Source organism: Aptenodytes patagonicus, chromosome 1 (genome assembly GCF_965638725.1).
Source record: "Aptenodytes patagonicus chromosome 1, bAptPat1.pri.cur, whole genome shotgun sequence".
In the NCBI taxonomy this organism is placed as follows: domain Eukaryota; kingdom Metazoa; phylum Chordata; class Aves; order Sphenisciformes; family Spheniscidae; genus Aptenodytes; species Aptenodytes patagonicus.
Window position 1 is genome coordinate 37210135 of NC_134949.1, and position 288358 is coordinate 37498492.

Genomic DNA, 288358 nt, shown 5'->3' on the forward strand with positions numbered 1-288358 from the left:
TAGATCTGTGAAGGTGAAATCTACTGTATCTAAAAGCTGAAGGCAGTGCTAGCCAGAAACAATCAGTTCTATCCTCTTTGTTAACAAGATGTATTTCATGAATGTATCCAATGCATTTAAAACAGATCAATCTAAGAAAGAATTATTGTGAATGCCGTTTTTCATATTATTCCACTTTGCATCCAAATAGAGCTCTGTGGAAACTAATGAAGTGTTAAATAATCAAGAAAAAATGTACTCAACCATTTTCTGATAAAATAAAATGTAACCATTTAGCATCTAATAAGCTATAGAATTGTTAATTATGTAAAATGTATTCCCTAGTTATAAAAGGTTGCTAATCTTAGTGCAATGACTATATTTAATTGCAAACAAACATTTAAATAATTGCTAATGAAGTAATAAAAATAATCTTTTAGGAGAGAGAGATAAATACAGATGCAAAATAAGGTTTAAAACATAATTCCCTGCTTATTTAAATTCTTATTAAAAATAAGTCACTTTTGACAGAAATCATTCCTCCTGTAATCAAACTTATGAGAGGCAGTATGGAGTATTTGCTTTGAGAGGCACAAGTTGGATGCCTTTTCTGAGATTTAGGTAACTAAAATTTTGAGGTCTACCCCAAGATTAACTAGCCTAGCTTTCATTTGCAGTTAGGGATGACAAATAGGCAGGCCTAGCAGGAGATCCATTCCATCCTAAAAGAGGTCACGTAAGTTGCTATGTGGAAGTGCTGGTTCTTGCTACGGGAGCATAGGACAACTACTTTAGGCTTAGGCATCTGGTGTTTTGTGGGTTTTTTTCAGTTTACTTTAGACATCTCAAAATGGGGAAGATGAATGTCTGCCAGTGGCTCAGCCAGCCACAGTAAATGCAACTGACACTGCTATTGCAATGTGTTGATGGTTCTGTAGGTTTTTTTGAGCTCCCCTAAGAGCATTTTCTTTGTGGTGGTTTGCTTACTGGTTTTTTGTGTGTCCTTTGCAGGGGGCCTACTCTGAGGCTTGGCCGTTTTTTTTCGCCTCGTCAAGAACATATTCAAGTATTTGTTGTATCCTGTCGCTGTAAGGGACAACATGCTATGACGTCCTTGTAGTCATAGCATTAGTCTAAATACTTAGATGAAGACTTAAGAGCTCAACAGTTACTGTTAGTGTAGGAAATAGAGCTCTTTTTGAACCTTAAATTCTCCTTGCTCCTGCTGTCTTGGTTTTCCACAGGTTCCCCAATTTGGATGAGTACATGACATTATTGTCTTTGTGAACTCAGTAAACTGAACTAAACATTTCCAGTCCCGCTACACTTTTGTACACTCCTTATCAGAGAATTTTTCTGTTTGTTTTTTTTATATAACATTTAACTGCTGCTTTCTACCCAATTGTTTCAGGTCAACAAGGTTACAGTTGCTTCTGATACTTGGTGCCTGAATGCTTATTTTTGGCATTTGGATTTCTCATATCTGAGGAAAAAGAGAAAATGTTTGCTAGTAAGCATGACTTCTTTAAAAGTCGTTGCACATTCACGTTCTTAGTAAAGAAGACTTGAAGTACTGAAAGTAACTAAGGGCACCAATCCTCAAAATCTTTCAGAGCTTTGCATTACAGGGTGTGGGACAGTGTGAGAGAATCAGCAAGGTGGGTGGCTCCAACAAACATTAGGGTCTGGAAACGTGCAGATTGGTACCTGTATCCATCTGCAGCCTTGCACATTTCCTAACCTTTTAGTTCCTTTTTCATTGCTTTCCAGGATCTACTTTAATAACTTCTTGGACTTCCAGTTTTTAGATAAATGCAAATCCAAAAAGAAAGTATCAGTGTAGATGTTCTGATTTGCCATATAATAAATTGTGATGGGTGCTGAATATCTGCTGTTTTTAGTGATATCTGATAACAATTTAAAAATAACAATTTCTGCCTATACATGATAGACTACAAATATTTCAATTAATAAACTTACGAAACTTCCAAGAGGAAACAGTATTCTACTGTTGTTTATCTGCCCCTTCTTATAAATAATTAAATTTGTCCCAATGATGTGGTTTAAATTTAAATTTTACTTTCACCCAGAAGTGCTGATTTTCCTCATATAGAAATTGCAAACTCCTCATCCAAGAAACTTTACAAATGTACTCATGATGTTAAGATGATATTCAGTCTGTTAACGAATGAATACAAGAGAGACCTTAATCAGTGGGATGGAGCACCTCTCCTATGAAGAAAGGCTGAGAGAGTTGGGGTTATTCAGCCTGGAGAGGAGAAGGCTTCGGGGAGACCTTAGTGCAGCCTTTCAATACTTAAAGGGGGCTTCTAAGAAAGATGGGGACAGACATTTTAGTAGGGCCTGTTGCAACAAGGGGTAATGGTTTTAAACTAAAAGAGGGTAGATTTAGACTAGATGTACGCTGAGGGTGGTGAAGCACTGGAACAGGTTGCCCAGAGAGTTGGTTGATGCCCCATCCCTGGAAACGTTCAAGGTCAGGTTGGACGAGGCTCTGAGCAACCTGATCTAGTTGACGATGTCCCTGCTCATTGCAGGGGGGTTGGACTAGATGACCTTTAGAGGTCCCTTCCAACCCAAACTATTCTATGATTCTATGGTTCTATGATTAATTCAGGAAAACAAGTCATTGAGACATGAAATACTGATAGTCTTGTGTAAAAGTTGCTTTACATTATATAGTAGAAGTAGCCTTAGAACAGAAGGGAGCACAGTAAAAAAAAAAAAAAAATTAACACAGAATTAACTAAAAACATCAATATTCTGACTCAGTATGGAGGATTTTTTCCACTATTAATACCTTTTGTAATATAATCTTACTTTAAATAAATCTAGCTGAAATTTTTGATAGGAAAAAAGGTGTGAAAATACCTAGCTTTTGCTCTTTTTTTTTTTTTAATAAACACTTAAACTTTCCTCATTTTAGATTGTATTTCTTTTTCAGAATTGAGTTTTCATGTGTACACCAGCTTAACTGAGTAGGAATGGAGCATACATTTCCTTGGTGCATCCATCTCTTTGTAATACTTTGCCTCTCCTGAGTTGATCTCAAACAGTAGAACAATTAAGTCTTACTCTCCCTGTGAGAAATAGTATTACACGGCTTTACAGAGGAAAACAGGAATTGGGAGAAAGTGGTCTGAAGGAGATCAGGCAGTCCCTTCCAGAACCAGAAGCAAAGGACTTGTGAGTTACTGGATGCTTCCATTTTCTCAGCTGTAGAATGTTCTAAAGAACTTTTCAATCAGTATCAAAAACATATGTACTTTATAAGCATACAGAAACTCTTGGCATGTTTTCTCCAACAGAATGTCACTGGTTGAAATGTCTTTTAAACAATCAATCAGTGATCTAATTGCGCCTGATGCTTAATATAGGTAGCAATGTTAAAAACAGGGAACTACACAATCATAAAGTATTTTATCTTTGGCTCTTTAAGGTGGCAATGTTTTGGCTACTTTCTCGTGTGACTTTCTCAACTACAAATTTGTCCCAAGTTGTCATTAAAGGCATTGCATTTTATTCTCAACCCGTTGTAGTTTTGCACTGGAAACTCCAAGACTATTGTGTTTCATTTGAGGTCTGGGTTGTGCATCACTGATGTTAATACAGTCTTTGTAAACTGAACCATAGATTTTTTTTTTTAACTCTTGCAACCTAATTCTTCTGGTGTAGTGGTAGCTGCTTTTTCAACAGATTTGTTCATAAGATCTGTTGGTGGTGAAAGCCAAAACAAACTTGGTAAAAATGTTAGTGTTTGTAACATTTGTGAATTTGTAATGAGGTTGAGTCTATTTCTTTGAGGTCAGTTTCTGGTACGGAGCAGTCATCCTGGGGTCTACTTCCATTTAGAAATAAAAGAGCTTCCAGGTTTTGTAGCTGCATGAAAGAAACCCTTTACAATGTGAAACCGAATTCATTTTAAAAGTTAAAGCCCAGAATCAAAGAACGCAATGTTTATTTCGCACTTTTAAAGCCAGTGCCCTCTTCTTTACCTAGCACGTTGCAAGGAGGGGGCGTTAGCTCTGCCGTCTGCCCCGAGCCCAGCCGCGGTACCCCGCGTTTACTCGGAGACCGCCACGCTGCACGTACGGAAGAGCTGGTGCGACCTGCCTCTACTCCTGTGACTAAAAGGCACGTGTGATCAGAAAGTAGGCTGCCATTTCAGGGCCGCCCTGCAGCTTTCAGCGCTTTCTCCGGCCCGGCCCGCCGGCCGTGGCTCCGGTCAACGCCGCGGCCCCCGGGCGGCGGAACCTCTCCCGCCCTACTGGGCACCCACGGCCTTAAAGGAGCGAAAACTCCGTCCCTGGTGCTGCGCTTCTCTCAGAAGGCGTTCCCAGTGAAAAAGCCCCAGTTTAAGGGCTCCTGCTCCCCCCCGCCCACACTTCCCGTGGGCCCCGCGCCGGCCGCGGCGTTTCCCGCGGCTGTTACGGAGTCCCGGATCGAGAGCGGGAGATTCTCCCCCTCCCGGCATCCCCCCGGACGAGCGTAACACCCTCTTGCGCAGTCCGGCGGGAATCGAAGGGAGAGCCGCAGCGGAATGGCGCAGTGTCCGTCTGTGAATAGCGGCCTCCCGCCGTCCCGCGCCATCTTGAATACTAGCTGGGGGCAGCGTTCCCCCTCCCTCTTCAAGATGGCGCGGGCCGGGTGAGTGACATGTCCAGTCACGTGGGCAGCGGATGAGCCCCTCTCTCCCCCCGCCTTAAATGATCTCTATGGTTCAGCCGGACACACAGGCGGCGGCGGCGGCGGCGAGGGACGGAGCCGCGGCGGGAGCGGGGCCGCGGCGCCCGCCCGGCGCCTCCTTTGTCTGCGGCCTCGGCAAGGCGAGCGCTTCCCCATCCCCGACCCTCCGGGCTGCGCCCCGGCGCCCTCGCCTGAGGGCTCGGCTCCCTCCTCCCCGCCGGGAGAGGCGGCGGGGGCTCCCCGCTGGGGCGGCCGGGCGGGGGGTCCTTCCCGGCCCCTTCGCCCCGGGTGGAGGCGCGACGCGTCCTCGGCGAGCGGGGCTGGGGCCGGAGCGCCCCGGCTCCTCGCTTCCGCCTCTCCGGGGAGCGGGCGGACCGGCCTGCCGGGGCCCGGCGGGCGGGGGCGGCGGGAGGTCAGCGGCGGGCGCTGCGGGTGGGCAGGGCGGGCTGCCGGCGGCGGCTGCCTCCCTGCCCCGCACCCCCTTCCTCCGCGGGCTGCCCGCCGCCGGGGCCGCGGCTGGTGGGGCCGCGGGGCGGCCGTGCCGCAGGGAGGGGCGGCGCGGGCAGGTCCTGTGCCGCCGCGGTCCCTGCGAAGGGTGGGCAAGGAGGGCGGCTGAAGCGGGCTGGGGGGGGGTGTGTGTGTGTGTCGGTGTGTGTGCGTGGGTGTCTGCTGTGTCTCTTCCCCCTCCCCCGGTTTCTCTCCTTTCTTCCCTGCCTCCCTCCTTCCCCTCCCCTCCCCATCTGTTATAGGCTTGCGGAGCTGTGGCTGTTTGAAATTAAACGTGATCTTTACTGTACCAGCTGGGGTCTGTAACGTATCTGATAAATGAAGCTCTTCCCGTCGGTTTCAGGTCATGCAAGGAAAAGGGCAAAGCTGGGGAGGGAGCTGGGCGGGGTTTCCCTTTGCTTTTCACAGTCAGGCGAGAGGAGTCTGGTTGATGTCTGCAGCAGATAAAGGAGACAAGACGATCATCAAAAGACCCCAGAGCCCTTTTATCTTTCTGCTGTTTTTCCCTCTAATTTCATTTATCGTTGCTGTGTTGTCTGTCTGCTTGTTTCCCCCTTCAGAAGCGGTCGGGTGCACCAGGGCCCTGGCTGAGGTAGTAGTTTGTGCTGTTGGTCGGGTTGTGACATTGCCCGCTGTGGAGATAACTGCGCAAGCTACTGCCTTGCTAGTGCTGGTGATGATCAGCTGCAGATGAAGACAATGACAATGGGAATCCCCTTTGTTTTCCCGGGATTGCATGCTGCTGAGGTGGCAACAATTCCTTCTCCTCCTACTTCTGCAGGAGTCTAGCCTTGGCCACTGAGATGAGTAGTGGGGTTCGACCCTGTTAGTAGGATGCTGCTTCTTTCGCAGAGCTGGATGAAAAAACATTAGTTTCACACTGTTTGGAGGGCGCCTGAATTTGGGCTGAAGAGCAAGTGTCTGCATTTCTTCTCATGCTGAGACCTTATTATTCACGTGGCACCCTTGAAAGAGGTGGATTTTCTATTTTGTGAAGACAGAGATCAATGATCAATTTGTGTTTTCTGTGTTCTGAATATGCAAAACTTGTATGTGTGATGTTAAGTGCTCTTGTTTGAATGGTAAAAAATCCTGACTATTTATCTAACAAAAGCAAAAATATGTAATTACTACTTTCCTTACATTGATAAGATAGTCTTTTTACAGTATAGTTGACTAATTGTACTGTTTGGTGCTAACAGTTTTTTAGGTGAACTTCTGAGATATTTTTCCTGCATATTTTGACTTACTTATTGCGAAAAGCAAACCCATGAATCTGCTACTGTGAATTAATTAAAATTGCTGGTATATTTATAGTGATGGCTAAGGGTGTCTTTTTGACATGAGTTTTAGTGCGTTGATCACTTATTACAATGGCTTAAACATGGAATATATTAAAAGATTTACAATAAATGCGCATAACTGTCTCTTATGTTTTTAAAAATGAGAGTTAATTTTTCAGTCTTTATAAGACCTAACTATGAACAGGTTGTGGTTAATCTTTTGAGTTCGTAGTGAAAGCTAAATCTCTAGCTAAACACTTGAAAATAAGTTGGTGCCTTAATACTGCTTCTAATTCACAGACCTAATGTATTTATAATATTGGGAAGAGTTGGGCAACTTCCAGATATTTAGCTTTGCCTCTTTTTTTGAATTGTTTGAACTCATTATGTGTTTAGAAGACACGCAAAGGTTGCTCTTGCACGTCTGCTGAATGTAAAGTGCCTTGCAGAACATAGAGAACGTCGTGCTTGCTGACAAGTTTAATCTGATGATACTTCATTTCTACCCTGTGCAAAGTGTTATTCTGGTAATTCAAGCTCTGTCATAAACTAAACTTTAAAAGGTAGGTATTCTCATGCTCATTAATAAACTAACATGTTAAGTATTTGTACTAGTAGATTTCCTTTGAAGGAAAATAGCTGTCATAGTTGTTGCCTGTCTACAAATTTAAAACATACCCTGGCTTTTTTTTCCCACCTTAACTGGAAGGGGCAAAAAGGATACAACAGCTGCCTGCTTTTCACATCCTAACAAACAGCGCACATCTCAAACGGAGCCCCTTGAGGTTTGATCTGGAAGGTAGGGTCATATTTTCACCATCTACCTTTAGGTGTCTATTTTAGCTGGCTAATCCGCTATTCCCTCTCTCTTCAGTGGAGGAGGCAGAGATAGATCCCTGATGTAAATCACGCTTTCAAGTGCTTTAGCGTTATTTGATCTGAATTACTCTTTCAAGGAGCTTGTCTCTGTATGTTGATTGTAAGGGAGGTGAAGGAGCTTCAGCTAAGCTAAGTGCCTGTAGGTGGGTGGTGTGAAATTGTCCTCTCTCTTGCTTTCTCTTCTTGTGCTCGGGGAAGTTGGGTAGAACTAGAACTTGGCTCCCTTTGTAGCTTTTTGGGTTTGAGGGAGAGAATCAATGGGAGAAGATGTGTTCAAGTATACTACCATTAAGCACTTAGTTGTGTATCTCCTGTGTAAAATATCTCCCTTAAACTTCACTTGCCAGCTGAGCAATCAGTTCTTTACACGCTGGATGGTCACTTCAGGGTTCAGGAGAATGTGAAGAGCCTGTACTAAAAATAAGATAGTGCTACTGAAATAATGCCGGTAGGGCGCTACTGGTGAGATGTTGTGTAATGCGTGAGGTGGTTTGTCCTCATGTCCACATAGGCCTCAGTTATGTATTGCTTGGTAGGTTTTAGGTGTGTACATGTGAATTATTTCCTCGAGGAGCTGCATTCAAGATGCTTAGCTTTGCTTTAAGGATATCCATACATTTTTTAGTTCAGAACACTTCTCAGTCTTGCATTCAAAGTATAGAAATTAGTCCAGACAAGTTCCATCCTTACCATTGTCCTAGTCTCAGTCCTTACTGCTTAACTGTCTAACTTGCATAGCTTACTTATATGAAGAAGGCTGCGACATCATGCTTTGAGGCAAAAAGATTAATTCTTCAGTGGAATGGAGAGCCTTATCTTAGCGATGTTGTAAAAGTTGAAGCTTATATTTCTGAAAATACTGTGAAAACCTAAAATGGAAAGAGTAGCTCATATCTTGCGAATTCAGTGATCCTTTATTGTGATTTGATGAATTGGTTTGGAAAGACAAATTGCATCATGCCAATTAAAAAGCTGTACTGCTGGCACATTATTGTCCATGGCATTGTGTCTTGTTGAATCTTTTTTCCCCTTTATTCTTCAGAGGTTTCACTCAGTCAGACTTCTGTGAATTTGTTACAGAAACATTAAAATAGGCACATGGCTGAGTTGATGGAATTTCTGCGCAAAGTTGTTTAGTTTATAGTATCCCTATTGTGTATTGTTTGCTCTGCTGGGTGAGAAAGTACTGCAAGAAATGTTCCTCTGTAGCTTTTCTGAGCACTTCTTTTGACTCGTGGAATAATAAAAATGCATTGAGATTCACGGCATAGTTGATTAAGCTTTAGATGCTCTTATTCCCTGGTTTGATGTCTTTTTGCGCTATTGTCTTACCTGTTTTGTGAAGAACAGTCACCAGCTGCTCACCCCTCCAGCTACTGTCTGTCAATGCTGCTTCTAAAGATACTGGCACACATCAACCTAAAATCTTAGATTGAAGATAGTTGCTTCCCTGCAGGGTGCAGTTGCCCTCTCTGTCACCAAGGAGAGTGCTGTGTTCCCATGCTAGCAAAATTAGTATTTGAGAACTTGTCTTCACTGGGGGCTGGCTTGGTGGTTCTACTTCAAAAGATCCTGGGCCGTGCACGTAATGAATGAGACCTCCCGCTTACACTGGGAAGCAGCTTAAGACAGTAAGAGGAAATGCCAGTTTCTAGAGAGTTACATCTATAAATACATAAGCACTTACTTAAAATACATCAGTGTGTTTAACAAGTTGTATGTGCGGCTTCCCCTTGGATGCTTTCTTTGTAAGAATGAGTACTAAATTAACATAAGGAAATACGCTAGTAATGATAAATGAAAGTGGACTGCATTCTTCGTATTTAAATTAGTTTTCTTGCATCTTCCACTGTCCTGTGCTTAAGTGTTACTCAATGAAAGGATAAAAACTGGTTCTAGAACATTGCTTCTAGAGGAGGTTTTGTATATAATATATATATATATTCATGGTATATGCCTCTAGAGAGATTCTTTCTATAGCAGAAATAGAAATGTCATTCAAAACATAAGTGTGTGTTTGGAAAACTTGTAAATACCTAGATTTTAGTTATATAGAATACCTTTAATATTAGTCTTCTAACATATTTGGATCATAATTTATACAAATTTATAAATCTGTTTTTGAGAAAGTACTCAACCCTTTTAGCTGAGCTAGTTGAGTTTTTAGCTGAGAGTCTTTTAGCCTCTCAGCTGCATTAATGTACAGGCTTTGTGAATTTCTGTCAAAAAAGAACACGTGTCCTGCCACTGAAAGCGTGAAAGGTGGGGAAAGATAAGAAATGTAACAGAAAAAGTTACTTTACTGAGGATTTAGTGGAATCGCTGAAGTGAAAGGGTCGTATTTACTGGGAAGGGGCTGGAGTGTGCCCTCGGGCACGGAAAGCGCTACATCACAGTGAAAAGAGCTGCTGTGTGCGGTCTGGGAAGAGAATCTGAAGACTGGAAGTAAACTTCTGTGTCTTCTTCCTGGCCAAGACTTCCCCTGCAGAAAGGGCTCTTTTACCTGGCTTTCTGGTTTCTCTTCCCAAGTTTGCTTATTTCTGCTGTCTTTCTGTTTTCTTTGCACCTGAAGTTCTCACTCCTGCCCTATTAGTTTGTGTACCCTGCTTGCCTCTGCAAGCCAGGCAAAACTGCCCATATCTTTGCAGTTCATAGCTTTTGAAGTTTGCCTGCCTATTGTAGGCTTTTGGTGAAGGTTGCAACAAAGAACTGCCTTTGGTGAAACAGGTTAGCTTTGTCCAGAATTCAGTGATGCCAATGTGTGAGTACACAAATGGAAAAAAATCCAGTCTTGCACCATCTTTCTAAATGCTGTAAGTCTCTTGTTCCAGGCCAGCTAAGAAAATAGCATCTCTGATGTCTGGTTGTCAGATCCCTTCCCAGTCTCTGATCACCTTATTCTCTCTTTCCACGCTCTCCACAGTAACTTTTGAAGCCAAGAACTGTCTTCAGCCACTTGAAAGAAGGTTGAACTTTTAAAAGAAAATTACGTTCTTCTAACTTACATGAAAATATGTTTAAACATCTCGTTGCTAAAGTGGTGTGATGTTTCCCAGTTTCCCCCTTCACCTGAAGACAACTCAAAGTATGCCTCATCCCATTCTGAAGGGTGCCTTTTCTGCCCTCCATTTCATCCTTTGCAAGAAGCAAGGATTTTGCCTTACGCATGTCTTAAGCCTTGTCCCACAAAAAAATGAGATGAAGGAACTGGTATTAAAATGCTGGCATTGAATGAGGCAAGGTCATACTTACCCCACCTTCTACGTAAAGGTTTGTGAGTGTTGGAAGGGAAGAGGGGATACTTTTGCTGTTGGTTAACTTTTGAAGTACCACATCAGGAGGGACTGTTCAACTGATAGCTCAGTGACCTAGTGTTACCTGTGGTACGTGTTTCTGGAAGGATGTTACTTTGATGCCAAGACTCTTGACTGGAAAGGCAAGAGAATCCTTCCTATGCCACCTGCAAAGAGAAATAGTACATTGTGGAAGCAAAGAAAAAAGTATGGTGACAGACTTCCAGCTGCTTTGAAATCTACTTTTTTTTATCTGATTTCTGGTTTATCTGGTAAAAATCAGTGTGGTTTGTGTGTGTGGTTTTTGCTGAGGCCTTGTGTTTCAGGCTGAAGCTTAGTTTTCAGTCAAAAACGGATCTTGTTCATTCCCAGAGTTTCTACACCATGCTCTTAAAGGGGAAGTTGGTCCAGTTGAGGAGCTTCCAGAAGGAAGCTTCTGGAAGATTTAAATAAACCTAATAAATAGTACATTTTAATTATCATAAAAGCTTTCATTATGATAGTGGATTACATTTCAGTATTTGAAGTACAAAGTGGTGCCTTTTTTCTTAGGTAGGTGTACGTGAAAGCTATATCACTCTTGTCCAGTAAAATGATGTTTGAGATGAATTGTGTTTCTGTAGAGTACCGTGGGATTCATCAGGTAGTGATGTGTGCAGCTGTTACAGACGTGTTCATCTCTCATGCGGTGGCAAGTGTGGTGGTATGCCTAACAGAAATAACACAGAAGGGCCAAAAGTTAACTCAGAACATGAGACATTTCTTTGAAAGCCTCTGTGGTGTTTCCACTCCTGGTATTGGTGCATGGGACCTTCAGAACCTTCCGAAAAATGCATTGCTATGTCAATGATCTATGTAATAGGTACTAATTCAGGTAAGAAAGCCACCACCTGGATCCATTTTTCCATTCCCTCTATGTTGACAGGACAGATCCCACTATTGTGTGTTTCCTTGAATGATTTTTAGATGTGTTGTAGCTGAACCCTGAGTTATGCCAGGAGGAGGATGAGGCCAAGGAGGTAGATGTTTAATGGCATGTGTTCTTCTTGTTTTCTCCCTTCCTAAATTGAACACATGTATTAGAAGCTGAGGGAGATGTAGGGCCAAAGTACAGTCCTCTGTGAAACACTGGGTCTGTGCGATAGATGCACAGGCTAAACGGCGCAGTCTGACTCTTGTTCGTGAAGCCCTGGGCTTCTTCCAGATTAACAGGTCACCTCTGTACTGCAAGTCAGCAGCTATGCTGTACAGTATGAAACCTATTCCTAAATTTCTTGGCAATGCAGGCGGCTGAAGTGAGGAGACTGTTCATCTATTGCATACCTAAGGGCTACACCAGCATGCATAATTTATATAAGGGTCTCGCATAAACTACAGGCTTTCAGCATGTCCTGCAAAGTCGATTCGCTGCTGTATTGCATCTAGTTCTCGCTGCTTGCATCTAGCAGGGACTGCTTCAAGGCCATCTGTGTTACACAGGATGGAACAAGGATGTCTACAATGATCTGGTTGGAGTTTGGATCTTAGATTTTCTGTCATCCTAGCACTCAAAAGCTTTCCTGTCTGGAAAGCTGCCTGCACCTCCTTACAGGTCTAGCTCGAACTGTCACTTACCCCTCATTGAGGACAGGTTTTGGCTTAGGTGGACAAGGGGGAAATGGCTAGCAGGTTCAGGACAACTGCATGAGTAGGCCTGTTTTCACAACTGTGGGTGAAGAGCTGTCACTTTCCCAACTGCATCAGTACACCTATTGCCAAGAGGGCAACTACCCTCTCTGAAGCCTTGCTGCATCCAATTCTGGTCACCTGGTGGACAATTACTTTAGAAAGGGTAAATCTGATGTCTGAATCCGTGTTACTGGGTGATTTGTATCATGGTGATGCAAAAACTTACCGTTTGTTGGGGATTGCAAACAGGATCTACTTTTCCATGTGATGTCTTCTCTAGAGTTCTGAGGCTAAGCAGAAAATAAATCACTTCCTTGCCTCCACTTACATACCTGCCTTACCTCATTAGGGGCCAGTATCTATATATACAACGGGCTGTACTGAATATGTGATAACTGTGCTTCCTGCGGCCTTCTTTCCCAAAGTGATAATCGTAAGCGTTACGAGGATGTACATATGCATTGTCACTGTCCATATCTATCTTGTGCTGCTCTCTGTCATGTAAACCTGATTTACACAGTGATTTCAGTCAGATGCTGAGATTCAGCAGCCTAGAGATCTAGCGTGGCAGTGTAAGAGTAATCCTTTGAGCTAGGCTTGTTGCTGGTGCCATCAGTATCATGGTGGCCTTTCATGCTGCAAAACTTGAAAATGGACCCAAGAAATGCTTCTGTCAGAAAGAATGCAGTAGGTTACTTTTGTATAACCTCGTGTAGGTTTGGCTAGAATGCCTAGATGTAAGGTAGGTCTGAAATGGTACCTACAAATGTACAATGTGAGAGCTAGCAATACTATAAACATTAAATGTTTATAGGTGTGCCAGTCTGCCAGCTACAACGCCATTATTTTCCCGGTCCCTCAGGTCTCTTCCCTCTCTTGTGACCTAGCTTTTCCACTACTCCCCAGCCTCGTGAACGTCTGTCTTCTTTCCAGCACCTGAAAGATTGCTTTCCAGTCTCGTTAGTCCCTGATGTCGTACATGGTCTGTCATGCATCCTGTACCCAGCTGCTGTCTTTGCTACTTTAGTACATGGTTATAGGCTAGAGTAGAAAAGAACATAGGGAAGGATGGCAGAGGAAGCAAGTGCGTAAGTTTACCAATCCTTTTTTAATGGTTGAAAAGTAAAAATGGTCTAATAAGGCAACAAAGTGCAAGGCTTAAAGGAAGTAGATAAACAGTAGCAATGCTAATCAAAACCCAAATAAAATGATCAGTGCAAGGTCTAGTGGGAGCAGAGGTCCTTAAATATTTATGCAATATGTTCTCCCCTCCCTTCCCCAGCCTTGTACTACCTACAACCCTGCTGTTGTAACAACGTGATGGTGGAGTGTTTAGGATATCACATGGCTCCCAACAACCGCAGCAACCACCACATGAGCTGCAGCTAGCTGAAGTTGGATCTGGAAGCAGCCCGCAAACAATTCAGGTGCCATTAGGATCTTCTGCTTTAGGAAGCCCTAATGCAGGTGGCTCAGCTGGTCACGATGATCATGTGTAGGCCTGGCCAGATGGCTGTGGTCAGCTCATGCCAAGGCCAGACTTGGCATTTGCCCAAAAAATCCTTTATGGTAATTCTGAGGTCTTTGTGGCACCCTCCACAGCCTCCTATTGACGTGTGGCAGGAGGGGTTGCAGGCAGCTGTGGAGCAGCAGGGCCCACCTTCAGAAGAATCAACAGAGGCAGAGAGAGTGAACCACTAGAACTGAGCCGTGTACGGGGCTGTTTCCCAGGGCCCGTCTACTCTGGCACACGTATCCCAAGGCCAAAATTTGCAATTCTGTGTATGCATGCCAGTATTGTTCATCTGGTTATCAATGCTCAAGAAAGCAAAATACCATCCATAATGATAGGTGCAGATGCCACAGTGATTGATAGGATAGTACACGTGGAGCATTTACTGTTAGAAACCAATCCAAAATGTTTCATTAGTCACAGTCCAACGTATTTAATACTGTCAACCATGAAGTACCATATCTACTAGCAAAAAAGTAGGCTACATTCGCAGGATGTGTTGTATAGCACCTAAAAGTAGTTTGAGGTAACAGATGGCAACTCTCGGTCTGTTACATAAAATTATTTGTAAACGTCAGGGGAAAAAATAGAATTAATTCAGTCAAAAATTCCTGCTGGTTTAAAGAACATATTGAGATTATATTTGATGGATAATAGGAATGTTTGACAGGAAAACGATTGCAGTGGACCCAGTGTTTTGAAAAATAAGCCTAGATGGTAGAAGAGGAGGGCTTCCCCCCTCTTCATCTCCTTTGGAATTCATTGTTTGAGTAAAAAGATGTGCAGCTTTTACCTGCAAAGTCAACACGAGTGTGGGTCACCACACTTAAGACTTCTGCGTTCAATCATGATGCATTGAAATCACAGAGTTGTCAGACCAAGCCAAGGCAGTGAGGACTGAGGTGATCTTACCATCTTTACTGACTCTGCTCTAGTCCCAGCCATCACCCGAAATACCAAAACTTGGCTACTTTTGATTGCCCCTTTGTGCTTCAGTTTCTCCCTCTTTCTTTTCTAGTCCTCCTGATTTTTGCCTTTATGCTAATCAAGTCTTGTTTAAAAAGCTTGTCTTCTGCAATCTTGTGACCAGGTAAAAAGCAGTGGTTTTGATGTGATAATAGTTTTGGCAGAGCTTGAAGTGACTGAAAGATGACACATCTTTTCCTTAGTAGTGGCTGGTATGGAAGAACCTAGCAGGACCAAATGACATTTTCTGATTTGTTTAGCATTTAGATTTTTTTCCTCCCTGTCTCGCTTGTTATGTTTGTACCTCCCTTTCGGCTTCATGACACGAATCTCTAGGCCATTTCAATTTGTTTTCCTATCCCTAAAAACACCGTTAACACCATTACCAACATTTTGGTTTGTCAAGACTGTGAAAACAGGAGCGCTTTTTTAATTCTATATTTTGTAAATCTAAAATAATGGGAAAGGGATACAATTGAAGATTTAGGTTACCCTTCAAATAATTTAACTGGGTAGAACTTGCTACTGCCTCTCCCACATTCTTTTTAAAGGTCTTGTATGTTTCTAGTATGGTTGTCTGTGGCAGAATTAAGCGGGATGAGATTGCTGGGCTCATAGCCCTGACATTTAATACGGTACAAGACAGCATCATGTTAACCACTTTGTACTGATTTTGGCAGTATACATGGACCAAGGTAGTCAACGCAGGGACTGCATCTCATTAAGCAAAGATTTAGAAAAGGGGCTGGTGTCATTGTAGTCCTCTTGAAGTGGACTTCTGCTGCAGTGCTTCAGTATACAGAAAGCAAGCTATTAAGCTGAACAAAGTGATCTTCCCTTCATATAGCACTTGATTACTGTATATTGATGGACTGGTCATTCAGAAAGAAAATGGGACTACTGGAGAGAATTCAAAGAATGAAGTGTTTTGGGAAAAAGTCTCAAGACACAAGCCATATACGTATTCAGCAGATCAAAGAAAAGGATGGAAGGTAACATAGCACTTACATATGGCAAAGTAAACTGATTGTGGGGAGCTTTTAATAATACATAGAGGCACAGAAGATGCAGTTGTATCTTATGCCATTAATTTCTACAGTTTGAGAAATTATAATTAATTTTATAATTAAAGTTTATAATTAAACATTTGAACAATTGATGGGGAAAAGAGGTAGAATTGAAACATGCTATAGGTCTTACAACTGTCTCTTTAAACAACACATACTGATCCATGGTTGATGTTTGACATTTGAAAAAATTGTATGGCTATTGTATAGAGCAAGTGATGACAGTGGTACTGCTAGGCCAAAACGGTGCCTGGGAATGGCTGTCTTCAGCGTCAAACTCCACGTCTATTCAATGGCTAAGCTTTTGCAATGATTTCAAAGCAGGATTGAAGGCCGGGTCATCCAAACAGTCAGCCCTTTTTACTTGGTGCTGTGGGCCCTGGACCTCTCCGTCTTAGGAGTCAGTAATTCTGCAGTCCTTACTCTACTTAAATTCCTCAGCTCCATTGAGTCTAAAAGGACAATGACCATGGTAATGCTCCTTCTTCTCTTTCTGTAGTGCAAAATTCTGCAGAATGTCTATGGCTATTAATTGAAAATTCAAAGTCAGCATTTTCCTTCCTCTTCTCCTCCCGTAGTCAAGAAAAATAAAATCATTAACAATGCACTGTTGCAGTATTGTAAACCACCGTTTTCTCTGTGAAATACAGTTACTGTGTGCCTGTCACTAGTGTTTCCTTGGCTTCATATCCTGCTGCCTTCACCGCTCCTAGAAATCACGTGAAGCTTATGTTCCTGGTTCTGGTTCACAAGACATATGTCCACCTCTAGCCTAGGGACATTCTTTTGGCCTTTGGAACGAGTCGCTTCTTTCTGCGACCATAGTGAGTCATCTTTAGTGTCATCCTTTCTGCTGGATGTATCTCTTCTGATGGTCATCTTAACATATCTGACAGATACGTTGGTCATGGAATGTGCCCAGAGCTGTCCAACCACCAAACCCACTTCTGGGTCCTGTCTTCCTTCCCTGCATCAGGGCAGCCTTCTGCCCTCCCACTGGCAACAGCACCCAGCCATAGCTTTGTCTGCAGAAGCCCGGGGTCCTTTGGTCTCCTTTCCTTCTAGCTGTAGCAACGTCTGCCCATCCTAACCTGTATGGAGATAGGTATTTTCTTCCTTGAGCAGCTACTGAACTCATTTTCCTCTGCCTGTCACCAAAAGCCAGGCTTGGCCCATACTAATAGGGTGGTAGGGAGTGAAACCCACTACCCTCCATTCTTGGCCTGTTGCTGCAAACTTACCCAAAAGGTTAGACAACTACTGCTGTAGCGGCCTGGGAAGGATGAGGAGCAGTGGCTGTTGGTGAAAGGCCCCCCTCCCGTGCATTTTTACACAACAACCCTGCAGCTCTTTTTGCCTGGCTTTATATGTTGGAGTGTGAACGGACTCGGGAGGTGCTATGCTGCCACCTTAAAGGAAAAGGGCTACTCAGAAAAACTCTGCAAGCCACAGTCTTTGCACCACTAATTGGACTGTAGGTGGGGTGGGGGTTTTGGTTGGGTTTTTTTGTTGTTGATTTTTTTTAAGCAGTCAGTGGTAAATACCTAGTGTAAATACTTGTTGGTGTTATAGTTTAAAAACAATTATTTCTTATAAATGGAGAGTTTGTATGCTGTAAGAAAAACTTGCTTGCCTGACAGTGGGACTGCTTTGGCAAGCGGGTTACAATCATTTTAGCGTTATGGCATGGCTGTCACCGAACACTAAGACAGCTTCCTTCGCTTTCACTGAAGCTTAGCTTCCTTTGCTATCATCACTGGCATTGGTTGTGGATAGCACATTGCTTCTCTTTGGGTGCTTATTCAAGTGCTGCTACTGCAAAGGTTTTGTTTAATTTTTAACCCTTGGTTTGAAAAACAACAACAACAAAAACAAGATCTCTGCACCAGGGAAGTTAGTCTTCTCAAACCCATGGTTTTTTGTTCTCATCTTAATTCCAGCAGGTTTTGTTTTCCAAATTACTGAAAGTGTTAGAAACATTCTTCGTTCAACAGTGTATACTCCATGTAAGTCTTTTTTGGCTACAGAAGACAACTGGGGAATTGCTGGATCCACTGCTGGTATGGTCAGTATCCCTTTTGAATTGCTGCAGATCATATGCTCCATTTACGGAAGCATCTGAGCCGCTGCTACAGCAAGAAACTATCACTTAACGTGAGCCATCAGATCAGTCTACATTATGGTCTGCTTCTCACCAAAAAAAAAAATCAGAAAGGCTGTGATAAAGACTAATTTCCTTAGATTCCGCATTCTTTTTTACATGGATGATATTTTTCTTTTTTTAAGCATCTGTGTTTGTGCCAACAGATTTTTCTCTTAAGCTAGTGCTGAGAAATTGCTCTTCCTCTCCAAGGACACTCCTCTGTGGTCTACTGCAGCCTAACCAGCTAAACTTAATCTCTAGCTTGTTCAACACTTGAAAGGAGCCTTTACAGAATTTTTCAGGAAACACGGACTGAGATTTTTCAGCTGCCCCAAGTGAACCTGGGGAACCAGTGAGAGAACGAGGACTCGAACACGACGGTGCACAGATGAGTCTGGTGGTTTGGAAGAAGTAGTCTGAAGCTACGCCAAAAATGATTAACCTTTTCTACTGAACCTGTAAGTACTCGTTTGAGGAGTCTGCAGCCACCCGCCACGGTATTGTCACCTAAACCACAGACTGGCGCAATGGCTGTATGTTTAGGCGGTACTCTAAAACAATCCTGATACTGAACCTGACCCAGAACATGGTTTCCCGTTTGTAGTTCAGGTGCATTGCTGTGTGATACAAGTTGTTTAGCTGCCTTTGTATTTCTAGTGTAAGTGCCTGTAAAGTTCTACTTGTCTTAAAACCTACAGGAAAAAAGATAAAGGAGCAAACTGTCTCACTGTCGTACCTGAGGTTATCAGAAACGCCTGTGCTTGGTAACTACAAAAACAAACAAAAGCAGGAACTACTTGAAAAGCAACACGTGTTGTTACATTTTCTCCCCCTCTCACCTCCCTTTTTTTCATCCAATATAGCCTGAATTTGAGAGTCTGCAGGATGGGTTGTAAATCACTGTATTTATGTTGATATTTGCAAATGACGGACTTGATAGTGAACGAATACTGCTTCATGTAAGAACATGCTACTTTATATCAAAAAGTGTATAAATAAGCAAGTCTTGCACAAATGTAAGATGAAAGTATGATCATTTTCTCCAGCAATAATTCCACTTCTTTATTGAGTTTCCATTTTTGCTGTTTTTCTTTTTGTATTTACAAAGTAACTTCCATTCTCCTTCAAGTGATTATGCAGTTTGAAAAAAGGACAGATCTTTACATGCGCGTGGAAAATAATTTTCTTAAAATGAATGCATCTATTCAGGCACTTTTTCACAACTTTGCCTGATGGATCTTATTTTCCTTTTTTTTTTTTTAAATTATTTTGACTATTCCCATGTGACCGTTTTCATTAGCTTTTTCCAAAAATGCACTGTACTAGAGAGAATCCTAGGTCTGTGACTGAAATCAGACCAGTTTCAAACATAAACTAATGACCTCATTTGTCTTGCATAAAATACATGGGTTTTATTTTTGTTGGAACAGGATTACCTTGCTATGTAATGAATGTAAAATATATCTCCTGATTCAATGTTCCTATAACTTAACCCCTTCCTCCTTTTCTGAATTTGGTTACTTCTTCCTATCAGGACTACTTCACATCTCTCATGATGCTTTTGTTTATTTAAGGTGACTTCTTTATTTATCAGCATGATACTGAATTTATAGTGACTAGACCTTTGCTCTTTTCCATTTCAAATAATATGGTAAGAATCTTATTTTCTCTACACCGGCCCACAACTGCTAATGAAAACAAGAAGTGTGTTGCAGGAATGGATTCTAGTAGAACACATTTCTAAATCTTCTTCCAGTTAATACGAACACCAGTGCATTTCTTCTCTCCATTAGGTTTATTTCCCCATCAAAGCAAGCAAGTTTAGCTGGTTGCACTTGAGTTCTGATGATCAAGTTGACTACTACTTCATTACTGTCCTACTGGTGCTTGAAATTCTGGCAGTAAGCTTAGTATTTAATGAGAAATACTGAACTGTAAGCCCTTATACACACGTTTTGAAATAGTTTAGGTACTTGCCATTTCCCAAAGCGCTCTCACCTCACCTAACCTGATTATGTAGAAATAATGGTGGATAATTCCAGTTAAATATTGCTATTTCCTTTACTTCTCTATAAGCACAGATCTCTTCTAAGAGAAAGTCTAGCTACAGCTTGTGACAACAACGTAAGTTTAGATGGATTCCCGAAGACAATAGCAAGATAGGAGTGAAGGAGGAGAAGATTAGATGGGTGACTTTTTGTAGGTATTTACGAAAAGAGAACACTTGGAAAAAAAGGCCAGCAAATAGTGGAAGTGACCTTTTGAATAACTGATGCACAATTCAAATTGACAAGACTGGCTACTGAAGGCAAAATAAAGTTGTGGAACAAGTTTCCTTTACTGAAGGAGAGAGAGAGAAAGAAGGAAGAAAACAGAGTAATAGAGGAGGAGAGAAGGCAGGATCAGCAGAAAAGAGGGAAAAATTGTTACGATAGTGTCTCGTGCCCAAGGAACAGTGAACTTGATAAATGGACTGTGAAAGAGAACCCATGACAGAATGGTCTGCAGACAGAAGGAAGAAAAGATGGGGAATCTAAGGAAGATGCAGTTAGCATCAGAAAGAGATCATGTATGTAACTGGTACTCTCTTCTGAAGAAAAATCGATAGGCTGTTATGAGAATGGATCCAGAAGTATGTTTGCTAAGATAAAAATAGATTTGGATCTGAAAACTATAATGATCCAGTGAACAGAAGTGTACAGATTTCCTAGAAACTTCAGTGGAATTTTCCCATTTCCTGAAGAAGGAAGGGCAAAGGTGTGATGATCAACAGATGACTCAAGAGTTGGTGCTAAGATTGATGGATTAGTGAGAACAGTACAGAAAGAGAATATTTCTTAATGGATATGCTAGTATTATGGATACTTTCTGAGTTTCCATTTAGACCATGCAGGGGGCAATTAAGTTGAGATAGAGCTGTATTTACATTCAATCCATGCCTACATGAACAGAAAGAGGGAGGAAGGGCATAGGATGTGAAGGCTCATCACAGAGCACGGCATGGAGAAGGACAGACATAGTGCTGTTAGAGCAATAGTCATCCTAGACAGACTTCTGGGATCAGAAAGGGAAAAAAAAAAAAAAAAGACTAGTTTTAAGAAAGCATTTTGTAGACTCATGAGAAGGCTTATGCGAGACAGTTGCAAAACCAGCCAGGGATAAAATCTGGGTTTCCCAGAGCCCCTTCCTATTGTATGCTCTTAAATGTTTATCTAGATGGTCTCTAACTGTTTCTCTTGATCCTGTCTTACAACAACTTCTTTTTGTTAACCATCGTTTTGTAGTGTCATGCTGCTGTTACGCACTTAACATTGCAGCCAAGTGGTTTTGAAGCATTTCAGCCTTCCACATGTCTCTTGACACAGGAAGGAAAAACAAATCCATAGTCACACACTCTTTTGTTGTTCTTTCTTTCTCAAAAGCTTGTTCTGCTTTATAAGGTAATTTCACTTGCTTTTTTTACCAATTACTTTGCTATGGCCGAGCACTTTTAACCTGACTTTGTAAGAAAACAAGGTTTATGTGATGTGCATCTGCTAATCTTTCCCTATGAACCTTGAATTCATTGGCCTATTTCATCCAGATTTGACCAACAGGAAGAAAAATTAGAAATATTAAGTTTCTGAAAAAATTATGCCTTTATCTAGACAGCTGGATAAAGAAGAGAGCCTGCTAGTGGAAAGGCTGTAAGAACTCACTCTTATCAGTTACCTTAAAATCCACATGAGAAGTCATCCTATGGGCACAAATGCAGAGGAAACCGGGCTTGGCTGGGTTCATCTCCTCAGATCCTTCAAACTTCCCAGCCCCTGCCATGCGGCGGCACCAGGTGGTGGCATTCATGGGACTTCAGCCTAGGAGAACCGGTGTTCTCAAGGCATGGTTGAGAAACCTCAGCTGACAGCCAGATGCCTGACTTAACTATTATTATAATGCTGGTGTAGATATGGTGCAGTGGTGGGACATTTAATGAAAATGGCTAGCATAAATGAAGCCTTTGTGATTGTGCTTTTGAGTGTCTGTTACCTTCAGCTGTTCTACGGTTTCTGTCCCTGTTGTCCCTCAGATTCTGGTGGTTTTCATCTCCTGGTTTCAGAAATGTTGCTACTATAACAATACTCTTTTTTTTATATTCTTCTGTTTCCTGGCAAATCCTGGTTTCAGTGTTGTGTAGTTTCCAGATTTAATTAGTCTGATGGGGGAGAAAACATGATGAAGACACAGAAAGCAATGTAAGAAAAACATATGAAACTCAAGAGCTTTGCTAAACTAATGGGATAAATGCATGAATCACTCTTGGTCCCAGTTTTAAAGGACTACTGCTCATCCCCACCTAAGAAAGGATCTACAGAAAGCATGCTAAAAACTAGCGTAGGGTTTCTCAGCAATAGTGAATGATCAACATACATCCAAACAGTCTCTGTTCAAAAATAAAAATTCTGCCGTTAGTAGAAAAGAGAACATGGTGAGAACAAGAATATTTCATGGTGGTTCTTCCATGAAGTGCAATTTTTAAGAACATAGGGTAATTATGTTGAAGTACGACTTTGGGAATTTTATTCTTCTGAGTAATTTCTTGAAAACCTGTGTGTCTACCTTTGTCAATGCAGATGACAGAAGGTGGCCTAATGCTAGCCACAAGAAATTACTGTGAATGCAATGATGGTAGGAATAACGACATTACAGATGAAGCATGTTTCCATTAAAGACTGAAATTTAAGTTAAATAGATCTGACTATATTTACCACTGATGATAACGAGCAATTAGTTCCTTTCCATAGGAAGGAGACTGAAAGCAAGAAATACAGTATTGAGCATTTTTCTGTTACACAAATGCATTCCATGTAAACAATCTATTTCCTTCTTCCCATCTAAAAAACTGCTTTCGTGCATAACTCACACATATATTCTGCCACACTTTTATACCTGTAGGTAATAGCTATAATCCAGCGGATAGTTCTTTGGATGTGAGGTGGAGTCAGTGCCTTCATCCTAAAGATAAACAAGATTGATCATACATCTTTGATCTCACCAACCCTCACTTTGTTTGCTAATCCCCAGCCAGTTGTGTACTTCTTTCCATCTGTTGCAACATCATGCGTTTGCACACTAGCAACTGATGACTTATAAACACTCTCTCCAGCAAAACTCCCAGTGACCCCTCCTCTCATATATCTCTTGATGGCATCATTCAATGATGTCGAACAGAATTGCCAGTGACTTTGTGATGCATTCCATGGAAGCAAAATGGAGGTTCACAAATGACTTTCCTATTGCAGTCCTGCAGCTTCAAGACTCTACTTGGAGGCTTTCGCTTACCTCATGTCCAATCTAAACCTCCCCTGGCGCAACTTGAGGCCATTTCCTCTCATCCTGTCGCTTGTTACTTGGGAGAAGAGACCGACACCCACCTCGCTACAACCTCCTTTCAGGGAGTTGTAGAGAGCGATGAGGTCTCCCCTCAGCCTCCTCTTCTCCAGGCTAAACAGTCCCAGTTCCCTCAGCCGCTCCTCATAAGACTTGTTCTCCAGACCCCTCACCAGCCTCGTTGCCCTTCTCGGGACATGCTCCAGCACCTCAATGTCCTTCTTGTAGTGAGGGGCCCAAAACTGAACACAGGATTCGAGGTGCGGCCTCACCAGGGCCGAGTACAGGGGCACGATCACTTCCCTACTCCTGCTGGCCACACTATTTCTGATACGGGCCAGGATGCCATTGGCCTTCTTGGCCGCCTGGGCACACTGCCGGCTCATGTTCAGCCGGCTGTCAACCAACACCCCCAGGTCCTTTTCCGCCAGGCAGCTTTCCAGCCACTCTTCCCCAAGCCTGTAGTGTTGCATGGGGTTGTTGTGGCCCAAGTGCAGGACCCAGCACTTGGCCTTGTTGAACCTCATACAGTTGGCCTGGGCCCATCGATCCAGCCTGTCCAGGTCCCTCTGCAGAGCCTTCCTACCCTCCAGCAGATCAACACTCCTGCCCAACTTGGTGTCATCTGCAAACTTACTGAGAAGCGCTCACAAGGCCTGTTCTATTTATGCTGTCCACTCCTCGGGCAGAGCTGGGCTTTTCCTGGTCACACCACATAATTTGAGTCCAGCAAACCCCCAAGCAGTGTCCTTTCTTAAGCTATGGGTATATTTAAGAGACTTGCAACACCACTTTTTGTTGTGTTTTGTGTGCAACTATCTAAAAGTGGCTGTAATCGCAGCCTTGGGCAGTTGATGATTTCCTTCTAGTGTTTTTCAAGAGAAGTCTGCTTCTGGTCTTTGTTGTTGGGAGCAGGCACACCATAAGGAGGAGTGGGAGGGTTGTGGGTTGATCCAGAGCTAGGAAGGTCAAGCAGCGTCAGAGGAAGGGGCTGCCTCTTTCCCTGTTTTAATGGTAAACACATTGGCACTTCAGCATATTTGTCTGCAGATTGCTGTTGCAGTAATTAAAGACACCTTTTCATGCAATGGATTCTTAGAAGTTCAAAGAAAAGAAGGAGGAGGATGTGTAAAAGATCACCTCATCAGGCTTGAATTTTTTTCAAAGTTTCGGTCATCTCAAATGGTCTCTCTGGCTCTTGCTAAAGCAGGAATATTTTTGCGAACTTAGTAACTGAAGCTTTTTTTTAAGAAAAAAAAAAGCAGCCAACTGTGATTCTGTATATGCTAGTCCTGAACTGCTGGTGCTTCAGCGGTGAACAAGTCACATCATAGTTTAGACCCTGAGATGCCCATTAAACCATCCTTAGGAATATTAAACAAGAGAATTCTGAGGTGAACAGTATTCCAGGATGTCATGTGGAATATAGCCCCTAAAAGAGAATGTCTTTTAGGTGGTTGTTTCTGTGATGATAAATAAAAAATAGTTGTGCTTTTAAACTAACCTGTAAGACTCGTTTACATCTATGTATGCTATAGTGCCAAGTGTTAGAATGACGTCAGTGGTAAATTAAGGGATCAAAAAAAAAAAAGGCGCCTCATTTGCTAAAAAGCAGTCATTCCTTTAGAAGTGTTCGTGACGTCTATGCTGTTGAGGATGCTTATTTGTAATTTTCCAGAATTAGATCTGAATCCATCCAGAATGGGCTTTAAGTGGGAAGAAATATCTAGCGATATTTTGGGAGGAACAAAGATTTGTTGGTATGCAGGTCAGTACTCAGAAGAAGCAGCTTTATTTTATTTATTTAGGAGACTCTTGTCATGGGTAAAAACAGCGCATAGAAACATTTTAGTGTGCTACTCACATTATTAATCTTTTTCTCATAAATTTGAATTTAAACAAAGAAATACTGCACATATAATTTATCAGATTCTCGTAATGTCTCTATAGTGTGCTGTAGGGAACACCACAACGGTGCTATGATGGCAAGAAGATGCGCAGGCTGACATACAGCTTTCTGTATTCTTCAGGCCCGTACTGTGGGCTTCAGCTTTGTTTCATTTGTATGGGGTTTGGGTTTTGTTTTTATAGTTACCATTGGCCCCTCAAACCTTTTAGTGAGATAGATAGCTGTTTATGCATTTATTTTTCAACCTCTTGACAATGTGTATGAGATTTGGGGGGGGCTTTTCTACATATTTCATAATTTATTCTATTGTCTTATGTTGTCTTTTCACTTTTTAAAATAACTGTTATTATTTCATATTTTGGAGGGCTGAAATAGTGTTTTCTGCTTTTTCCCCCTGTTGTATGGAGATTAAGCGGACTACCTTAGTTTCAGGTCAGATGATAGCATTTCAACAGGACAGTGAAATGACTGTAAGCATTCATCCCCCGTGGATGAAATCCTAGCCTGCAGCATTTCTATCATCTCCCACCTTGAAAAGTGGCAAGACAATTACTGAGGTCCTTGTAGATGGGCTTTAAAGCTGGGCATAATCTAGTGGTGAATGAAATGCAGAACCATCCAAATCAGTGACGTTTAACCCAACCACACGTCAGTCCAGGTGGCAAGATAAATTGGTACTCAGCTCTTTCCAGCCCATTTTCCTGGTTAGCACTCTAAAACACGAGAAACAGTTTTGGCACCTCCTACGTGATTTCTGTACATGTGCACACGCTTGTGCAAACACACTTTATTCTGTATTCACATTTTCTGGTGTAGGTAAACTGTTAAAGCATCTGTATTTCATTTCACGCCCCTCTTAAAAACAGTTGTTCTTTCTGGAGAGAGAGCACTCACCTTTCCCTTTGCCTTTCATCCTTTCTCCTCTTATTTGTGCGATGAAATTGCATCACTCTGTTGTGACATTCCAGTAGTGGATGCTACGCTCGTTTTAACCAAAAGAATATTCTTCTGAAACAAAACCTTGATATATTTATTTGTCAACAGATATGCTCTATAACTTCCGTAAAGAGGACTGAATGATAAAAATAATAAAATATGTGAAGCATTTAGGTGTTTCTGAAATCTACCCTTAAAAAGAGCAAGAGCCAGCAATCCCTTGTGCCAACCTCTTTTATCTCTTCCAAAGCTATTTCTCATTTACTGTAATGCTTAACAATTCTATTTCACAGTGTGCTTTAGATTCCCAACAACAGAAAAAAAACTCCAAACAACCCACACCTTAAGAAAAAACGACTTGCAAATCCAAGACCAGGCGTCTGTTTGTGTGCAGTTCTAAATGAAGCCTTACCATTTCTTAACTAATGAGGATCTTTTCCATGTGGAATAAATTCTTAGTACTTAGCAGCATTAGTAATGCTTCAAAAAAAAAAAAAGTATTTAAAAAGGTTCAGTTGCCAACTGCCTTTGACTGTCTCAGTAAGACATTGAAACAGACCTTCTGCTCTAAATTAATAAGGCCAATCACAGCCACACAAAGCCCAGAATGACCGATCATTCTTCTGGTGTCCTCGCTATCTTTACTGAGGTCAGATAAATCACTTTCAAGCTGTTAAATCAATGATCATAAATTAGAGCTCTGTTTTTACAGCGCCTTGTGGGAAATTCTCATGGTTAAATTAATCTAACAGCTGCAGTGAAGAGCACCTCCCACAAGATCATGTCAAAAGTTCTCTCCCCCCCCCCCTTTTTTTTTTAAAGGGGAAAAAGGACTGAATTACTTGTTTTTACCTAGCGCACAAAATGGAATCCCTCCATCTATCCCTGCTAATTCATGTTTCAATTGTACCCAGCTGTTTAAATTGCACTGCGCAGAGATTGCCTTGATCCCCAGGTGCTGGTACTCCATCTGTCCTGCTCTGAGAGACTATTTACAGCGGAGGTTAGGCCAGCGATTGCTGGGATGGAAAACTCATTTCTCAGCCTGGCTTTTATTTACACTCTTATTAAAGATCCTTTCACTCATGTTGGAATGGCAGCTAGTGGCTGCAGTGAGCGTTTGGCATTGAGCCAAGCAGCAAAATTACCATGTCGATGAAAGATAGCCTGCTTCCATTTTAACCTTTCACTGTTCTCCCCTTTCCATCTATATTTGCATGAAGAAGGATGATTATTGAAAGAGATAGGGGGACAAAGGGATGAGAGAATCCTTGTCAGCTGAGCTTTTCAAGGGATAAACCAATGGTTTGTGACCAATTTGGAAAAATCTTTACTGCCTTATTAATTTCCTACTCCTTTCCCTTAATTGCTATTAGAGTTTATTTTCACATGAAGCGGCAGAGCTGCTCATACTCTGCTCGCGTCCTTCCCCCGCTGCTTCCCTGTGCCTTGTGAACGCGACCCTGCGATATATCTGCAATGTTGAGGTTTCTACTTCATCCCCAATGCAGGTCACACAGAGCCACAGCAACACCCTCAAAGCATTTTTTTCCTACAAATATGCCTCTTAGAAATGAATCACCTTCCTGGGAGCAAGTGGCTCGTTGCACATCTCATGTTATTTTACTGGGGGAGGGCAAGGGAGAGTACGAACAGTTGCTGGGGGAGGTTGGCATGAAATCATCACGTTATGGACCTAGATGCATTTAAAAAATAAAAATAGTAACTGTTTCTCCAGAAACCTCAGCACATTTGTTTTTAGGAGCAACACAGGACTGGTGAAAAGCAACAAAATCCACCTCGGCTGTTGCGAGACAATAAGCGGCATTGTTGAGTGCCAGCTATTGCCCAGCTCAACAAGGAGAAGACCCCAAAATCTCAAGCCATTTGTGAGGCAGACCATGACCTTAAGTGCAGCAGCAGGGCAGGTTCTTGACTGCTAGCAAAGCCACGCTTTTCTTTCTCTTTGCCTGCTTCCAGGGCAGAAGGAAAGACGAGTCTATTTTCCGTTTTCCTGAGTGGAGGAGCAGTGACTCTACTGAGGGGTTTACGAGAGTTGGTGGTCTTGCTCCTGAGCCGTGTTTTGGGTAGTGTGCAAATACCACCGTTCACAAACAAACAAACAAACAAACAAACCTGGATATACCCTGAAGGATTTAACTCTCTACTTAGATGGTTGTGTCCTACCGTTGTTTAGCCACTGCTTACCCTTGCAGGTCCCCAAGAATCCTTGTCTCCACTAATCACCAGGAGTCTCAAATGCCTGCCGCTGGACCGGGGCAGGCGGCTTCACGGGACCAAGCCGTCTGATGGCCACAGGCTGGTGCATTCCCAGGACTTGCAGCTAGAGGAGGCTTTTCAGTACAGAGGTAGCTGTTGGCTCCTCCAAAGATTGAACAAACGTGAGTTATTCCTGGTTCAATTTTTAAAACTCAGTTTTGTTCCCATTGAGGACAAGGCACCTGGAGAAAGGGGTGTCTTGCTATTTTCCCCCACTAATCCTCCTAAAAGGTGGAGTGTTTGTTAAGAAAAGCACAAACATGTACTTAGCTGTATTCTGGGTAACTGGCAGCTAAAATAGGTGTATTTACTGACCACTGCTTGCTTTCAGCTCCTGGAACAGGCACAAACAGATCACGTTTTTCCAACTTCTTAGTTGCTGTTCAAAGTTCCTTGCCAATTTTTTCCTATAGACATACTTATAGAAATATATAAAGTTACAAATTCAATATTCTACAAGTGCTTATTTATCAGAACTCAGTCTGTGCCATATAGCTAACTTCAGGACTTCAGGTTAGTTGAGTGTTGTCTTCTCCATTTCCTAACTGACCGAGTACCTGAGTCGCATGCTACCCGCTTTCCTGGTGAAGCCAGCACCAGGGAAATCTTCCAGTAGCGGTAGCAGAGAAGCACTACTGGGAAATTTTACATAACCGTAAATCTTTCTATTTTCCTCTCCTTCCTTTTTTTTCTTTGGCAGAAACAGACCTTCCCTAAAACACCATTCTTAGAAAAATGTAACCACAGCAAGATTTACTGTCTGACCATTGTGTTTAATATTTTTCCCATTCATAAAATACTTGTATGTCTGAACATGAGACTTAGTTTGAAGGGTGTGTTTTGATTCTTGTCTGGCTCATTTGAGTTGCTTCTATGCTAGTGCTCAAGCAGAGAAAGGGGTAAGGGTGATGTTTCAGCTCTTCTAACATATTCTGAATTCCTAGATGTAAAATTCAATTGCATGAGTGCTGGTGAAAAACAAGCACTAAGAGGGGGTGCAAAGACCAGCAAAGTAAATTAATTTTTTTTTTTTAACTGGGAGCAAAGCGAAGTAAATCCTCAGAAAATGCAGTGTAAGAAATCTGTATGAGGAGCTTGTTTGTGGAGTACCTTGATCTCAGCTAGAGGAGATGCAGTTAACATTTGGCTGACAAAGCTCTAGGGAAAGCTGGAGGATGGTAAGAAATAAGACATTTGGTGCAATTAGCTGCAGTACCAACTTTACGAAAGTAAACAGGCACAGCGTGGGGACGGGAGGATCTTTCAGAATCAAGGTCTAAACGGCTTGAGGATGTAGCAATTCCCCGCCCTTTGTACATTCTTTGGCAACTCCCTATTTGAGTAATCGGTTTGTCTGCTTCTAGATCCTGGAGAACTGCAACTGGATTTGGCTGCTTCTTGTCTCCCCTTCCCCATCCCAGTACGTGCTGTGATACTGCACTGTACCGTCAAACAGCTGCCTCAGCCCACATCCGCTGAGGCGCTCCAGCTGCAAAGGGCTGCAGGATTAAAAATTAAACTAATACACATTTAAGGGATCCGGATGGGCAGACTCAGTCTAAATTTTTGAAGAGACTAAAATGACTGCAGGTGTATCGGTTGCTTTTACATCCCTGAGCTTTTTTGAATATTATACTGGGCAGAGAAAGGGTCTCTGTTTAGGAACAATTTGTGCTACTTGATGAGGCGACTGTCATTTGTCTTCAACAGTTACTCTCACGGGAAAACAATATATTTTCTTGTCATTTTACTCATGGACATCTCACAGAATTTCCACGTTCTTAAGTCTTACCTTCCTAAAGCAAAAATAGCGAAATTTCAGGTTTGTTTGCTTAGCCCCCCAAAAGTTGTAGCAATAATTACAGAAATAAGCAATGACTGTCACATCAGGAGCTAAATGCTGCATCTGAGCTTGTGTGATAACCAGCCAGCTCCTCATTTGCTGAAGCGAAGTAGTTTCCCTGGAGAATAACTGGGCCAAAGTAGAACCCTCTAAAATCAACTTAAAGCCAATAAAGTTTCCCCTTTCAAATAGGAGAATTCACACATTACATGCTTGTTACTTTTCATTTTGAGGTAACGAGCAACATAAGGTTAATGAAGAAATCGTTTCCCTTTCTATGGGGCTTCCCTTTGGCTACCAGCGATTCCTGCATTGCTGGCGATGCTGTCTGTATCAGCACCCATAGGAAGCGAGCGGCGTGGGGAGGTGGATGGCCAAGGACCCAGTGGCACGTCTGAAACAGCAGTTAGCAACTACTCCAGAGTGTTTTAAATCAGAGAGGAGCATGGTAACGAGAAGGAAGGAAAAATACCAGCCATAGCATAAATGAACCAGAACGATGCTCTGTTGGGGTACAGCCTGTTGGGAAAGGCCTTGATTTACCACAGACAAGGAAAAAGCCCCAACCAACAGACTGGTAAATGCAGGGATGCCTGTGAAGCTCAGGGATGATGCCAAACCATTACAGCTGGTTGTAGTGCCATCTTTACAGAAGAACGCCGTAAGGGATTGCCTTCTATTGCTTAAGGGAATAAATACTTGGGAGTAAAGATCAGGGACATTTTGACTCTTTAGAGCCTGAGAAATTACGCACTATACACCCAAGAAAAAGGTTGCAATTCTAATCTTAGGTGGCCTAAAATTCATGATGGTTCAGAGATCTCCTAGAATCATAGAATCATTAAGGTTGGAAGAGACCTCTAAGATCATCGAGTCCAACCGTCAACCCAACACCACCATGCCCACTAAACCATGTCCCTAAGCGCCTCATCTACACGTCTTTTAAATACCTCCAGGGATGGGGACTCAACCACTTCCCTGGGCAGCCTGTGCCAATGTGTAACCACTCAACTCCTCTACCTATGCATCTAAATAATCAGCCTTAAATCAGCTGCAGTAAAGATCTGATTATTTTTTCTACTGCAGGTTCCTCCCTCTCCCCTTCGTATTTTGTGGCAGAGGCTGTAGACTATTTCTGCAGCTTCAAACTTATGATAAATTGTTCTTAAATTATTAAAAAAAGTCTCCGAATCATCTGTTCTTTATCTACCTGTAGACACATTTTGTCTACCTTGATCATACTCCTTTTTATTAACCTTGTCATCAAAGCACAGTTTCTCCTGAAATCATTTTATGTCCTGAAATGTTACTGCATCCTTTGTTTTGCAAAGTGGAGGATTTTTAAAAAAGCTTTCGTCCTTCCTTCTAACAAGAACAGGATGTGCAATAACTTTGGTTTATATAAGCCTTCCTGGAAAGCACAAGAGAAACTCTGGAATCAATAAAAGCTGCAGCGTAACAGCATAAAGAAGTAAACTTTTTGTGAAGGTATGTTGCGCTATGAGGATCCATTAATAAAATGAAACTTCAAGGCCTCGGTTTTACAGTAACTGTAGAAAATACAATAAATTACTGGGATTGTTCCCTTATGTATGTTGCTTTAGTTAACTGAGTATATTCAGTAGAATACCATGAATATATTATTTGGCTAAGCACTGATTCATTGCCTACAGGAATTCTAGAAAGCGATGTCCAAATTTGAAGAGCTGTATCTATTACCTAAAAACAAAAAATAACAAGCCTTACTTGACCTTAATCTTGCAGAATTTAGGGCATAAGAGATGCAAAAGCAATAGGATGACGTGGAGCAAGCTCCTTTAGGTTCACTTGACGTACAACAGCTCCCGTCACTGCACGCTACCAACGCTTATTTATTCAGCTGACAGCGGCGAGCCAGGCAAAGCTGTGCTGAAGTTTATTTGCACAGCAATTTTAAACTTGACTCAGTGGTCGGACTGCAGTAGTAAACCGTAGGACTTAACGGGAGCGTGAGAAGCACCAGAGTGAAAATAACAAGTCGCTTACCCTTGCACTCTCCGTTATGCTCAGTGAACATAATGGGCACGTGCAGCATTTTAAAAACTGGGGTAACACTAGAACGAATGTTTTCACTGCTCTTCTACTAAGTGTGAGGTGAAACAGGAATCGGGAGAACCGCTTGTGCTACAATGCAATATTTTGAAGATATAAACAGTAGATATATGCCTAGCTGTCATTCTCTTGCTGGCAACCCCGATGGCTATTGCCCGTGGCTCTGTGCTGGCACAACGCAGAGGCCGGCGTTACTTCCTGCATCTTTGGTACCTTCAAATACATCTTTGGTTACTAAATAACCGTGACAGCTTGCTTTGGTGGAATCTATGAATTCACCCTTGGTTTTACTCTAAACTCAGAGCCGAATTTGAGACCGTGATTCCTAAGAAACTGGGGAGGAGGGAAAGCTTATTCAAACTGTGTTGTCATTTCAAAAATTACGCCCACTTTCCTCGTGCCACAGAGAGTTGATAGCTGATCACTTTGCATAGCTCTTCATTGAGTCAGAACACGGCAACTGGCAGTCTGAGCAATGAATCGTTACCTGATGGCAGCACACAGCTCACACAGTTATCCTACAGCTGAACTCCTCCAGATCAACCCATACGCTAATGCACCTCACAGGGATTTACTTCATTAAATCGAGACTGAGACCTTTTGTCAGTGAATCGTCCATTCCCTTGTAAAGCAGAGTGCACTACTTGTCTGTATTGCACAATTAGTAATACACACACAGAGACTTAGGTACTTTTCAGGACAAAGGCAGAATAATAATGGTTATAGGTATAGATGGATATATATAATATATAATTTAAAACTTTATTATTTTAAAACTTTGCGCATACACTTCTTCAGCATCCTCCTCTTTTGTTCATTGCACTGAAAAGTTTCAAAAAACACAAAATATATCCCTTTACTAAACATTTTTTTGTTCTTAGGTTACAAAAAGATTAACATTTCACAGTCACAAAGCAGAAGTACATTGGTCCAAAACATCTTCCTCCAGCAGGTCCTCCATTCTTCAGGACATATGAAACCTAGACAGTTGTACAGATCTCAAAACAAGATGACTTGTCCAATGAAGGAAAGAAAAAGGTGGCAGCTGTTAAAAAAAAAAAAAATCCCAAACCAAAATAAGACACCTACGAAAGACCGCCACCAGCAATGGTTAAAAAAAAAAAAAGAGAGAAAGAAAAAGGAGTGAGAGTGGAGGCGGACAAGGGCACCCTCCTTCAAGTACATCACAGGCAGAAATACAGCAGCACAGTTACAGCATCGTTTGGTCACTCTCTCTATGGCAGCCACATCACTATATCTTTATCTAAGACACGTGGAGGAAAACTATTTACATACCAAAAACGTTGGGGAGGAACAACAATTCCACACAGTTTGCAATTCATGTTTGATACAAAAATGTTGAAAGTATTTGTGCATAAAATGTAAAATAAAAGCAAAACACCGAGGCAGGAAGAAACACAGCAGATTTGCTTGGAGTGTGTAGTGTTCTTTAAAAACCTAGCAAAAAGTTCAAAGCCAAAAGCTGCCCAAAACATTAAGTGCAGTTCTTCAAAAATATCCTGGAGGCACAGAGTCAACTGTACCTCACAGACCTCTCTTGTCATATTTTAACATGGAAGTAACTTTAATATGGAAATCCACTGCTAACAGCAGACTCTGACCACTTTTCCTTTAGCTTTTTAGCCCTGCTGTTTCTTAGAATTTATGAAAAAAAAAAAACCCCTCTCTCTCCAGCATGAGGCCACCGAACATCAGCCCTCTCAGACAACATGCTTTTGTGTTCATGAAGGAAGCATCATTGCATTAATGTACCAAAAGATGGTTGCGTGCCTCACTTAAGGTGTAAACAAAATTTCTAACTACCTTCTTCATCAAATTAAACGAAGAAGATTTTAGGCTGTAGTGCAAGAGAAAAATGTCCGAAATGGCTGTACTACCTTCCGCAACAGCATTCACAGGAGAATGGTGGAAGCTTCTTGGTTTCGAGTTTCTAGAAATTGGACTGGACTAGGCACCAGAAGACAGTGCCTACATTGCACTGTCGGCTAGCCTGAACCATATGACATACTGTTTCCTTTCCTCGCCGTTGTCCAAGGAAGGACGAGAACTTGCCTGACTTTCTAAGCAGTGTCTATGTACAGGCAAGGACGCAGCACTGTGCAAGAGTGTATGAATACGGATGTAACTCAGGACTGAGGTTCCTTGCTACTGAGGCTTAAACAATTTTGGATACTAAGGGAACTTGACTGGCAAAAAAACCCCATAGTGCTTCCAGCATCAGGCAGTAACTAAGATGACATGCCAAGGATCTAAAATTGGGAGTTGGTGCCTAACTTGCTGCAGTTTGAGGAGGCAAGCTGTCTGGTCCTAACGCAGGAGCTTCACTGAGCCCTAGAGCAGCTGCAAGTCTGCACATAGCAATATCCATGAAAAACGGTATTGTGCACCATGGATCCTCCCTGCCATCAGTGGTTTCTAATGTGACTCCCAAAATAATTCAACCTATAAAGGGAAGCGGAAATGCTTTTAATTGTTCTTGCTCCTCACACAATACCTCCCCAATAAATGACTCCTGCCTCCTATTTATACGAGGCTTTGGTGTGTATATGTATTTATACTATGCCTTGAAGCAGAGCACGGACCACAGTGCAGGCACGTAAGAAGGTCCTAGTGAACGCAGATAGAAGCGAAAGCCCAAGTACTAACACAGCATATTAGAGAAGTACGCTCTAGGGAGGCAAGTAATTGTGTAACAGATACTTCGTAAAAAAGCAAAACAAAAAGCATCACAGCATAGTTTCAGTCACATACATCTGAGTAGGAAGCTTTTTATTATCCTTTGAAGTTCTCAGAATTTATTAATTGATGCTAATTGATATTAATTGTTGATACTGTACTTCCACCCTTTCCAGGAGAGGGTGTGATAGCTAACACAACTCCACCTGGGCACAGCCGCTGCAGAGAAGCAGGCTGACTGACAGCAATACCTCAGATAACCAACAAACATATTGGAGGTTGATTCACGAAGCCATACCAGCGCCCACGAGATTTTGCTCTGAGAAGTCACCAGCCGGTTTGCTCCCACCAAGTCATGCACTCTGCTAACCCATCTCTCCAGGGGTACGTTTAAAAACACCGCTGAATGAGAAGGTGCATTTTCCATTGCCTTGAGATTACACTTTTAAATTTTGGCAAATGCTACACTGGAAATTTAGTTCCACCACAGTGTACTCAGGTTTTATAATGACTGGTATGCGTGTTGACACCACGTTACCAAATAATGAAGACTACCACTGCGTGGGCACTGAAATATTTGACTCAGGCTTGTAGTTAGTACCAGCAAGCACCAGCTTCTTTGCTGTTCAGACGACTCCGCCGGAATTGCCAGCATTAGTTTCTTTGTGAAAGAGGATCTGAATTGCTAGAGGACTACACAACTGCATTTGCAAAGAGACAACAGGAGTTACACAGAGCATGAAAAGCATGTTTACAAGTTTATTAGGCCAAAAAAAAAAGTGCAAGAGAAGTTCTCTTGCTTAAACTTTAAAACATGTGAGGGGCCATGTGAAAAATATTCTAGACTCCAAACCTCTCTTTTCACCCAGCTGCACACAGAAAAAGAGGTAAAGGGAAAAAAAAATAAGGAAAGAATAGATAAAGCATGACAACACATAATCAGATATGCCATTGATTTATGCTGAAGCTCTAGAATATAAAACATCCGTGTTCTGCACAGCTTTATCACATGCAGGCACCGGGGAATGCACGGAACAGTTTTCAGGCTAAAACCATGCAGTTTGCTGCATGTTTGAGCCGTTACTCTGCATTGTCTCCTCTCAACCTGAAACTCCTACTGGGTCTAGAGACGTAGAGCAAGGGTAGTTTAAATCCACTGAGACTGTTGCACACGTACTTCCAGATGCAATCAAATAAAGCATCTGGGCAGCTATACTGCACACCCGCTGCATGGTGTTTACAGAGCACATTATAAATCACAAAACTGGCAAGCTCTAGGCCACGCCTGTTCAGGAGAAAGTCTGCAAAGGGCACGGCATCCTCTTTCTCCTCCGGAAAGGACGCAACATTTGTGAGCTGCTTAGTCAGTGCCCTACAATTATGTCAGCCCCTTATCTTTTGGCTATCCAAGAAGTACAAGCCAGATGAGCAGCTCCAAAATAATGTGGTCAGGGTGTAGATTAGGTTGAACTTGGCTCCCCAGCCACTATACCTGCCTATACACTAGAACCTTCTGAATTTTTTTCTTGAATTCCTGCCAATGAAGTAAGGGAGCTGCCTGCTTGAAGAACAGGCAGCCAGGTTAAGCTGCAGATTTGCTCAGTTGTTTCCCTCTTGGACTAATACTTTTACTCTGATAATGTTTTCTCAGATTTTCTTTATTTAAGTTGATTCACCACTGCTAAGAAAAAAGCTGCTGAAGCTAGCCATGGGCTTGTATCTATCTCAGTGATCTTTTGATGCTTGACTACAGTCCTCAATACCAAGAGGACAAAGTTATAAGCTGTCACTTTCTGATCACCGAGTCAAGCAGGCAAAGGTATATTGAATAATAAGCGAGGCAGGAAGAAGTGAAACGACTTTTAAATAGGTCACTATCTGGGTATCCAAATTGATAATGAGAACAATACCACCACTTCAAGTAGGAATCCAACAAAAAATACCCAAATAAATTTACTGAATCCCAACTGATGCAAAAGCTGTATGGTCAGGGATCCTTTCAACAGGATAAAGCAGGCAGAACCATTCAACGAATGAAAAATCTCTGATCCCAAAGAAACCATGGCCTCCAGGTAAACATCACATAAAGTTGAGTTTGTGTGCTCTGTATAATCATGGTATACACACAACAGGGAATCTTGAGAAATAATTCCTCACACCAGAATAAATCTTGCCATACAGAACTGTGACCTATTTCTCCCGGACCTTTGCAGGTGGCTGTTTTAACTGCAGTAAACAGGCATAGTCACACTGAAAACAATTTCAGTTTTCCTACTAAAATACAGGAATACAGTCTACTGAAGAAGAGACAGGAGAGGAAAATGGGGGTTCGAAGGATTACACAAGTTTGAAGTTGTCCATAGGTAAGTCATGAATGCAACTTTCTGAAAGAAGAAAACTCGAGTCTCATATATGTATATATAGGTATTTTTAAATGAGATGTGACCCAAGTCACCTTCTGAATATTTGGGGGTAGATTTCAGGAGCCTCCTTGGCTTCTGATACCCACTTCTACTTTCTCAACTGAAATGGCTCTTCCAAGCTACATGGTAAACTGAGAAGAAAATTGATTCCCCACCTGAAGGGATGACAGAACCCATAATATGCTAGCAGCATTTAAATCCCATTCCTGTTAAGCACCAAAACCATTTCTATAGGGAAACTGTAATCTCAAGGGTTATCTTTAATCATATACAGTATATGTGCAGAGCCCTACCTTTTGGGCAGAAAAATACCCCTCCAGCATTAGTTTGGAATAGATTACATCAACTGGAAGTGTCCTGGTCAGATCACCAAAACCATATTGTCTCTTACAGGCCCTTCCCAAAAAGATCCCCGTCCTATAACCACTCTTGATGCTACTTTCACGACTGTTTGTTCCCATGTATTAAAGGGATGACGTAGACAGAGATGTCATCTCCAGAGCCCAGCCTGTCGTTGGATATTCGCCAGCCCCGGTCCTTCAGCACTCCCCTGGCTCGCATCACCAGGTCCTGCGCCGCCAGCGTGTACCTGTGGAAAAGGCAGAATACAGCCAGGGAGTGCTCGTCTTCGTGAGGAAAGTGGGTTTTCACAGCCTGCCAGGTTTACTGTTGTGAGCTACCAGGACAAGCTTCCCAGTGTTTTAGAAGCAGGCAGGAGAAATGCAAACCACGGCATACCCACAAAGCAACCCCTTCCAGTTCAGTGACGGCTCCTGCCTCAGAATCTAAAGGTATTTGACAGGCACCAATCGATCAAAAAGTCACTGGTCATTTTGGGAGCCCGGCTTCACCCGTTTTCAGAAAAACGTTAACACACTTGCCTTAACAAATTGGCTTTCTAGGAGTAGCCTGAAAAACTGAGGACCCTAAATAACACTACTTGCTGTTGAAAATGACACCTTGTTCACTGACACACCTGAAGGTCAACATGGCTCAACTATTTCAGAGACAAACTGTAACAAAGAAAGTCATCTGAAAGCAAGTAAGAGAACACTAAAAATAGAATCCAAATTACACTTCAAACCAAGTAGACTAACTTGTCTGTTTTCCTTGACCGTAAGAATGATTTTTAAATCTCTTATTCTGAAACTGGAAAAGGAAACTTACAGTTAATACAGCCAGATTAACAGAGTCCCACAGTCCTCTCACATTTATGAGTCCAATGAAAACTGTGTGAATGTGAGTTGTGGAGTGCTTATTTTAGTGAAATACCGTTTCATGTTGCTTCAAAACTCCCAGCCTATGCTGGGCTGAGCGGCATTGGATTTATGGGAGTTATTTTCTGTCCTGAAAAAATAACAGATGCTGCTCGGGGGCAGAAGGGTGTCAGAGTCCAAAAGGTGGTGCATGACACTGCTCCGTCAGGTGCTCCAACATGTTCTCCCTTATCGTTTTACCTGCTGTTACTAGATCAACACATCTGTGTACTCATTTAGAAGTTTCCTCTGAAAGAAGTCTCATCATGGGTAAACAGCTACTGTCACGTGGTTTTCTTCATCAGTCCAACACCTGGCTGAGATGTTTTGAATTTGGTTGGGTGGAGGCAAGCTTTTCTATGATTTGATAATTAAAAATTAATCAAACAGTTAAAAGATTGGCAAGAAAAAACAGTTCAATATTGTGCCTGCCTGTGTTTTATTTGAAGCATAAGTATCAACCTCCAAGATGACTCTATGAAGCCACCAAAAGCAAAGCACACCTCTGTAGTTTCCAGAAACCAGGAAGGACAAGACGGGTCTGCATTTCAAGACCCCCTTTTCTAGGGAGGATCCTTGGCCAGAAACGATCTGCCCAGATTTCATCTGAGGAAAGGGAAAGAACAGTATCTCCATTCATCAGAATCAGTGGTGGTGGTGGGGAATTTAAGTGAGTATCCAGGATTGTTCTAACCCCAGATATTTTCACCGGAGAATACATTATTAAATGGTAATTTCTATCACTAGAGACTTTATTCATTCTCTGGGGATAAAAGAAGGAAGAAACCCCAATTATGTTCTGTTTCTACAATTTTGGTGCCGTAAAGTCAAATGACTCCTTTGAACCAGGAATAGATTTATTTGCTCTACTAGAAAGATTTCTTCAATGCAAATAAACCAACATTTGACTACCCAAAAGGTTTGATGTTAAATCCAAGTAAAGTTGTACAGAAGCAATGCACCCCCTGCTCCTAATGGTACTGAGTGGTAAAATTTCCAGCCCTCACTAGTTTTGACAAAAGATTTACTTTTAGCAATAAGAGAAGGGCCCAAGGCATGAACTCTAAGACACAGGCTTGCACACACACATGCACACTGTCCGCAGGTTCCGAGATAAGTCTGTACCAATGACCTCGAGCTGTAACAGCAGGATGTAACAAGAAGCACTGCCCGTCCTAATGCAACATGGAATTGTATTTTCTAAGGGGAAAAAACCCAAACATACATACTTGCACTCCCCAGCTCCCAAATCCCCAAATCAGATGCAGGGCTAAGGAACAAAAGGACTCCACGTGGCAAGCGACAAACTGGAATATTTATTCACAGCATGTCTGATTCACTCAGCTGAGTGAATTTTGGCTAGAACATCTTTTCCAAGGATTTCTCAGCTATTGTCAGAATTTAAGAGAACACCCATCATTCTGGGAGAAAACTTTGCCTTCCTCCTTTTTCTAATTAAGAAGGGCTCCCCACATCTAAAGAGTACAAAGGAATGAGTATTGCTCTTGATTGTGTAAAGCTTTTGCTGCTTAATGTTTGGAGAGGGCAAGATGAAAAAAAAAAAAAGGAATTTTAATAAACCAGAAATTCTCTCGTAAACAGACTGTGAAATACACAAGAAAACCAGCACACTGAAGCAAAGGAAAAGGAACAGGTGAAGGCAGCAGCAAGGTAACATATTCCTCTCCTTGTACAGAGCTGAATTGGTGCGATGCTGTTCAACTTGGCACTAGAGGAGATAGGATGAGTCTCTTGTACCTGGAGATGAATAGCAGCAGCAGTCCATTACCAAATGCTTTATTCTCCAGTGCTGTGAACTTGGGATTCAGCTGTCAAGACAGCATTAGAGAACTGCTGAAGTAGTTTTAAAGTACCCTCTTCCTCCTAATGAACAGCCTCTCTGGAATACAACTTTTGTGTTTTAAGAATAAATATATATGTTTTTTTCTTCTGCTGAAGCTTTCAGTATTGATCAGTGAAAGTACTGCAGGAGAAATGGTGACAGTGGGGGAAACGTGCTGCTGTCTGAGCAGCTTCTTATCTTCTAACACCCAGCAGAGGTGGAGCAACTCCCCCGCATCCTCATAAATCTCTAGCTAGTGTGAGAAAGAGTGTGAGAGGGAACGAGAAAGGACAGGAGGGAGGACAAGAAATAAAAGATTTCCAAGGTCAGTGGGTAAACCTGCATAAGTGCAGCTGAAAGAAATGGGCAAGAGTCATGATTGTCTATCTTCATACCTCTTCAGAGAGATGATGTATGGAAAGCAGCAGTGTGTCGCTACCACCTGTTCTTCACTCAGAGTCCCCTTCATGCTCTTGTCTGCCACAACACCCATAAGAAATGAGTTGGCTAAGAAATCCAGCTCCACCCCAGCTGCTTCACTCCCTCACAGCCCTGATGGAGGAACTGTTCTCTAATCAAGTCTGTGCCCATCACCCGCTGCCCAAATCCCCTGAGGCTGTGTCTGCATGTCTGGGTGAAGGCAGACCAGAGGACTCTGCTCTCCCTGCACTTGAAGATGCCCAGGCACATGCTACGTTTGACAGGATTCAAAGATGTTTTTCTGTGGGTAACAAACACTCATAGTTCTGACAGTAAATATCAGCAGGAGAGAGTCCCCAAGAGCATTGCCAAGGGCTGTAAGCTCTTACCCATCAGGCTATAAAATGACCTCTAATTCAAATGGGAGGGATATTGTTCCCTCAAAGAGCTAATTACATAACAGATAAGTACTCTGCAGCTCTAAAATCTTCCTCTCTAGCTTTTTTTTTTTTTAAATATGCTGCTGTCAGGGAATAAGTAGGCTACTGGGTCAGGCAGATCCAGAGTCTGCTCCACAGGTAGGTTTCTCCAGAAGATCATAGCATTACCAAACCCAGGGGGCAAGTCTCTTACATTCTGACAAGTTTTCTACATCCCTAGAGATTTCACATTTCCAGCTGATCACCTCACCACAGACTATGTCACTACACTCATCACAGAACCTGACGTTTTGTGGGATAACATTTCCTTTAAACATAACACTGATAATACGGCAAACAAGATTTTCCTGTCACTGACTAGTGAGAGGAATGAATGCAGCTCCACAGTCTGAGCTGCTATGCTATTGTAAATTCATTAGTTATACCTCATTTGGACCACTGTGAAGTAATTACGTAAAACCTCTCACACAGTACTTTAAATCCTTTAAATATTCTTTACAACCAAGCAGCAAGAGCAGTTCCACAAAGGTAATTTTCATAAATATCATTGTAAACTATATGAGGGACTGCTCTAATTACCTTTTGCAAGCTGGTATGAGAAATGTCTTGCCACTGCTATTTGTAAGCCTCTAAATGACCTGGCACAAAGTTACTTAAAAGAACAAATTAATTTTCAATTCGGATGTCCATTCATAGACCAGTAGGTCAAACACTAATAAATGTGTTTGTTCTAACTCGTAATACAGCAGGCCCAATTCTGGAGTGTGTTGCACTCACGCTGGCACAAACAGGAACTAATGCCCCACAATTACTAGGGCTAGACCAGCACAAACAAATCTAAATGAAACAAAGAAAATATCTTTCTTTCCTTTAATGTCTGATTTCTATGAGTGTTTTATAATGGATGAAAAATTACTCACCTAACAAGTCAACAGATGGAACAAAGTATTCCCATTCCTACTGCAGGAAATGTGGTGGCCCTCACCAGCTTTGGAAAGACCAAAAGTAACAAGACAGACACAGCACACCCAGACTGTATTCACAACAGACAGGATCAGTGAGGACAGTCGGAAGAGCCAACCTTTCCCAATTACTAGACGAGAATGGAGACAGAGCGGGGCAGAGGTATTACATTTTACCAGGTGCCTTTGCAAGAGGAGACTCGGGTGCAGAAATGAGAGCAAAAGCTCCCTAGCACCTTTGAACAGTGCTAGGGAACAACCGAAAGTAGATTGGGTGGGTCATCGCCTCCTACCTTAAATTAATGGCATATCTGCATAGCACAGTGCCAGATGCCCCAGAAGTGCCCCTTGCTAATCCTGCCTGATCTCCTCCCAGAGAGAGGGCAGAGACACTTCCTTGTCTTGCTGAAGCAGAGACAGCCTTGGCTGTCATTCATACCACATCTCCTCTTCGGCGCAAGGAGGTGGGGAAGGTCAAAATACTGCAGTTGCAGCTTCATGTCAACCATCCATTCACCTGAAGACTGAGTGCTTCCAGCAAAAAATTGTTTTGCATTCCATGTTTGTAAGCGTCAGGGCAAGAAAATACTGCTCACGAGTTACTTTGGAGCTGCTCTCACTTTAAATCCCAAGTGACTGTCAGCGTGTCCCAGTTATCTTCCTTGTTTGCTGATGGAGAACAGGACTGACCCTGTGAAGATGACCACTTAGAAACATGAGAAACACCCATTTTGAGATGGGTTTCCCCATGCCCTCAAGAGTTGCCACATCTAAACAACTGTAACTTGAGCTCTCGCACTGTCCCGCATGTTTTCACTTGGCTGCCAAGATATCCCAGTGCTTACTTCTGAAACTCTGCTTTCTGTGGGCCAACTGTGGATGCGTAAAAAGCCCAGGGCGAGGGCAGAAGACAGCGACGGACAGGCCTGAATTCAGGAGCAACACGCACTTCCCTTCCTGAACAGTCCCTAGGGAAGGATAAAGCTCTTTCTACTTTCACAGTCCTCCCTTTTACAAGCGAGAGACTTCTGATCTCTAGCATAATGTTTTAATTCACAGCGACACCGAACTCGGCAGCAGACAGACTGATGGACTTACTCAAGGCAGACAGCGCTCTAGCTAGTTGTTTGGGAACTTGTTTGTTTGCTTGATGGTATGTTTTAAAGAGAAAAACTGATCAAGTAAGAGGTTATAAAGACAGGAAAATGAAGAGGATGAGGTAGGTTAACATTGTGAAATGAAACAGAATCCAACTAAATCAAATAGAGTCAGACTTTCCACCTATTTTAACCCTATTTTGTCGCCACACCTGTCCTGAAGCTGGTAGCACTGAGCATCCCCTACTGAAGGTGGGTTTAAAGGTCATAGCATGACCAGGAATGAGTGGGAACCACACTGTGCAGTATTTATACGTACATACATACAGTGAGAGAGAGGGAGATACATGCTGATGATGTCCTAGTGAGAAACAATCTTTAGTGTCAAGGGACTATCCAGAGGAGACTTAAGTGGAAACCTGTCACTGCTGGAGACAGAGACCTGTTGCTAAGACCTCAGCCTCCCACAGTTTCCACAGGACCTCGTACGGCAAACAAAATGGATCCTATGCCAAGATACTGTGATCCCACAACTTTTCCTTTGAAGATAGGCAATTCTGAGTTATAACAGACTCCCCTCCCCCTCCACCCCAAACCCCCACATTTGCTGTAGAGGCTCCATCCATCTTATAAAATGCCATCTTGTAAGTGTTGCATATTTACTGAATGTTATTCATATCATACTTCCTACAAAAATACGTTACCAGAAAATGCTCTTCTGTGGAGAAGCTAGAGAATCAGGGATGAGCACGAACCTGTGGGGATCATCGGGGTCACAGTTTGGTAGAAAGTTAGTGACAGCTTCTGCCACTTCTTCATTTAACAGCACATCCCAGAGTCCATCAGTAGCTAGGATCAGAACATCATCTGGCCCATGCTCGTACTGCAGGAGGTCATAGACTCTCACCTAAAACAAAAAAAAAACCCAAGAGACATCCATGAAGGAGGAGACTGTCAGACCTGTTTGTGAAACGTTGCTGAGTTTGGCTGTGAGTTAGCAGGTTTGGCCAGGGCAGTGAAATACCTCTCCCACAGCACTGCTGGGGTCTGTCTCCAATTTAACCCTCAAGACACCACCCCTTCCTGTCCCAGCTCAGTGCAGCTCAAGTGCTGACCCCAGCCGGGATGGATGCAAGCGTTCCTAAACCAGACTGTAAAGCAGCGCTTGAAGCTTCCCCCGCCTGGCAGCTTGGTTGCAGCGTGAGGCTCTTCCCTATCATTGGCAGGACTAGTCATATGGAAGCTGAATAATTTATTTGATGAATTTTTGATATTTTCTAATAAAATATTCACAAATAATTGTTTTCACTATTTGTCCAGATCCATTTAACTCTGCCAGACATATTGCACATGTTCAGAAATGCCTGTGTCGCAGAAGGCATTGCATTCACTTTTCTAGACCTGAGGCAGCTGCTGCACTCAAGAATTATGCCTCAGCAAGTGAGTAGTTCCACGAAATGGAGAAAAACTGTTTACCTGCTCAGTTATCTGTATCTGTAAGGACTTCAGTAGGTACAGACCGATTCAAGATCTGCACAAAAGTGAACCCCCAAGCTTATCCACACTATTAAAATGCCCACTGGCTTCACCTTGTCAGTCTGCAGCCACAGTCAGGCTTACTACTGCTGCTGACACCTCCGTAACACCCTGCCTTTAAAACAACTTCCACTATCCTCTTCCCGACGAGGCTCGGGAAAGCCGGGAGCAGAGGGGGCAGACACGGGGTGGGCCAGGAGGCCGTCAGCTGAGCCAGAACACGAGGAAAGGTCACAGCAAGTGTTTTAAACCAAGCCCTTAGTTGGGTGTAACTCTCCTTCCAGCACACACTGTATTCCAGCTGACAAACCGCCTGCAATTTCCAGGTTGCGATGGGGAGCCGTTACGAAGCGCTCATGGAGCACTTTAATTACCACAGCAAGAACCACAGTTTGAAAGAAGCGTGACAACCTTGGCAAAGCAGACAGGAGGAAACAATCATCTGTACTGAAGTTTGGAAACAGTGCACCTCGTCACGCACCCTGCTCCGGCCTCGGGCTCCACTAACAGCAGCGGCAGTCGGGAAATTTGTCAGAACAAGCATTTGGCATAACTAGAAAATATGAGCTGTTTTATTCTCCCTCCTGGTGCATTCTCCCCTTAGGAGCCATGGAACAGGCAATGCACATAAAATGCCTGGACCTTTTAATGTAATTATGATTTTATGGGACTGCAACCAGTACTGGAGGGGGAAAAAAAAAATCACCTAGACCTGACTGCTAATTCTTACTTGTTCGCCTTTCACTCAAAAGCACAAGAAGGTCATTTGTAAAATGTAACCTTCACTTCATTATATAAGGTAGCAGCTGAATAAGGACTTTGGAGAGGATTAAAGTCAAGGCAAGATACTCTCTTCATTAGAGCATATCTCCTTATTCAAATTGAGTGGGAATACTGTTATAGAAAAGATCCCTATATGCAGCACAGCTCTCCTCTCAAGCCTGTTGCACAGAAACCAGTAGCTGTCATAGCCCCCATTCCCCAAAATCTAGTTCAGCCTATAACAGCCCAGGGTTTCAACTCAGAAATCACTGGGGTGTGGGGGGTAAGTTGGCCAACACAGCCATCAGTAAGCACCACATGTTTTGGTCAGATCTCTTGGGTATGGGCAAATATTTGAGAGAGCATCAGGTTAATGCTCAGGGATGCACTCAGCAGCAAGCCCCTTGTAGGAATAACCAAGCTTCGAACATCAGCACTCAGAAAAACACATCTACCATGGCTCTTGCACCCAGGCAAAGTACATATTACACCACAAGAGCCGTTTTTGCAGCGTTGGTGGGGGAGAAGGCAGGAAACCAAGACCATGCATCATTGATTTGAATCCTCCCAAAATGAACAATCTTGTCTGACTGGGGAGTGGCACTGGGGCAGATAAGAAACTTCTCAAAGCTACCTGCAGCCAATCCACAGGTCAAAAGGTCCAAAACCTTGGTGTAGCACAATGCGAGAGCAATGCCAAGAACAGATCATTCTACCAAGAGCATGTTTAGTTTTTGGGGAGAAGAAAAAAAAAAATGCAATCACTAATTATGAGTAATCTGGGAACAAGGTAGTTACTTCATAAAAGCAAAAGCTTTGTGAACTGAGCACCTCCAGAAAGGGTTGCAATTGAGAAGGAACTAGATGTCAGAAGAGGTGCAGAGAAGGGCAGTGGGGTGAGCAATAAGGGATGCTAGGCTGGTACCCAGGCTAAGGAAAAAAGAATGCCAAGGTTACAGGAGGCAAGCTTGGGACAACTTCAGGTAAGGTTCTTGTACACAAGGACCAGTTGGACATGCACCAAAATGTTCACTGAAACGCAGCTTTGTCTGCCTTCCAGTTACCACAGCAGCAACACATTAGAGCAGCCATGTCCACATAACACTTAATTTTTTCTTAAGCTCTTTCTGTCTTTCCTCAGATTTCTAAAATACAGCGGTAGGTGGCCCTAGTACGTTGCTGACAAAAATGAGTTAATTTAGAGCTGTCCAGTCGATCGTAGGTTCAGGTTATGCTCACAGACCACCTTGTCCAGGCGCAGAAAGAAGCCAGCTCCTAACCCTTCACCTTTGTGCTAGCAGCTTTTTTCTAGTTCTTACTTGGGTCAATGAGGGTCTCTTGCAGTAGCGACATGTGCCTTCAGATGGACACAGAGCAGCGTGACAGCAGAGCTCCCAGAGGCACACAGGTTGGGCAGCACCACCAGGGCGTGTGTAATGGATGCTCAGACCAGCAGGGCTCACTCAACATCCACTCCACACACCCCACATTGTGCAACACCCCATAGCATACCCCACACACGCTGTACAAAAAAGGCGAGAGTTTCGGAACGACAAGCAGAGATCCAGGGAGTTACTTAAGTGCCTACAACAGCAAGCGACCCCGCAGCCCTGTAAATCTTATGTGACCAAAAGCAGCTCATTGCCTCCAATGGAAATTACTACTTTTTAAAATTTTTTTTTAAATTCCAGAGCCAACCTACCTAACCACTGCCTCCCTTCCCATAGCTGTACTTTGGGAAACTAAACAACAGCGAGGTTTAAGCGACGTTCTGTCTGCAACATAAGTTTTCACAAAGCTGCACACACTGCAAAACAGTATCACACAGCCCCGCTAACGCAGATGACGGCTGGCCAGACACCGTCCAACAGCACAAAGATTTCCTTAACTGGTGCTGCACCCTTGACAAATTTCCTAGCAATTCTACCCAGAATCTTCAGGCTTTCCCCCATGACTCATTGCTTCTGCAGCCAGACGTCAATCCTGATAGTGCTCCACAAAACTCATGTCCTCTGCCCCAAACACCTCGGGCTACCTATGCTTTGTCCTCTGCCTCCCATGCTGTCTCAAGAGCCTTGCCACCAACTCCCCCCAGCTTCCCGGCCCCTTCTGTGCTGCCCTGGCAAACCTTCTCATGCTAACATCTCTCTGGAGCATCAGGGCACCTCTCAAAGGAGCCCAGTTTGGTCACCATACTTCCACCATCCACTGATGTCTTGATGTGGAGCAGCTGACCTGTTACCTAGCTAAACTTGACTTTAGTAACCAGAAAATGTAAAAAGCCAACTGTAAGGAAGGAGCACCACCTTGGCAGCACAAACATCCATGACAGTAAGAGTTGGGTTACACTATATTTTATTCTGACTGGTACTTACAAACCTCTGCTGGTAGGTAACAGTGGGTACACACCACTAGAGCCCATAGTCGCACATGACATCTTTCTGAACATGTGTAATGCAGTTTGTCACATAACTCCTTTCTTCAATCCAGATATTTGTTTCTCATATTGCTCACCTACATGCAGTCAAGAGCGTTGAGAAAAATGCTCTGGATAAGCAACGAACAAACAGGTGGGCTGGTTTTACTTTTACATTTCAAATGGATCTACCCACCGGACAAAACCTGTGTTTCGCTGCTGAAAAGGACCACAGCAGTTCTGCGAAGGCGCTGCGGCTTGTTTGCCAGGTTTGTTTTTAAGAGGCAGCCAATGCGAGTCCCTGCGGCTTGAAAACTGTTCACAACAGAGTGACACGCGAGCCTGCAGCCACCTGAGGTGCTCCTCAGCAGCCAGCCCCAGGGGAATTCGAGCCAAACAACAGCCCGCATTCACTCGCCTGCACTATTGATCAACTCGGCTACTTCAATAAATTAAGCCCTTTCTTAATTGTATCGTCCCTTTTTATGCGCAGTGTTATCCAGCACAGCTTCGCTGGCAAACGACAAGATCTTTCAATACCACCCTCCAAGTAATTTATATGTAAATAATAAAAAGCGGGTCCCAACACTGCTCCCTGCAGCACTCACCAATTAATCTCCTTTTAGCTTTTTACTGCCACCCTTTGTTTCCTGCCCTTTAGCCAATTTCCAGTAGACTGTGCCAACTTTCCACTTAATCTATAGCTTCATATCTTTTATATTAATAACCCGTGATGCAGAACAGCTTCTCAAATGTTTTCTGAGAAATCAAAGTGCTCATGCAAGACCATCTACTGCATTTCTTTTTTTTTTTTTTTTTTTTTTTTTTTAATTCTCTGGTAGACATAACCCTGAAGGACTTCAGGCTACAAGCGGGATGTTTGCTTCTTGAAACCACCTTGACTCCCTTTGATCAAACAGTACTTCTCTAAGTACTTGCCTCGCTTGTTCCTTTAAATGCTGTAATTCCGAGAGATTTCTCCAGAAGGCAGATGTGAATCTAAAGTGGTCTCCTCTGACATAGTTGTGGAGTTGTCAGAAAGATTTTACTAACATAATGGAAGGGGAAAAATTCTCTTTCATTACCTTCTTATCATTTGCTGTGGTGGCTGGCTTCAGGTGCATTGCTGGCAAGGGCCAAACGCTGCCATCAGAGCCACACCTCTCCCACCAAACGGCTGAGCTGCTGTTCGAAAAATCTCAGGATGAAATTCTGCTTTTCAGCTGCAACAAGGTGGATCTTGCTGAGCTTTAAAAAGCAGAATTTCCTTCTGAAAGCTTTCAAATGAACTGTTCCATTATGAAAAATAAATATTTAATTCCATGCCAGAGAGCCTCAGCCATGGCTTGCCTGCTTTGTGCTACTCCAGTTCATTATAAAAGGCTCAATTCTCTAGAGCTCACCAACCTGCAGAAGTCCTCCAAATCTGGTCTCGTAACAGCTGAGCCACTGAATCCTGATTACATTTGTCAGTCTTGTCTACATGTCTTCTCCTCCCATAGCCTGGCACTCTCTCCAAATATCATTTTACACCGCCCTCAAATTACTTTTATATGCCTATTTCTGGATGTAGTCTCAGGGATGCTTACCTTTCCTTCAGCTAAATTTTGATGGACATGGCATACCAGAGCTTTGTCACACTGGAAGTAAAATGTTCTGAAAACTCGCCACATTGCCCCCCAACGTGGGAAAGGATGCTGTAATTATGGCACAGAAACAGAAGCCAGAGGACTTGGATCCTCCCTCTGTCACGACTCACCGTGTGCCTTAATTTCCTGTGCCTCCCCTTTTCCAGGTCTGGAAACCAGACATTGTGCTTCCCTACCTCTATATAAACAATTCGAAATCCAATGCTGCACAAGGGCTAAATATGACTGCTGCTTGACGCCACTGCCTTTACTTCCAAGTGCCAAGCTTCCCAGATGGCAGCATAAAGACATTGTTTCTTAATGCTGGTTTCTGTGCAAGGTGCACTGTCCACGTATGGACAGAACAAGTCAGGGAAGAACATGAGGAGGTAAAGCACTGGGACTCTCTCTGGGAAAAGAAGGAAGAGATGATTAAGAGAAGGTGCAATGGAAAGCAGGCTGGAGCATATGTTACTTCCTAATAAAATTCAGGGCTTTTTTGCCAGTATCTCAAGATTGAGGTGGCTAGTGCTCTGTCCTTCCTCCTCCTGCCCTCGTACATTTCTGCTGAATTTAGCTGTGAAGGGAATGTGGAAAAAAAGCCAATTTTGCTTCCCTTTTGTGAAGCAGTTAAGAGATCCTGAAACGTGGATAGCATATGAACTGGATGTCATATTCCAGAATTTGAACACGTACAGACACTCCACACAAATCAGAAAAGCCCATGAGAAGCTTTGGTTTATACACACAGACAAATACTGCAGCAGCAACTGGCAGAGATGATACTGCTGAGATACTGTGCTGCAGCCATTACATACCCCAAAAACACTGGGTCTCAACATGCAAGAAAGAAAAATAAATAGGTAGAATTGCATCATTTCGCTGGCACTAAACAAATCCATCACAGTGATGAGGGCAGAGCTGCTGCCTGCCTGGCTGAGAACAGCAGCAGGTCCCAAGCGAGGGTTACACATATTCAAAGGGGGGAAAGGGAAGGTACTGGATTGACAGCAAGGAAATGTGAAGAAGGGGCTGTCTGTAGATCTCCTCCTTTTCTTCAGGGCCAGAATCTCTCAGCACCTTTTTAATTTTTATTTTTAAAGTCTCAAAGATGTTCTAAGCAAGGTTAATTTAATAATTTGGTTCCTTCCTAGCAGTATTATGCCATTTGTGTATCTTCACTCTTTCGCACTGCTATAGCAAGCAATAAATTCAAGGTCAAATACTGGGTATGGTTAAAACTCCAGCAAGGCAGTTGATGGTGGACGGCTCTCAGCGTTTGGGCCATGGAAGCAAAGCCTCGTCTTTTTGTGCTGTCATTGGATGGTTTGCTCTTGCTTAATATTTTATGAAAAATATGTGTCATTCGGAAAAAAACCCTGAGGTTTGCATGTTTCTTTTTAACAAATACATTCAAATCCCTTTGGAAGGCTCGATATCCTTCACTACAATGTCTCTGGTGGTCAAAAACTGGAATTGTTTGTGGCGAGGCAAGCCAAAATAATGGAGATATTCAAAACTACCTGTAACACAAATACTGCATAATCCCCTCGTTATGCCATCATTTGGGAACGCACACTGCCATTATTTGGTGTTTGCACAAAACCATCATAAAGAATTAAGAACTGGAGGTGAAGGGGCAGACAGATGGAAGCATAAAGCACGCTTCCAATCGCTCTTGGCATTTTCCTGCTTACGAGTTGATCTGGTATCCTCTGTGTAATGCAGGATACTATGCTATCATGGAAGACATCCAGTGCTCCCTTCTGGAGAGCACAGATTTACATCAGCTTCTGTGAAGGCAGCATGATCTAGACCTCAAGGGGAGCTGGAGCATGAGGTGGGGAGAGATGGGTGTCTGTCACACTGAATGGCAAGGCTACGGGGTAACCATAGACCGGGGAGTGAGAAGGCATCAATGCTCTGCCAGGGATCTGGAGCAACAAGGGGCAGAGCACATAGCTGGGGAACTTGTAACATTCCTACTATGTGGATGTTACTAACATGCTGCACCTTTGGGAAAGGCAGCATGTTACCTGGATTGGACCACAATCAGAATGGACAATTTGGGAAGAACAAATAAGCACACTAAGTGTATTTGTTTCTCTCCCACAAATCAGATAGTTGAACCTTGGCTGTTTTACCTCGGGAGATGAGGACAGGAAAGGTTTGATGTATATATTGGAGTCGTGCACTTTCAGGTCATGGTCTCCCAGGCCTCGGGTCACTCCAATTGTTGCCATAACTCTAGCCTGGAAAGAAAGAAAAGCAATGGGATCAAATTTTGTTACTTGCACTGTGTCAATAGGGAATGAGATAATATTCCTACTCTATAACTGCCAGTTAGGGATGAATTCCCTTTTTTCTCCCAGAAACGCTAGATTTAACACAGCTAGTCAACTTCTAAGCTTTTCACACTCATGTCATCTCCACTTCTCTCATTATTCCAAGCTTTGTATTCATCCACATCCCAGTCTGTGTACACCCATCTTAGACTGTGGCCGTCTGTAAGGGACTGGGACTACGGAAACGCAACCCAGTCGCCTCGCTGTCCCACACCAGTCTACAAGCGCATTCCTTCAGCAAATTATACTGTTAGTAAACAGGTTTTATAAAAAGGATGAGGACCCTGATTACTCACCTAAGAAACCTGCAGCCTCTTCCTATTGACATATTGCTGTATATTCCCTTCACCAAGGAAAAGTGCCAAAGGCCACCTTAAAGTGCTGAACACGCAGGTGACCATGGCACTGAGCACAGCGCTCTCCCCTGTGGAGAGTCGATCCAGGGCAGGTCTGCTATTACCTCAGATCTACCACTTCCTTCCCCAAGCACCTTCCTCTGTGACATAAGCTGTTTCCCAAGAGGTACTGGGCTCTTCTTCATTAACGCTTCTCCAAAGACTGACCAGGCAGACTGCCTCATGGGGAACCTCGCCCTCTGCATATCACTTCCCGTAAACTCCAGTTTAGCTGCAGCAGTTTCTGAACAAGAGAGCTCACAGCATCAATAACAGCGAGCAACTGACTCAAAGTTATTTTGCTTCACTAACCCCTGGCTCCGTAAGGGAATCAGAAAGTAAATTAAAAAGATGTGCATGAAATGTTTTGCAAATAATTATAAACCTAACCAACTTCAGAGATAAGCTGCAGGTCTGAACCTTCAAAACTTGGACTAATTTTGAAGAGCGTAAGGTAAGGTAAGAACCTAATGCAGCAGGGGAGCACTATTTAGAAACACAGCAAGCATACCAATATCGGCAAACTGACACCACTGCGTCCTTATATTGATCCTATTGCTGCATCCAGCTAAGCTTGCTGAGACCAGCACTGATGATCTCACTGTTCTTAATCACGGAACTAGAAACAAAGTACACCCAAACAGAACAGTTCGTTTCTCCCTTTCAAGAAAAACTATCAGCATTCACACATCAGAAAAATTCAACAGTGAGTTCATGTACACTAGCTGAAGAAGATATGGCTAAGGGGTGTTATACTTCCCAAATCCTGCCCTGATCCCTCCCCTTCCTAAATTAGGGGTTTGCATCTCAGAGCACTCTAAAGTGTTATTAAATATCCTTCTGCTTTGTCTTCAGCAAACATTTAGTATTTTGCTATCTTCATCCAGCCTAGTTATATTTTACAATGAAACCAGGAACATTTTAAGTCAATTATTTAAGACAGTCTCATTGTAGCCTACTTACAATGAAAGAAAAACAAACGCAAACTGAACAGCAAATGACTATGTTTGCTATAAAAATGCTTTTTAGTATGTTGAGCTCCCCCCGCCGCCCCCTAGACATGAGACTGATTTATGACAGAACCAAGATATTCTTTCAAGCTGTCAAAACGATAAAATAAAGAGATACTGAGTGGAAAACACTGGACTGCCACAGGCTAAATCGAGTGGTAAACAGCACAAAATTCCTTCTTCCTTTCGTCTGAGGAAAGCAAACGTGCCCACCTTCTTGCCTTCTCCGTATATAAGGGGAAACTTCAAGTCATCTTCCTCAATGGTTTTGTATGCCCTGTGGGGAGAGGACAAACAACATTTATAAAGCTTGCACTCAATTAGTGACCCAGTGCCCTGAAACAAGCAGCTGTGATTAAAAAAAAAAAAATCATTATTTTTCCTAGGGATTCTATCTTTGACACAAGATGTAAATTTCTTTTTCTGTGGAAAGATTTTCCCTAAAGAATTATCCATTTTACCAAAAGGAAAAGTGAACACGAGGAAATATCTAACATGCCAAGCTGCTCTTATTGCTTGCAAGGAAAAAGAGGTGGACTGGAGTAACATCCTAATCAGATAGGATATCGTTGGCTATAGCAGCAGCTACACCGTAATACAGTGTCATAAAAAACCCCAACCAAACAAAAAAAAACCCCAAACCCACCAAGAAGCTAACCAATGACTAGATTCACACTGTTAATGTGAAATGGTGAGCAACGACAGGATGTGTACACAGTCAAAGTGTGAAACAGCTCTCCGATCCTGTTCTCACCTTTCAGGACCACTTAAACCAAGACAAGCTTCACGGGCTGAAGAGTCTTAGAAGGATATTTAGTGCTCATTCGACCTTGACTGCAACAGTCAAAGTTGTCAGAGATTTCACGTTTCACAGCAGTTTTCCCATGGCCAAGAGACAAGAGAAGTAAATGCTCATGCTCGGATTCTGTTTACCACATGCCTGCGTACTCCACCTTCTACACACCCAGCTGTTGTCACTGATGAGGTGAGAAGGTGAGCAATTTCACCATTGAGAAATAGATAAATAAATAAATAGATTTGTGTCATTCTCATAAGCTGTAGAGTCCTGTGGTTTGTATTACACACGATCGAGCTGAGGTGCTGGGGAGCTTCATTGGTTAAAGTATGTCACCCCAGAGGGACACGCTTTCCTTCACACCACAAAATTGTCCCTCCCCAGCCTTTCCCTGTATGTTGTCCTTCCCTCCCAGCCCACCCCAGCCCAAAGCCCTCAGGGTGATACCAAAATCATGCCCTGAGCGCACGAGTCAGCGCTACCAGCCAAAGTGGAAGGGACAAGCAGGAGGAGGGAAGGTGCCGTGGTGGGTCCCCTGCCAGCCACCCCTAGCCCCTACTGCATGGCTCTCCAGCCGGGCTGGCTGCTTGAGCTCTGGGGAGTCACATTCAATCATGTTTAAGCAATGTTAAGGCTGTGACATAAACCAGCAGGAAATTAAAAATTAAGGGTGAAATCCGATATTGTAATCGAACTGCCCCCTGCTTCACCAAAATATGGCATAGACCTGGGATCAATAAATGGTGCTGTATTACACAGCTATACATGCTGCATCACCTAGGCAAGCCTCAGACTTTAAGAGTAGCACAGACATTGAAGCCCCACCTTTACATTTCCCAGTAATCACAACTAGGGCCCATATTAGGGTTTGGGGGTTAGGGGAGGGGTAGAAAAAAGAAAAACCACCAAAACACAAAAGAAGAAACTAGTGGAGGACTCCGCTCCCATACTACAAAACATCACTAAGCTGTGAAATCCCAAAACAGATCCAAGTGAGGTTTGCAAAACACAGTGGGTGCTTCATGGGAGACCACGTAGTCAAGAGTATCTTGGGTATATAACCATGATACTTGGGCATCTCTATAAGAGACAATACAGTGAAGGCATTTAAATGGCATTTTGTACTGGGGAGGGCAAACAGATTAGCTCTTAAACCAAACAAAAAGGCACAAATCACTACAAGTAGCCAGCATGATAATACTTCCCTGATGTTTAAATCCTGGAATAGCATTTTGTTGGGAAGGATGAGTCAGTCATGGACTTCACTCTTGTTCCTTCCTTTATTTCCAACAGGGAATAGCTAACATCTCTGCCTCACTCACCAACTTGGATATCCTGGTTTGAATGTGGAGGAAGAATTTTACCATCCCTGACTGCTCATGAACATGTCCCAAAGCTTCCAGCTGGACCTACAGTGCTGAGAGCCCTGGCGAAACCTCCTTGAGGAGGAGTCTGAACTCCTTCCTATTCCTTGCAAAGAGCCAGCTGTGCTCTGACACCAAGAAAAAGGGTATCAGCTGAGTCCATATTGGGCATCAGAGTCAAATGACTAATCAAACCACAAGCCTGACAAGCCCACAAACTATATTATCTGTAAGATAACTACAAATACTTAAGTCTGAAGCCCCCACTTTACACTGTCCTGTAAGTAGCCAAAAACAGGGATCAAGTTTTCTTTCCTCTCTCCCCTCCTTCCTTATATTCTCCTGCATAGCACCTCACACTGACTGCACTTTAGGAAGAAGGAAAAAGAGAAGGGGTGAAAAAAGCATCATTCAGGCCGGTGTCCTTCAAAAGAACGGTCCCCACTGCCGAGTCCAGCATCTTTTATGGAACCACCCTAAGGACCATCATCCCTAGGGCCTTCAACTGCTACACAACGGTGCAAAGTTGCTGGAAGAGGCCATGTTGCAAGGGCTGAAGCTAACTTGTTTCATCAGCAGATTAGGAAGGGCAGCTGGCTAGCCTATGACCTCTGAAGCTATGCGACTAAGTGAGGGAAGCAGCCCAGAGGGCTACAGTGATTTGTTTTGTGGTTTCTCACAGAAAATCACCTCTTAGGCTCAGAACTTGGGTGGCAAGACTCATCTCAAACACACTTTTTTTGCTGATGTTGCTATTGCCTGAAAAATTATCAGCACTTGAAAAACAATGCTCAGAACTGCAATTGCAGCAGTAGAGCTGGCACAGACACACTGAAAAGCAACCTGAGACACTCTAGAAAAGTACCTATGTCCTGCATTACTAGTAAACAAAATTAATAATATATACGAGCGTGTGGTTTGCTGCAAGAGAAGGATGAAGGACAGCTTTTCAGCTAGCAGCTCAGCAACTGCACTGGGGAGAAGGAAGGAAGGAAGCTATGAAGTTCATTTTGATTTATGCCCTGTGAAATCTCCTGTACTTTGTTTGTGTGTTTATTTCACACAAGCTACAACCTTCTGGACTATTTCACTTGATTTTATGTAATAAAGTTGCATTTATACCTTCCTGTGCCGTTTAGAGTGTGCTGTATATAAAGATATAATATGGCAGTAGGTATATCAAACACAGACATATGGAGAACCTGAGGGGGTTGTTTGGCTTTTTTAGTGCCAACATGGCCTTATTCAGCCATCTACGTAATTCAGCCTAGCTCACTGTTTTAACAAACACAAACACAGGGTTGCAACCCTCCACTCTCCCCATGCGCATCCCAGGAGGTCTCAGTGGCCACCAGGGCATGACAAGACAGGTGATAGAGACAAAGCTATGCTATTGCTTGCTGCTTTGAATGAGCCTAAATCCTGTCAAGTGCTTCTGCCACGTAAACCTCTATTTTTCCAAATGGAAAAACAGTGGGGCGGAGGGGGGAGTAGAAAAGGCGAGCTTGTGCCCAGCTAGATCTAGCTGCAGTTTTTTCAGTTAACTTCTTCTTTTCATTTCAAAAGAATTATGAAATGCTACTGCTGTCCAAAAATACTGAACTAGGGCTTGACATATGTACCACCCACAAAGTTACATTTGGACTCAGGATCAACATTTTGAAAAACCGGGCCAAATCACACTGGGAGCCAAAAGAGATGTCAGAACGAAAGAACTAGAACTGACATGATGTTACTCATATGCTAACTGGAATCTGCTCTAAATACATGGTGAAATAATCACCAGAAGCTGCTAAATGCACAAGACAATCTACGGAAGAAGTTTCCTATAGTGCGGAGGTCATTAGCAGTGCTTTAGGCACTCTTTAAATAAGAGATTACCAAAGTTACCTGCATATTGCTGGGTCAGAACTTGAAAAACTGGTCAGCTCCCAAATACAGATTTCAGAGCCAAAACCCTAGATAATTTCTTACATGTGTTACACATTCTCCTGCCATGTAATTTGTTCTTAAAATTGGCCTTCTGAAAGCACATACAAATTCATGTAAGAGTAGAAGTTGTTGATGACCAAAAAAAAAAATCCACTTTTTTTTTTTTAACAGCAAACTGTGGAAGGTTACTGGTCATGAAAAGTATTGCGTTGGCAACCCCAGGCACAACAGATGGTGGCAAAAACACAATCTACCCTGACCTGGAAGGCTCAGTTCTGTGAACGATAGGGGAATCCAAACTCCGTGCTCTGCTTTTCCATAGCACTTGGCTTTAGAAAGTTTGCATCACATCTCTGCTAGTGACAACTGATAGTAAACTGAGAATTAAACCTGAGCAAGAGCAAAAAGAATCATCAAGGGGCTTTAGCTAGAAGCATAGAGCAAAACCCACTTGTGGCAAGCAAGCAAGAAAAAGCACTATGGCTTCAGAAATGCCCTAGTTCATACTGAGTACAAGGATGAAGGCTCTCCTTTGAGACAGGTTTGTGGAGGCAGTGTATTTCTAGCACTGCTTTGCTACCACTCTGGAAATAAACCCAAACCCAGAACCACCTCCAAACACCCCCCAAAAAAACTCCGTACAACAAAACCACCTCAGCTAATCAACCAACCTCCTGTCCCCCAAGCTCAACTTTCCTTGGTCACACCAACAGAAAACAAGATTTTAACCTTGAGCAACACAAAACTTGATAGAAACATTTTTTTTCCCCTCCCACACAAGGAATCGGTGTATTGGAGCTAGCCCTTTGGATAACAGAGCTTAAATCACCGACCCAAAAGGAACTGTTTATCTGTACTGTCTATTGAACTACAGGCATTAAACCAGTATAAGTGCGTGCTTACTACCAAGAAGAAAAAATGTGTAGCACAGGTTAGGCACAGAGCCACCAAAAATTACACAATTTATGGCTAGATCCAGCCATAATTTTTTAAAAGTGTCCTTACACATATGTGCTTCTGCAGAGTCAGGATCTCTAAATCTAGACAGCACTGTCTGATACTAAGTACCCTCTAGGTAGGTTAGCTTTAATGTTCCAGTGCCTCAGTATCTTTCCCCTATTATTCATCTGACGTATAATTTAATGAGGCAAAACTATGATAAACAAAGATAATAAAAGCACACAAACTACAGTAGTGTTTGTTAAGATGATGGCAAACCCAAATGGATTAAAGTTGACAGATGCATGTGCACATATGCACAAAACAGGTTTTAGGGAAACATCTACGCTAAACCAAGATACTCTCATAGGGTTTCTTTCAGGTAAAGAGGAAAACATACAAGTTTTAAAACCTGTGTTTTTCCCAGAAAATTCAGAAACTCCTTCTTCTGAACCTGAAACTGAACAACGTTTCATTTTGCAAATCCCAGTTCTGTCTACCCATCTACAAATTAAAAAACAACATTAAAATATCTCAGCATGGCTTGTACACATATATGATCTCTGGCTTGGTCAAATCAGACCAGCATGTGAGCTCTGGACCTCCAGGGAGCCTTCACTATAGTGTACAGTCCTAAGACAGAGTCTGGACTTTGTCTGGAGAGGACGTGTCCCCCAGCACCACATATTCCTGTGGAAGACATTCTCCTAAGCAAAACAAACTCCATTCATCTTGGCCAGCCCATTTTAAAGATTCAAGCACCGGCATCTTCTCTCAGGCATTTCCTGGAGCATGGCTGATTTTTTTTAGTCCATTTACCTCTGTTGGAGGATTAAAATAGAGAGGTAGAGGAAAAAGTCATGGAGAAGGCGGCCAAATACCTAGAGAAGTCCTTGCCCCAAAAAAAGGGGAAAATCAGGAAAAAAAAATTAACTGAGGGTATGTATAAGCACCCTCCCCTTGTTGCTTTTGTGCTCAGGAGTCTGGGAGGGACAGAGCAAGTGTACTTGCTACTTGTGACTGGTTGAGCTTCCACCACCCACGAGCGACTGAAACTGTGTGCAGACATTGCAGCTGCACAGGTGGATCCATGTTCTGCAACAGTCTCAGCAGGCCAAGTTTTTTTTTTCCCAGCGAATTTGCTGTCTTGAACACTTCTAAAAATTTACTTCATCTCTTCTACTTTTAAAAGATTAACAGGAAGGTTTGTCAGCAATTTACTCTGGAGATAGAGGGGTAGGGGAAGTGGGCTGTTAACACCCTATGGGCTTCATGCACTGTGATGGACAGAAGAACCGTTTGTAAATTCACATTTTGCTGTACTTCTTGTTAAAAGGATGTGGTGAGGCAAATGGGAGAAAGATTGCACGTTTGCCTCACAGTGCCTGCTCCACACTTGCTAGCTGCAATCCTCTGGAAGGAAAAGAGGTTGCTGCTAAGGAGGAATCGTGGACCAAACTCTTCTGGGAAAGATCGCTGTAGCGTAGGATGGGGGAGGCAGTAAGACACAGCAAGCAGAGACCTCACCATCCCACAGCACTGCTGGAAACTCCTCCGAGGAGCAAGGGGCCTCCTCTCAGCCGGGAGCAGAGCCATAAGTCAATCCTGGGTGGCAACAGAAAGAGGATTTCCTAGGGACCCAGCAGAGGTTATGTCAAATTTGTGCAGCTAGGGAAGCCAGAGAAAGCAGGAGCGGGGGAAGAGACTTTACCTTACCAGGAGGAAGAGTTGTTTTTGCTTGGGTTTTCAGATTGAAGATTACCTTATTTCAGTTTAGTTTTTGTCTGATAAAACAGAGCTTTACAGACTGGGAGCCTTTTGTTCGCCCTTGCATGTGCGGCACCTGATCTTGTGCCAAGGCAAAGCCCAAGCAGAGTTACACAGCCATGCAGGAACAGGCCTTAGATGTGCTGCTTCCAGAAGGAGATGCTCCTGCAGGACGTGACTCAGACCAACCTCATTCTTGTCAGGCTCACTTGGCCCTGAGAGGCCATTTACGAAGAGCTTTACCCCAGACTTAAGTTTTCTCTTTTGTTGCAGCACTATTACTTTCTTGTTTCTGCTTTCTCCTGCCCCGAAGACACTGGCTCAGCTCCTGTGGCATGTGTGCACTTGGGGAAAACAGAGCCATTCGTCACTGTCAGGAGATGTGCTGTACGCAGCAGGTCAGCTCTCACCTCCCGCTGCTCCTGCAGCGAGGGCTGCAAATCTTGAAAAGATGCATAACATGCACATTGCAAACAGCCATTCATCATCGCAGAGTTGTGCCCCAGACACCTAGGCACAACCCAGCAAGCTGCTCCGGCTGCATGCACCAAAAAGGCACGTCCCATCCCGCTCCTGGCTACCTCGCAATGAGAGACGAGAGCAAAGACAAAAAAAAGCAAGGCAAGTGGCTGTGGATTATGGTTTCTGCTGCAAAAATGACATCCTATCTCTCCCTTCTCCAGAAAGGCCCAGTGCTGCAAAGGTGGCCCATAATCATTAAATTATGAAAATGTAAGTTGCTGGGAGGAAATTAATACCAGGCATGACTGGGGAAAAGGCTGCTTTCTTGTGAAGTAATTATGAAATTAAAATTTGATCTCTCCCTGGCGATTGTACAAAGGATATGGCTGAGGTCTTGAACACAACAATACAGCCAGGATTTCAACAGAAGAAGCACAGAAGGTTTCACTAGACAAAAAAGCTCAATTAAAAAGGGGGGGGGGGGAGAAAGGATGACTTTTTGTAAATTACATGAATTTGGCTAAAAGGCACAATCAAGCAGGTTATGGCACAGGGTTTGCAGACTTCCAATTACTTTTTACAAGTTGGAATCAAGCTGTTAGGAAATGCAGCTTATCTGAATAAGACTAATAATGCTAAGCTAATTAGACCCACAGGCATTAGCCAGCAGATAAATTCAGGCCGAAAAGAGAGACACTGTCACTTTAAATACTGCCTTGGGATCGGTGGAAAAGCTAATGAGGAGTGTCAGTTGGGGCTGTTTTATTAGGTGGTTCTCCAGAGGATATAGCCCGAGGTTTCTGTAGCAGGGCTTCTGTGCTTGATTCAATAAATCAATTTATATTAAAGGGGGGCGCAGCGCAGGCGCCTGCTCCATAAAGCATTTCTGTGGCATTTCTCAATCTGCTCAGGCACTCCTCGGGCAGGCTACCTGAACGCGCTGTCAAAGGGCATCGAGCCCAGCAATAAAGAATAAGATAGCGGCTGCATTGGCAATATTTGTTCAAATCAGCTCGCACATTACCAAGCAAAACATGTACATTGGCTCTCACCGGGGTATTCTGGATCCCCAATAAGTGATTAATGAGAGCCTGGTTTTTGTGAGCTGGAGTCTGAACCGCAGACGGCAAGGCGGGCTGCACAATGAAAGCAAAAGGCATCCATCCCAAACAAAATAAAACGGCTTGAAAAGTGAAGTTGCTTTTATAATCAGATGCTTAGAGGCTGAAAGACATTCCCTTTTGGAAAGAAAAGGGCGAGCGCAGAGCAGGCTGGCGGCTTTCCAGGCAGTGGACAATATTGACTCTAGAATAAAATGGGTTTTGCTTAGCGCTTGCCCCAGGGCACCAGCTTCCCTGCTTTGGAATAAATCATGCAGGCGGGCGATTCCCCAGCACGGGCTGACCCTCGGGTGGCTAACCGTGTGCCACAGCACCCCCTCACCAGACACATGGACATGGAGCTGGCAAGGGCTCCGCTGGCACCGCGCGTACAACACGCTGAGGCAGTGCCCAATTCCCCCGCTTGCTGCTGCCTTGGGCTTCAGCCCATGACACGTGGTGGGTACTACACCAGCTTGGACCGTTTTTGACAGGACACAGCTCAACTCTGCGCGCTCCTGTAGGGCAAAGGAAGCTGTCAACAAATCAGGTCAAAAAATGGACTTGTTACTTAGGGCTCTTTTGCTGCCCTAAAATCAAGTCAAAAAGCTAAACCTCTGATCCGGAAACAAGCATTTAAAGAACTCCACTTCAACACGAGCAGCAGAAAGGCCACTGTTTGCGTTCCAAGGAGGAGCAAAAAATTACTTTTGAAACCGCTAAAGCTGATGCCAGTTGGTGGTGCCTTCTGGATGCCTTTGGTTAAGTGCAGCGCTGTACGGCTCCTCCGGCCCCACGGGAGGCCGAGGGGAACCCTGGAAGGAGCCACTGTGCCAGTGAGGGACACAGTAAGCCAGAAAACCAGGTTTTGGGAAGGTATCTAGGATATAGTCAGAGCAAAGTACTTCAAAATTGTTCACACTGGATTTACCCACGAGTAAAGAAAACCTGACCAACCGTGTCTTAACTTCTAAAGAAAAGGTGGAGACAGAGAATACTAATTCTGTGCAGTCCTTTAAAGGAGCAGGTATCGTCAGGCCTGCTTTTTTCCTTCCATATATTTCTACCTCAGGCTACCCTCACCCCTTTTTAGCGCTGGCAGCGCTTTGCTTACGTGGCCAGTCTTCCCTGATGCTATTGTTGCCAGGACTTGCCAAAGTCACCAGAACCACCCTCTCCCCGATACAAGTTTAACCTCTGCAAGCCAGGGGCCTGAAAACCCCAGCCCAGAGACCCAGCTGTGAAAGACTGTCAGCAACACAGATGTCTGCCAGCAAATTACGGCTCGAGACAGCTCAGAGGCTTGTTCAGCAGGAGACACAGCTCTTAAGATGCCTTGCCAGCTACAGTACACGTTTTGCAATGGTTGCTCAACCACAATGCGCGTGGGGCAAGAGTGCAGGAGGGGCAGCTGACGGTCAGCTCCCACCTAAGTGGGATTTATTTTAGATACATTTAATACGGCGGATTTCTCATCCCGACGGCCAATGCAGAGAAAGGAGAAAGGGTGGGAGAGCCGGAGGGAGAAGGGAAAGGCTGGTCTCAAAGCAGTTACAGGCAGCCTGGACTAGTGATGTGGTACACATTGCTGGATCAGTGGTTGTCCTAATGCTGTGGGGAAACTTGGCAGCTCTGCTACCACTGTGGGCTGCTGAGACAAAGCCAGTGTGGAAACTTCACATGAAAAAAGAAAAAAAGAAAGAAAAAGCAAAAAGCAAAAAAAAAAAGGCCAAATGCATTATGACAAACCCAAAGACAATAACCTTTTGTAATCCAAACAAGCTGGGCAAGCCAAGCCATTGTTGAGAATCTGAAAAGCTCCAGAGCACAGGAGAAGGGTAAAAATGAAGGAAAAAAAAAATCATATAGCTTCTAATAGAAAACACAGAAAGTTTCCTGAATTTTAAAATAAACCAGTTCATTTTCCTGAGGAAACATCAGAGCAGAGAGAGTTTTACACCGTCTCACTAAAGGAGTCAGTAATTAAGTATAAGTGACTGTTTCTTCCTAACATCACCTGCACCTCCCTACATGTACGTGCAAATGTCAACACACAGTGAAGTCACTGACGAAAAAAAGGTTCAGACAATTGATCTTCTGCATTGTAAGTGATAAAAGTTTGGCAGCATTTTAGTGTATCAAGCTCTGGCTGGCCAAAGCTCCATCTGACATTTTCTAGAAAAGGAATATATATGCTAATTTATTCTCCATGATAGATATTGTCCTTAGAAACAAATGCAGAACAAGTATGTCCTCAGCCGCTGTGTCCTGATGCGTCAGTTAAATCTAGGAATTAGAAAGGGAAGAAAATAGAAGCAAAACCCTTGAAGTGGAAAACGACCACTTGAAACACCAGCCACCTCAAACCATCGCCTCTGAGGGCCCACCAAGCTGAAAATCTAACGTCTTGTCCACAATCTCAACCATTAAAATTGACTCAGGCTTTTGGATAAATAGAAACAGATTGCTTCTCCTCCACTTAGGAGATCACTGCACACAATTTGATGGAAAACAGGAATCCCTTGGGCAAACACCCTGCAAAAAGAAATGGATCCTTATTTAGAAGGGCTCTGATTTAGATAAATGTATGGCGATGGAGCAATCCCCTCAGCATTTTATTGTCCTGAGGCAAACAAAGAAAGAGGTAACTGGTGCACTAGCTGTGGGATATGGAGCATATAAAAGATTTTGATTTTTTTATTCAGGACAAAAACATAGCCCCCATTTTCCACTTCCAGCCAGAAGTCAAAAGGAACAGCAGGGAGAGGTAGCCTCATAACAGTCTCCACATGCTTCTGCTTGGCACAGACCACCTCTTTCTGGGACAACACTGAGGTGAATTACTGTAACTTGAAAATTCAAGTCTGAAGTATTTATTCCGGAATAACTGCTTACAGCTAGGCATATTTGTGCTAAACTGGTGGTAATTTTTGCATTGACCATATTAGAATCTGTAACTGGATCAACATGTGTCCTACACTTCAGGAAATTCAGAAAAATCAACAGGAAAATCAACTCTTTTCTCCCCCCTGCCATATGCTAGAGTTAACAGAGTTCACACACCAGTACTGAAAAACAATACATTGAATCAAATCTGCCATCCATTTAGATTTACCCAAGCTCTTCTACCTTACTCATTATTCTACATTTAAAATTTGCGTTCCTTCTTATTTATCTTTCTTCTAATGCCAAACAGTATTAGCTATGCAATAACCATTTTGAATAAGGTGAAGTGCTATGCACAGATTCACAAGTGAGGTACAAACTGATATACAGAATTATCTCTTCATTTAATTTTTAACCATTCCAACACTGTATGCATCCCAACATTCCGCTGGTGATTTTGACTGGAAAAATCACAGTAAGCAGAACTTCCACTGAGCTTTTTGACTTGTCTCTCAAGTTCATTTGGAGTGTCTAGCGTGCACAAATAGTTATTTTTCCCTCTTCATGCTTTACTTGGTATTTATCAACACCAAATTTGATCACTGCGGTGCCCATTCATGTAAATCACTTAATTCTTTGCAGTTCCTCACGGCCCTTCTTGTTTATTAGGAAAAGAGCTGTGGTGTCACCTGCCAATGCTGCAACTTCAACCATTCTAACCTCATTTCCTTTCCAGACCACTAACCAACCGGGGAAACACAAAACAACTCCCATGAACCTGGAAAAACCCTCTTCGCCTTCCAACCATGATGAAAGAATTCTGCTCTTACCCTCCTCTCAGGAAGTTCTTGGCCCATGAAACTTCTGTAACTCTCCCCCAAATTAGAAGGGTTTTTTTTTGTTTTGTCGTCCCCCCCCCCCCCAATAGCATCTCACGTCTTGAAAAAGAGCTTTTGGAAGTCTACATGAAGCCATTCTTTATTGATGCCTTCAGAGACATCTGGGAGTTTAATAAGAAAACTCCCTTTGCAGAAAATGGGAGAGTGTCTCATGATCTTCCAAACATTATGCTGTTTAAGTCCTCAGTTGATCCAATGTTCTCATTCTGTTCCTATTCTTTTGCTCATGCCTGTAGCCTTTTTAAAATGTGAAGTCATCATTCTCAGGGTGAGACTGCATATTCTGCTAGCAGCTGTTCAAGATGATGGACAATGATGGTTATTCCCAGATTAACATGTTCTGCACAAACACTCCAGATAATATTAAACTTAGATCATTATTCTGCCATTAAAACATCATTATATTTATGGTCTATAAAGTATAGGACAAATCAGAAGCATGTGGAGTTGCAGTTGCGTGTGAGCATCTAAGTCTCCAAACCTACAAGAGTTCAGGCTTTTTAACCCCCCTCCATTCTCTCCCTTCCTGAAGGGACATTTGCTAAGGATGCTAAAACACAAACAGCATGGAAGTGAAGACCATTTGCATATATAGGGCCTTTGCCTTTATAGAATCATAGAATAGTTTGGGTTGGAAGGGACCTCTAAAGGTCATCTAGTCCAACCCCCCTGCCATGGGCAGGGACATCTTCAACTAGATCAGGTTGCTCAGAGCCCCGTCCAGCCTGACCTTGAATGTTTCCAGGGATGGGGCATCCACCACCTCTCTGGGCAACCTGTGCCAGTGTTTCACCACCCTCAGTATAGAACATTTCTTCCTTATATCTAGTCTAAATCTACCCCCCTTTAGGTTAAAGCCATTCCTCCTTGTCCTGTTGCAACAGGCCCTGCTAAAGAGTTTGCCACCATCTTTTTTATAAGCCCCCTTTAAGTACTGATAGGCTGCAATAAGGTCTCCCCGAAGCCTTCTCTTCTCCAGGCTGAACAACCCCAACTCTCTCAGCCTTTCTTCAGAGGAGAGGTGTTCCATCCCCCTGATCATTTTCGTGGCCCTCTTCTGGACCTGCTCCAACAGGTCTGTGTCCTTCTTATGCTGAGGGCTCCAGAGCTGGACACAGTACTCCAGGTGGGGTCTCACCAGAGCAGAGTAGAGGGGCAGAATCACCTCCCTCGACCTGCTGGCCATACTTCTTTTGATGCAGCCCAGGATATGATTGGCTTTCTGGGCTGCGAGCGCACATTGCTGGCTCATGTCCAGCTTTTCATCCACCAGTACCCCCAAGTCCTTCTCGGCAGGGCTGCTCTCAATCCTTTCATCCCCCAGCCTGTGTTGATACCAGGGGTTGCCCCAACCCAGGTGCAGGACCTTGCACTTGGCCTTGTTAAACCTCATGAGGTTCACCCAGGCCCACTTCTCGAGCTTGTCCAGGTCCCTCTGGATGGCATCCCGTCCAGGTCACACACAAAGCCCACAACAGCAAGGATTAGGGCTTCTCTAAGTGAGTGGGAGTCACTTGAGAAGGAGCCTCTTGAACTGACACAAAACAATGAAGACATTTAGCCACAGACAAAAACCCCTCATTGTTCTTCCTGTCTTCACTTCATTAAGTCAATGCTGTTCATTCAAACCTTTTCATTTTAGGCTGGCTACAACTTTTATTCAGATAGGCCGGTCTCTAAAACAATTCCTCAAGGGTTACCCAAATCAGGGGTCAGCTGCACTAGAGTATGGGAGGCAGCTCTCCCCTTCTGCAGGCACTCCTCGGCATGCAAAGGCATGACGGCCCACTGATCCATATTCTACAAAAAGCTACTTCCAAGACAGGAAAGTTGTTTAGCTTTCAGGAAGATCCCCTGACACCTCTTCCCCATTATGTGTTTTCTCCGCTTTGAGTGCTCACACGTTAAAATGAACTGAGGTCCTGGCTCTGCAGGGAGGTCAACCTATTTAAAATGTTAACTTCCAAAAGAAAAATACATCTGAAAGAAGGAAATACCTTTCCCTTTAGTACACAGGCGTACACCTCCATGTTTGATGCAGTTTACACTAATCAGATACATACAAAGCAGGCATTTGTTGGGGAGAAGGCTGACCCCATGCTGAGAAGGACACATTCTTACCAGCCAGTCATGTTGAAGTCACGGTAGAGCATCCTCTTTCCAACTTCCTTACGCTGCACCCTCCGTGGAAACTCTAAATGTGTGAACTCATTTCCCAGCAAGTGGGGCTGCATGTAAGCCTGTGGGCAGAAACCAAGCCACAGATACCACGTGAACATCATAAAACAAGACATCATCTATTTTTAATGAGGCAGCATTACCATCCCTTCCCGCTCCCTTCCCACACACATTTTTTTTCCCCCCTTTTTAAACAAGGAAGATGATGAGCTCCGTTTCAGCAAATGTGCACATACACCAGTTCCAACCCTGCCTGGTGTCTGGCAACAGTCTTACAGGGAGCAGTCCTCTTGCCCTCAAAATCCTTCACTTCTCCCTGCTTCTCAACATTTGCAATCTCTGAAGTACACCTCATCCACTCACCCTGAAGGAGTCTACAGGGCTTCGTAAAACAGAACACATCTCCTTTAGTAAGTCAGTGACCTGAGAGGAGGGAATGTTCAAAGGACAAAGCCACAGGGCAAGCAGAGACTTGGAGGGGTGTGTGTGGAGTGAAGCTCAAGCTTTTTGACTCCCCATTCAGCTATGCCAACAACGCACACAACCTCGTATTACTACCACACTTTAACTTTCACTGCCTTGAGAAAAATGTTCCCTTTTACCTGCTCAGTGTGCTGCACCCCGTGGCATGAGACACTGCAAATAAACACAAGTTGCAGGGCACTTTATTTTCTTGTTTTCTAAAAACTACTTCCTTTGTACAGAATAGACTAAGAAAAGCAGCAGCAGTTTTGTGTCACAACCGCAACTAATGCTTCTGATGGTGTTAACGTTCAAATACTGCTGCCGTCCCTTCTGGTGTTGCTGCTCTGCAGATGCTGGGATGCCTCTTTGCTAGAGCCATGCCCGAGGCTCATGTGCTTCAGAGCTGACTGTACTTGAGAGCATTGCGAGGCTCTTTGTCCACCACACAGGTTTTTGGTTTGGATTTATACACAGATCACCCGACACGATAGGTTAATCCTTAAACCTCACTCATTTTTCTTTAATATTTGCATAAACAAGCCTTTCCCCCTCCCTCCCCAAAGCCACATTGTGAGCGAGCTCTTCTGAAGACACAGTCAAATTGGCTAGGGAACTGAAAAAAAGTTGTTTCTTAACCTTTCTGCAGATAACTCTTTTTCCTTATCCAGACAGTTAAGGCAATAAAGTCTGTCTTATCTCCAGCAGCAGCTGCCGTCAGGGCAGACCAAATGAGCTGGCTTTAGTTTGTGGGTTTGTCATAAATCTAGCGCTCATCAAAGGTGAGCGGCAGGAAGCAGTGGAAGCCCTTATTGATCTACCTGGCAGCTATCATGCAGATAGTTCACAATAAAATATTTCCTCCATTTAAGGGCCGAGCCTGCTCCCGCTCAATTTAATAGGAGTTGGATCAGGCTCAGCACATCACAGCGCTAACCTTCCATCAGCTTGTCCCTGTTCCCATCGCCAGGCATCCTTCCAGAAAACACCTCGAGCTCAGCTGAAATGGGGCTGAGGGAGATTGCTGTGTGTAGCCGACAAGATTGGATTCTGCTTTCAAGAGGCGGCTTTCAAGCACGCAAATGTGATCTTGACATTGTGATCCCTTCCTGGAACAGGAGCTCCATCAAATTCTCTCTCCGTGTACAGTTAAGGGAATTACATTTTTTTCCTGCAGTCTACAGTCAGCCAAGGTCCCCTCCCCCACCCAAATATTGTTTTCAAGGACCCTCTAATTGGAACACTGTTCCTCATTACAGAAATGGTTGACAAGCACTAGTGACTTTTGAGAGGTCTAGCAGTATTAGTCCAGATGAGGCTTTCCATACTTGCAGAACTCTGGATTCTTTATTTAAAAGTACATGTAAATGTTTTATTTTTCTTTCTTTTCATTCCAGTCGTAAAAAAGATGGAACATCCCTAATGATTTATTTGATGTATTGCTACACATTGACAGCAGAGAGCTGGACTTTTTTTTCGTTTTTTTAAATTCTTTCTAGTCTATGATACTGTAAACAATGAAGTCTGCTTTGAAAGTGCAATTCAGTTCACTTCTAAAAATGCACAGCCTATCTTGATTAAATCATTACAAACCACTTCTAGCTAAAGACTACTGTTGCCTGCCTACAAAACAAGAAGCCTCATTTAAAGCAAAAAAATCTCAAACCTGACATCAAAATGAAGTTATTTAACCTTTAGATTATGAGATTACTTGTTAGGCTGGATCACAGGTCCAGAAGAAAGAAGTTACAGGCTTTTAGCATTTTTCCCCTTGAAAACAAGAATTTCCTTTATTGAAAAGGTAACGCGATTGGGAGAGACTGCATTTCATAAAGATTTACTCAGATGGAAAGTCTGAGGTCACAAGTGAAATAAGATTAATAAAGCTGGCAGAGTTACCAGTGGACTGCTAATGTTCAAATAAGATTTCTCTTCTGCAGCCAAGCCTCAATGCTTGATTTACAATCCAGGGATCTTAACTTGATTCTAATATTTTTGGCGTCAGTAGAACAGAGGGAAAAGAGCAATTTGGAAGCTTCTGGTGCCTGTGAGCTGAATTCTTATGTGAAGAAATGGGGACTTTTTGGGGCTTTTTTTTTTTTTTTAATTTCTATATTTTTTACCCTTTTCTTTTTAACAGTTATTTTTGATGCTTCACTGGTAATTCTACAGAGAGAAGAATGTTCTACTATAAAATTCAGCTGCGACTTCCAGTTGGGTTTGTTGAGAACTGTTCTCCATTTACTATGAGGCAGGACTCTTCTCCCTCTCCACCCCAATCAAAATGTGCTGGGCAGCAGAACCAGAAAATAAATAAAAAGCAATGCTTTGAAAACCTACAGATCTTTCAAGTACATGTACAAGCAGACACCACAAAATCCCCTCAAGTGATCAAATGAGAAACAAAAACGGTAAGTGAACTGACTACCAGAATTTCATCTGTGATGAGACACCATATTTTCCATTTTTTCATTTGTTTAGTCTCGATTTGCAAGGACCTCAGATCAGAAACACCATTCAGAGAACTTAAAATTTAATAAGAAGAGTGACTATCAAACACTCTCTATATCCTTACGAGGTATGTTCAGACAACATTGTTATTCTGTGTTATGGAACTGGAATATTTGCCATCATTTTTCTTTCAGAAGCTATTACAGTTTTTTGGCATAAATCTGGCATAGTCTGCACCATGTGTTTTTGGCACTCTGCCATTTTATGGTGTGTTTTGTGGCTGGATGTATTACATTCAACATTAGTTGTTTAAAATGGAGCCTGCTCAAGGAAATATTAGTCATGTTTCTTTCAAAAGGCCATTTACTTCCTGCTGTGTTTCCTGGTGATCAGCAAAGCAAATATGAAATTAAGATAAACCTAGACTTACACACTAGTGTGTCAGTTAATTAGGTGGCAGGGAACACTGTATGTATCTTATCTTACCTCGATAAGGCCTGCTGATGCCTTTTCCAGCTCCTCCAGTGTGCACTGCTCTGGGACACCACCAGCATTTGCACTTTCACTGTATTCTGTGTTATTTTCAGAATTGCTGTTTTCCCCTACGTCAACTATATCTTACAACTTTATCCTCTTATCATATTGTGCCATTTTCTCCAATAGGCTATTTTACTATATGGGACTACCGCTCACAACAGCATGCACGGCACAATGCATCCAGAAGTTTTGCAAATTACTCGGCCATTATCATATGGACACGTTTAAGCCAAACAGAGATTAAAACTAAAGGAGGTTGTGGTAGAAGGAAAGAGGGAAGTGGGAGCCAAATCCATCCCTGAATTGGTCTCTCCTCTTATGAAAGGCCAGGACCCTTTCCATAAAACCACACATCTCTCTTAGCACAGCATTGTGCAATGTGTCAGACGGCCAAAGCAATCCTGCGCTGGGTGATGCAGGGAGCCACAAACTGTAAGAGAATTAAGATGCATCTAACTTGTAACTGAAGCACTGAACTGACATTTAGGAGATCTATGTTCAGTTCCTCTTCAGGCTTGGGCTCCCCAAGCATCCTTCAGCAGATAAGTTATTATCACTTAATCCTCACCTGAACAATGAGATAAGAATAGGTCGTCTTTGAACCCATGCCTGTCTGAGCTCATGAACCTTTATTTGAATGGTGCCAAACACAAAGAGCATCCACGACTCACTGCCACTGATGACCACCCAGTCTCTACCAGTAGTAAAGCCTGCCCTGGTAGCAGCAGTGCACCATCTTTGGTCTGAGCTGTGAACTTTTGGGGCACTGCCTGGCTACACACATGGACACGGTATGCAGGAACACCACACTGACCTCACGTGACATCTTCGAAGTGCAACTTTGATAACTAATAGAAATACACCCATCTGCAATACACTCATTCATCATTCATTTTAAACACTTTTTCCGAGGGAATAAGTAACAAAATCTACCCATTTACTGTTGCAAGTTAGACTATCATGACTGAAATTAATAGTCTCCTCAGAAGATGAAAGGAAAATTGCCTCTGGCAGTCGTTGCCTGCACAACTGCTGAATGTACCAGAGCAGTTCCCAGGCAATGCTGGATTTTGTTCTCCCTCAAGATACACTGATACAGGAAGCCAGAGCTTTCCTGGAGTAGGCGCTTAGTGAGCTCTCCTGCCACAGTGCTAAAAAGAAAAGAAAGACACAAAAATTCAAAAGAAAAGGAGGCTCATGAACACCCGCCAGTGGAAGGGAAGCAGTGTGCTGCACTGAACCTCTACAGAAGCCGAAGGATCAAGGGAGTACTGGTGCAAGGCTTTCATGCTTTACATCTTAAGAAGTGCTCTCTGACTGAAAGATTGATTGCCTTCTGCAATACTCTCACAAGTCCCCTGACACAGAAGTCTGTCTCTGCCATATGACCTGCCTGAAATCTGCAGCTGTATGCTGTCCTCCCACTGCAATAAAAAGGGGGTGTAGGTGGAGACAAAGGGATGACCATGCTGCTCAAAAGTCATAATGACTGGGTAGTCAACTTGTTCTTTTGAAGTTGCCATGCCAGGGGCCTATACCCAAGGCCATTCTTGGATACATGGCAATAAACCTGCATTAAAATGGGAGCTGGACAGGGAAAAAATTTGTTTCCCCTCCTCTCTCAGTTACTCAACCAGTACTAGCTGAAGCACAGTTTTGTCTAAGACTAGGCTGGAGGACTTCACATAGAGATGCTCACATGACCTGTGAGCATGATTTATCCTGCAGATTTCTTTGCACATGGAAATTAGGGCCCAGAAAAGGGGACGCGAATCCAGAAGATGCCAGTTCACCTAAACCAACATCCTGTGTGGCTGAAGCAATCAACAGGCACTAAAGGCAGAGGAAAGCTCCTTTGCCCTGACTGTGCTAACAGTGTCTGCTGCACAGGGAGCCAAAGCTCAGTAGCCTGCAGGCTGTAAATCCATACCGTCCCTTTGCCTGTGCAGTAGCTTCCTCTCAGTGAACAGTATCTCTGCATTTGCCAAGTAAAATATTAATGCTAAAATGATGAAGTGATTTTCTTCCTATTGTGCAGGAAGAGCAATGCAACATGTTTGAAACAAAGAAACTCAGCTTCAACTGCATATAAGAAAATAAATCCAAAGTAACTAACTTTCAAAAAAGAACAGCAGAAGAGAGATGTTGATGGTGCAATAGACTGATAGCAGAACCTGGGGACAGCCAAGGTGAGTAAGGAGAATTACTTGGGATCTAATCAGCAAGACAGATGCAACCTTTGGAGTGTAATGTTTATGCCAACCTTGTAAGAAATTTGGGGTCTTTTTTTTTTTTTTAACCACTATAGTAAAAATGTTACTTACTGAATGTTATGTTTGAAATTATCTCTAATTTTGTTTCACGCTCTTTCTGTCTTGCATGTATTTTCTTTGAACATGATACCCATAGCCCTGGCATATTTGTTACATATAGAATTAAAATAAACAAACAAAGGTAAAGGAATTTTCCAAAGGAAACAGCAGAAATGCTTTTCAGATCAGCTGCTGTTTTCAAATATAAGCCAGAAAGGACATCAAAGGAGAAAAAAATCCCTTGTAGGCAATGCTTTATCTCGTATTTCCTACAGAAGTAGCAGACTCCCTAGATACCAAAGATACCTTTTATTTTAAAGGCAAACAAATTATTTTAAATGTAACTGAACTGTAAATATTTATTAGGCCTCTTTTCCATTTGGTTCTCTGAATATGAATACTCCCAAAGCAGTATTTTCTCTGAAATTTTCAGCTTCAAGCTGGTGAACCTGACTAAAAAAAAAAAAAAAAAAAAATCAAACGTGACAACTGTGGAAGCATTTAGAATTTTTCTTTAAAACCTTCCACCCCCACTTTCAACCACTGGCATTTTGCCTAGTTTCAAACCACAGTGCTTGGGCCAGGCTGAGGATAAGAGACACCTTAAGAAGAGGGAACACCACCACCCTGGCTTATCCACCTCATGTCAGGCAAAGTGAGGCTGCCTTGGCTTAAGCTTAAATTTCTAAGAGGAAAAAGTAGGAGACCAGAAGAAGCACAAAAGAAATCCCTCAGCCACGTTAGGAACGATGTTTTGACAAACAGCCAACCAACTTCAACCAACTGATCTGACCATCGATGAAAAACTTAAAAGTAACAGGACTGTGTGCATGGAAAATAACACCATGCATTTTGACTTATGTTTCTTGGGCAGCTTATCAGCCAATGCAACTTGGCGTATAAAGCATCCCACAGCTCCTCAGCTAGTCACCCTGTCCCAGCTTTATGGGTACTCCTGCACTAAATAAAACAGTCTTTCTTCACCCATCCTATCCTGCAGCTACTAATGCTGACTGAGATCACCTCTAAGTCGGATATCTTTTCCCTGGTTGAGATACTATTGGCATACTATTAGAGCAAATGAATAAAACCCTGCAATATTGTTCACACGCACACAAAGAGCAGTCTGTGGTATTTTATACCGTCACACAGTAAACACTGGGATGGATTGAAATACCTCTGTGGCTTGTTAGCTCTATGTCTGAGCTCTCATTATTCAACACCAATGAGCTGCTGAAGGTCTGCAGCTGAACAAGGTACACAAGCACAGCCATGCTAATCAACGGCCTCCACAGAAGAGCTAAGACTCCTTTCATCGGGATTTGCACCACCAGGCTTTTCTCCACGCTTGCTGATGGTTAAAAGACATATGGTCAGTCACTGGTGTTCAGCGGACACGTGGTCCTTCACTGAGCCACAGTAACTCAGCAGCATGTATCTGAACCTTAGATATTACCAGGCAATGCTTGTCATCAGCAGCACCTGATTTGGTCCTCAGGTCTCTTACCAGATACTGAAGTCGCTGGCGTTCAGTCTCTGGAGTGAATTCTGAAGACATTGGAATGACTTCGCCATTTCGGATTATTATAGCCCTGTAATAGTAATAAAACATCATCAGTACAGAAAAAAAACCTGTAAAAAAATACCCAGAAAACCCACAGGTTACAGTCACACTCTTACTCTCTTCAGAGTCACAGCAAAATAAAGCCATTTCTTTTCTACTGAAGTTGTCAGCAGAACAGGATAATAATTCCTGCCCTGCATCCTTTAGGCTAGATAACAAAGTATATTTGTATATGCCAAGTTCATTTCAGAGCTCACAAAAACATCCAAGCAACAAAGGCAAGAGTTATTTCAGTTGATGTCTACAGGGTATCCTTATTAAGTGAAATGCAGACACCCAGAGGAGATGCTGCAGAATCACTGACTGTAGAACAACTCTTTGCAGGTTTTAATCCCAGTTGTGGCTTACACTGTCTAAACTACTGGCTTCAAATGACTCATGCAAGCACTTTCCAATTATTGATTGGTCATATGTCATGTCAGAACACTTCTACTCCAACAGCAAATGGAAATGGCAAAGCAAATCCTGTTTAACACAAATTTAACTAGTTACCTGCCAAAAGATGACAGGTAATGGCATGACTATAGATCAGCCAGGAGATTTCACATACGCTTCTGCAACGGCAGAGAGGAAATTCTCTCAAACACCTGCCTGTTGCCTCTTAACAATCTGCTATGCTGCATGCAAAATACAGTCCGATTCTTCCCTGGTGTAATGCCCCTGGCTGAAACGCAGTCACAAGGGGGAAGAATTTACCCAGTATTCCTACCACATTCAGGGGTCATGTACTCACTCACAGAATTGCGTTCTTTTATCTTTCCATTATTTACGTAGCTCTGTAAGTATAGTAATGCTTGGCGCTTTAGAAGAGCTGGATGAACTATGTATCATCCCAAAGATTTTAATGCCTGTTCTGGAGCTGTTTCTTAACCGTAAGTAGATTAATTCAGTGTTTGGATAGTAGCAGTGTACCAGCTCTCCTCTTGAATTGGCACAGAATTTGGTGTAGATAAAACAAGCAACTGTCACTTGGATCCCAGTTTCTATACGTTTGAAATGGTCTCCTTTCTGTGATCTTTTCATCCTGTTGATGTGATATTTACGCGCTAGCTTACTTCTCTTGATTTGATCAATTTTCTGGCATTGCTTCTATGCCAGGTATTCTGATGGCACTGCAATGCATCCAACCAATATGGTAGGCACACGAAGACTGAAAACTTAACCTCTAAATTCAAAACACAGGCATCTTGAGAAAACCAGCCCGGGTACAAAACAGCTTTGTAAAATTAGTTGCACTGGATAACTTTCCAAGTCTTCTGGATATGATATTGGACTAAAATTGTCTCCAAATGATCAACTACTATTGCTAGTATGCAAAAGGAAGGAGCATTATCAAAGAGGAAAGGAACTGTTCACATTTCTGAGATTCATGTGGCAAAGAACAGACAGGTACAGGATGGCGCTACAATGGGAGAGGTGGGAGAAGGCTCTAGTGATGAGGGGAAAACAGCTCTGCTTTGACCGGTAACAAACTTACTGCTCCTGGGCTTCCAGCACTCCCTTGCAAACAATCCTATGTAGAAATTAGAGGTGGCAAGAGTGCAACCTACATCCTGAAGGCTCCCACTGGCCCTCCACTGCTACAATTAAAAACAATATTGTGTGCTTGAAATGAGACAGACATGGTGGTTGTAACTCATTAATTTCTTAAGAGAAATTTGTGCAGAATTTTTGATGGATTTTTTTCCCCTTTATGGGATCTGAACATATTACAAGTTTACAAAAATGCCAGTCCAATTAAAAATAATAAAGGTTTGCTGAAAATTTTTCATTTGGATTTCCAACAGTCATTTAAGAATGAATTAAGAACTCCACCACCTCTTTTTCTGCACAACACCTTTGCTTTTTTTTTTAATTCAATTCCTAAGGTATTGGGCTTTGAACCAGAGTCATTTACTCAAAGACAGTGGACAGTTTTTATAACCTTTTCATATGTAATTTGACTCACTTGAATAGGCCTCCATTTAAGGGGTCTGTGGGTTTAGTACCAAGTACTCTAGCAACAGTCTAGACTAGACTGATCAAAGGAGCTGATCAGACACTAACCAAATTTTACACGCTAGTTTAAAAGAGTCATAAGGGATCTACTGATCTTGTGCTTGTCTGAAAGAGCTAATATAAGAACACACATTGATATAACTGCTAGGGCATCAGGCTAATTTTTTAATTATCCTTTGCTTCCCCTTTAATCACCATTTCACAGGAAACCCATATTTTAAAGACCACTCAGACCAGTCTGAGGTTCACCTTTTTCTTTGTGCACACTGACATACTTCCTATATGTGTGATAGCTATCATTCTCACTTCTGTGGATAGAATTGGGCCCTGAGGGACTCACATCATATAAAAAGCAATTCAGAGGCAAGTGGGTCAACCTTTCATGGCTCAACTTATTTTCACTAGAAATTGCAGCCACCTGGGATGAAAAGCACAACCCAGCACAAAAAAACCCAAACACCTTTGGAGGGGAGGAATTAAAGCAATGCTGTTGATACCTGATAAAACAGAGCCTCAGTTTTATGTTTTTCATTAATGTTTTCAGAGGTTGGATTTTATTCAACTTGAAAGTTATAGCTGCTCATAAGAGTCAAATGATTTGATCCGAGGAATTAGATGGCTCTAGATATGAGTAACGGGAGGGACGCAGACATATATATACAGGTCACTGGTCTGAATTCAACTCTGGTGGGCTCATTATCCTCTTACCAGTCTCTACCTTTCCACACCAGCTGCTTAGCAGTTTCATGACAGCAAAGGGTATTTCTAACAGCCCAAGTGACAAAAACAGACACATTTGTCAGCCATCTCACTGGAGAGGCTGGGTGCGAAAGCCTGGCCTGGGAGCCACCCTGCTCAGTGGGATTTTCCCCTGTGATTGAAGAGGTGCCGAATCAGGCCCTAATTGGGTTTGGAGACTGAATTGCCCTTTCCGTGACCTCGCAGTGACAGAGCTGCCAAGCACCAACTGAAGGCTTTTCCCACCGAGCAACCTCCAGAGCCCTGAATTCAATAGCCCAAAGTCAATAACTGCTCATGGGGAGGGAGCCTGGCTGATGTGGCAGCCACAAACAACCCAGCAGCTGCTTTTAGAAACCCACTCTATATGGTCCTGCAGAACAATTAATTTTGACTTTACACTTCCTAATGGACTAAGCAGCAACATGGCGTTACGTGAGCATTACTGCTTCTGTCATGCATGAAAGATGCATGTATGCAATGAAATAGTGCTCTGAAAGCATTTAGCCCCCCGTGCTCTGTGGAAATATGAATGTATTATTTTATACCAGAATACAGCTGTCCTATTAAACCGTCAGAAATAGCTACAGAGGAAGCAAGAAGAACTCAAAGAGATGCAGTGCCCAGAGAGCATCTGATTCTGCCATGTTTAATAGTGACATTTTAATTTCAGCCACGCTGGTGAAACACATTACAGCAGAGCCACAGGGCGAGCCTGCCAAAGGCAGACGGATGATTCATGTTTGCAGGGAACAAGTATGTCAACACTAACCAAATATTCTCTGATGACAAGGTTGCTTCAGACCAGTACTAGTCATTAATTTATATCACCAATGAAGTAGAAATTAAAAAACAAAAGTTTTTTTGGCAGGATAGGAAATGGGGATTCACAGATCTGCAGCCCCCTTGGTGTATAGCCCTCCAACGCTCTATGGCTCTGATGCCCTCTCCATGCAGCATCATCCACAGCGCCCAAACAGGAGAAACTGCTCTTAAGTCTTGAGGCCACAGAGGCCATTAAGTCACTTATTTTGATCCCTTCTAAAAACAAACTACAGATTTCCCCAAGTCCTCTCCCCTCTTTTGAACCCAGCTACCTAACTCCCCACCCACACAAACTATAGGATTGTACTTGCCCTTGTGTTTCACAGATACATGCTCTGCATGACAAAGAAAGTACATTCCCTAATCCGGAGCGGGTAAATATTCACAGAAAACTGGAATATATTGGGAAAAAAAGTCCCCAAAACACAGCTGAAGTAGCCTAAAATGGAACAAAAAAAAATCTGATTTTGTATCTCTCTTCTGGCCACTTCACCGAGTATTTTCTGATCCAGAGAAGCCGTGCCCTGAACAACTAAATGTGGAGCCAGAGATGTGCCAGCGCCTCGGTGCGTAAGGCGGGACTGGCAGTCACAGCAAATCCTGCAGCGGGCTACGTCCACTCAGTCACACGCAAATGAAAAGAAACACCAGGAGCTTAAAAGGCTGCATGTAAATCGACAGAAAATACTACATTTATCTTTTGGATTGACATAACTGCATAGTCCATGATGATCAGCTAAATGATCTTTTGAGTATTTCAGCATTCACACAGAACCTTAAGTATATTGTTATTTTCTACATTCAGATTCAATACTTTAAAACAATATTTGGTGCTTTAGTATATATGCCCTTTTAAAACGTGTGAAGGAGGCAACAAAAGGGTAAAAATCTGCCACTGTGTTGTACTGCTGCTCTCACACTCAGGATGTAGCAACAACACTGGCTTAAGGAAAATGTCAATATATCAATTGCTTTTGCATTTTTAATATGGATAAAACAGCCACCTCTCCTTGAATCAAGCAGGGTTTGGGGTTTTTTTTCTTTTTTTTTTCTTCTGTGGAAAACACAATCAGCAGAGAATTGCACAGCATCCTTTCTGAGTTTCTTATAGAAACAAACAGAGGGAAACTCATACATTTTAGAGGAAGCTATTGTTGGTTACTCTCATTTAATCATACAGAGAAAGAAACACTTTAGTGATCAAGGTCAAAAGTGTAATTTCACTGCTGTCATGGGTCTATTGAGATTCTAGTGTTCAAAACAAAGAGGCATCTCCTACTGTTAGGAGTATTCAGGGGACACCCTGATTCCATTACACACTTTTTCAGCCAAAAATGATTTGAAACGCAACATTAAACTGCACATTTCTACAACAGAGGATAAAAATCTAGTAAAGGTGACAAAGAGAGACCGTTCGGAAAACCCTTTTTGACAGCGTGTATCAATTCCAAGCCACAGGGAGGATGTATCCATTTTGTCAAAAGGTGTTAAGCATTGTGGATTCGGTACAGATGAAGCAGAAGTGTCTGGCCTGTCTGAAGAGGTATTAGAAATATGTCAATGGAAAAGAAAGAGGGATTAAACTGACAGAAAGAATAAGGCAGGGTTTTACTACATTCAAAGGAGAACCAAGCAGTAGATTTTAATTAGGTGTGTCACAAAATAGCTGAGAAAAAAAAAAAGTACATCCTAGAACTATGGAATCAGTCTAGATAGGTACTTGTTTACTATGGTAACTAAATGCATATATTTAAAGAAGCCAAGAAGAGCAATGCTAATGTCTGGTGAGCTTCGAACCAGTTTTGTTTATTTACTTTTTCTTAATTGCTAAGAAGTGAAAGAAGAAGTGATTATAAAAAGATTAAAAACACATTTCTCTCCTCTCTAAATGAAATACTGGAACTTACAGCCATTACGATTACTGATGACTTTTAATACATTCAGCCCTGGCACCTTGGTTTCACTTATTACGAAGTGAATTACTCTCCCTTAGTCCCACACAGACTCATTTCTCAATGTTTCTTTAGAAACCAGGTGAACAAACACCTCACTGCACTGGCAATAATCATGGAACTATAGTGCAAAGCTTTTAAATGATTTCCTTAATTTTATGAATTAAGGCAGACTGGGGATAGTGAAACAAACCATTATATAACATTTAGCTGGCACTAAAACAGGTCCCAGCGATGACATATCCCTCACCATAAAACGCAGAGGTGAAAGCAGCAACCCTCAGCAACAACAATGGAAAAAAACCCTGGCTGCCTCCCACCCGTAATACCCAAGAGATGTTTCAAAAATGGCCCAACTCCTACTTGGCATCTCTACCAAGAAGAAAACAAGCAACAAACTGGTGAGAGGGTAGAGCCAATGAAAATCGCCTCTGTCCTCATTTTCCATCTATTGCCACTCAACAGTCCTGCCACCCTGGCTTCTTCACATCTTCTACTGCAAACATCAGGCTGTCCACAGAAATATTGTGACAGAATAGAAACACGGGATCATTTTTCTTTCAGCCGAACAAAGCCAACGTTAAGAGGGAACGCACTCTCCCTGCGACAATGTAGTCTCATCGTGTATGCCGTGATTAAAGCAGGCTGCTCAGACGCATTTGTTCATTCATCACTTGGGAGAACTTCAGCTCCCTCAAGCCAATAAAAGGTGCGAGAACTTGCCTTGGTGAAGTATTGCACAAAGGCAGGGTTAAAGCAATTCCCTACAGGAGTGTGCTTTGGCATTTCCTGCAGGAACAATGAAGAACCTTCCCAAACTTCTGCTAAAGGCCTTTTGCAGACTGCCAGCCACCCTGGCTGCTCGGAGGATTAACATCTCAGCAGCACAACTGCTGAGTACAGCCCTGCTCCTGCTCTGGCAGGACACCGATGCCGGGAGTTCCCAGGTATTTAATTCAAGGGCCTCTTTTCATGTCCTCGCACCAGCACAGAGCCAAGCGTGCTACACCTCTCCTGTGGCAACACGAGAACCTCCTCCTGCCTTTGAAAAGAACCAGGGAAAGAAATTATGAAATCCAGTCCCTGCAAGAAGCCCTGAAAGTCGTCTTTCAGAGGCACCTACAAGCACGCGAGCTGTTCCTGTGCACACGTGTAGAGCTTTACGTTGTTTCCAGTTACCCGACTCACTCATATTTACATTTCTAATGCTTATTTAGTGATTCCTGTGGAGAAGGCCTCTGGGCAAAATAAGGCTGCTGATATACTCTAAAGCCACTGTTCTGGTAGTCTGTTTTTGACTAAATGAATTGTATGATTTTTAATAAAGGATCACGAATGGACAAGTAGAAGCTGTTTCTCAAAGCAAAATAATATTCATAGAATTCCACAGAAGGGCTTACTTCTCATCTACACTAGCACCTGAGCCAGTCAGTATCTTCCTTACTGCCAAAAATAATAAAAATCTGAATTTTTAGAACGGATCTCATGTTCCATCCCATGTATTCAACTAACAATAAGCAGCAGTTAAAGGGATTTTCTACTCCTGGCAGCCTCTCTCTACCCTACGTATTGCATCCAACGGTGAGAAGCACTTGGCTGTCACCAACACTAAGTAAATTACTTCAGTTGTTTCTGCATCACTACTCAACTCTACAGTTTTAAATTAAATATAATACTGAACTTGCAGGTTGTCCACAGAGGATACAGCTTGGAGAAGTCACATTGCCCGGTCATTTTTGACCCCAGGAGCTGCATGCTTCTAGTTCTCAGTGCCTCTTTGGCGGGCTGCAGCTCCATTCCCATGGGACTCTCCCATGAATTCCCTGCTCTAGTTTAGGTCCTCAAGTGTATTGCTTGTCTGATGCAATCTCAGTATGGAGTTATTATTAGCAGTTGGCTTTATTAACAGTGTTTCATTTTAGGGCTAATTATACTTTTTTTTTTTTGTCCTCCCACCCCATCACTGGCTAGCTGTATGCGATTTTTTTGTTTGTTTGTTTAATCAGGAAAGTAACTTTTGCTATTGAACCAGTGGTGACTTTATATGTTTACCTATACACTTCTAGTATTGTCTACTCTGGTTCCAGTAGCACTAAACCAAAAGCCAATGAACTAAACTAAAATGCTCTGTAATTAATTGTGCATACTTTCCTGTTGGTTTACATCTGAACCCACTGATCTTTCTGAGAGGACTTCAGCTGGCAGCTAAGAAGCTATTACAAGACAGTTTACAGTGAGTTTATAGTGACACCACTAGCACACGGAAACTGCCCGCCATCGGTTCCAGCATCCTTAGGTTGGAAATCTGCCACCCTCACGGGATTCATTTTGCCCGTGATCATTTCAGTGTATTCTTCATTTGAACACAGCTAAGTCCAGGGCTGCAATGATGATACACCACCGCATTTCTGTATCACGGCTGAACAACATGCCACCAATTACTCAGGCTGTGCCAGGGAAATGAACAAAGAAGTGCAGTCACGTCTCCGTGGCCAGCTCTGAGCATCAGGACTGGTATCTGAGGAATCAAAGTCTTTTTCCCTGCTGTCTAGGATATCACATTCATCTCCAGGACGAGTTACTATGGCAACTAAACCTGGGCTTAGTGGATGAAGGCTTCGCTGTGCAAGTCAGTGTTTATTTTGCCAGTAATATGGCTGACCATGTAAAATGGAAGAAGCACGGATTTTTTTCCCCCTGCTCCTCACTGTCTTACCATTGAGGAAGTCGGAATGACTTTTAGCACCTAAAGCATCACATCTACTTTGATCTCAGCTTTTCTGCTTAATTCAGCGGCAGCTGCAGAATATTGAAACAAGCTGGACCGAGAAGTAAAAGCAGAGTGAAAGTCACACTCTCTGCTCACTCTGCATCAGTGAATTTTTACCCAAGCCCTGCTTCATTCACCCATGCAGAAGTGACAAAGCAAGACCTCGCTAAAAGCCCCAGGAGCAGGGCTCAAGCTGCATTGCGTAGCTGCTGCTGAGACTGAACGGCCTGGGCTGCCTGGCAAGCTCATTGAATTCAGGGGATGAGAAAAGCTTTCTAACACAGTAAGGACTGCCACAGACTTGAAACATTCACCAAGCAAGCCTGGGGTGCTCCCCCTGGCCCTCCTCCCACAGTACGGATGGGAGCTAGAGGTCCAAGGCACCCAGCCTGCCTAGTGTGCCTTGGCCCTGGCCCTGTGTCCTGGTTTCGGCAGGGATAGAGTTAATTTCCTTTCTAGTAGCTGGTACAGTGTTTTGGATTTAGGATGAGAACAAAGTTGATAACGCACCCATGTTTTAGTTGTTGCTAGGTAATGCTTACACTAGCCAAGGACTTTTTAGTTTCCCATGCTCTACTGACTGAGAAGGCTGGAGGTGCACAAGAAGCTGGGAGGGGGCACAGCCAAACTGGCCAAAGGGACATTCCATACCATGTGACGTCATGCGCAGTACATAAACTGGGGAAAGCTGGCCGGGGGGGCCGCTGCTCGGGGACTGGCTGGGCATCGGTCAGCAGGTGGTGAGCAATTGTACTGTGCATCACTTGCTTTGTGTATTATTATTATCATCATATTATTATCATTTTATTTCAATTATTAAACTGTTTTTATCTCAACCCGCAACTTTTTCTAACTTGTGCTCTTCCAATTCTCTCCCCCATCCCACTGGGTGGGGGGGAGTGAGCGAGCGGCTGCGTGGTGCTTAGTTGCTGACTGAGATTAAACCACGACACCCTGTAACACTGGAATGAAGAACCTGCGGGCGTCTCTGTGGGCAGCTACAAAGGCACAGATTAAAAAGATGGTTTTGAGCTTAATGCACTGCACTGGGAGATCTGGATTCTGGTATATTTGCTTATACCACAGCTGCCTCTATTACAGGTCACAGGTTCTTTATGCATCAGTAAAGTACTGGTAAAAGACTAATTAAAATTACAACTCGGTACCCTTTGTCCATCTTGCCTCAGACACTACAAGCTCTACAGGCTACACATGCAACATACAAGCAAAGATGTTATTACAGTGGGAATTCTTCCTTGATCAGTGCTTATATTCACCAATAAAAATAGGCAGCAGGGGAATTTTTACTTGCAGTGGCAGCAACCCACTTTTTTTGTCTGGCTCGATTAGTTCGTTTGGTTTTTGTTGGTTTTGTTTTTTTCTTTGTTTTTTTCTTTTTTAAAGGCTGAAAACCTATGAGAATTAAAGTTAATAGAGTTAATCACTCCTGGAAACTAATACCAATGAACTGTGGCTTTCTAGTTTACTGGTATTATTTGAATAACCAAAATTCCTCTCCTTCCTCATAATCTGGAACATAAGGACTTCATGGGTCTGTGTGGTTAGGACCAAAGACTTAACTGAATGTACCACTCAAAAATGTTTACAATGGCTTCAACACCTGCTAGATTGCCATAGACATTGCTATGACATACACTCTCCCAGGAAAAAACAAGAGTTTGGAGAAGAGGTAGGACATTCGTTTTGTCTTCAAAAGCCTATGAGCATTTACTGCCAAATAAATTGTTTCTGCCAAGTCAGTGCTGGATATGACATGCCAGTACCCTGGAACTTGTCATCCACTGGATCGCTAGAAAACGCTCTTCCTTATCACTGCACTTTGAGTGCAACAACTTATTTCTGATCCAACACCTTTTCTCCACACCTCAGTTAAAGTGTTTCCTGAAGTGCCTCCAAAAGCTTTACCCAGCACAAAACCCTGCAATACCTGAGGTTGCTGCTATTCCTATGAATCTTGTGCTCTTGCTTCTCCCTGGAAGGAGGCCAGGAAGGTGAAGGGGAGCAGAAGTGCTTTCTGCAGGCCTGCAAGTCAGGCTTCCAGGAAGAGAAGCAGGGGAAACAGAGAGATGAGACTTGGCCATATCTCCTGAGTGCGACTAAGACGCCACACTCTTTTCCAACATTTTCGGCTAGGCAGGATCAGACTTCTCCATGTACCAAACTGCAGTCAGTGAAGGAGAATGTATGTGGGAGAGGCTTGCTTCGTCTTGAATTCAGCCTCTGCTCACTACACAGGCTCCTGAGAAGACCAGGCTTAGGTTATCTATTGCCCTGAAATGATCAAGCATTTATTATTTTCAAGTGATTCCGTCGAAGAATTAATAATAATCTAAAAAGGGGATGTGCACATAGCTTGCCCAAAATACAGTCCATAAGTGTTGCTCTTGCCTCCTGGGAGGCATCTTTTGAAGACCTGGAGGAATTAGAACTTCAGAGGATGAAAAGAAGTCACCACAGATTGCGTGGTCCCAGGGTGAAAAGGCCCTGCAGAGATTTCAAAGATTTGAAGCTCTTTTTGTCCCATCTTTAGGAGGAGACAGGAAAAAGAATGCTTTTCCAAATACTGCAGACTGGAGAAGCTTAGTAACTGAGTTAGTCTTTCCTCTAGAGACCTCTAAGTACTAAGTACGAAGCACAGTTATTGTTGTTTATGCAGACACAGATGTAAGGAGACAGAAGGCTTAGGCAGACCACTCAAGTAAAACAAGGAAAATATACACCATTTAGATTAGAAGATGGGTAGTTAAGAAAATCAGAAAATTGAAGTTTGTTAAAAATACTGTAAACCAAAGACTAAAGCAGACTTTTTGGTTTCCATCCTTACACAGTGTTAGAGCTTCTGGCAAAAATCACCCTGCTGGACTGCCCTGAGGAAGAGGTCAGATACCATGAACCACAAAAATGGGTCAGAATCATCAATTCAGACTTCTCAGAAATTCTATTTAAGCTACAGTGCCAGTCAGCAGATACGTGGCTGTATCCATGCCCCTCTCATTTACTTCATAAAAGCAGATTAATCCCCCAAATTTGACTTCCTATGATGAGAACTATGCATGAGGGAAGCAGTTGACAAGCACCATGACACAGAAGAAGAGGAAGTATAAACGTAGTGAGATTCAACACAAGCAGCAAATCTGGAAAGAACTGAAACAGTAAACAAAGTAGAATTCAATTTTCAATTCACTATTTTATTACACTGGGAGAAGTCGGTGTTATAAACACACTCTCCCACATCTGGGCACCTGAAGCACCAATGAAGTTGCTTAACCTGCACCCAGATGGAAGCACCACAAAAACATTCACTCAATGAGCTCTTATCATTTAACAATACCAAATGCCTCAGCATTAATTCTACACTTGCAAAAAGGAGAAAATCTATTCTGGACATGAGGATATATGTTCAAGCAGAGGGTGAATATACCCTGAAAACATAAGCACAGGGAAGCAAAAGCAAGGAAGCAAAAAGATGATTAAAAAAGCTGATGAAGCAAAGCAAAAAATCCAGTGACCCTGCAAGTCTGTGAAGCCTCTGAAACATCAGGCTCTTTGCTTTGATCCCATCTTCTGCCAATAAATCAAAAAAGCCCAAGAACCCATTTGCAGATTTAGTGAGAGTTTCAGGGCCTGTGGAAAAGTCAAATCAACTTGTGGTGTTCTGCTTTTCGCATAATGATAAAAGCACAGCTACCCTACATGGCTTTAAGCACAGCACAAAATGGCAGTGCCTGCAGTCTCTGAGCAGCTCCTTAGCCAGACAACATGAAAGCCAGAAGAACACTCATGCCCAAGATAGTTAATATGATCATATTGCATTACAGTCACTGTAGTGATGTTGGGCAAATGTTATGCTGCATGAGGCTATACAATAATTGGGCAGTAATCAGTAAAAACATTAAGTCCCTGTTTTACTACTGCTTCATCACTAGCTATAAAACAACATCCTAATAAAGAGTATAAAACTAAAAAGAACTGAGATTAACAAGGCGTGTTATGGCAGTTTAGAAGTAAAAGTCACTTTAGCAATATAAAATTGAACAACACTGTTTAAAAGAATGAGCAGAGAAGACCCTATTCCTTATTAAAAAAAAGCAGCTATTCAGAGAGCCTGGCCTAGTTACCACAGTGTATATGTCAAACTGGTAAGCAAAGCACAGCACATCAATGCTCACCAGAAAAGCACTATATATTGAATAGCTGACTATAGCACTATCAGTCCTTAATTAGATAACCTTTCATGGACAATCCTAACCTCTGAGAGGAAGAAAGAGAGAGAAACATTAGAAAAAGCTTTGGCCAATATTCAGACATGAATTTTGACTGTACAAGTAGGTATATTTATGGCAGAGTCCAAGAATGATCAGACAAGCCATTAGAGAATGAAAGCAGCTCCCTCCAAGTTGTTTTTATCAGGCTCTGAATACGTCACCTCATTTTTAGTATGGTTCTGGTATCATGTGCAGTTAATGTATAATTATTACAGAACTGTGATTGCATCGTTAGCAGAAGTTTAATTATATCATTGACATTACTGATGCCATAACATCAAGCTCAATAATAGTTCATAACAAAACCTACAATTAGCACAATTTTTCCTCCCTTTTACACCAACCAGAAGTGTTCAGCTTGGAGAAGCCTAATAGTCCATACAGAAGTGAGCTAGGGCTGAACCTGAAAGGATTGCTGGCTGGTAATTTAGTAATATGGTAATTAAAGTCTTTTCATGATGTAATTACACATCAACTACAAAAGGACAGCTGCTATACAACACTGCCAGGGTACATGGCATGAAATGATCAGATTTGAGAGGCTTTGGTGGTTAAACTGAATACCACAGACATAAGTCTGAGGTATAGATGGCACCGCATAGCACATTATTATTCAAGTCTCACACTTGGTGTTTCCTTAGTCTCATTGTGATAGTAACAGTTTGTTGCACATACCTTGGTCTTGTGACAGCAGAAGCTGTTCAAAACCCACCTTTAAAAGCTTCTGTTGTTTTGAAGTTGCCTGGAATTAAAAGACCTAACCTTCTTCTGGGCAAGGCAGTACAAATCAGGCTTGCGTGAACCCCAAATGTTTATTTCCCACCCCTCCAGCCCAAAACCTCCTCTCACAGACTCGTCTGTGGGAAATGTAGCTTGATTTATTTGTAGGCTTTTTCCAGTGGGGGAGCGCAGAGGAGAGAAGGAGAGTGCAGACAGAGAAGAGGCACAAATGAGTAGGTGAACTCAAACAAACTAAAGCTCAACTGAAGAACTGAGGGTTTCGGCATCTAGTTCCAACAGCAACAAGCACAAGTGTCCTGTTTGGGTGAAAAAACAAACCTCACCCTTCTTCAAGAGCAGACAAACTTTTTTTTTTAAAGTAGTTTCCTTATTGTATTTCTCATCACCCTTATTTGTATCTGTACAAACCGTGAAGTTCACCATGCAAGGCATGAGGCAGCAAAAAGGAATATATTTTTCCAACTAACACGAATAAAACTTCTTGGCTATGTGACTGGGCTCTTAAAAATACAGGAATGCACTGTGCACCCTGGCAGTTGGCGGACAACCTCAGAGCTCATTTTGTAGTCCTAAAATGTCCTTTTAGTGATGAGGAGCAACTTAGATGTTTTGCAATAGCTGGTTTTCTCATGGGAAGTGGGGATTTGGTGGGAGAGAGGCCCAGATCAACTGATCTTCTGCACTTTAAACCTTTTATTTTCTTGAGCTACGAAAATCTAGAAGTGGGATTATTTGAATGTGAAAGATTTTGGGAATCCAGAGAACTCTCCTCAGCATGAGGAAGGTTTCCATGAGTTCCATCTAGAAAGTGCAAAACCAAACTATTTTGGATCTGGAGGGACCCTGTTACCTACAAGATGTGAGGAATGAGTAGAAAAATTTGAGTCCTAGTTCAAACAAGACCCAGCCTTGCCAATGGCTTCCCTTCTAATTCTTGCTCTTCCTGTTTTTGATGGGCTTGATGAACATTCAAAGCCTCTTGAAGACTTGGTGGCTTTAACTACAGTGGACACTTGGGCTACTTCAAGATCACCGACGATGAATTTCTTCCCGTTGGGTGTCAGAGGCTGCAATGGAGCTGAGGCTGCTCTCAGGAAGCAGAGGAGGAATCCTGGGGGAACTGGAAGCAGCCAGTCATTTAAGAACAAAGATCTCAACTACTCAGAAGTAGGTCCTGCATGGCCAATCTTACACAGCACACTTAAGAGACAATAAAACAATTTAGCCAACCCAATGGAAGAGACTCAACTGTGCTTAAAGTACAATAGCACAGGAAAACATGATTATTTCTAATTTAATGGCAAAAGAGCTAAAATTTAGTGCAGCTAGTGGTTCTGGTTCTGATGACTAGACAGGTGGTCTACTCAACCATGTTTGCAGCTACCCTCCATGAGGACTCATTTGACATTTGATGTGAAAAAGATTCATATATGTCACTTGTCAAGAGGAACTGGGTGAGCAATTTGCAATATAAATAGCAAATTCAGCATACTAAGAACAATCACCAACATGAAAAGAATAGGAACTTTATGCACAAAGATTTATCCGACTTTCTACACAGTTTAAAGCAGCAAGAGGCAATAAAAATGTTAGGTTTAAACTACAAAACATTTTGTGGTTGACTGCTGTCTCTGTAAATACATTGTGCACACACAGTACAAACATGAACTGTGTGTGCACAAACCTCAAACATAAATGCATAACCGTAGCAGTCTTCACCTAAAGACAACGCAGTTCGGTACCTTTGCAGACTTTAATTTCTCAGCTGCTAAGAGAACACAACAGCAGTCTGTATCATGTGGGGAACTATTCTCCCTGGCCTGTTTATGCAGAGCACTGCCAAAAGAAACATGTGAAGGTCTAAAGTCTTGCAAGACCAGCCTCATTATCTCTCTCTGATGGTGTTACAGGCAGAGAGTGAGAGAGAGGAAAAAAATGCAAGTAAGAGATTTCCAGTATGCTCCTAGCTTTAGCTAAATCAGAAGACAAAGAAAATGCTTCTCGTCACAAGTCTTCAAGCATCCAACTTCTAAACAGAACAAAGCAACAACTCCTGAACAACAGCATTCAGTTCTGAGAAATGGACAAGTACACAAGCTAGAACAGGACACTGTAAAAATCCTAACCTGTGATAGCCCCTCTCCCTCCCCTCCTCTCTGTTGCAGGAGTAGCAGTTATTTGCTTACAGATGATTACCTTCATTTATTTCAAAATCTGAGAGGCAGGTGGCCTTCCAAGACTAAGGCTGAGGACAGGAGCTACAGGACTTCCTACTGAACCAGTCCAGCCCTACCAGCTGTTCCAGATGCAGTCACCTTGTCAGCATTCAACACGCAATTCTACTACACACCCAACATCACTTCTGTTTCAATGGCTCTTTAGCGTCTTTCCACTTCTCTGCAACCATCAAGTCATTCAGAAACTGCTACAGGGACAGAAGTGTCATCAACCTCCCTGTCTACATCCACCACTCAACTAGATACTGGAAGCCTATCAGTGCCATTTGCATTAATTTCTGAGAGGACCGTTAAAGAAACAGAATCCTCTTGTGATACTGTTTGCAACTAAGGAAATTGGTAACACCAGATCTGGGGAGTTTGGGATGAAGGAATAGTTGGGGAGACACCACACTTACTCACCTGCTATCACCAGCATTTGCCACGTAAAGCTTCCCCAATAAATACACCACCACAAGGGCTGTGCAGCCGCCAGAAATGTTATACACAGTCCTCTCTCGTTCAATTTGCAAATCCTATGGGAAAAGAGAACAAGATTTATAAAGACAACATTGCAATTAATGTTTTAGGAAATGAAGATTCCCCTAAAAAACCAAATAGAGTCTTTCTTAAACTGCATGTCCCACTGGCTTTCTTTACAGTTGCAGCTATGGCCACACGGTCAGGGAGAGGAATGGGAAGTGGAGGAGTACGTATTACTTATGATACAAAGATGCTCAGGAAAAATCAGGACAGGAGATTGTAAAACAGGCATCAGGGAACAAATGGCAACTCTGAGGATGCAAGGGAATTTGCTACGGAAAAAGCACAATGAAGGCAAAGATAAATGTAGCTTAACAACAGGTACCTGGTGGTATAATTGGAGAGTGCTTTACATAGACAGCAAATAATTAATGAGACCTAGCTACGACATGACTAACTACCTGCTCTCCAAAAGGGACGCTAGGATTGCGGAGCATATACCTTTACAAACAGCAGCAAGACACACTCATGCCACAAGGCTACCCTTCAGAAACACAGGGAATGGGTGGATGCTAAACTTGTTAAGGGGGCAGGGGTGGGAAGGTCAGTAGAACAGTATTTACCGAAAAATACTAGGCATTCACAGACTTTCCAGGATGAACTACAGTATTTAACCCTGTGTCTCATCTCACTGCTTTTATGAGGTCCTGAAAAGACTTAATTTTTATGCATGTGCATAGGCCCAAATTTAAGGAGGTACGTACCTACTCAAATAGTTCTTCCTATGTTTAGCTTCCAACTGATTCTGCGTGTAAGAAATATTACATATAAAAAAGCCCTCCTGCTTAATAGAAGTGGAGAATACAAGTCACATCTGTCACCAACCAAGCCCAGGAATGAAAAAATACATACATACATTTTATAGATACATATTTTTTTTTTCCAGGAAAGCTTGGAGAACTTAAGACACAAGTAAATGAGCTATTTTCCAGTACTCCATACATTTTAAACAAAAATTGAAGTATATGCCAATGAATCCATTCTGCTGCCTCTTAGTTTAGTTTGGGGTAATAACACAGCAATGTTACATATTACGCTCCTCTCCTGTGTCCAGAATCAAATCCAATTTCAAACTGGTCTTTCCTTGTAACACTGGATTCAAACAGGGATCATCATTTAACATTGCTACTGCAAGTACCGGCAGATCTTTTCAGCTAAACCCTGCCTACTTGTATGTGTTTTTTATTATGAATATATTTGTTTGCCTCTGTGTGTGTGCATACACACACAGAGCTATACTTCAGCCATTTTCATATTTGCACTGAGTAACAAACAGCTCAAATTGTGCACGCCTTGGGGTGTGGGATTTAGAGCTTAATTTATCTGAGGAAAAGCACCACAACAAATGCAAACCATGACAGCTGCAATTTGATTGAAAATCTGCGGAGTTGGAGGAAGCCAGGGACCACGCTTTGTTTCCTATAAATTTCAGGAGAGGGAGAGTGACCTGGGGCAGTGGCGGGGATGCTCAGCAGCACTCAGCCGCTATCCTGAGCGGGCTGGGCAGAGGTGTCTGTCACAAATAATGTGAATCCTTGCTGGCCGGCGTACATAGGGACGGACCGATCCCGTTTGTGCCATGAATACAGTACTGAGGTGGGCGGTGTGGCAGGGACAGCAAGAAAGGTGCAGCACTGCCCGACACAGCCATCCTCTGCTGTGCAGGGGAACTGCACTCTGCTGCCGGAGAGACTCGGGGTTTTACTGCCGGCTCTTAGCCCATGCTCTCATTGACTTGTGGTTTTCCCTTTTCTCTTCTTTTTTTTTTTTTTTTTTGTTGGGGGGGGGGGGGGGGCAGCGATGACCAGGAGGAGAACACCTCCAAGCTAAAAAATCAAATCTCGCAGAACCTTTGGTCACAGACATGGGCCTGTTATAAATGCCACTTTATCTAATCTTACCATAGAGAAGCTGATTTTCCTCCCCATGGTTTCTATATATTTTTAAATTAAGCTGAAAAAGAACAGTTCAAAGGAAGCAGACATTTCTAACCATCAAAATAATTTAAAATTACAAATACTACAGTGGATTTTCCAGACACTGCCAGGAATTTTAAAAAACCTTCACCTCCGCAGTTCAGAGTATCCTCTGAGACCTTCAAACAATGTACCATTCCTCACCTGGTTTCAGCTCTGTCATATATACACTTTGCAAGTGCTGGAATGCCTAAATTAAAATTTATTTCTTTCAATAAGCAGAATTCAGAAGCATCTATTATAGGAGAGAAGACGGATAATCCTTAGGGCCTCATTTTCAGAGTTTCCTTGACTTAAACTAGATCCGTGTACTGGATTTTTTCAAATCATTGCTGTTCATGGGCTCTTCCATCTAGTTGTTGTTCAGAACTTGAATTTACTACCATGACTTGCCAGAGTATATTCAGTGCCGTGTTTAATTTGATATTACATACTTCGTTTGACATTTCCTTTTCTGGGGGGAGGGAAGGAGGGGAAGGCTTTCCTACAGCTCAACAAGATCTGAAGGGAAAAAAATAAACCAAAATAAAATAAAGCCCACCATTGCCACTAACTCATTCTGATGTAGAGACACTGGCTTTTGATGAAATACTTCATAACAGTGCTGCTGGGAAAGTAGTAGAGCACAAACAGGGGCAGAAACCCCAAAATGCCTCTGAAGCCTTTATGGGTGTAAAGGGGCTCATTTTAGACAAAGTCTGAGTGTATACGAAGCTTTCCTTATTTTCCACCTGGAGAAAGATTGCAGAGCAAGCTTTTTTCCCTTTCCTTTTTTCCTCCTCTTTTCTGTAGCATGCAGCTCATCCCCACAGAGCAATCTGTGTGCAGGGAAAGAGCTGAGCAATGCTGGGCAGAATCAAACGATGAACCTTTCAGCCCAAAGGGCAGCGTGTGCCACACACTCAGACCCTGACAGAAAAAAACCCAAGGATTTCTATATCCTCTGTTCAAAAGGCTATTGTTTCATGCCAAGGAGGAGGCTAATTTAGCCTGTGCTCTGCCCCCCTTTTTAGGATGCAAGTTGTAGCGGCAGGTGGGAGCAGGGTGCCCACAAGGGTTGCCTCACGCCTAGTCACCCTGGTCCCCCTTCCCTGGGTGACGGAGCGCAGGGAGGATGGAGCAAAACCTGCAGAGGACACTACGAATTGCCACAGGGTACGTTTCCAGAGCGGGTGACAGAGAGCAGGGGTCGTTTTCTCCACAGCCCGAGGACATTGCACCATCCCCACCATCCTGACAGCTTAGGTCTCCTGAGCACCTGCCTTGCTAAGGCTCAGACCTGGTTAACCTGTGGTTTTGCCCTGGGAAGCCCACACTAGCTAACAATCTCTTCCGAAAAAAAGAGGAAGATTATGCTACAAAGCTATTACCATCCTTCTCTGTCGGAGGCTCCCGGATCCCCGACGGCGGCTTGCTCGTGCCACCTCGTGGAGACCCTGCGGAGGGGCTCGGGCGCCTCGCCGAGCTGCAGAGCGTGGCGTGGGCTGGCGGCTCTTGGGGTGATGTGGAGCCCCAGCTTTTCCTTCCACCTGCCGTGACCCACACGTGTTGGGCACACAAAGTGCACCAGGACACTCGCCAACGACAGCCTCAGCAAGGCAGGCCTGCGTGCGCCGGTTGCTGGTGCACAGCACCGATGCAAGCGCTGCAGCGGCGGGGGAGACGGCATGAAAGCAGCAAGTGTGGCAGCACAAAAAGCAAATACCAGCTGTACCCGATGCTAAGTTTTAGAAATTTAGGACCTGGAAAACAGAGCTAGGTACATTCAAATTGCAGTATCATCATTACAACAAGTTAGCATACTGCAACAACAACTAAAATAACTATTTTTCAGCTATATCCTTCCTCAGAGTAGGGGCCTTTCCTCCAGGATCTCAATCTTGCTATGACAGAAAGCAGCTTTACTCCCTACACACACAGTATCAAGTATCTGCTTAAAAAAAAAAGAAAAAAAAATTAAAGAAAAATCATGTTTCAGAAGACGTAAAGACAAAATTAACTCCTTAATTTGCTTTACCTCTGTCAAAAAGGCATCAAAATACCTGTAACACTGTTTCAACCCTCCTCATTTCTACTGGCTATTTAATCAGAGGAAGCTTTTCAAAAGGAAAACCGTACAACATATGTTGCTCTCTCAAGATTGTTCAAATTAAAATGGCACCAATCTTGCAAAAGCACCTGTCTAGATTTCATCCAAGTCAAAAAAAATCTCAATAAAGAAGGAAATCATCATACAACGTATACAAACTTATACCTTCCAATAAATCATACAGACTAGTTCTGTGCCATTTTTTCCCCTCCAAAATTAAACAGGGTTCAGTGTGGAATAGGTGCTCTCTCCCTTTAATCTTTCTTTAAAATACATACTACATCACACACATGTATACAAGGTTAAATACAGGGAAGGGATTATAGTTTGATGCTTCTATCCAGTACAGAACAGCACTTGGAAACATCCCTCCTGGCTCCCTAGAACCGAAGCTATAAATGCACATCTTAAACCTCAAGAGATGAAAATTAGAGGATTTGATTTATGATACCTTCAGTACTTGAGCTTATTTATTTCCTTTTAACCGGAATAACTTTGATCACTGACAATTACTGACATTGAGCATTTTTTATTTTTTAAACAGGACAGTAAATTGTCTGAGAACACAACACAAACTTACTAATCCCAATTCCAACACAATCAGACAACACCATCTAGAAGTACTTCAAAAAGGGGACAGCTTAATTGTTAAATTTCTAAGTTAGGCAATGACTTGGTCTGTGTCAGCTTTCCACGGTGTTTTACTGCATGTAGCTGTCAGACAAGCACTGTCCAAAGGAAACCACACCCAATAAAGGAAAAATAATTTAAGAAAAGTCTTTTGAAAGGGATGAATTGCATTTTATTTGAGACTTGAGGCAAAAACAGGGAGAGCTTAACTAGAATTCAAAAGGCAGTTGGGGAAAAAAGTAACGATATGCTAAATGCTCCCAGGAAAAGGGGACAAACTGTCAGGTTGGACTGTTTTAAAAAAAAAAAAAAACCAACCAAAACAAAACCAAAAAAGGTTTCTGTATCTACTCAGCATTTTCACCAGGTTCAGAGGGCTCCTTTGCAGCAATGGGTGTTTCAGGAAACAAGAAGAAGTCTGCCTACGTCTCCAGGAAACATAAGCTTTCACCAAGTGCCAGGTAAAATGATACTCTGCTGGCAAAAAACCCCACGTGCATTATGCACATCTCAACTGCATTGACCTAACTTAACAACATCCATGACGTTCCAGTACAAAATAGGGCTGAATAAACAATGTGCTGTGGAAGAGGCCCAAAATCTTCACCCAAAGACTACTAGGAATATAAGCTAGCAGGAAGTTAGGCAGAGGTAGGAGGAAGATCAATCATTGCAAGCATAGATGAGACTGAGGAGCATTGATCTTATGAACCGCTCCCTTACACGGATAAAAGAAAATACTCTTTTGCCTAAACAAATTATAAGCACAAGACTCCCGCAAGAGCTTAAAGTAGATATAATTATCTATTGCTTTTCTTCATCTGACCATTTTTATTAAGACTTCCTTTTAATGTAAGACTTAATGCTGAAATTGTATTGCATTGTGGTAGACACAGTCATTTATATAGCAAAGATGGGCAACGAACTTCAGCTCTCTGATAAACAGCAAAAGTGGGAATTAAGGTATCTGATCTGTAGCATATGAACAAAGGCACAGGGAAGAAAAGAAAATATTCTCTGGACTTCAGTTTAGAAAAAGGGAGGACAGATTACTATGACCCGTACATAGAATACCCAGACATTGTATCTGTAGCGAGTTATGCAGGGTTTCTGCATTTGTCATACTCTATCCATAAAAGCCCTCCCAAGCAGCCAGGTGCCTGGACATGAGCTGAGATGGTCATCTGTGTGAACACCTACCAAACAGAGGTGTGAACTCAAAATAAAGCAGGGCAGTAACAGCCCTGCTCACTCAGATGTGTTCAGGAAGGCAGCAATGGGTAATGCATACGTTGCTCTCATAAGAAAGGTAGAGCACTTGAAATGGCCCTTCTTTCGCTCTCTTACCTTCACTTTCCAGTTCCATGAAACTCCATTTCTAATCTCTCCTGCACTTGGAGCCAGTTTCAACAGGGGGGAGAGAGAGAGAGAGAGAGTCATGTCACGCACTCAGAGCCTGGCACTCTTCTGGCCTGGAAATCGTCCCAACTGAAGCATGAAACCGGTGTCCCTCTCTCAAGAATGCTCTGAGCCCACTAGGGTGCAGTGGATGGGCAGTGTCATCTTTTCCCTCCTTGACAAAGAGGGCAGCAAGCTAGTCCTCCCTTTCTGAAAAGGGCATGCTAAACTGACAGGAGATTTTCATGCGTCCTCCTCTTTCTTTTCAGCTAGCAGAAACTGAGCCCACTAGCCACAGTGCATAAACCCGCTCACATGCCCCACACTGAACGATGCCTAAGCCACGGCTGTGGATCCCACTCCTGGACCTACCCACCTAAAAGTCAGATGGTGCTGTCCAAACCCAGTTGGTGGGTCTGTTGCCTGCACTTCCCCGGGGAGAAAGGACAATCAAGCAAGATAATTGCTATTCAGAATTCAAAGTGAAGCACCACTTCTTATAACAACAACTGTAGTCTCTAATTAGATTCATGTACTAATCAAAATTCACATGGATCAGGAAAAACAATGATCGAATACTTCTTTTCAGACAATAAAACCTCTGGGAAACACTCATTAGTTCAAAAACCTTCTGCTCAAGTAAGAGGCTTTTCTAAAAACAAAAAAAAAATTAAAAAAGAAGAAAATGAACAAGATCAGATCTCCCAAGACCTGATCTGCATGTTCTCACTGGCAGGCCAAGCCTCTGCTCTGCCTGACAAGAATTATTTTTAATAACATGGAGAAGTGAAGGGAGAGGGGTGCGGAGCAGCTACATCAATTACAAAAGAGAAAAACCAGCCTTCCATAGGGAAATTGATGGATATTCTGTTTCCATAGGGTAGTGATTTCCTCCCAGTTGTTCATGCTGTACACAAGTCAAGTGGGTGGTAGGAACATACTTCATGCCCCACTCGCCCACACCCAACCTGCCTCAGTCAAGAGCCGCACACACACTCTCTACAGTCGCTGCTGTGCTTTATGAGCCACTCCAACACTAACGTGAACTAGGTCATTGGATCAAGGATGCTGCCCCTCATCCATGTCCCTGATGTGACCTTTTATGACCTGTTTATGTAGTTGTGGGCAACACGAACAAGGTGTGTTGGTGGTGCAAGGAATGCTGAAAGCCTTTGCTGCTGCCCCAGTAGGGCAACGAGGCTTTGTAAAGTGCATGCCCATATACACAGCCCTATGACAACAGCCAATGCTGAAATCTGCTACTGTGAGGCAATACTAATTTTTATCTTTGGGGGGGGGGGGGGGGGGGGGGGGGGGAGAAAAAAAGAAAGAGAGCACCAAGCTTCTAAGAGTCAAGTAATCCACAAACGTGTCATGGTGCTGCCTGGGACTTAAGATGCAGTTCCTGCTCACAGGGATGTACCAGGTAAGCTGTTGAGGCTCTTAAATAATTCTGTCCACACTCAGATGGTGTTTAAATAGGGGCAGAAAAAAAAAAAACAAAGGTGAAAAAAATCCCTAAATGTTCATCTTCTCCAGGCCACGTGACTCATTAATGTATACAACAAGGACTTCAGAGCCCTGAGATACACATACCATTTCCTTGAACGCACTTTCTATGGCCCCAATAACCAGGCACTCGTGTGGGATCTTCTTCTCGGTGAAGAAGCGTGTTGGAGGGGTGCTGGGTGAGCCTGGGGCGCCCACACCACCACGCAGGGAGGCTGCCCGTGTCAGCGTCCTGCTGTTTGTGGCCGGGTTGTCGGGCTCCTCTCCCAGGCAGGTGGGTGGGAGGACGGTCATGTTCCTCAGGATGTCCACGATCTCCTGCAGCTGCTCCAGGATATGGTGCTGCAGCAGTTTGGAAGCGACCACAGCTGCCCCCGACCCAGCATGTCCATCGAACAGGGACCAGTAGTACAGGTTGATCCCATCTGTGTCCTGGAGAAGCAGAAGGGGAAGAAAGGGAAGGAAAAGAGATGATCACCATTACACAGCCACGAGTGAGATGACCGGTGGCACAGGGGCAGCAGGTAAAACACAGGTAACTTTCCCAGAGGTAACCTTCTTTCTGAAATGGAGAAATACCCACTGTGTTAGTACAGCTCTGGCAAGAAGGAGATGCTTATTTTTGCCACACATCCCCACCATTTTTTTTTCTTTTTTCTTTTCCGTAACCCCCTCAAAAAAAAAAAAAAAAGGCTGAACTTGCAATCTTTCTTACCTTACAGCCATCATAGGATGCACTGACCAAGCACAGCTAGCACTGTGAGACTAAGTTAATTTCCTAATGACTGTGTACATCAGAAGAAAAGCACTCAAAAATCACATCATTGGTAAATGATGAACCTACCACCACGGAGACCAAAATTCTACACGAGACAGCACCTGACACTTCTGTGACAGACCTTTTTTTTTCCACTAGGCATGAGATGAAGGACCTCAGTTTGACACCTAGTAACAAGATGTGATCCCCACTTCCACGACTGGTAGATAAGGTCCATCCGTGCTGGCAGATGGGACAGCTCAGGCTTTCCCTGCCTGTGCCAGCCCAGGAAACCGCGCAGCGCAGAGGTCCTCAAGGATGGCAGACACAAGTGGGATCAGCTGCACTCCACCCGTGCTAGCCTACACGTTCACTGCCTAGTTCTTCGCAGTCCTCTGAAAACTTTCATGTACAGTACTGGAGTTACATACCCTCTGATCAGAAGAGCTATGCAAGTGTTTTGGTATAGGTCTCGGCATAATAGTATGCTTTTAGATCTTATACCTTAGCTCAACTCCTAGCATGCCGGTCAGCACAACTGCTCTCATATAGGCAGAGTATCCAGAAAAAGTAAATTTTGTAGACCTCATTATTAAAATTAAGGTATATGTGGTAATGTTATGTATTTGTTCAGCAGTTATTGATCAATGATGCGATTTTCAAATATTTCTCTCCTTCTGCTCCACACAGTCTCCTCTGACAGGTGTCAGTCAGCTCCACTATTGCTCTGATTTGAGCAGAAACCATGTTTTTGCGGTGGGGTGCCCTATCACTCAGATAGGGCCCATTAACTCAGGGCTGGAGGCAGACTAAGTTCTGGGCAGCACAAGCTCCGATCTGCCTGAAAAATACCAAGGAGCCATACCCTAGATAACCTCAACTTTTTGGGGGAGAAATTCACCTAGGAATCCTCAGGGAAGCATTTAAGGCATAACATTACCTGTCTTTGCATGACAGCATATTTGGCAGCAGCATGTGGAAAGAATCTTTCCAGTCTCTCCTTTCCCCTCCATTTCTTCTTAATCCTGCACCTTCTCCCAGCTATGCTGAAACAACTGTTTGTGGGGCTGCCTTGCAAGTCAGATGTGGGTGGACTAATACAGATTTAGAAATAAATCATTTTGCAAGGGACAGAAATCGGGCAATACTGTTGCAAAACACCTCATACTAAGAAAGCATAACCTAGATCTCACTGCAGTCAAAGAACTTAAAAATTGTATCTGCATGTCATGCTGACTGTGGTCTAGTTTAGGATGACAGACGTGATTTGTTTCATTCACCCGAACACTGCTCCCTTATGCAACAGATCAGCATATAGTCTAGGCACCACCTGCACCCCAGCACCTCATGCCCAAAACACTGCTTATTTCAAGCTTATGGACAGGGCTGTGAACTGCAGCTCCTTTTACTTTCTGCTTCCAGCTGCTCCACAAAGGTGCCAACCACTGGCTGCAGGACATGGCAGACAGGTTGGAGTAAGAACACCATGAATTGTCATTTGCAGATCCAAAAGACATCATTCGTTATTGCCTCGAGCTACAAAAGCCAAAACCTAATGCAAAATGTCTCTTCTAGCAACATGTATATAGACCATCACTACAAGTTCATGCTGTTCAAAGGGCAGAATTCATTGCTGAATAAGCATTATTACTTATAACTTTGTTGAAATGCACATTTAAAAGCCTTGATTATAAAAATTACATAAAAGTCTATTATTTATTTTTTTTTTTAGCTTATAGCATTGCTGCTGTAGTAAAGTTCATACTCTTAACCAGTGCATTAACAATATAGTCATCTACACAGTGGAGAGTTCCTCCAAGAGAAGGAAATCAGCAGTCTAATGTGCACTCTTCATTTCATTACTGAAATGCTGAGAAAAGGGAGTATTGTCCTACTGAATTACTTACCACAGTAAGGATCATACAGGATAGATACAACCTGTAATGGTGGAAAACCCAACAAATGTACACATTTCCAAATGCGGCTCCTTAGGCAGACCCACCCACTTACCCAGTCTGGTAAATTCACCAAAAAAACTGTTGTGAAACTTCACCCCTGAAGGCATGACTGGCAGTTGTGCTAGCTTGCTCTGGGCTCAGAATCCCTCCAAGTTCACACAACAGTTGGCTGTAAAATTCTGTTTAAGCCTTTTTTAACGGATAACAGGATTACTGACTAAAAAACCTGTTTGTAAAAATAGATTGCTATTCATGCAAAATGTATTTTGCCAACAGAAACAAGTATCCCAAAGTGAAAATATTTCAGCTGAAAACAGAAATAATTTATTCAAAATAGCGACACTGTGCCTCCTGGGAGTTGTAGATCAAACTACTTCTGCTCCCATTCTTCTCTTAGGGTTTGGCTTCCTAGCCAAAATCCACCTCATGATGCACCATGGATAATGCTTCCACAGCTTATGTCCTCATGTCATTCGAAAGGTGCTACTCCTTTGGAGATGTGCTGCCTTTGGGGGAAAAAGCATAAAGGCATTACACCTCTGACTGAAATGGAAATATTTTACCTTCCACCTAGAGGAAGAAGATATTTTGTCATTGCCCTCCCCCTGCCCCCAAACTATAACAGAAACTTACAATTAAGAACAAGTTTAAACCCCTTCCCCCCAATTTTCTTAAGTTTTCCAAAGAAAGCCCCCACCAAAGTCTGTATTAGAGTTTTTCAGAAAATAAAGAACAGTTATTAACACAATTCACTCTCATTATTATGAGCACAAACACTGGATACGTCCAACATTGAACAAGCCTCATGTGAGCTTGGTAGCCAAATAAGGTGCCATCAGAGACTGGGAAGCCTTAAAACAGACCAGAACAATGGCCCATGACAAAAAGTGAAATTGAGATGTTACCACTTATTTCCTCTAAGCCAATGGGCAGCACAAATTAAGACAGAGAAGCTCCCATGGGCCTGAGCTGTATTCTCGGGCTGTCACTGACATGAACGCAGCATGGCCACGTCAGCTATGGTGGTTCTTCTGGAGTTCCCTGATCTTGTCCTTTTCGGACTAGTAATTCTTAAACAAGAGGGTGTTGCTACCAGTTCAGCTAAGTTCAGACATCTACATTGCACACCTCCAAGACAGTTCTCTAAATTGCCCTTATACTTAGCAGGGAGTAAGAAATCCCGTACTTTCAGACTATGCTCATCTCATTCCAAAGTAGATTTATTTCTCCCTATCAACTGTGGAAGTACACTAGATAACTGAGAGGTCTGTATTAAAAGCATATACAGTCAGGGGATATGACTACCACAACACTGCTCTTATACACACATTCTGTGTGAGATGCTCCAGGGCCTTAACTTCAGTTGGGATCTGCAGGCATTACTGTAACCTAAATATTAGTCTCCAGAAACTTCTATGTATTCCTACGAAGCTTCATTTACTTTTGAACTAGCAAAGAGAGTATAACCATGAATAACCTATTAGTTGTCTAAAAAAGGAAGAAGAAACAAATTCGTTTCCCCCACCCTGAGAATAAAAACAGCTCCTCTGTTTGAAAGAAATGAATTCTCCAAAACCATACCAATTTGATGAGAATTAAATATATGGGGCAAATAAAGCAGCGACTTGGAGAACGAACCAGGGCCAGCAGTCAGGGCACACAGATGAGACAAAAAGCACAAAAAGGTCCTTGCTTTTCCTCCCACAGCTGAGATGACCTCCGCAGCCACCAAGCGATTACCTATTTTTGTATGCATATGCATGGCTGTTCTCTCTTTCACATTTGGGAGTTTGAACTTCTTCCCAAAAGTACTGACATTCTGCAGACTCTCAGAGAACAAGACATCTATTTCTACTAGGTCTGGCGGTATTCTGTCAAAAGCAGTCTTTCAAACATCAATCTTCATTTGTTCTTTTAACTGGACAGAGGCCTCGCGTGAGAGTATGACTGGTCAACACAGTGATTTATTTTACATTTTCTTTCAAAAGATTCAGATTTAACAACGTTCTGAATAACTACCAGATATATGAAAAGCAAACAGATCCTTCACTGCACTGATCTTACAATTAATTTCTAGTATGTACTAGGAGATTTAATAAGCTTCAGGCTCCTCAACTGCTGACCTAGCTGTCAGGAAGGTTCAGCAGTCTCCTGGGTTTTGCAATTATAAAATATAATTAAGACATGCAAAGTTTTGGGTCAAGCAACGGATGAGAAATCATGAAAGAAAATGCATATATATACACACACACATAATTGGGGCTCAGTTATAGAAAAAAAATGGGCACCCTTAACAATATATAGCAATCAACTTTAAAAAACTAAACAAGAACAAGAATAAATCTTTCTTTTCATTGGACAAATACTCAATAAACTGCTTCCCTCATGCCGCCTTCCTTCAATATTTCTACAAGGTGCTTCACCACTCAGAGATTATTCCAGATCATGTGTTACGGTGGGATTTCCCTAGGAGGCATTTACAGAATTCAGCCTCTGGCTTTCTTACTAAATACTTGCCGGGATGATATTATACCATTCACTGGAGTGTCTCAAGTCTGTATTTCTACATCCTACTGATACAGAGTAAGTTGCACCCTTATCATATTTAATAACAACTCATACACTCCTTAAAAAATATTTGCTAACAATGCTATGTGAGGGCAAAACACAATATTATACTTTACAGTACAAAAATATGAAAATGTAAAAGTATGATACATTATAGAAATGTGTACTTTTTTTTTTCTTTTTAAATATATTCAACCAGCAAAGAAACGTACCAAGGAAAAAATCCTACTAATTGATAGTGTAAGACTGCCCTCTAGTAGAAAACTTTTTCCAGAAATATGCTGCCTGTTTTGGGAAAATATATTACAAATATAAATTCACAAGCTGTGGTCTAATAACATGGTAGAATAGGTTTTACACAGCTAAATAATGAGTGCTATAGCACTCGTTCAAGTATCATCTAGAAAACAGAAGTAAATCTGTAGATAAGAAGAGAACATATAAAGAACATGATAACAAGTAGCATGAAAACAGAATACTATATTATACAGATCAGCTGGCTCCTCACTTCAGACATTATGCTCATTTCTGGTCAAAATGTGTCAGAAATAGAAGAAAGAACAGAAGATTTGAAATAAAAATGTTTCAAGAAGCTTGGAAGGGAGTGGCCATTTATTCCAAAATCAAGATAAAAAATACAGAATCAAAGTAGGAAATACACTAATGAAGAGAGGAAGAAAAGTCAGAATATTCTACGAGATGCTTCTCATAACACAGGGCAATTGGATATTTAACAAGGCTGACAATCATTAAGTTTAAAATGGATAAAAAGAACAGCTTTCAAAAATATGCAGTCAATTTATAGACCCTACCATTATGATATCATAACAGTATGATGACCATAATGATGGATACCATCAAGGCTAGTGAAGACATCTTTCCAATAATGAAATAGTTTTATATCCCTGTATTTTTAATGCAATATAAACATATTAGCTATGTAATGTTTGGAAAAAAGTTCCTTCTGAGGAAGATGATTAACCATGCAGTATAGTATATACAACATAGTGTGCCTTTTGCTCTCAAGAAGCATCTGATACTACTCAAAGCTGGAAGTTAACTGGACTTTGTGAAACATTGCTACAAAGCTTTCTATGTCCCATGAATGCCCCCAAAATATGAAAACACAGGCAAATTCAGCACAGCTACATTCACCCACATCCCAGATGCAGAGGCCCCTGACCAGGTATCTCACATGGTAGGCCTGGAAATTAAATCATAGAATCATTAAATGTGGTGTTAGATCAGAGTGTACCTCTGCACAGCACCAAGATGTGCCTACCCAGGTTGGTGACTGCACAGGGTGTCAGTGTGCTGTGTGCATGACACAGCAATGCCCTTTGCGTCAAAACAAACCCATTACCTGGCCGAAGCATGTTGTTGCTTATCTTGATGTGTTTTATATACATGAACAAGTACTGTGGCCAAATGCTTGCTTCATTAAACATAATTAATGCATACAAAAATTAAATACACTCATGGAACCAAGCATCCGCATGAGCCAATAGCGGACAGTTGCACGGGCTTTCTAGAAAAGACTTTTCAAAACACAGACTATTAAAACAAATTCTGTTTTGCCTTGCATGAGTGTACACAGAACTCATTAGCCCCAGCAAGCACAGGGCACAATTCTTTATCCAGGAGTGTTCACATATATATTTGGAAAAAAATCATGACTGTCAGAATACAATGAGGAATATCAACACACAGGAACTGGGACAGGTGATTTAAGGAAAGATTTGAAAGAAGAACGAACAGGGCTATTTGCAAACCTGGAAAATCTGTCAGAGTCTGAAAATGTTGCAGCAATAATGAAATATGAAACAGAACACGAGGAGCAAGAGGTGGGGAGGGGGACAGTGCAAGAGGAATGCTTGTTGCTCAGGACCCCAATGACCCCTGCAGCCATCAGGTGTACCAAGCCATGGGATTCTGGGAGAGAGACTGAAGCAGACTACTAATCACAACCTGGTTTAAAACAAAAACAAAACCCAAAAAAACAAAAAAAGGGTACTTACAGTCCACTGAAAGACTAATTATCACTTAGGGAGAACTTGTGTTCTCCCAGCAGCAGAAAGACTGCATATCCACGTCGTCCGACTCCAACATTCAGACAGGGCATTTAGTGTTACATGGCTAAATGTCTGAACCAAACACACACTACCAATCGTTGCTGGAGCCTGAGCTCATGCTTAAAGAGCAGATGAAGTAATTAGCCAGTCAGGAAACAAGACAGATGAAGACTAACGATTGCCAGTAAACAAGTGCATGACGTACATCACTCTCCACACAAAGACAGGAGCCATAGTCCGCAAAAATCATTGAATTCAGTGTGCTGGATGACCTTACCCTACCTACATAAACCATCCTTGCTACACGCAATACTGCTTCAGTGAAAAGAACCTAAATGACTGTCTAACCCTTAATAAAATTGTATGACTGTATAAATGGTGATACTGCCATGCTTGCAGTGACCGTCACTGGACAAGTCAACCACAGCCATTAAACTCACAGTATTCTGCAGCAGTAAATTTCTCAGGATTATATTTTCAGAAATGAAACAAAAAGGAAAATCCAAGGAGTATTTCCCTCCCCATCTTTAAACTAAAATGTCTTACATGCAAGGAGCATTTTTCAATGCAAGAAATCAAAAATCAAGTAGTAGAGCTAAGAAAAATATAGTTGTGTTCTGTATTTAAGCAGAGATAATAAGAGGTAACTGAAAGTATATGAAACATTCAGTAAACATCTTTTAGTGTCATATTGCCACTTCCTTTTATATTTATTTTGTACTTCTCCATTGACAAGATACAGAAGTCTGCTTACTGAATTGTCTTTCAGCTGGAGACCTTCTCCATTGGGCAGCGATGACCTCCGTTTTGTTGAAGAGTTCTTGTTTGGTGTAGAATTAACGCCTCCAGCTTTCTTCTTGACAAAGAGGACTTCACAGCTGGCTTGATCTTCATTGTGCGTGCTCTTCCCTGCATTTATTACCCTGGGGGGGGTGGGGGGTGTGTGGAGAGAAAACAAGGGACATGTCCAAGTTAGCAAAGCACAGAAGCCTCCATCTGTATCTCATATGTGACTCAAGATGTACGGAACTGTAGCCCAGAAGTATTGCAAATACCAACCGAATTAAAATACCTGACTTTTTTAAACACATACATATACATACATACACACATGCATACTTGTTTGTTTCCATACACCTACACATGGCATAACAAGCATTTTTCACAGAACTATGTGAATAAGAACCAATGGTATCATGAGCATATTTTACCCTTAGGCATACCATACTTTTCTTTAAAGGCACTACTTGATGGTCAAGGCTGATAACACTTATGCCACCTAGTTGAAACATGAGATCCCCAGTTGCTTTTCTACCTGCCAGCCTCTCTGCTACGGTGAATAATGAATCTGTTGCCTAAGGGTGTGCATTCTATCAAGTTCCAAGTATTGCACAAACAAAATACCTGCTATAAATCTAAAAAGCTATTACTGCTATAGGCACAGAAAAATATGCAACTGCTATTAGTCTGTTTAAAGGGCATATATTAGAAATGCTGTGACAAAAATACAAAGGAAAAGCTTTGCCTTATATTCCGACATGCAAGTCAAGCTTGCTTGTACCACAGCAACAGAGAGATGCATACTAAATACACCCCTCTAGTACTGCAGAACAATATAACCCCCACACACACCCCAAAAAAACCCACCTCAAACCCTCACACCTCCGTCCCATCTGCAGCGTAGAGAGCAGAAGATTTGCACCAAGAGCTGCAGAGGCATGCAGAAACCAGCACTAAGAGGTCAGTACAAGTTTCGGACTGTCAAGGGTATCCTGAGACTTGCACCACAACTACTCATCTTTCTTTCATCCGTGATGAAGCTGAAATAACAGCTATTCCACCACCAACATTTAAAAACCCTAATCAGAAGTTTGCATTATCCAAGATACTGTGGTCACTATCATCCATCTCAGAACAGCCAAGTTCAAACATATTTTCCAGTTTCTACATGAGAACCTTGTCACAAACTAATTTTGCATCAGTTGACACCATGGTCAGTAAGAAACGTGCTTTGACAGTCCTAGGCTCACACAGGGAAAACCTGTGCAAGCTGGGACCATGTCTTGTTCCAACCAAGCAAAGACATTGCCATTTTGATGCAAGCATGTCTTCCTCCACAAACACTACCTAACCACTCCTCTTTACTACGAGGTTTGAGTCACCTAACAAGTTGACTGCTAGTCAGAGACAGCGTTTCCACTACTGGACAAACACCGAGCTTCACATCAGGCACACAATGTCTTTAAAAACAACTGCTGCCTCCCCAGAAAGTAAAACAGCTTGAAGGCACATCATAATCCTGATGGCAAGTTCAAGACATACCTGACTTCTTGATCTCTAATGTTTTCATTACAGTAAAATTTTTACATAATAGGAAAACACTTGCTAAAGGTTGTTGAAACGAAAACAAAAACCAAAGGCAGGCCCGCAGGGGACGCTGCCCCAGCTTGCCTGCTCTTGCTGAAACGTCAATTCCGTGTCAGCCTTGCTTAAAGGTAATATATTCTCTTTTGATTTTCGAGGAGCAACATGATAGTGACATGCAAATGAGTATTCCTGCCTCTGATTAGAAAAAACAGTCTTCTAAGAAAATGTGCATCCACTACAATAAACTGCTTTCAGAAACTGAAAGTTTCCTTACAGTGCCAAATGTCACACACTGCAGTCTGACATCTGTATGCACAATGCCACCAGTTGTTTACAAGTATTTCCTGTAAATAAACACCAACTGTGGATAAAATTATTTTGTGAAACACACAGAGAGCAGAGATGAAGGAGCATCTAGTTGCAAGGCATCTGTGAACAGTTTAACCACTCACCCCCTGTAGCGCCTAACCTTTGAGCAACTGGAGATCAAGCACTGAGACACAATAAGCTTCCAGTCTGAAAACTCAACATTTTCTTGACATTAGGAAAAATGGAAGCATATATTCAGAAATGGGGGCGGGGAGGCACAAATACCAAAGCATTTAAATCAGCTGACCAACACCCCTTCAGTTTGAAATGCTACGAGCATGATTAAAATACTGCAGCAGCACAGAAAGTGTAGTTTTGTCATATCAGGAGCTAATCAATATTCAGCTTAGCTGATCAGTCTCCTCACTGATACTGCTGTTTTCAATTCCATTTAAAAAAAAAAAGTGGAAGACAAATAGAGACAAAAGTGACTCCTTACAAAAATCGCTGCCTTCCTACCACTTATTGTTCCGTACAAAAAGCACTCAAGTATTGGAGCTGTTCTGATTTCTGAGCTTAGTGATGGACTTCAGGACTTGTATGGTAGAAGATGTTCTGATGTTTAACGGCATGTTAAGTTATGCACAATATGGTATCATTTTATAAAGCTCTTGCCAAGAAAATTTGTCAAGGCACTGAATACATTAGAAAGGCTATGAGAACAAAGTGACCTAACAGACTAGCGTGGCAGTCAGCTACTGTGAAATGCCTGGAGTTGAACCTGTGTACCAAGCACCTTGCTAGAAGAGAATATGGTCAAAAGGAACCTGGGAAGACTGAATACTGAGAAGACGTGGGGGCTGGGGTGTCAGTGCATCGAGGTGGGGGGGACTGGGGCTGTGAGCAATACGTTCCCTCCCAGAATTTCACTTTATCTCCCAAAATTCCAGTTTTCCTCCCTCCAGCAGAGGATTAAGTTTATTTTGGAAATCCTTGTGAAGACTTGAACTAATCATAATGTCAAAACAGTGCTTATGGGTGCTACCAGGTAATGCAGGGTCTAGATGCCAAAAGCTGCCCCTCTCCTCACATCCCATCTCATAGGCAAACTTTGGAAAAGGGCTGCAGTGAAGCCCTGTGATTTTTAATCTCAAAGCTTGAGCTATGTGTTGGTGTCTGATGCCTAGCACAGAAGCTGGTAACACCTTCTACTCAGCTTCAAACATCTGTCTTTGCTGCCTTTTGAAATCCTTTTCTCTCTGCAGCTTCTTAAATCCCTCCTCGAGGCAATTCATTCAACCAGCTTTCCAATGCTGATTTAACTGTTGTCTTTCCTCCTTGCTCTCCCAGAATGTAACTTGTCAGGACAAAAACCACATCTAAGCCGCTTATACAAATAACAAAGCAGAACTAACAAGATGTTGGTATCTCCAAAAGGCAACTCAATTAGACCTCTGAAAGTTTTTATGGAAAAATCTACCATCCCCCTCCTTCCGCAGCTTCCTAAGATTTTCAGTTCCCCTTCGTATCTCTTTTTCTGTCTGCCTCGAAAAAATAAGTCATCCTCCAGTAAAGTGAACAAAATGAGATAAAGCACTACCTTCTCATACTTAACAAAAAAAAAAATCCCTCCCCCACCAAAAAAACCCTCCAATCATACAGTTGTCCTCACTTCTATTTTTATCATGGATGCAAATAATAATAATAAAATGTGGAGAAAAAGAAATTAAAAAAGAGATTGAGGCCTATATGATTCTCTAGCTTTTACTCAGAGACATGTTTTCAAGGGAATTCTTGCTTTTGTTTTCTCTCCCCATAATTCCTCAAGGAACTTTTTGATTAGACCTAACTATGATCAACTCCTTCCCATCCCTTCCCTTCTCTCCCCCATTACCTGTTTATCTCCTATCCAATCTTTTACTAAGTTCAACCCAAATAACGTATCTAATTTAGATTAGAAGCTCCTCTTTTTACAGTATTAGCTGTCCCTATTGTGTCAAACACACATTGCTCAGTAATAGCTAAATAATCCTGAGGTTTAGTTCATGGTATAGTAGTGCTAGTAAAAATACATCCTACTTTGCAAACAGGAGCTTCCTGAAGCCTGCACAGTGAGGTGGTGGGGTTTGGTCACATTTGAAGAGGTACCTTTGATGGACACTTCAGTACTTTACAAGACTAATCTCTGACATGTCCTCAGCTGAAAGCAAATCCTCCAGATAGGAACCAGCTAGTTTGTTTGGCTCACAATTAGCATTCTGCTGGTATCTCACGACACCCCAAATCCCATCCGACTGAACAGAAATGTAGGTCACACTGTGCTTCTATTCTTCATTCAATAAGCAGAGCTCAAACTCCTGTGCTGAGGTCACTGATTACAAAATCCTAAGTTTACCTTAAAAGAACCAAAACAGACCAGATGAACAAATCCAAAACGGGTTTTGATAATAGTTTCCTGACTAAAAAAAAAGCCCCACCAAAAACCCAACAAAACAGCTCAAGTCTTTTGAAGCATTTCTATTCAGCTCTCTATTTTTCACATCGATATCAGTACATACACTCTTCGGTTGTTTTACTCCTCCCTATATCGTGCTCATTGAGATTACATTAAGTTTTATTTTCTTCAGGAAAAGTTTCAAGCTGTGCTGTAGGAGGAGAGTTTTACCCTGGTCTAGATCTCAAACTCTGAAAAAATTAAAGTAGTTGTCCAAGTACTTGCATTGTTTAAACTCACAATTCTAGCAAAATTTTGTATGTTACATACCTAGATGAAAACAACAGGTAAAGGCAAAGAGCTCAGCAGAAATTCTGAATGATGCATGATAACAGCAGCGTGCACAAAAAATGCTTTTTGAAATTTAAGGACTAGGAGAGTTACAAGAGCTTGGGGAGTTACGTTGCACCAGGAGAAGTGTGGGAACTGGCCACACATACACTCTAGACTTGCCCAAGCTAAGAAATAAAACCTTTAAGTAGAGAGCCTGACCTACCCCCTCAGTTTAGTTGAGCTGTGGGGTAACTGACAACCACCTGTGACCATGGGAGGACACCCCAAATCCTATGTGCTTCTCCCCCACCAAGGCACAGTTCCTCTCCGCAGTAGTGGAGAGCATTCCCAGCTCCACCTCCTCTGTAAGATCTGTTCCGAGGGTCAAGACACCCTATGCAAGCACTTCCAGAACAAAGGTCTGGGTACCCTATGCTTGTACCACGTAGGTTAAGGCTGAGGCTGTGTGTATTATCTGTGTAGCCCAGAGGGTCTGACACTGGAACGTCGAAGTACCTATAAATGTTTCTAAAAAGAAAGTGTTGCAGAGAAAGGGGGGAGATACATCAACTTGCATTTGTCAGTGAGGAAGTGGCCGTGCCAGGCAGGAAGCCATCCTAGCAGGAAAGGTCGGCTGAAAGTGGAAGAGGGTGAGTGAAAGAACATAAAACCAGCTTGCAAGGGCCCAAACACTTCTGATAAAGCAACAAAAAGTAAAGGCTTAAACAAAATACCAGCTGACGGTCCCAAGCTGCTGCTTTCTTAGTTAGATCTCTTACAAAAAGATGCTCTCAAATGCTTTTCTCTGTAAACACAAAGACAAGACCCCAACTCTGCTCAAACAAAAGCTGAAAGTCCCATAAGATATTAAAAAAAAAAAACCAACCAAAACTTGTTTGCAGGGCTTTATCTGCTTCAAAATAATCCATGCCTTTCAAAAAATAAAATGAAAAAAATCTTTCAATCACCAAAACAAAGTTTTTCTTGTGTCTTTATCTTTCTTCCCCAAGGAAATTTTCTAACTCCACCATTTATCTAATTAGCAGACATACAATCTTAAACATTTATTAAACCATACGACTTGGAACACACTCCTTTTTTTCTCTGTTATCAGTTTTCAGGTTACTAATGATATCAAAGAGTAATACTACTCATTGGGGAAGTAAACGATTCTTTTTCTAGGAAATACTGGCTGTATTCAATAATCACAAGAATTAGGCAATGACAACCAAGGGCTGCTGCTGAGGTTCTTTACTGTGAATAAAAGTGACTTTCTGCAATTCTGGCATACGCAAGTTTCTGAAATAAAAGTATTATCAACCTTCCTACTGTTCACAAGGTGACAAAAAGGATAATGGCAAAATGTCATGCCCTAACCCATCCCCCCCCCCCCCAAAAAAAAAAAAAAACCAAACCCATCCCAATGCAGTTGCCTTACATGCTTGGAGGAAAATTTAGCCCACAACAGAAAATTAAACCAGAGTCCATTAGCTGAGGTGAAGGAGAGTTGCTTGCACGATGTCCTGCAAGATGTCTTTATTTGTGGAAACTGGTCTCACTTGATCTACAAAAACTTCAATTTGTTAACCCCCAGGCAAATGCAAAAGCTCTTCATCTCCTCCTTAAGGCTTAGGAAAAAGGAGGTAGACAAAAGCAGATATATCCATGGACAGTTCACGGTTTATTTTGATTTTCCATTTAAGGCTGGGGGTTCAGAGTAGCAGTGGGCACCTGTAGTTGCTTCGACACTGAATAAATCAATTCATCAGGCAGCACAGAGCCTGCCGCCAGCCTGGCAGGCTCCAGCCGCTCACAGGAGCTACAGCCAGCCTCCCTCCTCGTTCCAGCTGTGGTACACACGCGTTACCTGCACCCGTGAGTATGACACCAGATTGCATCCAACCCAACTAATAACACAGAAGTAACCCCGATGAACAAACACCATACCTATAAACAACAGACAATATGTTCCTACAGTTTTGCGTGATAAATTCAACAGTCTTAGAATGATGATTAAAGGTACCATAAAAAACCCTTTCATACAAGTATTGCTGACTTTTCTTCTCTCCCCCCCGCTCCCTTCCCCCCCCCAATGGATTAGCATATGAGTGGATGCCACTGCCTTTTTCTGTGACACCTCATTTATAGTCTTAGATTTCCACAGGTAGGTGGCTGCTTCCCCCCTTCACCCACACAAGATTTATTTCTGCACTGGGAAGTGACTTGAAAGAGATTTCCTCCTAGCTGTTCACCTCCTCCTGCAGATGAAAGGCAGCTTTTCAAGCAGACTAAACAGTTTCATTCATTCATTACTCTGTGGTATTGCTCATATCAAAACCAAAACACCCACTAGTATTGTCCACTGCAGGCAGAAACTGAAGCCATCCCTGAATCGGTTCTCTAAATCCATGGGGTTGAATAAAACCTTCATTTTATTAACCAAGGAGGAAGTGAATGTTTAGCCATAAAGATGAGTCTTGCAATGCTCCAGTGTGAAAATATGGGTTCTCATATCAGCAGTCACACTGGCATACTGGGCCAAAGTTCACTTTGGGACCCAGCTAGAAGCTACTACACCTGCCAAGCTGATAAGGACTAAATATGGGATTAAAATAGGCAAGGCCCAAAAGTAGAATACCATTTATGCTGGAAATTTAAAATACATTCATGAAGTCAAAAACAATGCAAGAAAAAAAATTCTAAAGATTTCTGCCACAAGTTCAGTGTAAATGAACATAAACTGGTAACACAGCTTGTCTTTGGACTGAAGTCAATGACATCTTGGAAGGAAGTCCACTCTGATGTTATTTGTATGCACTTCCCAAAATGCTATTGCGGGGCATATCATCCAGCTACACTTTCCAAAAAAGATGAAATACTAAGCAACTTCAAGGAACAAGACAGAACAAGACAGCTGTAGGTCACGGTAATGGAGCAAGCTCTGTGATCACTACACAGGGACGAGCAGCTCTTTTTGGTAATTAGCGTGCAGGTATTACATGAGAAAAGCAATGGACAGTGAGCCCAGAGCAGATGCTGAGCCAGACCGGTGGGACACAGATGTGGTTAAGTGTGATCTCACTTCAGGGCTGAGCAATCTCAGCCACAGCTGGCAAAATTAATTGTCAAGTTCTCCCTCCTCACTCCTGCTGTACTGGCTATCAGCATGGGGTGAGACACGGTTGCAAAAGCAAAGATGAACTCGACTCTGTAAGAGAACCACCATTTCTTTCCCACAAAGCACAGTGAAATTGCAGAGAGCGCCAAGTCAAACTGCTCATCGTCCTATTTAAAGCAACTTTGTCTGGCTGTCTGTTCAGAGCTTGCTGAAAAAAAACTAAGCAAGAGACCCAGAAGACAATGAGGACAAACAACTTAGTGTTGACCAGCGTCCTTCTAGTCCAATTTCCACTAAGACACTGTCTTACACCTTTTTCTTCTCCTCCTCAAAAGGTAAATTTTGAAATCCTGCTGATCTGGGAAAAATGGGTCTGAACTTATTTCCATGGTATACAGGAAGAAGTTGTCTTGAAAGTTCTTCAAGTGATGCTTCTTATATGAATAAGGCATATTCAGTCTGGTGAAGTCAGCCTTCAGATGAGTATATTTGTGCAAAACCAGATTTTTATACATCACTAGATTTTTCTACATTTTTGTTGTTCATAAGGCAAAGAATGCTTACCAGCTTTGGCTGGTATGACAAGTTTAGAGCTTCAAACTGAAGCAGAAAGCATTAAAAAGAAATTAGGTGTGAAAAGAAAAAGAAGCTTTCTACAGGAATATACTTCATCAATGTTCATTAGCCTGTGAATTGTCCTTTGACTTCACTTTACACATTAGGACCGACAACTCTTGAAACTGAGGCACCTGGTTCAATCTTAAGAAAACACAGTATGCACATCATGATAGTGCCTTTTCTTTATTTTGTTCCCAGCCATTTTATCACATGTGACTTTGCCGCCTTAGCCTTGAAGGGTGATCCTGAAAGTTCATTGATGAGCAATACTTGGCTTTTGACTGCACACTGAGAAACACATCTATGGATAGTGGGTTTGAGCTGTTTTTAGATGAGAAACATCTTCAGATCTATCCTTGAGCTCACATTCAAGACAAGAACCCAAGTTCTACCATTCCTTTCCCTCTAACGCGGGGGAAAAGTAGCCACTTCTATGCCTGTTCCCATGAGCTGTACAACAACTTGTGCACGTGAGGCTGAGGGTAGTCTTGAACACAAGCAACCCTCATAAGTAGACATGGAAGTCTGATAGAAGAAAGAGTGGTTGCGTATGAGGCCCAGTCGTCCCCACACAGTTATGTGACAGAGATACACAAATCACACTAGTTAAAGTGATCAAAGGGCAGAGACAGCAGCCTGCCCCTAATCCCTACAGCAAGGGGCATCCGGGCCTCAGAAATATTCACTTTGCCTACAAGCTCAATACTATTATTACTACACCAACTACTACTACTACACAAAAAAACCCAACCAAATGCTCAATTTGAATTATTTTAGTTTTATTGTAGACTCATAAATGAGTGTTTGCATACAGCAAGGATGCAAGAAAACCAAATGCCACTTTTTCCCCCCCGATTTCCTTCCCAAAGTTTTACTTTTGAAAGCACATCCAAAATAAACACTTTCTTCCTTAGAACAATGCCAATTATATGCAAATAAAAGCTCTCCTTATGCTTACAATGAAGCAAGTTTTGTGTTTAAAGTACTTCAGTAAATCCCACACCATTAGGCTATGATGCTGTAGACCGCAGTCTCAGCCCTCTCAGGGTTAAGAGAAATCAAGATAAATGGCTTATGCAAAACTGGTCCAAGCTTTAAAAAAAATTACTTCTCGTATTTACCATGTGTGAAAGTTAACTGCCAGAGTTCAGCGGTGATGGTACTAATCCCTTTTATACAGCTGTCAACTTAAATTAGCCCCAAGCTAATCTTTGCAAGTGTGACAGAGAGTGTACACATTTCCACAGAGAAGCATTAATGCCTTATTCACAATATCCCTCTACTGCAGCAGGTACTGTGAAGCCCCTATAACCTGAAAGAAGTCAATCTGCTAATTTATTCTTAAAAAGTCATTATAGTAAAGTGTATATGTATGAAAGCACACAAATGCAAGGCAAGGAAACAAAAAGAAAACATCACATACAGCTTTATTAGCAAGAATTCACAAGTAGAAAATTAATTCAAACCCACTCATATGTTGGTAATTTTTAAGAATAGCTTAAAGAAAAACTACACCCTGCTGCTGGAGTTTTACATCCATCACTTTTCCTCTGGGAGAACATTAAATGGCAGATATGCAGGAAGGGGCCACGTGCAAAACAACACTACAATGTCTCTTTGCCATAGGAACGTGCCTCAAAATCCCATCTTTTACCTCTATTATTAAAATTGCTTTCCTAGACCTCATATTTGAAGCTGTTAAAACATAAGCTAAATGCAAGCCAATGAAATATCAGAAATCCTGAGCCTGAAAAAGAAAGGGTGTAGAAAAATGGCAGCTACCTTAATCTTGATAGATCTTGATGATCCATCAAAACATTTGTATAGCGTTAATTCATTCTGCTTGGGAGTTACAGCCAACTCCAAAATTAGCTTTCCCAAATTTAAGGTAAAAAAAAATATAATCACAGTACTTAATGCAAAACAGGATTAAGAAAATATTGCAGTACATTATATGTATTTTATAGACACATACATGCCTGCCCCTGTACAAAATACCAGGTATTTTTCTGGCAAGCTATTCAAAGTTCAGTTAAATGTTATGTCATTGAAAACATCTATTTTTCATGTAATACAGGTCAAAGTGCTTAATAACTTTGCTCAATTGTTCACGCATCATAGATGCAAAATGTCAAGTGCAGTGATAATTTGGAGACAAAGTCAACATAGGGACCCTGGTAAAATCAGTACCAGTAAAAAGAAGAATCACAGCCAAATGCAGAATTTCTACCCGAGAGCAGGCATATAGCAGTGAGCAAATGAGTGTCTGTCTGTGCGTGTGCGTAGTACTTGGAGACAAGGGTGTCCTTTCCAGCCCCATCTGCTACCTTTATCCAGAGAAAAGGTACTCAAGCTCTGGGGTCTGCACACCACCTACTACCATGGTATGCCACAACATGTCTTCGGGGTGTGCTGCAACCAGTCCCACTGCACCTCAGATGGCATGGACGTGAGCACTGGGTAGGCACCGGGGCTGAACCTCAGGGCAAATTGTCTCCACAGGCTCCTGCTGCCTTTGCAGGGAGGGTGGGATGAAGAGATGTGCCCCCACCCAAGAGCAGAGGCGGCACAGCAAGGTTAAGGAGCAGTTTTGGAAGGTGCAATACCAGAGAATCACAGAACAGTTGAGCTTGGAAGGGACCTCTGGAGGTCATCTGGTCCAACCCCCCTGCTCAAGCAGGGTCACCTAGAGCACGTTGTCCAGGACCATGTCCACATGGGAACGCAGAGGAAGCAAAGCGCAAAGCAACAGAGACCTGCCTTAGCCGGTGTGTGCACAGGATCTGGCACAGAGCAGGACCTGATCACTGCCACCTTGTGAAGCCTGAAACAGTGAATGGCTCTGGGCTGGGACCCAGTCTGAATGGGAGCGGGAGCAACTGCACAGCTATTACCACGTCACGCTTCTCCAGCACTACTGTTTCTTCTACTTGTGCTGCAAATCTGCCTCCATTATGAATCTTACCCCTTCCAAAGTCAATAGCAAAAGCACCACTGGCTCCTGTGAAACCTCAATCCAAGTCCACTTGCAAACGCATCCAGGCACACTGGAAAACCTACAGACTGGCAAATACTTAGCACAAACATAGTAAGCAGGGCCAACATCAAATATTTTAAGAGCAGCTAAGGAGAGTCAATTGTGTCCAAAAAGGCTGATGTGGTAGGCCAGCACAAACAGACCTAAGCAGCACTGATGGGATGAACCCTGCGTGGCATGATCAAAGGCACTTGCAATCCCAGAGGGGTCTCAACAAGAACAAAGTCAACACCAGAACCAAATGACTACTGTAGCTTGTACATAATCCTCCCCATTCCTCTCAGACCACTGGGAAATTAAAATCGTGTCAAGATCTGTAAAAATATGTATCAGGAAATAATAAAGTATCAGTGTGTCCCTGCATCCTGCTACACCAAGGAACAACTTGTTTTCAGAAATTATAAGTTACAGTTGCACAAATGCGAAATATGCACTAAGGCAGTGACTGAAACTGGAAGTTTGAATTGATTAACCCCTTGACAAGATTGCATCCTGGCCTGTATCAGAAATATTGCGGCCAGCAGGAGTAGGGAAGTGATCGTGCCCCTGTACTCGGCACTGGTGAGGCCGCACCTCGAATCCTGTGTTCAGTTTTGGGCCCCTCACTACAAGAAGGACGTTGAGGTGCTGGAGTGTGTCCAGAGAAGGGCAACGAAGCTGGTGAAGGGTCTGGAGAACAAGTCTCATGAGGAGCGGCTGAGGGAACTGGGACTGTTCAGCCTGGAGAAAAGGAGGCTGAGGGGAGACCTCATCGCTCTCTACAACTCCCTGAAAGGAGGTTGTAGCGAGGTGGGTGTCGGTCTCTTCTCCCAAGTAACAAGCGATAGGACGAGAGGAAATGGCCTCAAGTTGCGCCAGGGGAGGTTTAGATTGGACGTGAAGAAAAATTTCTTTACTGAAAGCGTGGTTAAACATTGGACCAGGCTGCCCAGGGAAGTGGTGGAGTCCCCATCCCTGGAGGTATTTAAAAGACGTGTAGATGAGGCGCTTAGGGACATGGTTTAGTGGGCATGGTGGTGTTGGGTTGACGGTTGGACTCGATGATCTTAGAGGTCTCTTCCAACCTTAATGATTCTAGGATTCTATAAATAAACATTAAACAAAGCTGTATGTGGTCTGAAAAGAAAACCCTGCAGAATTCAACAGTTGAACAATTCAGAAAATTAGCAAGAGAGCCAACCTCTCAGGCAAAGGATGAAAGGTGAACTTTCACAAGTATCTCCTCTCTTGGCTTTCCCAGTGTAAGCAACCTCCACCTTCACATGCTAGTGTGCTGCCCCACAGGGACACCTGTGCACCAAAATTATTATTTTTTTAAACCCAAATCAACATATTGCCAGAGCAAGACTGAAGAGACAATATGGAGGCAGAAATAGCAGATGATAGGGAGGAGAGGTCCTGCTTAAACTAACATTTCTGAAAAAAAAAAGTAGTTATGAAGTTGTATCTTACGAGTCTAGGAAGTTAGCAAAGAAAAAGAGATGGTGCACCACAGTTTAGTGCTATGTAACTGCAGACATCAAACACTGATTTGTCTCTTCCTTGGGAAAATCGACTCAGGTTTGCCTTCAGCTTCGAGAAGTCAAGCCCAGAGCACATGCACCTTGGCACTTGCAGTGGCTCTGCATCAAGAAGCCAAGTACTTTTAATCTTCTTAGGTGTCCACATGTGTCTACAGTCACCTACATGTGACTGCTGCTACAAGTATGGTCCCCAGAGGTGAGATCTAGTCAGACATCTATGGTGCAGACAGCTAAGTCTAAGCAAATCGCCCAGACTTTATTTATAAGCAAAGAGAAAGAGGATATTTGGGGGCATGATTCATCTGACCTATTTTAGTTTACATTAGCATGAAATGTCTGTTCCTCTTTGTGGACAATAAAGCCTAGACACTCACACAGCAGGTTGTCAGCATGTGGTCAGATGATTCCCACCTTAGGTGCCTGAGGTTACGGGGGTGGAAGGAGAAAAAAAAAAACCCACAAAAAACCCCCAACAAAACAAAAACCCCAATAATAAAAGCCTACCAACTTCTCTTTCAGTAGGTTTTCTTGCTATTTGAAATGCATTTTCCTCAAAATGCATCTTTGGTATGTAAGTCCCTTAGTATGACTAATAATGCCACCCAGTGCAGAGAACCAAGGTTGAAGGGGAAGTAGAAGAAACAATTTTTGCTGCATTTAATTCTATTTTTAAAATAAAGGCCAACGACAGATTACAAGGTGCCTGAAATTTGGCATTAGAGCTCCTGATCTGACAAGTGAGTTTAGCATGGTGCAGCAATTTAAATGCATCTAAAACAGCTGGTGGGATTCTCAGACACAAAAGGAGATAATTGTTAACCTTATTCACAGTAATTAAATCTGTATAGGCTAAAATAGGATCTATTGTTCCCCCAAAATACTGGGATTGGAGCCAGAAGTAACTTCAGTGGAGCAGAAAGTTGGCAGTTTGGAAAGGGGCTGAAAATTGTGTAATTCGCTGGCATAACAGGGAAAAAACCCAACCAGAGAGCAAAGACAACTTCAGAGATTTTTTTTACAGAAGAAGAATTTATCCTCTTCCGAAAATACCAGGGAGACGTCAGAAATTAGTACTGAAACAGATGTCAACATGGACTTATCTCAGTGTGTATTCTGCACAAACGGAAGTGTATCCAGTAATTTCTTCTGCTGACTGAAAAGAAGAAAGCTAGAGATTATTATTGCTATATTTAGACATTTGCATACTACCCCAATATGTTCCTGTGGAGTCATCTGAGCACATGATACTTAGGCACAAGAAAGCTGAATAACTGTTAGTAAGAGGCCAACATTGCCACTAGAGAAACAATCATTAATCTGCGCTCAATTCAAAATGATCAACAAGTGGCAGCAAAGGATTTGCAAATGATTTGCCAAGGACAAAATATCTCCAGACAGCTGTTAGACTGGGAAAAGCCACAAAGAGGTGGGGCCAGGATCTTCAAAGCGGTGCACAGGCTGTCCCGTGTTCATCAACATGTTCCAAGGAGACCAATGTTCATGCTAGCTGGGGTAGGGGCAGTAAAGGCAGCACAGGAGAAATCTGTTTTGAAGGAGGGAAGAAAAAAAATATACCTCTAACCCATCTGAGAACATGCCTTTCTCCTGAATGAAAACCTGCAAAACCCAGACCGAGGGTGGGCCAGAATGTGGGGCTGTGACCAAAAGTCTTCTGCTTGGTAAGTCTGCATGCAGCTTCCATCTGCTCCTTTACAGAAAGTATATTAAAAAAAATATATTTAAAAAGTTAAGTCTGGACTTTAAAGAACAAAAATCTGCTTAGGACTCTGACAGAATGGCCTGACAGAAGAAATGCAAACTTCCCCTAACTGTAGGCTGGAAGGTGTACCAAAGCTCCCTCTCCAACTTTTACATCCATCCTTATGACGAGACCATGCTGCAAAAGGCTCCAAGGGCAGCTTGTCAACACATTTGGTCCTGTCCTCTGCCTCTGCCTTCTCCTGCACCAGGTCCCTCTCGCTGACATTTTGCTCATTCACCCACTAGACACACACACACACACACACACAAATATCATTTATTTTTTGTCAGATCCATTTCCTGATGGTTTCCCAAGTTCAGTCAGCTGAAGTCAGCAGAAGGCTGGAGACCTTGAGCCCAGTGAAGGGGAAACACCACGACTGCCCCGGCCAGGCGGCAGCAAACCCTGCACCTGTTCCACTGTGCAAGCCTGCTCCTGGGTTACACCTGTATTACTACATACAACTGGCCCTTCTCCAGCCCAGGGGCCAAGGGGCATGGGCTACTCCCTTCATCCTCTCCCAGAACTGAGTGTCTGCATCCAAGCCGCCCAGCACTGCCCAGGCTGCTCCTGTGTACCATCTGGAAAACTGCCAGATTGCACAGGCCACAGCTGTGCTGGGGACATGCACAAAACCAACATGCACAGAAACAACATGCACAAATGCAGGACAAGCACTGAAGCCAACATTTACTTCAGTAGTATTTCCTAGCACGAACACTGTCCTGGCAGCTAGAACAAGACCTGCAGTGAAGGGCAGTTTATCCCAACCTGCAGACTTGGGAATTCCTGCACAGTCCTGTAAAGGTCTCCAATGCCAGACACTGTCAGATGGAATGCTCGACTATGCCCTTCTAGTTGAGAAGTTCTCAGGAACCTCACAGAAACAAAAATAAATTCATTTTTCCTACACACCTTGTCTTGAAAAGAAAAACAAAACCTACTCTTATTTCACCATATGATCTACCTGAAATATAATCCTGCAATAAAAGATGAGTACAGATAGCTGCTGTTATGCACCACAAACACCGTAATTAAAAATCATTCATCTTCAAAAGATCTTTCTCCAAAGCTTCAAACATGTTGTATTATTCATTGAAAAGGCTTCTACTGCACTCAGGGAAAAATAAAGTTAACCATTCTTCTGCAGCAAGAGTATTTACTAATACAGAGACTGTTTTGTAGTGCAGAAAAGGTCACGGTGGTTTTTGAACTAGCTAACCAGGATATGTTGGTAACTATGAGTCCCAGCAACTTGAGAAGGACAGTGAATCGGCAAGTCCCAACTCCGTGTGGAGACAACAGCATAGCATCAGCACCGCCATGTTACGGCGATGGCAGGGTGAGAGCCGTTCCTTTCTGAGCACCACCCTTTTGGATCGCAAAGACACTGGCCAACCTGGAGCAGGCATTCTCCTGGCTGCTGCTCGGCTCTGCGCGTTCGTGCTCCCAGTGCTGTACCGGAGCTCCCTCCTCAGGGACATGCAGCGCTAAGGTGTCCACGTGATTAGCGATCTAGCCTAAAGGATTCTCCAGGCCTATCAGCTAAACCAAACCTGATAAAGCCTAATCCTGCCTCACATTCTCCAGTCCCCTGGCAAATTCTTCAGGGTTCAAGTGGAGTCCTCCTGAGCTCTCTTCACCACTACATACACCTGCAATGTTATGCCGAGTCTTTTTTTTTTTTTCTTTTTTCTTTAAACTTACTCTGTCTCAGGTTCCTCTGCTCCTGCCAGGCCCTTTAATACTGTGGTAAGGCCACATCCCTTCCCCCATCCCGGGGAGGATAGCATCAAGCTTTCTGACCCAATTCTTCAACCTCCTCTAGTTGGTTCTCATCCTACCACCAAAAAACTTGTTTCTCTTTTCTCGTTACTAGGAACTTTCTATTCCTGCATCACCCTCCTTGAAAGGAAGCTGAAGGAAGTATTTCCTACTTTCAGCCAACACTGTCCAAAGATATTGCCACTAAAAGAAAAATAAGAACTCCCAGTCACGTAGCTTAATAACCAGCAGTAAACAGAAACTCCATAGCAAACCAATATACACATTACTCTTCAACTGATTCTCAAAATTATCCTCAAGCTCCATACGATTGTCTCCTAATATAAGACAATACAGCAGCTTAAAATACCTTACTTCTTGCCTCCAAATTTCTTAATGCATTGTACAAGATAGTAGAATGATATAACATCCAATGGGTTTTACATATACAGCAAACAAAACTTGGAAGCACCTACAGAGTAAGAGAACAAAAAGAAAGAAAAGAATATTTTAAGCACAAGGGACAACTGCTTAATATAAAGTGTTCTCTTTAAATAATACTGCATCTATATATAACCAATGAGTTGCATTGTGTTTTATATACAAACACACACAAATAAAAATATCTTCAAAAAAACTAGTGAAGCAGCCAGAACCTTCCATCTTTGCATTGGATTTCTCACTTCTACATGGCAAGATCATGACATTAATATAATTTTCCTTCCCTTTACCCATTAATCAGCTTAGAATACCCACCTTTTCCCATCAGAGTGTGTGTGTCAGGGGTTAGGGAAATATTTCAACTGAGAAAAAGGAGATCCTTTACGCCACAGACTCAAATAGCCACAAAATATGATCATACCACCTACTGTATGAGTTTAAATGGGGTTTTCAGGACCAGTTAAATCACCATACTTCCCTTACCTCTGTCTTCTTTGGAGATATACACGCGCACACCCCCATGTACATTTTGAACAGGGATAAACTTATCTGGTTAGAACAGATTTTATTTACCACACAAAGATTAAGAAATCCAATCTCTTCAGTTCTCAGAGTGTTGAAATAAAATGCCCCACAGAATACAAGAGTAATCAGCACCGGCACAGCAATTAGAAAAGAAAGATTTAAAACACAGAGTCCTCCTCCTCTACCAGGAGGAAGGGAAGAAAAAAAAAAAAAATTCCTATTCCTCTGAAATACTGATTACATCAGTAAGTACAAAATTCACTCATAAGAAAAGATTTTGAGTAATGCATTTCTGAACAGAAGAAATACGTCCTTCCGTGGCTGATGAATGGAGGGTGGTTGCAGTAGGGGCAAAGGAGTCTCCTGCCGCATTACCTGCCCTTACATACCTCTCTCCTGTAATGCATAAATTAAAAATTGTGTGGCTCCATGGTGTCAAACAAGGGAAAGAAGTGCACCTGAGAGAAGGTGGGTTAACTGACTTTCTCCAGAGCAGCACTACGCACTCAGGGGTGAGCAGGCTGCCCATTTGGGTCTGCGGACAAACAAGCCAGCAGCAGACAATGGCAATGACTATGTCCTTCTGCTCCGCTACCCACTGGGGGATAGTGGTGCCAAAGGGAGAGAAAGGATGCCGACGTTCAATCTGACAGCCCCACGGTCCTTATAATCTGCTTCCATATATAAACTGGAACACACACAAAAAAATAAAATCAATTTCTGGAGCATCTTCAGAACTGCCTCAGCACAGCTCTGCTGTCCCTGATGTCTCAGGACTCTGAGGTAGAAGAGGAGCAATTATGCACTTCACTAATAGTAGAACATTTTACAAAGGAACATTATCTTCCCGCTGTAGTCCCGAGACCAGACACTTGAAGTAAAGGCCAAAAGAATTGCTCGCTTCCTGCTCCATGGTCTTCTAGTGTACATGATGGTTGCTCCAATCTCAGTTAATCACATTTTATCACTTGAGCTCAGATAAATACGGCTCCCACATATGTGACTCCTTCCCTTCTTGTGCAAGTTACTTTCGCTGGCACTTCTTGCCTTTTATGAAGAAAAGAGGCTTTTCCAGGAGGTTGGATGCTGAAGGGAAATTGCCTGTCTTTTTTGTTTTTGCAAGCAGTATTTCTGCTTAAGAAGGCATGGTTTTTCAATTACAGCAAAAAAATGAAGTACTAAAATTGTTTAATCCTCTTATTTCAACATGCATGAAACTTTGCACAGTCTTCTGGATTTACTGTACTTTTTAGACCATAACTACCCATTGACTATAAATTTAATTTCTGCCATAAAGACATCAATGGGAGGCCAGAGGATTACGCAACAAGTACCCCATCTTTCCCATTTATATACACATGCAAAAACTTCACTGCGCTTTTTTCTTACCTCTATGACAACAGTTTTATTTCCCCCACCCCTGATTTATCTCCTGCCTACCAGCACAAACTAAACTACATGGAAGTAAAAAAAAAATCTAAATGCCTAATTAAAACTGTCAAACATTCTAGTTGGTAGTTGGCATCATTGTATATCCTATTTTTTTGTATTTCCTTCATCAGATAACAAACCTTTGGTATAATGTGCTGTGAAGCGTAGCAACTAATATCCTCTTAGGATCAGGTGTATTTTGAATGTGACTCAAACATTTAGTAGACATTTTCTCTAGAGATGAAACTTAGTGTCCAATTAACATTTTGAATAGCCTCAATAACAACTGCAAAGAACACTACAATGATAATTGTATCCATTAGACTTCTGTGCTTCAAGCATCTTTATCTGCGAATGACTCCACAGTGGCCTTCAACTGGGCTTTAAATATCACGATAAAAAAAATTAAACAAGAACACTGTTACAGTTAATTCTCAGTAGTACACAGACTTCCAAAAATATCTTTGATTAAGGTAAGACTGATGATTTTTACTCTATATTAAAACAGAAATCCACTGCTTGGACATGGGAACAATACTCCCCAAACTATTTAATCATCTCAGGCTTCATCCTTTACAAACTGTCTTGAAAACATGAAGAGGGTTATCTTCTGTAACAGAGGCAGTATCACTTTACTAACAGCACAAGAAAGCAAGGAGACAAGGATCACGCTCAGCTTATTTGCTTGCAGAATATTTCCTGCATCATCACCTCTCTGCAGGCATTTATGAGACTCAATGGATTATAATACAGTCAAATTAATATTCAGCCTGTGGGGCATAACATATCTAGGTACACACCACAAGCTGAACACTCCTCAACCCAATCTGTTTTGGGTCTCCAAAAATCATTAAGACTCTACTAAGCTTATCTACCTGAAGAATTGCTCTTTGAAAAATAAGGAGACCACCTTTGCTTTCAGTATATTTTGTGATGCCTGTTTAATCAAAGAAAGGACTATTTCTGTCACCATGTGAGGAACGAGACTATCCATCTTGTCTACTCAAGTGAAGGGGTGAGCATGCTTTCAAGCATTATCACTTCAGTCAGAAGTTAATGGAAACAAGCAACAGCTCAGAGATACATACAGAGCTTGAGTCATCTCTGTGTTACGCTTATTCCTCACCTTTCAGGCAGTCTGATATTCACAGCTCTTCCTATCTTTAAAAGCAAGTAAAAAACTGCACAGAAGCCTGAAACAGCCTAATAGGACAAAAAGCTTTTCTTTCCAGCCCTGGCAGATTACAAGAATAATGAAGTTTCCAAGTCTCTGGTAGCTAAATAAAAAATAATAATAAAAACCCACCAACTGGCATGGGCAATTATATAAATGAACAAATGCACAAAAAACTATATAAACAAAACCAGAAATTAAATGTTTCCCTTCTCCTATATCAGCTTATTGCATCTACCTCCCAGTGATGCAGGCCTATAGTCTACAATACATTTCACAGCGCTTTGACTGATGCAGGTTGCAGTGATACAGGCAGGACTGATGCTCATTAGAATGTGCCATTTTTTTTTCTGTTTTCAGAATATATTCCAACTAGCTCTCACATATAAAATCAGACCACAGCTTCATTTATATTTACGGCTGAGAGAAGGTGGTGAACACCAGAGGACACAGCTTGCAAGCACAGCCAACATCAAAAACTATCCGTCGCGGTGAGATTTCTGCAGGAGCTCACGTCACAGCTCAGGGCCAGACCCCGTCAGCTTTGCTCGTGCACCACAGACGAGCTTTACTGATGGCACACAGTACAGGGGTTTCCACTGGTAAGCAATGGTTCAGTGGTAACATGCATGGTAACAAAAACTTCCCAGTCAGCTAAAATGCAGCAGAACATACACAAGACCATTTCGCTACAGTAAAATCAGCCTGTAAAGAGAGCTTTCTGACATAAAGCTAGCACAGTAAGGAGGACAAACAGCGTGAGGAACACTAGCTTGGGGAAAGTGACAGATGAATGGATCTGATAATGCAGTAGAGTGGAAGAAGGGAAAGTTTAAAAGAATTTTTCCAGGTTTTACAGGTCTCCTGAAGTGGAAAGTAAGTTTTAGACTGGTGCCATCTATCAGCAACCCCAACAATTAAGTAGTACAGTCTTTCAAAGTATTTAGTCACAGTTTTTAATTTAGAGTACATCTCTGAACAAGTATCTCAGGAACTAGCACAGACTGCAATTTTGCATTTAACAATGTGTATCTTTTTGTTACTTTTGAAATACATAGTATTAATCAGTAAATAATCCCTTTCTCATATCTCTCAGGTCAGACAGAACTGTAAAAACGCACATTTTTTTCAGACTAACAAACAGCCTTCTTCACCTACACGAAGGTCATCCAGCTTAGGTGAAGGGTCAGAAAAATATTTCCCTGTTCTAAATCCTCCCACCCCACCTCTCCTCCCCTCCCACCCCATATAAAGCTAGCAACGGTGCTTTACACTATATGCGAGTTTCCCTCATTTGTGGTGAGACCTCCAGATAGGCAGTTTAGCCAAATACACTCTTTCAGGAACGTATCTCTCGAGGCTGAAGTTCTCCACTGGCTGCTCCTATTCCCTGGGGGTTTGTTGGCAAAGGAGCTTGAGGGTAACTGGGGTTTTGCTTCTCGGCAGCTTAGGTGCCCAGCAGCTGCAGCTTTTGGTGTCACATTTTGTTGTTGTCCCCAAGCCAAGCAAGGACACACGGGGGCCAGTGACATGGTGCTGATGCTCAGCCCATGGCAGCTTCCCAAATACCAAACATGGGGTTTGCTGCTTTCAAGACCGGGGAAACCAGTTCCACAGGTCAGCATTAAAGGACGATTCTGTGGATGAAGCTGCTGAGGACTGTGGGGTATACCTTCAACAGCCTCAAAAGCAGCGATGAAAAAACCAAGAAGAGGGGGACATGGGATACTTGTACTTTAAATTTAGACCTTTTTCCTACACAGTACCCAAGAACAGTCCTGTGTATTTCTTTGTATACAGCTGCTTAGCCATTTACAGAAAGTTTCCTTTCTCCCAACTATCACTAAGAATAATTAAAAGTACAGCATTAAATATAAATGGCAGGTTCAAATCATCCCATTTTGTAGGGACAGGTCATCACTTCAAAAAGGACCACCTCTAGGCAAAGGACTGACAGAATAAAACCCCGACTTCCAAAGGGTCCCTACTACTCACATTGGACTTATTTCTGCAAGAAACTGGAAGACCAACTTAGAGTAAACCTGGAAAAGCAAGTGCTTTTCCTGGGTGCAGTTCCACATCCCCAAGACATGCACTGAGTTAATTGCTTCCCCCCATCCTTCCAAACAGAGAGTTCATACTCTGCTCCCTGGGAAGGACACATGGTTGGTTTACATAGCGCTTCTCCTCACCCCCCTCACCTCTGGCCTTCAGCTGTAGTAGTTAAGCCAAGGGAAGAAAGGATTACAGCAAACTTTTTCAATACCCAGCTCTATCTGCATACCCAGGACAAATTCCAAGGCAGCAGAAACCAATATTAGCACTATTTTGCAAAAAGGAAAAGCTGGCTCCCACTCAGCATCTCATTTATTAGGAGATCACAGATGTTCTTAACATACATTAGCAGAGCAGGATAAAAATCAGCAAAACACATATGTATTTGCAACCAGCACTGCACTGAAAAAGGCAACACAATTTTTTATGTCCTATCAGTCAAGCCCACAGAGGTTCGCCAATCACAAGCCTTAGGCAACTGCCTTTTTTGCCTCAGCAGAAGAGATAACCCAGGTATTGAATCAGATAAACTATAAATTTTGATCAATAAAAGCCCATATGTCAGGCTTTTATCCTCCCATCAAATCAAGAAATACCTATGCTGAACCAAAGGCTCGGGGTTCAGCTCAAGCAACAATCCCTCGCAGAGCCGGTCTCGTGAACCCGACTGATCAGCTGAGCAAACAGGCAGCTGAGCCTTGACCGCCCTCCAGGTGTCTTTAACATCTTCTCAGCCGGGGTTTACTGCTCCCGCCGACTCTCCACAACCCACCTCCAGCCCTCTGCCTGCCCGCTCACAGCCAAAGCAATCTCCTCTAGTGACCAATACCAAATGGCCAGCCAACATGGCCGAGCCGCAGACACCACACTATCCTGATGACTGTTACGAAAGAGTTAATCTGATGGACAGCACAGGCAGGCAGCTCAAAGCAGGCTATCTTAAAACTACATTAGTGAGATACACCAGTTTTTCTGGGGGAGATGCTTGAAAGCTTTTGCCTCACTCACCAAAGCACAAAGCAGCACAATACAAGCACAATGCTAGGTCGGGTTCAGAGACCTGTTCCCGCTCCTAGCTCCCTCATATATTGGCTGTGAGGTTTTGAGAAAGTTGCTTCCAGTCAGGACAAATTTCCAATTTATAATCTTGGCAAAAACTGTATCAGTAGGCCCTAGATAAGCCAGCCACAAGAAAAGTCTCACTCCCAGTGAGGACTCTTAAGACCTTTAAGTAAAAGTGTCCGCAGATCAAATACAAAAGTCTCCTTTCCATCACCTAGAAATTCATGCTAGGGTAACTTAACAGCTTGCCATTTTGTTGTCTTTGTCTTTTTGGACAGTAGTGTTTGTAGGTACCACAGGAAGAGGGAATTAAGGAAGAAGTGGTTTAACGCTGTTGTTCCTCCTTGAAGTTCTGCCATAACATGGTTTCAGGAGGTGAAACTACAACTTCCATGTGTTGTCTCAACAGTTATTTCTCTACAGCTGCACTCAGTAGCAGAAAACACCTGTGTTGTTCTGGTGAGATCTCAGGATGTGAGAAGGTGAACTAGGCTATTAATAATGTTAACTCAGTGTCTGATCAAAGACTCCAAGAGCAGAGAGAAGCACGAAGAAAGAGAAACTAAAGATGATACAAAAGAAAAGGATGCTCCAGATTTGGGTTGGGGTTTTTTTTGGTGTGGTGGGATTGTTTTTTTGTTTGTTTTTTTTATTGGTTTGTTGGGGTTTTTTTTGGGTTTTTTTAGCTGAAACTTAAGGCTCAGGTTTGTTGCACCCTTGTCCCAGATGCTATCCCATCTCCCACTTTACAGTCCACAACATATGGAGCACGTGCTAATACCTCAGCTACTCTGGTTCACATCCAGCTCAGTGTAGATGGCTCATGAAGGTAAATTTATGCTAAGATGTTTAAGCGTAAATCAAAGCAGCTAAGGCACAGGAGCTCTTTCCAGTTTGCCAGCAATGCTTTGGGGGTTTGTTCAAGTCAACAGCCTTGTCCCAGCTTTGCAAGCAGGTTTTACAGCTTGCACTAAGCTGCAGGCTGCCCTGACCACAAAGCATTTACCTGGTTAGCTTTCTGCCAGCCGCACTCTGCATGTGATCTACACGTACCTCACGGTGTGAGGTGTGGTTTCCTCCACTCGGCAAAACACAGGTTGAAGGCTTGAACTCTGCAGCAGCAAAGGGCAGACGCCCAACATGGTTGTAAGAGAGCCATCTTGTACCGTACAAGATTTCCTGTGTGCAACTTTGATATTAATCAACTCTCAAGATATTTCAAGAGAAAGCTCTTCAATACCCATAGGGGAAAATAAGTTTGAGACACAAGATATTGAAGTGGTTAGAGTGCCTTTTTAGCTTCCTGGTCCGCACTTTAAGCAGCAGCTTCTTTCAGAGGGTACTTCTCAATTTTTAGAAGAGGTGATCGAGGAGAGGTGACATGGCAAGTGGCTTTGCCATTTTGCAAGCTAAGGAATTTGAACAATTCCTCAGAGTAAACCTGCATCTGTTTTCTGGAGTCTTTCAGCAGCAGAGCCTGAGCAATAGTCTCTCCCCAAAAGGCCGTACTGATGCTTAAAAAAAAAAAAAAAAAAAAAAAACACAAGTGCCATGGAAAGCCCAGAGTTGAAAGACGTGACATCTCCAGCATCTGATACCCACTGAGTTATTAGACCAATAACCACTCCCTACCCAGCCAGTATTTCTACAAAACATGTAGTAACTGTCAAACTTAGTTTGAAACCCATTGGCTATTTTCAACCAAGTAAGGAGATGTACACAGAGCACAGACACAGAAATTGTTTACATAGAAAACTCAGTAAATAATTGATCAGAACAATGACACAGATTAAATAAAAAAAAGAGTAGTTAGTGCAGGTTGGACTACAGAGCTCAACAGCAATGGCAAGTTGTTTTTGTTGTAGTGGGTTTTGGGGTTTTTTTGTTTGTTTGTTTTTAAGAACGAGAGGAAACGATGTGGTTTTACCCAGTAGATAACTACAGAATGAAGAATCATACGAAGCTGCACTGTAACTCTACTGCAGCATAATAGAGATAATGCCCAAAACAACAGGCTTCAATGCTTTGCTTTCAGCTTCCTTTGAGGCTTAAAAAGGTTTTAATCAGAAATCTGATGTCCACACACAGCAAGACACAAACAGTACTACAACAGATTCAGCATGATGCAATTTGTCTAAATTCCTGGTACTCATTTGCACGCCTCCTTGTTGAAGACATATGCCTAAACAAGTACAAAGTTTATCTTGTACCTCAATTAAACAAAGTAGAAATATTGCCCAACTGAAAATAAATTTGTATAGCTCATTAAAGGAAAGCCACCTGAGAGTTGCACACTTTTTTCCACACTATCAACTTTAAAAAAATACTCTTAACAGTATCGTAGGAGATCCTCCTTTTCAAAACTAACGCTGCATGTGGCAGGAAGAGGGGGTTACTTAATATAAACACTCAAATTCAGCTCTGCAGTAACAAGTTTGTTTTTCATATAATGCTCACAAAGGAAACAGCTATAGGCATATTAAGCTGAATTTAATATATGCAATCTTTCTCTAACTCTACTATACTGTTTTACATTCTATACTATTAAAATGTAATATGTGATGACAACATTACACGTACATGTGCCTCGTAAGCATCTGAGGTCCAGAATGGGAGATGCACTAGGTGAGATACTCAATAGAAACTTTAATCAAAAGAGCCTAAGGAAGCAGAGAGAAATTACTTCATTTCCCACACCATGAGATAACAGGCCAGTGTCTAGTGAAAGAAATGAGCATGGGAAAGTCAGGACATTCCTCATGTTTTAGGCAGGGAGGGGAAAATAACTCGGAGCAGCCGTTCTGACCGACTCTAGCAAGTGCCTTCAGAAGGACATATTACCTGGAAGAAGGATACAGGACACAGAAGGAAGATGTAGCTTTAGGGACTCTCTGGGACACGCCAGCCCAGCTGCGGGGCTCATTAGCCACCATCACAAGCTAGTTAAGATGTTGAAGTAGCTAAGAAAGAATCTTATAAAAAAAAAAAAAACAACCAAAACACCCACAACAAAAAACAAACTTATGTCTAAGCATAACTCTAAAAATACGTTTTGATGTGTCATCTTTTTACAACTTTGAAAACAAACTTTTCCTGTAGTGAATCAAATAAACATATTTTTAACCCTAAACCTTTACTTAGAACCAGTCTGACATCTGGTACACAACAAGGCATCCCACTGCCAAGAACATGAACAATTGTTGTGACACTCAAGTCCCAGTTGAGTTCAAGGGTTCTCAGAGGATAACAGCGTGCCTCTTTACTGAACTATATGGGTCACACAGGGATTGCATGGGTCATTGCAGGGATCCGTGTGGAAAAGGGGTTTGTGTGACAAGCCTTGGGCAGGCCACCTCCTTGGTACTCAACAGTTTACTCTAAGCATGTCTAAACCTTGAGAGTCCTCAAGGAATTCTGCAATGAACATGAAGTTGGCGTATGAGTCATCAAAACACAGGGCAGGAGTAAACTTTTAAATTCAGCTACAGCCTGATTTGAACCAACAGAGATGCCATTTTACTTTGGTGACCACAGCAAGTTGTGCTATATTTTTGAACAAGATCTACATCAATTTTACCTTGAATAGCTTTATATTTCCAACGGGTCGCTGCCATAACCCAGAAGTAACGGTCAGTTTAGAAAAAATTGAAAGGGAAAAGGGAAAATTTTTGTTTCGAGATAACATTTGGATTGTAGCAAAAAAATCATCCCAGGGCTTACTCAGAAACATGAATGTACATCGACGTACACTGATAAGACAGATGCAGATATGTCTTTCTTTAGTCATATTTAATCATGTTCAAAATTGCTCACTGAGGGGAATGGCATAGCAATCACAACAGCAGGAAAACTCGAGGGAAGATTTTCCCACCCCCCACCTCCCCCAAGAAGAGCTTTTACTCATGATTTGGATCAACGTTTGTCTTGAGCACCAAGTTCCTTTCTCAAGTACAGAAAACAAGCACATACATTTTTCCTCTCCATAACAGCTAAAACATTTTCTACAGGAACTTAACAGGTGTTGGCATCAAATGTTCAAGTACTTTGTGTAGACTGGTTGAACATAGTGTACTGTTTAGTCTGCCAGAAGAGGAAAATACCCAAATTCTTCTGTTCTTGGGGTCCATACCACATGCCTGGCAAAGAGCAAGCATGTTAACCCTCACTTAACACACTCACTGCATGTAAGCAGTGGTTGGTTAGTGACAGCAGATTCACATCCCAGCTGGTGAGGAGATATCTCCTCTCCCCAAGAAGATTCCGTCACTGCTAGTCAAAATCCTCCTCTGATGCATGTACCTTGATGTGGTGGAAGGCTTGTCCCAATGACCTTGAAAGCTATTTTCATCTGGAATTATAAAACCTGGAGTTAGGGCAATACATGTTGGATACAGGGCAAAGATCAGAAAAGAAGAAATTTATTGGTCATCAAAATAGGAGGGCGAGAGTTGACCATTTGCCATTCCTTAAAAACACACAACAAAACCAAACAAAAGCAATAGGGTCATCATTAAAGCAAGCCCCAGGATAAAGGTGAAAGCAGTTTTCAAGATTTTTGCAGTATGTAGCAATGTGGGAATATAGGCTAATATCCAGTGCCAAGTAAAATCATTGAGACAACCGAAGGTCCTGACTGCCACAAATTCCCACAGAGGTACTGCCATAAAGATGTGATTTAATTCTTGTCAAAGGCCTGGTCCACAGAGTCCCACAAGCAATACCAAGGAACCCAAGAAAGGGCTGTTCATGCCCCATTAATTGGACACACACAAGGGAAATATTCATCAGAGAAGGCACAAGAAACCCAAGGAAGAAGAACAGATAAAACCCAGGTTTTTTTAGAGCATCTCACTTCTCTACATTAGTGACTTTCTTAAGTTCTGACTGAAACACCTTTTATCCAAGTAAAGGTACAATCTTGCTTTCAGTCTTCCCTATCTCTTGGCCTCATTACTGCATTCAACAGAATTACTGAAAAACAAATTATGTATAGTAACGTACATAAACTCTTTGCAGGAGTAACATTTAAAACTGGGGAGTAATCATAAAGCAATATGTATTTCTTTTAAACCAAGTTTTTGTTCAGACAGAAACAGAAATTGCCATAATGCTTCAGCCACCTATACCTGAAATCTGTCCTGTAAAAATTGGATGCTTCAAATCATTAAGACACTGCATATTGCAGAATATAAACCAGAATTATGTTCACTTGCCAGCTGAGGAGTGTTTGCTATTTATACTGCGCTGTAATTCTGATGCATACACTCCATCTTAAAACCACATAAATCTATTTGGCACTGGAATATAAGGAAGAAAAAGTTTCAGCATTCAAACTCATCTAATAATACCGATGAGATCACATTAAAACAAACAATCCCCTGCCAGACAGATAAGGGAAACTATTAGCACTGTTAGATCAAGTCATAATGGATTCATTTGATGAGAAGCGAAAAACCCCAGGACTTTCAAAGGCAATACATAACTGTCCACCTGCCAAACATTCAGAACAGCATCCTCCCAGGGAAGAATTCACAGCACCGAATTGACAGTGTTGAAACATGCAGTTATCCTGGACGCTATGTTTGCTTTTTCCTCATCCACAGTGAAGAAAACAAGAGGCAAAACTATCACTACGATCCAAACACGAGAAAGGCTTACCTTAAACACAAACCTTTTCTACCATGAGCTCTCAGGAACTCATTGAGACTATGCCCAGATCCAGAAGGGCACCAGTTTAATTTACAAATGTTCCTCCACCTTCCTCCTCCCCCCATCCCCTAGTTAAATCAAATAAAGCAAACACAGCTGGGGCTGGAGAGAAACAGAGCCATCAAGTTGCACAAAGTCACCTGACTGATAGCACTGATTACAGCAGCCATCTTTCACCACATCCCACCTCAGACCCAGCCTGGTGGGACTGGCAGCAGATGCCTGTGGAGGAGCATGAGGAACAGCATGGATGAATATGCCCTCTTGAATTTCTAATTTTTTAGTTGAGTCCACATTTTAGGATTTTTGATCGCATCACCTCTTGCCCCTGTTCTCCATTGGAAACTGTTTTAAAATAAACATACTAAATTTGGAAGCTGCAGTGTTACATGGCAAAGTCAGGTCAGTAGATGGCTAATCCTGTCCGTAATGGGATGCCCCCCTCCCTGAAGAAACCTAGAAAAGCCATCTCCACTTCCAGGGTGAGAAAACAGCCATTAGCAGAGCATGCAGATGAGAAATACCTGAGCAGATTTATCATGAGCCCAAATACAACTTTGGCATTTCAAGAAGTACAGTGTAGCTCTAAAACATACATGATGGGTAAAACAGAGAATAAATCAAATGACTGTGGATTTAAGGATAAGTGGTAGTATCGGATGACACTTATAAGTGGTATACTTCCACTTAAAAACAGTAAGCAAATTGTATCAATATTCAATACTCCCAGAAAGCATGATCTGCTCCTACAACATGTAGCAAAAATAATTTGACAAGCTTACATGAAATCCGGTGTAAGACAACATATGAGACTCATCCTGTCAGCGAAAATGGTTTTTTGTTGTAGAACTGTTAAAAAGAGGCAAGCAAATACAGCCGCACTGACACTGCACTCTCAGTCCTGAAGACGATGAATACACATTACCTGCTGGCATGCAAGAAAACCTTAAATCTTGGGGTAAAAAGGAAAGTCTATTCTGCAATTTTCTCTGCCTCTCAATTTTTTTAATACTGGGGGGGAAGCATGTTTAAAGCCCATTGCTTTAAGACACAAGGAAGGAGAGCAGAGCAATAAGCAAATGGCTTTGCAAAATCATCTGAGAGAGCTTGGCTATGAATCAAGCAGATTGAGTTCAAGATATGGGGCAGGCATTTACCTATTAATCATTTGTCATAGCAGAAGAGTGAAATAAAGAAATAGTCTCCTTCATTTGGAGGTTATTTGTAATACTTTTAAATTGGGTTTCTGTTTTAAACATTCAGCCCAAACCTATGCTGAACTGAGGAGACACAAACGCAAGCTTTCTACACCTGGAACAGTAGGAAGCCTCCATGACTGTTTACAACACTTCAGCAAGTGGAGGAACCTGCTCTAATCACCTTCTCCTTAAAGGTGATTAAATGCATAAATAATGCATTTAAAAGAAAAAAATCCAGCTAGGATCATTTACTGATCATGAGTTGTCAAAATCCTGGGACAGATTAATTTCTTTGCACCAAACAGATGAATATTATGGTGGAGAAAACAAAAATCAAGCAGTGCGCATACATTGCATGTATTTAACTTGAATAGTGACATCCCTGCATAATAACCCCATATTTCATTCCAAAACAGACTTCTAGCCCAGGGATTGCAGGTAACAAGTGAACACACATTTTGCTACAAAATCCCCCCGATGTTTCTCAAAGTAAATGACTCATCTCTATTCATGCTTTCATGATCCAGCACTTTCTACACAATTGTCTTTTCTTTTTTAAACCTCAGGAGGATACAACTTTGAAGTGAGGTCTCACGAGGCCAGCAATGACGGAGACATATATGCCCATTCAGACTGCACATGCAGAAAATTAAAGTGGACTTTACAACTCTGTAGGATTACAGTCCTAAGAATGAAACAGCCACCTAAACCTCAAGCTTTTTACAGGAGTCACCGTTGATGGCTTTTGAAAAGTTGTGAACTACTTTATGAGCATACTTAGTGATTCAATGGGTTGTCATTTTTGCTTTGTCTTAACTGCGGAGAGCTGTCTGATTATACCAGTTTCATTTAAAAGATTTGAAATTATTGAAGCAAACATTTAAGAGGTTACTGATCTGTGCTGCTTTTCATCACTGTCCTGGTTTCGGCTGGCATAGAGTTAATTTCCTTCCTAGTAGCTGGTACAGTGCTGTGTTTTGGACTTAGGATGAGAACGAAGTTGATAACGCACCCATGTTTTAGTTGTTGCTAGGTAATGCTTACACCAGCCAAGGACTTTTTAGTTTTCCATGCTCTACCGACTGAGAAGGCTGGAGATGCACAAGAAGCTGGGAGGGGGCACAGCCAAACTGCCCAAAGGGACATTCCATACCATGTGACGTTATGCTCAGTACATAAACTGGGGAAAGCTGGCCGGGGGGGCCGCTGCTCGGGGACTGGCTGGGCATCGGTCGGCGGGTGGCGAGCAATTGCACTGTGCATCACTTGCTTTGTGTATTATTATTATTATTATTAATTATTATCATTTTATTTCAATTATTAAACTGTTTTTATCTCAACCCACAAGTTTTTCCTCACTTGTGCTCTTCCAATTCTCTCCCCCATCCCACCGGGTGGGGGGGAGTGAGCGAGCGGCTGCGTGGTGCTCAGTTGCCAACTGAGGTTAAACCACGACAATCACCCAACTATATACCATCTCTCATAATTTGAATTTTTCTCCTCTCTTTACATTCAAGGAGTGAAGAAAACTCAAGAAAAAGCTTTCTGACTTTAAATCTAGATTTGTTAAAATCATAATGAGAAAAATCATAACAATTACAGAAATTTTACACAGAGAAGGTGAGAGGCTTCATCTAAAGCTACAGACAAGCACAAAATTCAAACCATTCTTTGCTGGTACTAAGTAGCCATGTAAGAAATTAGGAAGAAATAGAATTCTAGTAGAATTGAATATTGGATTATGCAACATATGCCACTGCTTGATTAATAGCTTAAGGATATCACTGAATATAAAACATTCAGTAGAGAATGACATATCCTGGCAGTTCATCTCCAGTGCTCATGTCCGAGAGATACAGCATCATTAGCCTTGCAGCTGGCTCCCCTACTTCTCACTGTCCCATACTACGGGGAATTTGGCTTTCATAGTCCCAGGGTTGCCTCTGGACAAACATTAGAGGACTAGAAAGCAACATGAGGTTATACCACCAAAGCCTCACCTAACAGGACAGCTATCTCACAAAGCCATCAGGCTAAACAGCCTAGTCAAAAACTAAAAGTATTTTTTCCTGAAAAATTATAGCTTTACAAAGCTTTAAAGTGCAGTCACCTCATTTCACCACTGTTGCATTGTATCTAGTATGATATAAAGCATTTTCCAATCCGTAAACACATACCTGATGATGAAGGTGTCCCAGGTTTACGCAGCGAGAGTGAAAACCACACCTCCTAACACCAATTTTTAAGTCAAACATCAGGAAATGTGTTCCTCTGCAAAGTCCCACAAGATTCTGCTGCTGCTTAAACCTGACAAATTTTTCCCATGTGAATTATTGCTTCATGATTTGCCTTAAAAATCAAAAGCCTGGAAGGCATTTAGGCTGTTAAAAATTTAATGAACAGAGGCCTTTTAGCTCTTTATACTCAAATATCAAGAGGTCCTCTGTGAAGGATTTCATTAATTTGAGCAGAATTGATGGAAGCTGCCTACACAGCCTCTCCTTGCCAACTGTAAGCATACCATAGTAATTGCACAAGCACCCGCTCCCTTCCACATGATGCAGAAGTAATGCTTTCATCCATGACTCTCAGCTTAGATGGAGAAGCACCCAGATCTCTGTACCTGCTTACAGGTACATCCTTGTTATTGAAGAAAAAAGCCTTTTCTCCCCAACCCTCAACACGCACACACATTCTGCATGTTTACATGTAAATGCTTTGGTAATAAGCCATGAATAAGGACTTGAACAGGGAACTTTATCTTTCATAATATTCAAATAATGAAGTTAGGCAAGATGTTTCAAGAAATAAATTATATATGATAAGCATAAATACCTGAGACACATTCACAGGCTAAAAGCAGATCAGTGTAGAGATACTGTACAAGCGGGGGAGGGGGGGGGGATAAAAAAAATCAATGTACACACACCCCCATATCTGTCCCCCAAACCAGTCAAACAATACACACAACTATCTTAATCAAAAAAACATTTATGGATCATTTCTGTCCCTCCCATCAACACCCACACAGCAGCTACATACATCAAAGCAAAAAAATTTCAGGACTGTTTCCACCTGTAAGGACAGCAGGCAAAAACAGATGTAAAAATAAAGCCATAAATAAATACATCAAATTTATTTAGAGCAGCATTCCTTCTTTCCTTCCAAGCCATGAACTTCAGTGCTGGGTTTAGGACCCCTTCTATATCTGTTGGGGAAGAAGAAGAAAGTAGCTGTGAGCTCCCTGGGCCAGTCCACGAGCTGTGCCTGGGAATATGCGCCACCGCCGCGGCACTGTCCCTCCATCCCACGCACGGGCCTGGGTGCAATACAAGTGCAGAGCTGCCAGAAGCTTCCTTTGCTATGACTACTTCTTCCTGCTGGAATACATTCCCACTCTGAACATGTAAAATTGGCTGAAAAATGCCCTTTGCAAACATACCAACTGCAATATAATAATTCTTGCTTGGGACACAGGAGTACGCTGGAGCAACCAGCAGCTGACACTCAGGCACTTCACCCGTCACTATTAGCAGTCCTGCAGAGGCACACAACAAGAACTGACTCCTAGTGTAAAAATACCAAATCCTATAGATTGTCAGCTGCAGGTGGGCATGACCAGTGAGGTAGCTGACAGCATCAGCCACATAAAAATGGATATACGGAACTTAGTCTTTCAAGTTTGGGCTACACAGAGTTTGTCTGTCCTCTCCATGCCCAGCCAAACAGCTGAATCAACTTTTTTTACTCACTCACTGGAGATGCCCAGTCACAGTATGTTAGTTCTGCCAACTAGGCTCTTAAATACAGACTCAGGAAGGCACGTCTCGAGGGCTGACATGATCTGGATCTGTCACTAAGCCTCCTAATTCCCTTTGAATTTCACTCCAGCTTAGGAAGCCTGCAGCTGGCTATAAGCAGGAGCTCATGCCAAACAGAGGAGGCAGCCTTCATGCTTTGCATGGGATAGCTTCTACACTGGGGAAGAGCTGTCCTGGGGGACAACTGCAAATTTCCAATTGAAAAATGAATACTGGGCAAGAAGGGTTTTGTTTTCTCTCGGGTTTTTTTTTTTTTTTTTTTTTTTTTTTTTTTTTTTTAAGCTGTCTGTTCCAAAACCAATGGTGTTAGGCTGGAAAAAGTAGTGCTTAGCTTCAAAGCTAATTTAGTATCATTGCTAGTAACCAACATAAAGCAGACAGCAATAATGAAGACTGCTAAATGCTGGTTAGTCAAGAAAAGCACTAACAATCAAACAAGCAGCAGCAGCAAAATTTGGATTCCTGCAGAAATGCAGGCAGGTGACCCCAGGTACAGACGGCCCATGTTTCAGCCTGGCTGTTCCCGGCTTAGTGCATCACATCAGCCAGACTCTGAACAAGGCTTTCCGGTTCCTCTGATGGGTCCTTCACCATGCAGTTAAACAGGTTCAAGCCAGTTAAAGATGTAAGTGAAGAATTCGTTCACACTAAAAACAATACTGAACTGCCAGTGCCAACCCATAAAACCACTACTGCTGGTGGTTGTGCAGGTTGAAATAAATCTCTACCTTCACCCCATTTTTCTGGCCTGGTACCTGCCTATTAACACCACAGTGCTGTGGTAGTTCAAGACAGCCACACCCAGGGTAAATCCTACAGAATAACTTTGGCAAGGTCAGTGACAGTCACAACTGGAATTTATCAACAATTTTTTCCAGAGACCAGTTATCTAGACTTCACAACAAACAAGAGAGAAGAGGAATGTCATTAGTGAAGTCAGATAGCTGGCAGAGATGCAACTTTGTAGAATTAAAGAAAACAAACAAACAAAAAAATCAATAAACAAGTCAAACATACAATAGAAAAGCTGGGTTAGAGCGTATGTACTCAGTCAGCCAGCTATGAAAAAAGTTAATCAGATAAATACTTAAAGTTTCCTTTCATCTCCTCTCTTTTTAAAAATTGCCTTTAAAGTAGGTGTTTAAAAAAAGTACTGAGATATATTACTTTGTACTCCCTTCTTTTTTGTTTTCTTAAAGGAACTAGTGGAGCTCAGTTAGGGTAAGAGGCTCCTCCCTAGAAAATGTTAATAATTTCTGAAATAACCATACATGGTGCAGTACTCCCTTGAAAGCATGGAAAAGAAAGATCTACATCCACAGTCCTACAGCCAGTACTAACATCTGCTAGAACACAAATTCCAGATAAAAAGTCATCTTTCTAATAAGTTCAGAAATGCCAGATTAATATTTCTATAATCAGCGTCAAACACTAATTGAATGGGGAGGTCAACAGCCTCAAACACTGCTATTAAACTCGCTCTCTATCATAAAGGAAAAGTAATACATAGTCTAGAATCATTTTTATCAAGTCCTAGGCAAAATAGATCAAACATTACACTGCCAAGAAGGATATAATCTGAGTTTCTTGAGTATCGCACATGCAACCTGGGATAGCACAGCACAGCTTGCTGGCTGTGACTTTCCGCACCGGCAGGCAGCATGCAAGGATGGAGGCTGGCTGCAACCGCTGGGTGCCTGTGGCTGCAGGGCAAGGAGGGATGGAGCAGCATAAAAGAAAAAAGGTGCATTAGACAAAGTCAACGTCTATGCACTGAAAGGGCTATGAAAATGAATGTTTCCCACACCTTTAAAAAAGTGTTCAGAAGTACAATGATGCAGCTGCTTTGAAGTAAACTCCTTTTCTGTGATGCACCCAAATTCTTTGCACGAGAATTAGATCAGAAACTCTCAACACTGCAGGCCCCTAGTTTGTAAAGGAAATAACCTTATAAAAAAAAGTCTTAGTTCTTGCTTTTTTTTTTTTTTAAAATGCAAGCGGTCTGAAAACCAAGCAAATCTCCAGTTGTAATGGACTGCTACCTGTCATCAGGATGCTCACAATATTGCCTCAAATCACAACAGAAGCTTTAGAAGAGAAAGAACAATTTGGCTCATTCGCCTGCTTTTCAGAAGGGCGACGGATGGGCAAGTGAAACAACACGGTTAATCCTGGGCTCCTTCCCTCCATGCCTGCCGTTCTTGACCACACAAAGGTCTGGGCTGGAACGACTACACCGGAAGAAAAGCGGCCCTGATGTGACGGTAGTCTTCACTGGCACAACAGAAAGGGGGTCAGGATGATTTATCCTTGACAGAGAAACAGCACTTTACTTTTCTGTTAATCCAGTAACATGCCAAAACATAACATAAGGCTTTACTAAGTTCTTGGGTTGGAACACAGAATCATACAATCATACAATCATAGAATCATTAAGGTTGGAAAAGACCTCTAAGATCATCGAGTCCAACCATCAACACAACACCACCATGCCCACTAAACCATGTCCCTAAGCGCCTCATCTACACGTCTTTTAAATACCTCCAGGGATGATGACTCAACCACTTCCCTGGGCAGCCTGGTCCAATGTTTCACCACTCTTTCAGTAAAGAAATTGCTCCCCTGGTGCAACTTGAGGCCATTTCCTCTCGTCCTATTGCTTGTTACTTGGGAGAAGAGACCGACACCCACCTCGCTACAACCTCCTTTCAGGGAGTTGTAGAGCGCGATGAGGTCTCCCCCTCAGCCTCCTCTTCTCCAGGCTAAACAGTCCCAGTTCCCTCAGCCGCTCCTCATAAGACTTGTTCTCCAGACCCTTCACCAGCCTCGTTGCCCTTCTCTGGACACGCTCCAGCACCTCAACGTCCTTCTTGTAGTGAGGGGCCCAAAACTGAACACAGTATTCGAGCCTGTGCGGCCTCACCAGTGCCGAGTACAGGGGCACGATCACTTCCCTACTCCTGCTGGCCACACTATTTCTGATACAGGCCAGGATGCCATTGGCCTTCTTGGCCGCCTGGGCACACTGCCGGCTCATGTTCAGCCGGCTGTCAACCAGCACCCCCAGGACCTTTTCTGCCGGGCAGCTTTCCAGCCACTCTTCCCCAAGCCTGTAGCGCTGCATGGGGTTGTTGTGGCCGAAGTGCAGGACCCGGCACTTGGCCTTGTTGAATCTCATACAGTTGGCCTCGGCCAACATAAATGTGTGTAGAGGTGACAGCCCACCTGAAGCAGTCGAGACACTTCATCCACCCAAAGGAGACTAAGAATGATGGCTGCACAGAGGGGGACATGCACTCTCAGAGCAAGAAGGGAAGAAGAGACCCTGTCAGGTCCAGTAAATAAAAAGATAAAAATATTTTTTAAAAAATAATAAAAAAATAAAAATATTTTTAAAAATCACCTCTACTGACATCCACATAGCCGTTTTTGTTTCTTTGGGGTTTTATTTATAAAAGTCCACATAATTCAGGGCGAGACGTTCTCCTCATTCCAGGTGCTCAGCAGCACCCCTCACAGTGCCCAAGGAAGCACTCATTCCCCTCTCCACATGGACTTTCCAGTTATCGTGACCAACACTGAAATGCTTTTGACCAAGGACATTCCTCTATATGCTAGAACTGATGCTGAAACCCACACACGCTACTGAGCCACACTCTATGTGATGAGTCCCAAATGAGGGAAATCAAACTGAAAAAAACCCAACCAACTTCTATTAAAGTCTTCCCCTGAATTCAACTTTTGTTGCTAATGATAAAGCTCTAATTCAGAGCTTGTCTATTGTAGGAAGAACAATATGGGAGATACTGCTATAACTACAGCACCTACTCTTGTCAGCTGACTGCCAAGCTGATGGAAAACATTCAAACTGCCCACAAGGAGGAAACAGTCTTTGACAGGACTTCATTTTTTAATTTCTGTGTATTTATCTGAGGCAATACATTAGCGACCAGAACAGTGGTCTCTACCCTGATCATGCATCCCATCAGTAAAAAAAAATTTTGATCACGCACTCACAATATATGTATATTTGTTTATAAACTATATACATGTATTAATGAAGTTCTAGTATTTTCTCCCTGCACCTTAAGGGATAATCTCGCACACCCCATTTTGGAGACCACTGGTCTAGTAGAGGGAGCTTTACAAAAAGCCATTTATTCAAGAGATTCCAAAAGACATCACATACTAAGATGAAAATGTATCTAACAAGGCACCCCTTTGCTAGAGGCCTATCAGTTTCTCTACAGCTTCCGCACAGAAACACTGATCCTACAAATATTTTTCCCAGGACTCACCAACAGGAAAGACGATGTCCCAAAAAACACCAAAACCCGAGAACATTCATCTCTCTCCTCTGCAATATTGCCTAAACATATGGAAAACAGAGTTCCTATAGGCCCTATACCCAGGCTCTCCCCAAAGCATGGGTTCCTGCGTTTTGGCTCCCAGCAATGCTACACTCTCAAACTGAAATATTGGACCAAAGTTTTTCCAGCAAAGGGACAGTACCCATAAGCTAGCCACTGCTCTCTAGCCAAAAAACACAACAAACAAAACCACAACATGTACGCAGAGTCCATGTTTGAAGTGTGGTATCATTGTATTTGTGGTTTTTAGGAAAAACAAAATCTTCACGTAGCTCTTTTTTCTCTGGCTTTACAGATGATGATTCTGTTTTCAAATTGCATGTTCCTTTCACATAGGATTTCACTAGCTATGGCTGTACTACACAATTTCTCATGGAACCATATAATTAGGTTACATTTTTAGCTGACTACATAAATTGACCTTCAGATGTAACAACTGCATGTGCAGGCTGACATTCTGGACATGCACAATTAGTCTTGGCTGTATCCTGCTTCCATTGAAACAACTGGCAAAGCTTCCTTTTACTCAACAACTGAAAAACTCTTTTTACAGAAGAAAGCACAGAAATCGTAGTCAAAGAACAACAAACTAACAACACTAGTTAAATACATGTAAGGAAATCAAAGCAAATTCAGTGAAAATTGCTGGTGAACGGTAGTTGATGACCTTGGGACAAATGCCTGACCATCGCAGAGAACTGTGTCTGTATGGTTAATGCAAAGAGGAGTTATGAACCCTGCAAGTCATCAGATAGACCCAAGTACAGGGTTCATCTAAGGTTTTTATGTCTTTATCAGTGTTTACAATTCATTTTCATAACTAGTTTGCTTCATGAGAATAAAAGGTTGTTATAATTCTTTGTCTCAGACTTATTCCTACTTGAAATTAACAGCGTTTCGAAGACATAATGATGCCTTTCAAATTCTTCAGCTGGAGAACAGACAGAAATGACCCTTTTGGATCAATGAGTTCAATGAGGAACTGAACTCTCAGATACAGATTTAGTCTCAACTATGAGACTGTTCAAGTTTAAACAAGGATTTTTTTTTTAAATAGTTATTACAGATATTTGCAAGTCAAGTCATCTAATAGGAGCCTCTCCGTAATAACCAGTCCCCACTCAAGGATTTACTTCCTATGGCATACTGTAAGTCTACTCCTGCTTCCACGGACCAGCTGATCTTCTGAGTTCTAGTTACAGCCAGAAAAGTGTTCAGGTCACTTCACTGAAGCATTTATTACTTACACAAGAAACAATTCATTCACAGTTTGATGCATGTTTCTCTGTGGCCTGTATTCTTTTTAAGAAGAATTTGTAAAGGTTATTCTCAGTATCTTGAATGAGTAAAGACATCTGTTCTTAAACACCTTCTAAAACCAGACTGAGATCAAGTGACTGTAAGTACCACATAAATCTGAAATTCCCATCCCAGGTCTCTGCAATATCAAAGTGATAAATCCTATTGGGTTCTGGACTTCTAAGATATGAAAGATATTTATTCCCCCTACTTCATGAGAGACCGGCATAGACTTTTGAGTCCCTCCACTCCATTTGTCAATTTATTTGCCACCACCACCCCAGTCATCTAGGCGTGGTATCGCAGCAGTTGTTCTGACCTCAAAGCTCTCGGGGTTTATTGGGATTTCAAGGCAAGAACAAGGCATGAGGAGGATAATGGCCTCTCTAAACTAAACCCAGAAAAGGGCAAACCTCAAAGTATGGCAGGCTCAGCAGTTCTTGTAGTGGTGTGTAGCCTTCTTCTCGTAACAGCCTTGAAGAGACTTGGAGAATGATCCCTAGATCTCCCTCTGACCGATGTTATCTTATGCTTGCTCCCCCAACATGTTGTTAATCATCACCATGAATTTAACAGGCTTGACATTGAGACACTCTCCCTTATACTCTAGCAGGTCTTTTTGGATGTTGTTTTTTTTTTTAATTTGTTTGAGGGTTTTTGTTGTTGTTTGTTGTTTTGTGGTGTTTGGGTTTTTTGTTTTTTTTTTTAATAAGAGCACCCTCTTGACTCTTGAGGCTGTACAGCAAGTTGAATACTTCTTTCTTTACTTCACACCTAGGTTGTGGTCGAGTCTTCTGTTTTCTCCCTTCCCAGTCTGTAGACCAGGCCTTTTCTTTCTAGTCCATTTTCCAATTGCTCTGCCTTTCCCTCCTCTTCTGTTTTTTACAACTCTTGTCTATGTGAGTGAATAGGATGATGCAGAGGCTCTACTCTGAAACAGCAGAGCTCACAACTGTACATCTAAACCTTCCCTCCACCGCCCTCTACCTCACCTCAGGACAGCCTTATCTATACTGCCTACTGGGAACAACCCCTGGTCTGTGCACAGCCTCAGACTGCACCAAGGCATTGCCTGAGAGCACCGGACAGCATGGCTCGAACCTCTCAGTCAGTCCAAACAACTGTGGCATTCAGCTTGGAGCCCATGCCATGGCACCACTCCACTCAGCAGCACGAACCACCTACAGCAAGAGCCTTGTGCCTGCAAGGCACTGCTGCTGACTTGGTTGTGCCAGTCACCAGGCTGCATCCCCATTTGTGTGCATCACCTTCAAGTTATTTTAACACATACCACATGGCCGCTCATTCTTTCCCCACTCTGCATCCACTTGCTTCCTCCTCTTCTCTCCCCGGCTCTTTAATGACAGCAAACCCAGTCTCCTCCTCCATCCAGCCTGCCTTGCAGGCTTGCAGTAGCATTAACAGACTTAAGTTTTTAGCACCTCACCTCAGTCAGATCATTTCTAATTTTGCTCCTATAGCTCTGCATCGTACTGCTGCTCTGAGTCTTTCTGCTTTTGCTATCTCATCACACATCTGTTGCCAGGTGAACTGCTTAACTTGTGCATTGTAATTTGAAGGACAACCCCTCCACCCTCAAAAGCAAGGTAGGATAAACAAATGCAACTTCTTTGCAGCAAGTCCTCTCCTTTCAGCTGGCACAGTACCTGCAAGGTACTACAGAGAAAGCCTTAAGGGACACACCAGGTCAGTTGCCGTTAAGAATAACAGATTGCAACAGCTCTGAAACATATTTTTCCAGCACAGACTGAACAAGAACAGTGATTAGCAAATCAATCCAGCAATCACCGGCCATCAACCCAGCTTGTGGATCACCCCCACAGAACAGCTGCTGGCTACACTTGATGGCACCCTTCCGTCAGCTGCCACCACTGCTCATGGCCATCATGCTTCTTCCCACGGCCATCACCCAAGCCTCAGACACTACTGACCAAAGCAAGGCTTCCACGAGCCACTCCATTTACCTCCTCCATCTGCAGCTACCCAGTTTTCTCTTCTTTTTATTACTTACATCTACATATATTAATTAGTTATTATTAACTATTCGTCTTCATTCTATATTAGGAGAAACACAGCCCCTTTCTTCTAGGAAACTCCCCCCCCGCCTTCCTGTTGCCTGCATATTGCGTCCCACAGCCCTGGTCAGAGCTCTTACTCCAGTTGAACGGGTGACATGAACCACGTTTTGGCCTGGGTATGGCTCACCCGTGGATTCTGAAGCATCATTTCAAAACACATCTCTGCCCTGACACAAAATACCAGGTTAGCCGGACATGCAGCAGAAAGAAAGGAGAATACTTCCCAGCATGAGTTTGTTTTTAAAATCTAGCCTCCAACCCTAAAGTCTGCCAGCTGGTTACTACAGTACTTGGCACTGGCTCCCAGGGGCTAACGCAGCCTCCACACATGTGCGGGGACCACGCACACACCCAGCCATCGCAGCCACACATCCCAAGGAGCCCGGAGGTGGGGGCTCAGCCCCTTCAGGCCACACTTTTCATCATCTCCTCTCGCTCCCATCGGGCCTGCTATGTTCCCCACTACAACCACAGCACTAGTCTCACCTATGAACCTTTCCTGGTCTCTGGCACCAACCGTTAAGATTTTAGGCATGTTTTGTTGTTTTGCCTCCGATGAGAAGCTTTTCCTCTCACCAGTTCTCCAACCAAGCACAACCAGGGCACGACCCTTGGGCTGGCCAGGGCCTTCCACCTTCTCCACCCCCCAGGAGAAACCCTCACATTCACATCAAGGTAGCGTTTACTTCAGTGGTAAGGACAAAGCATTGAGAGGGAAAACCACAGTACACAACAGCACAGCGGACACACAGGCTTACCTTACCTGGAAGGTTTCCAGCCCCTGATGGCCACAAGTCAGTCTTCAGCCACCAACAGCTATAGGGGTGCCATCTGTCACCCAAGTCCTCCAAAATACCTCCCAGCACCACTTTCCTTACACCATCCTTTCCAAGTCAGTTGTGGCTCTTCTGGTCACAAATCAAGAGACTCTTTCTACCACTTTTACTAAAATGAAAGAGATCTGAAAACAAAACAAAAAGGGTGGACTTCCAACTGTCTAAAGACGACAGCAATTAGCCCTCCAGCAACAAAACACGCCCCGTGTTCACACACCAAATGGCACGCTGTGCTACCAGACTGTAATTTAGTGTGCACAGCAGACTGGTTTCAAGCCGATGCTGGAAGATACACCACCCCAACAACAGGGAAAGTCCCTGAAGAACAATAAGAGCCTCACATGAGCCAGGCCCTGCGACACTGGACAGAGCATCGCTTATGGAACAATTAACATTACGCTCCTAAGATTAAAGTCTCAAAGCTGTACAGGTCATACACATGCTTTACCAATTTCACGATTAAACACTCGCTTTATAAGAGCAATACATTAGGGGGAAAAATAAAAGAAACACTAAGGATTAATGTACAGTGACTAGAACAGATGCTTTTTGTGGTAGCAAAACTTTTTTTCCTGCACTGATTTTTCAGGTAATAAAGGTACAAAATATTTATTCCCAGGTTTCCCCATCTTAATAAAATTTTTACTTGCATGGATCAAAATGATAAATACATACCCAGAGAATTATTTTCTCCTATTTGAAAGTCAAACCACCTCTATGCCAGACTAATGACATACACATAGGAGGGGTTCATTATTTCAGAACCTCCCCCCCTCCCCAATTCATATATATTCCCAAAGCCTCATTTTCTCAAACAGCTTAATCCAAAGGAAAGCCACTTAACTGACTTCAACAGAAGTAGAATTAAACCCTAAGGTAACAATTCATATGAACAACAGATACTTCATCTGGATCGCAAGCTGAGATACCTCAGCAGTTTATCAGAAAAAAGGCTAGTCCCTCAACCCCCAAAAAGTCATATCCCAGCTCTTTTGTGTGGAGGCAAAGAATAGCAAGACAATGTAGAAAAGCACAGCAACACCTTCTTCTTAGACCATATACCAACTCAATTCTGCTGGTGTAAGTGAATTTTTAAAGGCAACGTTAGACTTGCAGTTTTTCTGAAATTTAGAGATGCCGTGAATGTCAAATCCTGCTGGAGGAGATCAGATTTAACCTAACACCCCTGATGTCCAGACTTCAAAAGAAGTCTGGCAGCATTAAACTTTCAAATCCTTACTACTATGTTGTATTAGATGATGGATGTTACCACCTTTGGTAAAATTTTGATAAAAAGACTATCAAGGACAGTATGGATTTTATTGCATATTTTGTTAGCTTGTTTTTAAAATCTAAAGGTGCTGGGTGCTGCATGGGACATTTGTTTTTGAAACCAACTGAAACATCAGTGTTCAAAAATCATCTACATAGCCCACAAGAAACAAGTACTTCAATTAAAAAGAAAAAACACCCTTAGCAAAACTGTTTAGGCTTCTAGTTAGCTGACGTCTGAGTTCAGAAATAAATGCTCCAAACAGCATTTTGGAACATAAAGTATTTTAACAGGAGTAATTATAAGCAATTATCACTAACTTTTTACTTCTGTGGCTTCCCCCCCCCCATTTTTTATAACTTCATTTCTAAGTTTTTTATCAGGAAGAGAAGGGAGACAGCAATCTCTGCTTTTTCTTAACACCATAAAACAAACTGGGACACAAAATGGGTACTCTTTCCTCCTTACCTTGTAGCATATAAAGCATCTTTTCACTTAGAACCACTGAAGTCCTACAATCAATATTTTTAAATGCACAGCCTAGCAAGTTATAAAAAGAATTCCATTAAGAATAGATTAGACTTCAACATAATGCTAAAAAAGCTTATTTCAGATATGTTTTATTTCTGCTCTGTGATATCAACTGGTCCTTGCTTTAACACATCAATAATTAGGAACCGGGGCATTGATGCTCCCTTGAAGGTCAATAAATGGCTTCATTGTCTCCTCTGCATTTCAGAAGCCTGGAATGATACCACCAATGCTCCCCTGTTAGCAACACTGAAATACAGCAACTCTGACATGAAACCAAATATTCGTGTAGTTCTAAATGGCAGAATATTAAACCCCCCTATTCATAGTATGTATTTTTTTTTATATGTTTTTACTTCTTTCAGAGAAACACTGTAGTGTAGGAGACTCAAGCCAAGTTCCACCAGTGGACTACCTGAGCTGACTGCAGAAGCACCAGGAGCCTTCACATTTGGGGAGTTGCAAGACGCTCCATTAGCAGCAGAGCTAATGAAACTTGGTTTCTCACATCCTTATGCCTCTTGAAGCACAGTAACGCCATACCTGTCTCTGTCCCAGCTATCACCACAGCTCCTGTGTTCTCCCCTTCTCTTATGAAACAACACTTAATCTTCCGAGATTATTTCCAGCTCCTTCTACACATCCTTCCTTGCAGGGGAAGAGTCAGCTTGTGTTATGCCCAATTCCCAGCTAAGCATGTGCTGACTCACTGGCCAGTATGCCCATCCTGACTGACAATCAGGCCTGGCCAAAGAGAACAGATAAATCAAGATATTTTCACAAAATCTGTGAGTATTCAACTCAGAGCCCTGCTCCTTGGACAAGTTTGGCTGAATTTTTCCTCTACAAAACTTCAAGCCATGGATCGACCCCTGAGAGACAGGATAAACAAGTGCACATCTGTCCTTCAAATCACTGGGCTTCACCTTGCCCATAAAGTTATGTGGGGTTTTTTTGTTTGTTTTGTAAAATCAGTTTCATTTTAATACAGATTTTGAAACAGGCAAAGGATACTACGCTTGGATCTTTTCACCCCATTTATGGTATTTCCAACCACAGTAATCTAGAGTAATATAACGGGAAGAAAGACTGGTGATGAAAATACTAGTCTTTACAATGACAGCACAAACGTAAGGCTAAGCAGAGCAGGCGAGTTAAAATGTCAGCCCTGCCTTGAGCCAGATGTCCTCAAAGATTTCTCTCTGCCCTCAGCACATGTGAGGTCTCCAAACAGCTGATTCGCATAGTCTGTCATATCTTGATGGAAACTTATTCTAAAACGTGCACGTATCTATATGTATAAATATGCATATACAGAAATGCACACACAGATATAATTTATATATCTATAAATATATAGTTATACTTACATATATATGTTTAAAGAGAGGGAGACATAGAGATCCCTACACATTGTTTCTCACAGAGGATCATTGCTTTCTTTATACACAAAATTTAGCAGGCTTGTCTTTTCATTGCTCATGTTACCAAATGACACATACACATTAAACTAAAATAAGGAACAAGAAATTCTATTAATACAGTCACCTCACAATTAAGTATTTATGTAGATACTGCAGAAAGCTGGTGGGTATTTTGTAACTCCTTGGGGGCTGAATAAAATGAAATCAAAGGGAGAAGGAAATGTAGTGACACAAACACTCGCCTTTAATCAGAATTAATCAAAATACAAGTCAGTGTTCTTCTAGCAGTCAAAGCAGCACCAGGCTAAATGTGAAAATATAGTAAATAACCCAGCAGAAATATAAATGCTGCTCCAAGTACAGGCACCCCCTAATTAAAATGTTTTTTTCAAGACTGTAAACTGCCAAAGATATGCTTTTGCAGAATCCTTTCGGGTATTTTGCAGTCCAGTTGTGAGAAACCATCTTCAAGAACCACATTTAAATCTCAGCCTTGTTAGTCTGAAACTGTGGGCTGCTGCTCCTCTGAAGTGGGAAGGCTGCCACTTTGCAAGTGGCAATGCTGCAAGCGTTACTGCCACCACATCACTCCCCAGCTGCTTCTCCAGGGCTATTCTACAACTCAGGCTTTTACAACTCTGCCACCAGGTACAAGGACTACCTAGCACACCTAGTTTGTATGCACGCACACAGCATTCAGTGGTTCAGCCACTGCTCAACTAATTGGCTCGCTGCTTAATTACAACCCTATCTCAGATAATCTTTTCTAAATGGGTAAAAGTGCAGAGCTACTAATAAGGCTGATACAATCTCTAATCAGAGCAGTGTAAGAAACACTGAGTAGTTATACGTGAAAGACTTTAGCCAAGTGCTATAACCAATGTAGCCAATTGCTATGTTACAGTTTTATTTATTAATACAGGTATTCTAAAAAGTATATTTACAAAAAAGTTCTGAAGCCAGAAGAGAGAAGTTCATTATCTAGTCAGACTTCCAATCTACCACAGATCCTTATATGTGATTGAAATATCTCAGGATAAAGATCCGTCATTTGTGTTTGTAGCAACATTTGGTGTCTGGAGTATTCCCTTGTCAAGTTAGGACCGCAAGATAGGACCTTCACCCGTTTCCCTGACAGAGCCTCGAATCACCTACCACCCCACGGAAGATTTGTGCTTCATTTTTCATTTGAATTAACAGTTTTAGCTTCCAGGCCTCAGTTCTTTTTCTGCTTTTCTTCACTAGATAAAAGAGTCCCTTAATAACGCATTTCTCCCATAAATATTTTCATAATTCTCATCAGCTCATTTCTCAACCTTTTTTTGGTCAACTAGATAGATTACACCCAAGTCTCCTGCTGTAAGGCACCTTCTCCATCTTTGGAATAACTTCCACAGCCCTCCTCTTCACTCTGCAGCTCTTCCAACATCCTTTAAAGGATGCTGACACCAGAACATGGCCCAGTGCCCCCGCAACGTGATATATGGAGGCAAAACCTTATCCACCCTACACTTCCAGGGCATGTTACGAATGCAACAAAGAGATACAGCCAGGCTGTCTGTAAAGTACAGGGTGTCTTTTCATAAATGTCTCAACACTAAAAGCAGGGCCTAAACTATCAGAGCCCCAAGGCCTTCAGCTCTGCCTACTTACAACAAGCAGTGATTAATCTCTAAAACCTGTGTTGTCTCCTCTTTTGCTCTCTCCTCTTTCAGAGCACGCCAGCTTGAGATCCTTGTGCTTCTGCTGAACTCCCCAACAGCTCTGCCTACGGAGGAGAGCTGAAAAGTCTCCACTGGAAGTGACTTGCTCTGTCCTACACACTCCCACCAGGTATGTCCCTGTAGCTTTGTGGTGGGTTGACCCTGGCTGGATGCCAGGTGCCCACCAAAGCCGCTCTATCACCCCCCTCAGCTGGACAGGGAAGAGAAAACATAATGAAATGCTCATGGGTCAAGATAAGGACAGGGAGAGATCACTCACCAATTACCATCACGGGCAAAACAGACTTGACTTGGGGAAATTAATTTAATTTATTGCCAATCAAAATCAGAGTAGGGTAATGAGAAAGAAAACCAAATCTTAACACACCTTCCCCCCACCCCTCCCTTCTTCCCAGGCTCAGCTTAACTCCCAATTTCTCTACCTCCTCCTGCTGAGCGACGCAGGGGGATGGGGAATGGGGGTTGCGGTCAGTTGTCTCTGCCACTCCTCACGCTCTTGCCCTGCTCCAGCGTGGGGTCCTTCCCATGGGAGACAGTCCTCCATGAACTTATCCAACATGAGTCCTTCCCACGGGCTGCAGTTCTTCACAAACTGCACCAGCGTGGGTCCTTTCCACAGGGTGCAGTCCTTCAGGAACAGAGTGCTCCAGCATGGGTCCCCCACAGGGTCACAAGTCCTGCCAGCAAACCTGCTCCAGTGTGGGCTCCTCTCTCCACAGAGCCACAGGTCCTGCCCGGGGCCTGCTCCAGCACGGGCTTCCCAGGAGGTCACAGCCTCCTTCAGGCATCCACCTGCTCTGGCGTGGGGTCCTCCATGGGCTGCAGGTGGATATCTGCTCCACCGTTAACCTCCATGGGGCTGCAGGGGGACAGCCTGCCTCACCGTGGTCTTCATCACGGGCTGCAGGGGAATCTCTGCTCTAGCATCTGGAGCACCTCCTCCCCCTCCTTCTTCACTGACCTTGGTGTCTGCAGGGCTGTTTCTCTCCCATATTCTCACTCCTCTCTCCGCTGCTGCTGGTGTTGCGCAATCCCCCCCCCCCCCCGCCCTTAAATATGTTATCCCAGAGGTGCTACCACCGTCGCTGATGGGCTCGGCCTTGGCCAGCGGCGGGTCCATCTTGGAGCCAGCTGGCACTGGCTCTATCAGACATGGGGGAAGCTTCCAGGAGTTTCTCACAGAAGCCACCCCTGTAGCCCCCCTGCTACCAGAACCTCGCCACGCAAACCCAATACGAGCTTTCCCTTCTCGTCCCAGGAAGCGCAACGGCCACCCTCAAATTTTGTCAAGGTGATAAAAAGTGGTTTGTGACTTCAAAATACAGTATTAAGTAGTAAGCACTGTGTCTGTACTCTGCAATCTGGAAATTTCAAAATGTGAAAGAAACCCTGTAAACGAAGTATGTGTTATTTTAATAGACTTCCCTTGCTAGCTGCAGTCTCTGCAGATTTATAAACCAATTTGGCAGCAACTCCGGTGACAGCATTGCTACACAACAATAATTACCAAAGCAGGAAACGCTCAATAATACGGAAATAATTCACTGTCATTACAGATACATATCTTTCATGTGAAGATGGAGATGTTCCTTTTACCCTTTTCTTAATATACCAAAGAGAAAAACAAGAAACCTTTACCCCAAACAAAAGAGCTGCATGAAACTCTCCGCACAGTACTCCCCACTGCTGGCAAACGCCACCAGGGAGTCGATGAACCTCCAAAGCACCCTTTGGGAGCAGCTATCAGACTTGTCCAGGCATTCAATCCTGGAATAAAGGGCAATTCTGCAAAGCAAATACCTTGCCTATAGGGACCAAAGAGATACAAGGGCCAAACTCAGCCCTGTAACAAAGCAGGAGCAATGCTCTTGCATTAGCGACAGCGATGCTCTCACAACACCGCAGGGTTTTATTTTCATTTTTTAAACAGAGCATTCGGTACATTGCAACCTTCATATAAAATGATCAGTCAGCCACTCAAGTATAACAACCACTTAAGGAAATTCCGTAGTTTACACAGCATTTTTAATTACTCAGTATAAGAAAGGCCCAAATTTGATTTAAGAAGTGACAGCTTGACAAAAATCTCTTAAGAAACAAGACTTCTCAAGCACTGAATCTTTATCAAAGCTTTCTTATCTGCAGGAACAGTGCAGAAGTGAAAATACATAATAAGGAGTTTTACCAGGCCCAAACCATGGTGGCTGTGGAAGATGATACAGTGTTTGTCTGTAGCAGGAAAATCATAATGTATCTCTACTTAGAATATACATGTGTGCCTATTTGCTCTAGATGCATGTATAATCAGCCCTAATATAAATTAGAAAACATATGAAGGATTAAACATCAATTGCCTGTCCTCCTACACTTCCCATCCCTCTGCCAGGTCCTGAGAAAAACAGAAGGCACAGTAGCAATGGTTGGAAACAGACTCTGAAATTGGAATAAGAGAGGAAAATACCCATTTTCTTCTTGAAGCAGAACCTGTAAGAACCACATTAGTGTTTCACTCTCAACAAATACCACCATATTCTGAAATTCGGAAATTCTGATGGTTTTAACAGGACCTTAAAGATGCAGCATAAATAAGGATCATTAAAATTCGGAGCTCTGACAACTACATTTGACAATGGAAGTTACAGTATTATGCAAAGAATTGTTTTAATATTACTCAAGGGTCCCACATATTATAACTATTTCTGGGCAACTAGGAAAGATTCACAAAAATCTCTAAGTGTAATCTTTTGCTAGCTTTACCATCTGGGAGTGCACAGACAGCGTTTAATCCTACTGGCTTTTTTCCAAGAGACTTACGGTAAGTCTGTGGTATGCCTTTCTTTTAACAATCAAATGAGGGGTTTATTTCATTTTTGTTTGTGGCTTAAAATAGCCCACTATCAAAATAATATTAGGGAGAACAGATCTCTGGAGAGCAATAGCACCTTTTACAAGACTAGCTGACAGAGCTGAAACTTTGCCCAATGTTTTCACTCAGGTATGCACAAACTTCTTCAGAAATGAAGAAATTCAGAAAACTTCAAACTAAATGCAGATAAATCATAAAGAAACAAGTTGCTGGTAGAACATGGGGCACGTCATAAGACAAGAAGGGCACTAGCTGGTGAGACGAAGGGAGAAAGGGCACACTAGGAATGAGAGGGGCGAAGCAGGAGGGCAGGGTATAATTACAAGCCAGGCCATAAAGCCATTATACATATCTAGGGATATCCCTACCATTATGCATATGTGTATCTCCACCATTATCCATATCCGGGAGAGTTACAACAAGTTTGGTTTCTCAGGTTCATCTTTGTAAAGTTTTTTTTTGTGTTCTGTTTTGTTCTGGGTTTTTTTGGTTTTTGTTTTAAAATAACTAAGAAGGATCAAGGCCAGGAAGATGATGGAAAGATATGAAAGATGTTTCCTGCTGAAAACAGAGTGTTCCAGCCCTTCACCAACTGTCTGCAGGAAAGCATCTGGGTGTAGAGTCACTCACAGAATTCCCATGATGGCACTACTGCTCTGGATGGAGCCTACTGTATTCAAAGCAAATGTACATTTCAGGAATTCCTACAGCTCTGCCCTCCAAAGCATTTATTATAAACACGTGCTATTCTGGCACAACTGCCTTTTTCAGTTGATTTTTTTTTTTAGTCCGTTGGAAGTTTGTTCCTTGTGAAGACTTTGGTAAGGCTGATGGCTATTCTGAAGGCTCAAGAAGCGAGGGCAGAAAAGGAATGTGGGTTGAGGATAATGAAAAAATTTCTTTCAAGTTTTGGTCTTCTAGTTCTGGCTGTAAAATACACACTGATCTATCGTGGTCACAGAATAGGACGGTAAATAAAGGGATGAACAATTAATGAGAATTTTTGTTCCAAATGTTTTAGGAGACATGGGCACAGCTTGTCCAGAGAAACAACAAAGAGTGTTCAGATGAAGCGGGGCTCTCCCTAGAGAGCTACGTTGGCACCTGAGTTGCATATAACACTTTACTGGTGTTTCAGATGCCTGCTAGTTTTGGGGATGAAGGTTTCTTGGTCTGTGGGCTGGACCTCAGAAGTTTGGCAAGGTCTGAGGAATCAGAGGGTGATGACAACTTTCTCGTCCCCTAACACTCCACAGGTCAAATGCACAAGACAGCCACACTGGACATCACAGACTGCAAGCTGGCAGAGGAAAATAATAATATTGGCTCTTTTTAGACATAACTCTTCTGTTTCATGCTGATTTGCCACACAATTAATTAAAAGGATCAATGATCACAGAGAAACATAATTCACAAAATATACCTGTCACACTGCAAGATTAGTCCAGCTGAAAAGTAGAGCAATGTGGCTTTTTCATCTCAAACAGTACTTTCAGTAAGTAGAGTGGCAGCACTCTTAGATAAGGATATAATTAGCAGTTTTCCATTTAATTCAACTGTTGCAAACAAACAGCGCAGAATTTCGTCAGCTATTTGACAGGAAGGGCCGAAGGAAAGTAATAGGCAAAAGAAAACAAAACACTTTCAAGAACACAACTGCCTCCCAGAATGGCAGTCTGCTGGGCACGCTCTGAATACGGAAAGGCTTAATTTTGGAGAAAAGTCATGGTTTTTTCTTTAAAAACCTAAGATGGCTTTCCTCAAAACATCATCTAATATGTCATTGCCAACACATACAGATGAAACCTGTGCTCTCAGCTGTGGTATGCTCCCCAGCTGCTAACACCAGCTAAGGCAGCTGCTCACTCACAAAGCCTCTATTTGTAAACGGGGCAACACTAGTATAGAATCATAGAATCATAGAATCATTGAGGTTGGAAAAGACCTCTAAGATCATCGAGTCCAACCGTCAACCCAACACCACCATGCCCACTAAACCATGTCCCTAAGCGCCTCATCTACACGTCTTTTAAATACCTCCAGGGATGGGGACTCCACCACTTCCCTGGGCAGCCTGGTCCAATGTTTCACCACTCTTTCAGTAAAGAAATTTTTCCTTACATCCAATCTAAACCTCCCCTGCCGCAACTTGAGGCCATTTCCTCTCGTCCTATCGCTTGTTACTTCGGAGAAAAGACCAACACCCACCTCGCTACAACCTCCTTTCAGGGAGTTGTAGAGAGCGATGAGGTCTCCCCTCAGCCTCCTCTTCTCCAGGCTGAACAGTCCCAGTTCCCTCAGCCGCTCCTCATAAGACTTGTTCTCCAGACCCCTCACCAGCCTCGTTGCCCTTCTCTGGACACGCTCCAGCACCTCAACGTCCTTCTTGTAGTGAGGGGCCCAAAACTGAACACAGGATTCGAGCCTGTGCGGCCTCACCAGGGCCGAGTACAGGGGCACGATCACTTCCCTACTCCTACTGGCCACACTATTTCTGATACAGGCCAGGATGCCATTGGCCTTCTTGGCCGCCTGGGCACACTGCCGGCTCATGTTCAGCCGGCTGTCGACCAACACCCCCAGGTCCTTCTCTGCTGGGCAGCTTTCCAGCCACTCTTCCCCAAGCCTGTAGCGCTGCATGGGGTTGTTGTGGCCGAAGTGCAGGACCCGGCACTTGGCCTTGTTGAACCTCATACAGTTGGCCTCGGCCCATCCATCCAGCCTGTCCAGGTCCCTCTGCAGAGCCTTCCTACCCTCCAGCAGATCAACACTCCCACCCAACTTGGTGTCATCTGCAAACTTACTGAGGGTGCACTCAATCCCCTCATCCAGATCATCAATAAAGATATTAAACAAGACCGGCCCCAGTACTGAGCCCTGGGGAACACCGCTCGTGACCGGCCGCCAACTGGATTGAACTCCATTCACCACAACTCTCTGGGCCCGGCCATCCAGCCAGTTTTTGACCCAGCGCAGAGTCCACCTGTCTAAGCCGTGAGCCGCCAGCTTCTCGAGGAGAACGCTGTGGGAGACGGTGTCAAAGGCCTTGCTGAAGTCCAGGTAGACCACATCCACAGCCTTTCCCTCATCCACTAGGCGGGTCACCTGGTCATAGAAGGAGATCAGGTTGGTCAAGCAGGACCTGCCTTTCATGAATCCGTGCTGGCTAGGCCGGATCCCCTGGTTGTCCCGCTCATGCCTTGTGAGCGCCCTCAAGATGAGCTGCTCCATAATCTTCCCCGGCACCGAGGTCAGGCTGACAGGCCTGTAGTTCCTCGGATCCTCCTTCCGGCCCTTCTTGTGGATGGGCGTCACATTGGCAAGCCTCCAGTCTTCCGGGAGCTCCCCCGTTAACCAGGACTGCTGATAAATGATGGAGAGCGGCTTGGCGAGCACCTCTGCCAGCTCCCTCAGCACTCTCGGGTGGATCCCATCCGGCCCCATAGACTTGTGAGCGTCCAGGTGGCGTAGCAGGTCATTGACTGCTTCCTCCTGGATTACGGGGGGTTCATCCTGCTCGCCGTCCCCGTCTTCCAGCTCGGGGGGCCGAGTACCCTGAGGATAACTGGCCTGCCTGTTAAAGACTGAGGCAAAGAAGGCATTAAGTACCTCAGCCTTTTCCTCATCCTCAGTGACAATGTTCCCCCTTGCATCCAATAAAGGATGGAGATTCTCCTTGGCTCTCTTCTTGTCATTAATATATTTGTAAAAACTTTTTTTGTTGTCTTTAACGACAGCGGCCAGATTGCGTTCTAGCTGGGCTTTTGCCTTTCTCATTTCTTCTCTGCACGACCTAACAAGATCCCTGTACTCTTCTTGAGTCGCCTGCCCCTTCTTCCACAAGCGGTAAACTCTCCTTTTTTCTCCTTTTTTTCCTGAGTCCCAGCAAGAGCTCCCCGTTCAGCCAGGCCGGTCGTCTTCCCTGCCCATTCTTCTTACGGCGTACAGGATAACGGTCCTAGACTTCAATGAGTTGTCAAATTCTTATTTTCAGATTTCTAGACCAAATTCCTATTCAGAGCTGATCGAGTGGAAACATTTTTCCTAAGTACCTTGTCAGACTACTCTGCCGTTCGGAGGCCACGTTTCACTCTTCTGTAATAGGAATTGCACCCATGAAACACGGAGGAAGAGATGGATAGAAGTCAGCTTTGTAGTCACATTACCCCTTCACTCTGGAAGGAGATCTGAAGACATCCTACACACTGCATGGAGAGACTATGAGAAGCCAACGCTTTCCATAGCGAATCCTTCTTCCCGTTAGCTGCTGACCACCACAGACAGGTCCAGTCTGCCGCTCCATGGCTATGTCCACTGGCTCCCTTGTCCACAAAAATTAACACTGCTGCTGCAAAATGAAAGCTTTTGTAGCTCTGCATCTCCCATTGCTGCAGGGCAGCAGAGCACCGGGTGAACAGACACAGGAAATAAGGAGGACCTTTCCTACAACCCATCCAAAACTGATCAAGCCTTGTGCAAAGGGTACGCACAGCTTACACAGCTACCTCGAAGTGTATTATTTCTTACATCTCAGGTATTTGTTCAGATTTCACACCGTTTCCTAAAACAACATGTTGGAACTCTTTCACCTTCACTTTTGAGTCTCCAATCACACTTCCTCCCATATTGCCATAGATTTACTTTTTACACAGCTAAACTCATGCAGCTTACCAGGTTTACTTTCTATTTGATTTACAACCGAGTTTGCTGAAGAATATTGCATAAGATCTTATCTGCAGATATGCATAATGCCTGTTTCACTGTTTCAGACGTAGGAGAGTAATACCTCATGAAGATGTTCTAGCAGCAGCGTTCCCAAACAAGCTTACTTCGTGCCTCCTATATGAAAACCCCCGTCTCTGCCTACACATTCACAACATCCTTTTAATTTTGGTTAAAATAAGCTCTCCTGCAAAATGGTATGTTAGCTCTGTATATGACTTACACCCCATGACACCCTACTGCAAGCGCCAGGTGCTTTTGTACCGCAAATGCCTTTCTCTGCGTTGAGAACAAATCCCACCTGTTCCACATTGCTTGCAAGTATGACTGTTTCACTGTAGATATTTTAGTTCCATCAGGTCTTGTTAAAACCCACACATGGGAAATAATTTCCAAACTCCATTCTTATTTTCAAAGTCAAGACCACCTTGCCATTCTTCCAGATTGAGCTATTTGTTCAATGGTTCTTTATGACTAATCCATTCGCTACTCACAGATCTTTTGTGCCTTCTAACCTGCCTGTAACAATGCTTGACTATTTACTGTAGCAGTATGTTCGCTTGATTTTTGTGATTTTTTTCCAAATGGCACTCCTGCCACACTGGGGAAGGCGGTATAGAGCCCCACAGCTCTGCGATCCTTCGGGAGGGCTGGGACTCTCAACAGGAGATCCAGAAAGGAAAAATCGGATCGGTATCTGCATATATTTCTTCTGCCTTTTTGTTTCAGGAATGTGGGCTAAAATATTACACAAGAACTGAAAGATGAAGAGTAAGTGTTACATGACACTATGGTGAGGTAGCCTTCCTCAATTCTTAACCGGGGAAAAGCTCTTACTTTGGAATACCATAAAATAAGCACATCCACCCTTGAACAAAAAAGTTGCTTTCTGCAGTACTTAAATAGGAACTCCTAAAATGAAAAGACTCCCCACCCTTAAAAGAGCTTTTGTTTTAAAAGGAATTTTATCCCCATGCAGAAAATCTACACACCACTTTTTGGTATAGTTTGTGCTGCCACTTTCAACTTCTGTTGTGGTCTCCATGGAAGGGCCCTCTCCCACATTTTGGTATTTCCTCTGTGTACTGGTTTTGGCTGGGACAGAGTTAAATTACAGTAGCTATTATGGGGCTATGTTTTGGATTTGTGCTGGAAACAGTGTTGATAACACAGGGATGTTTTAGTTACTGCTGAGCAGTGCTGACACAGAGTCAAGGCCTTTTCTGCCTCTCACCCCACCCCACCAGCGAGCAGGCTGGGGGTGCACAAGAAGCTGGGAGGGGGCACAGCTGGGACAGCTGACCCCAACTGACCAAAGGGATATTCCATACCATATGACGTCATGCTCAGTATACAAAGCTGAGGGAAGAAGAAGGAAGGGGGGGACGTTTGGAGTGATGGTGTTTGTCTTCCCAAGTAACCATTACGCGTGATGGAGCCCTGCTTTCCTGGAGATGGCTGAACACCTGCCTGCAGATGGAAAGTAATGAATGAATTCCTTGTTTTGCTTTGCTTGTGTGCATGGCTTTTGCTTTACCTATTAAACTGTCTTAATCTCAACCCACAAGTTTTCTCACTTTTACCTTTCCGATTGTCTCACCCATCCATCCCACCGGGGGGGGGGGGGAGCGAGCAAGCAGCTGTGTGGGGCTTAGTTGCTGGCTGGGATTAAACCATGACATTCTGGATTGATTATCATTCCAAACAACAAAAAAACCACCACCTTTGAAAGAATTTTCTCAGCAGCTCAGTTTGTGCCCCACTAATTGCACTACTTTCTGCTGCAGGGGTGAGTCCAGGTATTCCAGGTGGAAGTGTGAGAAATACCAGGTTAATTCAGGAATGAACCCAACCATAGCAAAGTGATCCCCTTAATGCCCAGTAGAGTCCTCTGTCATGCAGCACAGCATGAGAGGTTATAACTTCTTTACTTTAAAGAAAAAAGAAAAAAAAAAAAGACTCTAGGTTTTCATGACAACTATCTCTACCCTTATTTTAAATACCTTTAGATCCAAGGTCTCGGAGCATCCTGAAACAGAAGACTCTGACCTACCAAAGAAGCCTTTCACCACTGTATGTGCTCAAGCAATTAATTCTGCCCATATACTCTAAGTTACACGGAGAAGCATTATCTTTTATCACTGTTTACAGCCTTTCATTTTCTGTCATAGGGGTTTCTATTCCTGTTAAACTTTTCCCCCAGTACAAAAGTATTTAGCCTGCCTTCAGTGTGCTCTCTCCTGGTTTTGTAGGCTTCATTTTTGTTCCCTCTCTTCCAACTCCCCTATGTTTCCTATTTGCTCTTTTCAATAGTCATTACTTCTCCTCTTTAGCTTTGCCCATAATGAAGGGTGAACACAGTCTTCTCAACAGTGTTTTAAATGTAGACTTTTACAGAGGCAATCCATTTTCCACTATCGCATCCCACTTCCCTTGTACGCTAACACTTTCTTTGGCTTTTTGACTACACACCGAGCAACCATTTCGGCATGCTCTCCAGAAGGATGCTAGAGAGGTTACAGTAATTTCAAAATGTGTACCTGTGTAACACTAGTTCAAATTATCCTTGCCAAACACCACTACATTTCTCCAAGATTAAATCCATCTAGTTGCTCATCCAGTCTTTCCAAGTTCTTCAGGGAGTATGATACAGTTTCAAAGGGGAAGAACAACAAAAATTTCCTCTTCAGTTATTTGATATAGGTTTTGGGTTTGTTGGTGGGGGATTTTTTTATTTTGTTGTTGTTGTTTTAAAGGCACTCATTTATCTATTTGATAGCCTAAAGAAGTTTTCTGGCATTCGAGAAAGCTGTGAGGGAGCACAGCAGTTACACCACAAACCAAAACATCAGGCTTGTAAACAAGTGCAAGAGGGAGTATGTCTTACACCACAATTAAACTAAGTGATAGTTTTTATTTGTAAACAAGGCAGTCTCACACAATCTCTGAAAACACCAGCTTGACTAAGCCTATAAGTTTATAAGATTAGTATTGCAGCATTTTATTGCTACAGCATCATCTCTCCCACCCCTCCCAAGTATTTGAACTACTGTGACAGGACCTGTCACATACCTGAGGCCAACTTGATACAGAAGACAAAAGTGAATAATACTCCTTTTCAGTGAATTTGCTCCCACCTTGCAATCCTTTGGGGAGCTGAACCGAAAAGCTGTGTTACAGCTTAGGCCAGGTGGCCCTTCCAGCAGTGCCTGTGCGCTCCCTCCCTACCCTGGAACGCTTGGGGCAGCCGCCACCGGGACCTCCCCGCCCAGGGCCCTGACACCACCACTGCCATGTTGGCAAGAAAGGGCACAAGGAGGGGGAACCTGATGGGAAGACAAGGGAAAGCCTCAATTCACACAGTTTCTCTAAATTGCAGTATCTCAAGTTTGCTGCTCGAATAAAAAAGCAACGAGTTCAGTCCTCAGACCTCATCCCTCTCCAGAAGGTTCAGGCAACATTTGACTCCAAGACCAGCCACGCTTATTTCCAATTTCTCCAGCAAACAAAGACGACATGAACAAGGTATTTGTCTACCTGCTCCCATGGCTACCTCCTCACTCCCTTCCCCTGGAAACAGAAAACAGACCGAGCCTGCAAGGGCAATGCTTCCTTCTCCCCTAACAGGGGCTGTGGGGAGCATCCAACCACTGAACACAACTAATCTGCTATTAGCTAACGATGGCATTGAAAGACCTTGATCTCAGGTTGCACTTTGCCTTTCACAAGAAGACAACGGCCTTTGTCCCCAAAGTGGTGTGTTGTTTGTGTTCATACACAGGAGCAGGCCACAGTGTGTTTCTTTCCTGTCACGGAGGGTCCTGCCTCTGCCCCTCTCCGGCAGCCAACAGCATTTCTAACATGTCACAGTAGCGCTTCCACAGAAGTCAGTGTTTTCGTTCCTTTGCACTAAAAAGAAAAACAAGTGCCTCAATGGGGAAAAAAGTCCCCAGATAATTCACTTCAGGTAGAAGCTGCAGCTTTTATTAGAGACAGCTCTGTCCCTGGTCCGCTTTAAACCAACCACCACACCAGTTTCAGCAGCAGCAGCAACATATCAGCGAATAACAAGATCCCAACGTAAACCTTTGGGCCTACAAAGCCCTAAAGAGCAATTTGCAGTGTATGCGTAAGTTGTTCCTTGCCTGTGTTTATAGATATACCTAGATACCTGAAAGGATTATGCTCATTTTGTGTTTCCACTTACATGCTCTTGGTTTCAGATTTCTAAATTACGCTGTGCAACAAAAACTAGAAACTCACTGCTGGCTATTAGAGTTTCTTTTTGTCTTGCTTCCAGTGTTTTTTCAAAGACAAATGAGCTGAGTACCAAAATAACTTCCCGTCCCCTCCATCAAAGCACTCCACAGAACTAGCTTGCGATTTAGGAATCAGACACTTTCCTAAAACCAAGCAAGAACGGGATTATAGCTAATCACATTAGCCTATAACTTTTTTCCCTCTAAAAGCAGGATTAAAGGCAGAGATGGGGAACTTCCCACATTCCCACATGCCAGCTGCATTCTTCCAGACTCGGCTTGCTGAACAGCTAATAGAATTAACATCCACAGACCTGGGATTTTCAGGGATTACTCTGGAGAGGTTGCTGAAAGAACTCGCTGGGCAGTAATTCCCAGCTTTGCACTACCGGAGAGGGACAGAGAGACCTTAAAATGACATTGAGAAGTACACTGGAGGGAGTCCCAGCCTGAAGAAGCTGTCCTTTATATTTATATTTTGCAAGGGCTGTGGAGACACTGATCTTAATTAAAGTTTATTGAGAAGCATAAAGAAATGAACTGAAAGCACAGGACTGGAGATGCGATCAACAAGAGAGGTGACAAGGCAAGGGAGAGGGAATCACCCTCCTAGTCTGATGTTGATGTACCTTTAATTTTTAAAAAGATCAGTGGAAGTTTTAATGCCTTACCAATTTCTGCATTATGGTCGAAAGCAGAGGTGACTGATTTAAGTTCTCACCTTCAAATGACGCTTGAAAATGGCTGAAAAAACAGCTATTTTTTGTGTGAAGGGCAGGAGGAAGACAGGGGAGAAAAAATTCTATTTATGTTCTGCAAAATGGAAATCACTCATTTCAGACAAACTACCCACAAAACTTTATGATCTATGTGATGATATAAGCAACAATATTCACTGAGGTTAGCTTTATGATCAGTATTTTCCATTTCTAAATGCCTAACCAAATACCTGAATCTAAAGGCATATTCCATCCCCAGCAGCACCACACATACAATGCAGGCTTCACTGTATAGCTCTTAAAACTTCTAAAGGAAAAACATTGCAAGTTTGAACTAAGATCAAGTCTTGAAAAGAAATGGGAAAAAAAACCCTTTTCATTTCCCTTTTCAGTCAAGACACCTACAAATAAATTCAGCAAAGAGAAACAAAAACTAGTTCAAACTGGATTTTAGATCTAATTTCTACTCCAAAATTCAGCATTCACTTGTGAAACAAAGACCCTTAAAACAGATTCGGAAGAAAAAACGCTTTCTCCAAAATACTGTTTTAAAAAACACTTATAACCAGCAATTTAAGGAACCTAGTTTTATTGCACAGGCTTCTGCAAAGCATCACATACCGCTGAACAAATAAACAAAAAAAACAAGACGCACACTCAGCCTGCCAAGGCACTTGCACAGACGTGGAGCCAGTGGAATTAATGGCGGGGGGACGGGACACGGGAAGAGGCACTAAGCTCCCTGCACAGCCACTGAAACCAACAGAGGTGCAACACTGTGCACTCCAGGGTATAAGCAGAGCTGCTCAGATGCTTCATGAGCCTCGTCAGCAAGGCAGGGATGTGGTGGGTTTTATGCAGTGGCTCTCACCTTTGAAATGGATCATCCACACAACCCTGAACCCACTGGAGAGGACCCTGCTCTCAGTTACAACGCTTGGGCCTGAAGCGATTTCAGGGAACGCTCTTCCCAACCAGAAAGTAAAGGAAGGTTTGCTTCCCACTATTAAGTCTCACAGCTTCTCGCTTTCTCCTCCTCATAGACAGGCAGCACGGATTATGAATCAAAAAGAAAAATCCACAACCAAGGACAAAAAGCAACTTCCCTCAAGAGAGAAGGGGAAAAGAAAAGAATAATAATTAAAAATAATAATTAAAAAAAAAAAAAACAGTGGTGCTTTGGGCAACTTCTCTTCCCAGCACTAACCTCCCTTTCATTCAAACTTTCACAACCTAACATCTGAAATCAAAGCAGCAATGCCTATGATATTTTCTTAGCCTTCAAAGAGCTGTGTCTTTAAATCGCACCTGAACAAAAGGACAAAACTCTTGCCCAAGTAGCTCGCCATGGAAAGGATCCTGTTTCACCCCAGGGAACAGGTATCAAGTGTTTCATGGCTGGGTAACAGGCTGAAGCTGCCATTTCGGGAAGAACCGAAGGATGACAGCCCACAGCATGTCTGTCCACATGGTGACCTGCTACATCTGAAGAATACAGATATCTCTGAAAAACAGCAGGGTAACTTTTTTTTTTTGGCAAAACTTCTCCACAAAATGGACCACTGTCCAAGTTGTAAGAGCTGGAGACCTGTCCTCAGTCCCACCCCCAACGTCAGACTCCACCAAGGACCAGATTGTTAGTTCTGGCTGACAGGTATTTTACAGCATTACAAACATGCACCACGCATCATCTGTTTCTGAGGAGGTCTCTAACACATACCTAAAGATAAACAAATCATACTTGGCCTGAATGAATCAATGTTGGCCAAGAAAAATAAAAAAAGATCTGCTGCAGAGCTTGGCTGGAGCTGGATCTCTTTCGCCTCTCTGCAAGGAGTTTGGAGAGTAGAAGTTATTGTAACAGGTCATAAAGGACAGAGGAACAAATCAGGGAAATTCAGAAGGGCTCGGGGGGGAGCAGAGGGGAGGAAATATCTCACCTTTGTCGGTACCTTTAAGCAACGGGGCAGATACACAGACAGGACAGCACAAAGGGCACTTAGCTACAGGACCAGCAGATTTAATAAAAGGAGAAATTAACTGGGAAGACTTTGGAAGCAGAGTTATGCCTACAAAAGGATCCCTAGACAATCTCACAAACCTCTAACGCCAGTCCAAGGACACTTTGCCGCAGAATTTCTGAAGCAGTGGTATGCAGGGCATCAGAGCATGATCCACAAAACCACCGCAAGCTAACACCCAAACAGCACGTGCTCTTCTTCCACTCCAACTCACACATATGCTGTTGTGTTGTGTGTGTCCCCCCCAAAAAACCCCAATTGTTTAAGGTGTAAAGTAAGAGTAGCAAAAGATGCAATCAAAGCTCAATCTATTTCTTCCCTTATTGTAGCAGAAAACCAGCATGGAAAGCACACGCATGACAGTATGCGATTTCCCACTCTTCTCCCCACTGTCTCTCCCCAAAGTCAGGTGAAGCTGACCACCCCAAGTCACGGTATCAGTGTCATTATCGCTGCCTGCCAAGGAACCTGAACAGCATCAAAAACAGTCAAGATTGACTACATCTTATGGTAGCACTTCAAAAAGAAGGGGGGAGGAGGGGGGTGGGAGAGATTGGAAATGGTTATTCGCCTTTCAGCCACAGTCACCACCAGGACCCAGGGCCTGCTTTCACAAGAACAAAAGGTGCAGAGCCTACAGGATCTGACATTGTTCCTCCTCCGGCAGAGGAGATGCCCAGTAGAGTTAAAACCAACCTGGCATTATGACAAGCGAAACCGATGGACAGACAGATCTCCCTACACCAGAGGAGAGTGAGGACAATGTAATGCTGGTCTCTTTCCTCTTGGGAGACCAGACCCATTCGACCCCTGCCCATCTTGGGGATGGGGACCATTTAGGAAAAGCATTGCCATGGCCATCAAGACCAGGGCCACACAGGATTCAGATGTTCATGCAATCCTTGGTATCAAAGAAAAGAAAGAGAAGGAAACGAATTGAAGCTAAACACAGATGATAATCATTTCAGTGAACAGCACGGACAGCTTACCATTATAATTTTTTCCTTTTTTAAAAAATATGTATCTTTTCAATTCTGTCAAGCCAGAGGGTCTCCGAGGACACAGTGCTGCCCGTAGCCCTGTACCTCAGCAGCCCTGGACTCCCTCAGCAGACTCCCTTCCCATTAAGCCTCACCGTGTTGAATACAGATCCCAAACAATGCGCGAAGCTCCAGATTTGCCACCCTGCTTCATGCCAGAAAGGCCTGCCCGCCACAGCACACTGATAACCCTTCTTATTTAAGTTTTTTTTGTTTTAATCAGCATGAGCACTGAGTCATGTACAGGGTCCATATTTTGGCATTCCCCAACTATGCGTTGCCCACACCCGCTCCTGTTCAGAGCCTTCCTCCAACCACCGCACTTGCCAATGTTGGCTGCCTCAGCTTGGGGTTATTTTTCTCCTTCCCCCTCTCAGACTCCAACAATTAAACCACGTTGTGATCAAGAACCGGAGATGTCCCTTAGCCTGGCTTTACCCCAGCACAGCTTCCCCCTGAAGAAATACCGGGTGCAGTATTTACTTAGAGAACGCTAAACTCTGCAGACAAACATGTGCCTTATGTACGGTATTGGGAGGAGGAACCATACCTGCCTCCGGCCATTTTATGAGCTTCATCTGTTGAACAGCTCACGCAGCATCAACCGTTTAGCACCCTGCCACTTATAACCACAAGTACAGTTGGCAGCGTGTACTTAGACAGCAAGCATGCTGCTGGATGGGGGAGCTGGGCAGGAGATACTAGCGGTGAAGCTGGCCAAAAGGCTGCAATGGACCTGCTGACCACCTCCTACATGCTTGAACCTCTGTAATTACCATGCAATAAAACTCCCACCCCGTGTCTGTTGGATTTGGGGGGTGGAGGGGCTCAACACAAGCTGGGATTTCTCTCACCAGCTCTGCTAACTGTTTTGCACTCTAAGCACTTGAAACCATGACCCCTTCTACTCTGCCTAACGTATGAGCAGGGAAGCCACTCTGGATAATACCATGTATTGTAGCTGGCCATCTCAAACATAAACCCTACCAGGTAAATGTAACTGGCCAAATGGGAACCAAGTCTTAAAAGTCACCCTCCTCCTTTTGTTTAATGGGGAGGAAGAAAAAATCCTTAGTTACGAGACAACAAAATGCGCAGTTACTACCAAGCAGCTGCTGCCCAGGAGGACCTCTTGCATTTTAGAGCAGTGAGTTCAATCAGAACAGAAATCCAGAAGGCAGGGGATAAAAATCTAGGGTAGGCGTGAGCCAGGAGCCTTTATGTCCCCCCACAAACACTGCCCCAGCACACGTGCAGCACCTGCTCCTACTCCAGCCCCATGCCACAGCAAAGTTACTGTGTCTGCTCTGCCCAAATCCACCCAAAGACGTCTCCCTCCACTCATTAACAGCACTCCCCTACTCCAAGTCTTACTCGGGATGCAGCTCAACACAGAGCTGACTTAACCCACTTAACAGTGGGTTTTGCTGTCCTTAAACCCACAAACCGTATTTCTTCCTGACGTGATACACAGATCCCATCACAGGAATGACCTGTGCTTTGCAGCACTGCTTCCTTTCAAGGTCGAACTGAGCATGTTTCATTTGATCACATTCACAGGCTCAAAGCGGTTCACCCTAAGGGGCACAGCCCTGTCAGATTACTTTATAGCATGATGGTAACTCCACCAAGCCATTCCCACTTACACCTTTCCCAAGTGATGCAGCTGCATCTAAGACAAAAACAAAGCCGGAGTGCTTGCAGGTAACATCTGCCGACTGCCACCAGCGCCAAGGCAGAAGGGGTCAAAGGAAGGCTGCCTGGGAGGACACAGTCACCCTCTGGTTTCAGAAGCAGGGACCATGCTCAGACAAGCTTTTCAGAAACACATGAGACAGCATCAGCCTTAAGCCTCTGGGGGACTAGCGATGCAAGACAGCTTAGAGGGATGAATTTCATACTTGCCTTGTTAGGAGTCATGTGTGTGCAACTTAGACTACATTAAAAATACCAGAGCACATGATTTACCTCTCCCCCTTTTTCTCCTTTTACCCCCATTAGTTCTAAGAAATCGGAGACCACATAGGAAAAGACAAGCACACAATGGCAGGAAAAAACAACTGTGTCATCCAAGCACAGAACCTGTTCTCCACATTCGTATCAAACCTCTCGCCAAAGCTTCTCCTCACTGCCTCGGTTTCTTCACCTGAGGAACCAGAACATTTACACATGTACATTTTTCTCCAAGGTTGTTCTGAAATTATTATTTGCAAGACACGTGGCAGATTAGAGGCATTACATAAATATTAGATGCTATAGTATAAGCTCTTACACAAGGAAAGAGATTTCTGAAGCTCTTAAAACTATCGTGAGGTTTTTGTAGGCTGTTTTATATGAGCCCAGGCTTAAACAAGAGTCTAGCAATGTATATTAAAGTTAACATTACATTATGCATAGAAGAATAATCCATACACAGAAAGAATGTTTAGTTGTCTTTAGGTACACATATGGGATTTGAATTTTTAGCTCATTCATCAGGTCCCACTCAATCTTACATTCTGAACTACAGAAAGAATAAAGGAACAATTTTATCCAGACAAAGAGAAGTGTAAACAAATTTTTAAAGAGTTTAAAAAGGAAAGTAATTCATTATTTCTGTATACTTAACCTGAGAAGACAGCCAAACAGAACAAGATAAAAAAAGGTATTCCTTTTCCCAGGAGTATCATCTTCCTGAAATTTGTACCAAACAGAATACATACAAGAAATGTGTTTACTGATGGGGTATGAGTCATGCTCCCAGCTGACGGTTAGAAAAACTAGCTCCCAGAAACAAGAACGTTAACTTTCAATTTGCAGGAGCATGACTGTGGCGTTATCTCCTGTTAATAGGAGGCAATGGGGATTAGAATAAGCGATCAGTAGTTGCAAGCTCTACGCTATCCTCTGACATCAACATATTGTCCAACTCAGGACAAGCAATTTCTGTGCTTTGGTTTACCTCATCTCACAGATGTGGTAAGCTTTCACCTGCTTCAGATTGTTATTACAATGCTTAATATTTGTATGAATAGTTCAGTCTAGACAGAACATGAAAGGTACTTCAGGTGGAAAAATACTTCTGTGTTATCTTAACTCACAAAATGAACAAATTTTATGTTAACTGTGCCAACCTAAAATTTATGATCACTGAGAAAGGCTGGAAATTATTTTAATAAAAACCTCCAGTCAATTCTCACGTACATTCACTTCCTACAAGCTAAGTAACACAGCATGAGAAAATATGATGCAACATCATCAGCCTTACAAAACAACCAGTACTTAGAGTAGGGAAAAAAAAAAAATCCGTAAGCTTCCCCTCCCTTTTCATTTTGATCTTAAGTTACTGCTGTAACAACATGCCACTGTAATAATGCTGCAGAAGGACACAGTCATCATACTTCACCTACAACTCTGCATTTATTTTGGGTCAGTAGTCACCACACCACAGAGAAAACGTTATTGCTACTGCAGGCCTGCAGAGCAGAGAAACCACGGTATCTCTGAAATGTAACATTATGGAAAAAGAGCCTGGACTTCGTGTCTCATCAAATGAAAGGCACCGCTGTGATAATAAATTGACTTTACAAGCCAAGAAACACACATACCACAAAAGTCGAGTTTCTGGCTACCTATTATAACTTGGAACTGCAAAGATATCTACAGTGTCATTTAGAAATTTTTTAAAAAATTAATAAAAAGGCAGGCAAAACTGTCCTTTGCATAAGGTCACAGACAACATAGGATTGAGACTTTCCCCATTTCCCTTAAGTATATTTAATAGTACCTTTTGATATTCTCTGAAGAGATGGCAGAAAAGTAAGAGTAAAGAGGAAAGCATGCAATACAGAAGCAGCTAGCTATGGTCCCATCCCCAGGATTCATACTATTTAGAAAAGCTATTATAGTACTGAATTCTGGACTACCAGGAATACACATTCAAAATACATGGAAAATGTCTAGTCTTGTTTTCCCCTGCAACTCCAACAGCACTTGCAGCAGGCGAGTCCTTTGTCATTTGCAAATTTAGCATCTATTTTGTCATGCCGTATGTAGTCCAGGGAATTCAACCAGGAGAGGAAGGCTCTGCTCCACCCTGTTCATCCTCTACCTTCACAGGGGAAACAAGATAAAGCAAAAGAGCAAAAGGTGAACAATAATGCTCCGGGCAGAGTTCGGATGCGGGTGAATACCATAGGAGTCATTTCATGTTACATACTCCATCTATGCTACTGCTTCTACTTTGCCAGATACTTTCAGAGTTTAACGCAGGGGCTGAGGGCAGCTTAGCAGAAGCTCTGCAGGGAAGAGGTCGTAACACACTGAAAACAGCACAGAAAGGGACTAGAGAAGAAATTTCCCTCCCAGTAACAGGGCAATCCAAGCAGAAGCTTAGAAACCAACTTGCGGCTCAGACAGGGAAAGGTCTGGAAGAGCTCTGTGGCCTCGGGAGCGCAGCTGCCTGTAGAGGGGAGGGAGAGCAACGAGTAAATAAAGTGTCAGGCCTGATCCCCCCCGCCCCCCTTACTCAAATAAATCACTTAACTTTTCAGAGAGCAGCAAATCTCCTTACCCCTCTGGATTAAAGGCAGACTTAAAGGAATGTTTGTTAACAGACTACCCTCTCCCTGGGTCATTCCTGATGCACATCAGTTAGCCACATGCAGTAAAACTATGTTAAGGATGCCCTCGATTAAAAAGGAAAAGTTTATTTCTAAATAAAATTATACCTTTAAAGACAATTAAAAAGCTTACTGGATGTAGGATACAATTTTAATTTTGCTTCTAAGGAGTCTGATGACCATTAGAAAAGTGTCTGTGGTATAAGAGCATCTCTTTGAAACATCTACTAGCCTTTTGCCATCCTGTAGCACGAGGTGAACTGAAATTCAAGGTCTCAGGTCTCCTGTGCAGGGAAGAGACAGCAGGACAGTCGTTTCAGAAGACAATTTTCAGGCTGCTCACCAACTCAGGAAAGCTGAGTCCCTGTGGGATTCCCACTGAAATTTCAGGAAGCAATGATGTTTTATCCCAGCATCAAGTATGTTTTTGAAGATTTCATTTGCCTGCCTACATGCTTTGCATAATGATCACACTATTAAAAGAGGGGAAGCTAATAATAAAAAATAAAGGCTAATTTACATTTCACTGCATAATACCACAGAGATTAGTAGGTAATTTTAAAAATAAGTTAAAATATATGACATGGATGAGCAATATTTCAAAAATATCCATTACAAAAAAGGTCAGTACGAGAGAAGTAAGAAAAAGGGAAGGAGGAGAAGTGCTTGTTCCAAGGGAACAAGTCAGATGAACAGGCATACACCACAGATGCTAAGAAGAAACAGTCAACAGGGTGGGCTTCTTTATCACTACCGGAGTTAGTAAGAAATCCCTATCCTCAAGAGTCAAAGGAACAAGAGGAAGTCCCTGAAAAAAACTACGTATTTTGTGGACGTAGTCCTGCTTCAGTCCTGCATGGGAACCAGGTCTAACCCCAAAATGCCTTCTCCACCTTGGATGAAACACTGACATGATGACACCAAGGAGCTCCAGTATCATCTGTAAACTGACATGTTTTACTACTAAAAAACATAAACATTGCAAACGCTTTCCTGAGCCAAAGCCTCCAGGTGATTCCAGGTGATCTGTTCTCAGAAGCAAAATTTCCTCCTAAAGACCATGAGACAGATGCCAGTGCTGGGTGGGTTGACCCACCAACTCAAACCCCGCTGTGTGGATGGCCCATGATATCACGGCAGACACAATAAAGGTGGCACACACTCTCTCCTTACACCTTCTGGGCCAAATCCCCTGCCTTCTAAGTCTACAGCAAACCTCTCCTTAACTTCAAGAAGTAAAAATCTCAGTGCCCAAAGGCATCCCCGCCAACAAAACACTGGCATCACTTTTGCTGATTTGCTGCAACGTGGAAACACGGGGAAAGCAAATCGCTCAGGGAAGCTGGACCTCCCAGCACTGCAGGTACGACACGTATATTCTGATTTCTTCATATCAAAGCAAACTAGGAAAATGTCAGTTAAATGGCTGACCTCTGCATTATGTCACAGGCTCCTTGTGAGGACACCAAACTTGCTCCTAACATTCTTGCAAGTGCTCACTTGTACTGTAACAAAAGGCAAACACTGCTCTGATAGTTTCCTTAATATAGACGCTAACACCATGCTAAATAATAGCATAAGAGCACTTCATCCCCCGCTTCCTCCAAAAAAACAATCTTCAGAATATCTGTAATAGTAATTTGACCTTCCTGGTATTTTTCCATTTCTTTTATCTATATAACTCAAATGCGTTCCAAAAGGAAAACAGGTATTTTGAATGTATACCTTCAAGCAAGTCTCGCAATTATCTTCAGAAAGCCTGGTAATAGCTCAGTAGGCGTAAAAAAAAAAAAAAAAAAAAGTTGTATTTGGCAAAACCCAAGTTCATCCTTATTTCCTTCTTTTTCTTCATTCATTAACGGCTGTTGCACTGCTTTGCCTTTGGAGGACAATGCAATTTTGGTAGCACTGCTTTCTTCTTAGCTTCGGCACAGCAAGCATTTTGACATCTTTCAGTTACGATCAAACCCTATTTTGGAAGATCATATAGATGTTTCTGAGAAGAGCCTGATAACACGTTCACTTAGTTCTCTCCCTCTAAGGAGTACCTTTCACTGAGCTGTGCTCCACCAGCACTGGAACCAGTAACTGCACTGGAAAGGGAATGAGGCAAAAGAAAAAAAAAAACAAACAGAAATAAAGCAAAAGGCCAACCTCTTTTCACGTAGATAACAATAGGAACTGAGAAAGCCAGTGACTTTTTTACGCCTCCCAATTAACCGAACTGCTCAAAGCTCAAAAGAGTAACAAGTATATGAAAACGATCCTGGCACGTTCTCCTTTCATGATCACCAGAGCCATTTACTTTATCTTCAAACACTCCCTCACAGAAGGTTTCATGTACAGGGTCTACCTGGGCTTTCACTTTCTGGCACCCACGTTTTTCTTCCCCAACAGTCTCAGGCAAAGCTTGCGGGCAGCAGTGGATGCGCATACCTGGGAGCCAGAGAACCTCCCTTCCACTTTGTCACCAACCTGAAATTACAGTTACTTGCTGAAAGCCACAGCACCTGACGTAAGCTAAAAATAGCAGCACTTACTTGCTTTGGTAAAGCACTGCTTTTTAAGGGACTATTATAGTAGCAGAACAATTAGAGCTTACTTTTAAACATTTAAACTTATAGTTCCTAGGGAATTTGCTCAGTAGTCTGTTCAATTCTTTAATAATCTGAAGAGAACAATCCAATTTAAAATTCTTTAAATCTCTCTTCCCATTTCAGTGTCCCCAATGATGTAACAACCTTTTAAATAAAGCTAGTTAACAATGTGAAGCCTTCACTGTAGTTTTTGCAGTAGCTTTGTTGGGAATTCATGTATGCCTGAAGAGACAGCACTCTACAGCGGAACAGCTTGTAGCTTGGAAGAGCTCGTTTAGTCTAACTTCTGTAATCTGTGAGTTGGTAGTAACATGGATGGCCAGATATGTTCAAGGCTTAGAGACAGCAGCAGAGAGAAACCAAATGCTGAGTCCTGCTCCCAGTGTCATCAAAGAAACTAACGCGTGCACTGATACAGGAATCAAGTGCAAGGACATGCCTTGCATGCCGCAGCTACTCCCACTGCCAGCGGGATGAGGATCTGCGTCCAAACAAACGCTGCCCTTTGCCTAGCTGGTATTGAAGGTGCTGCGTGCAATCACTTAGTTTGATTGCACTCAAGGCTACCACCAGGTCCCGACCAGACACCCTCTAAAGTAAATACCATGACATGAGCGAGTCAGGGCAACAAACTGCTGAGAAAGCCCAGCTTTGGGGTTGGCCAATGGATTTTTCTTTCAGTTTGGAGCTCACGTTCCTCAAGCATCTCCCCAAACTGGAAAGCACTTGGGCAATAAGCGACCAGCCGCCACCGGCGAGCGTGACGGCTGCCAGGTCCACAGGAAGGTGCCCCAAAATCCCCACGCTTCACTGCTTCTGGACAGCGGGAAGCAGTTACACACGCACAAACCAAACTGGGTTTCCTATCAATAGCCCTTTTCATTCCCGAGTCAGAATGGAGACAGTTGTTCACCGGCGGGTCTCCATCCTCGGCCCCAGCACCCCCGGAGCCGTCACTGCAGGCGGAGGAGCCCCGGTGCTGCCCGTTTGCCACCCTTTGCCCGTCCGGGTACCGGCCGCTTCCGCGGGGACTTACAAGGGCAGTTGACCGTCTGCATACTCGGCCTCCCAGAAACGAGCCACCCCGGTGCAAAGCTACGGCCGGGCCGGGCACACGGCGCCGCGGATGCTGTGTTCCCCCCCCCCGCGACCCGCCGCCGGCTCCCGCTGCCCGCGGCGCCGCGCAGGCCCGGGACGGCGCCCCCGCCGCCTCCGGCAACGCCGGCACCCGCCGCGGGGGGGTCAGCCGGCATCGCCGTCTCTCGCCGCCGGTGCGCCCAGGAACGGGGTCAGCCCGGCGGGGCGGGCGGGCCCGGCCGCCCTCCACCTGCCCGCCGCAGCCGGGGTCCGTACTCACTCTGCGTAGCCCGTGGTCCAGGGCAGGCGCCGGGTGTCCTTGCTGAGGATGAGGATGGGGCGGGCGATGTGGTCGGCGGAGCACTCCACCTCGTCCGGGGACAGTCCTAGGAACTCGGGTCTCCCGTAGGGGAAGCGGAGGGGCAAGTCCGCGCCGCTGCCGTGGTCGGCGCCCGCGCTGCCAGCCATGATGCCGCCCATGAAATTGGCCACGGCGGACTTCACCCGCGTGAGCATAGTAACCCCGCCGGCGGCGGCAGCGCCGGAGCCGCCGCGCAGGGCGGGGAGCGGGGCGCGCCCGCGGGCAGCGCTGCTGCGGCTGCGGCGGCTTCGGCAGCCCCCGCCGCGCTTCCGCAATGGGGGCGCCGGGCCGCGCGGTGCCGGGCGGGGGAACGGCGGGCTCAGGGGCAGCCGCGGGGCCGCGGGCTCATTGCAGCAGCGGCGGCGGCCGCAGGTTTCCCCCTCCCGGCGCGGCGCTGGGTGAACTCAGCCCGGCGCCGGCGGCTGCTGAGTCATGTGATAGCGAGGCTGGATTTGCCCGGGCGCTTCCTGCTCCTCCTGCGGCACCGGCGGGCTCCTGGCACACGCCGGGCACGGGCGGCCGCCGTCCCCGCCCGCCTCCCGCGCCGGAGGGGGGGGCGGCCCGCGGCAGGTGCGCGGCGGGCGGGGCCTGGCGGGGCCGCCCCCGGCTGCCTGCAGCGGTGCGGCGGGGGCCGGGGCCGGCGGAGCGGCGGGCGGTCCTGCCCGCGGCCGCCTCCGGGAAGAGTTGCCCGGGAGACGTTTCACGCGGAGTGGCTCGGGGGGCCCGGCCCGCCGGGGGTTCCCTTACCGGCGGGCGGGAGGTCGCCGCCCGCAGTGCGCCCGTCCCTGCTGTCCCTGGGGCTGAGCCAGCGCAGCCCGAGCGGGACGCTCCGTCCCAGCCCCTGGCAGAGCGCTCTGGTCGTACGGGCTGTGGGACGAAGCTCCCGCTTGAAGGGTTTACCATCCCTCTCCCCTTTAAACATGTCAAAGCTATTTTTCCTACAAAATAATCTGCTATAAAAAAGAATTGTAAGTACCCTCGCCGTGAGGGCGGGCCGGCGGCAGTAGTCTAAAATGAGTCCTGTAGCCAGCCGGCTGTGGGTTCGGGAAGCCGGGGGTCATGCCTGCCTGCTAGCCAGCAGAGATGGCGTGGCAGCCCCCCGGGTGCTTCCGTGCAAGAGCGGAGCAAGAGTGAAAGGACAAGCCTGAATATCTTCAAATTTGATAGCATAGATCTTTTAGCCCCTCCTTCCCTGGCTGTGTCATACTGACCATGTCGTACTCTTGCACAAAAAAACTTGGCGGGTCTGCTGCAAGTGGTAGTCACCCAAATGCAGGGAAGGGTCGCAGGTTTGGGTGTGCCGAGCTTCAGGAAAATGGGGGTGAGGGGAAGGTAGCAAGAGTAGGTAGGAAGTCTGTCCTCTGCAGCAAGGCTGTGTATGTGCCCTGCGATGTTGCAGTACTCCTGAGAGCTGTAAGTCTCGCCAAAAGGCAGAGTGACCTGTGAAATGGAGCAGGTATGTACGGCAAGCCATGAGAGTAGCACAGTACTGGGACTTAGCAAGGAAAAGCTGGTTAGTCATCATACATGGCTAGTGGGGATGATCGGCTGTCATCTAGCTGGCTCATACTAGAAACCAGCTGGCATACCACTGAACACACAGTTACAGTTTTGGAGACTAAGCCCTGTGAGCGCATTCAATTTCTGATTACTAAACAACATCCTGAGAGCCGAGTTCCAACAATGCCTGTGTTTGCTCCAGGTTCCTTGTGTACAGACATGAGAAATGTAAAGACATTGTGACGCCAACTAGTTTTTACGATAAAGCCGTCTATTAATAAAGTCTACAGAGCCAAAAGTAGATTAGTGAACAGGGATGCTAAGAGTGTGTTAAGTGCTATTTGAAGTAGAGTTGGAAAAATATTCACCCCAAATTAAACATTACAGATATATGTCCTTTGGGAGGAGGTGGTTATTTTTCCTATCTCTTGTTTAGTTGTTTCCAGGGCTGATATTATAGATATTTTGAGGAACAGTAAACCTCTTTTAGGTCAAAAAATACTTGACATTAACTCCTCACCAGTTGATTACAATATAATGGAAACCTTGTAGTTCTTCCTTTCATGCATTTCTGTTTGCTTTCCTTTGTTTCCCAGTTATGTTGCAGAGGTCGTTACTTTAAAGAAAAATGATAAAAAGAAACAAAAGGCTTGTTAAAATTCAGTGTGGTTTTTTTTTTCACCAGCCCCGTGTCTGGGTGCCATAACAGGCAGTCATTCATCTACATTCACATGTTACAGGGGAAGGCAAGCCTGAGGTGGTGGGATTCCCAAAGCCCCTTGGCTGCTCTGTTCAGTGTTCTGAACCGTATATTTGATTTGTCTGGTCCCAGTTCATTCCGAGCCCCTTCCACCTGAGGATAATCTCTTTATACTGTCTTTTGTCTGCTAGATAGCCAGTGTTTTTCATCAGACAGGCACTCCAGCGCCCGTTTCCCTCGCCAATGCTTTAATGGACCTTCCACCTGAAGACGACAGGAGTGAAAAGAGGGACATGAGCAGAATTTGACATGTATCCTGGAGAGGCTCGTTTTTTCTGTGTAAAAGTAGAGCCCCTCACCGGTTATCCCATACATTCCTGGAAAGGCTGTGCCAGCAGACTAAACTTTGCAGTTTATTTGACCCAAAGACTTTGAAAAACCCCGTTGACTAAAACTCAGAGAGGATGCAGTGTTTGTCCTCCTGCCCCACCTGCGGTCACCATTTTGCACAAAACATGAGGGAGAAACGTAAGGGAATATATATATAGGCTTGTTAGAGTTTAAATGATTATCTCTGCAAGATGACAAGGAAAAGCTCAGATCAGACATATGGGGAGACAGCTTAAAGGCTCACCACTCAAAACAAATCTGTGCGCTGTTTGAAATTCTGTGGATGCTTGCCTCTGGCACAAGAACGCTATAAAGATACAACAGGTATGATACGGCCTCTTCATACTGAAAAGTATAGAGGTGCTTTGATTTCAGTTCTCTTTGGGAAAGAGGATCACGTTGTTCACTTCTGAGTCAAAGGTGAAGCTCCACTTCTCAAAGGAAGTAATGGGCAGGCCTGGCAGATCTCAGCAAGTTCCTCAAATCTCCTAGCCTGTCGTTCATCTGGTCCAAGCCAGACAACTTTCTGGTGGTGGGAAAACCTCTGAAGGTTTAGTTATTGACTCCAGATAAAATTTTGAGGCTGAATTCTCTATGTAGATGTTTGAAAATTGACTCTGTGTCCTCCTGCAATCCCATGACTAATGCAAAGGAAAGATGACAGGTTGGATTTTTTAAAAATGTAAACTTACTTGTGACATTGGGATAAATATACTTTTCACTCTGAATGGCTAACCACGCCGTGGAGCTAGTGAAGCTGCATGTGGGCCAGAAGCATATTCATATGAGCTCTTTGAAGCATCTGAATTATGTTATGCCACCTTGCCATGCATCATATTCAGCATTCAACAAATTCAAGAGCATTTTAATCATTATGAAAACAGGTTTACACAAAGAATACTCTACACTTTTATACAATGATAGAATAATTCTGATTGGAGACGACTTCTGAAGATCATGTGCTCCAATTTCTTTGTCAAAGCAGGGCCAACTTTAAAGTTATATTACATTGTCCAGAACCTTGTCCGGTCGAGTTTTCAATATTTCCAAGGATGGAAATACCACAGCCTCTCTGGGCACCAGTTCCAATCTTCAACCACCCACCCGTGAAAAATTTTCCTGGTATCTATTTGGAATTTCTGTTGTTGCAGTTTGTGTCTGTTGCCTCTCATCATCATTCACCTCCAAGAAGAATATGACTCTTTCCTCTCTATACCCTGTTATTAGGTAGTTGAAGACAGCAGTAAGGTTTCTCCCCCTTAGCCTTGCCTTCTAAAGGCTGAACAAACCCATTTCTCTCAGCATCTTCTTGCGACAATCTTGGTGGCCCACTGCTGGACTCACTCCAGTAGGTCAGCTGGGGAGCCCCAAACTGGACACAGTACTCTCACAAGTGCTATTTAGAGGGGTATGATCACTTCCCTTGACTCTTGCTAATACACCCCAATATGTGGTTAGCTTTCATCACTGCAAAGGCACACTGGTGGCTCATATACATTTTATTGTCTACCAGGTCCCTCAGGCCCTTTCCTGCAAAGATGCTTTCTTGATAGTCAGCCCTTAATATGGATTTACTCTGTCCCAGTTGCAGGACTTTGCATATGTTCTTGACGAACTTCAGGAGGTTCCTGTCAGCCCATTTCTCCAGCCCACTGAGATCCCTCTGAGTGGCAGCACTGCCTTCCAGCTATCAACTTGTCCCCACAACCTGGGGGAAAGGAGACAAATACTTACAGTCAGCAAAAAACTTAGGGCTATCATAAGCTCTCTGTAGGTACTATTTATATATAGAATCATAGAACATCTCAAGTTGGAAGGAACCCGTAAGGATAATTGAGTCCACCTCCCTGCTCTACCTAAAGCTAAACCATATGACTAAGAGTGTCGTCCAGATGCTCTTGAGGTCTGATAGGCTTGGTGCCGTGACCACTTCACTGGGGAGCCTGTTCCAGTGACCAACCACCCTCTCAGTGAAGAACCTTTTCCTAGTGGCCAATCTGAACTTCCCCTGACGCAGTTTCATTCCATTTCCTTGTGTCCTATTTCTGCCTTTCTAGCCGCTTTTTAAAGAACTGTAACAAAATTCACCTTAAAATAAAGGAAAAGCTTGCAAGATGAAATATCCACTTGGCTGTGAGGACCCTGGTTCTGGCTCTTCAGTACCTGAACAGAGGGTATATTATGTGGAGTAGCTGGAAGCGTATCCAATGAAAGTGCATTGACTCAACGTGTTTAGACATTTTCTAATTATAGAAATTATTTCTGGTGCAGGTCTTTTTCTGTTTCTTTTGCAGAACATTGAAATACTTGGGGCTCTGCCTCATAGGAGTATGGAATTTATTTCAACAGTGTAACTCTTGACTTGCTTGTACCTTGTTTATACCTTACATTGCTTGCTTGCTTGAAGTTTTGTTTCCTGTGCTTTTCATGCTCTGAACAAAAGCAATGGGAAAACTCCTAAAGACTTCAGTGAGAGAGGAAGTAGGCCTAATGTGAGATGAATGCAGCATTTCTGCGGGCATGAACTTCTGTATCATATTATCACAGATGTGCAGAATATCCACAAGTGTGAACTCTGCTGCCGAATGAATTCGGAGAGTATGTCAGAATAGGTGTCTGACATGATGGTGATGAGACTGTATCTGCAGGGGAAAAAAACAGTTCTGAAGGAAGAATTGTTTGTTTGTTAATCCCCCAAACAAAAAAAACACTTAGAGCCTTATTTTTGCACATGATTCTGCTTAGGAAGATCACCATGTCATGTGGCGATCAATGAAGTTATTCTTACCTTTTCAAAAGTACTGTGCGACCTTTAATAAGCATGAGGAAGCTCTTTATCTCCAGAGAAAGGCCCTTCAGAAGCACAGTGCCTGAGGCATCATAGTGATGTGGAGGAGAAAATGACACTTACTAAGACATCAATCCTACTTCCTGCAATACCAGACCTCCCCGTCCGTGCCTGCAGCAACCCCCAGCATTTCTAGGCTTATCAGAGCTGATAAGATCAAAGCCATTGGTGCTCTTGCTTGCAAACTGGCAAGTTTGCAAGCAAGAGCACCAATTAAATTTAAAAATAAATAAATACTAGCCATACTTGGAGTGATATGTTTCCTCTGCTATACCTGATTTCTACTGCACCATCCTGTAGTCAACAGGGGCTAGAACCCAGGTGTCCTGCTCCCCAGGAGAGTCTCTCCCCCCTGCTTTTGCAGACTCATTCTTTCTGCCCCTTCCCAGAAATATTTAGGTGGCGATGCAAAGCGGAGCCCTGTCACAGCCCTGTCCTTACTCAAGAATACGCTGTACAGCAGAGTGGTGAAAGCATTCATGCCAGAAAAGCGGGTTCATAGACCTTCTCACAGTGGAGGACTAATAAATGCAACATCCTGAGCTGCGTGACAGCAGCCCTGGTTTAGGTACCCAGGCAGAAAAAAGGCCCTAAGGAGGTATCTTAACTGACTGGCAATCGCAGTAGAAGATGTCACAAAACATTATAACTGCTTCCAATCTATATAAATATAGATAAATACTTCAACGTAAGCTGCCCATAAGCCTGTAAGAATTTCACATTTGCCAAAAACCACAGAATGACTTTTTCTACAAGAATCTATGTGCAAGTATCCTGAAAAAAAAATCTAATTTTGCAATAAACATCATCATCATGATTTTGCTTCTACAGCTTCTTCTTACTTTCCATTATCTGCTCCTTTTTAATGCCTGTAGCTAAATCTGCTAATAATGGGATGGAATAGGGATTAGCTTGGCTATGTGCTCCCGTTGGCGGCTTTTCATAGGGGAGGTGGAGCAAAATTATTATATCCTCTCTTGGGCTCCTTTGCCCTGGCTCCTGCAAAAGAACATCTTGCCCTGATGATGTTGTGAGATACTTCAAAATGTCAGCGATGGCAACACTTTTGCTGGCAGTCTCAGCAAAAAACCTGAAAGTAATCAAATAGGTTGCAATGCAGAGACAACTGGAAAATGAGCAGGTAAAAGGACGTGTGGGTATTTGTAGGTGCTTAGAGTTATGGGACAGCACTAAAAGCTTGGCTGAGCACAGGCACAGATGCATGTGTTTTAACTGCCTCAACATTTCGGGTTGAGTAGGAGCATGTTTCAGAATATAAGATGGTCTTGACTCGTGCCTGAGTTAAGTATGGGTTAAACACGGAGGGAAGTGATTTGTATACACCAAGCAGTGGGGAATTTTTGAGTAACCTGCTAGCTGCCTTCACTGCAGATGCTTCTTAAATGGGGTTTTTCAAGAGTAAGTGTGATGGATGGGTGAGGGGCTTCTTGTCTGCCGATGGCAGCTCAGGAGCGAATGGCAAACACAAAGAGGGATCCCCTCCCTACATTTGGGCTGCGGCTTCTGCTGCACGCGCTTTCCTGCAGCTCGGGCCAGCCAGGCACTGGATTTCAACTGTGTGTCGGCCAGGGTCTTGTCTGCAGCACGGTCAAGCCTTAACCATCATGTCCTGCTTAGAGTTTGACAGTACTTCTTTTTTTCTTCTTCTTGTTTTTTCTTTCTGCTTTTTATTTTGGACAGGTTTTTTAAAAATATTAATTAAATGAACAGTTCTGGCAAAACTTCAAGGTTTGAATGTCAGCCGGGGCATATGAAATCCCAGGTGCCTTACGTGGCACTCATTCTCAGCCAGCCTTGCCAAGGAAGGATGTGGGATTTTTGAGCAAGTTGTCAAAACCCCGGGCTCCTAGACTTCAGGCTGAGTTTACCAGATGTTTTGTGCTGTCAGAAATCACAGTCCCGGCTCTACTGAATGATGGCAGAGAAAATTAAAGAAATTATGCTACTTTCGTATTTAGCTCTTGGGTTTCTGCTCATATTCTGTAAGCAGGAATATGGAAACTGTTTTTCCATTCATTTTTTTCTTTCCAGCACTGCTCATGAGGTGCCTGTGGCCCTGCATAGTCAGCCTGGCTATTCACTTTCCCAAATACATGACATTCTGATATTAACACGCCGTCATTCAGATTGCTACAACTAATACACAGAATCTTGTCAATAGCCAAAGAAAGAAGAACAAACAAGGCAAAAGCAAGTATTTAGAATTTATTGGCACTTCCAAAAGTCTTATGAAGAGGTAAAAGTGTGTATATAAATATTTATTAAGTTGTGTTAGAGTAAATAAGAGCTCTCCTGTTTTAGTTGTGTAATAAGATACTATAAATTTTGTTCTTTCTTCTACAGCATCCTTCAAAGGTCTCTTGTTATAGTATCCGCTGCTTTTTCTGCAAAGACCTGTGTCAGTAGTATGGGCTTTAAACCATTTTTAGCTTGGACAAGCACATTGCTTTTTTCTCCCCCACACTTGTTTTATAGCTTGACCTCTCTTTTATTCATGTTCATGACAGTTTTATTTAAATGGATTCTTCCTCACCTTGTTTTATTTATTGGGGGGGTGTGTCTGTGTGACTTGATTTGTCTTTGTTTTTTACTTCCTTTTTTGTTGACTAGAAGCTATAGCTTTTGACAGTCTTCTGTAAGTGGATTTAAAAATAATAATAATAATAATAATAATAATAATAATAATAATAATAATAATAATAATAATAATAGAAAAGGAATAATTTTTTCATGCTGCTTCTTATAATAGATTGCCCAAGGCACAAAAATGTGACAGTTATATCTGCTTCATTTCTCCCAGTTTGAACTGAATCAGCAACTAAAACCTGGGACATCATTCAGTACTACAGTGCTGCCAGCTGAGGGACAGACACGTAAGAGAGCATTAGCAACGTGTCAGTTACGGCCATCCAGCTTACAGCGACTCTGAGGAGTTTCGATGGTTGGGAACGGGACCCGTTTCTGTTGTGTTGCAATATAGCTATTGGCTAACTTAAAGGATCTTCTGAGATCATGGCAACCTTGGCTTTTTCAGATGTTCTCAAAAAAACCCCAAAGAATAAACTGGAGTGCTAAAATCAGACTGAAAATGTTGTGTCAGGGAGAAGTCAGTTTGGCTCTGGAGCGGGCTGATGGGGAAAAAGTGCAAACAGGATTGTCTGAACATCTCTGCTTCCGCAGCGGAGGCAGCAGCGGGAAATGGCCTGAGCAAACACATTGCCACAACAATAGGCAATCTGCACGGCCTTCTGGTTGCTCCAGCTGATGTATCTGAAAATCAAATTAACCTTTGACTTCTATGGGTCATGGCCTTTCAACTATTGTGTGGAACAACCGAAGAAACTGGATAGAAAAGATGCTTTTTAACAGATTTAAAGCAATAAAGCAAGCATCATAATCTTCCGCCAAATAGCTGACATAGAATAAATATGCTGACCTTTTGGAAATATAATTATTTGTGATTGAACATCTGTGCTTACAATATTTTTCATATAAAATGTTTAAAAAAAAATCAGTGATTACTATGGAGCTGTAGCCCCTTTTGAGAGTGATACATGCACCTCAAATATGTTTAAGTAATGAGAGTAAATAATTAGTATGCCATAACCTAATGCTGGTCATTGCCAATCATTTCTCAGCTTAGCCACTGAAAACAATTCTCACCGTGGTGCAGAGGACTTCCCTTCACCTCGTGTTTGCAGACTCCTTCCCCCCGCCGCTTGCTGCGCCCTGCCTGAAGCAGGGAGGTGCCGAGGGCTCGCTGCTTGCGGCCGGCACAACAGCCCTGTGCAAACCCCACGGCCTCCGAGGCTGTGGTACAGTTGTGGAACCTCATGGCTGGTTCAAAACTTGTTGCCAGCCTATGTAAAACCGATTTTGGCCTCCCTGAAAATGAGAGTAAAATAACTCAGCTGCTGCTCGCTGCCTTCTCCTGGGCACAGCATGGGGCTGACAGTGAAGGCGGTGGAGCAGTTTTTGGGGCTGCTCAGCCCAGGCTTAGCACCTCTAGCCCTCAGACAACAGTCTACCTGCACCAAAAACCAGGAACCATGGTCACAGCTACACCCGCTTGTCCTTTGTCCTTTGTGCCTGCGCTTTGCTATCCCAAACCAAAAAGTGGTTCCCTCCGCGGATTTCAGTATATCTCCATTTGCACTTTTATAAAAGGACTTATTGAGCTATAGGAATTTTCAGTCCCATAAAAAGACCCGTGGTTAAGAAAAATCTGGAAATGTATTGTTTATATTTATGTATTATTTAATAATAAAGAATTTAAGTGGGTGGGGAGCACTGTAAGATATTCCCCTCGACAGTCTGCTCGAAACAGCCCGGCTCGGCAGACCCCCATTTCAGCAGCAATTAGTGAGGGATGCAGGTCTGGAAGTCGGGGCGAAAAAGTTTGCTGGCGTGATAGCAGGGAGAGAGTCTGCAGCTCAAGAGGAGACCGAAGAAAAGTCTTGACACCACAAAGACAGCTACGGTGCTCCATTAAATCTTATGAAGCCTGAAATTCAAAGCTGGTAGGAAAGGCTTGTACAAACTGCATAGGAAGCATTTAAAAATGCTGATAAGCAGGTATCTCTCTGACCCTGTTGGCAGCTACATTGATGTAGTGGGTTTTCAAGGATGAAGATCTTTGAGAGAAGTTTCTCAGGAAGGTTTGACCTGCCAGTGCTTTCAGTCAAAACCAGCCACTCCCTGAAGTTTAAGCAAACATGTTTAAAGAAAACAGCGCAAGCACTGTGCCGCTCTCTTCTCTGGATTGTTTTCATGTCCTCCTCACAGGGGATTTTGTGACATGGGATTATAGCTCACACGTACAATTACTGGTTTATTCTAGATACCATAAAGCCATTCAATGAGAGTCTACATCCAGTTTTTTATTAACGAGGGACTGAAACTGGTCTTTGGCACTGCAGCATGCCGAGCTTGCTGCTCTTCTCTGGGGGCACGCAGGGTGCTCACACAAGGGGAGCAGTGACCCTCTGCCCAGAGGGTTTTGCCCCAAGGGGGGGGGCCTCTTCCCTGAGCACAAACTTGCAAATGACCAGAAATCCTCCTAAGGATGGAAACAGGGAACAGTGCCCCTATGGGGTCATAAGTCTCAAGCCCTCCTGGGAAAGGAATGAGATGCTCAAGACGTGGTGAGAAGTGGTTTGTGGGGGGTTCCAGCTACCCCCTAGGGAAAAATGGTTGAGATTTTAAGATGGGGCAGCGGAGGGTTGAAGCAAGGCAGGAATAAAAGAGGTGTCAGGGTGAGGTGGAAAAAGGCATCCAGGAATTGTAAAGATATCAATTCAGTCATATGGATTATGATAGTTTCGGACTATTTTCATAATAATGCCATTATTAGTTCCATAATAATGCCATGATTAATTCCATAATAATGTTTGAGCAAAGACTCCAGTCCTTGGTGAAAATGAAGTTTGGAAACTATTGATTTAATGAATAAAGGGTAATTTGGTAGGTCAAAGTAAATGCTATCGATGTAAACAACATTGTCTGTAATTTTATAGCCATATATTAAACATTGTTATGGAGACCTTGCTGCAGGATATTCATAGCCATTTAAGCCACCTTGATGTTGTTATTCTGCACAACACAGCCATGAGAGAGCTTCACGGAAACTACGGGAGTAGAACTTGTTTCCAGCTGCTCCTGAAGCTGCCAAGGAAAGCAGACCTGATTTTTAGAAAGTTCTTCCACTTGGCTTCTATTGCAGCCACCATTCAGCTTCAGCAAACTTTGTGTGTGCTTAGCAGCTCTGAGAAACAGTGTGTTTCCATCAGGTGTCCGCAGCTGTATTTAGGATCTGGAGTTAAGCACTTGGCTTTGATGTTCTGACTAAATAGTAATTTTTATAAAAAGTTCTGGTGATTGTAATTCATCAAAAATAGGAGCTCATATTGCTGCCTTCAACACTCATTTTTTCCTGTTGTTTCCTACTGCACACGTCATCAATATTATCTATCATCTTGAACACTGGTTTGGAAAAAACAACTTACTGTATCATAATAGTAATAGTGCAAGAATGCATAAACCCAACTACATTTTTATATGACAGTTTGCCAAAATTGCTCACCCATTTAAAATTAGTGACATGCCAACATTGGCAGGATTAGGACATAATCATATTTTCTGTCCTTTTTTTGGTGATAATCATTATACCAAAGACAGCAGTGAAGGGGAGTTGCAGTGCATGTAGTTTTAGTTTTGATAGCTTGGGTAACAGCAATGGTCATAGTGAAATGAAGTAATGCAGGTGTCAGCACGACAGAGGTGCCAGAGGAAATATCCATCATTCTTCATAATCTCCCCACCGCCTGCGCTGAAGCCCAAGCCGTTGCTTCTCCCCGGTTAAACCGAACTGCTCTCAGCTTGGGCTACCCCTGATGAAATCATACTGCCCTAATGCAGAGCCAGCACGGGCTCTCTGTGACAGAGAACGTGAAATCCCAGCAGCTTGGGCTCGTCAGGCCTGTAGACAGTTACCTTTTGTAGAAACACAATGCCCAATACATTTATGTATGAGTCATACCTGTTCTTCCTCTTCAGTCTCTTCCAAACAAATCCTCAGTGTCTCTGCATATCGCTTCTAGCCAGCCATTAACAGAGTAGTTGCATATCTTGTATAATGAAAAGTGCATATGAGCTCAGAATGCTCTTAATAAAATATAGATTAATTCTATAACAACAACAACAACAAAATCTATGCGGAGAACTGTTGCGAGAAACTTTATGTGAGAATCTCCTTCAGGGTGGTGCAACGATCTTTTGATATTTTTTCATGTAAATCTCTTCAGACTGTTTTTTCTTTAGCAGAAATAAAATAAAAATTTAAAAATAGCCAGGAGGCAAAATATTACCACATTTTAAACTTGAACAAGTTCTTCTGGTTTCTTTCATAAATACTATTAATGCCAAAAGGGAACTCTGCACTGACATTCTGAAGCATCAATGTGATCATATGATTCACACTAAAATTCAGTCTGAATAGCAATGTTTCAATGTGGTATAAGGAAAAAAAAGCTGCCCCAAGGCTGGCAGCTTCTTCTTATCCAGTACAGGGAAAGAATTCTCTCCGTAAGAAAGTTAAAATAGCTGTATTATGCACATGCATTCATGCGTCTGCATACATAGTTTGTCTAAAACACCCTAAGTTTTTGTAGATGGTATATGACACTGTAACATACATAGATTCAAGTGGAAGGAGGAGGTTTGCAGCCTGGGCAGCGTGACTGAGTCTGTCCCGGTCTGAACCAAGTGATCTCTGCGCGCACGCATCCTGCCCCTGCACTGACACGGCTGCCTTCCAGGCTGCCTGTGGCCCCTTACTGCTGTGCACGGGGGGTCAGGGCTGCGCCCCAGCGCTGCCTCTTGCCAGATGGCACGGAGATGCCCGTTCAGTGTATAAGTAACTGGACCAGTCCAGGCACTGTTCTGGTGTACACATTTCTTGCGGAGAAATTGCTCTTGAATAAGCAGCCCAGTTCTCCTCTAACTGGATGTGGTTTACACCCAGCAATGCAAATGTATTGATGTGTGGGTGCACAAGTATAGAGCAGGTCAGAATCAGGCACGGTTTTTTGATTTCCCCTGGTGTCATTGCCAGCGAAGCAGTGTGATTTGCAGGGGAAGTTACCACAAGTGTGGGCTGTCACGAAAATCACAGCTGTTGCATTGTGGAAAAGACCAGGTCCACTCCCAGCTCCTTGTAGCCCCTATCCATCTTCTTCCTTTGCGATTCAAAGTTGCAGATGCGATAGCATCCCCCAGAGTGGAAAGGAGATGACAGCTGTAATTACAAAGGAGACCTCTGAGATCAAAAGATGTCAACAGTTTCTGGTAACTGTGTTTAGCCCTCAAATTCCCCAGCCAACTGAATGCCAAACCATAGCCTGCGGGGATGCAAATAAGTTGAGAGGCAAAGAGTGGAGGTCAGAGTACTGTCTTCTTGAGTGCTGGCCAAGATTTTGGTGTACAGAGTGAGCCGTATCATCTCATGATGTCACACAAGGCTCAGCGCAACCATCGCTCACGCAGCTGGCCGGACCCAGGAGCACCCACCACACCAGCCTCGAGGATGAATCCCGATGCTCACAGTCTGCCTGGGAGCAGCCCATGCAGAAGGGCAGGACCTCTGGCAGAGGCAGGGCAAGGGAGCTGCTGTTTCCCATTCCACAAACCTGAGCTGTGGCCCCGTCACCTGCAGGGCTCACTCAAGGTGCTCCCATGTGTGAGAATGCCAGCCCTGATTTCAGAAGACACTTGCATTGATATGCACGCTCAGGCTTAACTATTTTAAAAATGTGCGTCTCAGCCCTCCGCTGAGGTTTTAAAGAGCATTGTTAACTCCATATGTGTCTTTTGGCTCCTTGCTTTTTATTTCTGTGTTTTATCTGCTGGCATCCTTAGAGTGTTAAAAGTTGCATTTAACCTTGTCAAAGGAGGACTGTTTCTATTTTAAATTGAAGCATTTTGTGCACAAGTCATATTTTGCTTGCAACACTTCCTTATGGGTAAATATTTGTGTTGGAATTCCTAAATGATAATATAAAAACAGTTGAATGAGCTGAGGAAGAGCAGCTTCTATTCTAGAAGGGAGTTTAATGATATCCTCAATATCTTGTAATTGAAACTACCCTATATCCAAGGCAATAGAACAAATAGCAGCAATATCTATTTCGTGACAGATTTAGCCTTTCTTTTTTTCACAAAATTTTTATGAGCATATCATGATTTCCTCAAATTTGCTTTGCTGAAATCTCTTGGATTGTTTTATTCCGCAAATTGCCTTATCCCATAGAGTGAATGACAAGAGTTCTCAGGCTGAAACATCAGCTTCTGGCACTCTGCTGAGTAGCTGACTTTGCTGGGGCGAGTCACAGTTGCTATTCATTGCCTGGGTGAGTGTGTACTTAACCTACTTGGGTTTATTTAAAACTTAATTTTCCTTGAATATGTCAGCGTGCAGCTCTAAGATCCACTTGCTTCTGGACCTGACTAGGGATTCTCCCAGAAAAATGGGGGTTTAACCATTAATAAAGTCCTGCAAAATGGCAAATTTTCACAAGAAAATGTTAAATTTGCAAACTTGTTGCGCTGAGAGAACTGAAATAAAATAGATTGGTTTGGGTTTGCTTAATCTGAACTACAGCCTCAGTGCTTCAGGTCCTTGGAATAAATTTCCTTGTTATCATGATTTGGGACAAATATGAAAATACCTGAATCACCCCATAGTGAAAACGCTGTTTGCTCAGCTCTCCTTCCTGCAAATATCTACACAATGAAACTGTAAATAAAATTAGTGGAAAGAGAAATAGCAGTGGGACAAGCATGGCTTAGCAGATTGAAGAGAACATCAGTGTCTTATTTACAGTATTTTTCAACATTTGTCCCTAAATCTGTTTTAATTTCTGTTGGAAACTGCTATATTCATACAAAATGACTATAAAAGTGGCCTGAAGTGATCTTTGCCGAATTGAATGCAGCCTGGTAAAATGCAGCCATCACCTTTCAGTGATTATTAGGAAATAAAATACATTTTCTTGAAGTGCTTCAAATATATTCTTTTTGGTCATCAGGGTATGTTAGTAAATGCTACTGTCAAATGAACATTTCAGACCAAAATAGAAGCTTTTGCAATGTTAACTATAAAAACTACTAGAAGCTATTGTCTCTGCCCAGATAGAGTGGTAACAAAGGAAACTAGAAATATCTTCCATGCAAACTCATCTTTATCCCTTCGAAATAAACAACTACTTAATGGGATAGCTGCTTTTTTATACGTTTCCCTTTTGAATAGAGATACTGAATGCATCCTCATTTTCTATTCTTTCAATACTTATTCTGAGAGGGAAAATATATGACAGGTGGATATAATACCTGAGAGAGAGAGATTATTGCATGGTTGTAATCCAGTACACCAAGGTCCTTACTTCAGCTGGGACTTGACTGGATAATGGAGATACAATAAATGATAAAGAAAAGAACAGTACTTTTTCTTTAATATCTCCACGAAAAAATACTGTAGATTGCCACAGAGATAGCAATATAGCTGCATTATTTTTTTCTGCAGAAAAACTCTGGGTAAACAGCAGCCATTAATAAACCAGACCATTTTCTCCTAGACTGAAAAAGATATTATGAGGCCAAGATTGTTCAGCTGATGAACCTGCTTCTGTAATCTGTTTCACACAACAACATTATAACAGTACTGAGCGTATGCCTATATGAAAGATATTAACAATTTCTTCTGAAGCAAAATATGAGGTAAAAGAACAGCTGTCTAAAAAGAGTGTAATCGATCTTGTGTTACATGGGAATTAAAGGCAGTGGTGGGGCCGTTACAAACATTTTGTTACATTAAAATGAAAACTGATTATTATGGGATGAGTGGGACTGAATTTTGTACTGAAAATGCATTTATCTGTTTATTTAAACTGTGCTTTTCAGATGCCTTTATTAGGACTGTCTAAGCCTTTTATATTACCTCCTTTTTCAATTGCTTTTCTTTCAACTGATTCAGCCGTGCTTTCTGTCTGATCTCTACCTCACACTGAATTTTAATGTCAAATGTGATTTCAGAAAGTTCAGATGTAATTGAAAGGAATGCTAGGAATAGGAGGCAGATTTCTCAATACCTAATATTTTTTCCACTATAAAGAACTTGTAGCAACCCTCCAGTTCGGAGGAGGAATATGAGATTTGGCAAGGGAGTTGGTCAAGCTCTACAGGTTTTTCTGCACTTGTTCAATGCAGATGAAAATTACAACAGCCTTAAAGTTACGTTGCATTTACGCCGAGAGATTGGATCTGCTTGCGGACAACTAGCAAGCGAGCAAGTGCAAGGCTGAGCATAGTTGTTTCACATACGAATGACTCTGCGTGGCATTCCCAGCACTCCCTGTTCCGCATCACGCGTTTAGGTATGTACTTCGTAGCTATAGTATGTATTGCTCCATCACAGTCCTACACAAGGACTGCAAGCCAAATTGGCTATTCGGCTGTTATGGCAATGGAGGTCATTCACTTGCTTTTATATTAGATGAAAGTGATAAATCTGTCACTCCGTATGAAAGTAAACTGTGCTTGCTGCCAGAAGAATAAGAGCACATTAAAAAAACCAACTTGATGAGCATACTGATTAATGAATACTTGGAATAGTGCACTTAAAGACTTAACTCAAATTTGTTATAATTCTGATTGCTATGCAGTGCGTACGTGCTATCATAATGCATGACTGTAACCAAACTATCAGAAACACTGAGAATTAGCACAGTGAAGCAGCAAATGGGTGTCTGGATCATGCTGACAGCACATCATGCCGTGGTCATAATTTTTCTTTCACTAATAACAATAAATAATGATAACTGTAGGATCAAATGGGTCAAAATGATGAAGCAACATGGGTTTGAAAGAATCTGCATTTCCTACGTCACACCAAATGGCTGATTTTTGGAGTGTGCTATTTAACCAGCTTGTCTCTCTTTCCAGGTTTGCATCAGTTTCTAAATAGTTCTGCAAAAGTTTAGGATTGAACCTTCCCAAAAATCATTAATCTAAGGTGCGAGTCTTATAGGTAAGGTGTATGAAAACACCAAAATTAAGATAAAATTAAGACCAAAAGGCAAAAGCAGATTAAAAAAAAAATTGTACCACATTTTAAAAAGTAGCAGCACTGAAGAAATATACTCTGTCCACCCCTGTAAGTGACCTAGCTGAGCACAAAATGCAGGACTAGGGAGGGAAACAAGCACTTGATCTTCTCTCCCTTCATCTTCAAGAGAGGCTCTGAAGCCTTTCATCCTGCAGATGCCCCATGCCTGCAGTCAGGATGTGCTGCTGAGAAGCCCATGAGAAGGAGAAGGCCTCTTGGGCCAACCAGTGGGCATGGGGAGGTGTGGGCTTGATCTCAGAAAGGCAACGGTACAGAGCAAAACAGACAAAAATACGAATTCTTGTCTGACTTTGTGAGAACTGGCCTTTCTCTGCTACCTCAGTTACCAGTTTTTCTCAGTTGTGTCTCCAAACAGTGTCTCAGCTGGAAATTCAGATGCCAAAGATGCCTATTTAGGATGGCTGAAGAGTATTCCCGGACACAGCGTGGCATCTGGATCAAGCCCTGCTCTCAGAGCCTGGGTGTTGGCAGCCCCAGTGAGACGTGAGCCGCAGGTTACACAGCTCTGCCGCTGCGTCAGCCACACATCAGGCTGCGTCCTACTCAGAGGACCGACCCCCAGATGTTGAAGTAATCCCACCAGCTGCTCACAGTCAGCAATCTGCTGAACCCAGCGCACGGGTCAAAGCTGGCATGGTTCTCCACATCATTCTGTTAATTCCCTGGAGATTTGCAAAGCTTCATGAAATACGTTGTGTTTTCACAGTGGCCATCTGTTATGAGCACATAAGATTGCTTGTGCTGGTGACCAGCAGGTCAGCTGCAGAGCAGGATTTCTCAGCCTGCCCCTTCAGAGGTGGGAGCAATCACTACACAGAGTTAAGAAGCAGAGATTCCTCTCAGATCACATCCAGATGTTCATTGCAGGCAAGGAAATACAGACCACATGTCGGTGGCTCTTCCAACTTTCACACTTGACCAGACCTTGCTCAAGTGTTGTATGAGATGTTTGAATGGGAAGCAGCGGCCATAACCTCTCCCAGCTCACTGTGTGGGGGCTTTTCAGGAGACGTGACACAGGCACCTCCATCAGCTGGCAGAAGGGCGCAGCCAGAGCTCTGAGCTACCACTGTGGCTACTGTTGCCTCACACACACATCGCTTTGAAGGCTGTATTTGTGCTTCCGGTTCAGGATGCCAGACGTGGGCCAGCTCAGGACGAGGAGGGGAGGATGGCTTGAGGACTTGCAGCTTGCCTTGCACGGATGAGAAGGGGCAGGGTCCTGGCTGGTGGAAACGCAGGTCAAGGAGGAGGAATGAAAGAATACAGAGTTCAGATGGGGGCACTCAGGTGCAAGAGATGGGGGGAGTGGGTGAAGTAGATAGAGAGATGGGGCTGGGTCCTGACAAGACAAAATAGATTGCCATGTAAGCAGTCAGGGAAGCTGACATTGACAAATGTAGTTTGGGAAGCTTTTGTAGGCACTTGCCTTGCAGGGTGATGAGCATACTTGGAAGATACGTTGCAGAAAACTCAGGCTACTTAACTGTCCTGTCAGTGACATACCTGAACAAAAATACATGCATATGGCAACATAAGGTAGGCTGGAAGTCTTGTACATCCCTTTTAAATCAGGTGGTAACCAGGGGTCAAGTTTTGCTGGCAATAGAAAGATTGTCATGAACAGAGAAAAACTTGCTGCTGGAAGAGTTCACATAAAGAATGCAGAGCAGAGGGAAACGGAAAGATCCAGTCTTCCCTCTCCTCCCACGCTGGCCCAAAGAACACTTCAGACGTGACCAGCTCTCAAGGATCAGTGTGACACTTTCAAGAAAATACCTGACCTCTGGAAGTAGGGATGCCTCTTTCCAAACCAGGATGATCTGCTCTAACATCCTGGGCTTGAGAAGCAAGCGGCTATCCAGCAGGGCTTCCCAACCTCCTCCATTCTCCTGGCCTTGTAGACAATGACCTTCATGCAATGACCCCAGTACATTTTATTTCTTGCAGGAAGGAAAGCTATGGAGAAGGGACAGTCTGTTTATTCCTACAGTCTGTGGCATCCTGGATCACTGGCCTCTTGTTGCTATCGTAACACAAATAATAAGAATAACTTCAGGTGCTGATGCTTTCAGTTAACCTGGAGTTCTTCTGGAATACCTAGCTGGAGACTTACATCCAAGCACTATTAGAAGTAGTGAGTAATATGCCATTCAGTGTTACTCAGATAGCTACAGTGTTCCCATCTGGATAGTATCAGTGTTAATGATAAAAGGAAATTAGAAAAGCCTCTGGTGGGCCTTTGTAGTTGCTGTTATCCCCTAGAGACAGGACTTCATCCATACAGGAACCACATGGGTGAGACTGCAAAGAGAGGATATTTTACTGCAGCAGAAACCCTTCTGTAGGTTACTTCAATAATTATTAGACAACTCTTTTCCTAGTATTTTGTCCGAGTCCTCTGTATCCATGGAAAAGGTTTTGCCAAGTGTCAAATGACTATTTCTAAGGCTCTGAAGATCTGCTACATTTGGAATAAACCTAAGAATTGCTTCACCTCATTCTTTCTATGCCTTAATGCCTCTAAATGCCTCACCAGGAGCATGTACATACTTGGGAGCCTCAGAAGGAGACGAGGCTCCTGGTGGCATTGTGGGGAAAAGCATATGTGCCTTGGCGTTTCAGTGACATCTATTGGACAACTCTGTTGGACTGGTTCCCAGCATTAATTTGCAATAATCATAATAATTTACATTCAAACCTTAATTAATGAAGATCTGGGTATTTATGGGATGGGGGATCTTGAAAGGATAGGGTGTACTTTCTGGTCTATTTCTGCCCCTTTTCATTCCAGTGAAATTCTACTCATGACTCACTGCTCATTACCATCTCCTGGCAATGTACGAAGAAAGAGATGTACAGCAGAACAAAACGTTTCTTACCCTGATTATTTGCTTCTTTTCAACAGCCCAATACCTCCTTTACCACAGCCTGGTAAATGGCTTCCTTATAATTTAAAATCCTCAAAAATGTTTATGTGAGGAAACACTTGAACATATGACTACCTCAAGATTATTTGTATATCAGTTTATGATCTTTGTGCTAAATGGTTGGGGTGCGTGGAGAGTGAAAAATCACTTTCTGTGAGATAAGCAGAGGAAGGGCTTAGGTTTGGAGCCTCCAGCAACAATACTGGGCTGTCTCTGGGCCATGGAGGCACCTACTACCTGATGGTGACAGGTGCTGAGGGAAGTTGCTAACATAAAGAATACTATGAGGTAAAGAGGTTTCCTTTTTATAGATAGTAAGGTAATTAAATTACTAACCAGTACCAACGTTAAAGCACCGCTGGGTCTGTGGTATGTTCAGGTGCTGTCTGCTCCTCTTCACTGCCCAACCTGGTTGCTGGAGCTCTGATTCGGTAACTTCTGAAGTACACCCTTATCTCTGTGCGCTATCTTATATGGCTGCTGCTTCCAAATGTAGGACAGGTACATCGTCTGCGTCCCTCCTGCTGTACAGAGAGGTCCTCAGTGAGGTGCTGAGGTGCACATATAGATGACATCTGACCTGTATGGTGGCATCCTGTGTTGGTGTGCACCATCCCCTCTGTGCCCAGTAGTTGCTTTTGGAAAGAAATCTGGTTACACCGGCAAGGAGGGAGCCATGATGAATAGCAGTAGATCCTCTTGTCCACGCAGTGCAGACATCGCTATTGGGAATGAAGATCACTGAGTTGTGACTTCAGTTTGCCTTCACTTGGAGGCACAACCCTCACAGAGCTCTATTCCTTTGGAAGAATCAACCATTTATCTTACAAACACACAAAATTTTATAAAAGGATTTACTACTGATATTTGATGGGAAAGAAGCCAGGGAACTTACTTTCTTGGTTCTTAATGCATTTGATGCTGTTCTGGAGAAATTACTTTAGGTGAAATCATCTTAGTCGGGGGTAAAGTCCACTGCAAAAATGATGTCTTATGCCTTGGGAATGAAAAGTAGATGTTAATGTACTTTTTTCAAAGATTTGGAAGCAGAAGTGGAGTCCTAAGGACCTCTTCCAACTCTGTTTTGTGGTCCAGTCAAACAGCACAGAGTGCTGAAGGCTCCTCAGCAGCACAGGCACAACGGAGGAGTGGTGATCTCAGCATGGGCCAGGGCATTTCCCAGGGGAGAAGGATGGACGAGCCTATGGATAAACCTCACGTGGAAGGTGAACCGGGTTAGGGGGAAGAGCCTGTGGGAGATGGGCTTGCTGCCGTTGAAGAGATGGAAGGAGCGGGGGCAGCAGCTACCCCAACACCTCTCCACCCCGTCCACCCCTCTCTCGGCAGTAGAAGCCAGGTGAGCTTTCCAGAGCTGTAGTTTCACCAGGCAGTGAAGAGAGGACAAGGCTCTTTGGCCACCCCTAACATGTTGATCCCCTCTGCAAATACTTACTTTTCTGATGCATAAAGCCAGTGTGGGGATGATAGCTGGGTATGTCTGGAATCTGGTCTGAATAATAGAAACACACTGAAATGATCCCAGGGAACAAGTATCTTGAGTTACCCATTTACAGCCTGCACACATTTCATATCTGACAGTAGGACAAAGCACTGTAAAAATACCCTTAAGAATGTGAATCTCTGCTCTGATTTGCACTTAAAAGGCAACATCTGATTAGTGCCTGTGTTTTATTAACGGAAGACTGGGAGGATGAAAGCATCTCAGATATTACCTTTATTGTACCATATATTTTTGATAGTGTATCGTGGAAGAAAATGCCACGTTTCATTAAAGTCTATCATTCATATACCACAAAGGATTTGGCAGCAGTTTACAAACCTAGTGGTAATTTTCAACATTGCTCATTTTTCGGTCTCTGAAGATTATTTAAAAAAATGCTTCTGATGACCTCAAACTAGATCAACCGGTGTTCACTGGTCTGTGCGGGGATGTGTGCTGTTGTACACCAGCTGTGGGGCTGCCTTTGGTATAAGCAGCTCAATTGCTGTGTCAGCAGTTATCACACTGTTTAATTTTAATAGACTTGGTTACACAACACATTCTCAGACCTTCCAGCTGTGCCTGATGAAAATGCATACTGACACTCATTCTGGTTTCAGCATCCCCCTTGCTCTCTTGCTACCTTATTTTTTTAAATTTTTTTACTTACAAGGAATCTCAGCGCTCACGATATATGAAATGCCATATATGTTGAGGATAATCTCCCGTCACTGCAAGGTTTCTCCTCTGTTAGTTCTCTCTGCGTGGTTCATTTCATCTATTTGCCACCCATTAGAAAAGGTAGTGAAACATTTGGTTCTTGAAGGGTTGAGTGCTTCATTTTATGTGATGTAACTGCATCAGCAGAGCAATAATTTACAATGAATAACTTGTTTGGCAGTCTTAGGCTTTTTTCATGGATTGTCTTTGAACAGATTGTAATTTTCTTGAATTTATTAATTATTCAAAATGTTAATGACTTTGGGGGATTGATTATGAGCAATTTTATGTATTTGGTATGCAGTACTCCACTTCTAGGGCCATTACTTTGTTGTGTAGGTAGATAAAGGCACATCATGTTTTCTCTATTTTTTTGACAGAAGATGCTGAAAAATGTCACGACAATTTTGCTCAGAGGGTGAGAGTTTAGAGAGAGACAAAAAGAAAACAAGCAGAACATTTTCCCCTAAAATCCTGGCTAGGTAAGAGAGTTTTTCTAAGAATAATTTCTGAAATAAAGAAGATCATTGTCAGATTTCTTTTATTTACTTATTGAATTTTAATTTCTTGTAATAACTTACACGCAAGGTAATTGGGTGTGTACATGTAGTCCCGGTGGGGGTGTCCTACAGCTTAGGTCCTGTTCTCCTTGGGCTTTGGTGAAAGGTATGTTTCTCCATACCAAATATTCTGAAAGTACAGTTGTGACCAGTTTGCAAATTTCTCTCAAGGTTATTGTGAAGGTGAAGATGACTCTACGCAGTTTCCAGTCCTGAAGAGTGCTGTGATGTTTGCTGGTCTCCTAACACTTGCTTTCTATTTCTATTGATGCATGAAAGGTTTTAATTCACTTCAAATGAGCATTTTGTGGGATGAAAACCTGATTTCTTGAACAGCAAGTGGCTTAAAATAGGTGTTCATCAAATTAAATTTTAAAGACATTTGAATACTTGATTAGGAAATATTTTGTAATGCTTCCTTCAATCTGCTCTTGGCTACTTTTGCTTTAAGAGGGAGAGGAGAGAGGAAAGGCAGTTGCTGTGAGGTAGAGGTACATACTGCTTGCGTCACTTATTTAAATATAGATCTGAATGATGAGTACAACAAAATTGAAATTTCACATTTTAATGACAATACTCTTGCCATTTTGGCAAATCTGAGAAATGGTTGTGTGACTGGCTGCTCTTGGCCGAAGCTTTCCCTCGCGTTCCTGACTTGAATCTCTATAAGCGCTATACCTCCACAGACTACCTTTTTCAGGCTCTGATGAGCAGGTCTATTTATGGAGTTCTTTAAAAAGCTGACTGCTAGCCAGACCTTAGAGTAACATGCTGCATGCTGAGGCCCTCTGTAGCTGTTCAGGTGAATAAAGAGCACTTTCCTGCTATGGCTCTGCACATGTTAAGCCGTAAGTAGCGGAGGTTGCAGACGCTGCAGAGGACTCTCAGATCAGCACAGGAATGGATCACACTGCAGCCTGTATGAGCGTGTGAGAGCTCCCATCTGCAGTTCTTTCCCAGTCACTTTCAGGATTGTTTTCCACCAAAGGTCCAGTTTTTGCTTGACTTCTTTTCCCACAGCCTTCCACCACCTGGCTTGTGTTTAAAAGACTCAACTTAGTTCAACACACTGGATTTCAGCAATGCAGGCTGCAACTAGCTTCTGCTCTCTAGGAACTGGTAGCGCATTACGTGTCAGCTCTCAGAGAAAGATAAGGGTTAGTTGGGTAGAAAATGAACAGAGAAGCAAAAGCTATACACCTTAAGGTTTCCACAAGCGATAGAAATTAATCCATTTTAAACTCCTTACATCATTTAAGCTTCTTGGGGCAGGGATTTATCTCTAAGTCCCTGTAAAATATCATGTCATATCCATTCTAGTCTATAAAATGAGTAAAAACCATTATCCACAAAGCTCAGCAGTCATGCCAGAAATCTGCATGGCACCTACATTTGGTTTGCATTGAAAGCTCAGTAAACCCAGCCTAGTTCTGCACAGTAGGCACTGAAATGAAAACTCATCGTTAGTTAACAGTGCTCTGGCACTTTCCTGGCTACACTTCAGAAATAGGCTGAGTTGGGTATGGTTTATTGCAACAAAATATGGAATTCATCTAATTGCCTTCAAACTTAAGACTTCCAAATTTAAGCATCTGCATGTGAGCTAAGGGCACGATGCAGTTGCTTGACTACATGTTTCTGGAGCAACCGGAGTGGCTCATCTGCTCAGCTGTGGTTATCTGAGCCACCCACCCATGTGGGCTGGGCAGCTGTGACCCATGGGAGCCTCATGTCCCTCTGGAGTTGCAGGGGGAAGCCGGGTGGGATAACCTAGTGCATCTCACATGAGTTCCATTTGGTGCCTATGGTTTAAGTAACTGAATCAACCTGTAGGTATGTAAGTTCCCACTGAAGTCAGTGGACATTTATTCAGTGCAGAGGAGAGAAGGCCTAAAGAGCAATTCAGTCACCCTAAAGTGGACACCTAGGTGCTTGGATCATTTTTTCCCATCTCACCATCAGCCTCTTTAAAAGCTGGCCAGAACCTCTCCCTTGAATGTCAGAGCTGGGCTTCATCAGGCCAGAGGGTAACGAGTCAGCCTGGGAGGTGCAGAGCACATCTCCCAGCTCCCTCAGGTCTGTTGTATTCACCAAGTCTTTCTGGCTCACAGCTTTCTAGCTACATGCCACAGAGTGGTTACCAGGCTGCAGAGTTTACTCTTTCACACATTGCTATTGCAACACACAGAATAAGGTAAGTGAGCAAAAATGTGAAGTATACAAGTATAAGCACGTACATGTGATTATGGCATACAAAGACTGTAAGGAAAACAGTAGTTTCTGTTGTCATTAAAGCTGTCTAGTAATTTCCATTTCCTTTCTACAAATGCCTCTAGAACTGAAGTTTATATGAGTTAAATCTTTGTTTGCTAATTCTGAAACAGACTCTCTATTGATTTGACTTCCTGCACTGTAAACCCCCACTTCTGTGCGCATACATCTGGGCCAACTGGAGGTCAACAGATATTTCCTAAGAAAGAACTGGGGGGCTTTTCTCTTCTTCACTTGAAATACATGGCAAAGTTCTCTCTCTGAACCTTACAGAAAAGTGCAGTAATGGGAAAGCTACAGGGAAAATAGACCCATAAATTTAAAGATAAAAGTCAGGAATAATCTCTCTCTGCTTCTGGTATGGGGAACACACAACTGGCCAACAGGGTGAGTTTCTGGAATGCACTGAAGTATCAGCAGAGGCTTATTCTTTGTCGCCCACTTTTAACTTGACAAGATCCTCAAATGTATTTTTATAGTTTCCTTCCTGGTATGCTCCCAGAGATAAGTACTTTCTTGACGTAAATGTCAGGCCAGAACTAGCTGGAAGAAAGCTTCTGCTTACATTGTGTGAAAGAAGCTATAGGATTTGTTCCCGATTCCTTTGTTGAGCCACCACAGCTCATAAAAGAGCAAAAGGATAACACATTTCTAACTGATGCACTCCTGGTTACCCTGCAAATGGTACGAAGAAATTTAAAAGCTCATATACAGAGTAATACTTGGTCATGCACTTGATCATGGACTTTAGTAAAGAGAGGAGGATTATAAACTGTGAAAGAATTCTTTTTTGTTTCACATGAGAAAATATTTTCTGTTTCATTTATTATACTGAGTTTTCCCACATGAATATTCCTAATACAAGTCTGCTGTGCTCTTGAGTTCTCATTCATATTCACATCATTAAAAATACAGACTTTTTTTGGATCCCAACCCTTTTGATACATTTTAAAAATTATTCTTGCAACAGCAATACTCAGCGAAGCTACTTTCTAAAGTAGTTTGCTATTTTATTTATCTTTGGGAATGGGGAATAATGCATAACAAGTAATGTTTGAGAAATAGCAGAAAACAGTAGATCCTGCAAAATCACCATACCTCTACAGCTGCATTCAGTGCTCATACACCCTTTGGTGCAGTTCTGCTTCTCCTTCCACTACACATATGCCATACGGTGCGTGAATGACATCAAAGGTCAAGAACTGAATCTGTGGCTTTGGTGGGGCAAATGTCTATCGGTAAGGTAAGTCCTGCTGGAGCTCGGGGAGGGAGCGGTGGTGAGGGACTGCTCCTCTGTCCTGGGGCAGACAGACTCCAGCAGCCAGGCAGGATGCTGCTTCCCGATCACCCAGGCTCTCTAGGTCTTTGACACTGTAATAAGCAAATAATAGGGATGACTCGCTGTTAAAACCTCATTGATTTCACGGGTTTTTAAGTTCTAAATGACTTGAGTCATTAGCCAAGGGGGACAAAGACCACTGACATGGATGGGAAGACTCGCTGACTTTAGCAGCTTTGGATAAGGCTCCAAAAGAAGAGGGGTATTGGATCACTGATGATTAAGGGAAGGTAAGGGAGAAACTGCTTCAAAGGAAACCTTACTTTGTAGCTTACATCTCTACTGAAGAAAGTTATCTTACCAAAAGGATCATCAGCTGAAAGTTAGCATGAAGACTATTTGCTATAGAGTTACACAGTAATGTTTGCTTAGGAAAAGAAGAGAGAGGCTGGAAAAAATACCCCACCTGGAATTAGAGGAAGGTAAATGGAGCAAGTCCCTGCAAATGAGAAAGTTTAAAACATCCTGGTTACACTGAAAGTGAAAACTTCCCTCTTCTCAGGAGAGGCACTACATATGCATTTGGAAACATCCACGTAGCACAATCTACCTCATTAAAAACAACTGAACTGCCACCATCTTCCTGAGTCAATATAGAACTGTTTTACCTTTTCTAGTGTCACCTTCAATATCACCTAATACAGCATAATTAAATGCAAGTGAAATTGTTGTTAGGGAGAACACCCTGTTGTTTCTGGTAATGATCAGTTAGAAGATGTGCTTGCGTGGAGAAGCCAGAAGGTTGTTAATTACATCTCTGTATGAATGAAATGCACCTTGTAAGAGTAAAGACAGCCCAAAGATGAGCAGATTCCTGCTGTTTGCCTTGTCAAGACAGCAGCTGTGAAATATATAACCAGGGAGAAAGTCATCAGAGATCAGTTTACAAAAATGCTAACAAGATATTAAGAACCTCCTGAAATCTGTAGAAGTGCTTTAAAAAAGAGATCTGAAAAACTTTTATAGAAGATGTTTAACAGTTTCAGCATGGGAAGTGAGTATCTTTATGTATAAGGGCACCTAAGGTCTTGGGGTTTAGGAACTGAGAAGAACTGGCTTCTATTGTCAGACCTTCCTTCTGCTGTGCAATGATCTTAAAAAACCCCATTTAGTAGGTTGATCCTAAGTTAGTCAGTGAAAATCAAAAGGCCAGGCCAGGACCTTTGCACATCTGAAGTGCTCCTTAAGTGTTATTTAGAAAGCATGAGTGAAAATTAAGCAGTACATAAACCTTACGTTACACCCTTGCACAGAATGAATTTTGCCCTGAAGTCCATGAAATGCTTTGCTATTGCCAGGCAGAAATCACTATAAGAAGGATCATCATATAATTGCAAATCATTTATGCTTGTTTATCAGCCAGGGGAGCCCATTCGTTATATGGGTTAGGTTATTATTTTAGCTACCATCTTCCCCTCCAGAAAAGGCCGTGAGGTGTGTTACTGTGCATGTGGCACAATGGTGAAACTGAAGCATTTGGAAAGGCTCTGGATCGAGGGAGATCCCACCCAGCCCCTCACAGAGCCTCTCCGAAGAGAAGCGGTTGCTACAGAAATACCTGCTGCCCTGACAGCTCCACAGGTCGTGTTGCCTCTGCACGTGGCCGTATGCTCGGAGACGTTAGTAGTCAGGGCGTTGAAGAAGTCCTTTAAATAGGATCTGAGTCCTGCCACTGTAGGGTTTTGACCACCACGCCAATTTTATCAAGCCAATCCAGCCAGGGAAAATCAAGGAGACCAAATTAGCTGTATGTCCTCTTCTGAGCAAATACGTATCATGGCTTATTTCAGCAACTGCGTGGGATGACCCTCTAAAGCAACCATTTCTGTAAAGGAACATCATTATAGCAGGAAGAGATGAAATCCAGCTCTCCTGACTTTGGTCATCTAAAAGCTAGGCTCTGGGTATAAAGGAGTTGGACAGGCGTTCTCTAAAATCAAAGCAGAGAGGTATAAGCCCTCCCATGACTGAATGATTCATCACAGTCTAAAGAAGGCCTCTGAGTGAAATCAAATGAGTTGCCCCTGGAGAGGCCTCTGTCTCTCCTCTGATAATAGAGGGAACTCAGACAACAAGCACAGACAAGATGCTGAACTCTACGAGGCTAAAATTAAGTGACAGAAATCCTACCTTTCATGAACAAAGATTGTGTTTTAGTGGATATCATTTAAGACATAACATAGACAGGAAAAATGAAATATAAAATATAAATGAGGAGAAATCAAGGATCTTTCCCCAGAGAAACAAGTATTAAGAAGTAATGTACTTAAAAGTCTGTTAATGAAAGTCTTGAGCGTAGAGCTCATTAAGTAAATAAAGAGTAAAGCATGCAAATAAGGAGTAAAGAGTACACACACATACACTATTCATCTACACAGTTTTTAGTCTGATAGAAAACCATCTTATTTCCAGTGGATTCTGCTTTCTTAGTTTGCTCCGTCGCCGGCTGGAAGCCGCCCATCCAGGGCATCATTGTGGAGGAGGCCATGGTGTTCCTGCCGTGCAGCACCTCTCCCTGCTCCCGGCGCTCGCGCCTCGGGGGGAGCATCTCAGCCAGGGTCTTGTATCAACTCTGCCACTGCCTCAGCCCATACATCATTAGCAGTTTACCTGGATTGTTAATTTGCAATCAGGCTACTTCTAGCCAGGCTTTGTGGGGGAAAGGCTCTTCATACCTGTCATCTCTGACATTATTTGCCACTTACAGTTTCCCTTTACTCAAGTTCCTGTTAGCATGACTTATATCAGTCTAGGCTGTTACATCACATAACCTTAATGTAACCATCTCTATGAAGACCCATATAGTTCAATGCAATCTAGAGGCTATCATCTATCCACAGATTAAAGAAATGTTTACTGTATTTGTATCACCTATGTATAACTCTTTTAAACAATTAATTTCAAAAATTTTATGTAAAGTTGCAAATAAAGCTACAGGTACTGCATTAGCATGTCATTAGAATTCTTTTTCTCTCCTGAGTGGGCAAACTCATTACAAAAAAGGGGTAAAATGCTGACATGCTCATTCAGAGGAAAATTTTCAGATGGTACATAGATGATTAGATGTTGAATACTTGTTATTGTTAATGTGAATGGCTGGTTTAATTCCCCTGCTATCACTCTACAAAATTACCCTTGACATGATCTTCTGTAATGTGCTGAGCATTATTTTATAGACTGTATTTCTAATGAAATAGAAATCAGACAGTGAAAAGAAAAAAATAAGCACCTCTTTCCCATGCATGATTTCTTCTGCATTTTCTTCTTGAGGTAATGTCTGGATTGTGATTTCTTTGTTGCTAGTTCAGTACATTAAAAATCAGCTAATGTAGCATTAACTAAACACTAATAGGCCATTAAAGACAAACTTTCATGCTGGAGAAAACAAAAACATTTCAAATGTAAATATAAGTCAATTTTATATGCACAAATTTTTGCTATCTGATGCCATTTGTATTAATAATTAATACATGTGTTTCATTGGGATATTATTAGCCTCAATAGGTATCCAAACTTTCTTGGCTTAGTATTGCTTCTTTTCCTTGCAAACGGTGCAAGAGACCAAGATAACGTTGGTCATTGCTTTATCCTCCCCTACTGACTACCTGTCAAGAGGACGGACCCAACCGAGCAATGATGCTGGCAGCACCACAAGTGATCCAGAAGCAAACAATTGTCAAAATGTATCCTGCTGTCCAAAGCCCTTAGAATCTGCATGACAATCAGCGAATGTTTTCTCATATTTAAAGGCATAGAGTAATAGTCCCATTGCATTTATTCAAAGTGGAGGTACATGCACAGCCATCCTGGGAAGTTGATAACCTTGCTAAGTGCACAAGCACACAACCCTTTGCAAGTGCCAAGGTAATGATGTCCTTTGTGGTTCTGGTTCAAACTACCTTTCTTGCTTCAGTATTCATCACAAAATGACAGAAATGTAGGGTGGAAGGGCCACGGGTGTCACACAGCCACCCCCCACTTGAGGCAGGACTCCCACACCAAGGTGATCAGGTCAGCCGTGGCTCTGCCGAGGTCCTCCTGGGACGGAGGGTCTCAGCCCCCTGAGCAGCTGGCCCCGTGTTACGCTGCCCACCCTGTGCCCCCTCATCTCCGCTGCCTTCCCAAGAGGCTGCCAGCATCTCCTCCACGTCTGAGAAATGGTTATTCTGTGAGGTTGCCCCTAGCCGGGCATCAAGGTGCGAGTCTGTGTTTTATAAGGACATCTACATTTTTTTGGAGTTTGAGAGCGGTTTGCTGGGAATAATTTCCCAACCAGAGCTCTGGAAAAAAAACAGTCAGTCTCCTATTATTGGGGGACTCTTGTCAGGTTGCTCACATGTGTACATTATAAATAATGTGAATGGCTATAGCTAGTGCTTCCTGGCCCTTTGCTAGCCTTTGAACATCTCTTTTGGCAGGGAATATACGAGGCAATAAAGGGTAACTTGTTTATGACCAGTGATAAAGCTTTTGGGAAGAAAAGGCCTTATTCTCCTTTCCAGTAAGGATGAGGACCATTGTAAGGCTCTAATCGTACCAGGAGTTGTGTTACACTTATCCTTATATACCAGACAGTCTACTGAAATCAATGGGAATACTTGCTGTGCCTAACCTTACAAATGCATCGTGCTTTTTCAGATCTGGACTTGTAGCAGATATAGTTCAAGAGATTATCTTTGAAGTTATCCATCTACACAGCTGACGAGGAAAAGAGAATGAGAATAAATGGTGAAGATGATGGCTTTCATCTCCTAAAACAACTCTCCAGATAATTTCCTAATGAGGAATTCTGTTTGAGTTGTTGCAACTACATAAGCTATTGCATTTTGCTTTGGTATAGATAATCATGATAATAATATTTGCCTGTAGCAAAATGCCATAGTAAAGCAGGGACATGATTTCAATCTGTCTTTCTCAGCTTGTTTTTACAAAAAAAATAAATCCCTTCTTTCAGATAGGAGCGGCTCACACATGATTGAAGTCCAAGACACGTTTTCAGCTTTAGATCATTCAATCGCTTGCCTTCCCTACACTTGGCTGGATCTTTATTACAGAGAGTTATCAAAATATTTTGTGTAAGCATTTAAGTGCCAATATCTGCATATGTACTACATAACTGGAAAGAGGCAGAGGGGATTTTTTTTTTTCACATAGAGAGTAAACAGGACATCAGAACAAATTTCTTGCTCCAGTCAATTTTCACTGTGAGAGTCAAATATAATTTTGGTCAAAATCAAAGCACAAAACCAACAAGCTCATTTCTAGTATGTTCCCACCACTATCCTGTCTGGTCCTAAACAGGAGACAGGCCTGGCTCAGTGCTTGGAGGCAGCACTATTTTGATGTGGGTTTGATGCGGCAGAATCAGGATCCCCACTTTTAGATCCCCACAGATCTAAAAGCCTTGTTGAACAGACGTTTTGATTATTGCCTTTTTTGATTATTGCCTATATTTAATTGGAATGAATACTTTCATTTTAAAATGATGTTCTGATAAATGTTTTCTCATCTTTGAAATATCAGTGTAGCAGACATATTGTTTGTGTCTGAAACAGGCCATTTTTACACGTGTCACATTTGGAAAATAAATCTGCTCCTATGCCCCCTCAAGGCTGCATTAGATGGTGTTAAGTGGTCTCATTTTTCTGCTCCTTAAGATATTTTTAACTGGATGAGTCATTAGGTATTCTGGTCACTCCTCTTACAGATGCAGTTATGATTTTAACAGGGAAAATGTCAATTCTGTGAAATCTCTCTGTGACAACCATTCTCATTGCAGGGAATGTTTAAGTCGCTGCAGAAATATGGAAAACAGCCCTGGCAGGGTATTTGAGAGGTCATCTAGTCCACCCCCTGCCCCAAGGCAGGCTCAGCTCTGCCAGGTCATCCCTGGCAGAGGCTGGTCTAACCTGCCTCTGAGATCCTCCCATGCCCGTGCCCGTGCCAGGACTTGCAGCTCCCCTGGCAGACAGACAGCCCTGGTAGAATCGTAGAATCGTTTAGGTTGGAAAAGACCTTTAAGATCATAAAGTCCAACCGTTAACCTAGCACTGCCAAGTCCACCACTAAACCATGTCCCTAAGCGCCTCATCTACATGTCTTTTAAATACCTCCAGGGATGGGGACTCAACCACTTCCCCGGGGCAGCCTGTTCCAATGCTAAGTTATTCGAAACCTGTGTTGTTTAACCGAAATCCTCCATGTGGCACTTTTTAAGACTGTTTCTTCTCATCCTGTGACCCGTGGTCTGCAGAACAATTTTACAGTTGTCGAAGCTGTTATGATATTTCTCCTCAGCTTTCTCTTGTCTAAGCAGGCCCAGTGCTCCCAGTCTCGCCTCCGAGATCGTGGACTCTCGGTCTTTAATCTTGCTGCTTCTGCCCTGGTTTCTCTCAAACCAGACCCCATCTTTCTTAAATTAGAGCTGAGATGTTACCAGTGTCAAACAGGGCAGAATATATCTTCCACACAGCTCCTGTTTGTGCATCCTGCTGTGAATTTGTATTTTCACAGCAGCACAACATCATTGACTCAGGTCATACGCACCCACGTGCTCTTGTGCACCCCAGAACCTTTACTAAAAAAGAGCTGCTTAGTCCACCATTTCCCATCTTGTATTCATACTGTGAATTTTACCAACTAAACTATTTATGTCAGACCACTTCAATTTTTCAAAATAATTTTGAATTCCAGTCGTGTCCTCCAGCTTGTGTCCTGTACGAGAGGGCTACGTTGTCTAGTGTCCAAACCATTAAATATTGAATAATACCAGACTCAGGAGAAATCCTAGCACAGATTTACTTGTCCTTTTTTCTAGAAGTATGGTTTTCCAGCCAGTTGTACAACAATTTCACAGTGGTTTCAATAAAACTGTTTCCTTAACTTGCTTATGAGACTCCCCTGGGAAGCAAAGTCAAAAGCAGCGCTACAGCCAATATAAAGAAATCTACTGCTTCTTCCCTCATTTCCTATCTATATACGATATTAACCTTTTTTTTTCCCTTAGCAGTGAACCACTTTTTTCCTTGCCTTCATGTTCTAGCAAATGTTCTTTCAAGATATTTTTTCTGTTCTTTTTTCTTGTTACCTCCTGTGTTAATTCTATTATATTCTATGCCTTGGCCTTTCTGATTTTGCCCTTGTAGGTTTGTGCTAGTCTTACATATATCTTCTTAGTAACTTGACCTACTTTCCATGCCGAATAATTTTCAGGTCACTGAAAAACTCCTGAGTTAGCAAAAGTAATTTCTTAATACATTTCCTGTATCTCCTTCGTATGAAATAATCTGTGCTTGTCTTTTTGAGGCTGCCTTTTTAAGAACTTCCTTTAAACTCCCTTTTTCCTCCTGCCTTGCTTCTCTCTCAATTCTCCAAGTTGAGTGATCCTCCCTTTCTTCAAATCTTTTATTTTTATTTTACTGCTTTCCTTTCTTCCCTTGCTAGATGTCAGGAATACCATTCTTTATGATCCCTGTCACGGGATTTGCCTTCTCCCTTCACCCTCTGGACCAACTCCTCTTTTCTCGGCAGAAATGACATCCAAAGAAGCCTTTCCGTCTCCAAGAACCAGATAATCTCCACTGCAGCAGGGCTGCCTCCCCTCCTCTTTTATGCTCACAGACTTTCAGCAGCTCTGTTGCCTCCAACTGCTGGCGTTCACAGCAGGCATATGCAACCACCATGCACACCTTGGAGACATGCCTCTTCATCTCCCCCTGCCCAAAATAAATCATAAATGTATCATGTCCATTAACCTATTAAATCAGTTAAGTAATAATTCTGATTGTGAATGAAATTCTTCCAATTTGTTTTTCTTGTTTCTTATATTAGCATACAGACCTCCAAGGTAGCCATCGCACTATTTTCTTTCTTGTCCCTTTTCATTCCCGGGGGGGGCTTTAGTGCCCTGTTTTCTGGACGTGCATTATCCACCTCTTTACTGGTTTGCTCAGTTTGTGCCCGATACATTCTCAGTTCTCTGCATGAGACGGACTCTCTCTTTCTTCAGGTATTATTGCCTCCTCGCTGAGAAACTGCAGTTGTTGCCGAGTCCTGTCTCCTGGCCACCCCATCCTCTCCAGACACTGGTCCCTGCCACAGCCTTTGCCCTCAGCTGGAGGGGCTGGCTAGGGCCATCCTCACACCTCCTCCCCGAGTGCCGCAGCAAAGTGCTCACTCTCAGCTTTCCCAGGGCTCGTTTAATGGGAGAGGTTTTCTAACAGCTCCGATCCAGGCTCTTGGCGGGCACTGTATCTTCTGGGATGTCGGGTTAGATCTGCAAACGGACGTCTCCGTCACCTTCAGCTTCTTTCCTCGGCAGACTGCCAGTTTTGCACATCTTAGACTAACGAAGTATGACTGCCCTCAAACCTTACTAGTGACAATTCCTCACCCAGTACCAAGGCAGAGCCTGGATAACTATGTACATTGTGCAGAAGAATCTTATTAAAATGCAACAACGCAATAACACCATAACCACACCGTACCCTCCCAGCTTTCATCAACACAAGAGCGGTTTCTTGCCAAAGGTCATGTCACTTCAGTATTTTTATAACAGGGGACACTTCTATGTCCCTGATTCAGCAGGATGTCTAACTCCAAACAGAAATCATCCCAACCGAGCTACCAAGGCCAAAAATGAATGCCTAAATGATGAACTGATGCCTACTGTTCATCTGAGTCTAGACAAATGGCAATGTGTAGAATTACTTTTATAAAAAAATAATCTGTGCTACTAAATACCCTGAAAGTCATACATGAGAACAAAACTGTTCTTATTACCAAGTCTGAATTTCATTCCAACCTGCAAAGTATTGAACAGTTTTCTCTTTGACCCTGTTTCTGAAAATCTCAGATTATGTGAGAATCTGAGCAATTCCTCACAATTGCAGAGAGGAACTTGGAAATGTGCATCATCATAGTTCAGCAGCAAAACAGCAAATTGAAAGAGCTGTTTGTCGTTTTTTCTTTTTCTTTTTCTTTTTTTTTTAAATCCTGTTATTTGAAAGTGAATTCTGTGACTAATGATTTTGAACTGTTTGGACTTGCCACAGTGCCAAGTACGTGTGGCAAATGTTTGCAGGATTGAGACCATTAGCTGAAGTGGTCCGTTTTGACATATTTTCTTACCTGCTTGCCAGAGACAAATAGAGAAATAAAATAAGTGCAATGAATAACCTAGCCAAATGTCAGCGTTGTGGAGCCAAATTCATCTTGGTGGCCACTTACTGGACAGCTGACTGTGAAAGCAGAATCCCTCAGCGGGGGTTTAATATAATGTTATGAGCAGAATAATTCAGATTAGTCACGGTGCTGAATTGGGGCCATCATTAAACCGTATATACTGCAGAAAAGCATTTCTCATCATTATCCATCGTCATACTCATTCTCACTTGGAAAGTATTAAGCTACTGTACTAAGTTATTTAGATTGTTAGTCAAATAAAAAAGAGGCATTTTTATTGCTGCCTTGGCCGCTGGTATTTTATCAGCCAGTATTTTCTCGCAACTTAATCAAACCAAAGGCCATGCTCAGGGGAAATCCACTATATTGAAGTGAAAGAAAATGACCCTGCTATGTTCCTAAACTTCTCCACGTCCTAGAAATCTCCAAAGGGAAGGGCTATTACACCAAAATATTACTCCAGTATTTCAACATGAGGATGATCTAACTACAATTTAAAAATGAATTTTAATTATTTTTTATTTTGTTCTTTGCTTCACTATAATAAAATAACTACTGGAAATGTTCATTTGCTTTTCCCTCTGCACAAGGAAAGCTTGTTGGGCAATGTGGGGGTGTACAGTACTTTAAATTAGGTTTCATTTTCTGAGGAGAGAAGAGGGGCCAGTTAATAGGCAGAGGGGCTTCCTTTTTGTTTCAGTGATAACAGACATGAACCTCACAAGCCATGAACTAGATATGGAGCTCTAAGGCCTGGGTGCCTGCAAGATAAACACTACCACCACGTATTAATTGCAGGGGATGGCTGTGGATGGAGAGGAAGACTCTACTTGTTCACGTTTTCATGGGTTGCCTCTTGTTCCCAGTGGAAAAGAGCACAACAAAGAAAGAGGAACTGGCCGGCCTTTTCCATCTCTGCCCTGCTTGGCTGGAAGAAGGCGGCCATGCAGCACAAGGAGCAGCCCGGTGCCTCCTAGTGAACAGAGCAGAGCAGATCGCAAAGAGCAACCCTGGGAAAAATTGCTTCTTCCAAGTGGATGGAGCCGACTGCTCCCTCGGGTACCCCAGCACACGGCAGCGCAGCTCAGAGCTGGGCACAGCTATCATATAAAATAATAAAAATCTCTGCAGCAGCTGCAGCAGTTGTTTACATGGGATAATAATATTAGTACTCACAATAAAGTTGTAGCTTTTACTGTGATTTAGCAGCTCAGTACAAGGAGAAACACCGGCTCGGTGTGATATCCAGCTCTCCCAAGAACAACTGCTCGGTATTGTAAAAAATGTATTTGGAGTAATAGCCCAGACTTCTCATGGCCGGGGATTCCTCACATGAGCAAAGGGTCCTAATTCTTACCTTTTCACTGGTTTTACACTGGTCTGCCCCCACTGGCAGTGGAGTTGTTTCTTACAGCTTTTAACACTAACATCCAGGTTTGGGTACAGCATCTGATCTGGCAGCATCTGAATCTCACCACTGCTGGTGCAAGTAAGAAGGTTACAAAACTGCCTCCTGCTATTGGGTGATTCTTGTTTCGGCCGAAGTAAACTGGCACCAAGGGACAGGCCCCAACAACTCAGGATATTCACCAAAAATTGAGATTTGCCATATAGCCTGCCTCTTCATCATCTACCATGCTTTTTTTTAATTATTTATATGGGCAAGGCAGATTGCAGGCTTGTTTAAGGCACTGAGCTGACAGCCACTTGTGTCCATGCTAAGCAGCTGGGATCAGCATGGGTACCACAAACTGATGTAGAGACTGCCAAATATATACATGTAGGAGAGAACTGTGCTAGCTTCTTTTTTGCAAAGATACAGAGGCAAAACACTGGAAGTCAAAACTGTTGCCAACTGGCAAACTGAGCTCGAGCCTCTGAACAGTTGAACAGCACTGGGAAATAGTTAAAATCAGTTCAGATTTGGTTTCTTGTTTCAAAAGACTGTTAGCATACAACATGCAGAAACACTGGATCATTTAATGCAGTGACTAGCAAATTCCTACTGGGTTAGAGTTTGGTATTTAATCTTCTCAACAGTTTCACTAAGTACAGGAAAGCAGCTGGAGATATTTTCGTACACAGGGGAAGATGCTTTTTCCATATATTAATGAGAAAATAGGATTCTCACTACGATACTGCTATTGCCTCAACATGCCATAGTTGAACTCTCATGCCCAAGGCTACAAGAATGAAATGGCTTTAGTCCGCTTGAAGTTAGAGCTGAAACAGGAACACCTTTCTCCATCCTCATTTACGGTGATGGCAGGGATATCGGAGTGACTGTGGCAGGGAGCAGATGGCAGCACACCGCTTGCTGCAGGCACAGCTGATGCAGGCGAGCGTGACATGGATGCTGTAATTTAGCACCGCTGACCTCCTTGCCTTACCTCCCCCAGCAGCACCTGCAGAGGCAGAGGCTGCGGCATCCAGACACAAACAAGCACAAAAGTCTGTGGGGAAAAAAAAAAAATCCCTTCTGGGTCCTAAATTTAGTGTTTCTAAAGAAAAAGGATTTATATCACGGTCCCTTTTTTCTTCTCTAAGATGTAGCTCTTAACAGATGGTGATGAACAGTTTGGAATTAAACTGTATCCTGCTGCATTTCTAGATGCCTTTTTACAGCGCTACGCTCTGGGCCACATCCTCACCATTCCCACTTACTGGGAGGTAATTTTTAGCTGCTCAAGTAATTATTGCCAAAATGAGATTTCAGCTATAGACGCTGTTTCTTCAACATCGTCAGATGTCTGCATTTCCACAAGACTGCCCATTGGCGAGAAGTGAGTGACTAGAGCTGAGAAGTGTCACACCAGGTTCAAATTTGAGATTTACCTATAGAGAGTGAAAAAGTGTTTCAAGAGTGGCACGCCTGGCAAACATTTCATTAGCAGAATGGATAACACACTTGAAAACTAATTGCAGTGAGTAAAATGCCTACAAGAGGCATCCACTCCTCAGGCTGCCCACGGTGAGCCCATGTCATGAGCTAGGAGGCCAAAACTTGCCTTTTCCATGAGCAGCTGTTGTCACTAGAAGGACTAAGACATCACCGACAGAGGAATCATTTATGAGCATCTTCCATTTCCTCTCTTGTGCCCTGACTGATGGATTAAACTGGAAGAGTTTATATACCTATGCAATTTATCTTGTTGAAATAGTACCTCCACCATCTTATTAGTTTAAGTAAGCAGACGAATAAGGTTCTTCCTTTTGATTGTGAAAACCAGAAATAGTGCTTGGTTACCCTTTGAATGGCATCTTGCATTCTGATGGCATGTTAAATTAGAGCTCCTGCTTGGGTGTAAGGATGCTTTCACTCACATTTACGATAATATAACTTTTCTAGCCACTCAGTGGCTCCCAATCAATTACTGTAGTATTTTAGGTAGCCAGTTTGTCATGGGCACCTGCTTACAGGTGTGAGAGCTGAGTGGCGACGTGCAGAGAGAAAGCATCCCCTTGGTCAGGCTGCAAAGGCATGTTCTTTTGGAGGCAGAGCATGCATGCTCCCACTTACTGTTGCTGTGATCCGTGTGACAACCAGTTTGCTCCCTGGGAGTAGGGATTTTTTCATTAGATAGCTTTCAAAGAGCTCTCATTGGCTATAATGCCCCTAAACGGTTGAAGATTTGCCAGAAGACCAGCTACAGGCTGGCTACGGAGCGGTGGTTGACCTACGGCAAGGGGAGTCTGAGGGATGAGTCACGGCTGTGTCCGCCTAAGCTGCAGCTCGCACGAGGCCAAGCCTGACCCGCTTCTCACTTGCGTTATTTGTGTGCACCCACGTGCTCAAGGGCATGCTGCAGCTGAGCTTGGGGACACTGTCCATGGGGAGAACAGATGAGTGCTTGGCACTGCTGGGCAGACCCCAGTCCCTCCAGTGCCATTGGAGCTGGGAACAGACTCTTCCATGGCCAGCAGACAGTCTGAACCCAGCTCTCCTGGAGCATGGACGTGGGGTTTTGACCCCAGCCTTCAGCTGTAGCACTGGATGCTGCAACAGTCACACAACGGGCTTTGATGCACATGGCCTTACTTTCAAACCTGCCCTGAATTTTGCAGGTGAGTTTTGTTCCCTGACCTGGCCTGTTCCTGGGCAGTGCAACTAGGTCCTCGCCCTGCCTTGGGCGTGCTGAAAAGCTCAAACTTCATCTTTAATACTTTACACTGAAATGAGCTATGTTTTCTATGATAGTCCCCTAAAAAATGAGGAGAAAGGACTCAGGCATTTCTTCTGCCCAAACTAGCAAAAACTGCTTGTGGTAATGGATAGATTTTGCTTAACAGCCAAAGGAGAAATGCTAATGATTCTGTATGTCAAGTTAAGTGGAACAAATCAGGGAGGTTTGGGCCAGCTGGTAATTCTTCTCAGGGAAGAAAAAGCAACCAAAAGTATCCAATTTAGGGAAGAAAAGAGACAGTATACAGAAAAGCAAATTCACTCCTCTCCTTCATAACAAAGCCCTGGAGTTAGAGAAGGGCTTTCTGCCAGATATATATAACAGGATCTGTGCAACGCTGTAATTTGTAAGTTCTTTACACAAAATATTTCCCTCTTGTGTCTTTGTTTATAACTAGACTCAGACACATCAAATGGCACTAAAGATATATTCCCTTTGAGTTTTTTCCTTTTTTGCATTGCTTGATGATAGTGCTTGATGGATAATGAGGAAGCTTCTTGTGGACCAACAATTAAACAAATACAAGTTGCATTTTCGAGAGAAAATAAGATGATAAGAGGTAAATCAGCTGGAGCACTCCAGGAGAAAAAAAAATAGAGCAAGTGAGTGATAACGCCTGTTAACTGCAGCCAGAGATGCATCAGGGAAAACCTAAAGATCAAAAGAAATACCATTCATAAGGAAAATATGTATCTTATCGGGATGGATCAGCAGCTTCAAAATGATCAGTTAGTATTTGAAATTTCAGATTATGAAATGTTGACAATTAAAGCTATATTTTCCCCACTAGGATATCAAATGCCACTCCTCGGAGGCCTGACTCGTTGGATAATTATTTGAGCCAGTCAGTTTCAGCAGAATTGCGAGCATGAAATAAGCTTGGAGCTCAGCAGAGACATTAGCTGTTATTGGAGTGTGACTTTTGGTTTGATTTCTCAGTAACTCACTGCATGCAATAAGAAATCAGTGGCCACCTCCTTTGCAGCTTTTATTATGCTCCCAGTTGGCACCAAGTAGTAAGTGATTATGAATATGCCTTCTGAGCTCTTCAGACTCCCTTTATTGGTTATAAGCATGCTGAGAGCCTGTCTGTGGGCAACCCAAGCTGACAGCAAGGAAGTCAAGCAGTGACAGGCTACCAGCTCTAACATGCTCTCGTTGCTAACGGTATTTTCAAGTTGTTATCATTTGGTTGCGTGGAATAAAAATAATGTACATACTTTACTACCAAAAGGGCTACAAAAGGGAAAACATTTTATATGACAAAAGGAGGAACAGTTGTCCATCTGAACTGTCTTGCCAGCTCTTATTTTGCCAGTGCTGGTTTATCGACCATGAAATGATAGAATTCTCGCTTCTTGGTGAAGTAAGGAGGGGGGGCAGCAAAACCACAACCATGGACTTCCGGAGGGCAGACTTTGGCCTGTTCAGGACGTTGGTTGAGAGAGTCCCGTGGGAGACGGTCCTGAAGGGCAAAGGGGTCCAGGAAGGCTGGACGATCTTCAAGAAGGAAGTCTTAAAGGCGCAGGAGCAGGCTGTCCCCATACGCCGTAAGAAGAACGGGCGGGAAAGATGACCGGCCTGGCTGAACGGGGAGCTCTTGCTGGGACTCAGGAAAAAAAGGAGAGTTTACCACTTGTGGAAGAAGGGGCAGGCGACTCAAGAAGAGTACAGGGATCTCGTTAGGTCATGCAGAGAGGAAATGAGAAAGGCAAAAGCCCAGCTAGAACGCAATCTGGCCGCTGTCGTTAAAGACAACAAAAAAAGTTTTTACAAATATATTAATGATAAGAAGAGAGCCAAGGAGAATCTCCATCCTTTATTGGATGCAAGGGGGAACATTGTCACTGAGGATGAGGAAAAGGCTGAGGTACTCAATGCCTTCTTTGCCTCAGTCTTTAACAGGCAGACCAGTTATCCTCAGGGTACTCGGCCCCCCGAGCTGGAAGACGGGGACGGCGAGCAGGATGAACCCCCCATAATCCAAGAGGAAGCAGTCAATGACCTGCTACGCCACCTGGATGCTCACAAGTCTATGGGGCCAGATGGGATCCATCCGAGTGCTGAGGGAGCTGGCGGAGGTGCTCGCCAAGCCGCTCTCCATCATTTAACAGCAGTCCTGGTTGACGGGGGAGGTCCCGGATGACTGGAGGCTTGCCAATGTGACGCCCATCTACAAGAAGGGCCGGAAGGAGGATCCGCGGAACTACAGGCCTGTCAGCCTGACCTCGGTGCCGGGGAAGATTATGGAGCGGCTCATCTTGAGGGCACTCACAAGGCATGAGTGGGACAACCAGGGGATCCGGCCTAGCCAGCACGGATTCATGAAAGGCAGGTCCTGCTTGACCAACCTGATCTCCTTCTATGACCAGGTGACCCACCTAGTGGATGAGGGAAAGGCTGTGGATGTGGTCTACCTGGACTTCAGCAAGGCCTTTGACACCGTCTCCCACAGCATTCTCCTAGAGAAGCTGGCGGCTCACGGCTTAGACAGGTGGACTCTGTGCTGGGTCAAAAACTGGCTGGACGGCCGGGCCCAGAGAGTTGTGGTGAATGGAGTTCAATCCAGTTGGCGGCCGGTCACAAGCGGTGTTCCCCAGGGCTCAGTACTGGGGCCGGTCTTGTTTAATATCTTTATTGATGATCTGGATGAGGGGATTGAGTGCACCCTCAGTAAGTTTGCAGACGACACCAAGCTGGGCGGGAGTGTTGATCTGCTCGAGGGTAGGAAGGCTCTGCAGAGGGACCTGGACAGGCTGGATCGATGGGCCCAGACCAACTGTATGAGGTTCAACAAGGCCAAGTGCCGGGTCCTGCACTTCGGCCACAACAACCCCATGCAGCGCTACAGGCTTGGGGAAGAGTGGCTGGAAAGCTGCCCAGCAGAGAAGGACCTGGGGGTGTTGGTCGACAGCCGGCTGAACATGAGCCGGCAGTGTGCCCAGGCGGCCAAGAAGGCCAATGGCATCCTGGCCTGTATCAGAACTAGTGTGGCCAGCAGGAGTAGGGAAGTGATCGTGCCCCTGTACTCGGCACTGGTGAGGCCGCACAGGCTCGAATCCTGTGTTCAGTTTTGGGCCCCTCACTACAAGAAGGACGTTGAGGTGCTGGAGCGTGTCCAGAGAAGGGCAACGAGGCTGGTGAGGGGTCTGGAGAACAAGTCTTATGAGGAGCGGCTGAGGGAACTGGGACTGTTTAGCCTGGAGAAGAGGAGGCTGAGGGGAGACTTCATCGCTCTCTACAACTACCTGACAGGAGGTTGTAGCGAGGTGGGTGTCGGTCTCTTCTCCCAAGTAACAAGCGATAGGATGAGAGGAAATGGCCTCAAGTTGTGCCAGGGGAGGTTTAGATTGGATGTAAGGAAAAATTTCTTTACTGAAAGAGTGGTGAAACATTGGAACAGGCTGCCCAGGGAAGTGGTGGAGTCCCCATCCCTGGAGGTATTTAAAAGACGTGTAGATGAGGCACTTAGGGACATGGTTTAGTGGACGTGGTGGTGTTGGGTTGATGGTTGGACTCGATGATCTTAGAGGTCTTTTCCAACCTCAATGATTCTATGATTCTATGATTCTATGATTCTATGATTAGTTTCCTTCTATACCAGGCCAAGAGTCCTTCTGCCTCAGCAGCCGGCTTGGACTTGCTGCTGACTTTGCAGCATCACAGGGGACTTGCACTGTTACGAAGGTGCAGAGACACTCTAAAAAATCTCCAACAAATACTCCAAATCCATCATTCAAAAAAGATAGGCTTCAACACCTTGGACATTTCTACAAAAACAGGTTCCTTAGTTTCTGAATGTTTACGTATTCTACATGTATGTTTAGGGATGGGTGGTGTGGGCTAACCAGGGTAAGAATTTAGCCCAGCTATCTCCTGACCTTTGAGGCTCTGAGCCTGCAAATACTTAATTGCAGACACAACTTCTATTTGAGCAGTTTAGGTACCTGCAAACACAGTAACTGTAGAGACAAAGACTATAAACTGTTTGGTTACAAGTTTCAGGCTATCTGTAGAAATAACTTGGAAAGGTCTCTCTGTCTCAGCCATGTAGGTAGCGCATGATGCGCTCCTAAAACCGTGGGGGCAAACTGTGCTAAGGGGTCAGTTCGCAGATCCTCCCCTCCTACCTGGAAGGTGTGCTGGCTGCATCTGTCTGTGCCCTCATCTTCTTCTGGGTCCACTCAGAATATGTGGATGGGCAAAATGTGCCCCCCGCCCCCAAATGAATAACCTCTGAAATGTCTGGACTGTCTGTAACTTTGAGAAAACACAGCAGCCACTCTTCCTCTTCTACCCGGCCTGCAGGAATGTACTGAACTGCTCTGAAAACAAGACCTAGCTATGGATGTTTATTCTGCTCCCTCTTCCCTCCCTTCCTGGAAAGCACACTGAAAGAAGGACATTCAAAAATAAGAGTTGAAGGAAATTAAAAAAAAAAAAGTTGAACTGAATTAAAAACAGCTCTGTGTGATATTTAAGAAACTGGAAATTAACAAGAGACAATGGTTAGCGACACAGGCACAAGCACACACAGAGACACAGATATATACATATATGGCAATTATTTTAAAATTCAGTAAGACCCTTGCCTAGTGTTATCCTACAGTACGTTGAAAACAGCATGATGTTATTGCTGCTTAGAAGCTGAAGAGCAGGCAGATTGTCTTCCTCTCAGTGCCAGTTACACCAGCTGCGCAAGTGGGCTTTCTCTAATCCCGCATCAAGATAATGCACTTCTAATCTTACCCTTTAAATGTGACTCCTGAAAAACAACACTGCATCCCCTCCCTGTCACTGCATTTTCTGCAAACAACTGTGTTCTTCCTTTCATGCGTCAGAATTACTGTGCTGTCCTGAAAGAGCCTTGCGTTCAAATGATCTTAATTCTCTAATAAAAACTATCATTATTTTACAGCTGCAGAGTCAAACACACAATTGCTTCACATGTATAAGAGAATTACCTAAACACAAAAATATCGCTCCAAACTGAAAATTAATTATAACTTCTTCTTCCACATGCTCGAAACACCAGCTCTCATAACCTGATACTAGGATCATTTTACTCCTGTTAAATTGGGATTTTCTCAGAAGAGATTAAGTCCCAAACCTGGTCTGCAGTCCTTAATCACAGGATTAGTCACAGTGATTTCATGAATTTCTTACCTGTGTAATGACAGCAAGATCAAGCTACTAATTTGCTTTTTATTCTGAAGGGACAGCAGCAATATCTTGGGTATTCCAAAATCCTTCTTACCTTCATATCTATGCATCTGTATATCTGAATCTGTGTATCTATAAATTTGTGTATCGGACATACCCGCACCCTTGCTGAACTGGGAACAGTTACAGTCAAGATCAACGGTTACTGCCAATAGCCTCAGGGGCATTATGAACCTAGCAGCCTCTGATCCCCTGGGTTACTCCTATCCCATTTAATCCCTGTTATTAACATGAATCACCCTGACATCTTTGATGGTCTGAGCCTCCAAACAATATGTAAGTGGGCAAGAGGACTGAGGAGTAGTAAAGTATTTTCAGTCTCAAAAGCCTTTTGAAGCATCTCCTAATCCCCTGTGAGGTGGGCACCCCAACAACCTTGTTTCAGTTTTACAAATGAAGAAAATGTGACACCGGATTTTTACTAAAATTTACAGAAGTCCAGTCAGGTTTGGAAACAAAAGTTCCTCATTCCAGGCTTGTGATGGATCGTACCTAAAACGCTATTTTCCTTTGCCAAAACTTGAAGTTCAGTTAAATCAAGAAAAAGTGTGTGATACGAAAGTATAATGTGTAGAACTCTAGAGTTGAACGCTGCACCAACCAAACAGACTTGGGATTATGTTTCCTTAACATTTTCTGTTGTCAAAATAGGCAGACAAGGCAACTGTTTGTACAGCCTGGGATACTGGGCCCAGTATACTGGCACCATTGCTACATTCAGCTGTTATCCCATGTTGGGGACTTCCCAAAGCACCTTTTAAAATGTAAGGTAATATTGATTCTGGAGACCAATAGCAGGGTAAGAGCCCAGTACCAGGGCCACCAACAGTGGTGCCAACAGAAAATGCAATTAAAGGCCTATCATATAAACTTTTGTCTAAAGAGGCTGAAAATCACTCCCAGCATTTTTTAAGGCTGCACAAATTCCTTACATACAACCAAGCACAAAAGGATCCCGTGCAAAACAAGGTACAGATGTTCCCCAGTTAATGTGTACAATTGGTGGTTAATGATGTTGTACTGGAAAATATGGGACTTGAGCATGATGTAGATGGTATAGAATAAGGGGTGGATACTGTCCTGGTTTTGGCAGGGATAGAGTTAATTTCCTTCCTAGTAGCTGGTACAGTGCTGTGTTTTGGATTTAGGGTGAGAACAATGTTGATAACACACGGATGGTTTAGTTGTTGCTAAGTAGTGCTTACACTAGTCAAGGACTTTTCAGCTTCCCATGCTCTACCGACTGAGAAGGCTGGAGGTGCACAAGAAGCTGGGAGGGGGCACAGCCAGGACAGCTGACCCAAACTGCCCAAAGGGATATTCCATACCATATGACGTCATGCTCAGCATATAAAGCTGGGGGGAAGAAGAAGGAAGGGGGGGGACATTTGGAGTGATGGCGTTTGTCTTCCCAAGTAGCTGTTACGTATGATGGAGCCCTGCTTTCCTGGAGATGGCTGAACACCTGCCTGCCGATGGGAAGTAGTGAATGAATTCCTTGTTTTGCTTTGCTTGCGTGTGCAGCTTTTGCTTTGCCTATTAAACTGTCTTTATCTCAACCCACGAGTTTTCTCACTTTTATCCTTCCAATTCTCTCCCCCATCCCACTGGGGGGGAGTGAGCGAGCGGCTGTGTGGGGCTTAGTTGCCGGCTGAGGTTAAACCACAACAATGACTGAAGCCACTGGTCCCGTAGACAGTTTTTCCTGGGCAGCAGAGAGCTTTGCCTGGACCGGGGGCTGCTCGGGGACCACAGCAGTCGGCACCGCAGCGAGGGCAGCCGATCGCTGCCTTGCCGAGGGTTCAGTGGGAAGAAGCTGCAGCTGCTCAGAAAACCCAGTTAATTCCTTGAACTGATTTATTTACACAACCTCCAGATGAGTACACATAACATTGCCTTTGGAAATGATCCAGTTCCTCACTTGGAGCTGAAGGAGAAGTGCAAGCCTCCTTTCGGAGGCCATTGCCGCCTGTTAATTTGCTGCTGGGTCTGCAGTGAGCGATGGGGACGATGGCCTTGTCGTGGCACAGGGCCACCCCAGCACAGTCTGCCGTGCCAACCCGATGCTTGGTGGTGCCTGCTCAGTCCTGAGCGGGAGCAGCGGTGCCTCGAGTCTCCCTGCTGACTCCGGTGCTCCTGCCTGAGCTGGCTCTGCAGAGGAGCCCTCGGTGTTTTCTGTGTGGTTTGTAAGTGTACCAGGGAGTGAAGGGGCCATTCAGTAAGTGCTATTCTTCCTCCTGAACTAATGAGGAAATATGGAGGAATGCCGGAGGAGACTCCAGTGACCTCCGGCTGGATATGCAGGAGCCAGAGGCCCCTTCAGGGTAGCAGGAAAATGGAAATTTAGCAATAAAAGGGATGCGGGAGCCTGCACTAGGAGCCAGGGCTGCTGCTGGGTAGTAATGGACACGTGTGCGCACACAGACATGCAGGCACACTGCTTCTCCAGTCCCCAGGGTTTCCTCAGGGGGATCCTTCATCCAGCCGGAGCAACCAGAACAAGCATTGCCAGTGAGCCCACTGGCTGGGCTGGCCTGGCCAAAGGCCAACAATAATAAACAGAAGTCAGCGGGGTCCCCACTGAGCAGACCTGAGACACTGGTGCTTTTTGTAGGCTCTTTGTCAGGGACGTAACTACAGTCACTGTCTTCCCGGGCCTTGAGTAAATTCACAAATGCAGGGGTAGCTGAAGGGATGAAAAGTGCCGGTGATGGGCGAACTTCTCTGGGTGCCTGTGGGGGAAAGAAAGTGCTAATGGAGAGAGCAGGGAGAGAAGAGGTGTGTGGGGTCTGAGGCAGATCAAAGCAGAGACATGTTGACTGAGCAAGAGAGCAGAGGTAAAGGAGACAGAAAGAAGGACTGTGAAGGCCTTAGGGAAAGGGGATAACGAGGAATAGGAGGGAAGCGCAGAGAGCCCCAAGCAAAGCGATCCCTGGCCCTTTCCTTGTAAGGCTGTTGTAGAGTGCAGTGAATCCAGGGCCATCTGTAAAGTCTTAAAAGAGAGGCAGGGGAGGAAAATGCATTCCTCCTTCTTCACACAGAATTGGTCTAGAGAAGGTAGAAAAGGAAAAATAAAATGAGGGAAAAGCTGTATCAGCAGAATAAGCAATCTTGATAAAGGCTGATATTTTGAAAGTTGCCTGAGGGACTTTGCAAGTCTTTCATGATACAAAAATTGTGGGAGTGAAAAAGGGAAGAGATAAATAAATGTAGGGGGGACACGACACAAGGGAGAGTATTTTAAAGTTAGCACATTATGTTACTTAAGTATATAAGGGAGGGTCATTCCTAAACCGTGTTGTATTTCCAAGGCAGAAACGGGACAGAGCAGCCACGGTCCTGGAGGAGCAGGAACACTTGTGAGTCAGCTGCAACACTTACATGTCAGGAGAAAATGCATCATTTTTTCCATCCCAGTATGAATCTTAGGGAAGGAATAAGAGAGGAGGAAATGTGTTATGCCTTGATGTCTAGAAAAAAATCAAGGGATTAATGGATGATGAGGACTTGCAATATGTGGGCCAGCTTTTAGATACGAGGCCCTAGTGTGGGGCATCTCATAAATAAGGAGATAAGGGAGGGTAGCATGCTAGATATCAGGGCTCAGCCACTTTGGCTTTCTCAGTCAGCAATACCAGAGGGCTGCTTTAGGCCTCCTGGATGGGATTTTCAACATCCTAAAGGCAAAAACATAAGAAAATGGCTATTGACAGCTGTTCCTTCAGAAAGCAAAAGCACAGTCTGCGAGCGAGGCTCTCTGAAGTCCCGCACGTATTGGCTCCCCTCTGCCTGTGAGGATTAAGTCCATCACAGCAGCTCCTCCTCGCAGACACCCGGCACAGACTGCCACTTCCACAAAAGCATAGTGAGGCTGGTCTATGGCTGCAAAATCACTGTCACAGCAGGAAAAATCTCAATGCATTGGTAGAAGTTATAAAATGAACAAGCAGATTCTTCGTCTAACTGTTGGATTGATTAGCTGTGGTCATGGGCACTGCCATGTCCAGAGGGATATATCTACCTGCTACCCCTCCATGTTCTGCATAGGCAGAAGAGTTTCTGAGGTATTGAAGGAGTACCCGAGTATACTAGAATATCCCCCTCAGTGTTCAGCTGCCTTTCACAAAATCTGGTCTAGAAATATCATTTAGGTGGGCTACAATAGGGCAGGGACCATGAAGAAGGAGAGGTTTATCAGTGTGAGTGAGTTAAGCAGGGAAGGAGTAGAGGAAGGCCATCGTAGACAAAGCAAAAGGAGGAAAAATGTTTTGAACTGGTAACAAACAGCACGCTGGCAAGGGGTGTGGGGTCTAAATACCTGGAATATCTGCTTTGGGTTTCTGTTTGGTATAGATCTCAATTTGGTGTAGGTTTCTAGATCATAATTCTTCTCTGGATTATGCATTGGCTACTTTGGTGAAGAGGCTTTCCAGTGCTAGGAGGGACAACCTTTGGGTTTGTGAGGTTGGAAAGTTTCTTGAGTGCAGGCAGTTTCTTCAGCCAAGTGGAGTGAGAAAGCACCAACCACTGCTAGGAAACCTTTCTGATAAAAGTTCATGTTGCAGTGAAATGGGTCCAGACTGCTAAATTTCTCTGTGGAAAACAAATCTAAGTTTACAATGGAAGGGTGGAGAATCTTTATTTATGGAGATTTTTAAGAACAGATGAGACAAATGTCTGTCAGCAGTTATTTAACAGAGCTGGTTTTGCTTTGGGCTGGTCTTGCTAGAAGACCACTCAAGGTCCCTTCCTAAATGCAAAGTATCACATTGCATACTTCATTTTCACTTAATGTCAACAATTACATTTATTTTTTCCCCAACATTTCAGATAGAGTACAAGAACTTTATGATTACAGATTAATTGGTTTTTTATGATCTGCAGTGGAAGGACTGCAATTAATCTGTGAGAACAGCTAGTGCTGTATCAGCCACAAACTCCTTATCTCCACTCATTTCATGCTTAGCAAAACCCCAAGCATTCTAATGGAAAGAGTTTATTATGGGCTTCTCAAATGTATCCAGAGTGCAGATAACTCCTAAGTGATTTTGTCATTATTTCTCTGCTATTCTGCTACTGTCAAGGCCATTTCTTCTGTCATCTTTCATGATCTGTGTTATGGAGATAAAAATCAGCATCTCAGTTTCAGCAGCTGGAAAAAAGGTGCTGGAGGACCACATGACCGTTGTCTTTCTATGTATCACCCAAGACACTGATCCTACAGAATTTTCCATCATGCTGTTTGAGAACCAATGTTTTTTAAAAACAAATGGTAAAGCTCAAGCAGTATGCATTCTTCATATTTCAGTACTAGTTAGATGATGAACAGTAGCTGAGAAAGCTGTGAAGACTTTCATTACTGACTGAACATACTCATAATACTTCAAATGTTAATGGCACCCAACACACCGAGTATGTGAAAGAAAGGAAAAACTGGGCAACACAAGAATGTGGCTTCATGATTTCAGCATACAGACCCATACCCCTGAAAAGAAATGGAAAGCAAGCAAATCAGATCATGCTTAACTCATGCCATCTGTAAGCTCTGGCAGAGGATTTGTGCTACAGAAAGCTGCAAATTCTTAAGATTCAGGACAGGTTATTTAATGTGTGTGAAGCAAGAGACTGATTTTGGTGATCCACTTGAGGACAAAATAAACACGAAGAGGAGATTTACCTGTAATTGTAGATGTGCTAATGCCTGTAACACTCCTATTATTAAGGGTCTGTCAGCACTACCATTTGAGCCTCTAAGGTATATAACTGACATGACACAAGTGATGTTCAGCAGTTATATTACCTTTACAGCTCCAGAGAATATCAGAGCGTGCCCTGAACTGGTCCTACCACTGCAGTATTACACATAAGGGAGAGTGGGAAAGATTAAATGGCTGACCAAAAGTTATGTACTAAACCAGAAGCCGAATAGAATTAATGTTTATTGCCTGCATAAACTTAGTCCACTGAGTCACTCAGCCTCTCCACAGCTGTAGAGTTTTAGGAATCATAAGCTGGAAATTGCTTCTCAAGACTTTCCCTCGTAGACCAAAGACTCATTATTGCTTGGAGCAAAATGTTTACTGTTGCCCTTTCCACTCTGTAGGCAGTAAGGGACGGACAAACTGATGGCCAGCTGCAGTCCAGATCTAGTGCAGTGAGATTAAAATGTGCCCAGAGCTGAGCTGGATGCAACCTGGATGTGTCTGTTTGAGAAGGCTGCTGTGATTACAGCCAGTTCTTGGGCTGCCTCTTTAGCCACCCCTCTCTCAGTGTATCCAGGCTGTTGCTGTCTCCTCCACCTCTACCTTCAGGCAGTCCTAATCCATGGTGCAGGCCGAAGAGTCCAGAAATGGGGAATCCTCTCAGCTCATGACCCTCTTCTAGCACTCTGGAAAAGGGCTGGTCCATCTTTGGGGAATTGCAGCCAAGATGGACACAGGGCTGTTCTCTCCTCAGCTCCTCACAAGTCCAAGCTGGATTTGGAAGACCATGTCGAGGGCTGGCTAGTAGCAAAGACCCTGGCAGGGCTATGTACTTCAGGACCACCTAGAAAGCTTGCGAAACTTAGTCACATCCCAAAGCTCTCTAAAAGACACCAAGGAATGCTGTGGCCATGTAGAATAACTCCAAAACAGGAGGGCACAGAAGACTTGGTTAAAGACTCAGGACTGTAAGCACCTCATGAAAGTAGAGCGCAAGTCTCGCAACACACACATCTGGGACTGATAGGAGCTTTCAGAAGCCTCTGGCCATGACTTTGTAACCCCTTTCTCAGATGAGCAGGGCTTACTCAGGCAAATAATTGCTTTTAAATCAATAGGAAGGCTGGTATGAATAGTAGCTTTCAGCTCTCGCTGCTAAGGTCTGCTCACATCGCTTTACACTGTATTGTGGGACTTCTTATGCCCCAGCACAGTGAGAGCTGGACACAAGCAATGCCTGGGGAATCACATCTGCTGTACACCCCCAGCAGAAAGTTTCTTCCTGCAGGGCCGCCAGCCCGCCTCATGTCACAGCTCTGGGAGAAGGGCTGGGCAGTTTGCAGAGAAATGTCAGAAGTGGTTTGCGTTGTGCCCATACATACAGTCTCTGTTCTCGAGAGCATGGTGCAGGGACCAAATCGTTATTCTGCATCTACAATGTCTCTCTCACATAGGCTCAGATCAATATGCATTGTTTCAAATATAACCTTCACAGTGGATATTGCAGCATGAAGAGCACATGATAGCTCTTACATCAATAAAAAAAAGTTTAAATAGCAGCTTTTATCTGTAGTCATCAGTTTATATCATGGGTTTTTTCCTGAGGCTGTTTGTGTTGTTATCTCATCCAATCTTCCTTATTAGCCACATAGCAACTTCCTACTTAGTTATGAAGTTTCTTAATATATCTACTCTAAGTGATGAAAACAGAGCTGATGATGTGTTTATCTGCCAGCCTTTTAATGTGATGTGCTGTGTTCTAAACTGAAACAGATTAAAATTTTGCTTCTGTCTCTGGTTATTTTTCTGTCTTTTTCATCCTAGTCTCTACTCTTCCTTTTTTTATCCACAGTTTGACCCAGATAGCACATTGCTCAAAAGTCACGTCTGACTTGAGTTCTCAATCTGTATTATTCAAGTGACTTTGCTGTTCCCATTAAGCAAAATGATTTAGTTCCAGAGCTCTTGATTAGAGAAAATGAAAGATCAAATCATTTGTCATTGAGTTAGGATGATGATAAGGGCCATGATACTTAAGGAGGAGAACTATTAAAATGTCACATATGCCAAGCTGTTTATTATTTTGACAGTCTTGCAGCATTCTTCTCTATTAACACAGAATCATACATTATTTACAAAAAAAAAAAAGGCCACTGAAATTAAAGACAGTTATTGAATGCTCAAGACTTGCATAAATCAGACTGTTCCTGAACCTGGACAGAAGAGCGTGAAATTCAGCTTCTACTTTTGAAGAACAAAATATGTTAGCATGTTGTCCTTGAGGGACAGGGGCTGCGCAGTGACTCTGAGAGGTCAACAACCCCATTCTCTATTCTTTGCACGACCTGCCATTGCAGGGCTGTGGAAGCCCCCACCTTCCCTTTGGCTTCCCCAGGGGTGATGGGAAAGTCTTTCCTCATCACACCAATGCCACAGTCGCCGACGCAGTGGGGTGGCCCAGCCTCTCCTCAGAAGGAAGAACCCCTTGCTGACACACATTTTGTTTCAAAGCAGAAGACTATTTCTGGATGCCACAGGGCTGACTCACCAGCCTGAGTTCAAATCCCCAACCACAGGATTCAGTTCCTTTTACTCTACTGCTTCAGTTTTATTTCTTCAGAATAAAAGAAGAAGCTTCTGAACACATGCTGAACATATCCTCAATGTCTTTTCCTTCTGTGCTGAGCACAGGCTCAGCAGAAACCTTGCTCTGTGCCTGTCTGCTTTTGGAGTTTAGAGAAGACCGATCCCTTTTTTTCCCCTTCATCCCAGGACCAGAGTTTTCAAGGCAAATATCTGAGTCATAAATAAAGGGGGTTCTTCACCCATTCAAGGTCCATGTTCCTTGTTGACATAAAGCTCGCATGATCTGCAAGCTGTCCCCTCATATTGTCTTGCATGCAGGCCTTGGCAATCACCTGCCAGTCACCAACTGGAAGCCTTAGTTTCATCACTGTGAGGCATTCCCGTTAAATGCTGTGCAAGCATACACAGCAGAACTGGACCCCATGAAGCTATTCTTTGAAAACCTATTTGTAAAGCACTTTTAAAGGGGTCTGGCTACCTAACGATTCTACAGGCCTGCTGGATCACCAATTCCAGTCCCCTGCTGTCATGGGCAATCATGTCTTGTCATTTCTTTAATTAACAGAGATCTACATTTAAATTAATCATTTGTTGCCCATGGGAAATGGAGGCATTTGACAGACCTAGAAATCTTTTCCTGAGTTCCGGCCTAAATTTTATTTACAGGCAATTTATACCCATCTGTTTTTGTGCCAAGTATATCCTTCATCCTGAATAGCTTGCCTCCCTGCTCTACACTCACCCCTCAATGTATTTATAGTCAACTGTCATAACTACCCCCAGCCTTTATTTTGCCTTATACCATGTTATAAACACTTTGTCACTGAGAATATTCCATTCAGGTTGGCTTTTGGTTTTTTTGAAAGGGACATCGCATTGACAGCTTAATCACCTTCCTGTAATTGATTAAGAGACCTGTGTCTGTCTCCTTTCCAGGCATGTTCCCATAATGAGAATGAGTGTGCACACCAGGGAATGCACTTCACCAGACTGGTGCTCGCATTCCCTCTATTTCAAATATTTGGGGGGTTAGGCATCAAGGTTAAGCTTCATAGCAGGTAACATGGCAGCCTGGCATAGCAAGACCTATAGTAGAGAGGGATGTGCCTGCGTGGAGCAGGGAGCTGCCTCCAGGCTGCAGGTTAGCACCCTCTGCGAGGCCAGTGAGGGGCTGGCTCTGGGCACCCAGGAACAGTAAAATATGAAGTGCTATTCAGCAAATTTGAGCAATCATTAGAGGCAGCATACATGAAGTTAGATTAAGATAGGCTAACAGAAAATTAGACAGCAGAAAAACATTGGAGGGATAAGGTTCAGGAGAGAAATGAGCCCAAGTTTTTCTCTGGCAGGGGTCAGAAAGCAAACTTAATTTTAGCTGGTCAATAGATACATTAAGTTGCATCGATTAGGATCAGACATTGTTAAATCATGTGCAGTTACCTTATATAGATTAAGACAATCCTGTTAGTGGTGGTAGTATAAGAGGAATAATATAACTCTCTTGTCCTCATTACGCATGTGGAAGTCAGCATTTCCTTGCACCTTTCTCACTGCAGCTGGGCTGCTGTGGAGCAGGAGAGACAAATTCCTGGGCCGAGGGCAGCAGTATACAAGAATGTAACTTTGCAGCGTAGTGTAGTGGTTATGCCCCCACGTATGAGAAAAGCGTTCTCTAGTTCCAGCCCCCTGCTCCCTGGATTGATTCTGCATCTTGTATTAGGCAGTCACCTATTTAATTTTTTTTTTTAAGTGATTGAAATAAGGCTTACAAAGAGAACACCACTAAATTCTGAAGGATGTGGACTAATTTTCAGCTGAAAACTGCAATTTTACTCTTAAAAATCTCTATTCCAGGACTCTATTTCACCCAGCATTTAACCCAAAAGCTTCAGAAAGGCTGTAATTATTTTTGTCTTTCCCTTGTTTCTATTTTTTTTTTCAATAATTGAATTCAACAAACCAATGAATAACCTGGAATTTACTGACCTCTAATGGCTAAATTAAAATCTTCCACCTTTTGTTTAAATGTGCCACTAAAATGAAAAAATATATTCAGGATCTGCTGCTTTTTTGAGTCAAGACACTCCAGCTTCAAAAACACGTCTCCTCCTTCTGGTGGCAAAGAGTCAATTATCATCTGGGCTGAATAATATTTTTTGGATGATGTGAGTAAATTATCAGTCACTTTCCCAGTCCCTGAAATTAGCATGATAAAGGGAAGACAAGGAGCTGGGGTGCCTGGCTTAGTGGTTTTTAATCAGTTTTGCATGCCCTGCTAATGGGAAAGAAGCAGTTCCCCTCAGCAATTTTAAACTGCTTACCTATGGACAGATTAGGTTTACTGTATAAGCACATTACCGGGCAGTTTCACAAAATATTCATGTGGGAAATCTGGACTGGAAGAGGTGAGTTTTGCATCATGAGCAAGATTTATGAAGACTCTGGCTTATTCTGACCTCTGGTGACTGAAGATGCAAAACTAAATGCCAGGCAGCTCAGTGCTGTGCCTTATCAGCCCCTGCATCCTGCTGACCCATGGCTGTAGGCAAAGGAGGAGGCTAGTGGGGGACTGGAGGCATTTTAACCTGCTTGGATTAAAATAGATTAAAAATAAGGCTTGATATCATTATAGGATCTAGCTAGCTGCGAGTATTTTGAGTGCAAGCTGCATTTTCCCCATCAAGGTCAGGCAAAGGGCAGGTCAGCCCTTCTCTACCAGTTCCACCTCTGCTAAAAAATAGCCACCAATGGGACTGCCATTCATCCGCTGCCTAATGCCCCTTAGCCCAAAGAATCACAAGTTATAATTTGTGTTTATGGTGATGGCTCATAAGGTATTATCCCATTGCCAAGGCAGCAGGCAGAGAAGATTACAAAATAGGTGGATAAATATTATTGAAAATGGGTTAACAAATTATGCACCATAGCTAGATGCCTTCGAACGTGTACCATTGTTTTTCAAGAAAAGCACTGTTTCCTCTTGAAGGTTTAACTGCATAGTCAGAATGAGCCAATCAATCATAGATTACCCTCAACTATCGATGTGCTTTTACTGTTTTTATGACAAAGCCCTTCAAAGCATTAACAAAATTTTTTCCATTTTTTCTATGTAATATAGGGGTGCCTTATTATATCAGCATATTATCAAGTTAAAGTGGCAAAAACTGTAATCATATGATAAACTAGTTTAGCATAGGGATTAAAATCCCCTGCTTTTATGAAAGTATCATTCATCATACATCTAAGTTATCAGTTATTTTATTTAAGACGGCTTTCTAGAGTCAGCAATATGCTGGTAACCTTGTAGTTCTGGAGATCCTGTGTCATCCTTATGGAAAGAAGTGGAGCAAAAAATCACGTTTTGAATTTTGCCCATCTCTGAGCATCAGGTTTTCACAGATGGGTGGTTTCACACAGCTCTGCTTACCTACATCAGATCCCACAGGTAAACTAATACCCGTTCATTAGCAAGGGTCCTCAAGGCCGTTCATGGAACTATAATTTCCTTGTGAACATACGGTGACGGTCTTAAAGAACTTGTAGAAACCTGCAGTACAGACCTCTGCAAATGAGTGGGTCCTTAGGATATTTTTGCAGTCAACAAAGGTGTTTTTAGGGTGCAGGTTTCTCACCTGTTTGGGACACCTGCTTTAGGATGCACAGACTAAATGAGCTCCTCCTCTGAGGAGGGCAGCTCTGCTCTGTAAATGTCTACTTTTAGTCTCCAGCATTCGGAGGTGGCGAGGGACCAGCCATGCATGCTGTGAGTGCTGAACCTTTGCTACGTCCACATTGGTGTGTGATATTGGCAGCAGCGGAACAGGCCTGTCTCCATGTTTCCATACCATGTAGGGACAAGTTTAATGTCCTTTTGGTATTGCAAAGGGTTCTCAAGCTCCAGCTGGGTCCCTGCATTTTTAAACTGTGCTAAAGCAGTGCCTCCCCCGGTGCAGAACAGTGCTACCACAGGGCCTGGCATCGGCTCAGCCAACCGTCAAAGCCTCTGAAGACTGATGGGAGAGAGGTCTTCTTTTCTGGCAAGACAATATGCTGATTTTCTTGATATTTCTTACTTCTGGTCAGCAGGGTGGAAGTTTGCCTGTGATTTCTAAAAGTGCTCTTCAAATTGCTGAAGAGAAACAGCTTCTCCTGGGGTTGCCCATTTCAGTGCTTCATCTTTTCAGTATCACCAACTTTCCCTGTATGATATTGCCAATGGGACGTGACCAGAGCCACAGGAGTAAAGCTTATGAAGCCATCAGTTGCCACCTATGCTGTGTTTCTCTCTCCTTTTAGTTATTGTGCTGGGAATGCAGACCTGGATGGAACGAAATGGTCAGCTGGTCAGCAGCAAGATGTGCGGCAGCGTGGGTTTTCAAGCACAGCAAAGCCCACTGCACTTCCTCACTCTGCTCTTTTCTCCTCAGTTTGGTCCCAGTCTTCTGTATGAGGAAAAGCAAAAGAAGACCAGCACCTGGCGACCATGCACCAGTACCATAGTACAGAAACAATGATTTTCTGTAGCTCTTTGTACAGTTTTAACACCTCCAAACAATGACCAACTCTGGTTACCTGTAATCATGGCATGTTCACCAAGTCTCTGCACGTTGGAGATTGCTTATCGCAGACTCTCCACAGTTAATTGGATTTAAAAGCAGAGTCTGCAGAATTCACCTTGTGCTCCAGTGAAGTACTTGTGTTCAGGCAAACCTGTACCTGAAGTGATACTGGTCAAAGTCAAACAGTAGATTCATTATATCAGTCAAAAAAAAAAATCAGGCCAGGTGGTCCCTTCTGCTGTAGTTCAGCCATGTTTCACTGCCTACATCATCAAGAAGAAAATATTTATTTGTTTTGGTTGTGATTCTCAGATTTTTGATGCATAGGTCCACTTCTAAAAAGTCCTTTTTTACTGCCTACAAAACCACCCAGTGCGGAGCTAATTTCTCGGGAAAAGAGATGTAACCTTAAAAAGAACTTCTTTGGGGTTTATTATGTGTGGCTGTTACACTTGTTTACCATATTTTTGCTTTGCACTGTGTCTAAGATGCATCTTCAGTCAAAATACAACAGCTCTTCTTTTACTAGACATGCACCATTCATCCTGTTGGTTTTTCATTGGTTTACCATCAGATTACATACTGATTTCACAGTCTGCTTCATTCACATTCAAAGTCCTGAGCCAGGGCTGCAGAGCAGTCTCCAGCTAATCTGCTCTTTGGTTACGTTCCTGGGGGCAGTGCGTTAACGTCCGGAGCAGCAGGATGCCATGTTTGCTTTGCCTCAGTTATTAACTCAGGTCAGTTGGAGACAGGGGCATGAGGCAACTCTGCGCTCTGAATTAAGTTATGAAATTCACTGCTCAGTCTGTATCTTGGCACTTAGAAGAAGACTAAAGAAATACTGGTTCCCTGCAGAGTAAGTGCTGATAATTTTATTTTGTAGTTATTGGTTCAGCAGTCTGAGACCCGGCTGTGAAGGATACTACATAAATGTAAACAGCTGGAGTACCTTCCCTCAAGCACTCTCTGGTCTTATTTAAAATATCTTAAATTATAAAATTTACAGTGCTTCCTTTGGGAGGCTGTATCACAGCCTAATAAATCTCTGCACCAGGCAGTTCCTGAGATAGCCAGGCACATTTTCATGTGTGCACTTTGCCCTGTAGCTCCAGCAATTTGTCACTCACCTTGATGTTTATGGCCTACAAATATTATACACTCCAGAGCTGGAGCAAAGTAGAAAAAAAAATTATGAAAATCTAATGGGAGGATCACGTACAGGTTACAGAAAATGGTGAGAGAAGTGGTGTCCCTGGCTGACTACAGCAGTGGTGGTTATATAAAGCACTTCCACCCAGGACGAAATCATCTATCTATGAAGTGCAATGCTTTAAAAATAGTTCTTTGTAAATGAATCCCTGCAGCCCCTTAATCCCTGTTGCTCTTTCCATTACTTTCAGGGTACTTACATCTTTCTTCTACTTAAGTGGTTAGGACTATAAGCAGCTTTTAAAGGCAATCTCAAGAGGAAGAACGGAAGGAGTCTATTCCCTGCCAACTGACGCAATTATTCCAGACCGCAATCTTAGATTCCGTTTGCTCTTCTTTAAGCAGCAAAATGTTTTTGGCATGAGGATTGTCTGCGTAAGGAAGAAAGGGGAATTTACAAACAAAAACACCAATTAATTTTATTCTAAATATTATTAAATCAGGATCACATAGTTAACAAGAAATGGTGGGCAAAGTCTGTTTTTCCTTTTGTCAAGTCAGGTGTGTGATTTATTTAATCATGGGGTCCTTACTATGCCAGGACCTTGCCAAAATTACAATATGAGAACAATACTTACTGTTATTGGCTGTTATTGGTTTATGATTTTTAAAAAACTGAGTAAAAAGCAATACAAGCAAGCAGTAAAGAACTGCTATATCAGCCAGTTTCTTGTTAGGACCACTCTTTTCTGGATTTAGGTGTAACATCTCCCACATCAACTGTGAGCCTTATCTCAGTGTGTGTCACAGAAAAATAAAGCAGTTTATAGATTAACAAAGAAATATCACCTAAAACTTTATTGATCTTGCTTGCATTTATATAAATATTTTACACAGAGACAGAAATAAAAGATTATTACTAATCCGTATTAAACAAATGACTATTTAATTGGAAAGATGCAATTCACTAAGCAGTCTGGAGACAGGCAAACTCTAATTCTTTAACTAAATATCACTATTTATTTCTGCTCATCATAGTTTGCATATAATTCTTCTCCGTAGCCCCCTCCAAAGTGTTTTTAGCATTTTGTTTCAGCAATAATAATTATTTGGACAGTTTGGAAGCGGAACAAGAATGTGAAGATGAATCAGTGCATTTTTTCCCTGTACTTCACCGTGACCGACAGACTCCTTTGGGAGCGGGATTTTGGTGGAGCAGCTTTCTATCAATATCATTGTAATGAGCTTTAATATTTAAATCTTGTTACAAGGGCTCTGAATGAACAATCACGAGTTGAGAGCTTTTCCTCATTATGTTATGAGGCCTTTTCCTCCTTCTCCTTCCTCCTTGTCTTCTTCCTGCTACTGTTTGTTTATCAGTCTGTGGGAGTGTTGCCTGGCAGGGGCAGCAAGCTGAAATGAGCCAGGTGCATTGAATGAACATAACCACATTAGCAAGAGACAACATGTGTAAGCAAGAAGATAAATCATTATAATAAGACCAAGTGAAGAGGCCTATGAGCTACAGGCTGGGGGAAGCTGTGGGATCACATTGGGAAGAGATCACTGCATGTTTGCCTGCTCTTCTGACTTATCCTACTCATCTACCATTGCTATTGCCCAGAATGGGGTGCTGGAGTAGATGGGACCTGTGCATGTCTAGTTTTCTGCTCCTATGACTGAGCAAGGGACCACTCAAGAGGAGAGCAAGTTTTACTTGGTGTAGTTTAACCCACTTTCTAAACCCACTTATTTCTACACAGTTGCTTTCATTTTTAAAGCAGCCCAGACACTTTCAGTGTCCGTGTAAAAAGATTCTTCAGCTGTTGAAAAAAATCTCTCTGACTCATTCAAATTTGCAAAGACAGCCTCTAACTGTAAGGAATCATCAAGAAAGGAAAAGCAGCATCTTAGGATACTTCTCCATGTTTTCTCTCTGAACTTGATCAGCAATTGCTCAAATATCAAGAATTCATTCCTCAGTTTATGCTTCATAAACTGATGAAATAATGAGTTATTTGGCAATGCTTACACATTTATCAGCATACATTGAGATGTCCTTTTATGTTAGTTGCTCTTCCATCTCCCCAACTGTAAAATGCAAAGATATCAGACTGATTGGTAAATCAGATGTTACCGACCTGGGGGGCATTGTTGTACTTACTTACAGTGCATTATTTAAATCAATATTTGGGTAATATCAAGAGTAAATGGGAACTATGGGAAGTAAGATCTCAGTTGTATAGAACATATCTCAATCAATAAAATATCTACTCCACCAGAAAGTGGTACAGCATATATGAACATTAAGTGTTTGACATACCTGTAGTTTCACAGAAAGACTTACAGCACTTGGCAAGATCAGTCACTGGAAAATTATGTTTAAAAAAGCCCCTGTGAATCACAGTTAGTTACAGTATGTGATCTGAAACAGACAGTTACCATTTTTCTAAATTACAAGCAGCCAGCTGGTGTTTAATTACAATAGATTGATATTTCTTAAACTGTCAAGAGTTTTCAGCGATGAGTAACTGATTTTTATAAATTTTAATGAAATAAGAAAAGACTTTGATCTTAAAAGATCAGGCTTTGACATGAAGGAGCCTATCACTCTCTCCTGTAGAGATAGTGCCAGTAACAGAAATCTAAGGAAGACAAGCCTTAGACATAAAGGAAATTCATAAACAGCTCATGCTTGATAGATTTCTTGTTTGGTGGTAGCGTGCAGGATGACATCAGTATGTTATTTACATGTGCTATTTGTGAGATACATAAAGACGACAGGGAGTGGACAGTTACTGTATGGACAGCCAAAGTCATGGTCCAGTGCACATCTGAATATGGTAGCCGATAAGCATGTGCCATATGGCATAAGAATTAGGGGTCATTATGATTCCAGCTGTGCCTGGAAAATGCTAGGGATGGCGAGGATCTCTCTTTGTTCCTTGGGAAGATCTTCGTTTGGAAAGCCAACTGCCTGCAGGCCTTTTGAATAACACTCCTGGAAACTTCTGGCTCTGGGGTTTGCTCCTTTCCTCTTCCCCTGCAGCTGCCGCTGAGCCAGCTCTCATCTGCCAGCCCCACAGAGACAGCTGGCAAGGCGCCCGTTGGCCCTCCGCTGCCTTGGGAGTGCTTTCCTGGGGAGAGGGGGGAAAGAATGGGGACCCATCGGCTCTAAACACGGGTAGGTGAAATGTTTAGACCTTGATGGGATTTGACCTGTCATCTGCTTCTTCTCTCCTCCTATTTTTCTTTCATCTTGCCTATACCATGCTGTGGTCAAAAATGTCATATTGTGGCAATTTACACTGGAGAATAAAGAACAATATATTACAAAAAAAATTTACAAAATCAGCATTATTAATATTCTTTAATTACTAATACAAGCTAACAAGACAACCTTGTTAGTCTGATGTCTGAATGCATATTTATATTCCCAAATAAGTGCCCAAGTTTTTAGAGATCCTGAATTTTGTTGGTTGTGGTGAGTCAAAAGGTGTGAAAATCAGACCGACATGTTCAGGTTGCTGCAAGTTCAGGTGCAGATGCTGAAGACAGACTGACACCCAGCCTCTTGGGCCCTGATGGAGAGACGGAGGCTAGCAGAGCCCGGCTGCACCTTACACAGCCTCGCTAGCCTGGTAGGAAGGCGAATCAAAACCAGCTGGTAATGCACGCTCAGACCCTCCTTCCCACAGTGTATCATGCAAAATAAGTAAAGGATTAAAGAACCAAGGCCTACCAGCATCTACCTCCATTTTGTTGCTAGAAAGGGATCGTGTATACTCACCCAGGAAAGCAAAATATTCAAACTTGCAAAATGGCTAACACTCTGCATGGGTCCCAAATAGGTCTTGATGGCAAATATTTGCCCAGTCAAAAATGGGAGTGTGCTCTGCGACAGCAACTTTCAGTTTCAAGAGACAATTTCTTAACACATTTTAACACTTCAAAGTCAGTGAAGCTACACTACAGAAAAGTATATCCTGCTGAATTAGTTGTTTACTGTCCTGCCCTAAAACCTGTGTTTGTATTGGAAAAGGTGAGGAAGATCTTTGCAGGTACACTTCCAGAAATCTCTCTGTTCTGAATGAAAAGGTGAACACATGGTGGCACGTGTGTTAACTGATACAAAGCAAAGGCGCTTTCACCAGGGGCGGTTACTGATGTGTGCTGGCACAGAAGAGAGGTGAGAGGAGGTAACACAGGGCACCAGCAGCCCAGCCCAGCCTGGTGGGGGATGGCTGCGGCTGCCACTGCCGCCGCCGAGGCCCAGGGCTGTAGCGTGAGGCCCCGCTCCCCGGAAGGTGCCGGCCCAAGTTTCTCCACTGGGGAGGGAAGGAAACGCTTAATTTTTCGTGGAGCTGACTCTCCCCCTTCAGAGTCCACCTCCTTCTCGGCTGACTCTGTGGGGAAGGTGGGCGATGACAGGGTACAACTGGCCTCCTCCTCCCTCCCAGGCCCGGCGTCTAAAATGTCGCTTACCCACTGCCTGTCACAGGCGGATCAGGTGGCAGCTTCAAGCTGACATTTCTGAACCCCTGGATTATTTTATCCCATAGGATGAATATGTATTTTAAAAATGTTTTACCCCTGAGGATAAAATACGTCTCAAAAGCACGAGTGCTTTTGCAGTAGTAGCAAATGTCCACAGTGTGGTGCCAGTGTGACAGCTTCTGAGGAGAGCCAGTGCCTGATTATTTTTTTTTTTTTAACACTGAGACAAACACCGTCTTCCTCTTCAGGATGTCCAAATACTGATGCAGCTCAAGGTGTTGCTCTTCCAGGGCCACTTGTCTCTGCTCTCCCAGAGTTATGTGGTCCTAAACCAGTACGGCTCAACCACCCCACTGGGTACCAATCCTTTAGCAGGGTGAGCACCTGTGGAAAGGTTGAGTCCTAGACCCATCAATGATGATGGACACACGGCCTCCTGCAGCACCGCTACCACCCCTCGGGATGCCCACTCCCACCAGCGACTGCAGGAGAACCGGAGGAGAGTGGGGTGTGAGTTTTCAGACTCTTTCTGGTGGCAAAATGGGTTTCTAAATACTTTTACCACAAGTTCCATCTTTCTGTGGAAAACCACATTTTTGTCTGAAAACAAAGTCTGTTTGTTTTCATTGATATGGACCCCATGAGGTGGACAGGCAGGTTATCCAAATTCAGCTGTGGTTTGAGGAGCATCCTACCAGTGACAGACCAAGGACACTTCAGCCTCAGGTCTAACTAAAGGGGAAAGCAGGTGGAGAGGTGTCTGGGAGCCCCAGAACCTCTACATTTTTTGCTAAAGGAAAGTTGTCCTTAATGGTGCAAAAAACCCTCTGCAGAGCCAAAATCATGACAATGGAGCCTGGATGGACTGACACAACTTGCTGAAGTGTCCTGCAAGAAATAGGCAGCTGTGTCAAGGACTAGAACAAACTACAAGTAAATGACTTACTGATATTTCTCATTCAAGGTGTCTTCAGATCTGAATGAGCTTTTCTGGAGGCTCCTTGACAGTGAGTTAAACACAAAGTGAGTTAAACCCTTGACAGTGAGTTTAACAGACATAGAGGAAAGAGTCCCAGCTTGTTTTTCCTGAGCTAATATGATGCTCTGTAGACAGTATCTTAAGCAATGCTAATGAATGCTATTTGTCTTTAGGAGCATGTTGCCTATGTAACTAGCAAAGGCTGACTTACACCTCTGTCTCCCAGACCTTCACTTTACAGTGTTAATCATTGCCTACAAGACAGACTGTAACAATTGTAGCAGGGGTTGTCCCTACGCCAGGATTATGTAGCTTTGGGCCACCACCAGTATGAACCATAATGTTCCCCACCTCACACACGGGTGTGTATTTGGAAAGTTCATTTGTTATTTCTACAGTTGTTGGTTACACAATACACTCCATGTGCTTGGTCCCAAATTATCTAGTGCATGGCATTTCCTTATTAAATGTAATGTAACAGTCTGCAAAAGTCTCATGATTTTTAATGAGTGTAACCCAGAAGACTGATAACCCCTCAGTACGGTATGAAGAATGAATGCTTTGTGACATAGATGCCAACACATTTCTAAACTAAAGAGCTGTTTATAAAAATGAAAATAAAAATTGGAAAGTAATGAGGAATTCATGCAAGGTGTAACATAATGAAAAGTGTCCACAGTAATACATCATCACTTGAAAACATCTACTGTATGGCTATTTATATTTTTGTTACTCGGGTAGCTACATGAAGGTTTTCTGTAGGAACAATAAATGTCTGGGCATTTAAAGTCTGACAGAAACGAGTCTGTATCATTCACAACTCAGCTTTGATAATACATTTTAGATCAAGGCCCTTAAATATGTGAAGAGTATAGGTAGAATATTGCAACATTTTGTAAATTATTAAGGCAGATGCGGCAAACACCAAAATCTGCATGCAGCCCTAATAAAAGGTGTGGATGGATGTTGGCTGCAGGAAAAGTTGAAGAGGAATAATTTAACAATAAAGTGGTGTGCGTAACATGAAGGAATTTCAGTGCAGAAAGGGCTTTGCAGAAGTAAGAACTGAAATATTTGTAGAAGAACTCTGGTAGAAATTAAAATTCTGTGTTTGGAAATAAACAACAGAAAGCAGACAGCCGTGAGCTTATGAGACACAGGGGACTCAAATCAATGCTTTTGGCAATTTTAAGAGATCTCATCAATCACCGATCTAAATTGTCATTTTTCTTTGTCTGACAAGGCCTTGAATCCTCTTCCGGGGCTGGTGGGGAAGGTTGCATCTGTAATGGAAGCCAAGCAGGGATCTTTTTTAGTGTGTCTTCTGCTGGTTGGAAATGTAAAACCAGTTGTCACAGGCACTGCATGGCATATTAGGATGCTCATGTGGTCTTTGTGGTGTGGTCCCAAAGCACAAAGCGATCCCCCCAGGTAGCTAGCGGGGGTGATGAGGGAGCAGCTGCAGGACTGCCAGCTGCCACCACTTTACCGCTAAGGTTTTGACATGGAGTGTGTTGTTGACATCAATGGCTGTTTTCCTTTGCCAGATGTTCAGGACATCTGTGACTTCAAGCACCTCAATTTTCCTTTCTTAAAGAAAGATTCAAGCTCTCATGATGTGAAAATCCTGTCTCACAACAGCTGAACAAAACATGAGGCTCATTTCCAAAAACTGTATTTTCATGTTTGCTCTTAGAAGTTGTAGGAAAGCAAACTTGTGGTTTGAAAGGAAAAGGAGAAAATTTTCAGTTGTATGCTGGTGTAAGAGTGTTGATGGAGGAATGTTCATTTCATTATCATGTTGCAAAATGGTTCTTTTTCGCGTTGCATACAGTGGGAGGGATGATGTGATCTATAAAGTTAAGCTTTAATTTAATTGCAATGAAATAAAAACATCAAAACATCATAATTTAAACTTTTTCTTTTCATCTAAAAAGCCCTTGGCTTCCTGGACAGAGTGGCAATTACAGACATGAAGTAGATATAAATTATTTTATAACTGTAAATAGGCATGTCCACATTTTTATATTTTGGCCATATCCTTTTAATAACTACAGTCTGTGTCTTGCTTACAGAACCGTCTGCATAATCATGAAAGCCAGTGATCTTCTGTAAGTCATGCAGGACAGATAAATTTCCCCATAACGGACTTTACAAGAAACACCGCTTTGCAATTATGTTTTTAAACTACCAAGCATTTTGATGCTACTTGAAAAATTACAGTAAATTAAGCTGATATGGCTAACATTTCATCTGTTTATTAACAAAAAGACTTAAATAAGAGGAGGAAAACTGGAAGGAAGGCTAGTCCTAAACCCATAGTAAGAGGTAAAATGCATGAAATGTGCATGGGTGCTTCAATAGAGGGGGAAAGACGACAATTACATGCATTTCTGTAAAGATGTAAATGCTAATGGTACATTTTGTTCAAATGTTTTTACTTTTCCATTTCTGTTGAGGACTGGGTGATGAATAATGTGAGGGGTTGTAAAGGTTTTCTTTCCAGTTGGAAAGTTTATAAACTTTGTATATGTATACACACCCACACCCTACACTCACACAGCACACACACATGCACAAGAACAGATTAGAGAAGGGAAAAACACCACTAAACCTTTTAATTCTGCTGCTGCACAACATCTGGAAGTTCTGCTGGAAACCTTCCCAGAAACTCCCGTCCACAGGCATACCAATAGGCAAGGGGATCAGGAAGACAGCAGCCAGCCATGAGAGCATCCGCAGCTTGATTTCAGAGGCCATGAATAAAAAACAAAGTCATGGTAAGTCATAAACTGTAGGAAAGGATGCTATGTGCCGCATGCTAGAAGGTGCAGAGATGCCTTGCTACTATTTTTGCAAAATGTGAAAACTGTCATCCAGAGTTGCCAAATGCTGTCCTTAATGTGTCAGCACTTCTGCACCCCACAAGAAGTTGTTTTTTATGCCGGTCAAAAGAAATGCAACATGAAATTGGAAAATGTTTGTCTTCTCCAGGGGAAAAAAAAAATCTTAAGCAGACTTGCTTACTGGACAGGTGGGATGTCTAAATAATTCAGGGTTTGAGAGAGGATAACTTTTGCCAAGGCAACAAGAAGTTTTCTGAAAACTCTGAGTAAAGCCTGTTGATTGAGAGTCTTGGGAAGCAGGTGATCTGTAGGTTTAAAAGGCAAAAGTACAGAATTGTCTACCGGTGGTAATGACTATACTGTGTGACGTGAGAATGTCTCCCAGCTCCCAGCTGTGGGTACTCAACCCAGCTGTGTTCTGACGGTTCCCTAGGGAAATGCACATCATCCTTTCTCACTCCCTCCCATTTCCTTTAGAAATTGAGAAAGAAGAAAGTCTGGTTGCATAAGAAATTGGGATGATCAGACCTAAAGAAGATGCTGTCGATTTGTTGTACCAGTGTTTACAGGTTAGTGCTCAGGTAGATCTGAACACATCATCTTCATGTATCCCAAGCTTTTTTAATTCTCTGCACAATGAACATTATTATGGAGTTCTGGATCTGAAAAAGTTGCTTGGAGAGAGAGGTTTGAATTTATCCAGACATGATAAAGCTGTAGTCTGTTTACAAATTCAAGTACCACTTCTGTTTGAGTGCAAGATGGACTAGCTTGAACTGCTGCAGGAATGTCCTACTCGTAGACTGTATTGTTGATCCACAGGAATATAAGTGCAGCTCATGCAGCCGATGAACAGGTTGAGTTAAAATACTCTTGCATGGTCAAAAATGACAAATATGAAAGAAACTGCTGTAAATAACATTAAGGTTTTCTCTGTGTATCACCACCTTTGTTTTATGTTCCAAATTAAAGATCCTAAAGCTTTAAAGTACAATCTTTACCATTATGTGAAGCAAAAGGAACGTGGCCATCTTATTTATTTGTTTTGCTATGAGCCTAAAACACAACATAATCAGAAGCAGAAAAAATCTTGGGAATCTAAGGGCAAAGAGTATCTGTTCAGTTTTGTTAAGACATTTAGGGACAGAATTCTGGAGTAAAACTCTCATAGTGTACAATTTTAGATACTATTGGCTATTCTGTTAATGGAAAAAGAAGGTGTAGAATTCAGTATTCATTAGGAAGATGAAAAACATGAGTGATGATTTTTTATTTCATCTCTGCAATGCTCCTTTGGTTAGTGCCATCTGCCTTGTACTAAAAACTTAAACCTGGTGAAGAAACTGTTATTACAATTTTACACAACCATATATTTTGTAAAGAAAACCAAGAAATACAATATTGGACACCTAGAAAATTGCTTTCCTCCCAGATAACTTTGGGACTGTGTGAGCAAAAACATGCTCCTAATGGGGCCCCTTTTTTCACATTATTGGCATTTTGAATGGAAACCTATTTTCTCACTTCACCACAGCGTGGGAAAACAAGGCAGAAGGAGACATATAACTATACAAGCACAGAAAAGCAGTCTGGGAACCTGGATTAGCACAGTTTATAGTGAAAAGGACCTAGATTGTTTAAAATCTAAAACCACTGGCATTTTGAAGAGACAATATGAAAACACACTTTTCAGAGAACAAAAAATTACATCTTTACCAGATGCATGCAGCCTGAAGACACTTGTTTTGTTTCCCAAAGAAAAAGAAGGAGAGTGCTAGGACCTTCTGCCAGGAAGAAAGTGCATTCCCACGGCTGTGAGAGCAGGGTAAATCCACAAAGTGTTGAATTGTTAAAATATTTTCAAATTCTTTGTGAGGTAAGTTAGATCAATGTACAAGCTTCATTAATATGAGTACTGAGAGGAACCTTGAGCAACTCTTTCAAGACTCAATTTCCCCAGGTTGTGAGGTTTCAGTATGCAGCTTCACTGATGGCAACAGCCTGCGTGTCTTGAAAGCCTGCCAAAGGCTATTACATATACTCTGGCGTTACAAAAATTTTAATAGTCTTTTTCACCATTGCTAAGGCTCACTTGGCAATACACAGTCTGCTGCGCAGGTCACGATACACTTGCCTGGACCATGCCACTGCCCCCATGCTCCCCATGCGACGTGGGGGAAAGCAGACCCTTTCTTCTCCACAGCTATTTGGAAGAACTCACAAGCAAGATCTCAGCAGGCCCAATACATCCCAAAGTTTGTGTCAGCAGGTCTAAAAACAGCCGGATGCATGCTGTCAGGAGGAATGGCCTCCACAAATTCAAGGGGAATATGCTGAAAATGGCCTACTGTTGGGAAAAAAAACCCATTCAGTTTCTAGACTGTTGCACAGGCCCTATAGGTATGTCCATACCAATAATTCAGTTTGCCAGGCACTGAGTCTGGGAAGACAAAAAGACTCAGCTCCTACAACTGCAGAAAAACAGGGGCTGGGAGGGACTCCTGGAGGGCATCTCGTCCAAACCTCTGCTCAACGTTGGGCCATCTTCAAAGCTGCAGCAATACTGGCAATCTGCCTGCACCAGTGAAGAGGGCAGCTGCCGGGCATGGTGCCTGCCATGCCATGGTGCCCGAAAGCCATGTGAGGCCATGTTAGCTGCAACAGGGCACAGTCAGACCCGGGAACCTTCCCACAGTTTTCCAGCATAGACCACCACATCCCACCACATGGCAACGCTGCCAGGCAAGCCTGAGCTTGTACCCTAGAAGGAGTAATCCTGCAAAGTCACGTCTATGGTTTCCTTCATTGTTAGGGACAACATCGAATGTTTTCTCAGGATTTTGTTTATGCAACAAGAGAGTGTCACAGAAGCGTTCAATCATTGCTCCCAAAACTTTGGAAAATCAATAGAGGTAGGAACTGCACTTTTATCTAATTCTCACAGGGTCCAGCAACAGCAATAGAAGCAACTTTATTTTGAAAAGAAAACTGAAAGGAATATTTTATACTACTGAACAACTGCAACCATGATCAATGTGCTGTGATGCAGTTGTTGGCAACTCTTGGCAACTGTTGGCAGAATTTCTTGGTAAACCCCGGTTTTGTGGAAAGTTTACCTATTGCTCATGCTGATGGAGAATTGATTTTAAGCAATAGGATAAATTATGCTGTTATAGCTTATTTGATGGTTTCTGCTTTTGAAAGGAATTATATTGAGAAAGCCTTTGCTAAGTCCATGCACCACAAGGACAGGAATATCATTTGTATCCTGTTGGCATGAAAAGGCCAGTACATGAAACTCAGAGTATATGGTTCTGCTTTAGAACACTTGGAATAAGATGTAGTTTGCAAACCTAATAAAATAGATATATACAGGTAGCATCTTGCTTTCTCCGCGGGTGCTACCATGATGTATTATGGATCCTCAGTGTAGGACCAAAATGCTCCATAGCAGATGCTTTTTGATTAAGCAGAGGGCTTTTTTTCTCCACATTGGGCTGCAGTACATATTTAGAAAAAAAGCAAATTACAACTGTAAAATGAGAGGATGTAGCAGCAGACCCTTTTTAAAAACTTTGAAAGAAAACACAAGCAGCTAAAGTGAAGAGGAAAATGACCTCTTAAAGTGCCCTATCCAGTACTCCCTGCAACTGAAGAAAGCTGTGCTGTGTTCTGCTTCACATGATTTAGCAGCAGCCATTTCAGAAATAGCCTCAATACCTTAAAAGGAAATATCCTTTAGACTAATTGCAAATTGGGGTCCTGAAGAAGTGGCATAACTCATAAAAAACCTGAGTAGAACATGAATGCTTTTAAAAGAGAGAAACAGCTAGTAAAAGAGTCTGAGGAGAATTACTGGACCAGTTAGCTATTACTCTGATCACTGGGTTTTGGCTAAGTAGTAATTGAATTCGGATTTGAAAAAACAAAAAAAGTACTGGTGCTGAATCATCAAATGGAGCATAAAAAGCCCTTCTCCAGAGGATGAAAATGTTAGACCCACAGAGATTTCCCTGTTTGCTGCTGAGGCATAGGATGCTCTGCAAGAGCCAAATAAAAGAAGTTCAACAGCTACATTTTAATCCCCATGCCTCAAAGGTACCTGATATGTATAAAGCAGGGTGATAAAGGAAAATTAACTCTCTTTCTTTCTGAAGAAACAGACTTTGTGACTGTCATAACATCAGCTTCCCAAGGACTATAGCTTTGCTTTGCTTTTTGGAAATCCTGAGTGCTAACATTCAGTAAGATGGGTCAGCATAGACATCTTTCTTCTCAGGATGACAGCAGGAATCTCCCTTTACAAAGGATTGATTATTAATACTCCTAACGATGCAGAACTTCATCTGAGGGGTCCTCTGGAGTCAGCTCTCTTATTTTCTAGAAGTTATGACCCTCCGGCTCAAATCTGCTACTTGGGGTCGGTTTCATGAAACAGGCAGAAAAATGAATAGTGACCTACTCAGTAAATTCACCATTTTGTACTTTTATAGCTGTAAGTATACCTGTAAATAGGAATTGCTCTGTCCTATGAAAATATCTCCTTAGGTGTCATGCAACGGACTGAAAATGGAGGCTAGCAGATAATTTGCCCGCTCCTTTATCTATCTATCATCTACCTATCTGTCTGTCTGTCTGTCTGTTTTCCTAATCTTGTAACAAAGACACAGTGACATGCAATTAAGATCCAGATAGTCTATGCCATTCCCATTGCATAAAAATCCTGAGAGGTTTGTTTCATGCCAATAGAGAAGGGAATTTTTCATATGTCAACTTTTCTCAAGGCCAGACCATGCCAGCATAATTCAAAACAAATCTAAATGAGATTTGATGTCTCCTCTTTGATGAAACACCCTATGTTGATTAAAGTATGTCCCTTTTATTAGCAGGAAAACATTCTGTCTTTCCTCCTGACTTGTGTTGAACTTTCACATATAGAAAATCCAATGTCTCATGATCATTTTTTTTGTCTACAACATTATGTATTTATAGCCAGACTCTTTGAAAAGTACCTACAGAGGTCTCATCCAGTAGTGGACAGATTTGAGAGACGAGACAGTAAGTCTGGATATCACTGACCGGTCGCTGGCTCCTATCAATGTACATTCCTCACTATGGACCAAAACTTTTCACCATGCGAGGAATTTTTTGTCTGCACCTGGCTGTGCAGCTTGTAGCTCAAAAGGTGCAGCAGTGTCTCCAGATGCTCAGAATCACCTTCTCCTCTAATGGACCATACCCTGTCTTGGTCTTCAGACCCATCTCCATGAACTGAACATCTGAATCTGCAGACTGGCTTATACCTATGAGTCACTATAATTTAGTTCTGTCATCTCTAAACACAGGCTGGGCAGAAGCTATGATCCACAACATGTCCCTAAGCAGCACATTTGTAGACATGACCTCACATGCCAGCACCTCTGAGCCTTCCCAGAAACTATGGGGTGCCTACAGTCTTGATAGCCAAATGGCTGGTGGAGTGCCAAGGATGACTTGATGGGGATTATCTGACGTACTTCACCTACAAGGGCTCCACTGAATACAAGTTTGCAGTCCTTGGGCAGGTGGCAGAATGTGAGGAGAAATTCCAAGTCCCAGGTCAAAATAAGATTTACAAGTCCTTGTAGCTAGAGAGGACTTCAGGGCAGGAGACTTTGGCTGCTGTAGTCATTAACAAAGTAAGTATTCTACTGGCTTTCATACAGTAGGACTAAATCCTGGCTTTTATTTATGTGAAAAATACCACTCATGAATTTTTCCTTGCTCCTTTCTAACATTCCCACTGACTAGAATAGATAAAAATGTAGCTCTTAGATAAGCTGTAACTCTCCTGGATTCTGAAACAGCAAACTTAACTGTTTCATTCTCCTTCATGGGAAAAAAAATGGTGCATGACCTTTCATTGAAACAGCTGATGATTTGCAGAGATGTCATCAAGAGGACATAAAAGTAAAGAAAACCAAGCCAGATGCCAAGTGTTGGCTGTTTGCTTCTCCTTTGGATTGGAACATTGATTTCATAGATTGTACATTTATTTGTTGTTTTTTTCCAAGGGAATAGAAATCAGTTTGTTTATAGAACAGTCTAGCTGTCTGCTGAGAACCATACTCGTAAGTCAGAGATGAGTTGTCCCTAGGGTGAAGAGTAGAGGGAGAGCTCATGGTAAGAGTTTACAAAGTTCATGTTTGTGCTGTCGTCTTCTTCCTATTACCAGTCATGACCCAAGAAATTAAAGAGAGTCAGTTAATTTAATATTTACATTAAACCCCGAACCCAACTGAAAATAAATAAATAAATAAATACAGCAGTGAGCTAAAAAAAGCAGGGCTTTTAAGTTTGCTTAGATCTCCAGCTTCAAAAGTAGATGAAATCCTCTTGAAGTCTCACACTGATTTGGATGGGCTTATTCCCTCAAGGCTTTTCACTCGTGTGAGGACCCTGAAAAGAATACAATTTCATAACCCAAAGGCTGCTTCTGTTAACCGGGAACCAGGTAAGCTTCACTTACCTCTGCAGTGAGCCAGCAGCCACACAACCTGCTATTGCAAAGCACTGGCATGTGGGTTTTTTCCCCCATTTTGCACCTGTGCATATCTCCAGCCCTTAACCATTTGACGCACCCACAGTGGTGTGCCAATAGTGAACAGAGCAGGTAATTCTCAGAAGATCTTCACTGCTTCCCAGTGACTTGCTCCGTGACACCTGTAACCCGAGTCATTTGCTGGTGAATGCCATCCCTGTCTTGCAGAGAAGACCCAGTTTTACTGAGGAAAACCCAAAGAGGACATAACCATCTCTCTCCCACCAGCCCCTGCCTCAAATGTTTTGGTACCGCACCAGGATCCAGCATCATAGGAGACAGTAGGAGGCAGAAGCTAGTGGAGAAATAAAGTCTCATACTAGGACTAGGGCTGGCAGGGGCATCCCCAGAGCCTGAGACCCTCTGGAGGCAGCAGGTCACTCCCTACCCACCATAGTCCCAGTACCAGGCTGTAGCCTACGTTGCACAGCACTGCTCACCATGTAGTCCTCAGCTCAGTGCTCTACAGCACCAAGAAATTGCACTGATTCCTGTAACATGCCCTTAAAACACATGTAACAGACTCCATTCATTTCCAAGCATGATATAAAAACATTCGCCATCGTGCTGACCCTGTGCCCTCAGTAGTAGTGCTGCACTCACTGGGTACAAGCTCACTTCACCCCAATATTTGACACACCTGGCACAGGGGGAATCAGTGCCCTTTCAAGGCTACATCCTTCTACTGCTGCCCTTCCCTTTGCCTGTACTGCTGCAGTAACAAATGTCCCTCCTTCCCTCCCTTCTGCTTTCCATTTCCATGCCACTAGCTGCTCAAGACGGGAGAAGGCAACCTGAGCATTGAGCTTTTCTTTCCTCCTGCACTACCTATCTTACAGTAAGGGACTGATCTCTGAATCAAGCGCTTAGCTGTTAAGTATTTAAATCTTTGTAAGTCTAAAGGTTTTACACTAAGTATTGCAGTTTTCCCATGTACACAGATGTCTACCTCTGAGCCTTCCCAGGGTCTAAAACTTGTCAGATATTGCAAGACAGATGGGTCCCTGGTTCGTATTGCCACTAGACACTACAAACAACACAGGGAGTACCTATTTATCCTTGTTAACAAAAACAGCATGAGAGCATAGATGTCACTAAATTCAATGTTTTACAGTGTTTTCTGTACCAGCAGTTAAGTGACTTGCAGCCCATTTCCCACTTGCATCCCTCCCAGGCAGATATCTGTAGGCCATAAATTTCCGCCCCCCACCCCCCCATGACTGACTTATTTTAACTAAGAGATATTAATTCTTAATAGCAAAACTCCCTAAAAGTTCACACACATTCCTTTCTCGGTTTTTGACAAGTGCCATAAGAGCGCTTGCTTCATTCTTTATTTTGTCTTACCTTGTTCAAGTCATGAAGTGGACAGAGCATTCTTTCAAAAAATGGGAAATCATTTGGGGTCATCTAAAAATTTCTACTGACTTTCAGTTCTTGAGCACTTGTTTATCATTTGCCATTTATATCTTCTTTTTGTGTATGCATTTTTTATTTCTAGCTATAAATATCTTTACAGCAGGGAGGAGAGGGGAGTTCCCTAGTGGATTATGACTTGCTTTCATGGCATTTGTAATTTGTCGAACAGTGCTGGTTCAACTGGGACTACTAGATTGCTATTTCTAAAGGAAACTCATTTTTTAAAAATGTAAGGAAAGAAAATTTACCCTTAGATTTATGCATGCAAAAACCTGATGAAATTCAGCAATTTCTACCCCAGTTTTTACATCTTAAACTAAAGAGAAAAATGGAGGGCAAGACACCACTGACACTATTGATATTGCAAAGATAAAGTGTAACTCGAAGTCATAATTTGGCCCAGAGGTAGAAGGACTGAGAGGTTTTATGAAAACAGTATTCAAAATAGTCTTTTCTCTCTGATTTATCCCCACTGAAAAGGGAATTGGGTATAAAAGAGCCACAGCCAGAGGAAACCAACCCCTATGCCTTCCACTGGCAGATTCTATTAATACTCCATGAGGTTATGGGAGTCACACTCCTCATCACAGGAACTGAAAAACTCACTCATAACACTTTGGTGCATTATACTTATTGCAGGGTGTCCTAAGAATAAAAAACGAAGTACTATGTAGTCTGAAAGGTATATAGGCCTGTTCTACAGTCTTTGAAGAAAGAAACATGTTATTTGAATCTCTCTTGTTCTGAAACATGCAGGATCAGACATGTAAAACTCTTGTCTCTTCACCTAAGGAATACTGCAATGAATAGCATGCAATGAGCTGTGCTAAGGCTAGTATCAGACAAAATTATGCAGCACTCCATCTCTGCTGTCAATTTAAAAGAGACAGAAACCTCTGGATTTGCAGAAATACCCAAGAGTAAGGGTTTGATTGTATTCCAGCAAACTTTTAACAGAAAAATTGCTTTTAGTGTACTCATGAGAGGGAATTTTCAAAGCAACCAAGAAAATTTAGGAAGTAGGCATCTCCAAATACACTGTCCCAGGATTTCCCAGGAGCCCAAATATTAAATGTCATCAATTTGAAAAGAGAAGCACTAAATATTTTATTGTATTGTTATTATTGTCATTGTTGTTGTAGTAGTTATTATTGTACTGCAAAGAAATATTACAATGGCAAAAAAATCCCTTTAAAAGTCATATCATATGCATTAGGAAGCACATGATGATTTCTCTGACTTAGTCCATGCACAAGGGTTATTGAGACAGGGGGCGCAGGAATGCATTCACAGGAAAGTTACTGCAGCTTTGGCAAGCTAACACTGTTTCTTATCACTTTCTGAGAGATCAGCAGCATCCCCAGGGCAACCCAGCACTGGGAGAAGACAAGAATGGCCTGTCAGAGTCCAGTGCTCCCTGACCAGGTTCTTTTAGATACTCCACATGTAGAGGGTGTAAAGTTTAATATCAAATTTACTTATTTAAAGATAGTAGATGCTACATGGGATTTCTGATTTAGCAGAGTGATACAGAATATATTGAAATGATAATACCAATGTAAATTGCACTTAGCAAAATATACATAGCAATTGCAATAAACAGTTTAATCACAATACCAATGCGATTCCCATTATCAGTCTCTATCACATGCTCAGTCATGACGCTGGGCATCTCCAGTCACCGGGAAGGAATACATGGGTTGAAGCCAGCTCAAGCCCATTGTTCTCTTCGAAATAGTGTTACTAGTTGTCTAGATTTTATACTCTATGTTGGGCTGAGCCACATATTCACTCGCCCCATACTGTTCTGGCTAACTCAGGGAGACATTCACACTCTTTTAATGAACTCAGGGAGAAACATTTACACTACCAGTTGATCCACTCAACTGTTGATAGCTGTTTATCTAAAACAAAGGCCACCCTCCTTTGCAAAGGAGTCCTGTTGCAAAGAAGTCAACTTCTTTGCAACGCTGTGGTCAGTCACATCCTACATTATTCCCTGAGCTTCATGGGTACATCACCCTTGACTGTCTCCTCTGAGCCTTCTTTCATTGTAGGGGTTTATTGGTCAGTCACATGGACCAAAATCTTCCTGCCCCGTCTCTTCCTTGTCCCCAGATTCTTCCCTTTTCGGTAATGTTCATTCTGCAATTAACATCATTTAAAAGACTGCCTGCTAACATTTCCAGTTTGATTATAAATTAAGGGAAGCCTAAAATTTTGAGCTAAGGGACCAAAATCATTCCAGGTTTCAGCACAATTAGAACATATATAGCCAAAATCAGAATTTGGCCTGTGTCTCAGCTGGATTGAATTAAGTTTGACACAGAACAGTTGCAGGTTACTGGAAAGGCTGATGACAACATGTCTTTGTTATTTCTCAAGTCTAAAATGGTTTTGTTCCTGTTTTTTGTGTAAGATTGGGTATGGTGCATCTGTTTCAGTTTTGACATTAGTAGGCTTTCATTACCCTTAGTATTCAGTGAGCCAGCACAAAATTCAGATACTGTCCGAAAGTCTTTTAAACCTTATTTCAAATATTTCAGAACACAGGTACCAAACTCAGTGGGATACAGTGTCCAGACCCTTGAGGTGACACCTATTGACTTGCTATATTTTCATGTGTGACGTAGGCCCAGAGAGAGATCCTTCTGAAAGCAGAATTACTGCATCATTGAATGTTTTGCTGTGCTTTTTCCTCCTGCATCTCAGTAAGGCCAATTTGTAGCAAATTACTATAACAAAATTCACTGCGAGAAGGAAAGGTGATTTTATTTTACAAAATCTCCCAGCTGGTTTTTACCCATTCACATGATCATACCCATGTGCTCAGAAGCACTAAGACATGTACGTCCAGGGCTAGCAATGAGGAACTGATGTGGGTTTGCTTCCTGCCCTTTAGAAGCGGATGCTGTTTGGGATCTTTTGCCTCAGTATGTCAACTCAGCCTTCATAAGTCTTGCTTTCCTTATCTGGTTATTTTATGGCTCCAGTCCTGTTCTTCATCTTCTTGTCACCTTATCTTAAGGTCAGTTTGTTCCTCCTCTTCCTTTGAATGAAATCACACACATAGAGCTATTAATCTTACCTCTCCTTCTAAACTTTGTTCTACTGTTTCATCCGCAGCTTTCATACAAACATTTAAATTCATAATTAACTCATATAAATCTTAATATTTCTGTTACAAATCTCTACAAATCCACTTGATTGCAGTAGTGCAGTAATGCTGCTATGTCACGTCCAGGAGGGCAGCCAGCTGCTGGTTGCAGCATGTCACCCCATTGCCTCGTGCCGATGTGACCTGAGGAACCCTGGCTGATGAAGGGACTGTGCAATACAGCTCTGCGTGGCTACAGATTTCACTCCAAAAGAGACATCCTCAGCAAACTTCCAGACGCTCATCAGTAGGAAGCAAGGAGCATTTCCATGATCCTTGAACGTCTCATATTATCTCTTTTCTTTAATCCCTAATTGATTTAATATAGAAGACTGTGTGAGATTGATTTGCCGGTTTTGGAACAGCCTTCAGGAAGAGGCCTATGTAAAGGAAATAGGCCTGACATACAGAATTTAGGTAGGGAAATGCCCCCCCATTAAATGTAAGGTAAACAAAAGGTCATATAAAACCACACCTGGATTCAGATGGCTAAGAAAAGCACTGAAATTTGGTGATTAATTCACAGCTACAGCTGAGCAAAGGCTCATAAAAATGCATTATGTTGGAACCAGTAAGTGGAATGCTGCATTTGGACATATACTGTCATTCAGTTCTTAAGCCAAGCCTGGCTAAAAGAATAAGTACAATAAAAAGTAACATACCGAAAAGCATTCTTTAAAAGATTCTTTAAAGCATCTTTAAAAGAAAGCACTGAAGCAGTCAAATTGGAAACAGAGGAGTCCCTATAGGGAAGGCTGTGCTTCATACCACTGCCACAGCTTTATCACGAGTGTCAGGGGTCAGTGGGTAAGCATGAATTTTCATGCCGTCCTCCCTGTAGGTACACAGTAGACTGGAAAGCCCTTTGGCCTGCTAGTTATACATTTACCTACTGCATCACTTCAGATGACACGCATTCAAGAACAGCTCTGAGAACAAATGAAAATAATGCATGTACCACATCCCTTTAATTCTTTGTCAGGTTGTCAAAACTGAAGTTTTACTTACCCGTGAGAGTGCACACCATGGAAGAAAGATACTTTTGTCCTCAAAGTGCCAACATTTTATACAAAATAAAATTACCAACCTCTGGGGAAAAACATCAAGAATACCCTTCAGTGCTTATTTGCAGCTTCTCGGACATTTTCTCTGCCAATGATAGGTTAGCTCTCTGGAGAGATCATCTGACGGTTAAAGCACTGTACTGGGAATCAGATGCTTTGGTTTAGTTTCCAGCACAGCCACAAACTTCCTGCACATCTCTGGCAAGGACTTACTTTCTCTCCCAGTGCTGCAGCGCTCTTTTACATGCCCCAGCTATTCACGTTTAGCACCCCTTAGCGGGGCAGGGGCAAGGGGGGAGCCTGCGCTGCGAAATGCCTCTGGGCTGAGCACTGACTTGGTGTTACCCCGCTCCTTTCCGCTTGCCGGTACCCACACATGCTCCTGTGCCCACACCATTGCCATCAGCACCCACAGGCACCCCCAGCCTGGTGGGAGCCCAGCAGGTGTTGTTCCTCAGAGCTAGAGCTCAGCTCATCCCCCCGGGCACATCCTTATCAGCCATGCATTTTGAAGTACCATACGCTTGCTTTGTGGCCAGAGGCAAAACTCTTCAGAGGCTGCCCAACACAAAACACCTTTGCTCTTCTCGCAGAAGCCACGGGTGAGAAGCAGGGCCACCCAACCACCCCATGGAGAGCAGGGGGTGCCTGTGCTGGGGTATCCCAACAGCTTCACTGTACACCCTGCCTGCAGGCAAAGAGACCAGCAGGTACGGAGGTCCCATCCCAGTGTCAGTGCTGTGGCATGGCCCAGCTGCCTCCAAGGAAGATGGGAGGCAAGCAGGTCTGCAGAGAGACCCCATCTGCTCCCATCAGCTGTCCTGTGTCAGGACACAAACACAGATGCACTGTTACCTGTGCTGGTAAATTGGTGCCATGGACCTTGACACAACTGTGGTCTGTGGCAACCCCAGTAAGAGCTCAGGGGTTAGCAAGAGTCAGGGACCAGAGGCACATTGGATGTTTTGGAGGGAAAGCGAATTTACGTGTATGAACTTCACCATGCCTCAGGGCTTAGGGCTGAAGAGAGATTCCTGATATGGTTTTTTTTTACTGACACAGAGGAAGCACAAAAGCTGCTTGCAAAACCTCTGGTCTTTCCTAGCAGACTCTCTTGATTTTAGCCCCAGCAACCTCATTACTTATACCCTGACCTGCAAATGTTGAAGACACCAAATATAAACAGAACTGAGCAGCAGCAGTGAAATGGGCACCTTTATGGTGAACATCTGCATGAGACAACCTTCCCCACATTCCTTGCCCCATCACCCTGAGCTCTAGTATGGCCATGTGTGCCGCTGTGAGGATGAGCAGCCCTTTACCCTTCCCCCTGCCTCCAAGCAGGACAGGTGACAATGCTGTGGGAGAGCATGGATGTCCCAGCACGGGGGACAGGACAGCAGTAGGCTGAGGAAACCCCACTTCAGCCCTGTCCCCTCATTGTGTTGTGCCCCAATGTGACTGTGAAGCAGACAAAGGTCCTTGGTGGGAGAGTAGTGTTGATGGGGACACCTTTGGCTGTGGGCCATGTGGCTGTGCTCCTGTCTCTGGGAAATGCCATCATGGCTACCTAAACCTGCTGGGGAAGGGGGCTACCATGATCCCGGCAGGGAGCAGGTGAGTTCAAGAGGGAGAGGTGCAGAATGCTGCCTGGGGTGGTCAGCCCTGCCAGAAAGGACCTTTGCCTGCAGAGGATGCCCAGGCCAACATGAGCCAACAGTGCACTCTGACTGGGAAAAAGGAAAAATTGTGAACTGGGCTACATTAGGAAGAGTGGCCTGCAGATCAAGCTCTGCTTGCTGCAGGTAGGGCCACAGCTGGAATGGTGTCCTGTTTTGGGCCCCCTGCTCAAAAGGGATGTGGAGGAACTGGAGAGGGTCCGGTGGCAGGCTGCCAAGGTACTCAGTGGTTTGAGGAGAGGCTGAGGGAGTGAGTTTGTTTCTTCTGGCAAAGAGGAGCTACAGGGTGCCTCACTAGCAGCCTGCCATCCTTGAAGGGCAGCTGCAGAGATGATGAAACCCAACTCATCTCAGGATTGCCGCACTCCCCAGCAGAGGACCAACAGCCACAAACTGGGCTGGGACAGCCTGCTCAGAGAGGTGTCGGGTCTCCATCCTGGGAGCCTAAAGTGCTGCTACATAAAGCCACAGCTTTAGTGGGTTAGTATTGCTCTCCAGAGGTACAAAAGCTGCCTGAAACCAAAACAGCATAGACTGAGAAGCCAGGAGCACTAGGGCTGGCTCCTCGGACACAGCCTGCTGCAGGCAGAAGCTGTATGCTGGCCTTCTTTAGTCCTTGGGGCCATGCAGAAGTGTCAGAGCTGGTGTTATTTCTGTCTCACATGTTTCTTCTCCCACTATTAAAGTGACAGAATTGCAACCATTTCCTTTTGTGACAAAGAGCATTTGTGATTTCTCATCCCTTCACTGCTGTTGCCTCATTGCACATAACATTGAGACACGCAGTGAAGGCAGACAAGGCTGCCTACGAGAGACGGCAGAGCTGGGTCTGCTTCGTGAGCGAGCTTCCTTCTTTGTGCAAATGCTTTCACTGAAAAGTGCTGAAATGAAGAGATTAATCCTTTCTGATGACAAACATAGTTACACAAAAGATCAAAGGTAAATTACTTGAAGACGTGCTTGCACGGCTTAATTCTTATAATTGGTACCTCCAATACACACAGGATTCTGTAATTTACAGGACAGATAAGCATAAAGATCATTGTATTATGCTTGGAAGATACTTCTGTAATATGATGGAAGTATTCTGTCATGCTTAGTACACAATTGCAAGACAGAAAAGGATTTCAAGTTAAGAAGATTAATAAAAAGACAAAGAATGAACAGTTTCAAATGCTCTTCATTTCAGATTAATTCAATTTTGAAAAATGAGTACCCTTTCTGTCATGTAATGCCTATAAATCACAGAGTCTGAAGAAAGTGCATTTTAAAATATTCATGTTTTATAACTGATTAATCCAAATGTTTGGCATATGTTTTTAGTGTTTCTGCTAATTAGGAATATGTTGGTTTGCTCTGGCTTTTTCACTGAAATGAAAGCAGGCATCTGAGCTTGAGGATTCGTACCACCTAAAACACCAGCTATTTTATCTTGCAGTTTTGTTAGAGGAACATTTCCAAACCTGCTGGAAACTATACTTCCAGATCAAGTTGGAGAGATCTAAATAAAGGAAAAAGCAACCAGACCACTAACATTAAAGGGGAATATTAATAAATAAATGGTTTATATTCTTGTCTTAACAAATTGTTCTGTGATAAACCTTTATCATCAGAAAATGATGCTTTAAAATGTTACATCGAAAGTGTCATGATTTAGGCTGGTAAAAAAAGGTTAAAGTCAAAATATGTGTAGATATATTGACTCATTTTTAGTCATCTCTTAATGTGAGAAATTGGTTGTAGTATCATAGTGCCAGGTCAAGCATAGAGCTCAGCAAGACTGAGATGTGTTAGTGCTATGTTTTGAACCAGAAAAATTGTTATTCTCCCATAAAACACCAGACATAAAGAGACAGTCCTACTGCAGCTGTATTTCCCAGCTCCTGCTAACAAGCTCACTGAGAGGAGTCTCAGCTACCACATGTGCTATAAAAAAATCCAAAACAGAAAGAAACTCCTATTAGTTCTCACCTCACCTCCAAGACATTTTTCTGCTTTATACACCTATCCCTCCATGATCTGGCTTCTCATTGTTAAGGAAGTTCAGCCCACATTTTTGGAAATGTTCCCATCCTAGCTAGCAGCATGTGGAAAAGGATTTTAACCACTTGTCTCCCAAAAGAGTCCCAGATTCCCTCCAGGCCCACACAGAGGCAAGAGGGGGTGGTCTGGAAGACCTCACTTGAAGGTACTCCAGCGTACTCCCAGGGTGGGGAGACAGCCTGCCTGGTTTCCCAGAGCCTGCTAACCTGGAGCTGGAGGAGTGCAGGGAAAAGTGGGTCCTGTGCCCTGCTGCCAGCCCAGCAGCAGTGCAGGTCACCCCTGCTCGTACTCTCCTCCTGCGTCCATGGAGAAGGAGGCCACGTGCAAGTGTCCCAGTGAGTGTCTGTGCTCCTTTGTATCCTTTGCCTTCAGGAGGGTTTAAAAATTGTAATGGAAAGATACACTCAGGAACTCAATCCTGTTGGTACATGCAGAGTTAATACTGTCAAACCAGAGTGTCTTCCCAGCAGGAGCTAGAGTGTGCTGAGGAGGCTCCTCGGGCGCTGGTTCATGCTCCCTGTTTTCCCTACACTCGGGAAATGCACCCGGGAAGCCAGAGACACCCCTGCCCCCCCACCCCAGACCACTGGGTACAGGAACCTGGAGGCACACAGAGTTTGTTTCTTTATTTTACATGAACATCTTCGATGGAGAAAGGACACTTTTAATCAAAGAGGTCAAATCTGTTTTTTCCATTAAACCATTATGTCGCTTTCACTTTTCATTTAAACACTTGGGAGGGAAAGTTGTTAACCAGATTCATTACTTCCCTTTTTCTTACAGTGCTTCTGCTCATGTTGAAAACAGACATTGATGGCATCAGGTGCAAATCACTTTACACTGATTATATTCTCAAAATTTTTATAATTGTGCAGTTTCTTAGGAAAGCAGGACTTCACGTGCTGTATGTGGCAGAGATACCTAACATGCCACTCTTGCTTTCCTTATTATTGCTTTTTTCTCCATACAATATTACCAAGTATTTTAGGTATTATCCTGATGTTTTTCTCCAGTCCTGACTCTTTGTGTAATAAGATATCTCTTTCTATGTTGTACATTGACCCTTAGGATTGTATTATCTGAGTATCTCGAGAGTTCTGCCTAATTAAGGATTTTCTCGCAAATCCACCTTTAAGCACAAAGGAGATGAAACCTGAAAAGGTTCAGCATGCACAGATGGGACACATGGAGAGATTAGACATAGAGATCATTCCCTCCTTGTAAGGCCAGAGATGTCATCTGGGTGTGAGGAGGTAAACTGATCTCTAGGCTCATTTTGGTTTTGGTCTTTCTTGTGACATGACTAACAAAGGCACCCAGCTGGCAGAACCTTTGCAATACGAGCCACCTTTTGTTAGCTGTTGGGGTAGCATCATCAGCTCCATTCAAATCAATACGATGCTATTAGATGGTAACTTTTTGTAGTTGCCCTGAAATAAAGTAAAATCCTGAACTAGTAACGTGGAGGTCTCTTCTGAGATCTGACAATACAACCAATAGCACCTGTAGACAGCTATCTGCAGTACAGGTGTACCAATTTGAGCTAGTTGTCTACCTGCCATTACAATCAATGAATAAATAGTCTTCTGCTCCATATATAAATGGAGATTAGGGCAGTGTTCTTCTGATTGGATGTTGACATCCTTCATATGATGACTCCCGGGACTCCAAAAACTAGCTCTGCCTTGGCTACTAAAATACTCACTCTTGCTCAGATAGACACACCTGCATTGTAGGTACATTCACGCAGATGAATTCCACCTTTGTGTCCTCCAGTTTTGAGCGCCTATATCGAGGCACTTGGGTCATAAATTTAGGAAGAAATGAGAATCTGTTGTCTAATTACACTGTGCCTCACACTGTGATCTCTGTGAGACAGAGGAGCAAGCGTTAATGATAAATCTTATGTTGAAAGAGTGAGTCAAGCTGGGATTCTTCGTGGCGCTTTGGGTCATCTCATCTCCAGTATGGCGTATTTAAAATACAGCTTTTCAGGGGAATTGCCATAATAGATGCAAAAAAAGAGAGAGAGAGAGAGAGAGAGAACAAAGGCAGAGCTCTCTCCTCATTTTCCAAGCTTCTATTCAATTTAATAACATGTTGCTAACTGATAAGCTTCAAAGCTATTCATTTAATAAAGAACATCTGTAACCTTATATGAGAACTTATGATTCTTGAGCCTCTGAACATCAACTTCATGGTGAACTAGGTTATCAGAGATACATACATAGCTAAATCCCTGCTCATTTCTTTTGAAAAAGACAGGTACAATTTGGTTTGGGAAATGAGATTATATATAGACACACAAATGTATCTTTTACTTTTGTTTATTATTTACTGCATATAATTTTTTATTGTCCTGACTGCCCTCACAGTGTTTGGAGTACTGGAGATAATGGGACTCCAGAAGGACTGAAATCCACACGAATGTCCAAGTATCTTACTGAACTCAACCCTTAGCTCTAGTGTCTCATGTAATACCTGGAAGCCCTCCTTTGCTCCCATGGAAACACTGAAATGCCTCACATTTAGAAAATATTATGGTGGCTATTTAATAATGTTTGCTCCTTCTTTGGAAGAAAATTACTCAGATTAAGTGTGTGGCAAATTAGTCTGATGATTTGATTTCCTTGTTTTTCTGATCTCAGCCAACGCTGGAGTGAATCGTTATCGGTGGTTTCCTCTGAGGTGACCGACACCTGCAGCATTTCAGAGGATGCATTTGTCTGTGCCTACCCAAGTTTGCAGACGTCTACTGCATAACTCTGCCTGCTTTACAGTGAGACAGGAGAGAGCATTTGCTATCCAATTTTTTGTTACTTTTGCCACTATTTTGTACAGTTACTAGCCTTACTTAGAAAAACATTTGAGCAGCGCCTAAGCAAGTTTCCTCTTTTGGTAAGAATGCTACAATGTTAAATGCCTCCTAATCCTTTGGGTTCTTCATCCGCGGGTCCTTACTTCCACATCTTCAACCAAAAGCTTTCTAAAACGCTAGAAAGACTCTTGCCTTTTAGCTTGAAGATTTAGGCATCTATTATGACATTTAGCCTGACTTTATCACCTCTTTCCAAAAAGGGGATTGGTATTTATGCTTCTTCCTTTCTCCTCCCTGAAAGCTCTGTGGCTGCCCACATTTCCCACAGGACATGTCTGTATTGTGGGGGCCAAGACCCTCAAGTCACATGTTGAATGTTTAACTTGAAGAGATCGTTGTCCTTTTTTAGACATAGCCTTGTAGCTAGCCATCTCAGCAGAGATACTTACTAGATTTGTAAGGAGCTTCGTGTAGTTACAGTTCCAGGATACAAGGGGCTCCTTTTCTAAATATATAAAACATACCTTACAATTGCAAAATGGAAAGCATCTTGATACTTTCAAATCATCTTTGGGCTGACATGTTGTGACAGGACAAGGGGGAATGGCTTTAAACTAAAGGGGGGTAGATTCAGACTAGATATAAGGAAGAAATATTTTATGCTGAGGGTGGTGAAACACTGGCACAGGTTGCCCAGAGAGGTGGTGGATGCCCCATCCCTGGAAACATTCAAGGTCAGGCTGGACGGGGCTCTGAGCAACCTGATCTAGTTGAAGATGTCCCTGCCCACGGCAGGGGGGTTGGACTAGATGACCTTTAGAGGTCCCTTCCAACCCAAACTATTCTATGATTCTATGTTTTATTTGCTCTCTGTGTCACCAGTTCATCTCTCTCCCAATATTCACTGTGGGTTTTTTTATTTGATAGGATCCGCATTCCTCCCTCAAAAAAGAGTTTAAAATGAATGCATTTTAATGACAACCCTGTCTGCTGCTGCTTCTGTGGTCCCTGTCCCCATTCTTGCTGCAGCCATCATCACCAGGGACAGGAGAGGCTATGGCAGGAGCAATCACAGCAGTAGCGGTGGAAGAGGCCAGGACAGCCACTGTGCCAGTCTCTGGTTACCTATTCCTTATCTTCCAGAATGGGCTTCATGCCCTGGAGAGCCAAGTAGTTTGTAATGTAAAAGCCAGTTTTGTCACATTTTGCTTCAAAGGTGTAAAAGCTGTTGGGCCACCTACAGCCTGCATTGCCAGTGCTTTGCTTGAAAAGGAATATTGAACTCATATGTAGCACTTCTTATCCATGTGTCCTATAAGAACTTACGGAGGAAGATAAACATCGTTACCCTGAACTACAGATGGATAACTCAGGCACCAGTAAATTAACTTGATCAGTACTGGATATGCAGCCACTGTCACTTGGAGGTGCAATCCAGACCTCCCACTGGGCTGCCAGTGCCTGAGCCTTTGTAAGAGGGAATAGACAAGGGTGAACATGGGGCAGCAGTGGCTCCCTACCTGCGCCTGCCAGCCGGGCTAGAGAGGAATGAGACAGGTGAATACAAAGAAGAACAGCAATGGCAGGATGGCTTTTGCAGTAAACTTTTGTCCATATGATGTCATTGTCCAGGATATTCATGCCCTGCAGGAGTAATCTTTCCTAGGCCCCGGTTCTAAGGCTCAGCGATTGTTTTTTTTTTTTCTGCGTTAGACTGAAAACTCCTTAGTTCAAGGGCCACAGCTTGGAATGAAAAACACAGAAGAAACACAACCGAACAAGTCATTCATAAGTCAAAATGGGATCCAAATCATGGGGGTTCTTTTTCTTCAGTTCTGGTAAGGCTGTATTTTTTGAGCAGTGGCAGAAGTAAAGCTCATAAATCTGGTTAAGCAGGTCTCACAGGCCTACCACTTTTGAGCAGGAAAAATAAAATGTTATAGTCCTAAGTATATAAAATACTGCCATGGAAGGATGACTGTGATTTCAATAGAACTTTGTCCTATTGCAGAGTAGGAGCACAAGTTCTTGGGAATGACTTAATTCGGCATGAAATGGAAGGGAAGGCACTCTTGCATTTACTTCATCAGTAAAAGGAAAAAACCTAAGCTAATGAAGAGGTGGGAAATTTGTAGATGTCCTTCCACTGATCCTGACATTTTTTCTGAAAACCATCCTTTGCTTGCAGAGCACTGAGGAAGTGCAACATCCCCAGTCCTCCCCTCCCACCCACCCCCCTGAAAAAAGATATTGGAAACGGGCAATAGGTTGGAAATGTGCAAAATATTGGAAATGTGCAAAAGACTCTCCTCTGCTTAGAAGAAAGTCCACCTGTACCCAACAACATCTTGGTCCACCTGGAACTAGAGAGACTTGCGGGTTTCCTCACCATACAGCTGGGAAGAGAGCTTTGTGCTCCCGATGCTGCCTCACAGCCTTGCTTTTCAGAAATGTAGCAACCCAATGGACTGTGTCAGGAATTCACCTAAAAATGTCCTTATGAAGACCTAAGGCTAATTTGCATGTAAACTGTTACTCCAAGCAAGTTTATACTAAGACATGGCAAATCACTGAGCAGTTGTACCAAAACAGCGATACAGTATTAATCCATTAACACAGTACCGATCCAGGACTTTCTGCAGGACTAGTCCTGGGAAAGGCAGACCCATGCTGGCTGGGTCTAACGAAGCTCAGCAGGGACTAGTCATGGTTGTTGTTTGCTTGCTTCTTACATACCTGCACAAACCATTCTGCGTGACTTACATTACCTTCAACAGTTCCCTGCCTTTTTCAAGACTAGCTGGACCTATTCTTGTGTGAGGGACTGTTACCTGAACCAGCCAGGACTGCTCCCCGTGGAGCAGCTGTGATCTGTTCCTGGACCTTGAAACCTGTTCATTTACACACCCTGTAATTCCTTTACCCAAGTAGCAAGTGCTACATTTTCCAGTAAAGCCCAATCCTAAAGAAAAACACAGAAAACTACCTTGTAACAGTAACTAAAGCTCCAAACTAGCGTTCAACTCTTTTCTGTCTCCCCAGTCTTCCACGTACAGAGAGGACTTCTTCCCATCCTGTACAGAAGGGACTGTACAACTGAAATTCAGGCAGACACTTTTTAGAAGAGGACATTGTATTTAATTAGTCCTTTCTGTAGGTGGGAACTCAATCTAGGACAACTCTGTAAGAGCTTCCCCTACGTAGCAAGTAACTCTGTATTTCAGCAATAGCTCTACTGTAAGATCTGGGTTCGCTTCCCAAAGCTGGGTCACCAGTACATGCCCTGGGACGACATCTACCTCTGCAGCTCCTTTCCTTTTGCCCTGGTTTCCGTATGCACGAATTAGAAAGGAGCATGTGTGCATTTTAATAAGGTCCTTCAATCTGGACAATTTGGAACTGGCCATAAGATTTTCTGCAGACAAAACCTTCGTCTTTGCAGGATTGGGCACACATGAACTTGTGTCTTCTCATAGACTTTGGTCTTGATGTGGTAATACAGAAAAAAAACCCTTCTTTTTTCTGAGCCAACAATATCTTTACCTACAAATTTAAAAAGAAATGAATGAAAAAAAAGCTTTTTGGCAACTTATGTTTCTTATGTAAAAGAACAAAATCCTTTCCATCTTCTGTATCATCTCACGTGCTCCACTTCTGCCATCTAATTGTCTTTAAAATGCTGCAGTTCTAGTAACACCAGCACAAACAACAGAGTGCAGGCTCAGCCATTCGATCGTGTTTTACATTAGAAGCTAAATATTTTGTTCCCCAAAATTAAAACAAAAATATCAAAATAACCCCTCTAAAATGTGAATAACTGCTATGTAACATGTTTTAACAATGCTAGCAGCATATAGTGGAAAGCTGACTGCACGTTCCTTCTTTGCATGTGTCCTTCATGCACTATGTGTAATAGGAAAACATTTTAGTTTTGTTCACTCCTTAAAGCTTTTCATGGAAACAACTCATTAAAATTAATGAAGAAATTTTACATTTTGTAAAATATATGGAGCATCACCAAATATGTTTCTGGCCCTGCAAAATCTAGTCAAGCGAAAGAAACAAAATGCTTCTCATCAAAAAAATATAGAGATTTATTAGAGCATGTTTCCATGTTTTAAACGTGCAATGGTTGCACAATTTCTTGTTTCCTTCTGTTTTCGTTAGTGTGCCCTCATGATAACCCAAAGCAGCTGTTAAAAAAACCCCAACGCATCTCCACAGATGAACAATTAAAAAATACGGGCTGTGTCTTCCAATGTTACAATTATGTGAAAAACAAAACTCACTATTTACAAAAATGCCTGGAACCTAAATACTGCTAAATAGTGTTGTCAATTTAATTACAGAAACTGTAGAACACTCACAGGGTACATTTATGCTGACAAGCCCCAAGTGTAAGCCTAGATTTTGTAACATATTTGGAAGAAACTGAAAATTATAATTTTGAGTCTGTTTACTTTTTTTTACATATTGGTCATTACCCAGCTTAGTTTTCTTATCAACATTAGTCTACATTTGTTTTCTCGTTGTCTTCTCTGTTTGAGTATAAAGTGTAATAGAAAAATAATTCAATTCCACAAACATGAAAATTCTGTTAGTACAGCTAATTACTTTTTAATATATTTTTATGTACAAAGAAAGTAGTAACACAAATAAATAGAAAACTAGGCAAAGGATAGTGTACTTAACTTGAAACATTTGCAATTTCAGTAACTGTGAACTACCTACTTGCGAACTATATGCAGTACATATAAAGTGCACAAATACACACACACCCAGTGCCACTGCATGCATTTTTTTGGGCTAAAATATAACTTCAGGTTCACAAACCTTCACCCAGAACTGGTGAGAGCTGTAGTCACATCTGTGTACTAAAAGTGGTCAAAAAGATAGTCTGTTAAATATAAGCCATTCCACCACCCTGTCCTTCGGGCTCTAGTGTTTTGAACAACAACAAAACGTTAGACCAGATTGCTCTCCTGAAGAGCAAATGATAACAAGAAACGAAGCGAGAACAGCTAAGATTTTCTGTAGTGACAACAAAATCTAATTTTTTTTTTTTTTGAGCTATAATCTTCCCTATTCTTTGCCTGGAATAGTCAGTGATATGTCTGGGAGCTTCTGGAGTGGACAACAGGTTGAATATGATCTTATCCTGCATCTAGCTCTATTAATTTCTGCTACCATTATTGCGACAGGCTTGGGGCCAGCACCATCCTCAGTGAAAGCCACAGTTGCGGGCCCAATTTTTTTCTCTCCTCAGGCAATTAGAAAAGCAGTCTTGTTTGTCTGGTTTTGGTGGGAAAGAGACAAACCTGCTGCTGAGGTTCCTCCTTGCAAACATAAGCATGCACGTTATGCAGCCGTGCACGTGTCCCACTGCTCTAGCAAGCCAGCTGGGACTGCATCGGAAGCCCTGCGCGGTGCTAGGGGAACGCCTGGATTTCAGGACCCAGAGAGCTCAGGAAAATGGAGCAGACAGGTAGCTGTACTTCTCAAAGAGACCCTCAGGACTTAAAAACCACAGCAAAACTTATTTATTTATTTATTGCAGTTTACTGCCAATTTCTAAGCCTATATTGTCATGATCTGCCAACACCCCCCACACCACATTCTCCCGAATTTATGGGGCTATTTGCTTGACAACCAAATGTGGCTTGATCCTAGCTGTCTTAGTGAAGAAAAAAGAAAAGATGCAGTTCTTACCCATAGAGCAAGTGGTTCTGGTAGTCACGATGAGTTTTCTTAGTGTATCTGTTTGTAACAGTGCTGAGCTAGTCATAGCTTATCATACTTATTTATCGATATATTTTTTCAAATTAGTTCAAAAAAATCAAGGTAGGTGCAACAACACAAAAAATTATGCTGTATAACTTCCATCCACAAGAAGGGAAGAGGAAATATCACCCTAAAAATGAAACCCCACAATACACATACAGACATCGGCAGCACTGAAGGATTTGCCTTCACAAGGGCTGTTAGATTTTATTATCTGAGAATTGCTAGACCTTTGCAAGATAAAGCAGTATGATCAACTAAATTCCCAATAGCTCAGACACTGTCTAACCATATTCCTTATCTGGACAGTCAAGACTTTCTCCCAACTCTTTTCTTTTTGTGTTTAAATTGTGATCTTGCTCATATCATATTCTTTCCCTGTGACTTCATTGACAATCATGAGAAGTTTTAGGCATTAACACTATAATAGAGCGGAGTTACCCCAACACATGCCAACTCCGCTATTTTTACTGCTTTGAACAACAAGCAAACAACGCACTTAGTACTTTAGAAACAAAAAAAAATAAAATAAAATAATAAATTCTATTTAGAAAAATAATTGCTTTATTGTTGTCACGCCTTCCTGATCAGTTGCCCAAATCCTAAATACCTTTCAGAAAATAATTTACACGCTGCAGAATAGCTTATCGAGCAATGCAGCATGTTTTGTCTTACGGCCATCTTAGTCATTCCTTGTTACCACGACTGGTGCCTTTGACCAGCGTAAAGTGCTAACCTTCCCGAGCGCTGTTAGGGGGCTGCAAGCCCTGCCTGCCCCGGGGCCTGTCTCAGGTTGGAATGGGGATGAAGCTGGTCAATTTGGAGTGGGGTGACTCTCTCCAGGTGTTCAAGCTGTGGGTTGGGCTTCTGTTGTTGGTAACAGAAGTCTGTCGCCTGCTGTTGCTGTTTGAATCTTCTTTACTCAGCGTTTGCTTTATTTTTTGGCAGCAAGGGAAGCTCTGTATGCAGTCTTGCAGGAGGTGCCCGCTGAAGAACATGTAGATCCACGGGTTACAGCAACTGTTCAGACTGGCCAACAGAGCCGTGACGGTAGTCGCAGTGTTTTCAGAATCTGGGGAGGGGGGAAGAAAGCGGTTTAATCATCAAAAGAACATTCGCACCGTTCAGTCAACTGCTTCATTAACTGTCGGATTTATTTTCCTGAATAATTCTAGCTCTAAAAGTTGAGCAGCAGCATTTGAAATGAATAATGAGGACATGATCAGGAAAATTCTTACTTATGTAAGGCTGCCATTGAAGTCAATGGGAATTTGTCCGAACAGACTTCAAAAAGCTGTGACAGAAGAAGTTAGGGGGCAATCCATCCAAAATAATGCTTTAGTCCCGTTTCCACTGATGTTTAGCCATGTGTTGATAAGCTCATGCTTTAAATCCTGAACAGTTTTTATTCAGACTTTTGTTTTAAAAATTGGTTACCCTGGGAGGCAATGGCAAAATTCCCACTGATTTCCCACTGCTTTCAATAATACTGAATTTTGCTGTATACATTTGCATGCTGAAAAGTGTTGAATGCTCAAGTAACTACTGGCTTGTGAATCAAATCTGGATTTCAGAGGTTGAACCAATTTTCACTAGGGGAAAAATGGAAGTTAGCACTATGCAATAAAACAGTTATGGTCGTCTACCTTCAATAACTAGTTAAATTATCAAATACTCTAAATACATATTTAGCCTAATCAATTATTAGTGACCTTTCTTTGTAAAAATTGAATCTCCAAAGAACTACAATTGCTGTGTTACGCAGTTCCGTAGATTTAAAGAATCTCTTCAAACAAACCTACCAAATACCCATCTGTTGAATTAGGTCTGCATTTCTTTTGAAGTAAAAAAAAAAAACTATTTGTCTACTGCAAGCCTTTATTTCTCTGTAGAGACCTGTGTTTTAGGCTTGACTTTAGTCGCATATTAGGGGCAATCAATGCTCTCACTACAGTGTGATAATTTGGGGATTTAAAAAAATAACAAGAAATTATGAATTCCAACATTTTGATTTGCATCTTTTTCATTATGAGGAAACGGGGTATATGTTACTGTGTTGCCTGTCATTCCCCAAGTAATAACTTTTAAACTCATCAAGTATTTTCAGCCAGATTTAATAGAGGGACAGGTATCTCCAAAACACTAAATCGCCACTCTTTCGTGAGAACTGGTGGCTGACTAAAGGCGCTACTCAGAGGCGACTGCCCTGTTGAGAGGAAGGGTTCGGGGTGTGCTCAACCCCATTATCAGACAGCAGGGAATGCACATGTAAAGCAGTCACGGGAAAGCAGGCTTAGTAAGCTCCCTGCTCATATAATTACTCGTGACATACATGTGTGTATGTTTAATAATAACACAAAAGGGTTCTAAAGTTTTATTCATCGGCGGCTTCAAATGGAAGAAAACGTTGCTGGTTCAAATTATCGCAGCAAATATTTCAGTCCTCATCCGCCAATTTTGCTCGGGATGAGAAGGCAGCGGCTGCTGCTCCTTTCCGGGGGCCCAGCCGCCACCAGCAGCCGCTCCGCTCCGGCTGCTCCCGGGACAGGTCGAGCCGAGCGCCGCCGGCTCCGCGCCGCCGCTCCCCGGGGCCGCCCCGTCCGGCAGTGCGAGCCGTGCCGGCGGGGCGGCCCCGAGGGCGGCGGCGGCCCCGAGGGCTCGCCCACCTCGCCGCGCAGAGGCGCCTGCGGGGCGGAGGGCTTTCAGCCGCCGTTCCCCGGGGGGCAGAGGGGCTCGTCGAGCGCGACGGCGCGGGGAGGGCGCGCCCCGGTCCCGCTCCCGGCTCCCGCGGCCCCATCTCCCCCACGCTCGGCTCAGGAGTGCGCAGCGCCCCGGGAAAGCCGGCTGCGCCCCCGGAGGACCCCAACGCGTGCCATCGCGGCCGGGGGGAAAGCGGCGGCGTGCCCTCCCGGCGCCCGCCGGGGCCTCCCCGTCACCTACCGACCCAGGGGAAGCGCTGGTCCCAGACGGACCACATCTGGATGGTGAAGAAGGGCGCCCAGCAGACGACGTACGCCGAGACGATGACGGAGGTCATCTTGACGGTGCGGATCTTGGCGCGGGAGATGGTCTTGACGCTGCTGACACAGGGGGCGAGCAGCAGCCCCCGCCGCGGGCCGCCGCCGCCCGCCCGCCGCCCGCCGCCCGCCGCCGCCTCCCCCGGCCGCGTCTTGCCCCTGACGTTGCGCCAGATGTGGTAGCAGATGAAGCCGTAGCAGGTTATGAGGATGAGGACGGGCGCGACGAAGATGCCGCCGGTGATCCAGGTGATGTAGGCGCGGGGTCCCCAGGGCATGATGAAGTGCGCCCAGCAGTCGTAGACCTGCGAGCCGCGCTCCACCTCGCTGAGGGAGAAGATGAAGTACTGCGGGGTGCTGAGCAGCAGGCTGAGCGCCCAGGCGGCCGCGATCATCCCGTAGGAGCGCTTGGTGGGCTGCTGCAGCGTCTTCAGCGGGTGGCAGACGGCGATGTAGCGGTCGGCGGTCATGGCCACCAGCATGTACGCCGAGGCGAACATGCCGAAGACCTGCAGGTGCTTGACGACCCGGCAGAGCCCGTCGGGGCCGTGGAAGCGGTGGGTCACCTCCCAGCAGAGCTGGGGCAGCACCTGGAAGAAGGCCACCACCAGGTCGGCCAGGCTGAGGTGGCGGATGAAGAGGTGCATGCGGGACGCCTTGCGGGGCGTGCGCCGCAGGGCCAGCAGCACGCTGCCGTTGCCCACCACCGCCACGGCGAAGGTGACGGCCAGCACGGCGATCTCCAGCTTCGCCAGCTCCTCGTCCCGCCCGAAGGGGTCCCAGCCGCCCAGGCTGCCGTTGGGCGACCCCGACCACGCCTCGGGGCTGGGGCTGCTGCCGCCGCCGCCGCCGCCGCCGGGCTCCGCCGCCCGCCACCGGCTGCCGTTCCCGGGCGAGGGCGCCGCCCGGGGGGAGCCGGCGCCGCCGGCGAGGCGCATGGAGGTGGCTGCGCGGCGGGGTCCGGCCCGGCCCGGCCCGACCCCCGCACGCCCGCTGGGCCGCCGCCGCTGCCCGCCGCTTTCCCGCTCCGGCGGCGCGCAGCGCCGGGCCAGGTGCCTTTATTCCCCGCCGCGGGAGGCGAGGCGAGGCGAGGCGAGGCGAGGCGAGGCGAGGCGAGGGGGGAGCTCCCGTGCCAGTGGCTGCCCAGCGCCTGACGCCAGCCCCCTCCTTCCCCCGGCTGCCGCCGCCGCCGCCCCGGCCGCGCCCCGCGCCCGCCCGCCCGCCCCCGCCGGCGCGGGGAGGCTCGTCCCAAAAAGTGCCGCTCCGAGGGGGAACGGGGTCCGCCACCCCTTCCCTGCCTCCGCGGAGCCCGGCGGGGCGGGGAAGCCACACGGGGCAGCGGGAACAGCTGTTCTGGCCGAAACGTCGCGCCCGGAGAGCTCCCTCACAGCCACTTAAAGCAGCTCTTAAAAGTTTAATTGAGAACAAAAGTCTTGCCGTAACCACGCGGAGTAAGTGGAGGTCTGTCAGTATCGGTCTACACGCCCCCGGGTCCGCTTCCACCCGAGGCAAAGGGGCTGGTCCGTAAGAGGTGCTAGTTTGGCTCTAAGAGGGATCCCATCTGGGCCTTTGGCATTTCACAGTCGTGCTGGGATAAACCCCAGCAAGGTGAACGATTAGCAAAAACAGCACAGAGTTTGAAAGCGACTCACTAAACCTAATGTTTTTAAAGGTTTCAGGATTTCATCTAGGACAATAAATATCCTCCAGATGTTAGCGTATAGGTCTAAAAATCATGTTTCCGCAAGTACAATCAAAATCTCCTCGTTTCCTAGAGAATTCCTAGCAGTGGGTCAATTAAATCTCTGTTTTAAACATGTTCGAGCTGAAGAGTTTTCTTCCTCTTGGTAGAGTGGACTTGAAGCAAATTCTGGTCCCATTGCCAGGAGTGTGGATTTACACCCCGATTTCACCGGAACCTGAATTTGACCCTTTGTTTAGAAACCGTTTCCTTCAGTCACACAAAAATGCATAAGATTACAACAAAGAAATATTACATTAGATGCCAATCCTACTTTGTTTTTAGTAAAACCCTCTGGGTCTGCTCATATGTGATTGCAGTTAAATTTAGTTGCAGAAAGTATGTGGGGTTTTTCCTACTGGTTTTACAGGGAGAAGGAAAAAGGGTGAAGAACTAAAGATTAAATCTTACTTCTTTGATTAAAAAGATGTTTCCAAAAGTTTTGACTCCAGAAGAATCTTCCGGCTTAAAATACAAGAAGATGCTAGGATGCTAGATGCTTCCGAACATGCTAGAATTGTGCAAGACTTTATCCCAGGCTTTTTGCCTTTTTCTGTGCTTGTTAGCCTGCGAGAGGGTACGTACACCCACGCCAGCCCACCACTACCCTTCCTTTGCTTGGGGCTCAGTGGCAGTAGTTTAGAAGGACACCTGCTCCAACAGTGCAAATAATTGGCATGAGCTTTTCTGTAAAAAGCTGCAAAACCCCCCCAAAACCTGGCTGTCTTAAGTTTCTAGTAAACTTATTTCTTTAAAGGTGCCTCTGTTCCAAAGCCTAATTTTTATGAACAGTTCAGTGCAGCATTCACAGCTTAGTGCCTATTCCATCTTACGTTGTGAACATTACTGAAGGTATTGGTAAGAAATTAAAGCTTTGTGGAGTCAAAAACTTTGTAAGTCAAACTCACAGTCGCACGCGCGCACACACACACACACACACAGTGTGTCCCAACTTTTCAACAACAGATCCATAATGTTACCTTAGCTATACATTGTATTAGACCTAGGAAACAGTATGAACCACACAACACATCAATGTGTGTGACTATAGGTTTCAGGTCAAACACAGAGGGAAATTAAAGCCACGTATCACAGGTCTCGCAATCCTGCACAGCTACCAAGGCCTCTTTCACATCCAAAGCAGCATACCCTGCCATGAGAAGAATTCCTTCCCTGTCTCTCTGACATACTTTACAGGAGCTGAACGCTGCGTAAATAAATGGTGTTACTCAGGAAAATCTTCTAACAGGTTTTCCGCTGTGCAAACCATGTAAGGATCATAAAGCTCTATTCGCTACTGGGTATGTCATTCCAGTAATAGAAGAGGTGAAAATTTCAGGCGTAAGAAAGACATATTTTTAACAGCCAGACGATGAGGGTGATTGTGCTGGTTCAGAGTACTGAGAGTTTGTCAAGCCCCCATCACCTCATATATCCCTTCCCGACCCATACTCAGTTCCTCTGAATAGCGTTTGTAAGAATGTTTCCGGAGCAAAGGGCTGGAAACTTGCCTCAGCATCACTGCACTGGGCCATACCTAGTGATTATGTGCAACGTTATGCATGAAATTGATACTGGTTTTGCTGCATTGTACTCCGTCAGACAGAAGTAACCTAGGGCTAGTCTTTATGCCTTTTTTTTCCCATTCCCAAAATTAGTCAATATTGATGTTTTTATAGATAACTTATCTAACCAGGCTGTTGCAAATTTGTTTCTTTCAACAGACCTAGGTAACTCAGCAGAGAGTTTTATTTATATCTAGTACTTCAAAAATGTCCTCCTGCTCTAGATATTAAGTAAATTCAGGGCTTTTGAGGTTTCTATACTAGTTTAATCAGCACCTAGTCTGATCTTGTTTGCTTAATTCTAACAGTATCGGTGTGTAGATAGGGGAAGCCTTAGATAAGATCCTGTTGTTCAAATTAATCCGTATAGTTTTCCGTTTTCCAAGTAGGTGTCCTTTATGAAGCTGAACGAGTAATGCTCTCCTATCTCACCAGACATGGAGAGGGTTCCCCTGCCCACAGAAAGCTGTAACATGGAGAGCAACCTGGGGGAAAAGCAGTTAACAGAAAACTTGCAGAATACCCTTCTAAAGAGAAAAATTGTCACTGGGAAGGCCGCTGGAAAGAACGAACATCTTTGCCCTGTGATTCACCTGGAGCTCAGCTTGGAGCTGAAGTCTTAGTAAAGAAAATTGAGGTTGGTGTTACAAGAAGCCTTTATTTGTTCTTGCTAGGCATACAGCTTTCTATAAAAATGTCTAAGGATGGCAAGGGTTTCTAGCGTATTCTCTGCTGGCATACAGGTTTCTGTAAAAGTGCTTAACGGTTACCAGATATCTTTCTGTATATCGAACTAATAGATGACTGAATGGCTTCTGTAAAATACTCAACAACCTAATTGGAACATGACCTGGTTTGTTGCCAAATGCAGCTGTTTTCCGTTCATCCCTCGCTGTTGTGGTGGTGACTTTTGCTGCCTTTAGACAGTCTTAGTCTCTTCTTCCATGGCTAAAGAAATGCTTTGAGCAAGTCAAAGGCTCAGGATTTTAATCCTGGGAAATTGACGATGATTTGTTTTCTGCAAGATAACTTTTCACCAAAAAGTAGGGGGCTTTCAGCATAATCTTCTTCAGGAAAACTGACAGTTTTGAATCGTAGCTACTCATAGTCAAAACATGATTGTCTGCCAGGTTTTGTGAAGAGTTGCTCTAGTTGTTAGAGTTGCAAAAAAAGCAATATAAACAAAAAAAAGGTCAAGCTTTTTTATCAAATAAATTCCTCACGCAGGATGAGGGTTAAAGCACTGTTAAAAAAAGGAAGGAGGATTCAGCTGTCTTGTTAAATAGCACATAAACCATCTACATAGATACGAACAGTTGTCTCCTTTGATCTGTCTCCAAGTTTGAAGTATCTGTACTGCTCCCTTCCACACACACTATTTAGTAAGTAAGGCTGAGTTTGATAGCCCTTCCCAGAGCCACAAGACTTAGATACTGCAGATCCCAACCTTTAAAATCACAGCTACGGGAACCAAGTATGGGAGAAAGCCCGCGTGCTGAGTGAGGGACTGCTGAAAGCCGGGGACAGCAGGGAGGCAAGCAGATGCCCCATCCGTTTACCACCCCCGGGAAGGAAATGTCACCTGAAGGCAGGCAGGAGGACCTCTGGGACTCAATGCAGCCCCCTGAAAAAATGCCTTGTTTACAACCTGTATTGGTCTAGCTTTTTGGCTACTGGAGCAAAAATAAGTGGAGAATTGCCCCCAAACCACACTCAGAACAGATTACAAGTCTGAATTCAAGGTTCTGAAAAGGCTGTAGTACAAGACCAATAAATGAGTAAGACTGAGAGCAAACTCCCACTCAGGAAAACACAGAATTAAGAAACCCACCGTAGGAGACAGGCCTTCAGGATTAGCCTACAGGATTCAGTTTGCAAGAGCCCAGTTCATTGTCTGGAAATGTCTAAAAGTGGCCAGGAAACACAGAGCCTTAAGATTATGCTCCAAGTTTTCCTTTGCTTATTAACTGAAACCACATCCAGATCCAGATGCTAGCATTTTTACAAATAGGAAATTGTATCTGAACATCCCTGTCTTACTGCGTTTCTCTCTTTCCATACTGGAGGTTGAGTGTGATATTTAAAGCAGTACCATAGAGCAGCCTATATGGCTAAATGTCACCAGAAGAAGCAGCATGTTGCCCTTCTTCTCCTTCATTGCAGCCTTGCTGACCCGGCTGATAGCAATCGGGGCCTTTGGGAGTCAGAGAGTTCAACCATTCCCTTGCAGAAATGTTAACACAGCAGCTTCCCAGCCTGTCCGGATTTCAAGGCAGCGAAGGAAACGGGCTTTTGGAGGGACAATGGGCCTTTGCATGTTTATAACCTTGTGGAAGGAACGTACCAAAAACCACAGTGAAAGCTCTTGCCTTTCCCCGTTGCGTCACGTTGTTCAGACTTTCAGCACATCCGAGGCACAATAAAATCTGTCTGAGACAGTTTAACTAGAGCCTCAGCCAGCAATCTCTCATTTAATCTGAAGGATTAAAATCATGGGGACATAAATCCACGGATTCATTCAATGCTGTCGTTGGCAGAAGAGGAAAAATTTAGAACTGAGCTTCCTCATGTTGTATCTACCTTGTGAAATGGTATAACCTCAGACTTTCCAGACCTGAAAGAGGCTTAATATACATTTTGCACTTCTACAGATACTGCATCAGTGTTTTTGCTTTAAGCACATAATCAGTAGTTATATCTCTCAGTTCTCTTATTTCAGAGACGTTAAAGGCTCTCGTTGATGATCTTTTGTATGCCTTGAGCCAGTTTTTAAAGTACTCCTATCTAGAGTTTCATTCCATCTGTAACCTACTGTTTACATCACTGTGTTAACACCTACCTTATGCTTCCTCATGCCTTTTACAAGTTTTGATTCATCTAGGGGCAATTTAATAATGATTTTTGTGTTCTCTCCTAGTTAACATACACGAAGCTGAACAAAAGGAAAATATTTTATAAAGTTTGGTGGCAGAAGTAATCAGTAAAAATGAAGTGAAATGAACACTTGTGGTAATTCATGTGATTTCTTCTTAGAAAACACTTGACATGGTGAGATGTCACTCTCTTACAAAACTATTTAATACTAGTAAAATTCTCTTCAGGCATTGAAAGCAGTTGGAAGGAATACAGACAATGTATGCACGACATAATATTTCTGAGCGATTTAACTCAACTGACAATGACACTATTAACTGATTCCAGGAAATGGTCCAAAATAATTGTGTAAAAGCTAGTCATTGTACAAAATTGCCTTATTTATCCCGGAACTATGCCAGGAACTGAAAGCATACTGTATTTGCGAATACGCTGGCAGAGTGTTACTGCTTCATAATTCTAATTGAAAGACAGAGCCACTTAACGTTTATGGAATAAAGGGAACTGTTTCTGATTATGACAAAATTTATTTTGGTAGCTACCCTTAAGAAACACATTCTAAAGCATTTTAAAATTAACTGGTTTTGAGACCTTTTATGTCAGTATTCTCACGGTGATCATTTTGAAGAGTCTGCCGATATGGAATATTGGTGATTGATGCAGAATACTGATACAACCATTAATGTAAAAAAACCACCACGCAAATAATCTGTACTGAACATATTGTGGCAGCAGCATTCTTACAAGCTTGGTAGTTCAGGGTGCTAACACAACAGTCATTTTATCATCGCTTTACTGAGAAATAGGATCCAGTCTTTCTAACAGGCTGGAGGAAGTCCAAATGCCAGCTAGTCTTGTGCATGCTTATGGGACATTCATTGTTCCAGTTTCTACGGGACTATCCTCTGCGAGACTGTCCTCTCAGTCTAAAGCCCAATCCTGTCTGGAACAGAGCTAGCTAAAAATGTTTTCATCAAAATGCTTTTTCATCAGAATGCCAGTTTGTCAAAACTGCAGTTTTTCATAGATGTCTGTATAATGGCTTTGGGAAAAACCTTTTTTTCATTCCAACACATATTGCTGGTCAAAATTTAAAAGGTTGAGGGAGATGGAAAGAGGTATTGATATGCCCAAGGGTAATTTTTTATCTTTTCCATATTGTAGGAGGAATTTTCTGATGCTACTTTATTGGCATGGTGCTTTGCGTCGCTGCCTGAGGAAACCTCTAGGGAGGAACAGGGTGTGCGGTCCAACTGGCTCAGTAGAGCTCACACTTGATGTCATCCAGGTTTTGCTCGTGGTGATCATCGTGCCTCCTAGTGGGTCTCCAAAAGAAAAGGCCTCCAATCCATGATTGCCACAGGTCTACACAAAACTTTGATAATTGTATGGACTGGCACAGGCTTCTTCAAATCCAAATATAATGTGTAATGTGTAAGCTGTTCTAGTCCTTGCAGCTGTGTGATAAATTCCTTGAATGGATGAGACCTGGCAATACAGAGTATATTTCATCATTGCCTTAACACACAAGTTGAGGATCCTGAAGGCTGCAGATGCATTGCACTCTTTAACCTGAGCTGTGGCATGCAGCATGGTCAACATGCAGAAAAAACAAAGAGCACATTCCCTATCTGCTTCCAGTGCATCTTCTCTTATCACATCTGCTGCCCCTATCCGAGCCGGCAACAAGCTGACTCTCCTTTGCTCAGGCCTCTCCAGAGGTAAAACAAAATAAACAGTGGTATTGAGGAGGGCAGGGAAGGATCAGACACTGAAAGTCAGAGAGAAGAAAGCTGAAATACAGGGCAGGGAGGTAGATGGATCTTGGAGCAGAGTCTGTAGGGTAACGCATGAGAACGTAAAAGGAGAATCCAAGCAGGGTGATGAGAGGCAGGCCTGTGTCTCAGGCATGGGCACAGCAGAGATGCCCTGGTGCTTCGAACCTTAGTTTCTCACACTGATGAGGTAGATTTGGCGGTTGAAGAAGACCGGAAGAAGCAGAGAGGAAAAGGGGGAATGATTAATGGTATTTAGATGGTGCATTGAGTATCTTGGCTGCTGATTTCCTTGTTTTTTTTAAATGCGTGTGGGTGGGGAATTGTACTCAGCAGTCCTAGGTCAACTATGACAAGATTTTTGTGTAGGTATGCAAATTGCTGTAAGTTAAATTGTATCATGGCAAGTACTTAGTACTTAGAACTGCCTGATGTTAATTACTGTGGCTTAAGGGCCCTTTGAGTTATTCTCACTTTAAACTAGTACAGTTTATCATTTTCACTCCAAACAAGTTGTCTAGCTGACAGTTTTAAGCAGTCTCTCATTGCACTTCCCTCATCATCACATTTAGCAGCTCTATAACATATAACATTTTACTTGTTCCTTTTATGACCAGAGGAAAATTCGTGTGCTTCTAGGATAAAGGAGGATAATAAAGAAATAAATTTTAGGGGATAGGAGGTACTAACGAACCGACTAGCATGGCAAGAGAGGAAAAGCACTCCCATGAGATATAGCCAAGCTATAAGCCAAAGTATATAATTTTATGTCCAGTAAATAAACACTTTTTAATGGTTTCTTGGTAAGTTTTGCCATTACATTGCTTATGCTTAATTTGCCAATAGCATGATTAGTATACCATGTGAAATGGCTTGTTTGGACTACAGAAAACAGGTTTTATAATTTTATTTTTCTGCCAGCTGTACAGGGAGGAACACAGGTGGTTGTAGTAGAGAAGCTAGATCCAGATTGCATACAGATAGGGCAGAGGAGTAAAGAGAATTTGAAACAGAATTGTGGAGTTAGAAGCCAGCACATGGAGATTTCCTGAAATTTTCTTAGGCTTCCAGGAGGATTTATATATGTAAACCTCCTATATATATGTGTGTATAAAAACCTATATATATATAAAGGATTTACATAACCTTTTCAAAAGGAAAGGAGAAAAAGCTTTTGATGGCATTTGCCCAAAACTAAAAATGAAATCTTCCTAGAACTGACCCTATGGAAGGCTTCTATCAGTGTTTGCTCCCAGTGGCCTCTCACGAATGCCTGTATCATTTACTGAAGAGTAAATGGCACTATTTCATACTGGTTGTGATTTTCTCTGAATCTTTTCTAACTGGTACAGAAAACACTGCGTTATGTATTTCATCTAGGGAAGCCGTGGGAATTACCAGGAGAGTATGTATATGGAAAAGTGTACAAATACAATAGCAATGTCACCCAGAACAAGCCTTCAAACATTGCACTAGTTAATTTCAAGGTATTACAACTGCAGGAATGGGTTCTAAATGTGATCTAAAACCACATTTGTGCTCAAGTTCTTAGGGAGGTCAGAGCTTGAATAAATTGGATATGCCATATGAAAGAAAATTCTTTAAAATTATGGACTTCATATTTAAATCAGCTGCTGTTGCTTTATTTCAGTCTTTCCTGTCTTCTGTCTACAACATTGCAATAGAGCCTTGTATTTGATTTTTAACACTTATACCCCTACTTGTAAGAATCCTGATTTTCTTTACTTCCTTCACCCTGAATAATATGGGTCATCACTATCTTATTATCTCATGTGAGTTCAAGGAAATGCTTGTCCTTGTTTTGAACAAGTCAGCATCCTTAATTTCTTTCTGTCGCCATCACCACCACCACCACCATTATGAGAGGAGATCCAGTTAAGGAGAGATGATCTGATCTTCCCCAGGAGGCTGTCTGTTATTTCGGGGCGGGGGGGGGGGAAGTGTATCCCTACAGCTGCCACAGAACGCACCTATTCTCTTGCCTATTGCCAGTAAAGTAATTAAACTGCCTATTACATTAGTACTTTCAATTAATATTTATAATGTATTTCTGGTTAAAATTCACATTGATTTGTAATAACATTACTTACCTATTAATTCCTTGAATTGATTAAGATGAAGTAGACTGCCATTTTCAGTTCCTGGACATGGTACAATGTCTTCAGCCCTCGTAAGAAAACAGCTCCTGCTGGAGTGTGACTTAGTGTAGCGCCCTTTTAATAGAGCCTCCCCTTCTGCTGCTTCATTATTACCTTGTGCATAATAAACATTTCTGAGTTATGGAACTAGCAGGCAGCTTACCAGCAGCAATAAGAAGCTTTGTAGAGAAGTCTTTTCTGGACGACTCACTAGAGAAACTCTAAACTTTCAGGGTAGCTACAGAAGATAACAAAATCAACAACCAGAAATTATAAGTTGCTTAAAATGGGTTTTCAAGGAATTTAGAACTGTCAAGCTGCCACCTTATGGACTGAAGCAATACGGTAATCATGACCCAAATTAATTTGGGGTTAGTATAACCGAAGAACCTAGTGCAACAAGTAATTAAGTCATTTAAATTTATATTCAGTTGGCTTAATGATTAGTGAAGGGTCTTTTGAAGATTTTTTTTTCAAACTGTGAATTATTGCAGCTTTCAACCTCTCAGCAGGAAGCCTTGGATAGCTGTCTGAAATTAGCAGAGCTAAATCTGGCAAACTAAAGAACTAAGAGCTGGTAATGCAAGAGGTACACATGACTTTACCTGGTAATTCTAGAAAAAGGTTTGATCAGCCAACTCACAAGTTATTTTGTGTATGCAACAAGTTCAGGAATAAAAATGCCAGGGGAGCATAATCGCAAGTTCAGGAAGACTCTCAAGGCTTATGAGATAGTGTAGTGCTGTCTCAGTCACCAGTGAGACCCTAAAATACTAGCTGAAGTCCTTGGAAAATAGTTTTTTACCTCTGCCAGCACTTTTGGAATAGTGTCACAATAGAATAGTAAAAAACAAATAAAGTAATGTGATGCAGTTGTGAAAGGACTCTGTGATTTCCTGAAACGATAGGCTGAAGGATGATCCAGGCAACTGCTGCTAGTCCCACAACCTGTGTCCCCAACAAACCGTATGTTGAGAGTGCTCAGGTATTTAAACGTGAAGATGCTGTTACTCTTTAGGCTTAATGGATTTGGATACCATCCCTAGTATTAACTAGTCCAGGTTAGAAATTATAGGAATAAACATACCTAGCTGTTGGTGGTTGCTAGAGATGTGACTGGCAACTCAAATGTATGAATGATGTAAAGAAATTCATTGCCAGTGAGTGATTCTGGACAAGACACTGGTCACATACTTTGGATACAAGAAATCCTGGAAAAGACTACCTTAAATACTGAGAAATCTTCATCTCAATTCCTTCTCTTCCTGAAGGACTGGCCAGAATCAATCTTCACAGATTTTCATGGTCCATCATGCCATCTACTCCTCATTCTCATATGCCATTTGATAAGCAAGAGCATTAAAGGTTTATAGCACCCTGCCCACATTAGCACCCAAATTGTTTGCAACTTGGGTGTTTCCTACAGCAAATTCATGCTTGTCATGACTGCATTGCAAGATAGAGATTTAAGCAGCTACATCAGCTATGTGCAGCACTAAAGAGTACCGCTGAAGCTCTGAAAAGGAGTATATAGCAAGTCCATGTGTACAGTTTGGGAAAATCTGTCTTTAGCAAGGAACTGCGACCTTTTTGTTACAGTATTCTGTGGTTTGATATCAGACTCATTTACTAGGAAATGTAAGGTCTTGATAGTCTCCCAGCTCCACATTTCTATGATCTTGTACTAAAATATTCTGATGCTTGGACATTATAATAGCTTGCATTTACATGATTTTTGATTGCTTATTTTATTCCAACTAATTCCAAAAAGTTTTAGCTTTGTATTACACTAGGACAGGCTAAGTATTGGGAAGGTAATGTTTCATTTTTCCCATAAAATTCATTGATATATACAGACTTGAAAATTTTGCTTTTATGACACATTTTGTTGCTACTTTCCATATCATACTCTTTTATGATTTGTTTAGAAAAATATATTAGTAAAGAACATTTGCTTCATAAAAATATGTAAGAGAGATCTTCATTTGCAAATTGAATGCAACCTGCAAATAGAGGCTGTAAATCAGTTACTTTTGGTCTTGAGGCATATCTTGCTCTTTTTCTGTTTTTTAAGATAATATCAGTTTCTTATGTCAAGAAAATGTGATAAGGAATGGAAAGACTTTTTAGGAAAGTTTTTAGATTTTAAAAGACTATGGAAAAAGTTTTTACCAAACTCAAATCGATGAGAGCCAGAGCCACATTTTTAAAGGCTTTACAAATTTGGAGCAACTACTCAAGTTTAAAACTCTGAGATCTTGATTACTAATGAAAGATTATTCTGAAGTTGCTATACTTTCTGAATCTAGAAGTGTCTATACTTTAGAATCTAGAAGTGTTTGGACTTACTTAAACCAGAATTTTAAGTTTTCATAATTTCCAGCAGAACTGTAAAAGATTGGAATAGGGAAAATGCTAAGCTTAAAACATCCTAAGAATTTCCTATTGCAAGCATAAAGGCAGTATACCCATTAACTTAAGGAAAAATCACAAGTCTGGTGAATATATAGTAACGGACTGCATATTCATGAGCTTCCCATGGAGGTACTGAACTACTGAAAGAAGGACAAACAGGACAAAAAGGGACTTTCTAAAATCAAGACAAGCTATAAGATCAATACAAGCTTTCAATTCCCAAAATACTGTGAGAAGAAAAGGTACAGAAACTCCAGAGCTAAAAAAATGATTCTTCGTTACACCTTCTCCTCTTTACTCAACCTGATTCTACAAGGAAGGCAGGAAAAGAGAGGGCAGCTACAGAACGCCAAGATGAGATAAATACCTAAGCTGGCAATATTTCTTCAGCTCAGAGGTATCAGTTAGACTGCGACATCCCAGATGAGTTTGCCAAACACAGTACAGCAATTAGATTAAAGAACTCCCTTTAATAATTGCAGTGTGACGTAAAAGATGCCACTTTAATTTAAGCATGAATAGCAATGCCCATTAACAAAATTATATTTTGAAAGCTGACATGAACTAACCTCAGCAGAAATTCTTAGCAACTATTAATTTGCTGAATAAGGTCTTTGAATGTCTCCTTTGGAGCGACCGCCTTACACAGTTCCATAGATGTTTTGGAGAACACTAGTTATAACTAGCAAAGTGATGGACATGTGCCTGAATAGGCATTCAGAGAGCTCATTAAGGTCTGGTCTGGTCTTTCTTGTTTCTCTGGATGCTGCTCCTGCATGTGCTTTGAATAGAATCACTCTGCACTGCATTAACACATCCTCACCTGCCTGGCAGCCTTCATACAATTACTACTGAAATCAGCAGAGAACTCCTCCAGATAAATTAAGAATGTGCAGTAAGGACTGGTTTAGTCTTCATAAATTTTAGCTTCTTTGATTGTACTGTAGATGTTCTTTCAAGATGACAGCCAAATTAGTATTGGCTTGTAGATTAATTAAGCAATACAGTCCTTCACAGCATTATTATGCATTTTTCTTTTATGCAGTTCAGTTCGTCAGTATGCAAGAAGTTTGATTTTGAAGTGCACCATGCAAAAACATTGCCTGATTGCTCTGCATGAAGAGGAAAATTCTCTCTTAGGTGTCCCTTACCAGGTTCACTTAGTAACAAAAGCATTTTTCTGAAAGGATTTGGTTTATCTGCAGAATGAGCCTATTTCTTCTGTAGTAAGAATAAACACAGATAAAAATTATGTTGGACCATACAGATCTCTTTGGACTTTCTGGAACCTAATGATAAGACAATCCCCAAGGAATATATGTGCATATTGCACATTGCAGTAAAACAAACAGATACGCAGGGCAATAGGAAGAAACAGAATGGGTTTTAATGTAAGTTAAAGTCTTGGTGGTTTTGTTTCACTTCCTAGAATGTGAATTGAATTTTTTGTAAGTGCATTGGGATCTACGGATACAAAGTGAGCATTTGCATAACAGGTGATTGCACAAGATACAAAGCTAGGGAGACTGAGCCGTCCCATGTATGTCTAACATTTGTTAAGGAACATTGCAGATTTTCTTGTGATACAGTGGCCATATCCAAATGTTTTGTATTAGAACTCTTGAGGAAATTAATTTCCTCAAACAAAATTAATAAATGTGTACAACCATTCCAAAAAAATGCACGCAGCATTTTCCCTTTGCTTCTCCTGCATAGATCTCCTGTCTTTCTGGGTTTGTAAAAAAACATACAAGGACTTGGAGCAATTTGTATGTGCATTGCAGATACTACAGGAGCAGCCTCTTTGTGTGCCTGCATTTTTGCAGAACAATATGTAGAATGGACCAAGAGTTTTGAATTGTTATCTGTTGTTTATCATTCGTGCCCTGATTCAAGAAGGCAATGGGGCAGGTGTCTAAATGCTCCTGTAAAGCAGAGATGCTTTCCCAAGTTAGGAACTCTGATAACCAACCCTTACATAAATGCTGTTTATTTTCTAAATT

General features: G+C 43.0%; 2 protein-coding genes across 2 annotated transcripts; both read right to left on the reverse strand.

The window, feature by feature from the left end:
• Positions 1-35867: 35867 nt before the first annotated feature.
• On the reverse strand, positions 35868-179075 carry PPM1H (protein phosphatase, Mg2+/Mn2+ dependent 1H). Its single transcript, XM_076332063.1, has 10 exons — positions 178817-179075; positions 107151-107319; positions 99129-99473; positions 91320-91432; positions 75254-75338; positions 67928-68046; positions 53875-53938; positions 52056-52163; positions 44325-44476; positions 35868-38140 (listed from the first exon to the last, which is right to left on the reverse strand). Exons 1-10 carry the CDS (start codon positions 179050-179052, stop codon positions 37993-37995), a joined length of 1539 nt encoding a protein of 512 aa, XP_076188178.1. The 5' UTR covers positions 179053-179075; the 3' UTR covers positions 35868-37992.
• Positions 179076-269637: 90562 nt separating this feature from the next.
• Positions 269638-274764, reverse strand: AVPR1A (arginine vasopressin receptor 1A). The gene is made up of 2 exons (XM_076332078.1): positions 273750-274764; positions 269638-271881 (listed from the first exon to the last, which is right to left on the reverse strand). Exons 1-2 carry the CDS (start codon positions 274762-274764, stop codon positions 271598-271600), a joined length of 1299 nt encoding a protein of 432 aa, XP_076188193.1. The 3' UTR covers positions 269638-271597.
• Between the last annotated feature and the right edge of the window lie 13594 nt (positions 274765-288358).

Bases quoted from the DNA above. Each gene is read 5' to 3' on its own strand.
- AVPR1A (XM_076332078.1), bottom strand. From the start codon at position 274,764: ATGCGCCTCGCCGGCGGCGCCGGCTCCCCCCGGGCGGCGCCCTCGCCC. The intron at 271,882-273,749 runs GTAGGTGACGGG...CCCCCTCCCCAG, and splicing joins CCAGCGCTTCCCCTGGGTCG to ATTCTGAAAACACTGCGACT.
- PPM1H (XM_076332063.1), bottom strand. From the start codon at position 179,052: ATGCTCACGCGGGTGAAGTCCGCCGTGGCCAATTTCATGGGCGGCATC. The intron at 91,433-99,128 runs GTATGTGTATCT...CTTTTCCCATAG, and splicing joins AAAGTGCGTTCAAGGAAATG to GATTTGCAAATTGAACGAGA. The intron at 68,047-75,253 runs GTAAGAGACCTG...TTCTGCCCACAG, and splicing joins GCCAGCGACTTCAGTATCTG to GCTTACATGCAGCCCCACTT.